Source organism: Rhineura floridana, chromosome 1 (assembly GCF_030035675.1).
Source record: "Rhineura floridana isolate rRhiFlo1 chromosome 1, rRhiFlo1.hap2, whole genome shotgun sequence".
NCBI lineage: Eukaryota > Metazoa > Chordata > Lepidosauria > Squamata > Rhineuridae > Rhineura > Rhineura floridana.
Window position 1 is genome coordinate 86,259,264 of NC_084480.1, and position 288,358 is coordinate 86,547,621.

Sequence of the window (288,358 nt, forward strand, 5' to 3'; positions counted from 1 at the left end):
GCTAGGGGGGATGGGATGGGAAATATGGCCCTTATAGTCCAGCATCCTATTCTCACAGTGGCCAACCAGATGCCTATGGGAAGCCCACAAATAGAACCTGAGAGCAAGAGCACTCTCTCCTGCTGCGGTTTCCAGCAACTGGTATTCAGAAACATATTGCCTTTGCCCATGGAGGCAGAGCATAACCATCATGGCTACTAGCCACTGATAGCCTTATCCTCCATGAATTTCCCTAATCCTCTTTTAAAACCATCCAAGCTGATGGCCATCACTGCCACCTGTGGGAGTGAATTCCATAGTTTAACTATGCACTGTGTGAAAAAGTACTTTCTTCTGACTGTCCTGAATCTTCCAACATTTAACTTCATTTGGATGGCCACGGGTTCTAATGAGAGATGGATAACTTTTCTCTATTCATTCTCTATGCCATGCATAATTTTATACACTTCCATCATATCACCTCTTACTCACCTTATCTCTAAACTAAAAAGCCTCAAATACTGCAACCTTTCCTCGTAGGGGGCTTACTGTATTCCTTTGATGATTTTGGTTGCCCTTTTCTGAACATTTTCTAACTATACAATACCCTTTTTCAGGTGACGCAACCAGAACGGTACATAGTATTCCAAATGTGGTCACAGCATAGATTTGTATAACAGCATTATGATAGTGGCAGTTTTATTTACAGTTCCTTTCCTAATGATTCCTTTCATGGAGTTTGCCTTTTTCACAGCTGCCACACACTGGGTCAACATCTTCAGTGAGCAATCCACTATGACTCCAAAGTCTCATTCCTGGTCAGGCACTGCCAGTTCAGATCTCATGAGCATATAGGTGAAATTAAGATTTCCCCCCCAACTAGGGGCTCCACCCTTGCCCACTTTGCACACCAACCTCATACCCTAACCCCAGGAACTGGAACCCCATGCACCTACCATGCCAAAGTGCTCAGTGGCTGAAGCTATTTCTGCATGGGTGCCACCACCTCACTGTTTTCATGCTGGCCCCCTTCCCCAGGTTGCCAAGGCACCTCCCCCAGGTCACCAAGTTAGTCATGTCTATTAACTTAAGTGGGTCTACTTTGAGTAGGAGTAGCACTGAATATTACCCCTAATTTTTATTCCACACACTTACCTGTATCGAAGTCTGAAGGTGGTTTCTTTAGTTTCTTTTCTCACAGGACAGAACAGAACAGGATAATGTATAACACCCAATGAATAATGTTATACTTTTAAAAATAAATAAATAGATAGATACAGTGTGTTGCAAGAGTAATCAGACCCCTGACCAATGCTCTCATATTACTGAATTTCAAATGGTACATTGTAATTTCGTTCTGTATGATATTTTATGTTGAAATACTATTGTAAGGTGACATTGGTTTTTTGTTGGGAAATGTTTGGCAACCAACATGTTTCAGTTTTTTATGTTTCTTACAAACATTTCCCAACATAAACCAATGTCACTTTACAATAATTGATTTTGAGTTTCAGTGTTTCAAAATAAAATAACATACAGAATGAAATTAGCATGTACCATTTGTAATTCAGTAATATGAATTATATGAATGGTTGGGATAAATAAATAAATAAATAAATAAAAGACTATCTCTTTAGTGACCTTTTAGATGAACATATAATATCATTTGTTATATGTAAGAGATCTTCCACCCTGTTTGTAATCTAGTATATAGCAATGTGTGTGCCATATTCAATGGCCATTTGTAACACTCTCCACTTCCGCGTACCTCACTTTCTGTTTCTGTACAGGCTGTAGAGCAGGGATGGGAACCTGTGACCCTCCAGATGGTCCTAGACTACAGCTCCCATTATCCTTGACCACTGGCCATGCTGGCTGGAGCTGATGGGAGTTGGGAGTCCAGTAATGGGTGGGGGGGAGGCAAAGATCTCACCCCTGCTGTAGAGCTTTAAAATGACTGCTTCACTACTTCTATGGTATAGCAACCTATATGTAAGCATTAGTATTTCCTTATCTTGCCATTTAGGCTGCAATCTTAATCGCAGTTGCCTGGGAGGAAACCCCACTGAACACAGTGAGACTTACTTCTGAGCCAATGTGTGTAGAACTGACCACTGTGTATATTATTGTTACGCTGCTGCTCTTATAGTAACAGAGTTTTCCCTATTTTAAACTCTCTTCTTGTTTGCAAGAACTTCCTTGCAGTTGCTGTTTTTTAAAAGGCAATGATATTAAATACCACCAGGGGAAATACATTAAGGTATTTTTTCCCATTAACAAATATTGTTTAGATTTACTGTACTTGATATAACACACCCTTGTTGTATATTTTAACTGGTTCTTGAATATGGAGATCAGAAACCAAGCCTCAAGCAATATTTTACTTCTTGGTGTCTAAACATGTTTTTTTTATTAGTAGCAAGGTTGGGTGGCTGGGGTTTTATTTAAATACCTTCTATACCTTTTCAGACATATTTTTGTAACCATAAATTATTGGGAAAATATCTTCTTTTTCCTCCTTAAAACTAGCCATCTATGTCTACAAGTGTAATAATTGCCTTTAATATATACATCATTTAATCAGAAAAAGGTTCTATGCACTTTTTAAAAAAACTGATCTAGGTGGAAATATTTGTCTCTCTGATGAATTAATACTTACTAGTCACTTAATCATTTCAAGGAGAGTGAAGCATGTAATGTTTCCATGCAGAGTGTGAAGTAGTGACAAAGAAGGAGTCTAGAAGGAAAATACACCCTAAAGAAGACATTTTCTAACTGCCTCATTTGTGTATGTGTTGCAATAAAAAAAATAGTGTAGGAGAATGTTGAGTGCATCTTTTTAGTACACGGTAGTCTTTCAGTTCTGTAGTATTTTAACTTGTTTATAAACAATCTAGAGTTAGGACTGAGCAGTGTGGGGGCCAGCTTTGCTGCTGATAATAAATTGTTCAGGGTCATTAAAACAAAAAGGGTTTGCAAAGAGCTCCAAAAGGACCTCTGCAGACTGAATGAATGGGTGGTAAAATGGCAAATGAAATTCAGTGTGAACAACTGTAAAGTGATGCATGTCTATCTAATCTAACATCACACTGTAATTCACTTGGCCACAGAAGCTGGCACAGCGAACTATAGCATGATGATTACAAAGAGCTCCCACAAGGCCGCCCTTTCCTCTAGGCCATGTGGTAGTGAGGGTGAGAGGGTGGGTGAGACTGGGCAGACAGCAGGAGAGTGAGCGAGTAGTGGCAATGGGTGGTGGCCTGGGTGAGCTGTGGAACTGGTTCTTGGGAGGCCTCAGTGTTGCTACTGCAATGCCTCCCTTTCCTCCAGGCCATGTGGTGGGAGGGGGGTGATATCGGGCAGAAGAGTGAGTGGGCAGGCGGCAGCCTGTGTGACCCATGGAGCCAGTTCATGGGATGTTTTGGCATTGCTGCCTTGAGGCCTACCTTTCCTCCAGGCCATGTAGTGGTGGTGAGACCAGGCAGGGCAGCAGAAGAGTGAGCAGGTGAGTGGGTGATGGTGGCCAGTGGTGGCCTGCATAAGCCTCAGAGCAGGTTCATGGGAGGTCTCAGCACTGGTACAGTGAGGCCTCCTTTTCCTTCAGGTCATGGGTGGAGGGAAGTAGGACAGGCAAAATTGTGTGAAGAGTGAACAAGTGGCCAGCAGCAGCAGGGGGCAGCCTCCATGAGCCATTAAGTGACAGCCTGGGGCAGCTCCTTGGCAACTGCCCTGCTTTGCTGTCACCAGGACCACCACCAGCTATTTCACCAATGAAGGGTGAGGAGGAGGGAAATGGCAGGAGAGAGCAGGATAGTTTCTGTGGAGCTGCCCAGGCCTGTGGCACCCACCGCATCCCTTCTCTGTGGGAGAAGGTCTGGGAGGTAGGTCCCTTGGCAACCTGGTGGAGGGGGCCAGCATGAAGAGAGTGAGGTGGTGGCACCCATGCAGAAAGGCCCGGAGCCACTGAGCACTTTGGCATGGTAGGTGCATGGGGTTCCAGTTCCTGGAGTTAGGATGTGGGGTTGGTGTGCAAAGAGTTCAGGGGCAGAGGCCCTAGTCGGGGCAAAAAATTCTTAATTTCACATATACGCTCATGAGATCTGAACTGGCAGGAATGAGACTTTGGAGTCATAGTGAACAGTTGAATGAAGATGTCACCCCTGTGTGTGGCAGCTGTGAAAAAGGCAAACTCCATGCAAGGGATCATTAGGAAAGGAACTGTAAATAAAACTGCCACTATCATAATGCTGTTATACAAATCTATGCTGTGAACACATTTGGAATACTATGTACCATTTGCGTCATCTCAAAAAGGATATTGTATAGCTGGAAAACGTTCGGAAAAGGGCAACCAATGAGCAGGATGCTGTGCTAGATGGGCCACTGGCCTGATCCAGTGTGCTCTTTTATGTTCTTATGTCTTTCCATATTGTGCCCTGGAGTTAAACATGTATCAAGAGTAAAGACTCTTGGGACTTTTTGACCTTTGCACTGGTTATATAGCCTGTGCAGCATGATTCTATGCATGATTACTTGGATGAAAGTCCCACTGTATTCAGTGGGACACACTTCCCATGTAAATATAAATGTGTACATAATTAGTGTGAAACAAGGTTCAGACATATACATTTGTATGCACACAGGCTTGTGATCTTAGAATCCACTGCAAAAAAAAGGGGTGAACAGATCACTCAAGGAGGTCTAGTCATGCACAAATATATGCACATAGGCTTAAATCAAACATGGACACAGTATGGTATGTGACTAAGGCTTTCTCCTGCATTGTGTGTCCTGTGTTTGTATAATGTGTGCATACAGAATAACATATGTGACACTGCATGTTTTGTTGAATATGTGTAGGAATCTAACTCCATGTTATCATTATGGGATGTATATTCAAAATTGTGTAGTGTCTGTAAAATTGGTGTTTTGAAGCATAAAGTGTGTGCCTAAAGATATATGAGGTTTTATGGATGTCTTATTTTATGAACAAAAGTATTATGAGACTAGTTTTCAAGATCTATGCTCCTTTTATCATTTTAAGAAAATAAGAAGAGTCCTGCTGGTTCAGACCAAAGGCCTATCTAGTCCAGCAGTACCTGTTCTCATTGTGGCCAACCAGATGCCTATGAGGAGCCTGCAAGCAGGACATCCCCACTTGTGAGTCCTGGACATACTGTCTCTGATTCTGGAGGTTTCTGGATGAGATGGATTATCTAGATCCATTTCAATCTGGCTTTAGGCTGGGTTATGGGACAGAGACAGCTTTGGTCACTTTGGTGGATGACCTATGCCAGGAACTGGACAGGGGGAGTGTGTCCCTATTGTTTTTGCTGGACCTCTCAGCGGCTCTTGATAACATCAACCATGGTATTCTTCTGGGCCTCCTCAATGGAATGGGACTTGAGGGCACTGTTTTACAGTGGCTCCATTTCTGGACGGGAGAGCCCAGAAGGTGGTGCTGGGGGATTCCTGTTCGACTCCTTGGCTGTTGGCCTGTGGAGTCCCTCGGGGTTCTGTTCTGTCCCCCATGCTATTTAACATGTACAGTACATGAAACCTCTGGGAGAGGTAGTCTGGGGCAATAGGGTCCGGTGCCACCATTATGCTGATGACACCCAACTTTATTTCTCCTTTCCACCTAAATCCAAGGAAACTGTTTCAGTTCTAAACCAGAGTCTGTCGTCAGTAATAGATTGGATGAGGGCAGACAAATTGAAGCTTAATCCAGACAAGACAGAGGTGCTCTTGGTGAGTTGGAAGGCAGATCAGGGAATAGGGATTCAACCTGTTTGGGGTGCGGTTATATTTCCCTAAAGACACAGGTTCTCATTTTGGGTGTACTCCTGGACTTAGCCCTGAACCTGGATGCTGAGGTTTCAGCAGTGGCCAGGGGTGCTTTTGCACAATTAAGACTAGTGTGTCAACAGCGCCCATTTCTGGAGATGTATGACCTGGCCACAGTGACACATGCCTTAGTGACATCCTGTTTGGATTACTGTAACGCACTCTACATGGGACTGACTGCCTTTGAAGAATGTTTGGAAACTTCAGCTGGTCCAAAGAGCTGCAGCCAGATTGCTAACTGGGGTTGGTTACAGGGAGCACACGTCTCTCTTGTTACAATACCTCCACTGGCTACTAGTCTGTTTCTGAGCACAATTCAAAGTGCTGGTTATGACCTATAAAGCCCTATACAGCTCAGATCCAGGCTACCTGAAGGACTGTATCTTCCCATATGAGCCTGTTTGAGCCCTGAGACCATTGCGGGAGGTCCTTCTCTCAGTCCCGCCACCCTCACAGGCATGACTGGTGGGAACATGGGAAAGAGCATCCTTGGTGGCTGCCCCAGGCTTTGGAACTCCATTTCTAGGCTCCTTCCCTGCTCTCCTTACATCGGCAGTGAAGACTTTCCTGTTCCAACAGGCTTTGGGCTATTAAATAGGCTGCTGTTTTCACTGATTTGTAGTGTGTGTGTGTGTGTGTGTGTGTGTGTGTTTAATTGCCATGTTTTAAATGGTTTTAATTTTATAGTTAATTTAATTACATTTTAATTATAAATTCTGTATGTTTAATTTTAAATGTTTTTAACTGTTCGTGTTTTAATTTTTTTAAGCCTTGAGTCCCAGTTCTGGGGAAAAGGCAGGATATAAATAAAAATAGTAATAATACAACAACAATAATACAGCCGTCATGGCTAGTAGCCATTGATAGCCTTATCCTCCATGAACTTGTCTAATCCCCCTATATTAGCTTAGAATGCCAAGGTGCAGTTACTGTGCTGCCAATACGGATGGGTGAGAATTTCAATTCAGTTCACATTTCGGGCAGAATTTATCAAATCTGCAATTTCTGGAACAATATGAGAACCGAAACACAGCCATCCTTCGAAATTCACATTTATTAGAATTTTGAGATGCAGTTCGCTAACTAAACAACATTTACAAAAATGCATATATTAGGGTAAAGTGTCCATAAAAATGAATACACGAGTGAAAATAACATGCCAAAAGGCATGAAATGATGAGAAATGGCTTGCAAAAATGTGTACCTTTGTCAAAACTGCCTACAAAATGTGTTTATTTGGAGAAATTCACACTAAAATGGTAGAGAATTTTCATGAGGATTTTTTAAAAAACAAATTCACAGATCACTGTAGAAATGTAAAGAACTGAGTTTAACATTGGAAAAATGAGAAACCTAGAAAACCGAAACAGACAAATCTTTCCATCCCTAGCTGGCAGTTGATTACACTGGATTGTTCAGCTTTGCATTTTGAGGTTTTATTTAATGGATTTATTCTAACTTTATATAAGATATATAAACTAATATAACTTAGTTATATAATCATTTTTTGCTGTCTTTTTGCTGTTGACAATTTTTGATGGATACATGCATATATAATAATCTGGTATCTGTATTCAAGAGCAAATTCAAATGCTCCTGTCTGTATTTTGGCAATGCATGGAGTGCATATTTCAGAACTTTGTGCCTATGCTATGTGTGTATTGAAGGACATGCCTTAGGAGGTTGTGATGTGCATGTGAATGTTTTACCTAAACATGGCATGTACTGTGGGACTTTTAAAAAAATCCTGTGTCCACATGCACAATGTGTGTTTTCAAGGGCTAGTTATACATAATCTAAGGTGAGAGGTTGGACAGGTATTGGTAATGTTTGTTCTACATGTGAATTGCAGCATTCCCCCCCCCCCCCTGAGATAATATTTCATGCATGCAAGCATTGTTGGTAAGGCATGGGATGTGTGCCTCCAACAGGGCTTTTTTGTTGTTGTTGTTAAACAATCCTGTTTTGTGTGTGTGCGTGCCTGGGGGGCAAAGGTTGAGGTTCTCCAGGTGGTAGAAGAGCCAAACCTACTGCGGCTAATCCCATTAATCTTCCCACTTGGTTTCTTCCAAGGAGAAAGCAAATCATCAAAGGACTTTGGCACCGCGCTTCGATTTCTGCCGCAGTACACTACTCTCAACCCCCTGGCCTCTCCCAAAGTCTACCAGCGGGGTTCAACGAAGACCTACCTGCACGTCGGGCTGTGAATGCAAGTGTGTAAAAGGGGTGGGCTGGGGAGGGGAAAAAGAAGAACTATGCAAATAGAAGCCTCGCGGGTAACCAATCAGGAGCAAGCGGCGGGAGTTTGGGGAGCCCGCTTCTGCTCTTTTAGTCCTCCGCCCACTTCCCACCCAGGGAGAGCTCTCAGCAGCTCGCGGAGCGCCGGGTCCTGGCGGGGTGCGCGCGTGGTGGCACCACCTCTCCTCGAGGACCAGCTGCTGCTTCTGCTCTGGCTCCCCCCGCTTCTGCTTTGCTGCCTTCGCCTGCCCCAAGGCAGGTCCCGCTCCCTCCAGACATAGAGGGTGAATCTGGGGCTTCCCTCAGGAGCCTGCCTGCCTGTCCTCTTCCATTGATCCCTCTTGGCTTGGCTGCCGCCTGACCCGACCCTCTGAAGGGGCTTCCCTCCGCAGGTCTTCGGCTGTCCTGTTCACCCAGCGCCTCCTGAGGCTCCTCACCTTCAGCCACCGAGGAACTGCTGCTAAGTGCTTTGAAGCCCGCTGCACTCTGCCTTTTCTCTCCCACAAAACTGGGGTGGGGTAGGGTAGGGTGGGGTAGGGTGGGGGGAGAGGCGGCTTTGCAAGCTCCACGTCGGTGCGCGCAGTTTTTCGGCGCTTCGCGAGGATCCGCAGCAAAGCGCTCTGAAAAAAAAGCCGGCCGGAGAGGAGGAGGGTGATTCGGGCGCTTCTCCCTCCCCGGAGCGGATGGAAAAGAAAAACGGGATGCTCCTGAGCCATATTTGTTGCCTCTTTTATCAGCTGTGTTTCCTGTCAAATGGGATCACTTCAGGTAATTTCAGCCTTCTGTCTCCCCCGCCCCGCGCACAACCAGCCCGCCCTCTTACTTTTTGAATCTCGTCTGCTTAATAAACGGACACTTATTATTCCTTGTAGTTCGTTGAGATTTCCAAATGCTAGCGGCGGCGGTGGGGGGCTTGTGCAACGTGGGGGATCGACAGCTTGAGATGAAGGGAATGTGTAGGCGTGCCATTTCTGCTGGTGATAGGATTCGTGATGAGGGTCCTCAACAAGCACAAACTTCTCTACAAGACACTAGCATGGACCTGTATCTCTGCGAGGTGCCGGGGCTCCAGTTGGCCTGGAATCCCTTGGCCCATCACCTCAAAAATGCACAGGGCTAGGGGTCGATGCGATGAAAAAAGCACTCTGCATATGCTCAGAGTCAGATACTTCAGTCAGTTTTAAGATGATCGTGTAAATGCTTTCTAAGGTTGACATTCTAATACTGAAAATTAAGCCCTCGCTCACATCCAGCGCTTCTTTCAGCTAACAGTATGAAACATGAGGGGACTCATTCTCTGTCTTCCTTATAGTAAAAGCTCCTCCCATCCTGGTAATTGTTTTGATACTCTCTGATCAAACACCATAGGACAATATCTTGGTTTAGCATAATTTACAAGAATATGTCCTCTGATATCGGTTTCTCCAGAGTGTGGCCTTATGTAACGTTCAGACTATGTGTTTTTACTACTTTGGGGTGATCTATTTGTTCTCCATCTGCATACATGATCTATAAGGGGAGCTGAAGTTGAGGATGTAAAAGTGCACAATAAAATTACAAAGTACACCTATGTCTATGGTTGGAACTATACATTGTTATTTTCACATATTGCATTCAACAATAACTTTTTAAGTATATAATTTCCAAAAGTAATTGGGCAAGTTGATTCCTTCCTCTTCCCTTATCATCAACACACACTCTCCTGGTACAGGAGCTCTCTTAATGTTTTCTCTCACACATGGATCAAGGCCAAATGTTCAGTATTTAATAAATTGTATTCTTTAGTGTTTTCTTCCATGGACAAGACTAGATAGTGAATTTTAAGGAAACCCCTTTCACTGTTTCACTGTCTTCTGTATACCCTGCAAGCTTCACTTAGCAACTGAGTTCTTTGCAGCGCTTTCCTGTGCAGTGAGGAGATTGTGTTGTACGATGAGGCATTTGTGATGAATAGAAGAATACACAGGATAGCATTGGGTGTAAAAATCCATATTGTAGAGAAGTTGGGGTGGGGGATACTGAACACTGAATCAGGATTGTTACTGTAAGGTAAGATCACTATACTCCAGTATTCTGGAATATGGCATATATCCTCTGAGATATTCTGTATCCCTTTGTATGGTGTGAGTTTGCAATCTGTTTTGATAAGATATGAAAGCACAGTCTATGTAATTATAACACTTGACACATCATAGTGTCAAAAATGATGGGAAGGGCTGTAGAGCACAAGCACTACATATGATAGAGCACATGCTTTATATGCAAAAGTTCCCTGGTGTAATCTCTGGTATCTCCAGGTAGGACTGGGAAAGACTCTTGAAGCCCTGGAGAGCAACTGCCACTCAGTGTAAACGGTACGAAGGTAGAGGAGTTGAACTCACATATGTTCTTGTGATTCATATTATCATTTTTATGATTGAGAATGTAAAACAGATTAGTGGGACCTGCAACAAAATGTGGTGGTATATCTCTACCTCTCCAGGATCCATCCCTGGGAGAGGAGTTATTCCCTCCTGCCTTCAACCATAATCTCTTCCCCACCTCTAGTTTCCTTTTTTTCTTTCAACTGACTCCTCAACATTAAAAAAAAAAACCTTCATAAGCTGTTCTTTATAAAAAAAAAACTTTAAAAAACCCACAACTTTTTCTTTTAAGTTACAAATGTATATACTTCTCACATCTAAGGACTCCCCTGACGATGTAGAAACTAGCACTTTATTTTTGGGTGGCCCCATTCCAAAACAAACTGATAGCACTCACCCACCCAGGTTCACAATTAGAGGGAATTATTATCATCATGTTGTAGATGTGCCTGAGACAAAGGCCACCTAGTGAGTTCATAGCAGAGGTGCAATTAGCCACTACACACTATCTCAAAACATTAAACAGAACTGTTAAAATGGATAATATGTTGTCCCTATTTAATGCCTTTTGATTTAAATATAGGTCTTAAATATGATAGAGTTTATTTTTTAAAAATATCTGCAGTAGTCTTCAATGCTGGTATAAATTTCAGTGTTTTCGCCCTTTAACATTGGTCATATGTTATCTAGATTGACCGTATAGCCTAAAATGTAGAAATAAAAATTACTGCATGCAAGTCCAACTGTATTTTTGTCATTGTGTAGTCCAGGGATAGGAAACCTGTAGTCCTCCAGATGTTGTTAGGCTCCAGCTCCCATTATCTGGAACCATTAGCCGTGTTGGTTGGGGCTGATGAGTGTTGCAGTCCAACAGCATCTGGAGGTCCACAGGTTCCCCAACTCTGTCGCAAGCAGACTGATTGCAGCTGGGCAGCAGTGGTACAAAGATGGCATTTTCTTTTGACAATTTTAAATTTTATTTTAACGATCTGTAGGCCGCTTAATTACAGTTGTGAAATAAGACTGACATATCTTAAGTTTGGCTCCCATGTTGATCTATCATTTATGGCAACTGTTAAAGTCAGAGAATGGTTCTGGCATTAAACTTCAGTCTGTGCTTTTTCTTGCAGGCTTGCATCCTTTGGGAGACTCTGAGGAGTGGGAGATTGTCTACCCAGCACTGTGGAGCAGGGGCCAGCAGGAACCCAATGGAGGCAGCGGTGCAGGAGGCAGCTGCAGCACTGATGGAAACTTTGGGAATAGCAGAAGCAATATTAGTGCTACTTCTGCATCCACTCAGGTGGTGGGCAGCTCTCGTGAGGTCCGCTCAGTCTCTTCCTCATCTGACAGACAGCTGCAGCCAGTTGTGGGGTCCTTGGAGGACGAGGGCTCAGAGGATGAATATGAATCTCAGGAGTTCTATCACTGGTCTCCTCTTCCTCAGGGATCTAATACTACTTTTCAGCTGTCACCTCCCTCACCTCTGTCATCTTCTCCAGAGGATGGGGATGAGGTGCTGCTCAGAATACCAGCTTTTGCTCAGGAGCTCTATCTGCTGCTCAAGAGGGACAGCCGCTTCCTGGCACCAGGCTTTGCAGTGGAAGAACGACTAATGAGTGAGAGGGGGAGTCTCCCAAATGCTGCTCAGTCCCAGACAGAGAGATCATGTTACTACAGCGGGTCTGTGCTACATTACCCTGGCTCCATTGCTTCCTTCAGCACTTGTGGTGGTTTGGTAAGGCTTGCAGTACTAGTAATCTCCTAGTCTTGCAATTTTTTCTCCTTCTGTATTTTATCCTTCTTTTGCAAAAAGATTTTCCTTCCTCACTTTCTTTGTGCTGTAGTGGTTATTCAAAAGTATGTGTCTTTCCTTTTTTGTGTACTGTTAGGGAGTACATTCCTCATGAAGACGACTTCAACACTGATAGCAGGAGAATGTCCTCCACCATATCTGAGGGCAACAGATTTCCTTAGGGGCAGGCAGGACAGGCTAGGTTAGGGGGCTCAAGGGGAACAGTGGGGGACTACTGTTGCTACTCCCCCCTAAGCATCAGTCATCTGATTAAATGGTAGGGTTGGCCCTGCAAAAGGCTCTAAGTGTGGCTGAGTGGACTTTCAACCTGAACCCATGGTCTGCTACAAAGCCGGCTATGTGTCTTTCAAATTTCACAAGCAGGGTGTGACGTTGGTGGCTACTCCTTAATGTTTGTCTGTAGCCTCTGATGTTCAGTTGTAAGCTGTCTCTGAACATGGAGGTTCTTGTTTTAGCAGTCATGGCTCATGTATATTAATAGACATCTTCTGTAAATTTTTCTAATCCTTTTTTAAAGTAATCTAAGCTGGTAGCCTCCACCACATCTTGTGGTAGTGAATTCTACAAGTTAATTATATGTAATGTATAGAACATAACATTCTTATTTTAATTGCATTTGGGGTACTCATTTCTAAAGTAAGTGTACATATCATTGCAGCTGTCTTCTGATAAAGAACAATCAGTACTTCTGTAATCTCCATTTTTAGCTCTTCTCCCAGGCCTGTTCCACACAGGCAAGTGTTGCATGGATGGTCACTTGAAATAAACACAATAATATGGAGGATGCTTCATAGGTCTTAAGGTTTGTGGTTATTATCATGAGTTTCCAGTGACTTCCACAATGCCCTCAGAGCTATTCTTTATTTTAGTTTGTGATAGCACGGTTACAGTTGTTGAAGCACCTGCTTACATAGTTCTGAACAGAAGTGGCTCACACAGTGGGGCAGAGCCGTAGCAATAGCCACCCAGCAGCGACGAGGCAGTGGTGAGGTCGGGGCTGTGTGCCTGAACCAGCAGAGTCAATCTGGAGCTTCCACTGGTGCACCCATGCAGCCCTGACATTGCTGCCCCCTCCCCCCTCCCCATTCCAGTAAGCGGTAGTGACATCCCTGCTGGGAGGCAATTGCTGCAACTCTGGCTCAGTGGGTGAGCCACTTCTGCTCAAAACTGTGTAAGGAGGTATTTGCAGAAGTGGTTGCATTTTCAAGAGACAGGATTGAGTGCTGTTTGTGTGAACTATACTGAAGTTGCTGTTCGTGTGGCCTCAGAAGAAAAGGGCCCTGAGAAATCACCTACACTGGGGTGACCAATTTGTGGCCTTGGGCCTAATTCCATGTGGGAGGCAAGGAGGGGGAGGGAAAGTGGCAGAGAGAGGAAGAAAGCAAAGGGGTGGGAAAAGGAGAAAGGAGTGACAGAAAGAGAAAAGGGGGAGGAAGACAAAGAGAGAGAAAAGAGGTGTCCCTATTCACCTTTGGCTCCAGCTCCACTCACCACTTGCATGCGGCCCCCAACAGATTACCCCCAAGGGAATATCATCCTCAGAAAAACACCACCACCTGATTTACATGATAAAGTATATTAAAGATCCTCTGTGACATTATTTGTTCAAGTTTGTTAATGAAAGTAATCAGTCTTTTTTTAAAAAGGCAGGACAATAAAGCTGCACACCTTTTATTATTAAGAAGACAAGAAAAGCCCCACTGGATCAGGCCAATAGACCGTCTAGTCCAACATCCTATTCTCATAGTGGCCAGCCAGATGCTTATGGGAAGCCTGAAAGCAGGACCTGAATGCAACAATGCTCTTCTTACTTGCAGTTCCCAGCAACTGGTACTCAGAGGTATACTGCCTCCCTGGAGGTAGTACATAGCCATCATGGATAGTAGTCTTATTGATAGCCTTATTCTCTTTTAAAGCCATCCAAGTAGGTGGCCATCTCTACTGCTTGTGGTAGTGAATTTCATAGTTTACCTATGTGCTCTGTGAAAAAGTATTTTGTTTGTCCTGACTCTTCCAACATTCAACTTCATTAGAGAAAAAGCCTTTCTATCCACTTTCTCCGCACCATGCATAATTGTATATGCCTCTAAATGCAATGATACAGTGACTAGTATGTAGGGACAAAGAGAACTATTACAATAGTTATTGTATAGAAATAAAAGAGAAATTTTAGAACGTGAGGCGAAAGCTGCTCTTAAAATACTTGGAATAAACAAATCACCAGGAACAGATGGCATACTAACAGAGTTGCTACAAGCTACTGAGACTGAATCTGTCCAAATTTTGACTAAAATTGTCAAGATTTATGGAAAACTAAACAATGGCCCACAGACTGGAAGCGTTCAATATACATCCCAATTCCAAAGAAAGGGGATCCCAGGGAATGTAGTAATTATCGAACTATTGCCTTAATATCCCATGCAAGTAAAGTAATACTCAAGATTCTATAACAAAGGCTCTTACCATATCTGGAGCGAGAAATGCCAAACATCCAAGCTGGATTTAGAAAGGGAAGAGGCACCAGAGATCATATTGCAAACATATGTTCGATAATGGAACACACTAAGGAATTTCAGAAGAAAATCACCCTGTGCTTTATAGATCACAGCAAAGCCTTTGACTGTGTAGATCATGAAAAACTATGGAATGCTTTAAAGGAAATGGGGGTGCCACAGCATCTGATTGTCCTGATGCTCAACCTATATTCTGGACAAGAGGCTACTGTAAGAACAGAATATGGAGAAACTGATTGGTTCCCAATCGGAAAGGGTGTGAGATGAGTATATTTTATCACCCTCTTTGTATAATCTATATGCAGAATATATCATATGGAAAGCGGGATTGGACCAAGATGAAGGAGGTGTGAAAATTGGAGGGAGAAATATCAATAATTTAAGATATGCAGATGATACCATACTACTAGCAGAAATGATTTGAAACGAATGCTGATGAAAGTTAAAGAGGAAAGCACAAAAGCAGGACCACAGCTGAACGTCACAACAGAAGATTTATGTAACTTTAAAGTTGACAATGAGGACATTAAATTTGTCAAGGATAATACCTCAGCACAGTCATTAACCAAAATGGAGACAATAGTCAAGAAATCAGAAGAAGGCTAGGACTGGGTAGGGCAGCAATGAGAGAACTAGAAAAGGTCCTCAAATGTAAAGATGTATCACTGAAAACTAAAGTCAGGATCATTCAGACCATGTTATTCCCAATCTCTATGGATGGATGTGAAAGTTGGACAGTAAAAAAAGTGGATAAGAGAAAAATCAACTCATTTGAAATGTGGTGTGGGAGAAGACCTTTGCGTATACCATGGACTGCGAAAAAGACAAATAATTAGGTGTTAGAACAAATTTAACCAGAACTATCACTAGAAACTAAAATGATGAAACTGAGGTTATCATACTTTGGAGACATAGTGAGAAGACATGATTCACTAGAAAAGACAATAATGCTGGGGAAAACAGAAGGGAGTAGAAAAAGAAGAAGACCAAACAATAGATGGGTTGATTCCATAAAGGAAGCCACATACCTGAACTTACAAGATCTGAACAGGGTGGTTTATAACAGATGCTCTTGGAGGTTGCTGATTCACAGGGTTGCCATAAGACTTAATCAACTTGAAGGCACATAACAACTATAATGTTCTCTCTTACTTGCCTTTTTTCTAAATTAAGAAGTTCAAATTTTGTAACTTTTCCACATAGGGGAGTTGCTCCATTCCCTTGATCATTTTGTTTGCCCTTTTCTGAATCTTTCTAGCTGTGTAATATCCTTTTTGAGGCAAGGTGACGAGAACTGTACACAGTATTCCAAGTGTGGTTCCACCATAGATTTGTATAATGGAATTAGGATATTGACAGATTTATTTTCAGGCCCTTTCCTAATGATCCCTAGCATGGATTCATCCTTTTCACAGCTGCCATACACTGGGTCAGCATTTTCCTCCAGCTATCTCTTACCACCCCATGGTCTCATTCCTGGTCAGTCACTGCCAACTAGGGAAGCAAGAAGGCATAGTTTTTTGTTCTACTCTGTACAGGCATACCCCGATTTAACATGCAATGGGACTGGAGCATGTATGTAAAGTGAAAATGTACTTAAAGTGAAGCAATTATCTATGCATGTACTGCACTGAAATCGCCACTAGATGGCAGTGGCATCATGCCATTAAGTGTCCGTAATTGCGAAGCACGCGTACGTTAAGCGGGGTATGGTGGCGTATGGAGCATGTACGTTATAGCGAGGCGACGTTAAGTGAAGTGACATTAAGTGGGGTATGCCTGTATTGGCCGCATGCAGCACTTTTTCCGTTCTGTTGCTATTTGTCTTCCACCAAAAACTATGTTATTCGTCTTACTGTCCATTGTGGCAAAAATATATAACTTACATAATGTATGTAATTATTTATATATTTTACCTTGTCATTACAACATTCCATCCCATTCATTTCAGTGCAATGGAAGCACAATGCAAATCAGTTATGTATCATTGGTGGACTGAACACAGCTACAACAGTAAATACTGATTGTATTTGCTGGATTGATTTCCATTCTGGACATGGGATGAATAAGCAAAATATTAGCAATTTCTGCTCCTATTTCTGTTTTTGTCAGAATTCTTCAACATCCCTACGGCCAGCTGTGACTCCGCTAGTGTATATGTGACATTAGGATTTTTTTGCTCCAGTATAACTACACTAACTTACATCAAACTATATTTGCCAATTTACTGCCCAATCACCAAATTTGGAGTGACCCTGTTGAAGCCCTTTGCAATCCCTTTTTGGTTTTGTTATTTTCTGTTTCTTTCTGTCAACTTTTTAATTCTGCCTACTTCTCTCTCCTGGAATGAGTGGCAATGCATTTTCCACACACAGGGCTCTGTTTCTCTAATACAGCTAACTTTGACTTCAGATTGGCCTTTGAGTGCATTTCAGAAACTGACGTGATTTAAAAGGTTTTTTGGGATAAGCAAACTTTGCATTTATATTCCTTCTGTCCGCTGGAACATTAAATGTGATGTGTAATATGTGTTACGTTCTGCTAACAACAATGTCTCCTCATTCTCTTCCTTCATGAATTGCACCCTTAGGGAGGCTGTATTGAGAATGAGAGTGGTGAAGTGGGATACTTTACCCTTCCCTGACTGTTTCCCTCACCAAAATCACCTCCTTCATGCTGTGGGGGGTATTTTTAAATGATTGGCTGAAGGACCACAGCAGCCATGAAAGCCAGTTTGTACAGAGTTATCAGGCAGCAGGGGTGGATCTGACGCAGCAGCATGCCAGGTTCAACGCACTGAAGTAAAGAGAGACAATTGCAGGACAGTTAGACAGAAGTTTATAATTGGGATTATCTGGGTTTATGCTCAGTTAAATCAAGCAACAATCAGCTTGTGGGGACAAAGTGAACTCTGATAAGACAGAAGTCCTGTGGGTAAGTGGTTCTACTGCCTGGGATATAGGTCAGTTACTTGTTCTGGATGTGGTTGTACTTCCTCTGAAGAAAGTGGTATATAGTCTGGGAGTACTCCTTAATCCATCATTGTCACTGGAGGCTCAAGTGGCCTTGGTGGTTAGGAGTGCTTTTTGGCTGGTGCACCACCTCTAGCCATTCTAGGAGAGAGATAACTTGGCTGCAGTGGTGCATTCATTGGTTTGGATCATAGCAATGCATTCTAAATGGTCTGTCCTTATGCCTGGTCTGGAAGCTGCAGCTAGGGCAGAATGTGGCAACATTGCTTGTGGCTGGGGTTGTCTTCTGTTAACACATTTTGTGGGATGCTATTTTTTTTCATGCGCTTTCCCAGAAGGATGAGATTACTTGCGGGCAGAATCTGATTTCTTTTTTGAGAACTGTTTATCTGTTTTTATACACTGCATTTTTTATTGTTTCACTGTTGTATACTTCTGTAGTATCCTGTAATGTTTAGTAGTTTATAAATGTTCCAAATAAATAGCTCAGAAACGGTTGGTCTAGCTAATACAAGTTCTGAGTACGGTAAAGTGACAATGTTCGGATATGCATCTGCATGAGCCTCAGGCTTCTTCGCCTTCTCTTCCAGTGTGGCCTTTGCTTCCATTTTCGACTATGATTTGTGCAGTTGCCACATTTGATAGAAAGGCTGGGGAAGGGCCATGGTTCAGTGGTAGACCATCTGCATTGCATGCAGAATGTCCCAAGTTCAGTCACTGGCATCTCCAGGTATGGCTGGGGGAGACTCTTGCCTGAAACCTTGGATATCCGGTGCCAGTCATTGTAGACGATACTGAGCTAGATGGGCCAACTGTTTGACTCGGTATATGTACCAACACATTTGGGCTATGTGGACTTTAAATTTTCCTGAATCTCGGCTTGTCATGTCATCTGGACAAGGAGTCTTGGTTTATTACAAATTCTGGTTAGTTAAACAAACCATGGCTTGTTAAACATAACCATGGTGAAGTTGGCTTGTTTTGATCAGAGTTTGTGATAAACCACAATCCCTGATCCAAACAACCAGACTGAGATTTAGAAAATAGCCACATGGGAGGAGGAGAGGGGTGAAGAGAGTATGTAAGCTTTGTTTCAGTTCAGTTCAGTTCAGCTCATGCTTATAGTGCTAAACCATGGTTTGATGTGTGCAAATGAGGCCATTTATGACCAGCTTTCTTTGGTTGGGATTGAAACAACCTTTGAGTCTTTGAATGTATAAACAATTCCTTTGAGATAGCAGTTAAACACTGGTATGACTTCAGCAGATTTTATCCTGGATTATATCAACTGGAAGTCAGATTTAGACCCAGCAACAACAGCAATGGTTTCTGCAATGAACAAAAGTCCGAGGATATTTAAGGGTGGGTGGAGCAGAGCTTGGAAAAGTTACTTTTTTGAACTACAACTCCCATCAGCCCAATCCAGTGCCCATGCTGGCTTGGGTTGATGGGAGTTGTAGTTTAAAAAAGTAACTTTGCCAAGATCTGGGGTGGAGTACTGGCAGCTGGGATGATGTAAAATCCTGAATTGATTTAAAACAAAGCAATTATTCTTTTTGTTTAGCCTTTTATTAATGTATCCACCTGCAGAAGCATATAGAATAAGAACAGGGATGTTGCTGACAGTGGTTATGAGGCTGAAGAGAGCCAGTGGCAACTCAAATGAGCATATCCTACTCTTTGTGGTTGGCTGGCTTTAATCTATGGAACAGTGCTACAGCTATTAAGACATCATTGGCTTTCATTCAAAAACCAGGTTTCAGCTGAAGAATATTAAAAACAGCTTGCCAACATTTTGTGAGTACTAGAACTAGTTTGGTTTATTCCTGTTAAAACTTGTGGAATTGCCAGATTTGATAGGATTTATACAGGGAAATTGGGTGAAAATGTTGACTTTTAAGTTATAGTTCAGTTTGCTTGTTTCAGTTCAAACTGTTGGAGTTGGGGTAAGATATATTTAACTGACACCAAGGGAAAATAGTTGTTTAAACTTAAGCACAACTGCCAGGTTTTATACATGGGTGTTTAGTGCTGCAGATTTTCCAGCATATGTGTATGACGCTGACTATGGGAGAACAATAGTTAAAACTAAGGGTGGAATTCAGTGCTAGTCGTACTCAGAGTAGACCCATTGAAATTAATAGACATGACTAACTTAGATTTATTAATTTTAATAGGACTCTGAGTAGGACTTAGTTGAATATAGCCCTAAGTACTATGTAAACATCATGGGAGGCATGTGACTAATACTGTTGTTTGCATATTTGTCAACATAATTGCTGATGTTTACACAGAATGAATCTAGGGAGTTTTTGCCACCTGTATTCTTTCTTTTCTCTCCCCATCTCCCCAAGTCCCCAACAAGAATTGTGTTTGTTTTTATTAGAGCTAGGTAAAATTGGCCCAGCCAAAGGCAGATTGTTCTATTTGTTTATGGCTGGGTAGGTACTATGGTCAGCATATGGATGCGTTATCACTTGTTAGCAATAACCTACAGGTGGTTTAGGCATCCACTGTTTCTTCTAAACAGAATGGCCCAAAGGAGCCTCTAGTTGTCACTTAAAATTGCTCTACTTGGAGTATATTAGGCAACTTCTTCCATGCCATCATATATCTTTTTAGTTGCTTATGATATTTTGCTGCCTATGATGTTCTCTTTTAATGTGCTGCCAAACCTTTCTGTGGCTGTGTGGGGGTGCTATTTCTATTGATTTGTTGTTATTTATTATTACGTTTTATCGTGTTTTTATTTGTTCTCGTTTTAACATTGTGTGAGTCACTTGGGGACCTTTGGGTATCAAGTAACTAATAAATTGAATAAATAATAACAATAAGTAATAATGATTATAGAGAAGATTGTCCTGATCCACAGGATGAGTTGCTGTGGCCACAGCTTGCCATATGGCACAGCTCCTATTTGATTTAAAGTCTTGATCTCACTTTTCTCACTTCTACCTTGTGTCTAGGGTTGCCAGGTTCAGGGCCTGAGACTGATCCTGTATCATTAGGAGAAGAGAAAGTCAGCCAAGTGCAGGTGTTCTTGCAACGCTGTAATGGGAAAAACCACAAGGTAGAGTTCTCCCTTCACCCTGCACAACTTTTAAAGATACAGAAGACCTCTTGGAGGCTGGGCATGGCAACCAAGAAGTCTCCTGTATCTTTAAAAGTTGTGCAGGGGGAAGGGAGAATTCCACCTTGTGGTTTTTCCTATTACAGTGTTGCAAGAACACCTGCATTTGGCTGACTTCTCCTAAAGATACAGGATCAGTTTCAGGCCCTGAGCCTGGCAACCCTACTTGTGTCTTTCCTCCTACAAACCAGTTGAGTAAACTAAAAATGCTGTCAAATCTAAACATTTTCTTGGGGACGGGAGGGGGGAGCATATGCAGATCAAGGAAAAGTAAGTTGCAATTATTTATATAGACTGTCAGAAAGTACCAATTTGGATACACATTTTCTCTTGATATTGAGCATAAAATAGCGTGCAGAAACTGATAGGATTGAAAACAGGGTTAAAGAAGAAGCTCAAATTATATGTTCTTCTTTTTCCACTAAAATGGTCAGCACTGACCATGACTATTGTGAGTCAGACATGTAGCTATAAGTTATACACCTTTTTATCCACACACTTTCTTTCTTATTCCCTCTCCTATCCCTGACTGAAATTGTTCCCCATCCAACATTAGTTATTCTTTATTGGGAATTATTTCTCATTAGAAATTATGGTGTGGCATTTCCATATAGCTTTCTATAGGGTTTTAAAAAATTATAAGGGGAAGGTTCCCCCAGGCACCTGGTTGGCCACTGTGAGAACAGGATGCTGGACTAGATGGGCCACTGGCCTGATCCAGCAGGCTCTTCTTATGTTCTTATGTTCTTATGTTTGTTCATAAGGGCATGGAGCTGAGTGGGAATAATTGTTCTTTTGGAAAGGTCAGAGTTCAAAAGGCTTTTCTTTGTTTACTTTATCACTTGTTTGAGTTGTAGATAGATATGTTTAAGCAGGCACTATCAGATTTACCATCGGAAGAAATTGGCTAGGTGGGAGAACATCAGTGAAAATGTCAGACAGAAACAGAAAACAGATTTGTTTTATCACAGAACTCGAGGGACAGCTCTGAAGGTAAAGTGTGATGGAGACCTGAACTATAGTTTTTACCTGCTATAAATCTAAGAGCTGAATTTATTTAACATAGGTATTCACAGCACTAAGATCCTCCGTGGTGCAGAGTGGTAAGCGGCAGTAACACAGCGGAAGCTCTGCTCACAGCCGGAGTTCGATTCCAACTAAAGGAGGAAGTCGAATCTCCAGTAAAAGGGGTCGAGGTCCACTCAGCCTTCCATCCATCCGTGGTTGGTAAAATGAGTACCTGGCATATGCTGGGGGGTAAAGAAAGGCCAGGGACGGAACTGGCAATCCCACCCCATATATATGGTCTGCCTAGTAAATGTCGCAAGACGTCACCCTAAGAGTCGGAAACGACTCGCACTACAAGTGCGGGGACACTTTTACCTTTTTATTCACAGCACTACAGCCAAACATACAAATGCCACTGCATTAAGACAATCAACAGCACCAATGTTTATTGTTTTGTTATAATAATATAGCAACAGACATTTAAGTGCTGTGGTACAACTGGTGAAAATGTACAGATCATGTACATCATTTACAACATGTGTGTCCAACCTTTTTGGATCGGCAAGCATATTTCAAATTTTGAGACTGTGCTGAGGGTGCTACTAACAAAATGGCTGCCATGGGAGCATGGCATCATACAAAATTAGAGAGAGTACTGCTTCTGTCCCCCTCCACCCCTACAGGACAACTTTAAGTTTACCATGGTAAGTCAGCTATGCCTGCTAGTCAGGATTGTGGAAATACAACAGTTAAAGGTACAACAACCCTGTTTTCCTCAATGCCAACCCTAAACCAAAGCCTAGGCTGCCATCCTGTACCCACTTACCTGGGAGTAAGCCCCATTAGATACAAAGAGACTTACTTCTGAAGTAGACTTGTATACCATTTGCACTGTAAGTTAACTATACAGTGAATTCTTAATTAGTGCCTGGAGTCCAGCTCCAGCACAGGAGAAGACATGCCTGAGTCTTTTTGGAAAGTTTTCACATTTTGCATTTGCCATTTGGGGAGGGAGTTCTTTAACACCCACCTACATTTATTTTGTAGTAGTATTTGCAGAAAAGACTTTCTAGGAAGTACCTGATCTCAGATGAATCCATTGCAGGAAAGATGCATCTTGTTGGCTAGGTAAAAGGATGGGCAGACAATTAGAAAATAAGACAGAAGCAGGAAAAGTGCACTAAAGGGAAGGGGGAAACCAAGCTCTTTACTCATGGTATTCCTATTTCTGGCATCCAAACAACTCACTTATTAATCACAGCTCTGATTTCACTCTGGCTAAAAACACTGATGGATGGGAGCAGTCAGGTTGACTCATTTCACAGGAATTATTTAGAAGGGTACCTGCATGTTTTGCTTTGTACCATTCTTTCTAAGAGAGCTAGAAACTTCTTTTGTAAAATATGAAACCTCAGAGCCTGGGGCTCCTTACTGGGAGTACCAGTGAAGGCTTTCGTGGGCACCATGGCACTCATGGGTACCAGGTTGGCATCCTTACTTCTTTCAATTTTTTTCAACTACATGGAGAAATGATCTGTAGAAGTGCTATGCAAAATAGAATTCCATTCAGTAGGATGAATCTAAAGCTCCATGGAAGAGCAGTGATAAAATTCTCAGTTCAATTTTTGGCACCTTTACCTAAAAAGATCTGAGGTAACAGGGCTGGGAAAGATCTCTGCTTGTGACTTTGGAGAATTGCTTCCAGTTAGATGGACTAGTGATATTACTTGATATAAAGCAACTTCCTGTGTTTTTATATGCTCATGTCTACAAGAGCACGGTGGAGATAGAGATGGTTTAGTAGAAAGATGAAACCAATTAAACGAGAGATCGAGTAAGAGTTTGGAAATATCTAAGAGAAGGACAAGAACTGGAACAAGAAGGTATAAACACTTATAAACAAGAAGTTTATTAATTATCAAATTTATATCCTGCTGCCTCCCAGAGTGGCAAACAAGCGATAAAACACTAAAAATATCTATAAAACATCTTAAAAGCAAAGAATCTTTAAAAAATGTTAAAAGTATAAGTGCACAGTCTAAGTGCACATAAAAAGCAGGAGGCTGTAATTTACATCTGAAATTTAATTGTGTTAACTTTGTAATCAACAACATTTAAATTGAGAACAGGGCAGAAATAACAGGGCCAGAGTGAAATGACTGGCTCAAGTGGCACCATGAGAGGGGGAGCAAGAGGTGAAGGGAGAAGGAAAGTTGAAGAACAGAAAACACAGTTGCAGCAGAGGCATGATGGGTTCACATCAGAACATTCCTCTTTATCAGGGAAGAGAAAGCAGAACTAGTGTTCTACCCCGAAAGGTGCCACAGAGGATCCAGGGAACTGGAAAAGCTCTGCCACCTTCAACCATAAAAGCCACAGCTCTGAAGGGATTATTCAAATATTGAATTCAGGGTTTCTTTGGAGTGCCGCACTTTTCTCAGATGAACTTACTGCGGCATTACCTGTTGAATAGAAGGGAAAACCCATCTCAACATTCTGGCCTGCCTTATCTGTCTTTACTAACTTGGTAGACAAGTTTAATAAAATACCTCCTGCTTTTTAGTAAGCAGAGTGATTTTCTCATTATGCATTCCAGTTATCAAACTGGCCTTTAGCTAACATTGGGTCTGGGGTTCCATGCCTCTGAAAACTCCATAAATCATACAAGCCCTTGTGCTGATTAGTTGGTGTTATTTTCCACCCAATTGTTTTAAAGTAACTACTTACTGCCAGCTCTAGTTATTCCATTAAATGTAGAATTAGAGACTAAGGGGCTTGTTTCAAGGGGTGCTCACTGTTGTTTTTTTGACACCCACAGCGATAATTTGCCATTGTAAAAAGATTACAAAATGGAGTGGTTATCCAACATTCAGAGTTATGCAGAAAAAATCATCAGAGAGAAAGAGAGCACGATGAATGGGGGAAAATAATGGGGAAATTTTATGAGGGTGGAATCTAGAAGCACTAGATGCAACACAAATTAAAACTAATCCTTAAATTTCTAACATAACCATTTACTTGTTTTTTGTTGATGATGATATTCCTTTCCCTATTATACTACCTCCCAAAGACAAAGAGGCACAAGTGGCATATGTTTCCAATGGTAGAGTAATACAAGGGGGATATTTATGTCAGCTCTTGGGCTGGTCTAAATCTCTCCCCAGTTGTTGGGTGGCTGAGCCAGTTTTAGGTCCTTGGGAGCCAAGCTATTTCATGGTCCACCTCCCAATATGCTGCCAAACCACCACCTACACTCCCCCTTTTTGTCTGTTTAAGAGTCAGAACTCAATCTCAGGTGGATGTGACATTGGATCTCCCCTTATGACATCAGAGGTCTCTGATGCATCCCATTGTCCCGGGGCTTCCCTTCGCAAGAACCGTTGAATTGCAGCCTAAGTAGAAAATATGGTTAAAGCAAGAAATTTTACATTAACTTGTTCATGTATATGGATATTGTTTATGTATTTTGCTTTGTAAATTAATTAGATATTTTTATTGTACCTTGTGTGTTCTATTGTAAACCGCTTTGATATCTTTTAGATAGTAAGTGGTCTATAAATGGAAATAATAATAATAATAATAATAATAAAATAACATATTTTAAAAGTCTTTAAAACTATTTTAAAAAACATATTTAAAAACAATTCCAACACAGATGCAGACTGGCATAAGGTCTCTACTTTTAAAAGACTTGTTGAAATAAGAAGTTCTTCAATAGAAAGAGAACTGAACAGAAAGGAAACTAGTGAGTTAAAGCTACAAGAGCAGAATGCAAAATAGAAATGGGAAGTTAGAGGTGGGAAAGTGAAAAACAGAGAGACGTACATCACAGTAATAAAGATTAAAACCAATTAAAACCTATTTCAAAGGTTGCTGAAGTAGAAGAGAAAGGAACTATAAAAGAACTCAAGATTACAAACTGAATAAAATCCCTAGCTAATCTTAAAACAATGTGCAAAGAAGGGAAGGGAGACTCAGTATATATCAGTAAATTACTCTTTCTTTTGGGTAGACAGATTGCCCTTCCTTGAGTTAATTTCTCCTAGCTTCAGGAACATCTGCTATTTTCTCCCTTACTCTCCCCTTTTTTACATTCTTGATGAGCCTATGTTCTTATTCTATTGCAAGTGATCTGAATTATTGCAGTATGTCTTTTGAGGGTGAAGATGCATTTTGCCTGAAGTATAATGCTCCTTTGAAATGGGCAATATTTGCTCTTCACTGAAAGCTAGGCTTGGAAAAGGTTATCATTCTGATTGTGACTGAGGGTTGAAGTAAATACACAGACACAGAACAGCTGGGTTGCACTAAGGGCCACTTTATTAAAAACTTTAAACTAAACCCTTTAAACTAACCTGCAGAGGGAAAACATAGAGGACCTCCAAGGTGGCTTTCTCTGAAATGCTACCGGTTCCACGCGCAGGACCAGCCAGACAGGCCCAGCTTCGCAGTCTCAATGCGTGGATGAGACGATGGTGTCGGGTGGAAGGGTTTAGATTTGTTAGGCACTGGGGAACATTTTGGGACAAGCCGGGCCTGTACAAAAGGGACGGGCTCCACTTGAACCAGAATGGAACCAGGCTGCTGGCACTTAAAATTAAAAAGGTGGCAGAGCAGCTTTTAAACTGACTGAGGGGGGAAACCCGACAGGAACTGAGAAAGGTCCGGTTCGGAATAAACCTCCCCCCTGGGATAAAAACCAAAGAAATGATGAAATTTTAAAAGGGGTAGGCCTAGAAGTAGGCATTGTGAGAGCAGGGGCACAGGATATAAATTCAGAAGAGCAAAATTACCACAGGCCTAACCACAAGTGCCAAAGACACTTGAAGAGAGACACTGCTTACAAGTGCCTGTACGCTAATGCTAGGAGCCTGCGAACCAAGATGGGAGAACTGGAGTGCTTGGTCTTAGAGGAGAGCATTGATATAGTGAGCGTAACCGAGACCTGGTGGAATGGAGAAAACCAGTGGGATATGGTTATCCCTGGATATAAACTATATCAGAAGGACAGGGAAGGACGTATTGGTGGCGGAGTCGCTCTATACGTGAAAGAAGGCATTGAATCCAGCAAGCTCGAAACCCCAAAAGAGGCAGACTCCTCCACAGAATCATTGTGGGTGGTGATACCATGCCCCAGGAGGGACTTAATACTGGGAACGATCTATCGTCCCCCTGATGAAAATGCTCAGGGAGACCTTGAGATGAGATATGAAATTGAGGAAGCATCCAAACTAGGAAATGTGGTAGTAATGGGTGACTTCAACTACCCGGACATAGACTGGCTGCATATGTGTTCCAGTCATGACAAAGAAGCAAAGTTTCTAGATATTCTAAATGACTATTCCCTAGACCAGTTGGTCATGGAACCGACCAGAGGGACGGCAACCCTGGACTTAATCCTCAGTGGGGACCGGGACCTGGTGCGAGATGTAAGTGTTGTTGAACCGATTGGGAGCAGTGACCACAGTGCTATTAAATTAAACATACATGTAACTGGCCAATTGCCAAGAAAATCCAACACGGTCACATTTGACTTCAAAAGAGGAAACTTCACAAAAATGAGGGAATTGGTAAAAAGAAAGCTGAAAAACAAAGTCCAGAGGGTCACATCACTCGAAAATGCTTGGAAGTTGTTTAAAAACACTATATTAGAAGCTCAATACCGCAGATCAGAAAAGGTACCGCCAGGGCCAAGAAGATGCCAGCATGGTTAATGAGCAAAGTCAAGGAAGCTCTTAGAGGCAAAAAGTCTTCCTTCAAAAAATGGAAGTCTTGTCCGAATGAAGAAAATAAAAAAGAACACAAACTCTGGCAAAAGAAATGCAAGAAGACAATAGGGATGCTAAAAAAGAATTTGAGGAGCACATTGCTAAGAACATAAAAACCAACAAAAAAAATTCTATAAATACATTCAAAGCAGGAGACCATCTAGGGAGGCGATTGGACCCTTGGATGATAAGGGAGTCAAAGGTGTACTAAAGAACGATAGGGAGATTGCAGAGAAGCTAAATGAATTCTTTGCATCTGTCTTCACAGTGGAAGATATAGGGCAGATCCCTGAACCTGAACTAACATTTGCAGGAAGGGATTCTGAGGAACTGAGACAAATAGTGGTAACGAGAGAGGAAGTTCTAGGCTTAATGGACAATATAAAAACTGACAAATCACCGGGCCCGGATGGCATCCACCCGAGAGTTCTCAAATAACTCAAATGTGAAATTGCTGATCTGCTAACTAAAATATGTAACTTGTCCCTTGGGTCCTCCTCCGTGCCTGAAGACTGGAAAGTGGCAAATGTAACGCCAATCTTCAAAAAGGGATCCAGAGGGGATCCCGGAAATTACAGGCCAGTTAGCTTAACTTCTGTCCCTGGAAAACTGGTAGAAAGTATTATTAAAGCTAGATTAACTAAGCACATAGAAGAACAAGCCTTGCTGAAGCAGAGCCAGCATGGCTTCTGCAAGGGAAAGTCCTGTCTCAGTAACCTATTAGAATTCTTTGAGAGTGTCAACAAGCATATAGAGGTGATCCAGTGGACATAGTGTACTTAGACTTTCAAAAAGCGTTTGACAAGGTAGCTCACCAAAGGCTTCTGAGGAAGCTTAGCAGTCATGGAATAAGAGGAGAGGTCCTCTTGTGGATAAGGAATTGGTTAAGAAGCAGAAAGCAGAGAGTAGGAATAAACGGACAGTTCTCCCAATGGAGGGCTGTAGAAAGTGGAGTCCCTCAAGGATCGGTATTGGGACCTGTACTTTTCAACTTGTTCATTAATGACCTAGAATTAGGAGTGAGCAGTGAAGTAGCCAAGTTTGCTGACGACACTAAATTGTTCAGGGTTGTTAAAACAAAAAGGGATTGCGAAGAGCTCCAAAAAGACCTCTCCAAACTGAGTGAATGGGCGGAAAAATGGCAAATGCAATTCAATATAAACAAGTGTAAAATTATGCATATTGGAGCAAAAAATCTGAATTTCACATATACGCTCATGGGGTCTGAACTGGCGGTGACCGACCAGGAGAGAGACCTCGGGGTTGTAGTGGACAGCACAATGAAAATGTCGACCCAGTGTGCGGCAGCTGTGAAAAAGGCAAATTCCATGCTAGCGATAATTAGGAAAGGTATTGAAAATAAAACAGCCGATATCATAATGCCGTTGTATAAATCTATGGTGCGGCCACATTTGGAATACTGTGTACAGTTCTGGTCGCCTCATCTCAAAAAGGATATTATAGAGTTGGAAAAGGTTCAGAAGAGGGCAACCAGAATGATCAAGGGGATGGAGCGCCTCCCTTACGAGGAAAGGTTGCAGCATTTGGGGCTTTTTAGTTTAGAGAAAAGGTGGGTCAGAGGAGACATGATAGAAGAGTATAAAATTATGCATGGCATTGAGAAAGTGGATAGAGAAAAGTTCTTCTCCCTCTCTCATAATACTAGAACTCGTGGACATTCAAAGAAGCTGAATGTTGGGACTTCCCGGAAGTGAGTGCTCAGCTGGTGATTGTCTCTGAGAGATCTCTGCCTCACAGGAAGCTTTTTTCAGTTAAAAGCCAGCCAAGAGGAAACTTTGACTGGCTTAAATGTTCTCCAAGGTATTGGAGAACCGATCAGATTTTCCACAGGACTTCGTTGAGCTGTCGGCGGCTGGAATTGATCAGGAAATCCCTGAGATAAGAAGGCATGCCGATCGGCTGAAGACGGAGTCAGGACTTCCATGCAAGCTCTACTGGAAAAAAGCGAAGCTTTTTTTTTCTTCTTAAAAACGTTCTTAACCAGCGAGCCTACTTCTGTCTAAATCTTGTCATTTGGCTTAAATTACTACAGTAAAAGGGATTTGTTTACGAATCAGCAATTGAGAAATCTGGGTGAGTCATACTTTTTCTCTTTTAAATATAATTAAGGAAGAAAGAAAATGTAAACAATTTATATTTTTTTTAATGACAAAAAGCTGGCCTGAATTTGGAGTTTTAAAGTTTAAAAACGGATGAGAGGTATTTATTATTTGATGGAAATATATTTTGGACTATTTTTCTCCTTGGACTATTTCTTTTTGGACGAATCTGCTGTTCGTATATGTTACTAATCGCTTGGTGTTGTGAACCAGAATTGTTTTGCATTCCTGGACGTAGATAAGAACTGTGCTGGCCGGACCATAATAACAGGCCTGGAATATTAACTCTTCTGTTGGTGGAGGAAAAAAAGAAAGAAATAGACTGCATCTAGGTTTTGGAACAGTGGTTAATATCAGAAATTAAAGGCTTCTTATGAGAATGATAACTAGAAAAACAGCTAAGGCTCAGGAGCGAAGAGGTTCAATTGATCCACAGGAAGGGGCTATACCCCCAGATATGTTTCAAAAAATAATGGAAGGGATTAGTGATCTAAAATAGGAAGTTAAAACTGAATTGATAAATATAAAAGACTATATTAAAACACAAGTGGATGAGATTAAAGGGACAATTGGGCAAATAAAGGAGGATGCAAAAAATACTAAAGAAAAGGTACAAATCTTGAAGAATAGAACAGATATATTAAATCTGGAATTAGAAAAAAATTTGGACTACATGGCTGTGATTGAATTAAGAAATAAAGAACATTGTTTGAGATTCCGTGCAATCCCTGAGGAAACAGGTGAAGACATCAGAGACAAAATTGTTAATGCTTTAGTAAAATTTCTGGATTTGAATGAAGATCAGATGAAATTTGAAATAGATAAAGTTTATAGAATTAATTCCAGATATGCAACAATGAAAAAAATTCCAAGAGATGTGCTTGTTCACTTTATAAAGAAGACGACCAGAGATATGGTATTACAACAACATTTTAACAATACCTTTAAAATTGATGGTAAGGAAATACTGGTGATGAAAGAAATTCCTATTAGACTTTTACGAAAGAGAAAAGAATATGCTTTCCTTACAGAAAAACTTAAGCAATGCAAAATTCAATTTAGATGGGATGTTCCAGAAGGAGTGATTTTTACATTCAGACAACAGAAATATCGATTGAATACTGTTCAAAAAGCAAGGGACTTCTTGAGAAAAGCTTTAAAAGACATGGAAGAAGATAAACTCAAAGATATGGATATAATTCCTGGGAAACAAAGTCAACAAGAACATGCAGAGGAGGGGAAGGAAGATGATGGATTAAAGGGAGCATCAGGCGCATTTTAAAATACACGCTTAAAGATGGATTACAAATATCTAACTTGGAATATAAATGGAGCCAACACGGCGCAGAAGAGAAAGAAAGTGTTTCATTATTTGAAAAAATTAAAATTGGATATAATTTGTTTACAAGAAACTCATATTAAGAAGAAAGATTCCAAATATTTGATTTGTAAAAATTTGGGTGAAGAATTTATTTTGGCTGGACCAAAAAAAAAATGGAGTTGTTCTTTACATTAACCCACAATTGCTTCCTAAATTGGTATTACTGGATGATAGTGGTAGATTTGTGGGAGTTGAAATTACTTTACAGGGCACAAACATTTTGATAGTGGGTATTTATGCCCCCAATGAAGATAAAACAAGGTTTTACACAGGACTTATGGAAAAATTGTCAGAGTTTTCATATGATCATTGGTGCGTCATGGGTGATTGGAATGGGGTAATCTCACCAAAAATTGATAGACTTTCTGAAAAAAATATTAAAGAGACACAGGGTAAATTACCGAAGATTTGCTTTGAACTGATGGAAAATTTAGAATTGGTGGATACCTGGAGATATATAAATGATAACGCAAAGGAATTTACTTATTTTTCAGAAAGACATAAAACATTCTCGAGGATTGATATGATTTGGATGTCTAAAATTCTAGCGAAGGATATTTTTAAAATGGATATATTACCAAAAACTTTTTCGGACCACAATCCTGTGATATTAACTTTAAAAAAAAAATATTGGATTTAGATGGAGACTAAATGAATCTTTATTACAGAATGACAAAGTAGTACAAGAATGTAAGAAGAAATTAAAAGAGTTTTTTGAACATAATTTACATAAAGGAACAAATGAAAATATTGTTTGGGATACAAGTAAGGCATTTATGAGGGGATATTTTAATAAATGTAACTCTGAATTAAAAAAAAGAAACAACAGAAAATGCAATTAATTTTGGAAGAAATAAAACAAAAAGAGGAAGAATTGAAAAAGAATCCAACTAAAGTTTCTATTGTAAATCAAATTAAAATGTTACAGAATCAAGTATCAATGCTGACAGTTAGAGAAATTGAAAGGAAACTAAATTTTGCTAAACAAAGGACTTTTGAATTTGCAAATAAACCAGGGAAATGGTTAGCATATAAATTAAGAAAAGGTCAAAAAAAATCTTATATTAAAGATACAAGAAGGAGATGAGATGCTGACAGATAATGTAAAAATCAAAAAGATTTTTCATCAATATTATTCAACATTGTACAAGTGTCAGGAAATCCCATCTGAAAAAATAGAAGAGTATATATCTAAACAGAATTTGCCTAAAATTGCAGACTTTCAGAGACAAGCTATTAATGGCCCTATCACGTCAAGAGAGATATCTGAAGCTATAAACAAAATTAAATTATGAAAGGCGCCAGGACCAGATGGGTTATCTGCAATGTACTATAAATGTTTGGAGGAAGAACTCTTGCTACCTTTACAGTATACAATGAATTCTATTTTGCAAGAGGGAAAGATACCGGATAGTTGGAAAAATGCTAACATAACATTAATACCTAAAGAGGAGCAAGATTTAACTAAAACAAAAAATTATCGGCCAATATCTCTATTGAATAATGACTGTAAAATTTTTACAATGATCTTGGCAGAAAGAATGAAAATAATATTGCAACAATTTATCCAGGAAGATCAATCAGGGTTTTTACCTAAAAGACAATTACGTGACAACGTCAGGAATGTCTTGAATGTGTTGGAATATTTAGAACAACGAAATGATAAACAAGCAGCTTTGATTTTTTTAGATGCTGAAAAAGCATTTGATAATTTGAATTGGAAATTTATGTTTCAGGTTTTGGAGCAAATGGATTTTGGAGACAATTTTATAAAATGGATTAGATCGATTTATACATCTCAGAAGGCTCAGATAATTGTTAACGGAGATTTAACGGATTCATGTGAAATACAAAAGGGTACAAGACAGGGATGTCCATTATCTCCCCTTTTATTTATTCTGGTCTTAGAAGCGCTGCTTAGAGATATAAGGCAAGATAAAAGGATTTCGGGATTAAAGATAAAAAAAGAAGAATATAAATTGAGAGCATTTGCTGATGATTTGATAATTGTATTAGAAAACCCTTTGGAAGGAATTAATGTATTGATGGACAAATTAAAAGAATTTGGACCGTTAGCAGGATTTAAGATCAACAATCAAAAAACAAAGATGTTGGTGAAAAATTTAACTTTAAGGGAACAGAAAGAGTTAATGGACAAGACAGATTTTACAATAGAGAAAAAGTTGAAATATTTAGGTATCATTATGACAAATAAAAATTCAAAGTTGTTTCATAATAATTATGAAAAACTATGGACAGAGATTAAGAAAGATTTGCTAAGATGGGATAAACTACAATTGTCATTAATGGGTAGAATATCTGTGATAAAAATGAATGTATTACCGAGAATGATGTTTTTGTTTCAAACAATACCTGTAATATCCTCTGATTTACCTTTTAAACAATGGCAAAAAGATATCTCTAAATTTGTATGGCAAGGAAAAAAACCAAGAATTAAATTTAAACTACTACAAGACGCCAAAGAAAGAGGAGGACTGGAATTACCAAATCTGAGACTTTATTTTGCTGCCTGCTGTCTAGTCTGGATAAAGGAATGGATTTTATTGAGGAATAAAAGACTACTGGATTTGGAGGGCCATAATCTGAAGGGATGGCATGGATATCTATGGTATGACAAAGTAAAAGTAAATGTAGACTTTAATAATCATTTTATAAGACGTCCTCTGTTGAAAATATGGAATAGATATAAACCAAGGTTTTATTCGAAAATACCATTATGTGTCTCAAGTCAAGAAGCGTTCTACAGAAGAGAAATGGCTGGAAAAGAGAAATGGTTAACTTATCAAGAACTATTAGAAAATGTACATGGAGAATATATAATGAAAGAGAGAGAACAACTGACAAAGGAAGGATATAGTTCTCAATGGTTTGCCTATTTACAATTGTTAGAAAGATATAAAATGGACAAGAAAATGTATGGGTTTGAAATAAGTAAATCTGATTTTGAAATAGGTTTGTGTACAAATGATGAAAATATAATTGCGAAAATGTATAAACTCTTACTGAAAATGGATATGGAGGAAGAACAAGTAAAAGAGTGTATGGTAAAGTGGGCAAAAAAATTTGGTTATAACATACAAATGGATCAATGGGAAAATATGTGGAAAAAAGGCTTGAGATTTACACTATGCTATAATCTTAAAGAAAATTTCTATAAAATGATGTACCGTTGGTACATGACTCCAGAAAAGTTGTCAAAAATGTATAGTAATGTTTCTAATGTTTGTTGGAAATGTAAACAACAAGAAGGATCATTTTATCATATGTGGTGGCTGTGTAAAAAGGCAAAATCATTTTGGGCACAGATAGGTAGGATGATGCAAAAAATTTTAAAGATAAATATCCAGTCAAAACCAGAATTTTTTTATTGGGTTTTATGGATAAACAAATAGAAAAGAAATATGGAAGAATAATATTATATATGATTACGGCAGCAAGATTATTATATGCACAAAAGTGGAAAATGGAATCAACACCAACAACGGAAGAATGGCTATTGAAATTAATGGACTTAGTAGAGATGGATAAATTAACATGTTTACTTAGAGAAAAATCGACAGATACATTTCTTAAGGAATGGAAGCCTCTCTTAGACTTTTTGTTGAAAGATCAAAATAAAATGATGATATTGGGATTTGACGATTAACTAAGACAGCCTATGGAGAAAAGTGATTCTGTATGTATACATTAAGGGACAGGTTTGATGTATATTATATACTTATAGCTGATCTGCGACAAATTGGAAGTCAACTATTTTATTTTTATTTTTTTTGTTGTATTGTTATGTTTTTTTACTTTGTTTTGTTTGTCTTTTGAAAAAATTTGAATAAAAAATTATTAAAAAAAAAGAAGCTGAATGTTGGAAGATTCAGGACAGACAAAAGGAAGTACTTCTTTACTCAGCGCATAGTTAAACTATGGAATTTGCTCCCACAAGATGCTGTAATGGCCACCAGCTTGGATGGCTTTAAAAGAAGATTAGATAAATTCATGGAGGACAGGGCTATCAATGGCTACTAGCCATGATGGCTGTGCTCTGCCACCGTAGTCAGAGGCAGCATGCTTCTGAAAACCAGTTGCCGGAAGCCTCAGGAGGGGAGAGTGTTCTTGCACTCGGGTCCTGCTTGCGGGCTTCCCCCAGGCACCTGGTTGGCCACTGTGAGAACAGGATGCTGGACTAGATGGGCCACTGGCCTGATCCAGCAGGCTCTTCTTATGTTCTTATGTTCTTAGGTGTGGGAGCTGGCTATGAGCAAACTGCCAAACTACAGCTATAGGGCAAGGGGTGCTTATGTTGCGTGTGCGTGTATAGATCATACAAGGATGGAATCCAAGAGTCGCATAGAACAGGAATAAGCCAGGCCAGGCAAGTTTCTTGTAAGAGTCTTTACTAGGCAAAGACATTAGACACAGTTCTCTTCACAGACGATTTTCCCCCCACACTGAGTTTTTCCAAGCCTCCCACCTTATCAGGCTTCCCAGCCAGCTGCTGACCTTGGCAAACTGGCGCTCTGTTCTTACAGCTTAACCCTTCTGCTTCAGGTTTCACTCTCTCTGCTAAAAACCCTGTCTGTGAGTCTCACAGCATGCTTCACTGACCAACAGCCCCCACCTGAGACTCACAGATTACAAAACTTCATTGTTCATTATTACATTTCTACAATATTAATTTTTTTCATTACAATACATATCAGTTTGTTTCCTTACAGTTTCTATTTACATTTTTTCAGTTCAGTTCTTGTTTCTTTATTTCTTTATTCATACAGGTTTCACAGAGTCATTTTGTTCACTTTTCTTGGATAATACATTTATATTTCATTCCTCAACACAAAACTTCCACATGAGATCCATTGTTTCTTTGTCTATTGGTCCTTCTTTTTCCCATTCTACTGGATATTCATCTGTCTCATTATTCTGTTGTGTAACATTAAATGTGAATCTCTGAGGTGGTTGACCTTTCGTTTTTCTTTCTGATCTCCTAACATTATCTATTTCCATTTCTTCCTCACTCTCAATTTTACTTGGACCTGCACCTGTTCCTGCACTGGTACTTGGCATTTCTGTATCTTGCATTGCCATGTCTTCACCCCTCAGTCTTTTCACAGTACGTTTGCCACCGTGTATTAGATCAGTCAATGCAGTTCTTAATGGAATTTGCTGCCGAAAAGGAACATCTGCTGCTTCCTGCTTGCTTGCACTATCTAGGATAACTGTTTGACTGTCTCTCCAAGGTTTATCTATCACCTTTATGCTTCTGCTTAGCACTACTTGTTGTTTCTCAGGCAACCAAATTCTATAATATGAATTCTGAAATCCCAAAACGCGTCCTGCCTGAGCTCTTGAGCCTAATTTACCATGCCTTTTCTGTTTTGCAACATGTACCCAGCATTTTGTCCCAAAACGCTCTATGTGTTTCACCCTGGGCTTTCTTCCAGTCAACTTCTCATAGGGAGACATGCCTATTGTTCTGTGCATAAGACGGTTCTGAATATAAACAGTGTACAGAATACAGTCACCCCAATAAGTGTTATTCATATCAGCATCTGCTAGCATGGCTCTCATTGAATCCTGCAATGACCGGTTCCTCCTCTCTGCATTTCCGTTGGAGGATGGGCTGAAGGGAGCAGTGAGACTCTGTATTATTCCCTTCTTTTCCAAATATGTTTTAAATGAATTACTGGTAAATTCCCCACCTTGATCTGATTTGATATTTTTGATAACAACCCCATATTGTGTCTCTGTCCTCTGTATAAATGCCTTTAATTTCTCTTCTGCTTCACTTTTCTTTTTCAATAAGAACACATGTGTAAATCTGGAGAAATCATCCACAATCACTAAATAAAACCTTGCTCCACCTTTTGAGCACTGGAAAGGTCCAGCCAAATCCACATGTATGAGCTGATAGGGTTCAGTGGTCGTGCTTTCACAGCTCTTATTGACAGGAGTCACAGTCATTTTTGTTTTATAGCATACCTCACACTCATCCACATGCTCACAATGTGTTAATTTCAAATCTTGACTATGTTTTGGGGTGTTTTTTACCTTTTCAAAATGTGCGTGTGCCAATTTTCTGTGCCATTCATGTAAACAATTATCATGTTTATCTTTATTAACTCCTATCCAGGCACACGTGGGTTTATCAAGATTGCACTCAACCATAAACATTTGGTTCTGTAATTTCCCTTGCATGCATATTTCACCATCCTTTCTCACAAAGCATCTATCCCCTTCAAATGTAACTTTACAACCTATTTGAGCCAATTTTCTTACTGATAGAATGTTATATTTTAAACCAGAAACCAATAACACATCTGTTAATATAGTTCCCAAATTACCCAACCTGAGCGTGCCTTTTGCAATCGCGTCCTGAGTCGATCCGTCAGCCAGATAAATCTTCTCCTGCGCCGGCTTTGAAGTGTAAAATAAACTAGAGTCTGTGATTAGGCAATTAGACGCTCCGCTGTCAAGAAGCCACTTAGAGTTAATTAGTTTATTGTCCTCCTTAGTAACAAAGTCCACGCTTGTTCTCTGACTTCCAAAGTCCCTGTTATTCCTCTTCTTTAAACAATGTCTCTGTATATGTCCACGGGACCCACAAAAGTAACATATTTTATTCTCTTGCCTGCTTCTTTGATTTTGTTGTTGTTGTACAGCCACAGTCTCTTTTAACTCTGTTTTCTTATTCTCTTGTCTTCTATTCCACTCTTGTTGAAGTTTCTGTTCTACAAAGTCCAAATTCAGATGTCCGTCGGGTAAAGTTTCCAGACTAGAGACCATGACCTCCCATTTTTGATCAAATGAAGATAACAGTATATAGACCATCTGAATGTCACTATGATGCACTCCTCTATCTTGCAGCTCAGCATTTAATCTACGAAATTCAGCCAGATGCTCTGTCATAGTCACTTCATCTGTAAAACGCATCTGATAAAGTTTCCGTGCTAAACACAGCCTGCTCCCAGCAGTTTGCTGCACATGAGCGGCTCTTAGCTTCTCCCACATCTGATTAGCTGTCGGCTCATTACTCACCAGCAACAGTTGAGGATCAGACAGCCCCAGAGTAATAAAAGCCTTCGCTTTCTCGTCTTTCTTCAACCACGCTGCTGAAGGAGCTGCCGGAGGGGGGTTTTCTATGACATCATTCAAATCTTCTTTAATCAGAACTGCTCTCATTCTCCATTTCCAGCTGGAGTAGTTTACAGCATTCAGTCTCTCCATCGGCATCCCGGATAACAGGTTTACAGCCATGTTGCCCACTCTTACTTGCCTCTTACTTGCACTTTGTTTCTCTCTGCAACAACGTCACGTCAACGACTCTCGAACCCGTTACCTTGTATGATAAGCTGGGCCCATAACCCCTGTTGCGTGTGCGTGTATAGATCATACAAGGATGGAATCCAAGAGTCGCATAGAACAGGAATAAGCCAGGCCAGGCAAGTTTCTTGTAAGAGTCTTTACTAGGCAAAGACATTAGACACAGTTCTCTTCACAGACGATTTTTCCCCCACACTGAGTTTTTCCAAGCCTCCCACCTTATCAGGCTTCCCAGCCAGCTGCTGACCTTGGCAAACTGGCGCTCTGTTCTTACAGCTTAACCCTTCTGCTTCAGGTTTCACTCTCTCTGCTAAAAACCCTGTCTGTGAGTCTCACAGCATGCTTCACTGACCAACAGCTTACCCCTTATCCCCACCACACCCTGAAGGTGAGTAGGGGGGCCTTCCCTTATCACCACCACCGGGGATCATACAACTCTGGGCCAATGAGGTAGGTTGGCCCCAAAGGCAGTCCATATCTTGACCCTGGGCCCTACAGGTCTGAACAGCAGGCCTCCGGAGCTGCCAATCAACCCCAAAGGTCCCTAAGGAGGCCACCTAGCTGTTCTTACCTGCTTCTCTTCCCGCAAATCTCTATTTAATTGTCCTTTTCCCCAGTGCCAAGACAGTCTTGCAGGCACCTCTGCAGGCCTGCAGAAAAATTTTGTTACCTGCATCTGTCAGGTGAATGGCATCTGGCCTATAGAGTTCAATCCTAGCATGCCTTATTTTCAGGATGGTGTGGAACTAACCCCCAGAATCTAGAGCCAGCCTAAGCTCCTGGTTGACCTTCTTGTGGGTCCTATTTATGCCCCTGGGTCCCCCAAACAGTGCCACACCCTATGAAGCAGGATGTCAGTCCAAGTCAAACAAACATGGGGCCAGCACTGCCTTATGACCTGAAAATCGTGGCATGCTGTAAACGAAAAGCCATGCCCTTCAACAAATCTAAGTCAATCTCCCAAGTGAATGACCAGAATGTGCGGAACCACCCCCAGCAAACTTTACTGGAATAACAGGGGTAAGAGCCCATCCCAGTGTACTCCCCAGCGGCCAATCCATTGAACCCCAACTGTGACCCAAAACCTGACCATTGCCCTACAGCTGGCCCAGAAGATCATGCTATGGCGGCAGAGTGAGATGCACACTCTCTCCAATCCTGTCCAACAACCTGGCAACAGAAAAGAGAAAATTAGAACAGATCAAGCATCCGGGTCCTGAAGCTCGTCAAAAGGCTGGACATACAACTTGTAAGCCTTAGACTTCCATTGCCCAAAGCCGATCCTGAGAAAAACCAAGTCAGGACATGATGGAGGCAACACCAATCTGGAAAGAGTGGGTCCCAAAATATGTGGGGTCCACCCCCAAGCCCCAAAGAGCAGCCTTACTGAGGGTCCAGAACTGAAACTTCATGGAAAGGAAGCCTCCCTCATGAGTGAAAAAATACCAGGTCCTGAACCCATGTTCCAATGCTCTAACAGGGCAAATGCCCACCTGGGGGGAAGGTGACAAAACTACTGTATGGCCCATGCATTGTTGATCAGTCTTGGAACAATGCAACCTATATTAGTTTGCCCATCAACAAAACTAAGATAAGAAAACCATAAAGGTGCAAAATGAAGTATCCACCTTGGATCCGGCAACCACCTCCATAACCTGGAAAGCCCCCCAAAGCATTGTAAGGGTGGCAGCATGAAAGAAACACATCTCAAAAGGGGAGGAGCATAAGGCCTCCCATTGACCCAATAAACTGAGGAGCAATATAGGAGAAAAAGGAAGGTGTGAATCAGGCTCAAAGGGGTGTTCTTTGGCCCAGCCTTCCAACATACGCCAGACCCTGAAGTCCTCTGTTGAGTCATGAGAACCCTGTGCCTTGGCCAAAGAAGAAAGACCTACCAGCGTACCTTGGAGCTTTCTGACTGACAGAACCCTCCTCCTGCCCTCAACAAAAACTCCAGCAAGTGATCAACTGGGATAGGCCACAACTAAGAATAATCCCTGCTGGCCCTGAAATCCAGAAGCTCCCTACTTGCTCTGTGATAACTGGCAAGCATGCTTAGCTCTCCAGTCTCCCACAGCATGGGTGGTACAACATCTGTCTGAGCCCTGGCCAATGGCACCAGCTGGTGAAACCTCTATGTGGTTCTATGACAGAGCATCAGCAATACTATTAATGCCAGGGACATGCTGTGCCTGGAAAAGAATATTAAAATGGAGACAATGAAGAACAAAATCCTGGACCAGGCATATAACATTGGGATCCTTGGATGTAATGGAATTGATAACCTGGATGGTGGATATGTTGTCAAACCAAAATGGACAGTAGAATTTTGCATCCTGTCCTCCCATAAATACATAGTCACCACAATAGGAAAAAAATTCAGGGAAGGTTAAGTCCCTGGTTAACCCCTCCTGAACCCAGACCTGTGGCCAGCTACCATTACATCAAGAAGTGTAATGAAAACTACCCCAAAACTGAAAGACCCCAATGCATCCAAATGGATCAGCAACTCAGCCTCTAGGAGCTGGTCCTCCTTGCAGAAGGGAACTTTGTTGAAGCCCTGGAGGAAGGAGGACCACACAGCCAGATCAGCACACAGGGCAGCAGTGACCCTAAACCTATGGTGAGGCCACGAAAGTCCAGCCATGACATCATAGACATACCGCAGAAAGGTCTGGCCTGGTGCAATAACCCTGCATGCACAATTCAAATGCCCAGCCAACTCCTGGAAACCTTCCTGGTCTGAACCACAGCCCGGATCTTCTTCTGCAGTGCCTCAAGCTTAACTCTAGGAAGCCAGCAACACTGAGCCCCAGAGTCAGTTTCAATATCTAAGAAAGTAAGCACAGGGGTGGGCCCCTCTGTCTTCTTGGTGGCCAGAGGGACACCCAGCTCCCCAGACAGGCTATAAAATTGGAATATTAAAAACTGACACTCACCAGATCCTGCTGTGCCTGAAAATAAAAAAATCATCTAGATAGTGCATTACTGTATCTAAACTAGTTTGCCTACTGACTGCCCACTTCAAAAAGGAACTGAAACGCTCAAACATTGAGCAAGAAATTGAGCAGCCCACTGGCAAAGTACTGTTCACATAAAATTGTTCCAAGAAGGCAAAGCCCAACAGCCCAAAAGCCATGGGCTGGACCAGCAGGAGGCAAAAAGCAGACTTAATGTCGCTTTTACCCATCAGGGCACCACTACTGCAGGAGCCACCATGTTGAACAGAGCACAAACTATCTGGAAGAAATTTATTAACCTACGGCCCGGGAATATGAGAGGTGGTGAATAAGGTGAAATTTGCTAGCTGCCTTCTTGGGGACTATGCCCAAGGGAGAAACCCATATAGAGGGGGGAAGGGGCCACGGGAAGGGGCCATGGGAAGGGGCCAAGAACCCTGCCTGCTTGTATGTCCTTATCAATCTTTTCCCAAATCAAAGCCTGAAGGCCTGAAATCGATTTGAGATTTTGCGACATAAAGGCAAGCCACGGGCCTGAACAGAAATTGTGCCTTCTCCATTGAAATATAACCCTCAGGTAAGGCCTTCAGCACATCCAGCCTAATTGGGGAGGGCCCAATTTCCCCTGAGCTGCTCCAACTAGGGGCTATTTCTTCCCTTCATGGAGGTCCCTAACCCCACCCTTAAAGAGCCTGCCATGGGGGCAGCTATACAGGAGTGAAAGCCACTGCAGATTCAGCACTCATGCTGAAAGTGGGATGGATTCCAAGCACAGAAGCCCCAGGAGCTAAACTCTGAGCAAATCAGGAGGTGTTGAACCCTCTGCTTCTCAGCTGAGTGGGAAAGATTTGATGTGGACTGCCTAATCAACAGATGGCTACTGTCACCCCTAACACCTGTGATGGGCTGAGACGCAACCATAAACTGAAACCATAAGTCAGCCTCCTTCTTGTCCCAAGGCAGAGCTGAATCAAAAGCTGCCCTCATATGGAATACCTCGTCCTATGACAGACAGGTGGAGCCAGTAAACTCTGTAGATGATGTCCAAGTATTTCAGAAGTGATGGACCCCTCTGCGGCTGCTTCTGTGGTATAACACTCATATAAATCAGGTAGGCAGGCAGTCAGTTAACCCAGGTCCTGTCTACTTTAATAATAATAATAATAATTTAATTTATGTGTCGCCTATCTGGCCAATGGCCACTCTAGGCGACGTACAAATCAGTTGCAGTAAATGCAGCACAATAAAATACACATACAATATAACAAGGAAACTATAAATAGGAATGATAACAGTTCAGAGTAATAGGCAGTTAGTCCTGAAAATTAACCCTCCCCGGAAGTCCCAAAGGCCTGTCTGAAAAGCCAGGTCTTCAAGGCTTTGCGGAATACATTCAGGGAAGGGGCATGCCGAAGATCGTACGGGAGGGAGTTCCAGAGAGTGGGGGCCGCCACTGAAAATGCCCTCTCTCTAGTCCCCACCAACCTAGCTGTTTTAGTTGGTGGGACTGAGAGAAGGCCCTGAGTGGCTGATCTTGTCGGGCGGCATAATTGGTGACGCTGGAGGCGCTCCATCAGGTAAACTGGTCCGAAACCATGTAGGGATTTAAAGGTTAGTACCAACACCTTGAATTGAGCCCGGAAAATAACTGGAAGCCAGTGTAGATCGAATAACACTGGAGTGATGTGTTCCTGGCGGCGACAATTTGTAAGTAGTCGAGCCACAGCATTTTGTATAAGTTGTAATTTCTGGACCGTTTTCAAGGGTAACCCCACGTAGAGCGCATTGCAGTAGTCTAAACGAGAGGTGACCAGGGCATGTACTACCAGTGGGAGCTGATGAACAGGGAGGTAGGGTTGCAGCCTACGAATGAGGTGTAATTGATACCAGGCTGCCCGGCTCACTGCCGAAATCTGAGCCTCCATGGACAGCCTGGAATCAAGAACAACCCCAAGGCTGCGGACCTGGTCCTTTAGGGGCAATTTTACCCCATTGAACATCAGGTCAACATCTCCCAACCTTCCCTTGTCTCCCACAAGCAGCACCTCAATCTTATCGGGATTCAACTTCAACCTGTTCCTTCCCATCCATCCACTCACGGATTCCAGGCACTTGGACATGGTCTCCACAGCCAACTCTGGCGAAGATTTAAACGAGAGATAGAGCTGAGTGTCATCCGCATATTGGTGACACTGCAGCCCAAATCTCCTAATGATTGCCCCCAGCAGCTTCATATAGATATTAAATAGCATGGGAGAGAGGATAGAGCCCTGTGGCACACCACAATTGAGAGGCCAAGGGTCTGAAACCTCCTCCCCCAATGCTACCTGTTGATGCCTATCGGAGAGAAAGGAATGGAACCAGCGTAATACAGTGCCTCCTATTCCCAATCCCTCCAGGCGATGTAAAAGGATACTGTGGTCAACAGTATCAAAAGCTGCTGAAAGATTGAGGAGGACAAGAAAGGTGAATTCTCCCCTATCTAATGCCCTCCTCATATCATCAACCAGAGCGACCAAGGCTGTTTCAGTTCCATGTCCAGTCCTGAAACCCGATTGGTATGGATCCAAATAATCCGTTTCATCCAAGTGTGTCGACAACTGATTAGCCACCATTCGCTCAATGACCTTGCCCAAGAATGGTAAATTCGAAATTGGGCGAAAGTTATTCAAAACCTGGGGATCCAAGGAGGGCTTCTTTAAGATGGGCTTTACAATTGCCTCCTTGAGGGCTAATGGCATTACATCCTCCTTCAAGGATGCATTGACCACCGCCTTGATCCCCTCGCCCAGTTTCTCTTTGCAGCTCACCAGGAGCCACGATGGACAAGGATCATTTAGACAGGTGGTAGGCTTCACAGTCGGGAGCACCTTGTCCACATCCTCAGAAGGGAGAGGCCGAAACCGATCCCACTTGACTGGCTTGCAACTGGCCAACTCTGATTCACTCACTGCATCCACGGCGTACGGGATCAAGCTCCGTAAATGTTCGATTTTGTCAGCAAAGTGCTTTGCTAACTTGCCACAGGAGGTCTTGGACTGCTCCAAGGGTTCCTGAGCAACTGGACCGACCAGGCTTCGGACCACCTGGAATAACCTCCTGGGACAGCACTCTGCTGACGCAATAGAGGCAGCAAAGAACTTCTTCTTTTCTGCCTTTATTGCCACTTGGTAGGCAGTTACTGCTGCTCTAACCTGTGTCCGGACATCCTTGGAACGGGATTTCCGCCACCGGCGCTCTAGTCGTCTCACCTCCTGTCTCAGATTACGCAACCGTGGTGTGTACCATGGTGCTAACTGAGTTCTGTTCAGGGGGAGAGGACGTTTCGGTGCCACCCGGTCCAGAGCCCTGGTGATCCCTTCATTCCACTCTAACACCAGGGAGTCAACCGAGCGGCCTTCAGCAGGTTCCAATTCCCCAAGCGCAGTCAAGAATCCTTCTGGATCCATCAGGCGTCTGGGGCGGACCATTCTAATAGGTCCTTTTCCCCTGCAGAGGGTGTGAGACATCGAGAAGTCTATATTTACCAGGTAGTGATCTGACCATGACACAGGGGTGGAAGAAGCAACCCCCAACTTCAGAGCACTTCCCTCCCCTCTCAGGACAAACATAAGGTCGAGAGCATGACCGGCTACATGGGTGGGCCCAGTATTACTAAGGTGCAGTTCCCAGGAAGCCATGGTTTCCAGGAAATCCCGAGGGGCCCCAGTGAGAGTGGTCTCGGCATGCACGTTGAAGTCACCCAGCACCAATAATTCTGGGGACAATGCCCGTACAGCCGAGACCACCTCCAGCACCTCGGCCAGGGAGTCTGCTGTGCAGCGGGGTGGGCGGTACACCAGCAGGATCCCCAAACTGCCCTTCGGGCCCAACCTCCAGTACATGCAATCAACAAACTTAGTCCTATGTAGAGGAGGTCTGGTAAAAAGTAAAGACTCCCGGTAGATGACTGCCACACCCCGTCCCCGCCTTCCCACCCTCGGCTGCTGTGCATAACGGAAACCCGGTAGACACATGGCCTCAAGAATGGGAGCTGCGGCCTCATCCAACCAGGTCTCCGTAATACATGCCAGGTCTGCCTGTCCATCCAAGATTGTATCATGGATGTGTGATGTTTTTTGTACTACAGACCTGGCATTACACAACAACAGTCGAAGGTTTGTAGGAAACCTGCATCCCCCAGTTATCGTCTGGTTTTGGCAGACCCGGAACATGGGATGGGTACTAAGCATCTATCCCGCATTCCCCTAATCTGGCATGGTCTGCCCTCAGTACCACTCCGGCGCCTGCCGCCCACTCTTTCTATAATTTGGCCCCTCACCCTCCCTGTCACATCCCTTTTGCTTGGGCCTATCATCCCTTTCTCTTCCCTGTTCCTTGTCCTTCTTAGGCAGCTCTTGATAGAGAAGGGAGCATAACTCCATGTTCTCAGCCTGCCAAATCTTTTGCTTTGTTGTGGGGAAAAGATGGAAGTCTAGCGGGACTGAAGTCTCTCCCAAAGGAATGGTGTCCTCAGTAACCACACTCAATGGGTCCTTGGTGGCAGCAGAAGCAGCTGCAGCAGAGGACCGGCCGAGAACAGCGGGAGGAGCAGCTGTCCCACTATTGGGTTGACCTGTTGCCTGGGGCTGCCAAACCTGATAACCTGCAGCCATGAGGGGGGACTGCTGGCTATGAAGTGTGCCATCAACTCCTTGTACTACCCTCTGAAGAGAGCCTATGTCAGGAGCTGAAGGAGAGGATAAAGGCCAACCCTGCCCCGTGCCCCAGTAGGGAAATCCCTGGGAGAAATACCCCATCCTGGCCATCTCAACTGCTGAGTGGACAAAGGAGACTCATGTGGCAAAACTGCAGCAGAAGACTCCATTTAAGGCTGTTGATCAGGAGCTGGCGATGTGCTCACTTCTCCCACAAGTGGAGTCAGAGGAACCCCGCTGGGTCCTGCTTCGAGAGGGTCTGACTGACCTAGGATCAAGTCAACAGTACCCTGAGTAGATTCCTTACCAACTTCCCCTTTAGTTGCCTTAGCCCACTTAGTTGGAGGCTTGGCAAGAGGCCTTGGTGGTGGCTTAGGTGGAGCCTTAGCCTGGGTATTGCACTGTTCAAGTGCCTCCAGGCAGGCTAGAATCACCACCCAAGGGGACTCATCAGATGACATAGGCACTGGGGGATGGTGCTTATGGGGAGGGGGGAGGGGGGCCTTACTTTCTTGGGTGGCATAGCCAGTCAAAACCCTAGAAACCCCAAAAGTAAACTGGGCCCACAACTGTATATGTGAGTCAAGAACCTAAATGCCCCAGGCCTGGTAAGCTACATGCCTGATGGCCAAACAAGTGGCCAAAGCAGAAAAAAAAGGAAAAGGAAAAGCCTGCTACATTGAGAGGCCTGGAAGCCTGGTTGCTTGTCCAACAGTGATAGTATTACTGGCCTACTTGGGAGACTGGCCTATAAGGTCTTGGGAGCAGGACCAGCTCCAAAGGGTGGCTAGGTGGGACCCTGGCCCTGAGGGGCCCTTCCACTCCCCTTCTGCGATTCATGGCAGGACTGCTGCCACGTATCGCAGGGTGGGAGCTTCAGAGCCCCCGCCATTCCCTCGCTCAACCTACCTTTCTCGGCTGTGTTGTGTGGTTGCGCGCACAGCACTGACCTTAACCAAGATGGCAGCCAAGGTTTCCCTAAGGGGCTGAAGCCTCTGTCACCATTTTGGCTGATGGCACGCATGTGTGCTATGTGCGCACATCCCTGCCATCAGCCAAGATGGTGGAGAGGCTTCAGCCCCTTAGGGAAACCTTGGCTGCCATCTTGGTTAAGGGTAGCCCTGCGTGTGCTGGTGCGCGCAGCTACACAACACACCAAGAAAGGTAGGTCGAGTGAGGGAATGATGGGGGCTCCAAAGCTCCCGCCCTGCAATACGCAGCAGCGATCCTGCTGTGAATCACGGAAGGGGAGTGCCGGGGCCCAAGGCAGGCTTGTGCTTCCACAGCACAGGGGTTAAATACTTATGCAAGCAACATGTTTCAGTTTTTTATGTTTCTTACAAACATTTCCCAACATAAAACCAATGTCACCTTACAATAATTGATTTTGAGTTTCAGTGTTTCAAATTAAAATATCATACAGGCTGAAATTACAATGTACCATTTTTAGTTCAGTAATATGAGCACTGCTCAGGGGTCTGATTATTTTTTCAAGGCACTGTGTGTGTGTGTGTGTATGTATATATATATATGCTGTATATATCAGATGGTGTCTGCACTAGAAAAATCAAAGCAAAGCCCATAAGGGAACACATCTAAGGGAGAAAAACTTAAATGTCAGTCTTGCAAAATAGAAGTGCAATACTGTTTAATACAGGAGCTGCACGATTTTGGAATAAATTATATATTTTTGGTTTGAAGTAAGAGTTCATGGATTTCTGCATCGTAAATTTAGGAACAAGGACATGATATACTTACTGTATCATGCTAGTGTGAATATATATTGGCTACAGTAGATTTTGGCTTTTGACTGTTACAACAGCAGTTTACTAAATTACATCTTTAAAACTAATTTCCATTATCATAATCTCATATCTATCCTGATATGAAGCAAAAACAAATGCTATTCATAATATTTAATGCAGTTTTGCAAGCACTGATGCATAAAATAAATAGCTAATTGCAACTGGCATAAAATTCAGTGTTCCTTCAAGTAGTGACAGAGTGTTCAAAAGGTATTGTTAAAAATATGTAATCAGTCCTTTTATATGAGTGTTAAATTTTATTTATTTATTTATTGCATTTATATACCGCCCCATAGCCAAAGCTCTCTGGGCGGTTTACAACAATTAAAACATTAAAAACAAATATACAAATTTAAAAAACACATTTTTTAAAAGCAATTTAAAAACACATGCTAAAATGCCTAAAATTACTATTCAAGAGATGTTGCAGGCTTACTTCTAGGCACATGTACTTGAAATGATTTGCATGTGCTGGTAGGGATGTGTGACAGTTGGGAATTACAATTTCCTACAGAAGTGGCTTCTAAGTAGGAATCTGGCAATATGTGACATGAGGTACTTTGGTGGTATGAACATTTTTAAAACTGAGGCTAAGTGCTGTTTCATCATCATTACATTGTCCCACTTGCATCCAAGATCTTGGTAGAGAAGGAGACAGTATATGGCATGTAAGATGGGTGGTAGCATAGTGACTGATCATTGAAATGCGGTTTTATTTCCTCCTTTTCCCTACTCATTTCTGCACTTTTTAATTTGAAATCTGGCAGCTGAATGTATGAACAGAGCTCCATTGAGGAGCATTGTGCTAGATTTGACATCAAAGTTCTGTGGTGTTATATGTAAAGTTTCATTCATAATTATGCCTTGTCATTACTGCAGTCAACAAGTAATGAACATGCCTATTTTTAATTGGTCCAATTAAATTTTAATTGTTTAATTAATGTTTAATTGTGAAGAAGTGATTCAAAAGTTCAAACTGCAGTCTCTTTTAAGTAGTTTGTGTTTGTGTTGTGTGATGTGCAAATCTGAGGGCACTGGCAACTTGTAGATAATAAGGAAAAGGTAAACAACATATGGTCAGTGAGCTATGAAAAGATGAACCCTGAAGCTGTGCACAGTCTTTACATGCCATCTTGAAGTATTATAGAATGCATTAGGGACTCGCAGAGAAGCAGATAGTTTAGCATTCCTAATAGTTCAGTCAGTATCTGAGCAATGAGTTGCTCAAACTGAGAAACTATACAAGTTTTATAGGGACAGGTGGAACCTTATTGGCTTCTTGCGCCATGTAATCCCTGCTGGGCTGGTAAGTGGATGGTTCAGCAATGTCGTAAGTCCCTCATCCCGGCTCACTTGGAGATCCTCTGGAGAAGCCCAGCTCAGCATAAAGGGAGCTGGCAGAAGCCGACAGCAGGCCTGCAAAAGGGAAGTTCTAGGGGGGTGTTGAGGGGAGTAGCGGGGGGGGGACTTATGCCACATCCTGGTCCCTTTTGAATCTCTCCTGCAGCCCTTCATCCTGGCAGCCGATACACTGAGAAAAGGGGTGGTGGAAAGAAACATGTATTTTGTTTCTTTCTGCCACGTCCAGTGTCTTCCCCTCCCAGAGGCTCCTGAAGGCATTCTGGATATGGTGCCCTTCCATCAGTTCAACCTCTATCAGGTCCACTCCTGCCAGACTCTGATGAGATTGTTTGCTCTGTAGGTCCCATTGAACATAAATTGATTTACTTCTGTGTAGACATGTACATGATTGCACCTTTAACTACTTTCTCTGTGTTGTTATTGATTATTTGTATATGGCTTAGTTGCCAAAATGGCTTCCAAGTGGTTTACAAGCATAAAAATAGTTCACTTCAAGTACACTCAAGTAAACCATCCAAACAATATATAAGCACTTTATCCCATTTAACTACTATGCAGATTAATAGCTTCAGCACATTGAGATACATTAATAATTGTTTTCTCCACTCTGTATGAAGAAATTAAATTGTCACAGAGCAAGTTAAAAATAAGCCAGAGTCCTTGCTTATTTGGGATGTTACCAGCAAGACTACCCCTTTGCCAGCGAATGCATAGGGTCAAGGGTTCTTGCTTTCTTTCAAACCCTGTATTTACATGGAGTCCTTGTATATCGAATGTTAGGTTACCTAAACTCACAGGTTATCAACAGCAGTCATCTAGTGTAGGCGGAGAATAGAATAGAGGAGACTCAACTCAAGAATTCTTGAGTCTAGGGAGGTACCAGAAATTTTCTATTTGGGAGTCAGATTTCAGACTGCAGAACAGTCTTTATAAAGTATGCTATTTTGCACACTACAACTAATAAAATGCATTCTAGGTAGCATTAGCCATCAATGCAGAAACAGAAAACAGTATATATATATAAACAAATTGCTGGATATCCATTTAACATCAAAGTATAAGACTCTGAAGGCATATCTTAATTAAAACAAGTTACAATAGTTGAAGGACTGAGTTAAACTCTAAGCCATATTCACTAATAGGCAAAGAAACCTTGCGGTTTAAGAACATACCTATAGTCAACAGATATTTCTGTCAAACTTTAAAAAGCAGGGAAATTGGACAGCCATAGTGAATGTACCAGGGGAGCAGAAGACCTGACCTCTCTGAGATATTGTACTGCCCTATACATTTATCAAAATGCAAACACAATTTGGGTTGGTCTTTCACAGTCCAATCCACTTCCTGTGTAGCTTGGAAGAATTTGGTAACATGTGCCTCTGAGCATATGGTGAGTGGTGGCAATACCTGCCATCTCCAAAAATGGAGAATTACATTTTTGTATGTTTGTTGGTGTTCTTACTTTGCTTCTTTTCTTTGTTGCTACTGTTTCTACAAAGAATCTAACCTAGAAAATTGTATTTCTCTCATTCATCCTAGAAATCTGTGTCAAATTTATTAATTTCAAAGCCTTTCATATGGTGAAGACAGCCCTTTGTGTTTCAAACGGGACTTTATGCTCTATTCCTATTTTGGGCACATTAACAGTTGAATCTGAAACTGCAGTTTGATGTGAAATCAGACTGGTTACAATATGTTGCTTCTTAAGCAAGGACTCTAGCTGTTGGAAAAAACAAACTTGGCCTGCCCAAGATGGATGTTTTCAGCCTGCTATGCTTAAACTACTCCACTTAAGGAAAGGTGGGCATAGTCAATTAAAAACATAGAGCACACCTAGAATTTTGCTAGAACGTATTTCACCTCACATTGTTTTATCTTGTGCAAACTGAGACACTCCTCATTTCGATTGGAAACTATTCTGCAGAACAGTCAGGGCCATTATTCCACAATTGTTTTTGGAGCTTCTTTTAAGTGTTGCTATACTTCACATATTCACAGAAACAGAAGCAAAAGAGAATGATTTACTATAGGAAACTTCACTAAAATTGCAAAGTAAATCAAACATATTTAAGGTGAGTATCTGAACTATATCAACTGTTTTAATATTCTTTCTTCCTCCCTGCTAAAACAAGATTAGCACAGCACATGCCTTGTTTCTGTTATTTGGGCTGATTGCAGGTGTTGCCACCACTCACCATATGCTCAGAGGCACACGTTACCAAATTCTTCCAAGCTACACAAGAAGTGGATTGGACTGTGAAAGACCAACCCAAATTGTGTTTGCATTTTGACAAATTTGTAGGCCAATCCAATATCTCAGAGAGGAGGTTAGGTCTCCTGCTCCCCTGGTGCATTCACTATAGCTGCCCAATTTCCCTGCTTTTTAAAGTTTAATAGAAATATTTGTTGGCTATTGGTACACTCTTAAACTGCAAGGTTTTTTGCCTATTAGTGAATTTCTCTGCTTTTTAATCCGGGAGGTAAGAAATGGCATCCTGTGCAAGTTTGCTGATCATTTGCATGCTTATTGAGTTCAGTGGGATTTACTCCCCTGCAATCATGCTTAGGATAGGTGAAACTGACCACAGGGGATGGGGAGGGGAGGAGGGGGAGGGGAGCAGGCAGGAGAGGGAGGGCAGGTTTGATCATTTGCATGTTTGAGTTTAATTGGATTTACTCCCATGCAATCATGCTTAGGAAAGGTAAAACTGACCGTGGGGAGGGAAGCCTGAAGTGGGCAGGGGAGGAGGAAGAAGGAAGAGGGAAGGAAAGGAAGAAGGATAGGTAAAACTGACCATGGGGAGGGAAGCCTGGAGGGGAAGGAGGCGGATGTGGAAGGAGGGGATTGGAAGGGGATGGGTGAGGGGAAGGGAGGGGTGAAGGAAGGGGGAGGGAAAGAGCAAGAGAGAGGGGATAGGAGGCAGGAGGAGGGGAAGGCAGGTTCAATCATTTCTATGCTTTTTGAGTTCAGTGGGATTTACTCCTGTGCAATCATGCTTAGGATAGTTGAAACTGAGCTGGGGGAGGGGCAGGAAGGGGAGGAGGAGGGCAGGAACGGGAGGGGAGAGGGAGGGAAGACGGAGGGGAGGAGATGGGTGAGTGGGCACTGGGCAGAGGGAAAGCCCATTTCCAAATGGAAAACATTGTGAACAGTATTATTATTATTATTATTATTGTCTTTATTTATACCCCGCCATTTTTCCAAAACTGGAACTCATGGCGGCTTCCAGATAAAAAATACATATAATTAAAAACATACAAAATCTACATTAAAATAAGATTAAACTATTTCCAATATTAAAACCGTACACACATACAGCTAAAAGAGTTCAAACTAGTTTAAAAATGATATAATAGACATTAGCAATGCAGCACCCTTCACGCCCTATCCTTAGCCTTCAATTCCAAAGGCTTGTTGGAATAGGAAGGTCTTTGCTTGTCGGCGGAAGGACTGCAAGGAGGGGGGCATTCTTACCTCCCTAGGAAGGGAATTCCAAAGCCTAGGGGCAGCCACCGAGAAGGCAACCCTGATTGCTTTTCAGGGTTTCCCCCACCTTTTTATTCTACAGCAGGCACCTGTAGTCTCCCACCCAAATTTAAACCAAAGCTGTACTGGCCTCATTCACACTAGACCTTTATTTCTACCTGTGTGAGTTTCTGCAAGACCTGCTCCCTGCATTTCTGGCTAATTTCCATCTGGCCTGGAAGGGCGGGGCCCTGTCTCTCTCCAGCTACAAAAGCAGCAACTGCTGAAGGGGCCAGAGACCGTGTGTGTGTATGTGTGCGTGAACCTGCTGCTCGGGATGTCTATAGACTACTGGGGTTAGTTGTTTTTTAGTTGTTTTGGGGGTCAAGATTTAATTTTGGAGATTCATTTTTGCTGTTATTTGGACTATAGCATATTTTTGTTAAACACTGTTGTGAAGTGTGTGGGGATTGTTTAATTGTATATTTATTGAGATGTTCTCATTAGTTTGTTGTTTATTATTATTGTTTGGCTACTTATATACTGTGTATATTTATATGTTAACAATAAAAATGCTACTTATTTGCTGGGAAATTGAAGATTTTTATCTAGGCCTTTTTATAAAGTGTTTGGTTCTCTTATTGTGACACATTTAAATGTTTTTTCTTTTCTTTTAATAATGTTATTTGTTATTTAATTTTGAGAATTGCATTATTGTATTTATGCTTTATGATGTGTTATATTCGTGTTTTTGTAAGCCGCCTTGAGGGCCTTTTGGCCATAAGGCGGGATATAAATTTAATAAATAAAAAATAAAATAAAAAAATAAAATATTTCACTTTAGACCAGCCTTTCCCAACCAGTGTGACTGCAGATGTTGTTGGACCACAACTCCCATATTTCCTGACCATTGGCAATGCTGGCTGAGGCTGATGGGAGTTGTCGTCCAACAACATCTGGAGGCACACTGTTTGGGAAAGGCTGCTTTAGACAATCATGGCTTCTTCCAAAGAATCATGGGAAGTGTAGTTAGTGAAGGGTGCTGAGAGTTTTTAGGAGACGCCCTGTTCCCCTCACAGAGCTTCAGTCAGAGCAGCTGACTATTAAACCACTCTGGTCTCTGGAGCTCTGTCAGTGGAATAGGAGTCTCCTCTCAACACCCTTCACAAACTACACTTCCCAGGATTCTTTGGGGGAAGTCATGACTGTCTCAAGTGAAAGGAAAGTCTGGTGTGGGTGTGGCCCCATGATTAGGCAAGCCCAGCGCTGTGAATCATGGCTTTTAGAACACTGACATTTGGTTCTTATTGAGCATGCCTGACATTATCATTGAGTTCAATGCAACAGTGTCAGAGTATGGGACAAGGTCAGTAATAGGATTAGAGGAACTCTGTGAACGTGGCTGGTTTTTAATTAATTTCAACACATTATGAGAAAACTGACAGAAAAAAGTCCAAAAGGGTCTGGATTTTTTTCTCGTTTTACACTTTGAACTCTCAATTCTCTCTGAGTGTTTTGTGTATAGTGTTGTTTAGCAAGTGTTTCTGAGTTCAGGACTATAAGTTTTGTAATGTTGTGTTTTGGAATGAGCTTATGGAAAGCATGGGCGGTATTTTCAATTTAACCTTGCAGAATGTGAAAAATCCATGCTGACTATAGTATACAGCCACTCTCATGGCTGTATAATCAGAGCCAAAGTACAAAGGACATAGGAATACATGTCATGATACATGTACATCTGATACCCATCATATGGTATTGATGGAATAGATGGATGGTTCTCCTGCTTTCTTTGAACCCCCACTCTAGCAGAGCTGAGGCGCCCTGAGTGCTATATGACTTGGCTGTTTATACCCTTTCTTTTCTATGGGAAGGTGTGTTCCCGTGGTCTTATCTGCTTTTTGCCACTTCTAATCAGGCTCTCATCAGAAGCTCCAAAAGAGTCTTTCTTTCTCAACTAGTCAGCTTAACTTCACCATATAAGGATTTCCTCTTTCTTCACTTCGACTGTTTATCTAACACATGGACTGTCTGCCCAGAACTGTTATCTTGTACTGTACTCACCTTCATGAGAAAATCATGCTTCGTCTAGTCCAGTTGTTTCTCAGGAAAATTACCACTTTAGGCAGGAGGCGGAGGGGAAAGGGGGGGCAGTTTCAAACTACTCCTGTTTTACTGCTTGGCTCATGCATACAGTAGACTTTATAGACTATTTCATTAATTCTTAAGCATCTTCTAAGCAAATTTAAGCATATGTAAATGATGTGCATATTTGAAACTATTACATGGACTTTCCCAATTATATGGACTTCCCTTTTCTTAATTCGTCTTTCACAGGAATATAATGTGATAGCAGGAAGGCTCACAATCACACCTTGCGCTTGTCTTCCCATCTGAAGATCACTTTGATAATCCATCTTCCATGTCTGTAGCATAATTGCCTGTTTCATTCATGTACAGTTGATGTTGAAGGAGGATCATCTAGCAGAACTTTCTCTAATTCATCACAAACTGACAAGATTTCTTCTTCCAGAGAGGTATCCATATTGGACTTTTATAGTAAAAACAACAGGGAGTCTTGTGGCACCATTAACAGATTTACTGTGGTATAAGCTTTGCAGTCAAGAACCCAGTTCTGTGCATCTAGTTAAGGAGAATCTAGTCTATCAAAGCATATGCCTACAATAAATCTCTGTCTTTATAAAAACGCCACAAGGTTCTTTCAGGTTGCTTGTCTTCCTTGGGGACCAAGTGCTCTGCTGTGGAGAAACTTGGACTATGCAATGCATGTATTTTTACACACAAAGAATGCCCATCCAGATCAACAGTATCACTTTCTAAAATGTTGAAAATGACATGCATGGTAATTATATCTTTCAAATCCTCCCTAAGTGGATCCTGTAATGTCATTACATTGTATTAAGTTACCTCAGACTGGAACACACTCAGATGCACATCTCAGGAGTAAAAACAGGAAAAAAGGGGGGGGGGAGAAAAAGAAGAAAAGCAGTATATAAATCTGTCATGCTTTCTACAGGCTGGATTGCTATATGTGGGGTTATAATTGTTTCTGAATGTTATTTTGCAAAGCAAATCCAAGTTATTAACTATGAAGTTTGGCTTGCATCATATTTAATTATTTCCGTGTAGCCTCTAGTATTTTGGAATTCTACATAGGATGCAGTAGTAATTATTATCTCAGTGTGATATATAGTTCAAATGTGTTATACTTTTTTGGAGCAGAATTTATCAGGGGCTTGTATAGATTCGAGATGAACTTTGGGATTTGATATTCTGAGTTTCTTCCAGTCTCTCATCATGATTTTGTTATAGCAAAATTTAAATGGCACCCCTGAGTAATTACTGGCAAGAAAGTATACAGTTGAGCCTACTTGGAAGTAAACTGTTTAAGAAATACTCCTGTAAAAAGAATAACATTTTCTGTAAACCAGCTTTAACATATGTTAAATTAAAGTTAAGCTTTCTTAAAAGAATGAACTATTTAAAAGGAGTATCTGTAAAAAGAATAAACAGAATAAAAGTACAGGAAAGCAAGGGGGTTGGTCAAAACATTTCAGATGTATTTTTTTAAAAAAGAAGTCAAAAGAAATTCACAGCATTCATAGTGTAAGTAGGGCTTGAAAACTATGCGGGCATCTAAATGCAGTTAAAGTCATAGTTCTCTAGTATGCTTTCAGGACTCAAGGTTCTTCAGCAGTGCAACTGTGTTGAAGGTGTCAGTGGTATTCTTTGAATTCTAGGTTAATAATCCTAATGTCATTCAAGCTTCAAGCTTATTCTACAAACCATTAACTCTAGCATAGTCTTGTATTCACTTACTTCAATACAATATTGATGCCGATATTTTAAACAAAATTATTTCAGATAGATCATATCTTCCATGAATTTTGGTTCACTTATGTTCTTGATGCCTAACCCCATGTCAAACTATGGGCATGATCGAAGTAAAAATAAAGCACTGTTTATGTTCTAATGTTTTCATTGACAGATATTTAAACATATGTTTAACTCCCTTCTATTAAAAGCAGTTGGATCTTAAAATCCTTAACTTTGCTGGATTGTTTAGGTTTTGATTAGGTTTACCAAATTTGTATATTACTTCCCAATAAAAAATGATTTACGAGCAAATGATAATGCAATGCTAATATTACAAAAATATTAAAATAGATTTATCAGTATAATATGAAATCATCGGTACTGCCCAAATGCCTGAGAAAAGAAAAAATATCTTTCCCTGGTGCTGAAATGATGGCAAAGTTGACACCACGTGGGCCTACCTATGGAGAACATTCCATAAATGGGACCCGTACAGAGAAGGCCCTTCCTCCCATTGCCACTTTTCAGCCTCAGATGACAAGCTCAGGGGCTGGACAGGTTTATTTGTGGAAGTGTGGTACTTTAGAAATAGTAATCTGAAATCACATAAGGCTTTAAAGGTCAGAATAAGTTAAATTGGGCCTAGAAACAAATTAGCAGCCAGTGATGTTGGGCCAGAACTGATGTTATATGTTCATACCTTCTCGTTCTAGTTAACAACCTGACTACTCTGGAAACTACAGCTAATTCAGAACAAGCTGTCTTCTAAGGCACATTGCAGTAGTCTAACCTAGAGGGCACCAGAGCATAGAAAACTTATGTTTCCCTCTTGTGTCTTTTACCAACATGTGATTATATTGACTAAAATACAAAATGCCATGTGGTGTCTTCTGCATGCAGGAGCTTTTCAGACAGTTTTTCTTACTGCAGTACTTAAGTGGGTAAGAGGCAATTATTCTGTGATTTCAAACAATGAGTTCCTCATGGTTAGGGCTGTCTGGTCAGAAGCATCCCAAACCTTGAGGTTTCAGGGGCGGGCCCTAGCGATGTCATAGGGGGCAGGCCGTAGCGATGTCATAGGGGGCAGGCCCTAGTGATGTCATTAAGCATGATAAATTAAACATCAACCACAGTTGCTTGGAGCATACCACTCAAACAAAAAAAATTCTCTGATTGAAAATTAAGATAGAAATCTTAGCTAAATGAAGGTGTTTCCAGTCTAGCTGAAGTGATGGGATCATTCCTACTCACCTGCTTAGATAGCCTGGATAAGGAACCTTCTGGCAACAAGGGTTTAAGTGCTCTCAGGCGAGGCCAGTCACCAGAAGGTCGTTGTAGGGAGAAGGGAGCCTAGTGTTGTGGAGATATTAGATGGGAGCACTCAGGAGTAAGGATGGATGCCCCTGAAGGCTGCAATTTTAAACACACTTACTAACTGACTAAGCCCCATAGAACTAAACAGGACTTACTTCTGAGTAGATATGGTTAGGATTGTGCTGTTGTTAGGCTTCACTAGGGATCCTCTGCAACAATACCCATATCAAAGCAGGGTTGGCAACCCCCTGCCTGTAATGCCCTGCTTGCCTTTTAATGTGGGTGCTCCAAATGTCTTTACAGACATGTCTTTACAGACATGTCTTTACAACACATTCCTTTTCTGTGTTCACTCAAAAGTCCCATTGATTTTCAGCACAATCCTAACCATGTCCACTCAAAAGTAAGTCCTACTGAATTCAATGGGGTTAACTCCCAGGTATGTGGAATTAGCATTGCAGCATTACTCCCAGAAAAGCTTTATATTGGGAACGTTTTTAAAACAGGTTATGAATAAGACAAACTGCCCTCTTCAACAGTCCAATAAAACTTAATTAGAAAAGTATAACACTGCAGCATGTACACTTTTTAAAACTTCTGTTCAAAAATTATTTGAAAGATAAAAAGTATAATATGCCAAGTAATTAAAAAAACTCTGCATGTACACTTTTATGCCTACCATGATCCTCCTGTTATCTTCTGTTGTAGTGCAAACCTATGCATATTTATTCAAAAGCAAGACCCAATCCTGTACAGAGAAAGTACTCTTTATGCTGCTGAAAGCTATACATTTACTGAATTCCTGATGTGAGACAAGCAGGAAAAGGTAACTGTTCTCAGCACTTGAAATGGGGTTTAGCTATTGCCTGGGGGTCAACAAATCTCGTCAATCATGATCCTGACTTCACTTATTGGCTAAAACCCTGAAAGGGCAGGGATTAGAGCAGCTGGTACTAACAGAAGTTTCTGGGAGGGCTGACATTTTGGTTTATATCTTTTAAACCAGACTACATAGAAACATTTTTTTTAAAATGAATGCTAAGAGTCTGGAGATTCAGCTGAGCTACTAATACTTGTCCATTGTTCTTCCTCAATAGCTCAGAGAGTGCCTTTTGACCTGGGGTTCTCATCTTCCAGCACTATCTTGTGTTTCATTTTGGATAGTCTATTCATAGGGTTTTCATGGTAAAAGGTATTCTGAGGTGGTTTACTATTGCCTTCCTCTGAGTCTGGATGCATCCTAGTCTGGTGTTTTAGCTTTTAAATATTAATATTATTTTAATATATTTTTACAAAATGTTTTAAATATTTTTTTAAAGGTGTTTTGCTTTTAAGATGTTTTAAAAGATGTTTTAGTGTTGTGTTGTTTGTTGTTTGCCATCCTGGGTTCCTTCTGGAAGGAAGGGCAGGATATAAATGAAATAATAAAATAAATAATAAAAAACAATGTCACATGGTGGCTGCTTCAGACAGGGCCTATAATGTGCTGAATGGATTGCTCCCATCTGGGGGGAAATTTCCATGCCCCCCTATAAATCTCTGCCCCCACAGAAAATTTCTGTGCCCCCACCAGCTGCTGCCAATAATATTTCCTGGCATGGAGAATCTCCATGTGATGAATCAGTCCACATCTACACAGATGTGGTCTCCACAGTCAGCCATCGCTTGGAACAACTATATGTGGAAGCTCTTTCAAGTAACTGCATGTGTTCTTTGTATCACACAGTAAGCTTGTTTAGCACGGACTTCGGATGAATCTGCTTCTCTGGAAACTGTGTGGTACAACTAGCTGAAAATGTTTAAGGAGGGAGTTAACATGGATAAAAGACAGGGCATTTTCTCTTTCCAACAAATTTAGAAAAGTCATCAGCAGGTGGATAGAGAACTTTTTAAAAAGATGTTGTGGAGATCCTGCACAGCGAGTACATCAGGAAGTACAGTTAATCAAAGACAGATATTACTGGCTACCACTTGTGTATCATTTCTTTGTACTTCCAAAAATGAAGATAGCTGATGACATAGGGGTATACTCAGAACAGCATAATTGATGCTTTTATTTAACTAAATGTTAATAGGCTGAATCGTGACTATTTCATTGGCATGTTTGGTTTTTATTTATGTTATTTCTTTTTGGATGTTCTGTTTGGTAATGATCTAATGATACATAAAGGGCTGTTTTGATAATTGGTATCAACTTTGTGGGTGGAGATAGATGTTCAGCCACAAAACTTTACTAATTTTGTTTAAAGGAAAGAGCATGTGGGAAATATAGCCTCTGCAGGCAATAGTATAATGGCAAATACAGAAGTGCAGGGCCCCTTCATGTTAGTCATAACCATGCCCCCTCCCCCTTTTTTGCTGCTGGGTTAAGAATGAGATCCTTGTTAATGCCTTCTCCCACAACAACTGATGTCCCTAGGACCCAAGCAGCATGAAAGGGGAGAGTATTAGCTACTGAAAAGAGTCTTCTCAGTGGCTGACTCACTTCCTTTCACTCTGATTGGTTCCAAGCAGCAGGAAAGGTCAAGGACGCATGTTAAAAGATTCTTTTCAGCTAACACACTCCTTTTTCATGATGATGGGCTCATAGGATGCTGGAGACATAGGGACCTTGCTGGGACACTGCTCCCAAAAGAGTAAGGGGTTTAAGACACCACACCCCCAAGACCCTGGATGACTACACCCCTACCTGCAGTGCTTTAAGGCTGGGATGTGTTATCTCAGTCACAATTTAAAGTGGTGTAATTTATAATGCCCCGGAATTCACCAATTGTGATTGGATTGGAAGCCATTTAAAACACTACCACTGAATAATTACCCCAACTAGCTGCCATATACCTGGGCTTGGGTGTTTGACAGGCCAGGATTTTGACTTTGAGGCAGGATTGAGCCTAGCACCTGCCATTCAAAGGTTTGGAAGTCTATATGCCTTTGGTGTAAGATGATTTAAGTCACATCATGAGGTGGGTAACATAATAACATAAGAAGAGCCTGCTGGATCAGGCCAGTGGCCCATCTAGTCCAGCATCCTGTTCTCACAGTGGCCAACCAGGTGCCTGGGGGAAGCCCGCAAGCAGGACCCGAGTGCAAGAACACTCCCCTCCTGAGGCTTCCGGCAACTGTTTTTCAGAAGCATGCTGCCTCTGACTAGGGTGGCAGAGCACAGCCATCATGGCTAGTAGCCATTGATAGCCCTGTCCTCCATGAATGTGTCTAATCTTTTAAAGCCATCCAAGCTGGTGGCCATTACTGCATCTTGTGGGAGCAAATTCCATTGTTTAACTATGCGCTGAGTAAAGAAGTACTTCCTTTTGTCTATCCTGAATCTTCCAACATTCAGCTTCTTTGAATGTCCATGAGTTCTAGTATTATGAGAGAGGGAGAAGAACTTTTCTCTATCCACTTTCTCAATGCCATGCATAATTTTATACACTTCTATCATGTCTCCTCTGATCTGCCTTTTCTCTAAACTAAAAAGCCCCAAAGGCTGCAACCTTTCCACGTAAGGGAGTCGCTCCATCCCCTTGATCATTCTGGTTGCCCTCTTCTACCTTTTCCAACTCTATAATATCCTTTTTGAGATGAGGTGATCAGAACTGTACACAGTATTCCAAATGCGGCGGCACCATAGATTTAAACAACGTCATTATGATATCGGCTGTTTTATTTTCAATACCTTTCCTAATTATCCCTAGCGTGGAATTTGCCTTTTTCACAGCTGCCGCACACTGGGTCGACATTTTCATTGTGCTGTCCACTACAACCCCGAGGTCTCTCTCCTGGTCGGTCACCGCCAGTTCAGACCCCATGAGCGTATATGTGAAATTCAGATTTTTTGCTCCAATATGCATAATTTTACACTTGTTTATATTGAATTGCTTTTGCCATTTTTCCGCCCATTCACTCAGTTTGGAGAGGTCTTTTTGGAGCTCTTCGCAATCCCTTTTTGTTTTAACAACCCTGAACAATTTAGTATCATCAGCAAACTTGGCCACTTCACTGCTCACTCCTAATTCTAGGTCATTAATGAAGAAGTTGAAAAGTATAGGTCCCAATACTGATCCTTGAGGGACTCCACTTTCTACAGCCCTCCATTGGGAGAACTGACCATTTATTCCTACTCTCTGCTTTCTGCTTCTTAACCAATTCCTTATCCACAAGAGGACCTTTCCTCTTATTCCGTGACTCCTAAGCTTCCTCAGAAGTCTTTGGTGAGGTACCTTGTCAAACGCTTTTTGAAAGTCTAAGTACACTATGTCCACTGGATCACCTCTATCTATATGCTTGTTGACACTTTCAAAGAATTCTAATAGGTTACTGAGACAGGACTTTCCCTTGCAGAAGCCATGCTGGCTGTGCTTCAGCAAGGCTTGTTCTTCTATGTGCTTAGTTAATCTAGCTTTAATAATACTTTCTACCAGTTTTCCAGGGACAGAAGTTAAGCTAACTGGCCTGTAATTTCCGGGATCCCCCCTGGATCCCTTTTTGAAGATTGGCGTTACATTTGCCACTTTCCAGTCCTCAGGCACGGAGGAGGACCCAAGGAACAAGTTACATATTTCAGTTAGCAGATCAGCAATTTCACATTTGAGTTCTTTGAGAACTCTCGGGTGGATGCCATCTGGGCCCGGTGATTTGTCAGTTTTTATATTGTCCATTAAGCCTAGAACTTCCTCTCTCGTTACCACTATTTGTCTCAGTTCCTCAGAATCCCTTCCTGCAAATGTTAGTTCAGGTTCAGGGATCTGCCCTATATCTTCCACTGTGAAGACAGATGCAAAGAATTCATTTAGCTTCTCTGCAATCTCCTTATCGTTCTTTAGTACACCTTTGACTCCCTTATCATCCAAGGGTCCAATCGCCACCCTAGATGGTCTCCTGCTTTGAATGTATCTATAGAATTTTTTATTGTTGGTTTTTATGTTCTTAGCAATGTGCTCCTCAAATTCTTTTTTAGCATCCCTTATTGTCTTCTTGCATTTCTTTTGCCAGAGTTTGTGTTCCTTTTTATTTTCCTCATTCGGACAAGACTTCCATTTTTTGAAGGAAGACTTTTTGCCTCTAAGAGCTTCCTTGACATTGCTCGTTAACCATGCTGGCATCTTCTTGGCCCTGGCGGTACCTTTTCTGACCTGCGGTATGCACTGCAGTTGAGCTTCTAATATAGTGTTTTTAAACAACTTCCAAGCATTTTCGAGTGATGTGACCCTCTGGACTTTGTTTTTCAGCTTTCTTTTTACCAATCCCCTCATTTTTGTGAAGTTTCCTCTTTTGAAGTCAGATGTGACCGTGTTGGATTTTCTTGGCAATTGGCCATTTACATGTATGTTTAATTTAATAGCACTATGGTCACTGCTCCCAATCGGTTCAACAACACTTACATCTCGCACCAGGTCCCGGTCCCCACTGAAGATTAAGTCCAGGGTTGCCGTCCCTCTGGTCGGTTCCATGACCAACTAGTCTAGGGCATAGTCATTTAGAATATCTAGAAATTTTGCTTCTTTGTCATGACTGGAACAGATTATTACCACATTTCCTAGTTTGGATGCTTCCTCAATTTCATATCTCATCTCAAGGTCTCCCTGAGCATTTTGATCAGGGGGACGATAGATCGTTCCCAGTATTAAATCCTTCTTGGGCCATGGTATCACCACCCACAACGATTCTGTGGAGGAGTCTGCCTCTTTTGGGGTTTCGAGCTTGCTGGATTCAATGCCTTCTTTCATGTATAGAGTGACACCGCCACCAATACGTCCTTCCCTGTCCTTCCGATATAGTTTATATCCAGGGACAACCATATCCCACTGGTTTTCTCCATTCCATCAGGTCTCCGTTATGCTCACTATATCAATGCTCTTCTCTAAGACCAAGCACTGCAGTTCTCCCATCTTGGTTTGGAGGCTCCTAGCATTAGCGTACAGGCACTTGTAAGCAGTGTCTCTCTTCAAGTGTCTTTGGTACTTTTGGTTTGGCCTGTGGTAATTTTGCCCTTCTGAGTTGATATCCTGTGACCCTGCTCTCACAATGCCTACTTCTAGGCCTACCCCTTTTAAAATTTCATCATTTCTTTGGTCTTTATCCCAGGGGGGAGGTTTATTCTGAACCGGACATTCCTCAGTTCCTGTCGGGTTTCCCCCCTCAGTCAGTTTAAAAGCTGCTCTGCCACCTTTTTAATTTTAAGTGCCAGCAGTCTGGTTCCATTCTGGTTGAAGTGGAGCCCATCCCTTTTGTACAGGCCCGGCTTGTCCCAAAATGTTCCCCAGTGCCTAACAAATTCAAACCCTTCCTCCCAACACCATCATCTCATCCACACATTGAGACTGCAAAGCTGTGCCTGTCTGGCTAGTCCTGCACATGGAACCGGTAGCATTTCAGAGAAAGCCACCTTGGAGGTACTGGGTTTCAGCATCCTACCTAGCAACCTAAATTTTGCTTCCAGGACCTCACGGCTGCATTTCCCCATGTCGTTGGTGCCAATGTGCACCACGACCACTGACTCCTCCCCAGCACTGTCTACCAAACTATCTAAACGACGGGCGATATCCGCAACCTTCGCACCAGGCAGGCAAAACACCTTGCGGTCTGCACGCCCTTCACACACCCCACTGTCTATATTCCTAATGATCAAATCACCCACTACAAGGATCCCTCCACCCCCCAGAGATATATCTTTGGCATGAGTGGATAGCTGCTCATCCCCCAAGGAATGGGTCCCTTCTAAGGGATCATTTCCCTCTTCCTCAGCTGGATGCTCTCCTTCCCTTATACCATCGTTCTCCATGATAGCAGGAGAGCTATCATCGTTGGAGTGGGACACAGCTATAACGTCCCTGAAGGTGTCCTCCACACACCTCTCTGCCTCTCTCAGCTTTTCCAGGTCAGCCACCTTGGCCTCAAGGAAATGAAGTTGTTCCCGGAGAGCCAGGAGCTCATTGCACCGAGAGCACACCCACGACTTCTGTCCAACAGGCAGATAGTCGTACATGCTGCAGGCTGTGCAAAACACTGGAAAGCCCCCACACCCCTGCTGGCTTGTTACCTGCATAGTTTTGTTTAAGGTTTATTACGTTAATGGGTTGGAAACTGCGGTTTAGTTGAGGTCAGGGAACAGACGGGCAGAGTGGGGGGCCCTGACCTCCTCGCTCTGCTGCTTAACTCGCCTTGATGCTTTGTCAGCTGGGGCATTGACACTTTGTCAGCTGGGAGCTCCCTCGCTAGGATGCTCTGAATTTATATGTGTGGCTGGTCCCTCCTAGCTACTGCTGCCAGCCAATGATGTGTTAATTGAGGCTGATGGCTCAACTATCAGCTGGGGCTTAACTCCTTAGTGGGCAGCCTTTTATATATGTGTAATGGCAACTCATTAGATGGTGTAACTCATGAGGATTTATTGTAAAACAAACCTTCTTATCTTCCTTGATATGTTGCCAGATGCAGTGTTTCATTAAGGCAAAAAGAAAAGGTATTTCTCTTTATCCATTAATGAGATTCATGTAAAAAGACGTGTTTCTTATATAAAATGAGTAACTCCCTTTTAAGTTGCTTGTTGTCTTTTTCAAAGTCTTCAGTACATTTACCTCATTGATCTCCTCAATGATTCCATGAGGTAGCTTAGGCTGACATACAATGATTTGTCCAAGGCCATCCAATGAGCTTAATGGCTGAGCAGGGATTTGGATCTGACAATACAATCCTACCTGTCTGTTCAGATGTAAGTTTGTTTTAGTTCAGTGGTTTTTACTGCAAGGTAAGTGTGTATAGGATTGCAGCCTGAATGTCCCACATGCAAACTCAGCATTATTTAGTGCTCTACTAGGTGGAGCAATGGCAGAGATGGAAAAGGTGCAGAAAAAAGGGAATAAAAAAACATCAGTGGGATGGAGAATCTTCCTTTTGAGGGAAGCTGAAAGCATTTAGGGCTTTTTTTCTTTTTCTTTTTTTGGTCTAGAAAAAAAGATGGTGGGGGAACATCATTGAGGGTTATGAAATTATGTGTGATGTGAAGAAAATGGATTGAAAAGAATGTTGTATCCCTTTTAAATTACACCAGTACTTGCGGTCACCCAGAGTAGATTCAGGACAGATAAAAGAAAGTACTTCTTCACACATGTAATAAATTTATGGAATTTGCTGCTACAAAATATGGTGATGGCTACTGGCTTAGATGGCTTTAAAGGGGGTTGGATAAATTCTTTTTTATTTTTACTTAGAAATATTTATAAACCTCTTAAAGAGGTCTGTAAGTGGTACACATATAGTGTGATTATATGCTTTTATAATTGCATGATGTTTATCATAAAATTATATATCATGGTATGGTTTTAGAAATGCTCTCATAAATAAATATAAACTCTGTCTGCTCCCAACTCCTCAGCATCTGCCACCTGAGGTGGCTGTCTCATTGTGTCTAATGGTAGGGTGGCCCTGATTTGGCTTCCCAACTTATGCCCTTGCAACAGAAAAAAACACTTGTACTGTATTTTCTCCAGAGAGATATGATTTTCATATAGAAAGAAAAGTAACATTTAAACAGCAGCTCTTTTCTTATTGGAACTATTTTATTAATAACTGGCATTTTTTTTTCAAAAACCCATGATAATGTGGTATGCATAGATCTAATGTATAGATCCTGTTGAGCATATTTTAATGACCTCAATCTCCCAAAGCAAGGTTTGCCACTACACAAAGAAGACTCACAAGACAAAAGCTTGATATTTATTAAATATAACAGTTTTGGAGAACCTGGAAACCAAATGAATCCAATTAACCAAATTAACCAAACTAAACCTGTACTGGCAGGTGAGACTAGGCACTAAAACTGAGTAAAACCTAATTTTCCCTGGGCATGTACATCAGCCAAAGGCTGTGGTCCCCAGCCAGGGATGGGAAGGAAACCCCTCCTTCCTTGCCAGAAAAGTCTTGAATGTTGCCCCAACCTGTGCAACTGAGCCCTGCTGTACTGGCACTCACTCAGTTGTGCAACCAGCTTATCTGCAGCACTGGGAGTTCCCTAGAGGGTGCCCTTCTCCACAGTATGCCTCAGTATACACTTATTTTTCTACCCTTTTCCTTTCCTGCCCATACTTCATGCCATCCAGGCGAGCCAGCCACACCACTCCAAAGCCAATCAAATTAGCCCCAATAGTATGGAGTAGGCAAAATGGGACAAAAAGGCTGCCGCCTCCCCCCAAAAAATCCTACTCAGCCCCAGGCAACTAGCAAAGCCCATACTGCATATGGGGGGGTGCAGCAAAAACGCAAGAGGAAGAATTCAGGGGCGGACCTGGCTTTTAAGCCCCCAAGCTCTGTCCCTGTCATTGGCCAAAAAGCCCCCCCATGATATCTCCTCTCCCTGTCTCCAGGAGGTGCTCTCTCTAACCTACCTTGAAGATAGGGTGGGGTGGAGGCAAACACAATCCTGCTTTGGGGGCAACGTCATTCTAAATATTTCACTGTGTATCTGCTGCTGGCATGTGGCCACCCACACATGCACATGAAGTTAAATGAAATGACATTTATTTTAGTATTTTGAAAGAAAGGGGCTAATGAAACAGGACAAGGCACCTCAGTAGTCTATATCTACACTACTGGATCTGTCTCCAAAATACCGTGGTCTGGAATTGTTGCACTGATGTAGTTTATGGCTCATCAACACAAGCATTTACTGGTTGTTGCAGCAAGTCTTAGAACATTAAATCTGTTTTAATTTATACTCTGTACGTGGCATAATGGAGCCTCAGTAAATAACATACCATATCTGTTCCTTTTGTTTTCCTGCAGATGGGGTTTTTGAAGATGAATGATGACTTCATATTTATTGAACCACTAAATCATACTTTGGCTGTGACAGGTCATGCACATCGAGTATACAGACGTAAAAGGTCCACACATGAGAGACCCACTGAAAGGCCTATTTCTCATAGTCAGTACTGTGGTGTTCTTACTGGTAATGTAATCCCCATTATAATATTTAACACAATAGGGACTTTTTGTAAGAACAAAGATCTTTTTCTTATCTCTGATCACTGTTGTGGTTACTTGAGCGCTATTACTTTAAATAGCAAATACCTGTATTTTGTAGATACTAAGTTGTAGTAAGCTTCATTGATGTCAGTGGGCTGTAGTTAGGATTGTTATATTAAGAACACTTACTTGGAAATGAGTTTCACTGAAATTAGTGAGATTTGCTTCCAAGTACATGAAGCCTCAGTCTCTGTTTAAAGTCAGTAGACAGGAACTCCTTTACTTGGAAATAAGTGTAACTGAAGATAGTTTCCAAGTAAATGTGTTTAGAATTGATATGCCAAGATTCTAACAGGAGAAGTTATAAATGAACCTGCCAACTCCCTTTTTGGATTCTCTCTTCTGCTTTGAAAGCTGATTCCCTTTTTGTCTTTGTTCTGGTTTGTCTCTTCTTAATTGTAGTTCTTAAATGTTGTGTTTGCTAGTTAAGATAAATTGCTCAAGAGCTGAGCTTGCTATGTCAAAATGTGGTACTTTCAAAGACAACTCCAGTGCTTTCAGTCTTTGCAGTTTGTTTCTAGGTTAATTAACCTTACTTTGTTAATTAGCTTAGATTCATCACATGTAGCCTTTGTAAGCAAAACTGAATAAATATAGCTAGATTAGAATTTTAAACAGAATATCATAATGGTTCAATCTGTTTTTAGCTTCAAAACATCATTTGAATCAATTTAAATGGTCTTGCTTTTTTGCATATGTTAGAAATATGATCTGAATGAATGATGATATCAAAGTATGTGCTTTATCTTCCATGCCATTTTTATTATTTTATGGATAAAATAGTGGGGGATAAGAGAAGGGTCTAAATTTATTTCTTCCTCTCCTGTATGTGGCAGGTATGGCCATAAACCACTTACATTTGCATGTCTGTGAAACCTTACCTTAGGCAGTTTAAAAACATTTACCCTTTCATTCTTTTACTAAAAGCCAATAGCAGTTTCTCTTTTTCCATGTGTTTAGCTCATAATAATGTGGAATGCTGCAATAAGGTATCTTTAGGAGCTATTATTGTTTTTGGTTATTTTTTTTTTAAAGCCTCCCACATGGAGACCCTTTCTTGGTTCTTTCTCATCTGTGTGGTCTGTGTTACTTACTTCGTATGCACTGGTTGCACTTAAAGAGGCTCTTCAGTTTTCAAGGATTCCTACTGAGAGACCAAAGGGAAGTAGAGCAATTTTAAACAGAAAATGTTGCTGGAACCAGTAATCTCTTGAAATGGAAGAAGGCTATTAAATGTGACAGTTGTATACATAATAGCCTTTTTGTTACAAATTAATTAAAAAAAACACCCAGTGCAAAGTACTCCAGAAACAACAGCATTAACAGACTTGCAGAATGGATGGAGTAAAAGTGTTTTCACTAAGATTTTCACATGAGGATATTTTCATTACTTTATGAGCCTTTCTTTCTTAGCAAACTTAACTGTTGAACTGTAATTCTTTCACATCTGCAAGGACAAGTGAAGGGGAAAAATGGAAGGACTGCACTGTTTTATTACCATTCTTACTCCCTCTTCTGACCAGTTTTAATTTATCATATAAAAATATTGCTTGCCAGTTTTTTTATTTATTTATTGCAATTTCATGACTAAAATAAAAATAAACATGAGATTGAAATTCTTATTCTTGTTGTCCCTCATTTGGAATTACAGTTATAATTTAGTGTGTACTTGTAACATGAGAAGCAGCCATCCATGTTTTTCATTTTAACTTCATAAATGCTATGGAAATACATTTTAGGGAGCTGTGATTGCTTCAGGGACTTGAGGTTACACTCCTATGGTGAATTGGTGATTAAAATATATGTGTAGCTTTCTGATTTGTAGCTTGTAGAAGCACACACATTCTAAATCTATGATATGTATCTGGTTCTATAGTAAAAATGCAAAGTGAACTATGTGTACACTATTAGTCTTGGTTAATGGGGATCTACTATAGTGCAGAGTTACCAGTGCTACAAACCAGGGAAATTGAAACAGGATGGACACATCATATGCTTAACGTCTTGTATTAAGCAATGAATTGCTTGCTACATGTTATTGAGGCTAGTAAGTTGTCTGTTGGACACAGCTAAACACAGCTTTTCTTTGAAGGAAATGTTGAGTAGAAAGAGAGGAGATGCCAATTATCCTGAACGATTACAGCAGGAAGTATAACATTAGATTCATTAGTATAGTGTAATCTTTGGTTTGGAAATATTTCAATCACATGTTGATAATCAGTAGAGGTTTGAACGAAAGCCTTAAAAAGTATTTTGGTGAAAGGTTTTGGCTGAAAATGTCTAGAATATACGCTGTCTTTATGTCAATGGTAGAGGATATACTATGTATGCATACGGTCCCCAGTTCAGTCCCAGCATCTCCAGGTAGAGCTGCAGTATAATGTGATGGTCCAATGGTTTAACTTGGTATAAGGCATCTTTATATGTTAATTTGTATGCCACTTGTTTCTTTTGCAGAGAAAAGAAGAAGATCCAAGGGTCAAAAAGGAACAGAAAGTGGACGAGGAAAAAGATATTCCTATAAATTACCTCAAGAATATAATGTGGAAACTGTAGTTGTTGCAGATCCAGCTATGATTTCATACCATGGAGCAGATGCAGCTAGAAGATTTATTCTAACAATTCTAAATATGGTAAGGAACATTGATATTTTCTAGAAAAAATGCATTGGTTGATATCCAGCTAAGTCATACCCATTAAAAACAATGAACCTGTGAATCACATTCATTGACTTCAGTGGGCCTGCTATGAGTATAACTTACTTTACATATCACCCATTAAAATTAGTTTCATTTATTTCTTCATTGAAATATTCATTATCCATATTTTCATAAACTATATCAAGGCAGTATGCAACCATATGTAAAAGTATCCATAATTACAAACATAATTAAAAATATCAATATAACATAAGTCAGCCTTTCCCAACTAGTGGGCCACCAGATGTTGTTGGACCACAATTCCCATCTTTCCTGACCATTGGCAATGCTGGCTGAGGCTGATGGGAGTTGTGGTCCAACAACATCTGGTGGCCCACTAGTTGGGAAAGCTGACATAAGTAGATACTGGTTGTAAGCACATAATATAGCTTAATTGTATCAACCATTAGGATTGGAAGGTAGGGTCTTAATGTGTAATACAGTCCTGATTAGTACTCTTGTGATAGCACTGGGATCTGACCAAAGTTTCATCTCCAGTGCAGAACCATCCTTTTTGACCTGTAGGAGGCCCTATTAGTCTGGCATAGATGGTTTATAAGATACACAGCTTCTTTTTTTCACCACTTAACTTCATTACATTAGTCCACTATTCCCACCTTGCTGGTAGGCCCTCATGGCTCTGTCAGCAGGGGATTGACTCTTGCAGCCATGTCGGAGAAAATCCAGGCACAGCTTCAAAGCCCCTGCTGGGGCAGAGCAGGGTGAGGCTATTTAAGCCCTGCTTGCCCCCCTCCTTGGGCTCTTTCTGGCCTTGCACAGTGCCCCCCCACTTCAGGCATTACACGTTTTTACTGGTTGCCATGTAGAGTTGGGTAGGAATTTTTAGCTCATTAATGTTTGTTTGCTGACAAGTTTTTTACCTACCCTCTGCTGTTTTTCTAATTTGGCTGATTGGCTTGTTATTCAGCTACTTTGTTTAATTTGGATTTGGCTGATTGGTTGTCCTTGCCAAGTAGTTTAATACTGTAAATAGGTTAATTTGGTCACATTGTGCAGATATGTGCAGGGATTTCACAAGATAGGGCTTTGTGAGCACTCTTAGGCACCCTTTAAGGTGAAAGGTAGAGTCTGAGACTTGCCTTCTGGATTGGTGAGGCCTGTTGGCAAGAGTTGTGAGGCCCAGGAAGGGGGTGATGCAAAAAGGTCTCCCTAACCACACTGTGGGGTTGGGGCTGGGGGAAGGGGAATGGGCTTAGAACACCCACTTTCCCATGGCAGAGTGTCATCTCCCAATAGGTTAAGAGTGATGTCCTGCACTTTCGCTCTGCAGATCATTTTGCATAATCAGTCACTTAACTGGCTTTATTTAAATAAATGTGGCCTTTGTTTTACCCACATTTCACCTTGTCACACCTCTTCATTTCCCGACTGTGGCTACAATGATATTCCTTGAATGTTCAAACAAATAGATTTTAGAGTCAACAGCATGTTCCATTCTCACTGATATACAGTTCTCTGTGTTCTGTGATGTGAACATGAGCTTCTAATTTCATCAAAGAAAGTGGATCTGAGTGTGCAAATGAAGATGGGCTCTCTCCCTGGAAAAACAGATGATGAAACTTCCAAACATATAGAGACTGTGTACGTGTGTGTTGGAATTCCTGTGTCCAGACCAGATTGCTGTATTGGGGACACCATATAAAAATTTCAGAACATCTCATCAGACCACAAAATTATAAGAAGCTGTTCTCATAATTTTGTGATTATATTTTACTATTTTTCAGTAATATATTTAACTCCTTTGTTCCTTCCTTCTTGTTTTTAGGTGTTTAATCTTTTTCAACACAAGAGCCTTGGAATTCAAGTGAACCTTCGAGTGACGAAGCTTGTTTTGCTTCATGAGACTCCAGTAAGAAAGTACTGCATTTACCTTTTCCATGTTCTTTTAAGAATGTCATCAGTATAGAAATAGGACATGATATATATGTAGGGAGCCGATAAGGGAGGGCAGATTTTGCTGAAGCTTTCTCAAGCAGTAAAAAGCAATGCTCTACTTTCAGTGGAGGGGCTCAAAATGTGGGAATGTTCACAGCATGGTTGCATTTCCTCCATGCCACAACACTTACCTCTGCCCAGTACCTGGCATGGCCGCAGCAATGCTTCAGAGTGAGACTCTTCACAGCACTGATTGACTGTAATTCACAGCCATTTCTTTCAAACTGGGCAACCATTATTCTGAAGTAGCTTTGTTTGTTCTCTGTGATTCCTTCATGTTTCCAAATCCAATTGACTGTAGGAGGAGTCATTTGTTCCTTGGAAGGAGACAATGAGTTTAAAATAAAGAAATTGTATGAAATCCACCAGCCAATGAGGGGTGTGAAGAGGCTGCAAGGCATTGCAGTCAGCATTACTGCTGATTGGCTCACAGGGAATGGCTCCAGAGTAGACTAAGGTGCTGCTGCCAAGGACGGAAAGGGCTATCTCCAGCAGTTCTGTGAAGTGACACACAAAAGGTCCCCCTCCTTTATGGTGGGAAGCTATGTCTTGTTTCCAGTTATATTGTGTTTGGACACCACAATTTCTTTATGGAGTTGTGTGTGCCCTCCACTGTGAGCACAAAGCTTTCATCTGAGTAAGTTTCCTCAACTATTTGAATGTCATGAGCAGCTTGATATGCATAATGGGGATTACAATCTGGATTCAGACCTGGTTTTGGAACAGAATCAGCCTTACCGTGAGGCGAGAGCAATGGTGGCGGCGAAAGAGCATTATGGAGGGCTGCCGGAGATTGGACTGCCTTCCTGCCTTTGACATAGAGGGCCGCGGAGAGCATCGCCTGGAGAGAGTGGCCGGAGATTGGACGCAGCTTGCCTTCCTTGCCTTTGGCGTGGAGGGAGAACATCGGCCTGGCGGTGGTGAGAGCACCGAGGAGGGTGGCCAAGCTTTGGGCGCAGCCCGGCGGCGGCGGCGGGAGAACGCCACAGTGAGCGGCCGGGCGCGGAGGGGCCACGGAGAGCCTTGGCCCGGCAGTGGTGAGAGCACCGCGGAGGGTGGCCAGGCTCTGGGTGTGGCCTTGCGGCGGCAGCAGGAGCACACAGCGGAAGGTGGCAGTAGGAGAACGCGAGAGACGGCGGCCGGGCGTGGAGGGGCCGTGAAGAGTGTTGGCCTGGCGAAAGAGCGCTGCGAAGAGCAGCCGGAGTGTGGGCGTAGCCCGGGACGGCGAGAGACCTGCCTCTCCTGCCTTGCCTTGATACGGAGGGCCGTGGAGAACATCAGCCCGACGGTGGTGAGAGCACCGAGGAGGGCGGCCAAGCTTTTGGGCGCAGCCCGGCGGCAGCGGGAGAGTAGCGAATGTTCCATTCCTGGGCAAGATCTTGGAACGAGTGGTTGCTGGCCAGCTCCAGGCGCTATTGGATGAAACCGATTACCTAGATCCATTTCAATCGGGTTTTAGGCCCGGTTTCGGCACCGAGACAGCCTTGGTCGCCCTGTACGATGACCTATGTCGGGAGAGAGATGGAGGGAGTGTAACTCTGTTGATTCTCCTTGATCTCTCAGCGGCTTTTGATACCATCGACCATGGTATCCTTCTGGAGAGGCTCGCGGAGTTGGGAGTTGGAGGTACTGCTTGGCAGTGGTTCCGCTCCTACTTGGCGGGTCGTCTCCAGAAGGTAGTGCTTGGGGAACATTGCTCAACACCGTGGGTTCTTCAATATGGAGTCCCGCAGGGGTCAGTTCTGTCTCCCATGCTTTTCAACATCTACATGAAGCCGTTGTGTGCAGTCATCAGGAGTTTTGGAGTGCGTTGCCATCAGTACGCTGATGACACGCAACTCTACTTCTCCTTTTCATTTTCTTCAGGTGAAGCTGTCAATGTGCTGAACCGTTGCCTGGCCGCGATAATGGACTGGATGAGAGCTAACAAACTGAGGCTCAATCCAGACAAGACTGAGATGCTGTTGGTGGGTGATTTCTCTGATCAGATGGTGGATATACACCCTGTCCTGGACGGGGTTACACTCCCCCTAAAGGAGCGGGTTCGTAGTCTGGGGGTCTTTTTAGATCCTTCCCTGTCATTTGAGGCTCAAGTAGCCTCGGTGGCACAGAATGCGTTCTACCAACTTCGGTTGGTGGCCCAGCTACGTCCCTATCTGAGCAGGGAGGACCTTACATCAGTTGTACATGCTCTGGTAACCTCGCGATTGGATTACTGCAATGCGCTCTACGTAGGGCTGCCTTTGAAGACAGTTCGGAGGCTACAGCTTGTGCAAAACGCGGCGGCCAGATTAATAATGAGGACCAAGCGGTCTGAACACATAACACCTGTTCTGGCTCGCTTGTATTGGCTACCAATACGCTTCCGGGCCAGATTCAAAGTGTTGTTCTTAACCTATAAAGCCTTATACGGCGCGGGACCACAATATCTGTTGGAACGCCTCTCCTGATATGAACCTGCCCATACACTGCATTCTACATCGAAGGCCCTCCTCTGAGTTCCGACTCATAGCGAGGCTCGGAGGGTGTCAACAAGAACTAGGGCCTTCTCGGTGGTGGCCCCCAAACTGTGGAATAGTCTCCCTGATGAGGTGCGCTTGGCGCCGACATTGCTATATTTTCGGCGCCAAGTTAAAACCTTCCCCTTTTCCAAGGCATTTTAATCTAATTTTAATTTAGTTCTTAAGTTTGCTGTAATTGATTCTGATTTATTATTTTTATTTATGTTTTTGTTGTATTATATTATGGAATTTTATTGTTATATATTTGTATTCTTGTTGTACACCGCCCAGAGAGCTATGCTAGTGGGGCGGTATAAAAAATTTAACAAATAAATAAAAAATAAATAAATAGTCGCCCTGATGGATGACCTTTATCATGAGAGAGACAGCAGGAGTGCGCCTCTTCTGCTGAATCTCAGTGGCATTTGATACCACTGACCATGGTATCCTCCTGGACCAATTCAGTGAGATGAGTATCGGAGGTACTGTGTTACAGTGGTTCTGGTCTTACCTTCAGGAGCATGTCCAGAGATTTAGCACTGGGTGAGTGTTCCTCGCCAACGACACTTGTGCTATGGGGTTCTGCAGGGTGCTGTTATCTTCCCACTGCTATTTCACATCTATATGAAGCCTTTGGGAGCAGCTATTAGGAGCTTTGGAGCTAGGTGTCAGCAGTATGTTGATAACACACCATTCTATTTCTCCATAACATCTAAATCAGGAGAGATTGTGAACACTTTGGATCGGTGTCTGAATGCAGTAGTGGACTGGATGAGGGCCAGTAAACTGTGCTTGAATTCTGACTAGACAGAGGTTCTTTGGGTAGCTGGTTCCCATGTATGGAAGATAGGTAAGTTACCTGTTCTGAATGGGGTTGCACTCCCTCTGAAGGAGCAGGTCCTTAGCTTAGGGGTACTCTTGGATTCATCTTTGTCACAAGAGGAACAAATATCCTCTGTGGCTAGGAATGCCTTTTAGCAGCTTTGTTTGGTTCATCAGCTATGGCTATTCCTGGACAGGGATAGCCTGACTACTATAGTCCATGTGTTGGTAACCTCGAGGCTAGATTACTGCTGCCCTTGGCCCAGCTTTGGAAGCTTCAGCTGGTGCAAAATGTGGCGGCCAGACTGCTGATGGGGGCACATGGTTGACAACACATGATACCACTCTTAAAACATCTGCACTGGCTGCCCATCCACTTGTGAGCCAGGTTCAAGGTCTTTGTATTAATTTACAAAGCACTGAACAACTTAGGTCCAGGGTATTTTAGGGACCTCCTGAACTCTCATATCCCAGCTCGATCACAGAGCTCAATCACTGCAGGAGTGGATTTGGTCATCCCCCAAGTTGGGGAAGCTCATTTAACATCAATACGAAATCGAGCCATCAGTGTCATACTGTGTCAACAGAGATTTAGCAGGTGCCTTCTGTTTTAATCTTTAAATGCCTGTGGAAAACCTTTCTGTTCTGCCAGGTTTATGCAAGCAGTTAAGAATAAGTTTTTTACAATAGTTGACCTTTGTTCTTACTGCATTTTCAGTGATTTTTTTTACTTTAATTCCCTTTACGTCTTGTAAACTGCTTTGATGTTTTTACATGAAAAATTGGTACACAAATACATTTATAAATAAATAAATAATAAATAAATGATAATAAGGTAATGAGGTCTGATTTTGCTGAAGCAAACACAATTACAACATGGATGTACAAAACATCCAAAACTAGGACAGTATTTTTAAGTTAATGATAACTGAACATGCACTTAAATCTCTGAAGCTGTTTGAAGTTGAGAAGAGCATTCTGTGTATGTGTCTTGTAAACCACAAATATGTAATTCAGGTCAAACAGTTTTATAAACAGCATGATTCTGTTTATACAAATCCCCTGAGAGAAACAAAAATATATAGACAATGAAAAGTTTAGATGAATAAGTAGAACTTTTAGTTACACATGTCTGTACTAAGCTGGGAGGGGGAACATTATGTTGGTTGCAATGAAATAAGTGTTTTAATATTGTTTGGGCATAGCAACCAATATTTGAACATATAGAGAGAGACAAAATTCTCTGTTAATATAAGAAGTATAATTCTTTGGAACTTTTTGTTATAAAAAGCTGTATAGATGCATGCATTACAGTAAATGAAACATTACAACTTTCAGGCAGACATGTATATTGGACATCATGGTGAAAAAATGTTGGAGAGCTTCTGCAAATGGCAACATGAAGAATTTGGTAAGAAAAATGACATCCATTTAGAGATGTCGACAAGCTGGGGTGAAGATGTGTCACCAGTAGATGCAGCCATATTAATCACTAGGTAAGTTGCAAGTTTTTTCTCTTTTGTTAATGGCAGTGAACCTCATGCAGAGTGCTACAGGCAGTCTGATGAGTCAATCTGTGATGCAAATCCCCAAAATGGAACAAACAGGCAACACAAAAGAAAACAAAATGGAAAGCATCAGATGCAAGAATGAAAAGGAGGAGACCTCAAAAAATGTGCAGAAGACCACTTGGTGCCCACCATGGTTTATGCTACAGGAGTACTCTTCAGTTCTTTCAAAAAGAAACAAAAATGTCTCCCACAATAACTCATTTTTTTTAAAAAAAGAACTGAGATATCTTATTTTTTCAGTATTTGAAGAGATATTTATGGTAGTTTAATGGAGAAGATTAACTGCAGAAAAACCTTGAAGATGTGAAGTCATGAAGGACAATCTGAAGAGATGAAACTGAAGCATTTCAGTATTTGTAGCATATGAGGTTGATGCATTGCAACCTTTCAGAAACTATAGCCATTCTATTGCAGCCAAGGGTTGAAATAATACAGAGACACAATCAACTGGGTTGAACAAAGGGCCACTTTATTGAACTATAAAACCAGAACTTTAATTGACCTGCACTAGGTGCAGAACTATCTATAAGCAAGACTTTGTTTATAGCTCTTGGGTGACCAGTCCCTGCTGGGACAAGTGTAAGCCCTTTTATCTTGCCCCTTACCCCAGCCACACCTTTAGCTGAGCAGGGGGTCTACCCACATCACCACTCCCGGGGCCGTACAACCATCGGGTGGATGAGATAAGAAGGCCCCAGAAGCAGTCCATATCCTGCCTTCGGGCTGTAAAGCCCTTCTTGGCAGGCCTCCGGAACCACCAATCACCTCCAAAGGTGCCTAAGGGGCCACCAAGCTGTCCTTACCTACTTCCCTTCCCGCACCTATCCGCCACAAAAGGGGGACAAATCTTTATTTAGTCCCCCTTTACCCCACTGCCGAGAAGAATATCTTGCAGACACCTCTGCAGGTTGTTCAAAAAGATGTTGATCCCTGTGTCTGTCAGGTGAACCCCATCTGCCCTATAAAGTTCAGCCCGTGTGTGTCTTATTTCGGGGTGATGTAAAACCAAACCCCCATGAGCAAGAAGAGCCAACCGAAGTTGTCGGTTGACCTTCTTCCAAGCCCTGTCCATCGCCTTGGGGTCCCACACACCACACCAATCCCTGTATGGGATGATGTCTGACCACAGCAGACAAACCAAAGGCCAACACTGCCTGATAAACTGCAAGTCCTCTCCTGATTGCAGACTAAGGGCCTTGCCCTTCAGTAAGCCCAGGTTATTACCTCCCAGGTGAATGACCAACACATGCAGAACCATCCACACCAAACCATGCTGGAATAACATGGGGAGGAGTCCATCCCAGCGCATCCCTCATCGGCCCAGCCATTGCAGCATGGCCCACCGACCAAGGCCCAGCTGTGCACCGGAATGTGACTTTGCAGCCCTACGGCCCACCCAGAAAACCATGCTATGGCTGCAGATTATGATGCGCCTCTGCTCCGTCTCCCACCAGCAACCTGCCAAAACAAACAAGTTCAAGTGGTTAGGGCTTATGCCCTCCCGGCTCCTCCAAGGGTTGAATATAGCCTTGATATGCTCTTGATCTCCATCTCCCGATGACCTGTACCCACTTAGCTGAGAATCCAATACTGGCCGTGGTAGATGCTGCTCCAATCCTAAATGAATGGGTCCCAAAACTGGCAGGGTCTATCCCCAACCCTTTTAACACTAGCTTGGTAAGTGCCCAGAACTGAAATTTAGTGAGAGGGGAACCCCCAGCTTGAATAAACAAATAACCCAGCTCCATCCCCCTCACAGCCAAAAAACAGTGCAATCCCCTTACTGGGCAAATGTCTAAGACAGGAGAGGCAGCCAGCTCAACCCTGCATCCCTTATGTCCTTGATCAGTCTTAGACCAGCACAAATTAACTGCAGCGAGAAGTCTGCCTTGGACCCAGCCACCACCTCGCTAACCCGAAAAGCCCCCCAAAATAAGGTGAGGGCAGCTGCATGAAGCAGCTGCACCTCGTAACAGGAAGAGCATATGCCCTCCCAACGCCCTAAAAGCCCTACTAACAAATTGAGTGATATTGGGCAAAGAGCAGCAGGGGCAGCAGGGCTCTTGCGAGCCCAGCCTGCCAATATCTGAGGGACCCGAAAGTCATCAGTATAATCACTAAGACCATCTGCTTTTGCTAAAAATGAAAGCCCTGCCAGCTTACCTCTCAGCATCCTAACAGCAAGGCCCTTCCACCGGCCTTCCACCAGAAATTCCAGTAGGTGCTCCACGGGGATAGGCCATATTCGGGTGTAGCCCCTGCTGTCCCTAAACTCCTGAAGCTCCCTACGTGCTCTCTGATAGCTGGCCAGTGTGCTGGGTGCAACGGACAGGTTTATGGCCCTCTCCGACTCTGTTCTCCAATCTCCCAAATCTAGCGTGGCACAGCCTGCGGCTGAGCCCTGGCCCACAGCGCCAGGTGTCGAAATCTCTCCATCTGGCTCCGCAACAGAGCATCAGCAACACCATTATCAATACCCGGCACATGCATCACCTGAAATAAGACATTATAACGTAGACACTGGAGAACAAAAGCTCGGACTAGACCCATAACTTTTGGATTCTTAGATGTGAGAGAGTTGATAACATGGACCGTGGCCATGTTATCACACAAAATGGACAACAGAGTTCTGTAGCCTCTCTGCCCAGAGAAAGGCCATGCCTACGATGGGAAAGAATTCAAGAAAAGTCAAATCCTTGGTTAGCCCATCCTTAATCCAAGCCTCTGGCCGATCCCCCTGGCACCATGAATTCCCCAAAACTACCCCAAAACCAAACGTCCCTGAGGCATCTGACTGCACTTGTAATTCAGCTTCCAGTAGCAGGTCCGTCCTCCAAAAGGAAACTCCATTAAAAACGTGTAAAAAGGACAACCATACCTCTAAATCAGCGTGCAGGGTGGCCGTGATGCAATATTTGTGGTAGGGTTGTGACAGCCCAACCATAGCGTCATATACCCACCGTAGAAATGTCCGGCCTGGTGATACCACCCTGCATGCAAAATTTAGACGCCCAGCCAGCTCTTGCAAGACTGCCAAAGAAACTTTCTTGGCCCTAGCAACGTGCTGGAGCTTGACTTGCAATAGGTCAAGCTTGTCCTTGGGCAGCCTACAGCACTGTTCCTCAGTATCAATTTTGATACCAAGAAAGGTCAAAACGGGGGATGGGTCTTCAGTCTTTTCTGTGGCCAAGGGGACCTCAAGTTCCCTTGCTAAATAAGAAAAGTGAGACATCAGTTGTTGGCATGTTGCTGAACCCTCAGCACCTGCAAACAAAAAATCATCCAGATAGTGTGCAACTGAATCAGAGTCTGCACTCCTCTTGACCGCCCACTCCAAAAATGAGCTAAATCACTCAAAAACAGCACAGGAAATAGAGCAGCCCATAGGCAACGCCCTATCCACATAGAATTGGCCAGAGAAGGCAAATCCTAGGAGCTCAAAATCCCCCGGGTGGATGGGCAAGAGACAAAAAGCAGACTTGATATCGCATTTGCCCATAAGGGCACCTGTACCGCATGTGCTCACCATGCGCACTGCGGAATCAAACGAGGTATATTGCACTGTGCACAGACTATCTGGTATGAAATCATTAACAGAGAGCCCCCTGAGATAGGACAGGTGATGAATCAACTTAAATTCCCCAGGAGCTTTTTTGGGCACTATTCCCAGGGGGGACACTATCAGTGTTGGTGTAGGGGGAGCCGGAAAAGGTCCCAGAACCTTACCCGCCTGTACCTCCTTGTCAATCTTACCTTGTACAATTGCTTCCAACCAACCAACTTATTGGTAAATTGGTACCAATTTATTGGTAAATAAAAAAAAAATTGCTTCCATGCCACGGACAGACTTAAGGTTCCAGGGCATGAAAGCAATCCTTTGGCCGGTATATAGTATCCTAAAACCTAATGAAAAACCTTGTAACAAAAACTCTGCCATGCTACTGCCGCTAATGAGGGCAAGCAGCCTTCAGCCGGCTTCCCCAAAGTCGGGGAAGGCCGAAGTTCCTGCTCGCCCCCACCGTCAAACCAAGCTTGCAGATGCAGGCTGCTGGTAATTGCAGCTGCAAGCCGCCTGTCACCATAGGCTGCAGCTTTAAGATGGCGCCGGCCACGTGCAGCCAACAAAATGGCTGCCGCGATCATGTCCCTCGCCGTGCCGATCCTCCGATCCTCCTTGATCTTCATCGTGCACCGAGAAGAAGGTAAGGAGGGCGCCATGGGCTTAAATAGCCTAAGGGCTGCCCCTCCCCTTGATGCAGTGCGATGTGCGATGCACGATGTGCGATGCACAACCGCTGCCCATTCCTCGAATGGCGGCCGGGCTTCAACCCCAGGCCGCAGATATGTACCGCCTGTCAAGTCGTTTCTCTCAGATGGGCGGAGAGGGACTTGCACATGAGTTCTCAATTCAGTCACAATTTCCCTTTTCCTTGCCTGAGGGGAATCACTTTTCCTCATTAATCTTTCTTCACTGCCCAGCCAATTAAATGGTTCCAGATGAGATTTTAGTTTACTCATCTTGGGCAATTTGATTTACATATATTATACATCAGGAGTAGGGAACCTATGGCCCTCCTGAAGTTGTTGGATCCCAGTTCCCATCAGCCCCAGCCAGCATGGTCAGTGGTCAAGGATTATGGGGGTTGTAGCCCAGCAACATCTGGTGGGCCTCAGGTTCCCCATCTCTGTTATTTATTTTATTTATTTATTTAAAATTTTTATCTCCCGTCCTTCTACCCCACTATGGGGCACTCAGGGCAGCTTGCAATAAAATCACACACATACATAATAAAATTATACAGAATAAAAACACAAGAAAAAACAATAAGTTAAAATACATAAAATACAATTATTTAAAATGCATAAAATACAATCAGCATATATATACAAACAAACTGAGAAATCTATATGTATATATATATATGAGTACATATGCCAACCTGTTGCATTCCCATGGTAGGGGATGGAGACGAGTGTATGGTGGGGAAAGTAGTGATATGCACAGTTGCCTGATTCATGTTATCCTGTGGTCAGGTCTTACTTGATAACTGTGGGCATGAAATATATAGTCTTATGGAAAAATAATAAGAGAATTTCAGAATTGATATAGAGATTAATCGTAGAAGTTGTTTATTATTATTAGTTATTTCCAAAATTTATATACCACTTGAATGTAAAGAAGTCTAAACAGTTTACAAAAAAAACCCTCTGTTTGTAAGTTCCATCCTAGTTTTTTTTATCAGTCCTCATTATTTGATATATGGCTTGCTGTATTTTTAAAGATTGCATTAAGGTCAATAATAAGGTCAATAATAAGGTCTGTCAAATATATCCTTACCTTTAACTTTTAAAAGGTTTACCATAAAGAATCCAGCATAGGCAAGCAATTCTTCCAATACTCTAATCCAGCAGAAATACACAATATATGGTTTTGCTAGCACTGTGAGGAAATTTGCCATCAGTCATATAAACTGTAACTGAAGCTAATAGGTCCATGCTATTTGGAAAGCATATTATTTTGGCAGTTTCAAAAATTCTAATGCCTGGCTTAATCTCCAAGAATCCCACACATAAGCGAAGCAGTAGCGGCAGTGGTTTTGTTGATGTAAATCTGTAAATTCTAGAGGTGATGGCGATGTGACAAAAAAATAACAAGAAGCTCCAAAGAAGATGCATTATTTGGCCAAAGTTAAACTCTTAAAGACATCATTTATTTCACAGGGAGATATTTAAATATAAGTGATAATTTCCTTTAGCTATTTTGAGTATGGACCTGACACAGTCTGCAGCAGGCACAGTGCTTTTGTACAGAGGGATTCTCATCATAAGGCATAACAGACCATAGTCTCTCCCCAGCCCAGGACTCTCCGTATGCCAGACCATTAGGTGGAATGAAAAATCTATGTGCACTAACCTTGTTCAGCCTTATCCTTACACTTGGTCAAGATATTCAAGTTGCATCCTATGGCTCGGCAAGATAAATAGGAACATAACAAATGCATACGGGTAACTTATTACCTGTTAGCCAGCTATGTTGAATGTCCATATAAAGCCCTATATGTATTCACTAACAGGCAAAAGACCTCATGGTTTAAGAACGTACGTATAGCCCACAGATATTTCTATCAAACTTAAAAAAGCAGGGAAATTGGGCAGCTATAGTGAATACACCAGGGGAGCCGGAGATCTGACCTCCTCTCTGAGATATTGGACTGCCCTACAAATTTGTAAAAATGCAAGCACAATTTGGGTTGGTCTTTCACAGTCCAATCCACTTCCTGTGTAGCTTGGAAGAATTTGGTAATGTGCCGATGGTTCCTAGGAGACACCCTGTTCCCCTCATAGACCTTCAATCAGAGTGGCTGACTGTTAAACCAGTCTGGTCTCTGGAGCTCTGTCAGTGGAATAGGAATCTCCTCTCAGCACCCTTCACAAACTACACTTCCCAGGATTCTTTGGGGGAAGTCATGACTGTCTCAAGTGAAAGGAAAGTCTGGTGTGGGTGTGACGCCCTGATTAAGCAAGCCCAACAGCTGTGAGTCTGGCTTTTAGAACACTGACAGTTAGTTCTTACTGAGCATGCCCCACGTTATCGTAGGGTTCCAGCCAAAATTTCTTAAATTAATTAAAAATCAGCCAGGCATTTTTTTTAACTTTTAAACTGCAGAAGATGAAGGTCAGAGTATGGGGCAAGGTCAGTAATATGATTACAGGTACTCTGTGAACATGGCTGATTTTTAATGAATTTCAACAGATTATGAGAACTCTTACAGAATAATAATAATAATAATAATAAAATTTTATTTAATTAGTCGCCCATCTGTCCACCTAAGCGGACACTCTGGGTGACGTACACAATATAAATACAATGTAAAAACATATACATACAGCAAGTTACAATATCAACAGCAATTCATCTAACCATCCTTCAGTAATACAATATTAAGACCTAACCCACCCCCGAAATCCCATAGGCCTGCCTGAACAGCCAGGTCTTTAAAGCGTGGCGAAAAGCCATCAGGGAGGAGGCGTGACGAAGGTCAAAAGGAAGCAAGTTCCAGAGGGTGGGGGCCACGATCGAAAAGGCCCTCTCTCTGGTCAGCACCAGTCTAGCTGTTTTCACCGGTGGGACCGAGAGAAGGTCTTGTGAGGCTGATCTTGTTTGGCGGCATATTTGGTGATACTGGAGGCATTCCTTCAGATAGACTGGGCCGCAACCGTATAGGGTTTTAAAGGTTAGTACCAACACCTTGAATTGGGCCCGGTATACAACTGGAAACCAGTGTAACTCCATCAATACTGGGGTAACATGATCTCGGCGACGGCTCTGCTTTATTAAGCGTGCCGCCGCATTCTGTACCAGTTGTAATTTCCGGACCGTCTTCAGGGGTAACCCCATGTAGAGCGCATTACAATAGTCTAATCGAGAGGAGACCAGGGCATGTATCACTCGTGGGAGCAGGTGTAAAGGAAGGTAGGGACGCAGCCTTTGTACCAGATGAAGTTGGTACCAAGCTGCCCGGCTCACTGCAGAAACCTGAGCCTCCATAGACAGCTGGGAGTCCAAAATGACCCCTAGGCTGCGGACCTGGTCTTTCAGGGGTAATTTCACCCCATTAAGTACCAGGTCAAAATTTCCCAGCCTTCTCTTATCCCCCACTAGTAACACCTCGGTCTTGTCAGGGTTTAGCTTCAGCCTGTTCTCTCCCATCCATCCACTTACGGACTCCAGGCAATTGGACAAGGTATCCACAGCCAACTCTGGTGAGGATTTAAATGAGAGATAGAGCTGCGTGTCATCCGCATATTGGTGACACTGCAGCCCAAAACTCCTGATGATGGCACCCAGCGGTTTCATATAAATGTTGAATAGCATGGGGAAGAGGATAGAGCCCTGTGGCACGCCACAGTTGAGGGGCCAAGGGTCTGAAACCACATCCCCTAACGCTACTCATTGGTATCTGCTGGAGAGATAGGAACGGAACCACCGTAAAACAGTGCCTCCTATTCCCAGCCCCTCCAGCCGACTTAACAGGATACCGTGGTCAACCAAAGTCCAAAATGGCTCTGGGTTTTTTTTCTTCTCTTTTTAGACTTTGAACTGTCTATTCTCTCTGACTGTTTTGTGTATCGCCATGAAAATGTAAAAGGTAAAGGTGAAGGTGTCTCCGCACTTATAGTGCGAGTCGTTTCTGACTCTTAAGGTGACGTCTTGAGACATTTACTAGGCAGACCGGATATATGGGGTGGGATTGCCAGTTTCTTCCCCGGCCTTTCTTTACCCCCCAGTATATGCCGGGTACTCATTTTACCGACCACAGATGGATGAAAATGTAGAGGGTTGTTAAACAAGCATTTTTGAGTTCAGGTCTATAGGTTTTGTAAGGTTTTATTGTGAAATGAACTTATGGGAAGCATCAGAATGTCATGGAGGGTGTTTTCAATTTAACATTGCGGAATGTGAAAAATCCATGCTGGCTATAGACAGCCACTCTTGTGGCTTTATAATACTCAAAGGAAGAAGGGGAAAGGGTGGCATGTTATTCTGTATAGGAAACCCTCAAGTCATGGACCAAGCCAAAAAGAATTTCAGCCAGTTCCATCTCCTAATAATTTTGAAATTTTTAGCTAATTTTTTCCAGCCTCTCAAGAAGAAATAGTCATATCACAATCCTAAAGTATATTCCCATTATTTTAGTCGAATTTACTCCCATGTATGCTGGCTTAGATTTGTAATTAGAGAGCTGTTACTGGTTACAAGATTCTCCCTTTCTTCATTCAAGGGTAGTCCTACTTATCAGGGCACATGAGAGACTGGGCTGGAACATTTTATTTTTCTCTTTAGAAAGATACACTGATGCTAACTCCGCAATATTAAAAATTATGTCAGAACATGGGTCTACTGGAGATGACGAAGGGATGCAAAAGTTTCAGCAAAGTATGTGAAATCTTTTTTAAAAAAATCAATAATCATTAGGTCCCGAATACTCTAAAAATTATACTGCTCACTTCTGGATATGATAATAGTATAATCACCAGATGTAGAGACTGCTTGTCATTCTTTCTCATAGCAGCAAAACAGAGCTCACAAATGATAGTAATAATAAAAATAACGAAAAATAAAGGAAGTCTAATAAAACTTGTTAGGGGGTAAGTCCAACTGAACATAGCTATGAGTAAACATGCATAAGCTGTGCTGTGAATCAATGGCTTTATGAAGTATGGAAACTTCTCATCCTTCAGAAGCTCTCACATGAAATGAAATAAAAATGGGCTTTGCTAAACCTGAAGATCTTCTAACATGGAATCTTTCCCCAGCTTTCATAGAAATGAAGTATATGCTCATAAAGTCCTCCAACTTTTATTTTGTATTTAGGTACTGAGCCTTCATTTTTAATCTAGAATAAAGTCCCATCATATCTGAGTTGAGCTAAAATGAGTAGCATAAAGATATGGTTCTGGAAGGCTTAATATTTATATTTGAGATTAATTTAAAATACCATAATGGGTTACTTTAATTTTTGTTCTAATGTTTGTTACTATTTTTAAGTTATATTTGTAAATTGTTTTATGAATGGTTACTAACAGTAAAGGTATAAAAATGCAGTTTAATCCAAATATCATGTTTAAATTCTTTAAAGATTTCCCCACTGAAATTAGCTTGGGAAGTTTTCTCCTTCTCTGCTCTGTTTCCTTGTCCTTGTCCTTGTCCTTGGTACATAGTATTCCCCCTTTTCATACCTGCCAGTTTTATTTGTTTCTTTGAAGACATTCCTGTATAATAGTAGGCTTCATTTTGAGTAGCTGAATATTTAGGTTTTGCAGTGCCCCGAGGACATCTTCTACTGCTGTATTTAGTAGGTCCAGAAGTTTATGAGTTATGGAAATGACATAGTAGAAGTTGCCCATTCTTGTCTCAGATTCTTTTCTGCCATTAGTCTCTTAAATGTTAAACTATATTTCCACTTGATTAAAGGTCTGTTATCCCCTTTATATGTTTGGTAAATCACTTGTAAAAGAAGTAGGCTCGCCCTGATCACAGAAGAGACCTGAGCACCGTTGGGTCTCTTCTACGTGTTACACATGTCATACTGTTCTAGACAAATACCTGGTAGGCTATTAAATCAGATGGGAGTTAGAGAATAATATGTCATTTGAACTATATTATCTTTACATCTGTATTAGCCTTCCCTAACATGGTGCCCTCAAGATGTTTTGGACTACAGCTTCCATTATCCTTGACCATTGGCTATGCTCCTTGGAGCCGATAGAAGTTGTAATCCACAATATCCAGTGAGTGCCAGGCTGAGGAAGGCAGGTCTATTATTGTGATGCTGAACTACCAGCCATATGTGTTAACAATAAGATATGCTGGGTGACGACAATTGTTTCAGAGCTTGATACATTCTTCAAGCCTTGTAACCTTGCCAAAAAGAAAAAAGGTGTTTGGAGCAGAAAGAGGGTGAGAAAAAAAAATCTGAAAGGTCCAGATTTTACTTCAGTCCAACGCTGAGCTTTCCTTCCCTTCCATCTTCTTTAAATTCTAGGAACAGGAAACAGCTGACAGCTGTTCTGTCTTTGAAGAAAAGGAAAATAGTCCACTTTGCCCAATTGGAGAAGCTATTTCATAGCAGGCTGGGTGCCTTCTTTACTGGGAATTTATGGGATTTTGTGGGGAAATCAACCACCATACAATAAAAAGCAACTCTGTGTGTGTTCCTTAAGAGTTGGGGAACTCAGAAACGAAGGGGCTGGCAATGAGGAGGAGGAGGAGAATTTTGGGAAGTGTCTTGGAGTTGACAGCCTGTGAAAAATAGAGGAGGGAGAGTGTGGAGGAAGAACTAGGGATAATCAAGTTCAGGGGGAGCTAGAAAAGAAGGCAAATTAGGGTAACCTGAGTGTGTGCAATAGTTTCATCTGGTAGGTACACATTTATGAATGGTTCCATTTGATGTCGAAGTTAAATGGACAATTAATTGTGCTTCTAGGCTTTTCAGTATATTTTGTACCATTCATCTACTATGATTTTAGGAGAGCTGCAAGTACTGGTTAGGGCAGCAATTAATTTAAAATAATAATAATAATAAATCCACTTAAAATATTCGAAAAACAGTTGCTCCAGTAATGGTGCAATACATGCTCAAGATTCAGATGCTATATGATGATCCTCCTACAATTGCTCTGTGTAGAAAAGAGGACAAAAACAGATAATGAATAGGTTATAGGTATATCTAAAGTATCATAAACTGTTACTGGGCAGTCTATTCTCAAAGGAATTCAGTCCTTATTCTTGGAAACTGGGGAATGTTTTACATTTGTTTCATTGCAAACAGGATGCAATTACACTTCACTGTTGCCAAGACTTAAGAGTTCTATTTCAACAAACTCTCCTAATTAAACTTTTGGAAATATATTTCAACCAGGATAGAAATCAGCTCAAATTAAAGCATCTCAGCCTGCATACTGTATACTCTAATGAGACTGTGCAAATACAAATCTCTTTTTTTTTTACAAAGTACAACTTCTGTGCTATGTGTTTTTATATTTAACATTTGTTAATTTTTTTCTCATTCTTGAAACATATATTAATCTTAATGGCAGTTATGCAAGTGTATTTGTAAGCATTGAACCCTAAACCTAATTGCTAATATCTTTGCATCAACCTTAACACACAATTGATCTCTTGAACAACATACAAGGCTGGCTCCAAAGGGGGACCAGGTGGGGCCCTGGCTGAGGGCACCTGCCTGCTGGCCCTCTGCCCCCACCCGCTCCCTCAGTCGCCCTCTCCCCGCCTGCTCACCCTCCTCCCTCCTGCTCACTCACTCGTCCTCTCCCCTGCTTGCTCACCCTCCCTCTGCTCGCCCACTCCTGCCCCTGCCCACTCCCTTGTTCGCCCTCCCCACTCCTGCTCGCTCGCTCAGCCTGTCCCCTGCTTGCTCGCCCTCCCCCTGCTCCCCGCTTGCTCACTCGCTCACTCGCCTACTGTCCCACCCTTCTCACCCACTCGTTCTCCTGCTGCTCCATCCTCCTGGTAGGTAGGTGGGGCATGCGTGCGTGCAGGTGCCAGGGCCCAGGGCAGGCTGGTGCTCAAGGGCCCAAGCATGCCTGGGGCCAGCCCTGACTACAAATACTGTCATGTTGTAATGTAGTATATTGAGATCTACCAGAAGTGTTAAAGAATAGAGAACGATTCCATATTTAATTGTACATTTTCCTTCATAATCTCTTTTTTATTATTGTATAGTCATTTTGTTTAGAACATCAGTGCAAGAAGATGATTCTGCTAGGGAGTCTGAAATATTCTGTGACTATATATATTTAAAACAAATGATAATCTAAGGAAGTGAACTGAAAATAGCAGTTTTACTGGGGATGGGGGCAGCCAGTTACCAGGGCACCTCTGGACCCCAAGCTGTGTTCATTGTGTCATCTCTAATTCCCCTGAGTTCTTAACACATTGAGTGGCCTTTGGCCAGCCACCAACTCTCAGCCTAACTTACCTCACAGGGCTGTTGTGAGGATAAAATGGAAAGGAAGAGAACCAAGTACTCTACCTTGAGTTTCTTGGAGGAGAAGTGGGATATAAACAGAGCTTGGAAAAGTTACTTTTTTAAACTACAACTCCCATCAGCCCCAGCCAGCATGGCCACTGGATTGGGCTGATGGGAGTTCATCAAAAAAGTAACTTTTCCAAGCACTGGATATAAATGCAATAAATTAATAAATAATAGCAGGGCGAGGAGGCCAGGGCCCCCCCACTCTGCCCTTCAGTTCCCTGAACTCAACTAAACCACAGTCTCCAACCTATTGACGTAATAAACCTCAAACAAAACTATGCAGGTAAGAAGCCAGCAGGGGTGTGGGGGCTTTCCAGTGTTTCGCACAGCCTGCAGCATGTATGACTATCTGCCTGTTGGACAGCAGTTGTGGGTGTGCTCTCGGTGCAATGAGCTCCTGGCTCTCCGGGAACGACTTCATTTCCTTGAGGCCAAGGTGGCAGACCTGCAAAAGCTGAGAGAGGCAGAGAGGTGTGTGGAGGAGGCCTTCAGGGACGTTATAGCTGTGTCCCACTCCAGCGATGATAGCTCTCCTGCTATCATGGAGAACGATGGTCTCGGGGAAGGAGAGCATCCAGCTGAGGAAGAGGGAAACGATCCCTTAGAAGGGACCCATTCCTTGGGGGATGAGCAGCTATCCTCTCGTGCTGAGGATATATCTCCAGGGGGTGGAGGGATCCTTGTAGTGGGTGATTCGATCATTAGGAACATAGACAGTGGGGTGTGTGATGGGCGTGTAGACCGCAAGGTGTTTTGCCTGCCTGGTGCGAAGGTTGCGGATATTGCCCGTCGTTTAGATAGTTTGGTAGACAGTGCTGGGGAAGAGTCAGTGGTCATGGTGCACATTGGCACAAACGACATGGGGAAATGCAGCCGTGAGGTCCTGGAAGCAAAATTTAGGTTGCTAGGTAGGATGCTGAAAGCCAGGACATCCAAGGTGGCTTTCTCTGAAATGCTACCGGTTCCACGCGCAGGAACAGCCAGACAGGCCCAGCTTTGCAGTCTCAATGCGTGGATGAGACGATGGTGTCGGGAGGAAGGGTTTGGATTTGTTAGGCACTGGGGAACATTTTGGGACAAGCCGGGCCTGTACAAAAGGGACGGGCTCCACTTGAACCAGAATGGAACCAGACTGCTGGCACTTAAAATTAAAAAGGTAGCAGAGCAGCTTTTAAACTGACTGAGGGGGGAAACCCGACAGGAACTGAGGAATGTCCGGTTCGGAATAAACCTCCCCCCTGGGATAAAAACCAAAGAAATGATGAAATTTTAAAAGGGGTAGGCCTAGAAGTAGGCATTGTGAGAGCAGGGGCACAGGATATAAATTCAGAAGAGCAAAATTACCACAGGCCAAACCACAAGTGCCAAAGACACTTGAAGAGAGACACTGCTTACAAGTGCCTGTACGCTAATGCTAGGAGCCTCCGAACCAAGATGGGAGAACTGGAGTGCTTGGTCTTAGAGGAGAGCATTGATATAGTGAGCATAACGGAGATCTGATGGAATGGAGAAAACCAGTGGGATATGGTTGTCCCTGGATATAAACTATATCAGAAGGACAGGGAAGGAAGTATTGGTGGCGGAGTCGCTCTATACGTGAAAGAAGGCATTGAATCCAGCAAGCTCGAAACCCCCAAAGAGGCAGACTCCTCCACAGAATCGTTGTGGGTGGTGATACCGTGCCCCAGGAGGGACTTAATACTGGGAACGATCTATCATCCCCCTGATCAAAATGCTCAGGGAGACCTTGAGATGAGATATGAAATTGAGGAAGCATCCAAACTAGGAAATGTGGTAGTAATGGGTGACTTCAACTACCCGGACATAGACTGGCCGCATATGTGTTCCAGTCACGACAAAGAAGCAAAGTTTCTAGATATTCTAAATGACTATTCCCTAGACCAGTTGGTCATGGAACCGACCAGAGGGACGGCAACCCTGGACTTAATCCTCAGTGGGGACCGGGACCTGGTGCGAGATGTAAGTGTTGTTGAACCGATTGGGAGCAGTGACCACAGTGCTATTAAATTAAACATACATGTAACTGGCCAATTGCCTAGAAAATCCAACACGGTCAAATTTGACTTCAAAAGAGGAAACTTCACAAAAATGAGGGGATTGGTAAAAAGAAAGCTGAAAAACAAAGTCCAGAGGGTCACATCACTCGAAAATGCTTGGAAGTTGTTTAAAAACACTATATTAGAAGCTCAACTGGAGTGCATACCGCAGATCAGAAAAGGTACCGCCAGGGCCAAGAAGATGCCAGCATGGTTAACGAGCAAAGTCAAGGAAGCTCTTAGAGGCAAAAAGTCTTCCTTCAGAAAATGGAAGTCTTGTTGGAATGAAGAAAATAAAAAAGAACACAAACTCTGGCAAAAGAAATGCAAGAAGACAATAAGGGATGCTAAAAAAGAATTTGAGGAGCACATTGCTAAGAACATAAAAACCAACAACAAAAAATTCTATAAATACATTCAAAGCAGGAGACCATCTAGGGAGGCGATTGGACCCTTGGATGATAAGGGAGTCAAAGGTGTACTAAAGAACGATAAGGAGATTGCAGAGAAGCTAAATGAATTCTTTGCATCTGTCTTCACAGTGGAAGATATAGGGCAGATCCCTGAACCTGAACTAACATTTGCAGGAAGGGATTCTGAGGAACTGAGACAAATAGTGGTAACGAGAGAGGAAGTTCTAGGCTTAATGGACAATATAAAAACTGACAAATCACCGGGCCTGGATGGCATCCACCCGAGAGTTCTCAAAGAACTCAAATGTGAAATTGCTGATCTGCTAACTAAAATATGTAACTTGTCCCTCGGGTCCTCCTCCGTGCCTGAGGACTGGAAAGTGGCAAATGTAACGCCAGTCTTCAAAAAGGGATCCAGGGGGATCCCGGAAATTACAGGCCAGTTAGCTTAACTTCTGTCCCTGGAAAACTGGTAGAAAGTATTATTAAAGCTAGATTAACTAAGCACATAGAAGAACAAGCCTTGCTGAAGCAGAGCCAGCATGGCTTCTGCAAGGGAAAGTCCTGTCTCAGTAACCTATTAGAATTCTTTGAGAGTGTCAACAAGCATATAGATAGAGGTGATCCAGTGGACATAGTGTACTTAGACTTTCAAAAAGCGTTTGACAAGGTACCTCACCAAAGACTTCTGAGGAAGCTTAGCAGTCATGGGATAAGAGGAGAGGTCCTCTTGTGGATAAGGAATTGGTTAAGAAGCAGAAAGCAGAGAGTAGGAATAAATGGTCAGTTCTCCCAATGGAGGGCTGTAGAAAGTGGACACCCTCAAGGATCGGTATTGGGACCTGTACTTTTCAACTTGTTCATTAATGACCTAGAATTAGGAGTAAGCAGTGAAGTGGCCAAGTTTGCTGACGACACTAAATTGTTCAGGGTTGTTAAAACAAAAAGGGATTGTGAAGAGCTCCAAAAGGATCTCTCCAAACTGAGTGAATGGGCGGAAAAATGGCAAAAGCAATTCAATATAAACAAGTGTAAAATTATGCATATTGGAGCAAAAAATCTGAATTTCACATATACGCTCATGGGGTCTGAACTGGCGGTGACCGACCAGGAGAGAGACCTCGGGGTTGTAGTGGACAGCACGATGAAAATGTCGACCCAGTGTGCGGCAGCTGTGAAAAAGGCAAATTCCATGCTAGCGATAATTAGGAAAGGTATTGAAAATAAAACAGCCGATATCATAATGCCGTTGTATAAATCTATGGTGCGGCCGCATTTGGAATACTGTGTACAGTTCTGGTCGCCTCATCTCAAAAAGGATATTATAGAGTTGGAAAAGGTTCAGAAGAGGGCAACCAGAATGATCAAGGGGATGGAGCGACTCCCTTACGAGGAAAGGTTGCAGCATTTGGGGCTTTTTAGTTTAGAGAAAAGGCGGGTCAGAGGAGACATGATAGAAGTGTATAAAATTATGCATGGCATTGAGAAAGTGGATAGAGAAAAGTTCTTCTCCCTCTCTCATAATACTAGAACTCATGGACATTCAAAGAAGCTGAATGTTGGAAGATTCAGGACAGACAAAAGGAAGTACTTCTTTACTCAGCGTATAGTTAAACTATGGAATTTGCTCCCACAAGATGCAGTAATGGCCACCAGCTTGGATGGCTTTAAAAGAAGATTAAACAAATTCATGGAGGACAGGGCTATCAATGGCTGCTAGCCGTGATGGCTGTGCTGTGCCACCCTAGTCAGAGGCAGCATGCTTCTGAAAACCAGTTGCTGGAAGCCTCAGGAGGGGAGAGTGTTCTTGCACTCGGGTCCTGCTTGCGGGCTTCCCAGGCACCTGGTTGGCCACTGTGAGAACAGGATGCTGGACTAGATGGGCCACTGGCCTGATCCAGCAGGCTCTTCTTATGTTCTTATTAACTTGCATATCACCTTCATCCAAATATCGTGCTTTTTTCTGAGATATTGAAGGTGGGAGATAATTTCTAATTCAATTATCAAGAGATACCATTCATTGTTAAAAGGACAGGCTATTTTTATTCTTCATTTCCTACTGCACAGATGCATCATAACCAAACAACTTTTAAAAAAGAATAATAATAACCACCACCACAAATTGTCCTTAATTCTTAGCTAGCTGATAAAAAAAATCTTCACCATTGACTAAGCAACGGACACTCTATTTGGTTACTTTCCTGATTAAGCTACAGTCTAACTCTGGCCCACCTGGGGGGTTTTGCAGAGTGGCAGAGCCGCTGCTGAATCGAACACCCAGCTGCTCATGGCAGCCATGGTGGAAGGTGGAGGGGCAGGATTATTGGGCCCTGTCTCTGCACTAGTTCCAGGCACAGTAATAAGGCCTGTAGCAGTACTGTAACGGCAATGCGACTGGCTCAGTTCCGCCTCATCCCTATCCTCAGAATCCCCTGTTTGGGGCCTTTCTGTTGGCCTCCACTGATGGGGATACCACTGGCTCAGCCAGAAGAGCTGAGTGAAGGGACTCCTCTGCTCAGTCCAAGCCTCTCGCCCAGCTGGCACATAAAGGGGATTTGGATTGCTCTGAAAATGGATAAAACCTTGCAATCACAATTGCCATTGCTAATGTTTCTTCTTATCTCATTATGCTACTCTGTGATAAAGCACATGCAGATTCAATCCTCAGCAACTACAGGTAGGGTTGGTAGAGACGCCTGTTTGAAACCCTCGAAAGCTGCTGCCTGTCAGCACAGACATTACTGAGCTAGAAGGACCAAAAGTCTGACTCAGCAGAAAGCAGCTTCCTGTGTTCCTAATTAACAAGTAAAGGGATTTAAAATCTGAAATATTATGGCGATTCTTTTATGATGCTATGGTTTTAATGTTTATTTTGTTTTATTGATAGGATTGTTTTTTAATTGTCTTGGATCTATATTTTTTATTAGTAAGCCACCCTGCCTTTGATTTTTATTGCAGAAAGTCATGCACACAGGGATGCACACAGACAAACTTGACCCAGGGAAAATGACAGAGGGAGGGAAGGAAGATGGAAGTGAGGATAAAAAGGGGAAGAATATGTGTTCAGTTTCATGTTCTTAGGGTGCTTCCAGAGGGGGTCAGGCACACAGAGGTAATTGAGACATCATGATCTGATAATTGGCAACAATTGTTTTAAAAAAACTTACTGGATTTTCAACAGAAAGAGCAAATCCAGATTAAATGGGGGGGGCACACAGGCTGCAACTTTGATGCCGATGACATCTTACTAGCCTTGTGAAAAACCTGCATGCTTGAGCAACATTGATCTCACAATAAACACCCGTCTGGAAGCACCTTTAGGCTTAATCCCAGTAGGAGATGATGAATCTTACAAAACAATGAATTTCAGGTGATTAGGGAAAGTAGCTAATCAACCTGATACTACATACACTTCAAATGGAAAGTACATTGTTTGTTACATGATTAACACAAGTAGGTTTAAGTCTGAAGTGTTATTTAACAATTTCAGGATTTCCTCCATATGCTCCTTTTTGAAACAGAAGAGCCTTCTTACTTATTAAGCTATTAAAATGTTTATAAATGGGTCACTCAGTCATTAGGATCTGACAGCACAGTTTTCTTAAGGGTTTGTCTTTTTTTCCCTCCCAATTTTAGGAAGGATTTCTGTGTACATAAAGATGAACCATGTGATACTGTTGGTAAGTGAAAAACACTAATCAAAACATTTATTGTAAAGCCTTTAAAATACAGCACTACAGAGAGACGTGTGAGGTTGATCATAATAAGTGGACATGAATATTTATAACCAGTTGAAATGCAAAAGCTGTGATTAGTTACTTTAGTTCTTGCCCATAATATGATGATAACATGTTTGGCACTCTAGCAAGTTGGCAAAGGCTAAGTGTTTTGACTAGGGTTGCCAGGTTCAGGGCCTGAGACTGATCCTGTGTCTTTAGGAGAAGAGAAAGTCAGCCAAGTGCAGGTGTTCTTGCAACACTGTAATGGGAAAAACCACAAGGTAGAATTCTTCCTTCCCCCTGCACAACTTTTAAAGATACAGAAGACCTCTTAGAGGCCGGGCCTGGCAACCAAGAGGTCTTCTGTATCTTTAAAAGTTGTGCAGGGGGAAGGGAGAATTCCACCTTGTGGTTTTTCCCATTACAGTGTTGCAAGAACACCTGCACTTGGCTGACTTTCTCTTCTCCTAAAGACACAGGATCAGTCTCAGGCCCTGAGCCTGGCAACCCTAGTTTGACATTGACACAATTTAAATATAACTAAATCCTACTCCATTTCTTCAATCATTAGTTGGGGCTAAACTAGGTAACATAAGAGACACAGAGTTGCCGCTGCTTCACACTGTCTCCATTTCTTCTCTTTTCCATTGACTGGATTATCTCCTCATTCCATCAGTCAATGATGTGAGGTACAGAAGAGGATATTGACAGCGCAATGAGGTTCTGTCGCTCATTTTTTATCTTCCATGTTATGAGGAAAAAGAGTGAAGTTGGGTGGATTGATTTAAATTAAGAAAAAATGTACATGTTAAATAACTGATTTAAATCAAGTTCCCCATTTTGAAAAATATATTTTCATGAATATGCATGCATATCTTCCAGCAGTATAGGTGAAATTGCATTAGGTTAGACCTGTTATGTTTATATTATTTCTCATTTCAGTCAGAAAGGGTCCTGAATTCAGTATCCAAAGAATAATTACAGTTATTAAGCATTATGTGTAATGTATTTTTTTTTTTAAAATCAAAGTGAGTCTATAAGATTCTTGCTGTTTTGTGATAAAAATATGGTGCCCTTTAGTGCACTATTGAGTTAAGTTATTGTTCATGTCCCATAAATCTGGAAAAAGACTTTAAATTTAGGTAGCATTAGAGGTGACAAACAGAAAAATCAGGAAAGGCACCTGTTTGGGGTGAACTGAAATTAGATATGTCTTCATACAAGAAACATCCTATGGAATCTAGAACTGTAAGTTTCAGGAGCATTGCCTAAGTTCAAAAGAAGGGTACAATTGGCTCTGTGCACCCAAATGCACTTTTGATTGAATTCTTCAAATGAAAGCTTCTTATGCCACAGGGCAAATGTCCAGAAACTAAGGGGAGTATCAAAAGCAGTTTGTTCTATGGCAAGTGAATCTACTGTTGCAAGTGAGAAAGGGAATTTATTATTTCACTGGGCACGTCCAAATAGCCCCCTACATCCCAGCCATTTAGTTCAACCATGTACAATGAGGAAGCATTCCTGCAAGATTTAGGAAGGGCAGAACTGAAGACATTGAAAAGTTTCGTTGGAAATTTCTGAAACTAAGGAGTTTGCAGTTTCTTTTGACTTCTTGACTTCGTACAGATGGTACCCCTTAAAAAATGAACATCATATCAATAGGTGTATCACAATGATTTACCCTGTTATTAAACATTATTTTCTATGTGTAAATGATGAGTATGTCAATGATGATATTAATAATACAATTTTTTCAAAAAAGAATTGCAAGAAGAAGATGCTTTTTTAAATTGTATATATTATCCTGAGTTATCTTAGGGCACAATCTAATCTCATGATTAGGGATGGAGTCCATAGTGCCGGTTCAGATCTCATTTCATGGAACTGGCAGACAGTTATGGTTCATGTTAGTTTGTTTTCCAACATGTATTGCTTTTACTGATTTGAACTGTAACTGCTATCATCTCTGCTTTTCAATCTGTGTGTGCACTCCACTTTGCAAAACAAATGGTAGCACTTTGCAACATTACCCCCCCACAACATTTCCCACATTCTTCCCCCAACACAATTGTTTGTTTCTGTCTCCCTTCCCCCCCATTTTGGAGAAAGCAAGGGTGATGGTATGTGCACACGCGCATGCGTGCGCGCGCGCGCACACACACACACACACACGAAAGTATACAAAGCCATTCAGTCTATGTGCTTTAGGCAGGGCAGGTCGACCTTGCTCAGGGGGAAGTCAAGCAAAATGCTCCTGCCTGATTAGCTACCTGCACATGCTGACATTTCTCTCCTCCCACATACCGTTCTCTCAGTTACCAAGCTGGGCTTCCCTAACTCACGATGGAGGAGTAAAGCAGACTCTGTCACTGGATTTCTTTCCCCTTTAACGTGCTGCCTCCGCCTCTTGTACTTCTCTTAGCTCTCCACACCAGCCTTGTCACTCCATTCCTGGCCCAGGCATTCCTTCCACGTGGTTCCCATTAAGGCTTCTGCTCCCCCCTCCATGACTCCAGCCACCTTTTTTTTCCCTTGGTGGCTGCTGCCGCTGGCTCTTGTGATCACCAACTTTGGACCAGACTTTCCAGTATAATCCAGCCTCTCTCAAGTCTCTGCTGTAGATTCCACCCTCCCTCAGTTTTTTCTTTACCCCCGTCCCAGCTAGGTTCTCCCCCTCATCTTAAGTGGCTACGCAGCCTCCTCCCTTATCTCCACAGCACCTGCAATTTTACATCAGACTATTAACACCTGTACTTTTCTCTTCTTGTCTCTCCATTCATCCTCCTAGCCAGACAGCTACACACCCTTCCTACCCCGTTCTTTCCCAACTCTCAAAGAACCTTCACTTTATCGCCCCCCTCCAAATCTTTCCTGGTCAATTTCACCCCATGCACACAAGCACACCCCAGCTTTCCAACACTTCCCTTCACCCAACACACACACTCTTTTCTTTCTAATCCAGCTCCTTGAGAGTTGCAACTTAGATGTGATAATTTCCATTTGTGATAAGTACTACAGATTTCCCTGCTTGCAACAAGACATTGCCTTGGCATTTACACCCCTCCCCAGTACCCCTTGCCTCCTATTTGAATGGTACTTTGATCCCTCCCCCCAGCCCCAGCCGTGGTAGAAATCCAGAAATTGCCTGCCTGCCTGGTCAGTTTCACACTAGCAGAGACCAGGCACTTCTTGTCTGCTGCTGCATAAAGTGGCTCTGATGCTGTCAGTCTCTGCCTCCCCCCTCCTGCTAGCTAGTATTTGATCACCCTCTCGCAAAAAAACAAAGAGCATGCTAGTCAGCTTCACCATCACATTAGTAAAGCAAACAGCAAAGCATTGTCATCCGTTTAATGTTATATTCACTGTGGGTTTTTTTTAAAAAAAAACAAATCCCGGTGTCAAGGAACAGCTGTGGAAACTTGCAGCATAAGGATTGGTTTGCAATAGATGGCAAATGTGTGAACTCCCAAGGAATCTGGTACTAAATTCGAAGTAAGAGAAATTCTCCCCTAACTCTGCTCATGACAGTTGCAGCACTATAGGTTTAAGATTACAGTTACTCTAAATCAGCATCTGTGATTTTCCTTTTTGAGGATATTGCAGATTAATAATTAGAGTGAAACACTGAATTTGGAATTTGAATAGATCACTAGTACAGCAAGTAGAAGTAACAAATCTTCACCCAGAGTATTTATAGGGCAAATGAGATAGGACATTCCAGGAATTTTTAACATGTTGTCAATTGTGGTGCTAGCCAAAGAAAAAGAAAAATGTTGAAGCTGTTTGGAGCTTGCAAAAATTGAAGCACAGTATACATTCTTATCCATGCTAAAGGAAGAAGTGAGAATGAATATTAACATGAATGTCCTCATATGTTTTTACTAAGAGGTTGTCTAAATATCCTATTATTTGATGCCATATGTGTGCTCCTGAAATTAACTCCTACATGTAAAATGTAACGTAGGGAAAGTTTATACGTATTTGTTTCCAATAAAATACCATTAAGAGTGAAGCATGTGATTAACTTCCCACTGAAACCAATAATCTTTAAAAGTGCTTCAGTTTGGTTAGATTGTGTCTAAATTGTATTAATTTACTAAGCTTGGAGACCATTAAGTCTGTAATATATCAATTTCACTTTCCTTCATATAGCCCATTAAATATGTTCCTAAACAGACAATGTAATCGTTTTCCATGTGACTCAACAATTGAAATGTACCTAAAAGTATGGCCACAATGGCACATCATGGTAAGCCATAAATCATGGCTTACTGTGCACTGTGTATCTGCTTTGCTTCTTCCTGCTTGTGATGAAAGGAAATAAACCATGATCCATTGCTTAGCATTATGTGTGAATGAGGGTTCATTATTTGTTTGCTTCTAACAAACCATGATCTATAGCCAAGTTTTATTCATGGCTTACTGATTGTGGTTTGCTGGAGCAAAACAAACCACAGTTCTTGATTTGGATGTAGCCAGCAGTTGTGGTTTGTACACCAGGGATTGAGACAGCCCAAAAAGATGGGTTCATGGTGAACCATTAACTATGGTTTACTGTGATATGTGAACTGGGCCTATTTTAAATAAATTATTCAAATAATTATTAATGCAATCATTAAATAAATAAATACATATATAAATAAATAAAATTATTACACATTTTCTGTATTATAATCTCCTGTTTCCTAGAAAGAAGTATAATATTGAGCTACTGTTTTATAGGTGTTAATTGAAGTTCATTTTTAATATAAAGATGTACATTATTTGACATGTCAACATAAGAGACCTACCAATAAGAGAATTAGGAGCAGAACTTTGGTCTCCTCGGTGCCAGCTCTGCTTTCTGTCAGAATGTGAGATAGAGTAAATTGGCCTGTAGTTGGTAGTATGTTTTACTTGCATTCTACATGATCACATTCTGCTGGTTCCAAGAGAGAGATAATACATATATTAGTATTATGATTAACTGAGAGTGCAGTCTCATACCTATATACCTTTGAAGTTCAACTGGATTTAATCCCAAGTAAGTGTGTATAGGAGTGCAGTCTCAATATTGCTTTAACAACAAGTATGGCCTACCAACATATAGTCTCCACCTTTTTTTGCCAGAACCATTATTTCCATTTAAAATAAATTGTCAGTTGTAATATCTGGAGGAAATATTTTTCTAAAATGATGTATTGTTTCAAAGTTCAAACTCCATCTAAATGCATCTGACTGCCATGCAGCTACTGAATTTCTTGTCTCTTCTCACCCCATGTCAATTATTCACAAACGTACAGCACATCAGCTGTGCATTTGAAATCTTGTGCTTGTGGTTACTGTTAATGAAAGAATGACGGAACTTAATAAAGTAGTTTGATAGAACTGGCAGCTCATAGAAAGATGCTACAGGATTTTTAGGCCACCAGACCCATTTTAAATCCAATTATTAGAAAGTACAGTCAAGTTTGCACTGTATGTGTGGTTGTGTATCTGTGGTTTAGTGTTTGGATTTGGGAGCAAACTAGTGCTTGCATTTTGGATTGGAACGTATGGGTGTTGTTTTCATTGGTGTTCTACTGGTTGGTTCCAGTTGCATTGGAAAGATTCACACAATTGGCGCTGGTCATATGGTTGTGTTATTCACATGCATGCTCCTGCAGAATGGGATCACACCATGAGGAAATGGCTCCCATGCTGCACATGTGTATGGGGGCCAATGTGTAATGCTTATATCAGCTAATATTATACAATGCTAGTAATGACATCAGAAACAGAGCCTAATGACAGAAGGATTAGCCCTCAAGAGAAAGTAGTTCCCATTAACCTCTCATTATCTTTGTCAGGATAAGGTATACCATATGTTCTGTAGCTGAATTAACATACTATGCAAAAACAAACTTAAACTAGAGTAGATCGATCATGTGAAATGGCCTGCCCACACTAAATATTGCTCCAAACTGTTGTTGGAAAAATTAATTTCATTTGCCAATAAAACTATTTTGATGAGTTAATAACAAATTTGTTAACAACAAGTAAATAAATAATAATAAATAAATAGTTGCAGCTGCATTCCTGTACACTTACCTGGAATTAAGCCTCATCAAACAATGAGACTTACTTCCAAGCAGACTGACTGCACTGTCAATGAATTTATTGGATTTACCACTCATATGGTACTACATAGAAAAGCTTAGTTATGTGTCCTGGTTCTCAGAATTACAAAATAAGATGTCTTATGCTGAACAAATTAAATATACTGGTGATTAAGATTTATTTTAGTGTTTTAATAGCCCCAAGTATATTCTGATATGTGTAGTGAGATGGCTAAATAAGGCATTGTTTCTCACTCAGTGTTTTAAATTCAAGGAGGCTTCATATAACATTGAAAAATAGAGGTATATTCTTCAGACTCATGTATGAATTAAGAAGCAGCATAATATAAATTGTGAATTGTACTATTTGTAACTGTCTCATAGAGATGTACAGGGCATGATTCTAGATACTGGAGTTCATGCCCCAATAAATGCTCACTCTCCCCATTTGTTTATTTCTATGATTTGACATCTCATTAACTAACCACAGGTTTTCACAGTGGATGAAAACAAACATTACTGCATTCTAAATATGTTTAATTTCTTTATATAGTGGCTACTCTTTGAATGATGTTAAATACTATTATAAAACAGGGTGCAATGGCTGCTGAAAATGAGGTCCTGAAATTTTCCCAATGGATGAGAGGGTGATGAGCAAACAGTACTCAAGAGGCTAACATCTGTTAGAAAATAGTTATTTTAAAGACATTAGGAAAAGACCAGTGAATGCATTTTAGCATTACAATTGTAGGCATTCTGTGTTGCAAAATCTCGCCATGCTGAGAAGAATGCAACATTTTCAGAATTAGTGCTAATGAAACAAATACATTTTGCATTCAGAATATTTTGTCTTTCCTCAGTAAAGGAGTTTCTGGCTTCTGTTACAGCTGTATCAGAACAATCAAACCAATGAAGAGAAATGCCATATGCTTGGATATCATCATGACTTGAAATGGATAATGTACACATAGTGTATTCTTTGACTCAGCCCCCCCCCCCGAAAAACAATAGTTAAAGGAACTATATTTTTTAGTAGTGGGAAAGCTGAAAAGAACAAACTGAGGGAACACAGAGCAACACCAGAACATAAGCCAGTTGTAAGGCATTCTCTTGCAAGAGCAAATCTCAGTGTTAATAGTTGGGAGCTTTCCCAAACAGTTTCCAGCTGGAACTTTTAAGCGCTACAGATGACCATCATTTGTATTCTCTCCTTTGTAAGTGATAAAGGCCATTTTACTGTTTATTTTACTATTACTGCAAAAATCTAACCAAGTGTGTAAGAAAGTATGAGTGCATGTCTCTGGATCTTATTAAAATTATAAGTAATAGAAATGGGTACAGAGTGTCACTCTCAAAAATGAAAAATCATATTTTATCTAGTTGTCAAGTGTCTTAGATAAATGTCAAAGGATGTTTTCCTTTTTCTGCTTCCCCTCTTCAAGTTCAGAACTGATCCATTTCTCTTCATCCTTGTTGTTCAATTCTGTTACACCCCCACCCCCAACACTTAAGCTTTAGACCAGGGGTGGTGAACTTTTTTGACAGTGTGTGCCTAAATTGGCGATAATATTCTAAAAAATTATCTCGTGTGACCATGGTAATTTTGAGCAGCAGATTATCATTTTTTATTATTACATTTGTATTTTACAAAAAAAATATTGAGAAAGAGAACAAAATGCTTGAAAGAATTCTTAAAGAAATCTGTTTAGGCAACCAATAAATCTTCTGAATTGTTTAAAATGGGACAGCTTTAGGAATTACATGTTAATAATAGTAATTCACAAAAAGTAAAATTAATGAATTAGTAACAATAATAATGGACCTTCTCCTTAATCCCCTTAATCCCACCTCCTGCACTCTATGGAGGGCGTATGAAAGCACAGTGAGAGCCCCAGCAGAGACACACAAGGCCTCTGTGGGAGGAAGAGGGAAGAAGACGTCCCACAAGGTTCTCAGACCGTGGTCTCTCTTGGGGGAGGTGGAGAGCCAGGTGTGCCAACAAACATTTTTTGCATGCCATCTTGGGCACATGTGTCATAGGTTCGCCACCCCTGCTCTAGAAGATAAGGCACTTCTTCCTCAATTTAGTGGATTACATATAATTTGAAAAATATTGTGACGTTTTAACTATGCCAGAAACACACTAAGGGTCTTTTATTATATGTGGGGCCAGGAAAACTGTGTGAAAGAATGAATTCCTCTACTGTGTGTATATTATTAAGGTGTTCAGGATTGTGCTGCAGTTTCAGCCACTTACTGAGAAGACTAGAGATGAAGGCTTGTTTATGCCAGGGTGCCCATGCTAATTCTTGGCTATTCTGTAAAGACCATAAATGTGCTCTTAAGGGCTGGTCCTCTATCAACAGAAGAATCCTGAGAATACAGGTTATATATGGAGGTGCTGCATGCATGACAAGACAATATCTAAGCTTCCAGTAAGCTGAAATTGTGTATATTTTTATGAAAACACACTTTAAATGGAATTGTAGCCCATATGTTTTGGATCTGGGGAATGTATCTGGGGAAGTTGCATCTTGGCAAAAGAAATGTCAGGATTGGGGGTTGACACAGACTTGTCATTTTGTATTGGGTCTTGACACTGACATCATTTTTTACAGCAACAGTGAGGCAACAATGCACGAACTAGCATTGAATTATAGTGGATTGTATGGGTTTTTGTGCTGAGACAGTGTTTTGTAATCTTTCCATCTTCCATAGCCCTCTTCCCTCTCCTCCTATCTCTAGTGTTTTCTCAAATCCTCTCTTTTTCTATCTGCCCTGTATGTACTCGGTCCCTTTCCATGTTACTTTTTTTGTCAAACACTGCATTGACATAAGAGGCATGCCCAGTATGTTCTTGGTGTTAAATAGTAGTAGTATCAGAATGGATGGTTTTCAGTGAAATTAGCCAGATATTGTTTGTTTTACTGGGAAGGTTTTTAATTTGGGCCAGCTTTTCACTGGAACAGGATGAAGTTTAATGACAGTGGAAGATGCCTTAAAATAAGTCTTTTGAAACAATCATTTCTAACATTTATCAGGGCCGACCAATATCCCTTGGCCAGTGACCAAACTTTATCCATCTTTCCATTCGTTACTTATTGAAAGGGTGGCATTTTTAAATTGTAGGCCAACAAATGTCAAAAGCAAAAAACACCCTGTAGCTAATCTAGGCTTTGCATGCAGAAGGTCCCAGGTTCAATCCCTGACATCTCCAGGTAGAGCTGGGTATGTCCCCTGTCTCAAACCCTGGAGAGCAGCTACCAGTCAGCACAGACAATATTGAGCTAGATGGACCAATTTTCTGATTCAGTATAAAGTAGCTCTATGTTCCCGTGTTCCTAAGTTGGTTGCTACAAAGGAAACCCAATCAGTCCCACTGTTTTAAGAGCAGCAGCAGCAGTGCTACTTTAAGGCTGAGGGGAGATGGACCTGGAGAGCTTGGAGAACTGGACCCTTTCTGCTTTTGTGTTGTGCCTCTTTTTCATTATACAGCCACAAGAGTGGCTGTATATTATAGCCAGCATGGATTTTTCACATTACACCATGCTAAATTGAAAATACGCTCCATGCCATTCTGCTGCTTCCCATAAGCTCGTTGCAGAACACAACCTTTCAAAATTTTTGGTCCTGAACTCAGAAATGCTTGCTTAAGAACCCTCTAACTTTTCATGGTAATACACAAAACACTCAAGAGAGAACTGTCAGTTTAAAGTCCAAACCAAGAGTCAAAACACCAGACCGCTGTTGGACTTTTTTCTGTCAGCAGTCATAATTTGTTGAAATTAAGTAAAAATTAGCCATGTTCACAGAGTACCTTTAATCCTATTATCAACTTTGCCCCATACTCTGATCTTCATCTTCCACAGTTTAAAAGTTAAAAAAAATGCATGGCTGATTTTTAATTAAAGAAAATTAACATTGGAGTCAATGATAAGCTCAGGCCTGCTCAGTAAGAACCTAAAAACCTAACAGCTTTTTAGCTTGGCTAATCAGGAAACTCCCATTGCCCTGACAGAGCTCCAATGGCCAGAGTGGTTTAACAGTCAGCCCCTCTTCCCAGAGAATTCTGGGAATCAGAGCTCTGTGAGAGGAATAATGGTTTCCTAAACAACTCTCAGCACCCTTCACAAGTTACACTTCCCAGGATTTTTTGAGAGAAGCCATGACTGTCTGAAGTGGAATTAATATCTGGTGTGGATGTAGCTTGGGACAGCTTTGATTTAAATTGGGGGGGAGAGACTACATATGCCTGCTGTAGAATAAAAAGGTGAGAGAAACCCAGAAAAATAATGATACTGTTAACAATGTTTTCCTTTTGGAAAGGCTTTCCCTCTGCCCAGTGCCTGCCCACCCAGTCCCATCCTCTCTCCCTCCCCCAGTCCTCCCCCTCTGCTCAGTGCCCACCCACTCAATCTCCTTCCCTCCCTTCCCTTGCCCAGTGCCCACCCATCAGAATCACCCAATTCTTCCAAGCTACACAGGAAGAGGATTGGACTGTGAAAGACCAACCCAAATTGTGTTTTCATTTTTACAAATTTGTAGGACAGTACAATATTGCAGAGAGGTCAGGTTTTCTGCTGTCTTGGTACATTCGCTATAGCTACCCAATTTCCCTGCTTTTAAAAATTTGATACAAATATCTGTTGGCTATAGGAATGTTCTTAAACCTCAAAGAGTTTTTTTGCCTACTGGTATATAGTATAGATATGGCAGAGCTTGGAAAAGTTACCTTTTTGAACTACAACTCCCATCAGCCCAATCCAGTGGCCATGCTGGCTGGGGCTGATGGGAGTTGTAGTTTTAAAAAGTAACTTTTCCAAGCTCTGAGATATGGACATGGACAATAAATAAATAAAATAATTAGAGCATGTACATAAGCTAGTTATGGCCAGATAAAAACCTTTGGTAATACAAGTAATGTGCAAATCTAAGGCAGGGACTGTGTTTTTCAGTTTGTTCTTGTATTTAGATACAACTTTAAATTATTATGCTTATTGGTGAAATTTTCTTCTTACATTAAATCTTCAATCTTATGCATGCTTCCCTGTGTTTATTTCCTACTGAACTTATTGGGAACTATGGCTGAGTAAATTTGAATAGGATCTGGCTTATATTCTTTAGTGCCATTCTGATACATAGAAACCATGAGTTCTTACATATCCTGTTTTGTAAAAATTATCTGTGAAATGCTTTCAATGATTCTAAGCAGAGCTGTTTAAGGGAGAAAGTGTTAATCTTTGGTTTTGTAGAAAACCCATAGGATTGACTGGAGAAGGCTTAATCATTACAGATCATTTGTTTGCTGCCCCACCCCCATCATGGATTTAACCTTGGGATCATTCCAGCTGTGCGAATAAGCCACAGGAAGAAACAGAGAGTGCATATATATATATATAAATCTTTCTCTTACAAATGGCTAAGCAAGAGCAGCTGCTCATCTGAAGCCAGTTTCTGTTTCTTAACACATGAAATAATGACAAAGGACAAGACTTAAATCTAGTTCACAACTGGTAGTTGGCTGATTTATATTCAGTAGCTAGTATTTAATGTGGCTTTCAACCACAAGATCAACTTTGTTCAATAAGAAATAAAATAATAAATAAACAGTGACTTTATATGATATTTTGCTTGCATCTTTATTCCAGAAAGGTAGTTTCTTCCAAAACAGTGAATGAAGAAATTTTAAATATGAGAAGCATTCCACACATTTTTTACCTGAAGTGTTTGGTGTCCAGAAATAAGCAGCAATCCATGCAGTGGCAGAATGAAGAACTATTGATCTATAACAAACAAGCAAAAATTATATTATCTAGTTGACTACACTTTGCCAAAAGTGAAAAACGTCAGACACAAAACATTTTAAAACTAAAAAATGAAAATTGTGGCTCAAGACAAATATTGGGACTTAAACAGAGAGCCCTCTCAGTTTCCAAAGTGAATGCAACTTCATGTTTACAGTTAATGGACTGATTACAAAAGTTCCCCTTGTCAGGTGCTTGGGGCCAATGGGCAGTGGCGTCACTAGGGGGGTGTGGGGGGTGCTGACCACACCGGGTGACACCATCCAAGGGGGTGACACCCAGAGCCGCCCCACCCCTGGGCACCGGGAAGCGGGGCAGTTGCAGGGACCCAGGGAAGCAGCAGCAGCAACGACAAAGGGCGTGCCAGAGAGGGGGAGAGAGAGAGAGAGATAAGCGACACCCCCGCCCCAGCCAATAAGCCACGAGGGCCCACCTCCAGAGGAGAGGCAGTCTGCAGGGCCAATCGACTGCGCTCTCCCATTTTACCTTCGGCCTCCCTTCCCTCTCCCTGCGAGGCCGGCATCCATGCCCCCTCCCAGTTGCCTGGTGAAGCCTGAGGTCTGGCTGGGGCCTGCTCGCCACTTGCCGCCTGCTGAGATGCCACACGGCTTCAAGGCCGGAGACCTCGTCTTCACCAAGATGAAGGGATACCCGCACTGGCCCACCCAGGTAGGTCTGTGTGAGAGAGATTAAAAGAGTGGGGGGGCAGGGAGGGAGGGAGGAAGAGCGCTCCTTGTCACCTGGCAACCACACCCCTCCCTCCCTCCCGCACTGGGTGACACCAACCCTAGTGACACCACTGCCAATGGGAAATTCAGTGTGCCAGCTCCATTTTGAGGGTGTGCTGGGAACGGGTCCAAAGTTTTCCCCAATATGCCTCTGATATATCCATGGAATGGCTTCTTTTTGCTCTCTCCACTATCAGATCACCCTCCCAGGGGCCATAGGAGTACACCTTTAATTCCTAGATGAAGCTATTGGGGTGGTTATTTAGTGGTCTTGAGGACATAGTCATTGTTGGGATGTGGATGATATTTACTTCTATTACTTGTTCTCCCTTAAGTGAGGGCCCTGGAGGCTATTATGGGCTGAACATGATAAAAGAAAGAAAGAGGGAAAGAAGTGACTGGATTTGGATGAATAAGAAATCTGAATGGGTGGGGAGATGGGGTGTTTGCACACCGTAGGCAGGGTTAAATTTCATCTTGAGGGACCAAGCTCTTAGGCCTGGCCTTGCTGCTGGTGACTCTGCCATGAATGGGATTGGAGTATTCTCCAAGCCCTGCTTTAAATACAGATTTTATTTATGAAATGGTTTGATTTAGCTGGTGTTATATATGTTAGTATATATCAATTTGTAAAAGCTGTTTTTGGTGTTTTCTTAATTGATATTTTGAATTTGTTAAAGCATGTTTTGAATGTGTTGTTAGCCACCTTTAGCTTTTTGTAAGAAAAGGTGGGGTATAAATGTTTTATATCAGTGTTGCAGAACCCATGGCCCTCCAGATGCATTACACTCCAATTCCCATGAGCCCCAGCCAGTATGCCCAATGGCCAGGCATGATTGGACCGTAGAATAGTAACATGTGGAGGGCTACAGGCCCCATCACTGTTTTGAATCAATAAGTAAAGTGACATGCATCTCTGTCTGACTTTGAAATAAATATAATTAGTGTAATCTAAATCCAAAGGGAAATGTCTAAAGTAAAATGGTTTTATATTATGTATCATATATAAATTGCCTTCGCTGAGAATATTTCTTAGTAAATTGCCTACTAGACTGCTTCCACCCTCACCAGTAGGTCTCTCTACAAGAAGGCAGGATCATTGTTACCTGCTCCAAAATTAAAAGCACAAGTGTAAATGTGCTTTTTTTGGCCAGTATACCATCTTATCCATTGCTTGAGACAAACAATGAAGGCATTGTAGAAGGGGCTCCTATGGGTGCTGACAGACATACTAAAGCATTTGGACCATGTTAAGAATTAATTTTCTTGTTCATTTTAGATGAGGTGTTAACTTGGAAGGATAATATAGGACGTTTGTCTCACTTTTCCTAACTACTTTCTCAATGTAGTTGTGATCCACATCATGTAAACAAGGCAAAGGAGTCCTTCTTTTCTCCATACTTTTCATACCTCGAATATTTTGCTGTAAGCCGAATGTGCCTGGCTTGTGTAGCTGATTGCTTTTTTCTTTTCGTTTTCTCTTCAGGCTCAGTTGAGCTGGATCTGTTTAGAAATTGAGGAATTTGTTCCTTACCTTGTGGAGGCATCAGACATGTTTGTGTGCCCTGTAGCTTCTATTTTGCATTCCTTCCCCCACTTTTTGCTCAGTATAGGTTTCCAGTGGATGAGAGAGTTATATTGAGGAGATCTCAGTTCATTCAGTTGTGAAGCTGAGTCATCTTTGTCTGGTCACTAAGGCCGCAATCCAATATACACTTACCTGGGAGTAAGACCCATAATTGAACCCAATGGAATTTACGTATTGGATTGCAGCCTAAATCTCAGTATAGCTTATCATGTAGAGCTGTTGTAAAGATAGATTGGATGGTGATAGTTGGAAGTATTTATGCTTTCTTGACCTCCTTGAAGGAATGCCTTCTCAGAGGTGGCCTCCTGGTCATCGAATGTTCTCCCTGGAGAGGCTTGCCTAATACCTACGTTAATGTCATCCTGGTGCCATTTTTAATTCTCCCTGGACTTTTAACATTGCTTTATAACCATTTTTATAATATTGACATTATAATTAGAGATTAAACGTATGAATGTGATTTAGCCCTATGAGGTGCTTCTCGACACTATTAAATTAGTTAATTTTGACTGGCATCATGTGCATTCCCTGCTTAGTTACTGGTGTATTTCACAGAACTTTAATGTTGTATTTGATTGTATTATTTGGGATTATGCTTTTCAATTGTTGCTGCCAGAGAACTGAGATTATGAGGCGACAAGTAAATAAATATGGTAATAAATAGGGATGGATGGATCAGTCTGTTTCTGGTATGTGTCATTTTCCCATGTGCTTACTCATAAAACAGCTGCCTTTTGCTTTCGTATTAATTTTCTCTTATTTATGAATATTTATAATCTCCAAATACACATTTTAAAATTCATTTTGATATGTTTTAGAGGACAAGAACAAGATTACAACATTTGGAGATGTGTTTAAGCCAATGGATATCTATGTTCTGATCTGCACATTAGTCCAGAAGGTGCAGATCAGGTTAGTTAATATCATAATTTGCAAAGAAAGAATTCCTCAAGCATCCATAATAATAAATAAATGTCATACAATTAGATATCATCTTCAGAGTCCCATCTCTATGGCTGGATGCAACAGGATATTGATAAACTCGTGCAGATTCATCTTGCATGATTCCCTGTCAGTTTCTATGGTGATTCCTTTTTAACTTCTGTTGTGTCTCTGCATGTAATAACTGCTGCTATGTTGTAACTGAGTGAACGTATCAGAGCCTTAATTCATCAGATCCTAGTTTGATGGATTTCTTATATTAAAACTGAGCCATAAAATGTGTGAAGTAATAGTAAGAAGAGGGTTAGTAAAAAGAACACTAAGAAGATGACTGAGCTGGCTGGGGCTGATGCAAGTTGTATTTCAGAACATCTGAAGGGCACTAGGTTGGCAAAGGCTGTCATAAATTATTCATCTTCTCATCTTTCCAGACTGTACATATTCACAGACTGCATGTGCATTTGGAACAACATCACAGCATTGCATTTTCCAAGCACAGAAATCATCTTAATTTTTAATTTGGAAAATTCTGATTTTGGGCATTCATGGCCAAACCTCATATCGGATATTCTCTATAATTAGTACTGAGTGATGCAACTCATATCCCATCTTTTGTTAACTTGTTTCTTTAATTTATATTTATTTCTTCAGGGCAGAGTGCTTGTTCATCACATGCTTAACTCTCCCTTTTTGATAACTGAGTTTTAAAAGTGCTTCACTGGATGGATTATGCCCCAAACACTTTTCAGTGGGGAAAGATCAGATTCATCTCCAAGATATCAAGTCATTAGACACATGTGGGAATCATCCCTCCTTTGTTGCACATTGCCTTTTACAAAAGTCATAGCAACATGTTTGCAGATTTTCTACTTTCTGGAAGACAATCCTATGTTTATAGAGCATTTGTGCACCAAAACAATCTAAGTAAAAATAATGCAAAGTATAGTGATTAATGGTGATGCTTGGATTTTCTAGGTATAGCATATTTGAATGGGATGTGCAGTGAAAAACGTAAATGTATTATTGCGGAGGACAACGGCCTGAATCTTGCATTTACTATTGCCCATGAGATGGGTCACAAGTAAGTAAATGAAACAAATAATATTTAACCTTATGTTGGCATACAATAATCCTGAGTTAAACCCTGATAGTCTAAGATGGAGATTTGGTATTCATGTGTAAATTTAAATAAATAAATCATTTCTCCCCATACCATGCCTGATTTTCCTGTGATAATAATAGTGAGTGCTTTTCTTTAACATGATTATTGTGTGAAAGTAATTGGCCAGTGATAGATATATTCAATAATTAACTTAATTAATTATACAGCCATAAGAGTGGCTGTATACTACAGCCAGCATGGATTTTTCACATTCTGCCATGTTAAAGTGAAAATACCCCCATGCCATTCTGCTGCTTCTCATAAGGTCATTTCAAAACAAAATTTTACAGAAGTTATAGTCCTGAACTCAGAAATGCTTGCTTAACAACCCTCTACGTTTTCATAGCAATAGGCAAAACACTCAGAGAGAATCAAAAGTGCAAAGTGTAAAACAAGAGAAGAAAAAATCCAGACCCCTGTTGGACCTTTTTCTGTCAGTGGTCTCATAATTTGTTGAAATTAATTAAAAATCAGCCATGTTCACAGAATACTTGTAATCCTATTACTGAACTTGCCCCATACTCTGACCTTCCTCTTCTGCAGTTTAAACGTTTTTAAAAATGCATGACTGATTTTTAATTAATTTAAGGAAATGACTCACCCACAGTGTCTCTCTCTTGCCAGGATTCAAGCTCAGCTTAATTTCCATCATCCATCCCACCACTGTGTCCATGAAACCAACCCCCACCATATGCTCAGAGGCACATGTTATCAAATTCTTCCAAGCTACACAGGAAGTGGATTGGACTGTAAAAGACCAACCCAAATTTTGTTTGCATTTTGACAAATTTGTAGGGCAGTCCAATATCTCAGAGAGGAGGTCAGGTCTCCTGCTCCCCTGGTGCATTCACTGTATCTGCCCAGTTTTCCTGCTTGTTAATGTTTGATAGAATATCTGTGGGCTATAGGTATGTTCTTAAATGGCAAGGGATTTTTTTTTGCCTATTAGTGAATTTCTCTGCTTTTTAATCCTGGAGGTAAGAAATGGGATCCTGTGCAAGTTTTCTGAGAATGGATTGATCATTTGCATGCTTATTGAGTTTAATGGAATTTACACCCCTGCAATCATGCTTAGGATAGGTGAAACTGACCATGGGGGAGGAGAAGAAGGGAAGGAGGGGGAGAGGATTGGAAGGGGAGGGGGTGGGAGGTGTGAAGGAAGCGAAGGGGAAGGGGCAAGAGTGAGGGGATAGGAGGGAGGAGGAGGGGAGGGCATTACTGATAATATTGAGGCTCTGGTAGTAGATGGTTCCCTAGACTGGATGGATGGGGCATGGCCTGTTCTAGATTGGGTTAACTTCTTTTCAAGGAGCACGTGCATAGCTTGGGGGTACTTCTGGATCCATTACTGTCGACTGAGGTTCAGGTGGCTTTGGTGGCACGAAGTGTCTTCCATCAGCTTTGGCTGGTGGACCAGCTACATCCCTGTCTGGACAGGGATAGCCTAATTTCTGTTGTCTTTGGTCTGGTAACCTCTAGGTTAGATTACTGCAATGCATAATACGTGGAGCTGCCTTTGAAGATGCTTCAGAAGCTGCAGCTGGTGCAGAATTCAACAGTGAGGTTGTTGGCCAGGGAAAATGATCTGAATGCAGAACACCAATCAGGCACAACTGCAGTGGCTACCAGTTAGACTGTAGATGTATTGGGCCTCCACTGGAACATAGCTGCTACTTCCAGAATCTACTACAAAATAATTAGGCTGAAGTCTAAACCCTACTGAAATCAGTTGCAAAACTTTAATTCATGCAGGTCCACATAGTTAAGATGGCATTTATTATACATTATAGCAAAGAGAGGAATAACTTTGGAATCATTCTTAGATTCCAACTGGTGGTTTTTCAGATCAACCTCCCCCCCAAATAAAATAAGAACAATTAAGAACAGTAAAAGAAGCCATAATTGGAAATCTGTCTTAATAACTTTGCCAATCATTCATTGTAAAATCTTGATGGACAGGAATGTCTTTTTAAAAAACTGTACTAATTTCTTAATGTTCCTAAGAAGCATAGGCATGCCTAGGCAGCACATCCCATACAGAAGGTCCTGTATCAGATACCTGCCAAGTTGTAGCACAGTCCTGTGCATGTCTACACAGAAACTAATTCCACTGCATGCACATGATATTCAGACTGCCCCACTGAATGTGGACTCGTTTCAACGAACAAATCTTAAGGAACCCCCCCCCCAAATGTTAACAATCAGAGAAGTTCATGTGGGATCAAAGATCCTTAAGGTATACTGGGACTAGATTTTCAGGGCTTTCAGGGTCATAACCAGCACCTTAAAGTAAGCTCAGAAGTATCCTGAAAACTAGAGCTACTTGGCCAGGACTGGAATAATATGAGCCTTAAAACTTGTACTGTTAAAAAGGTGCCAACTGTTTGGGGTTGAATGAAATTTCCAAACTCTTTTTAGTCATTCCCATGGAGAGTGCATGGAAATACATGAGATTACTGAGACTTCCGGGAAGGGTGACTTAGCCTGTGCCTGCTTTTGAGACGGGCTCCTGCCTCAAAAGAAGCTTATTCAGATATATCAGTCAGATTTTTTTTTTTTTGACTGATTAAACTTCTCCCGGGTAGGGAGAAACGAAGAGATTAACCTCAAAGCCTATTTTTGTTGGGACGACCAGATCTCATTAATTTATGGGACGAGGTCCAGCCGACGAAGGTGGGACGGATTTTCAACAACAAGCTCTATCTGATAAAGCGAACGTTCATCTTATCTTCTAAGAGAGAACGCACTAACAGGCAAGCACCCTTCTTTCTATATTTTTCTTTTACTTGACTTAAATTGTTGCTGTTTAAAAGAGATTTGCCAGATTGATCGGTTTTTGACATCTCACTGGGGAGCCATAACTTCTCTCTGCTACTCACTAATTAATAGCTTATCTCTGTTTTTGTTGCAAAAAGCTGTCCTGGATTTGCATTCTAAAGATATACACAGAAGAGGGATTTCTATTCCAGATTTTTATTTTGAAGAATATTATATTGTCTGAGACTACTCTCTTTTTGGTCTATTTTATTTTGACGAATCTGTTTCCTGACGACCGCCATTAATTGTTTCGATCCTGGGAACTGCATTTTGTTTACTTAAGCATGGAGAGATAAGGCTGTCTGCTTTGTTTATACTGTGATGTCACCAAGTTTGGAGTATTAACCCAATTGTTGCTGAAATAAGAAGTGGTTTTCCTATATTTTTCTTTTAAAATGGCAATTAAGAAAGTGGCTGAGAATCTGGAAATAACTATGTTTCAGAAAATAATGGATGAGATTGAGATAACGAAACAAAACCTGCGACAGGGTTGTAAGGAGCTGAAAATTGAATTGAGTAAAATGAAGCAGGAGATTAAAGATATAGGGGTCCCTGTGAGAGAGGTGACCCTGGAGATTGGAACAAACGTGGAACAGGAAAAAGATTTGGAGTCTATGGACTTTAGAAACAAAATCTATTGTTTGGAGACACAGGAGATTAAAGACATAGGGGTCCTTGTGAGAGAGGAGACCCTGGAGACTGGAACAGGGGTCCCTGTGAGAGAGGAGACCCTGGAGACTGGAACAGGGGTCCCTGTGAGAGAGGAGATCCCGGAGATTGGAACAATCGTGGAACAGGAACAAGATTTGGAGTCTATGGACTTTAGAAATAAAATCTATTGTTTGGAACTCAATGTTATCTCTGAAGAAATTAATGAAGATTCTAGAGATAAAGTTATCAATGGCATGGATAATCTTCTGGACTGGAATGATGTGATGGAGCCCAATATAGAGAAAATCTATGGAATTAACTGCAGCCATGTGACAATGGAAAAACTTTCAAGAGATGACCCAGTGTATTTTGAAAAAAAGAACAGAGATATGATTTTACAGCAGTATTTCAGCAACCTATTCAGAATGGATGGCAAGAAAATATTTGGGATAGAGGTAATTCCCATCAGACTCTTACTATATGACTATGGCTTTGACAGCAAGATTATTATGGAATACTGATAATGGAAGATTGGATACTGAAATTACTGGACTTAACAAGACTACTGAAGATGGAAGATGGAAAATGGAACTAATAGGGATAATAGAACAATGGCTACTGAAATTACTGAACCTAACAGATTCTGATGTGATGGATTAATTGAAATGTTTATTTTGACTATGGTTATGACAATAAGATTATCATAATTAGTAATGAGATGGATTAATCGATATGCTTATCTGGAAAAAAAAATTGATAGATATATTTCTTAAAGAATTGAAACCTCTCTTTGACTTTTTGTGGAAAGAATAAAGTAATGTTTATGAGATTTGATGATTAAGTAAGATAACTACTGGAGGAAAATGATTTTATAATATGACTTAAGAGACAGGATTGTTATATATTATAGACTTATAACTGATTTGATCTTTGACAAATGGGAAGTCAATATTTTACTCTTTATTTTTTATTTTTGTTTTTTTTTTCTTTTTTTCTTTTTGTTTAACTATTTTTGATTTTGTTTTTTGTCTTTGAATGTTTTATGATTTCGTCTTGTATGTTTTATGAAAATCTGAATAAAAATTATTGAAAAAAAAAAAAGGAAATACATGAGATTACTGAGGCATAAATGTTGGCCCCTTTATTTCAGGAAGAGGCACAGCTGAGCAGCAAGATGTAAAGGGGAATGGGGGGATGTGCCCCTAACTGCTGGCCACAACCTGACCATTCAGGAGCAGTGCATGATCCAACAGCACACCCACATGGTACATCTTGTTTTTTAGGGGGCATGACCCTATCTAGAACCAATAAAGTGTTCTGGAATGAAAAACAGAATGAAAGTACACTGTGAAATAGACAATTATCTTTTGGAATTATAAAAATGGGGGTTGTGGGCTCATCACTTGTACAGTTTCTCCATAAATCTTTAGTTAGTCACATAGCCCTCTCCAGTCAGCCACAAATATTCACACATTTGGTTCTGACAAATGACACAATGAAATACAGGACAACTGGGATTCACTAGTATTTTCCACTTTCATTGACCTTATGAACAGATGTTTTTAACTCGGGCTAATTCAGTCTTCTCCATTTAACAGCTAAATTGCTGTTTAAAATGTGATTTCTGCTCTTCAGGTTCTGTTTTCCTTTTAGTTAAATGTAACTGCTATTTTGTACAAATAATATTATTTGGCAAAAAATAGATCTTCTATAGTTGCAGGACAGGGGTTCAAAAGCTTTCTATGTCTCGTTACCTACATGAAAGTGCAGACCAATCTTACAGATGACTAGCCAAAAGCAATCCCCATTAAGTTCAATAGACCTTACTCCCAGGTATGTATGTGTGTATAAAATTACAGCCTCAATTTTTGTTAGGGTGGTGTTTATCTTTAGTGAGTGCAAAAACCTAGCTTTTAATTTTCCTTACTTATTCCAAGCTGTAAAACCTCATTTATGTTATTCAGCTTTTCTTTGTTATGTCTCTAATCATTTTAAGTGCTGTAGTTCTAATGGGAAGATTGATGAGAGTAGAGGTGTTGGGCTTTTCCAGTCAGAAGGCAAGCAGCAATCCAACAATGTCACAATATTTAATTGCCATCAGTATCATTCCATTGTTTCCCTCTCACTCATATACTACTACTACTACTACACTAGTGGAAACAACTCTTTTGTGAGTTTGTCAGGAAGAATGGAAGTACTTACAAATGAGGAATAAAAGTCCTCTTGTCTGCACCACCATGCAGTACAGGTGTCAGGGTTCTTGTGCCAAACAACCCTCCCTAGGGAGGCCACAAACCCCAGAAGGGCTTCTTACCCCAGGTACTTCAGAAAAGGATCTTTTTCATTGCAGGGTCCCTTTACACAATCCTTGTAAATTCTCTGCTATCTCTGGCTTACCACTGAGGCTGTAACCTCAGTAGCACATATCCACCATAGAGTCATGTTGAACATACCTATGATACTACATGCTGAGAGGGATGATTTGCATTAAACATCAAGCTGGGCCTTAATGTCCAATTTATTTAAAACATTTATATACTGCTTAACCATTAGCCTTTTTAAGCAGTGTACATAAAAATAAACCACACAGAAAATAATGGTATGGGCAGTAAGTCTGAGGGCCTAAGTTACTGAAGAGCCTAATATATCTTGAACTTAAAGATTGCTGTTCTATATAGGGATAAATATATTGTAGCTGTAGAACAGACATCAGATAAAGGATAGTTTGTTAACATCAACCTGGATATACATTGTTTAAATGTTAGATTTTAAAATAATTTGTAATAGTGAATAATTTGTCAGAATGTCATGTAATATTATACTATAGTTTTGTAGTAGTAGTACTGATTAGGGTTCCAGGTCAGAAGCATCCCAAACTCTGAGATTTCAGAGGCAGATCCTAGTGATGCCATAGGTGGCATACACTGATGATGTCATGGGGTGCCCTAGTGATGTCACAGGGGCAGGCCTTAGTGATGTCATAAGGCGTGGGCCCTAGTGATGTCATTAAGCATCAACCACATTTGATTGAAGCATACCACTCAACAAAAAACAATTCTTTGATTGGAAATTAAGATAGAAATCTTCACTAAATGAGGGTGTTTCCAGGTCCAGCTGCAGTGATGGGATCATTCCTTCTTACCTGCTTAAAAATCCTGGGTAAGGAACATTTAATCTAGCCTACTTGCTTCTGGCAAGAAGGGTTTAAGTGCCCTTAGGCCAGGCTAGTCACCAGAAGGCCGTTGTGGGAAGAAAGCAGAAGGCTGCAATTCTAAACTCACTTATTACTAAGGGACTAAGTAATATCTACTTCTGTGTAGATATTGTTAGGATAGTGCTGTGGTAAGGCTTGATTAGAAATCTTCTGCAATGTCCATATCAAAGCTGGGTTGGCAACCCCCTGCCTGGAGTGTCCTGCCTGCCTTTTAATGCAGCTGCTCCAAACTTCTTTACAGACTTGACCCTTCACTGCAGAGAAAGGTTTGAGAAATGAGTAAGAGTTAAAAAGATTCTCTACTCTTTCCTACGTACTGTGTGGACTACTATAAACTCACTTTGACAGCCAACCCAATTCCTGTGAGTAATAATTGACAGAGAGAAAACACACATGGATTGGTCTACCTTCACAGGTAGTAGATTGGGAAGAAGAGCAATTGAAGCACACTTCCCAGTATGTGAATTTTCTTGTACCACTATTGGGCAAGAAGCAAAGCATCATGCAAAACAAGATGCATCATCAGTGGGTTTAAGGGGGCTGAGCTGACCACATGGAACCACTGTTGATGCTTCTGTGGATGTAAGGGAGTAAGGTCAGAGGTAAATGAAATGGCTGCAGTTAGTGCAGAATGTTGCGGCACGATTGCTGACATGAATGAGACCCAATCAGCACATAATATCTCTGCTCTGAAATCTGCACTGGTTGCTGATTTGCTACCAGGCCAAGTTCAAGGGGTGCTTTCCATGTTACAGGCTCTACATAGTACTTGTTCTGCTCTTATAAGAAATCAATCCTTTAGCGTGGCAGAACCTATGCTTTGGAACTCCCTGCCTATTTACTTTAGGCAGGCGCCTTATTGCACTCATTTTAGCACCTGCTAAAAACATTTTTTGTTTAGGCAAGCCTACCCATTATTTTTTTCCTGTTTTAACTCATTGGTTTTATTATTTTGAATGTTTTTAAATACCTGTCTTGAACTATTTTTGCCAATGATTTTATTGTTTTAATTCCTTCTATAAACCACTTTGATATTTTTTTTACAATAGAGCAGTATATAAATGTTGTAAATAATATATATAAATACATTTCTGAGTCACTGTGGCCCTTGGGTGTCTTTCCTCTTTTATACTGAGTCAGGCCATTTGGTACCATCTAGCTCAGTACTGCTGACATTGGCTCTTCAGGATTCCAGGAAATAGTCTCTTCCAGAGATTGAATTTTGGACATTTGCATATGCCCTACCACTGAGCTACAGCCCTGTTTAAAAAAGTATATTTTAAAACTGTTCTTTTCATTTCACTAATGAATGCACAGCATAGTAGGGCAGATCCACATAATAAATTTAAAGAACATCCAAGCCACATTTAAAGCACATGAATCCCACCACAGAATCCTGGGACCTGTAGTTCAAGGTTGGTGGGAACTATAACTGTAAGGGGGAAACTACACTTCCCAGGATTCTTTGGGGGAAGTCATGCACTTTATATGTGGCTTGGATGTTCTTAAAATGGATTATGTGGATCTGCATAAACGTTGCCTGCAAAAGATCATTTTAATATAATTAAAATTTAATTAATTTTTAAAATGGAAATAAGATAAGGTTTCTCAGTGTAATCTGCCACTCAGGATGAAAACAAGAGGGGGAGATAGGGTTGCCAGATGTCCAGTTTTTGGCTGGGGACTCCGGTTTTTAGGGGTTCTCTCTGGGTGACTCACCTTAATGTCTGGACTTTCAGCTTTTATTTTTTTTTAAAAAAATAAGTTTCTATGTGGTCTGGTTCCTGAGATATACACCAAAACATCAGCAGCCCCTCCTCCGTGCCTACGTTAGTTGCTTTAAGTTCTGCCGTAATCCCTGCCCTTTGAGGTTTTCAGCCAATAAGAAGTCAGGGTTGTGATTGACAAGAGCAAGAGCTAACCCTCATTTCAGGTTCTGAGGACAGTTTCCTCTTCCTGTCTCCCATCAGGAATTTAGTAAATATATACCTTTTAGCAGCCAAAGAGTACTTTCTTTGTACTCTTTGCATAGGATTGCAGTACAACAGAAGATCACAGCAGGATCTTGGTAGGCATAAAGTTGTACATGTAAGGTTTTTTTTAATTACAAAAATTGTATACTTTTTATTTTTCAAATAATTTTTGAACAGAAGTTTTAAAAAGTGTACATGCTTCAGTGTTATACTTTTCTAATTAAGGAGTCAAACAAAGTTTAAATTTTACAGGACTATGGAAGAGGGCGGCTTATTTGTCTTTTTCATAACCGGTTTTGGAAATATGATTTTTTTCTCAGAGTAAAACGTCAATGCTAATTCCACATACCTCGGAGCTTACCCCATTGAATTCAGTAGGACTTGCTTTTGAGTAGACATGGTTAGTTAGGGTTGTGCTGAAAATCAATGGAACTTTGAGTGAACATAGAAAAGGATTGTGTTGTAAATCTTTCTCTCCCCCTCTGATCCTTTTTTTAAAAAAGCAGTAAGAAAGGGCTTATTTAGGTGTCACTGCTTTTATTTGATAGGAAACTAATAGGGTTTTTTAAAAAAAAAAAAAAGCTCTGCAATGGCCAACTGGTTTTGACAATAAACTATTATATGGGGTGTACGTATTTTTACATCTCCAGTGTGTGCGTATATGGAATATTTCCAACAACACTGTGAGGTAGAGCTGGAAACCAAGGCAGCTCACAACAAAGAATAAAACCATTTAAAATCCAATAACTGTCAAACAAATATAAAACAGTTGCAAAAACAGCTTAAAGTGTCATGATTCTGAATTTTGGATTGAAGCTAAGCAGGGTCAGGTCTGGTCAGTGCCTGGATGGGAGACAGCCTGGGAACCATATGTAAGCCGCCTTGGGTTGGGACTTGCTTCTGAGTAAACATGCATAGGATTGCACTGTAATTATCTTTACAGGTTGTGTAAATAATAAACATCTTTGACAGTCATGCTTATATAAATATTTCTTCATAATATGTCTTGATATGTGTCTGATTTCACACTATGGTTGTAAATGATTATTTACAAATGATTATTTGCTCTACATTTTAAGTGTGCCTTTCTTCCTTGGGGCGAGCATGGTCCCTGTGTTCTTTTCACCTTGAGGAGCAGGTTAGGCTGCAAGATGTTGCATAGCCCATGGTCACCAAGTAAACTTTATAGCTCATTTCCATTTTAAAATTTAATTAAAATGATTTATATGTAGACAAAGTTTATGGAGATCCACATAATACATTTAAAGCACATCCAACTCACATTTAAAACACATGACTTCCCTTAAAGAATCCTGGGAAGTGAAATTTCTGCCTCACGGTTATAGTTCCCACCACCCTTAACAAACTACAGTTCCCAGGATTCTGTAGTGGGATTCATGTGCTTCAAATGTATGTTGAATGTGCTTTAAATGCATTGTGTGGTTCTGCCCTAGTATGCTGTGCATTCATTAGTGAATTGAAAAGAACAATTTTAAAAGATACATTTTAAACAGGGCTGTAGCTCAGTGGTAGGACACATGCTTTCCATGCAAAGATCTAAAATTCAATCTCTGGAAGAGACTATCGCCTGGAATCCTGGAGAGCCAATGCTAGTCCATGTCATCAGTACTGAGCTAGATGGTACCAAATGGCCTGACTTGGTACAAAAAAGGAAAGAGACCCATGGGCCATAGTGACTCCAAAATGTATATATTTATTTTATTTACACCATTTATATACTGCTTTATTGTAAAAAAAAAAAACCCTCAAAGCGGTTGATATCAGAAATAAAAACAATAAGATTATTGGCAAAAACAGACAGGTATTTAAAATATTCAAAATAATAAAATGAACAATGAGTTAAAAATAGATAAAAATAATAGCTTCTACATGCCTGGTTAGGCTTGAATAAACAAAAGCATTTTTAGAAAGTGCCAAAAATGTCAATAAGCATAGGTGCTGCCACACTAAAGGATTGATTTCTTACAAGGTAAACGAAATGCAAATGGAAAAATAAAAACAAAAGACAGTGATGATTTCTTAATTGAAGTACCATACCAACTACAAGATTCCTACGAGTAAGGCAAAAAACTAAGTGTCCCACAACCAGTCAGGATTCCTAACCAAAACTAAAAAAATCCTGGCTGCCAGTCAGCCAAGGTCACAAAAATCCGCATGCAACACAACCTGACCCAGGGGCTGCAGTTAGTGCAGAATGCTGTGGCACAATTGCTGACATGAGGGAGACCCTATCAGCATGTAATACCTCTGCTCCGAATAGGGTTGCCAGGTCAGAAGCATCCCAAAACCCGAGTAGGCCCGAGTGATGTCATGGGGTGGACCCGAGTGATGTCATTAAGCATGATTAAGCATCAATCACAGTTGCTTGGAGTGTACAATTAAAAAAAATCTTTTTTTAACATTAATTTTTATTCAAGATTTCAAAAAACAAAACAAAACAAAAAAAGAAAAAACAAATAAACAAATTAATAACTAATACAATAAAAAAATATGTTGACTTCCGATTTGTCGTAGATCAGCTATAAGTCTATAGTATATAACAAACCTGTCCCTAAATATATTACAAAGTCATTTTCCTCCTCCAATGGTTATCTTAATTAATCATCAAATCTCATTAACATCATATCATTTTGTTCTTTCCACAAAAAGTCAAAGAGAGGTTTCCAGTCCTTGAGAAATATATCCATTGATTTTTCTCCAAATAAACATGTCAATTGATCCATCTCCTCAAGTCTACTAAGTCCAGTAATTTCAATAGCTATTTTTCCATTATCAGTATTAATTCCATCTTCCATCTTCCATCCTTGCACACGTAATAATCTTGCTGTCATAGTCATATAGTAAGAGTCTGATAGGAATTTCCTTCATCACAAATATTTCCTTGCCATCAATTCTAGATGTATTACTGAAATGTTGTTGTAATGTCGCATCTCTGATCCTCTTTTTTTCGGAATGCACAAGCACATCTCGTAAGAGTTTTTCCATTGTCACATATCTGGAATTAATTCTGTAAACTTTCTCTATTTCAAGATCCATCAAATCATTCCAGTCCATGAATTTTTTTGAAACATTGATAATTTTATCTCTGATGTCTTCATCAAATCCTTCAGAGGTAGCGCTGAGTTCCAAACAGTAATCTTTATCACTAGGATCCATCACAGCCATAAAATCCAAGTCTTTTTCCAATTCCACATTTGATATATCTATTCCAATCTCCAGAACTTGCACCTTCCCTTTAATTTTTATTTCATTTTCTATTGCTTGTCCAGTTATATCTTTGGTCCCATCTACCTCCTTTCTCATAGAATCCTTTATTTTTTTCAGCTCCTGTTTCATTTTGCCAAATTCAATTTTCATCTCTGGTCTGCCTTGCCTCAGTTCTTGTTTCGTTATCTTAATCTCATTCATTATTTTCTGGAACATATCTAGAGAGAGAACCCCTTCCTGTACATCCAGAGTCTCAGCCACTTTCTTGATTGTCATTCTTAGGACCAGAAAAAAAGCCTCTTCAATTTCCAATATAGCCACTATTCTCAAGCAAAGAGCAATATATTTCTTATTCCAGCAACAAAGGAGTTAATATTCCAAGCCTGTTGACATCATCATCTAGACAGCACAAACTGCCTTATCTCTTATGTGACCAGGAATGCAAAACAAGTTTAGTTCACAGCATCAGAATAATTAGTGGCATAAAGAATAAGCAGATTCGTCAAAATGAAGTAGACCAAAAAAAATAGTCCCAGACATATAGTACTCAAATGTTCATATTAATCCGATTTTCCTCCTCAGATTAGATGCCCCTCATCCGTTTATATCTTTATAATGCTCAATTCCATGCCAGCTTTTTGCAATATAAACAAAGATAAGCTATTTTGATTTTCTTCCTCATTAATTCCGTGTATAAAAGAGAGAGGTATAACTCACCCAGGGATTCTTTGTTGCTGATTCTTTAACAAATCTCTTTTACTGTAACAATTTAATCTGAATGATAAGAGTAGACAGGAGCATGCTTGCCTGTTAAAATCCATTTTTCTTTGAAGAAAAAAAACACGTCTCGCTTAGTCAGTTTGAGCTTGCTTGAATTCCCTGGCTCCGTCCGACGCTGCTGGCTACACCTTCGTTCATAGGCGATCCTAATGAATTCCAGTCCCCAACAAACACAACGAAGCTTCTGTGGATGATCTCTTCGTTTCTCCCTTACCTGGGAGAAAGTTTTTACCAGTCAAAAAACTCTTCTGACTGGTTTTAAAACTGAAAAAGCTTCCTCTGAGACGGGAGCTCGTCTCAGAGGCAGTCACAGGCGGAGCAATCTCCTGGGAAGTCCTACAATTAAAAAAATATCTGACTGGAAATTAAGCTAGACATTTTAGCTAAAAAATGGAGCCTAGGTAGGGAACATTTAATCTAGCCTACTTGCTTTCGGCAAGAAGGGTTTAAGTGCCTTCAGGCTAGGCCGGTCACCAGAAGGCCACTGTAGGAAGAAAGGAGCCTAGTGTTGTGGAGATGTTAAATGGGAGCATTCGGGAGTAAAGATGGATGCCCCTGAAGTCTGCAATTCTAAACGCACGTACTAAGGGACTAAGCCCCATAGAACTCAACAGGACTAACTTCTGAGTAGGTATAGTTTGGATTGTGCTGTTGGTAAAGCTTGACTAGGGATCCTCTGCAAAGACATCCATATCCAAGCAGGGTTGGCAACCCCCTGCCTGGAATGCCCTGCCCTTATCTTTTAATGTGGCTGCTCCAAACTCCTTTACAGGTTTGACCCTTCACTTCAGAAAGAGGTGTGAGAAATGAGTAAGCGTAAGAAGATTCTCTACCCTTTCCTTCTGCATAGATCCCCTCATCCTTCCCCTGTGCCCAGCAGAAGCTCTGGGCCAGGTGGGACGCAGTAGCATCTCATAGAGGATACCCTCTCCTTTCATGGGGTGTTTGATTTATCCTGGCCCAGAGCAGATTTTGGGGTGGGCACCCCAAGTTACTTATTTTTTCCTGTATGTCTTTTTCTGCTTTGATTTTGCATAGATGCCTTCCTCTGTGCCCTGTGTCCAGCAGAAGCTCTGGGCCAGGTGGGACACAGTGGCATCTCATAGAGGATACTCTCTCCTTTCCTGGGGTATATGATTTGTCCTGGCCCAGAGCAGAGTTTGGGGTGGGTACCCTCAGTTACTTTTTTTTTCTACATGTTTTTGTCCATTTTGATTTTGCATTGATGCACCCATGTGTGCCCGGTGGCGAGGAGAAGCTCTGGGTCGGACGGGATGCACTGGTATCTCGTAGAGACCACCCTCCCCTTTCCTGGGGTATATGATTTGTCCTGGCCCAGAGCAGATTTTGGGGTGCACCCCCCCAGTACTTATTTTTTCCTGTTTGTTTTGTTCTGCTTTGATTTTGCATAGATGCCCTCATCCTTTCCCTGCACCCAGCAGAAGCTCTGGGCCAGGTGAGATGCAGTGGCATCTCATAGAGCACACCCTCCCCTTTCCTGGGCTATATGATTTGTCCTGTCCCAGAGCAGAGGTTGGTGTGGGCACCCCCAGTTACTTATTTTTTTCCTCTTTTTTCCCCTCTGCTTTGGTTTTGCATAATGCCCTCATCCATGCCCTGCGCCCAACAGAAGCTCTGGGCCAAGTGGGATGCAGTGGCATCTCGTAGAGGACATCCTCCCCTTTCATGGGGTATATGATTTGTCCTGCCGCAGAGCAGATTTGGGGGTGGGCACCCTCAGTTACTTATTTTTTCCTGTATGTTTTTGTCTGCTTTGATTTTGCATAGATGCCTTCCTCCGTGCCCTGCGCCCAGCAGAAGCTCTGGGCCAGGTGGGATGCAGTGGCATCTCATAGAGGACACCCTCCCCTTTCCTGCGGTATATGATTTGTCCTGGCCTAGAGCAGATTTTGGGGTGGGCACCCCGAGTTACTTATTTTTTATGATAGTATGACATCATTATGTATTTATGATAATATCAGAAGCCTGATGATTTTGATTGCATAAATGTATTGTTATTCTTGACAGGGAGAGTCCCCCGATCACAGTGATATATCATACAGGGTACCCCAACATATATTGTGGGGTTCAGAGACACGTTAAGTTTGGTTTGAAGTTGCTGTAGTTGTCAACTCTTCTTTTTTAGTGTTTTGAACTTTCAAGCAAATAAGGAACTGGGAACTGGGACTAGGAACCAACTTCAGCGTCGTATCAGTTAAATAGATTAAACAGTCGTGGGGGCAGCTGACATTTTGGTGTATATCTTGGGAACCAGACCACCTAGAAACTTTTTTTTAAAATTGAAGCTGAGAGTCCGGAGATTAAGGTGGTTTAGCCAGAGAGCCAGAGCCCCCCCCCCCGAAACCTGACAATCCGGCCGAAAACCGGAGACCTGGTAACCCTAGCTCCAAAATATTACTGGTTGCAGCAACAATGGTTCCATGAGCTCCGTTCAACCTTCTTAAACCTTGTTGTTTGTTTCTTGCCCAATAGTGGTAAAAGAGAATTCACATACTGGGCAGCGTAGCTGCAATTGTTGTTCCCAAGCTGCTGCCTATGAAAGTAGACCAAATCATGTGTGCTTACTCTCAGTCAATTATATTAACTTGAATTGGGTTGTCTGACGAAGTGAGTTTATAGCAGCCCACAGGGGAGACAGAAAAGGGTAGATAATCTTCTTACTCATTTCTCAGACCTCTTTCTGAAGTGAAGGGTCAAATCTGTAAAGAAATGTTGATGTTAAAAAGTAGGGGCAGGGCAGTCCAGCAGAGGCTTGCCAACCCTACTTCGATATGGGTATCTTTGCAGAGGATCCCTAGTCAAGCTTTACCAACAACACAATCCAAACCATATCTACTCAGAAGTAAGTCCTATTGAGTTCTACGGGGCTTAGTCCCTTAGTAAGAATTTAGTGTTTAGAATTGCATCCTTTAGGGGCATCCATCTTTACTCCTGAGTGCTCACATCTAACATCTTCACAACACTAGACTCCTTTCTTCCTACAATGGCATTCTGGTGACTGGCCTGGCCTAAGGGCACTTAAACCCTTTTTGCCAGAAGTGAGTTGGCTACATTAAATGTTCCCTACCCAGCCTCCATTTTTTCGCTAAGATTTCTATCTTAATTTCCAATCAGTGAAATGCTTTTGTGTGGATTGTATGCACCAAGCAACTGTGGTTGATGCTTAATGTATCATGTTTAATGACATCACTTGGACCTGCCCCATGATATCACTTGGATCCACCCCTTGACATAATTCAGGCCTGTCCCCAAAATCTCAGGGTTCAGGATGCCTCTGACCTGGCAACCCTAGAGGGGGACCATGACCACCCCACAGTGCAATCCTATGCATGTTTACTCAGAAGCAAGTCCAAATTCAATTCAACAGGGAAGCATGCACAGGACTGCAGTTCTGTGATAAGGAACTTCACTCACCCAGTCCAAAATTCATGGCATGTTAAGCTGTTTTGCAACTGTTTTATACTTGTTTTATGGTTATTGGATTGGATACACTTTTATGCCTACCAAGATCCTGCTGTGATCTTCTGATGTAGTGCAATCCTGTGCATGTTTAGTCAGAGGCAAGTCCCAATCCTGTACAGAGAAAGTACTCTTTATGTTGCTGTAAGCTATATATTTACTGAATTCCTGATGTGAGACAAACAGGAAAAGGAAACTGTGAGTTTAGCTATTGCCTGGGGTCAACAAATCTTGTCAATCACAACCCTGACTTCACTTCTTGGCAAAAAATCTGAAAGGTCAGGGATTAGAGCAGCCGGTAGTAACAGAAGTTGCAGGGGGGGAGGGGTCAGCTGACATTTTGGTTAATATATTTTGAACCAGACCACATAGAAACTTAATTTTTTAAAAAATGAAAGCTAAGAGTCCAGAGATTAAGCTGACTCACCTGGAGTCTCTGGGCAAAAACCAAATACCTGGCAACCCTAGTACTGATTATCTAAACACTCCAATCTATTTTTTCTATTTTTAATTATACAATATTTGCCATTTGAAAACAGCTATGTGATTATGTTCAGCATTAGTCAGCTGATGCAAGCTAGTGTTAGCATTTTGTTTACTTTCCTTCCCATATATTATATACCTAGTTTAAAAATCCAGAAAAGGCCCATGGAAGTTCTGCTCACGGCCGGAGTTCGATTCCAACAGAAGGAGGAAGTCAGATCTCCAGTAAAAGGGGTTGAGGTCCACTCAGCCTTCCATCCATCCGTGGTCGGTAAAATGAGTACCCGGCATATGCTGGGGGGTAAAGAAAGGCAGGGGACGGAACTGGCAATCCCACCCCATATATACGGTCTGCCTAGTAAACGTCGCAAGACGTCACCCTAAGAGTCGGAAATGACTCGCGCTACAAGTGCGGCGACACCTTTACCTTTTTATAACCTAATTATACCAAAGCTTTAGACTTTTTATATTGTTTATATATCAAGGAGTTTAGGGCCAAACATATACCATCCAAAGGAGTTACACATTATAGGAATTAAAATATGAAATGCTCTGCTAGATTTGTTCTCTTAAAAAAAAAGTTGAAGTGAGAATGTGAGCAAACTTTGCACCTCCCCCCCAAAGAAACACAGATCAGTGACATTTATCATCCCTTTGCTTTTTTTCCTAAAAGTTCTTCCATTCTTCTTGCATATTATTTGTTTTGATATTGTAGGTCCAAGTGACACAGGAATTTAAGGGAAAATCCATCCAAGCAGTTCAATGTAATAAATGTTTCAATACTCTGTGACTAAAAGAAAAATAATAAAGACAGAGCAATGTAATATGAATAAAATAATAATAATAAAAATTTTCTCAGGTGCGTGTGCACACACATGCATGCACGTGCGCACACACACACATTACCCAGACCCACCTAATACATCCCCTAGCCCATCTAATTTAAACTTTATACCAAGTTTCTTAGCTAATAGCGTTTTAGCATTAAATTTGAAAGAAATGCATAGATACCAATCCAGTGTAGTGGTCAACAAGTTCAAGGATCCCTCCATCTATAACAGTGCCCAACAAATGGATGAGAGGAAGGAAAAGAGTGAAATATAGGGAGTGGATCCCTCTTTATAATGATCAGAGATGGAAACAGACCTCTGTTTCATTTTGGAACTGATCCCAGAGGTCGATGCTGGAACTTTCTACCCTTCCACATGCTGAAAACCTTCCTAGGAGGAAGTGTAACTGGCGTCCTCCAGTTTGCCATCATCTCTCATTGAGATGTAAGTCATATAGACAGATTTCATATCAGCAACGTACCAAACCAAATATGTTATGGTTTCATCATCTGCTATGCCACCTGGTTATGGTCTTCTTGGCCCCCTTTATCATGAATGATGTTCTCATCCTTATCAGTCTAGGAGCCGAGGTCTCACAAAGGCTGCTTCAGCAAAAGTTACAAGCAGCTTACACAGAGCAGGACTATCCCTTTGCTGTCATCCATTTTAGTTCATCATTGCTGCTCTGATAGTCAGTGGTTCCTTGGGCCTAACAGGACCATATTAACATTGGCAACCTGGGGAGAGGATTAAGGAAGTAGGTCTGCTGACAGGAGGCATGGAAAAACCTGCTATTTGAGACAGTGACCAAGCATGTTGCACTGTGCTTGATGCTGTTCACATTGTCTAGCTAAAGCCTGGTGAGGAAGGACTGGGACTCCATTATCTCTTGTGGGACATTTTCCTGCCTGTATAGAGAGGGAAATGTCATGTTTCCCATCTTTACCTATTATTAATAATTTTATAAGATTGTAATAATATAAATGGTATACATGAACGCTACCAGCTTAAAAGGAAACCTCATTAGTAATTTATTTTCTGTTGCTGTACTCTGGTTGTAAAAATATAAAGAAAATCAGTGATCTATTTATTATTTTCTGTTTGTTTGATAACATATGTATAGCCCAGGTTTCATATAAGGCAGTTCACAGATTTCATATAGAGCTGATGCTAAAAATCAGTGCTTGGAAATGCCCTTCCAAATAGGTGTGTTTTAACCAACTGGCATAATATCATTACTGTAGGTGCCTGCCATATATCTAGGGAAAGGTCCTTCCACAGTGGGGGGGGGGGATGTTCCTGCTGAGTTAGCATCAGACAAATCTTTGCCAGGCATGGCGTGATTAGAAGCACTCCTTAGATATTTCCAGAGAAAGGTCAGATAAAATTTGTATTTGAGGTTGATAGTTGTATGTGACCACTGCCAAAATAGTTGCTGCAGAACCAACTACTATGTAGCAGTTTCTCGTGTGGGTTAAATATCTGATCAAAATATCATGGAGTTGTCCATGATTATCTATTAAATGAAAATGTGATTGTCTATTAATTATTGCAAGGCTCCAATCTGTTTTCCAGCAATTGCTTTCTCCCTGAACCTTTAGGCATTCCATGAAGAATAAGCATGCTCTATATGTTTGGTGGTGATGGTTAAACATGTTAAATATATATATATATAAATTTATATATATATAAAATCACTTCACCTGATATGGGTAATGTTAACGGGAAGGTTTGTTGAGCATAGCATTTTCACAAAACATATTTAAATCAGAGCTTGGAAAAGTTACTTTTTTAAACTACAACTCCCATCAGCCCCAGCCAGCATGGCCACTGGATTGAGCTGATGGGAGTTGTAGTTCAAAAAAGTAACTTTTCCAAGCTCTGATTTAAATAGTATTAAAGTGTATCATCTGAGCTGAAAACTAGTGAAGGGTTGTAACTTAGTGGTAGACCACATCCAAAATGTTTTAGCTTTAGTTCAGGGAATCATCAGACAGAGCTAGGCCAGATCCCTGTTTGGAACCCTGAAGACCTGTTTCCAGCTAGCCTAATACTAAGGTAGATAGATCAGTTGTCTCAACTAGTAGTCTGGTTCACACATCACATTACATCAAACCATGGCTTAGAGTAAGTGTGAAGTCCCTAGGGGAGGAGATTGCTTCTTCATGGTCTTTTTTCTGCTGCATCACACTGACCTAAGCCATAGTTTGGCTTAGTGTGTCATTCGAACTCATGGTTTAGCTCTCCTGGACAAACTATGATCCAAAAACCATAGGATAGACTGTGATGGTAATGAACCCAGTTCAGGCCTCTTCACTGCACCTATTTGGGACCTGGTCCTCCATCTTCTACCCTGGCCTGGGTGAGCAGTGGCCTACCACTCCCAGCCAAGGGGCCCTGCCACTCCCAGCCAAGGTTTGGATTGTACTCTTAGTTGGGTTTGTAGAATTAATTATGTTCATTGGTTCAAGCTTCCAAGTGTCTTCTATAACATTGGTTGACTTCAATGTACCATTGTACGCAAGAACTTCTGCATGTGCAACAGAACCTCCCCTGGCACAATGGGAGGAAAGGGATAGGAAATTCCATTTTGTAAGTTGAAGTCCTTGCAGGAAAATGACAACTTTGTGGGAGACAGCCCCATGACTGTAATACAATATGCCAAGTAATGAACTAGTTATCAGGTCTTCTAGTAATTATTGAGATAAACATATCTTCCATTTGGGATTTTCAAAAAGTGCTATAGAAATGCTGCTGCTGCTCAAATTACTAAGCCAAAAAATCCAAGAAGTATATTTACTTTTTAAAGATACCTTTTTGTTATGGTCAAATTAGAAATGGTCCCCAATCCCCATCTGGGACATAGCAGTATGGCTTGAGGGAAGTTGGTAGGGACAAAACACTATTGTATCTGCTGGCAGTAATAAAACAGAATTTGTAAAATAAACATGCCTGAGGCTATGGTCTTGATGAAACTAAGTCAATGGCAACCAGTAATTGCTGTATGTGTATCACTATGACAATACTAAATATGTTAGGCAAGATTTAGCTTAGTTTTCATTTCAGCCAGATTCTTGGCTGACAGGAGTGAGTGAGTTGGGCCATCAGTTGAGGATGTTTTAAAGTGAAGATGCCTGGCAATAAAAGCTCTTTGACAGATGGAAGGGAAGCTGCTTAGCTCTGCAGGAGGGAAAGTACTGAATTCACATACTTTAGATTTAGGCCAGAGAGCTGCAGTTGTAAGGGAGAGAGAAAGAGTTGTCTCTTAGTAGTGACATTGCTTCCACAAAATTAGATTATCTGTTTTATGTAACTTGAGAAACCCACTACATACAATAATTTTACACAACCTTGGCTGTGCTGTTAATCTTGTTAGTTTTTCAACCCAACATTTCTCCAGCCTTCCTTCTTTCTCCCCTCCACCAAACAGTAATGTGATATCAGCCTTTGGAAACAGTGAATGTTGAATATTGTGATGGGTGGGCAACAATTTATTTAATAAGATAGGCAAAAAATTATCATTTTTTCTATGTTCCCCAATGGAAAAACGTGCTGACAGAGTCGTGGGCTAGCAAGTTATAAAGAAGCAGGAAAGGTCTAGGGAATAATATCATTAGGTTCAGTCCAGACTGGGTCCCTATTTCAATCTGCTTTCATTGTATTTCATTATATTTCTTTTTTAGTTATGTTATCCAAATTATTTACAATGTAGGTGTTCTATAACAAAGTTCAGCTAAAATTGAAGCTGAATCCTGAAAAGACAGAGGTATTATGTGTCCTGAGCTTTCAAGCTTTCAAGTCTGGGAGTTGAGGAGATGGCCTCTTCTGCATGGGGTTGCACGCCGTTGTAACAAGCTGGTCCATAGCTTGGGGATGCTCCTGGACTCAGCACTGTCATTGGAGGCTCAGGTGGCCTTAGTGGCTAGGAGTGCCATTTTCCAGCTCCATCTGGTTCACCAGCTATGGCCTTTTTTGGACAGAAATGATTTGGCCACTGTACTCCAAGTTGGGTAACTTCAAGGCTGGACTATTCCAGTGCAATCTACATGAAACTGCCCTTGAAGACGACTCAGAAATTTCAATTGGTCTAAAATGCAGCTGCCATATTACTGCCTGGGGTTCCATTTATATCTCATACAGCTCATATCAGAACAGTTGCATTGATTGCCAGTTGGTTCCAGGCCCTATTCAAGGTGCTCAAGGTGTTTAAAGCTGTAAATGACTCAAGCACCAAATAGCTAAAACACTGCCTCCTTTCCTATGGACCCTTTCAGCTCTTAAGATCAGCAGAGGGGGCCCTCTTGGTAGTACCACCACTCTCAGAAACTGGGGGGGGGGCGGCCCGGGAGAGGGCATTTTCTGTGGCAGCCTCTAAGTTGTAGAACTCCCTTCCCACAGAGGTAGATACCTTCACTTCACAGTTTTTGGTGAATGCTGAAGATGCAACTCTTTATCCTGGCCTTTGATGCCTGATGTTTATATTTTTAGGACCCAGCCTACTTTTGTTTTAAACTGTTTTAATGTTGCTTTTTAAACTGTTGGAACCCTGGAACCTTAGGATGAAGGGCAGGTAATAAATTAAAGTAGTAGTAGTAGTAGGAGCAGCAGCATCTCCATTTCCATTTTGGTCAAGAAAAGGAACTAAGCCTCAAAGGAAATGTGAAAACAGGTTAAAATGAAGGACAGTTAAAACTAAGAAGGCACCTGGATTTCCATGCTGCCTGCTGCCATTAGTCCTGGGCCCTGTGACATACACAATATTTGCCATTCTATACCAAAGAACTCCGTATGAGTATGGGAAAGTGTTTCCAAGAAAAAAAATGCGGTGCAGACATTGTGATTTTTTAAAAATCAGGAATATATTGTAAACAATAAAATATTTAATATAGTAATTGCTTTTTCTGGATGGAAATAATATCTGTGGTAATTGAGACCAACAAACAATGGCCACAATCCTCAACCCGGTTAATATATTCAGATCTTGAAGACTACTTTAACATTTATGTAAACTAACTTCTGAGCAGAACTGCAACCAATAAACTTGTTGAATGAAGGTTGCCATCTTACCTACATCACTTAGGCTGCAATCCTAACCATGTCCTATTGAAATCAGTGGGCTTATTCCCAGGTAAATGGGGTTAGGATTGCAGTCTTAATTGGGAGCAAGTTTCATTAGACTCAGCGGGACTAACTGTTAAATAATTATACAGCCACAAGAGCGGCTGTATATTATAGCCAGCATGGGTTTTTCACATTCCACAATGTTAAATTAAAAATACCCCCCATGCAATTCTGCTGCTTACCATAAGCTCATTTCAAAACAAAATCTTACAAAACTTATAGTCCTGAACTCAGAAATGCTTGCTTAACAACCTTCTAAGATTTCATGGCGAATACAAAACAGTCAGACAGAATCAAGAGTTTATTTATTTATTTATTTATTCATTTATTTACTACATTTGTATACCGCCCTATAGCTGAAGTTCTCTGGGCAGTTTACAACATAAAAAATCAATATAAATTCTACATAATAAAAAACAATAGTTCACATTTTAAGTCAACATAACTAAACAATAGATCTCTAAACAATATACATAACATGAGAACAAAATGAATCATATACAAAACAAAAAGAGAATATAACAATTATAAAAATATATCTAAAAATGTCCATGTATGTTATACTAAAAGCATATATGTAATATCTTATTCTTGGCATCACCTCTTTTGTCTTCATCATAAGGAAGAAAGGAGAGTTCAAAGTGTAAACGAGAAAAAAATCCAGACCTCGGTTGGACTTTTTTCTGTCAATGGTCTCATAATTTGTTGAAATTAATTAAAAATCAGCCATGTTCACAGAGTACCTGTAATCCTATTACTGACCTTGCTCCATACTCTGACCTTCCTCTTCTGCAGTTTAAAAGTTAACAAAATGCCTGGCTGATTTTTAATTAATTTAAGAAATTTAACATTGAAGTCTATTATAGCGTCATGCATGCTCTGTAAGAACTGTCAGTGTTCTAAAAGCCAGACTCACCGCTGTTTGGCTTGGCTTATCATGGGGCCACACCCATGCCAGACCTTTATTTCACTTTAGACAATCATGGCTTCCCCCAAAGAACCCTGGGAAGTGTAGATTGTGAAGGGTGCTGAGAGTTGTCAGGAGACTCCTATTCCCCTGATAGAGATCCAGTTGCTAGAGTGGTTTAACAGTCAGCCCCCCCCCCACTGGGGATTGCACATGTTACCAATTCTTTCCAAGCTACATAGGAAGTGGATTGGACTGTGAAAGAACAACCCAAATTGTGTTTGCATTTTGACAAATTTGTAGGGCAGTGCAATATCTCAGAGATTCACTATAGCTGCCCAATTTCCCTGCTTTTTAAAGTTTAATAGAAATATCTGTTGGCAATAGGTACGTTCTTAAACTGCAAGTTTTTTTTAGCCTATTAGCGAATATGTAGTAAACCGCTAAATATCTGTGAACAGCTAAGACTTGTTGACTTGTATATGTGTCATTTATGTGTCAGACTCCCAAGTAATTAAATATGATCAGTCAAAATTGTTTTTAAAAAGAATTATAATGTACATATTAATATATATGAGTGAGGAGGAAAATACTTCCTTTCTATGAGCAGTTTAAAAACTATTCTTACATATTTCTTTTTTTAAAAATATGTTTTTAACCCTTTTTTAAAGATGTTTTTGAAGCTTTTTAAAAATGTTTTTGAAGATGTTTTGTTTTAATATATTTTAAAATCTGTTTTTATGATGTTTTAAGGTGTTTTTAGTTCTTTTGTTTGCCACCCTGGGCTCCTACTGGGAGGAAGGGCAGGATATAAATGAATAAATAAATATTTCACTTTTCAAATAAGCTCTATTTTCAATAATTTCACATTTTTAGCATGGGAATAAATCATGACAATGACCAACCATCTTGTGCAGATGGTCTCCATATCATGTCTGGAGAATGGATCAAAGGGCAGAATCTTGGCGATGTTTCATGGTCCCGGTGCAGCAGAGAAGATCTAGAAAGATTTCTCAGGTAATTCATTCAAGAAGTGAAATTGCTTAATGTCAGCCTTTCCATCTATTCATTTATTTTCTTTGATGGTTATAAATTTCAGATATGCCAAGTTCTCAGCACCTTGAAGAAGCTTCTGTATCAGATTTAAAAAGAACTGTTCTTGAAAATTATCTACTACTCTCCAGAAACCATATTATAAATCAGTGCTGATCAGGGCAGAAGCAACCATTTTTTAAAAAGTATCTTCTCAGCTTTCAGTATTATTGGAATTGTCCTGCAAAATGTAGTGAGAGTTAATTTAAATAAACTAACTTTAATCCAGCAATGTGTTGAAAAACATATGCTTGACCATGTCTAAGTCATGTGACTAAACATGGTGAACATCTCAAGCAGCAATTCTATTCCAACTACTAGCATGCCTCCTAAAAGATTTGGATTTCACGTGCTTTCACCAATTCTGCAATATCCCCTGTGACAAAGAGAAAGCAACAGAGATCCTCAGTGACTGAAGTATGAAAGTAGGGGAGAAGAGAAAGTAAAAAAGAAAATGAGCAGGATCTAGAATAGTGCTTATGATGGGGAATTTTGTAGTTCATTGGCCTGGGGTCCTTGAGTAAAATCGAAGAACACAGGCTTGCAGCAAAAAGGTAAGCCTTTATTGGATGACAAGCATATGCCTGGTCAGTCTCCCTCTGAGTGAATGGAGAACTAACACATGGCATTGGTTGCCTGGGGTTTTTATACATTTTAGGACAAATACTTTAGCATCTATGAATCAGGAGGTTACACATCAGTATGACATAGGCATTACAGTATTACATAGACATTGCATAGTTATTGCATAGGCTACATTATGCTCTAGTCAATTTGGCAATGTTCAGAACTTCCCATCCCAGAACATTTTTGCTGTGAGCTGAGTACTAAAGCTAATGAGCTAAGCAATTTAGGTAAGCATTTTAGCCACTGCAATTTTTCCTACATTTTGGAGAGTACGAGAGGCAGTGTGGTGTAGTGGTTAAGGTGTTGGACTATGACCTGGGAGACCAGGGTTCAAATCCCCACACAGCCATGAAGCTCACTGGGTGACCTTGGGCCAGTCACTGCCTCTCAGCCTCAGAGGAAGGCAATGGTAAACCCCCTCTGAATACCACTTACCATGAAAACCCTGTTCATAGGGTCACCATAAGTTGGGATCGACTTGAATAATAATAATAATAATAAAATTTAATTTATGTGTCGCCTATCTGGCCGATGGCCACTCTAGGCGACGTACATGTAGTAAAATGCAGCAAAATATAGTACAATAAAATACAATATAACAATATAAATTATGATAACAAACAATACAGGGTAGGAGGCATTTCAATCATAAGAACATTAAGCCTCCCCAGAAGTCCCAAAAGCCTGTTGAAAAAGCCAGGTCTTTAAGGCCTTGCAGAACATATTCAGGGAAGAGGCGTGCCGAAGATCTTGTGGAAGGGAGTTCCAGAGGGTGGGGGCCGCCACTGAAAAGGCCCTCTCTCTAGTTCCCGCCAATCTAGCTGATTTGGTTGGCGGGACTGAGAGAAGGCCTTGTGTGGCCGATCTTGTCGGGCAGCATAATTGGTGGCGTTGTAGGCGCTCCTTTAGATAAACTGGGCCGAGACCGTATAGGGATTTAAAGGTTAATACCAACACCATTTCATTTTTTTTTTATTTTGGAGAGTACAGAGATGTTTAGTGTCTGTTCAGTGTTATCTTAATTGTCTAGAGTTCTGGCTGTTCCATACAAACCAAAATGGCCAGGGAAGACCGCTCCAAGAAGAAAAGGGTTCTGGCTTGCTGCTAAACTTATTAAATGTTAAACCAAACTATTAACATGTTATAAACCTTTATAGCTTTATAAAAGAATATATGTTGCTTATTGTTTGTATATAAAGAATTTCCCCAACACTTAATGGTGTTCCACTCACACTGGAGAGTAAGGGGGTGTAATAAGAAGGTGATCTTTGGGGATTCCTCCTTCTCCCTGTAGCCCCATAAAGAAAAAGTGTTTGTGAAAAACTGCTCCAGGGAGTTGGAGGACCCTCTGAAGCTGTATGAAAGAAAGTAAAGTGGGCTGCAGGGCAAAGAAGAATCAGTAAAGATTGCCTCCTCACCCCATCTTCCAACAGAGAGCCTCTGCTGGATCTTTCATTCATGGAATAGTCAACCTAGACCCAATCTAGAAAGAGTGCACAGTGTTCCCAGCTGTTCCCATTGGTAAATCTTCCTCTTAAGGGAAAAGGATCTACACCGTCTGTTTTCTATGCAGAAGGGCACAGGTTCAGTCTTTCGCATCTCCAGGCAGGACTGGGCGAGATCCCTGTCTGAAACACTGGAAAGCCACTGTCAGTGTAGCCATACATGGAAGTCCAAGATTAATTCTGTTCCCAGTTATTTCTGCACATGCTATAAATCAAAGCAAGACCTTTCTCTCCTATGCAACAACTTCAACTGGCAAGAATTCCTTTTGTTTCTATTAAATTGGTTTTAGGTATTTTTAGGTGATGTTTAATTATTTTAACGCTGTAATGAGTTTAATTCTATTTTAAATGTAGATTTTTATATGTCCAAATTATATGTACCCATTTTTAGTTGTAAGCTGCCCTGAGTTCCAGTTGTGGAAAAAGGGCGGGGTATAAATAATAATAATCATCATCATCATCATCATCTTTCTAATAAAGGGCTTTACAGGGTATGTGATTTTACTGTTTACAATTTTATTATGTACATGTTTGATTTTATTTTTGTAAGCCGCCCTGAGTGCCCTATTATAGGGTAGAAGGGCGGCATAGAAATATTTTAAATAAATATTCTTCAGTGCTTTAGAGGAGGCAAGAGTATACATACACTTTGAAGAAAAGGGTAATATTATCTCTCCAAAGTACTAATTGAGGGAAAGCATCCTTTCCTGTCCCTTCAACTCTTAAAGATGCCCACATATGAGTAGCAGGGAAATGGAACACCATATCCCTGTGTGGAAAAATATAAATTTGTCATCTAGAATTATATTAAACATAGGAAGCTCCCTTATGCTGAGTCAGTCCTTGGTCCATCTAGCTCAGTGTTGGCTACACTGACTGTCAGTGACTCTCCAGGATTTCAGACAGGATTCTCTCCTAGCTCTACCTGGAGATGCTGGGGATTGGGACCTTCTGCATTCAAGGCAAATGCTCTACCAGCGAGCAGCAGCCCTTCCCTGATGTGTTAGTTCATGGCGTTGGTATTTTTATTTTTTGTGGAGGGGGGAGTTGCATTAAAGAATAAAAACAGACTTTGTTAAAAAAAACTGAGAAGAAAAATATATGTTTTAAGAGCTCTCATCATATACACCTTCCCTACAGCATATTACAAACTATAGACTGAGATAGAAAGTGGTTTGTAAAAAGACTTGTTTTTAGAGAAGATGTATATGAGCTTAAAATTAGGCTGATATTGAACTGTTGGAATCCTTAATGATTGTTTGACAAAATGAAGCTATGGGAGACCATTTTTTAAAATGGCATCAATAGGTCTCCCCAATATTTAAGGGAATTTTTTCACATGAGGTGTAGATGTAGGAAGACTAAAGCATACTGAAAAATGGTAATAACAATGATTAAGAAAATGTTCTAGATTCAGATAAATGCAGAGCCAGTATTGTCTTCTAAAAAATTATACACAAGGTAATGCAAATATCTCAACATATCAAACAGACATACTGTATATATTAACTATAGCACGGATATTATTAGCTAAATCATGGAAGCAGAGCTGTGTTCTGAGAACGTAAGAATTAATTGGAAAGATATGGGAACAGCTGGAAATGATAAAGTTAACTGGGATGATACACCCAGATAAAATGATAAGGGAGGCAATGAATAAATGGAGTCCAACTATCTAGTTACCTAGTTGAAATCCAACTAGGTAACAATTTAAGGGCAAATTGCTTGCTGCTATAAAGGAAATGAATTTGTATGTATTTAGGCATTTTTGTAAGCAAACATTTAAACATTTGATATTGAAATTTTAGAGATAGTTTGTATATTTATCCAAGAAAAATATATTGATATTTAACACACACACAGACACAGACATTTAAAGATATGATAAAATGCAACTGTGATGGTAAATGCTTTAAGATATCATAGGAATATTGAAAGGTTTATATAACAGAATGTGTTCCATTATATCTTATTCTTACTAATGTTTGTATTATCATTTAGAGTTTGTATGGCACATGTAATGTCTATATTCATTAATATAAATATATATGTTAAAGGGAATGTAAGTTGAGCAGTTAATGTGCATAATAGCTGACCACTGTGCACATTCATCAGACTTCATGGCGAATATACACATAAATCTTCCATGAAAAGGGAATTGTGCCCATTTCCTAGTCAGGCCTTAGGAAATTTGCATATATCACCTGAATTTTGTACATTCTCTGGTCATCCATAATCAGGAACAGCTCTAAAGGGCAGCCAGGTGGGGCTCTGTCTGAGGGCCCCGTGGCCCACAGGCCCCCCTGAAGGACCCCTTGTTATGGTGGGGGAGTAGTGCTCCCCTTCTGCGGCAGCCTGCTGCAGATTGCAGGGAGGGAGTGGCCCACCCACTTGCCAGCCCACCCACTCTACCCCCACCCCCTTGCCCTCCCCTGCTCGCTTGCTCACCCTCCAGCTGTCCTGAGGGCCCCTCATTATTGTGGGGGAGTAGAACTCCCCTTCCACAGCAGGCTGCAGTGGATGCAGGGAGGGAGATGCCCACCCACACCTGCTCCCTCCCTTGCCCTCCGCCCATACCGTCTCACTCACTTACCCTCCCCCCTGTTCACTCACCCTCCCCCCCATTCCCTCTCGCCCTCCCCCTGCTTGCTCACTTGACCTTCCACTCCTCTGTCTGTCTGGTAGGTAGGTAGGTAGGTGGGGCATGTGTGCATGTGTCAGGGTGCAGGGCAGGCTGGTGCCCAAGGGCCCTGGCATGTCTAGGGCCGGCCCTGTCTATAATCCCCAACAGGCCTTGGGGAATGTACATATCTCAACTGCATTTTATACGTTCTCTGGGCAACAGAAGGGGTGGTATTCAATGCTAGTCCTATTCAGAGTAGCCCCATTGAAGTTAATAGACATTACTAGTTCATTAATTTCAGTGGGTCTGCTCTGAGTAGGGCTTTGCTGAATACAACCCAGGGTCCACAAGATATGGCATTCATGAACCCTCTGGCAGGATTCTGGATCTAACAGGCAGGTCTACCCATTTATTTTCCAGTGTTGGATTGGATTAAGTACTGTGTGTAATAAATAGGAATAATTCTATGTATCTTTGAAATATACATAATTTTGTTTGTTTCAAATTGTCTCACCCACCCCATTTTTTCTGGGTCCCCCCCCCGTTTATCTTGGTTGATTTGAGACAATCTGTGAATTATGGAAGTTCACAGTCATAATCTGTTAGTTCAACCTTTACACTAATTTAAAACCTTATTCTTCATTTCACTAAATGAAAGCAAAATGGTGCTTTAAGCATTCGTCTTAAGACGTATAATTCCGTCTTTGTAGTATATGAGTGTTTTATGTCAGTACAATAACCAGCCTCTATTACTATTCACCATCTTCTAAACTCTTTATATTGTCAGGTCAAAGGCCAGTAACTGTTTGCTACAGACAAATCCCCAGAGCCTTAACTCTGTGATTATTCCTTCAAAACTGCCAGGGATGACATACACAGCAGATGAACAGTGTCAGATTCTCTTCGGACCAACAGCATCTTTCTGCCAAGAAATGCAGGTAACAATGATGGAGTATTTTGATTTATCCCATAATAAATCCAATGTTGGACTTTTTGCATTCTATAAGAATGAGGATTTAAAGAATAAGGAAATACGGAGTGGTTCTAAAGTGTTTGCTGTTATTACCTATCCAAAGCTATCTCAAATTGTTCCCATCCTGTCTTGCATTTTTCAGTATGTAAAGGTCAGATGTTTTGTGGCAAGAAGATTGTTTCATATTCCCTGGGTGGAGCATATCTGACATTTCTCTTCACCCCCTTCCCAATTCTGCTGTTTTTAGAAAAAACAAGGCTGCTGTACTGAGCTAGAATTTCTGTCACTGATGAAATATTCCTTTTTTTTTTGGTGGTGGTGGGGGATAAGGCCCAGAGTGAGATTGTAATGAAATATATTGAGAGCTTTATCCAGTAGCACAGCTGATCTTGCAGGTAACTTCAAGTCAGGAAAATAAGGTTAGAAAGATCAAAATACATTGAAGGAGCAATGTTAAGTACCCAAACACCTCCTCTAGCACTTACCTCTGAATATGAACCTGGCTCCATATAGTGTTTAAGATGCCCAAATGGAAACAATAAGCATAGATATATTTTTGGCTCATTGGGTACCTCTCAATAAATCATTAGTGTTCTACAAGAAAACGTTGTGATTTCTCAGCTAGAGTCCCATAAATTTGCTTTGTATGAAATGTGACAAATTAAGTATACCTTTGTTTTCCATTGTGGATTTGCTATTGTGGATTTGCTCATTGGAATATAATCCTCCAGATACTCTGGATGACATGGCCACCATCTCTTTCCCCACAGCACTTTCAGGACACCCTTTCTCTTCAGACTGCCAGAACCACTTAGGGCCCCCAAGTGCTAGCTGATAACCTTAATCATGCCTGAATCCTTGGGATGAGTAGATTAGGATGGAGAAAGAATGATAGACAAGCCAATTCTGTTTTCAGATTTATGTGAGTAGTAGGGAATTCCTTCCTCATTTTGAATTGTGATCTACAGCAGCTGTTACTAAGTTTACTGGAAAGAGACTTTACACTGTAACAAAATTTTTCACAATCTGTTTATTGTCTTTTAAAACCAGCAGCTTCCTAGTAAAATAGATAATGAACTTTTATATACTAGTTTTTTGTTTAGCGGTGTTTCTTTTCCCCCCCCAGCATGTTATTTGCACTGGGTTATGGTGTAAGGTGGAAGGAGAGAAGGAATGTAAAACTAAGCTGGACCCACCAATGGATGGAACTGATTGTGACACTAGGAAGGTATACTACCACTTATTCTAAAGAAGTGAAATTTGTATGTCAGGTGCTTTTGAGGGGGTTTTTGCAATTTTTGTTATGACCTCGATCCTGGCCTTCAGTTTGGATCTTAGTTTTGGTTTGTTCGTTTGTTTTATATCACGGCCTTCCTGCCAGTGGGAGCCCAGTTTAAAATGTAATGATCCTAATATACATTTATTTGATGGGTAATACCTTTGTTGTATTTTTGAAATATCTAGCCACTATATTTCCCCCCAAAATATTATCATACATTCTTTTTAAAACATACTAATCAGCCTTGGGTCATTCAATATTGTGCATTTTGTATATCATTTTCACAAATAAATTCATTTTTATGCATACTATATAAACATTGTTTGGTTGAACAACTGCATTGTAAACTTCAGAGAAATGCAGATTTTGAAGGATCACTGTGTTTTGGTTCTCATATTGTTTTGGGAAATTCAAATTTGATAAATTTAGCTCTAAATGTGAACTGAATCAAATTTGTCCCCCATACCTATTGACACATTTGTTCCCAATGCCAGGGGGCCAGATCGTTATTTCCTCCACCCCACATAGGCCAAGTTTTACGGGTTCGTGGGATCACCCACCTGCTCATCACCTGCCAACAAATGAGGAGGGCTGGTGGGCCAAATGGGGATGTGAGGTGGGCCTAATTAGGGTCACGGGCCAAAGGTTCCTCATCCCTGTTCAAAACCATTAAAAATGAGAGGAACCAAGTTACCTCCAGTACACTTAATGAAAAGGAGTGGGGTTTTGAGTGTCTTTTTTCCCTTATCTTTTTAATTAATAGGGATGTCACCGAGAGCCAGTGTAGTGCAGTGGTTAAGGAGACCAGGGTTTGAATCCCCACACAGCCATGAAGCTCACTTTGGGCCAGTCACTGCCTCTCAGCCTCAGAGGGAGGCAATGGTAAACCCCCTCTGAATACCGCCTACCATGAAACCCTATTCATAGGGTCCCCATAAGTCGGAAACAACTTGAAGGCAGTCCCATTTCATTTTTTCAGGGATGTCACCCAATTTTTAAAAAATCTTGAGTCATTATATAGGTTTTACGAAATCAAATAATCTAATTTGCTTGAATTTGTGTACATGTTAAAATAGAGAGTGGAATCTAGTTGGTGCTCTTGCATTCATAGAGGGGCTTTTGCTGCAGTGAATGCTTCTTAGGGTTGGAGTCTGTTTGATGCTCTGATTTTGATTTTCGAGTTGTTTTAATTTCTGCTTTTCTTCCCTTCTTTTTCCTCCCAAGAAATATCAATGCTCGTATCATATTTTAATTGAGTATGTCTGTTTCCCCTCTCCTTCTCTTCCCTCTTTCTTCTCTACTCACCCCCTTTGTTAAGCTTGCAAATGTGCAGATTGTAACAAAATTCAGTACCAAGTTTGAAATTTAAGAAATTGTCAGCCATCTCTAATACTTCTGTTAATGGAAGAGAAGGGGAGATAATTTTTGTTAATTCCCATTTCCCCTTTGGCCCCCAGAAAACTGGTTCCAGAGAGTTGGGGGACCCTCAAACAGGATGAAAGGTGGTGGTGGGAGCCGCAGTGAGAAGGGCGATATAGACCACCAATTGGATTCCACCCAATAATTATGAAGCAAAAAGCATGCTTTCTTTGTTTTTAGATTATGTATGTGCATATGTCATAGTGCACATCATCTGGATTTTGTATTGTCATTGTTTTTATTTTTTCTGGTTTTAAATTGTTTTTTATGTATTGTATTTTATTTTTTCAAGTCACTTTGAGACCTTTTATTGTGTAAAGTGACATAAATGAAATCACCATAATCATCCTTGAAGAGGAATTCATTCCAATTTAAGGGGAAAGGGATAGTGTGTGTCATCTGCAATTTTGATAAGTATTTGTATTAATACTTTTTTTAAAAATCCACAGCCCAGTTAATTGAGGGCCTTTTTTAGTTGATTAGAACATTTAAAAATTCATTTTTTCTAACAAATTAATTGATTTAAATACTGTAGCCATCGTTAATAATTGACTCTAGGACTCTAGTATCCAGCAGTTATTTGGAGATATATGGCCCTGTGGTGAAATAGAGAACTTCATGATCACACATTTTATTAAACTACAAGAAATCAGTTGTCCTCTTTCTGTGCATGCTATCGATTCCCCTTGTTTATTCATGACCCAGTTTCAAGTGCTTCTACATGTGTATTATGCATGGCAATTTCATACAACTATATTTTATAATAGAATAAAAACATTGCTTTATAGTCATGCTGCAGAATAGAAACTGGCACCTAATATTCTAATTCCATTGTGACGCACATCCAGCAGTTAAAACTGAGATCCTTTTTGAGAAAGAAAAAACAACTGAATGAAATAAATAGCATCTGTATGACATCCAATCAATGGGAATTTTGTTGTTGGTCCTTTGTATCTAACAAAAAGCAACAACCAAAAACTTATTTCTGGATTACTGTAATCAGTTGTTTATAGTCCCAAAGCATCACCCAGAATATTATAAACCCTCATAACATGTCTGTCTGATGGATTTTGCACTTGCATGTCTTTTAAAACAAAGATGTTTAAAAACGTATGTTACCAAATGATTCTCAAGTGCCTATTAAGAATAGTAGAAATACCATATTATTCCCCCTGAATTATTGTCCTGTTTTTTTTAAAAAAACTCAGTTTAAAAGAGTAGCATAAAAACAACCCTTTTAATGAGAAATATTCATGATTTTTGCACAGGCTGTCCATGCTTTGGACTATGTGCAGTCATAAAGTAGTACAGATGAAGATCCAGTGGAGAAAATCCACATATATTTTCAGTGATAATGAAAGGACAGGCAGGTATATAGCTCCAAGTGGACCTAATTGCAAGTAGGGTGTCTGTTTTGTCTTTGTGCCTATTGATATTTATTGGGGCTTTACCAGGCAATTACTGTTCATGCTATAAATACACAGCACTCTCCCTTTGTACCAGTCTTGTACAGAAATGCTCGTGCACCACAGAAGATTATCCACTTGCTCCTGTAGCAACATTATATGTTTTTATTGACATTCTGTGTTTTTTGAATTAATTTCATTTTTTTAAGGATACATGTTACTAACTTCTGCTGAAAACAGAAGACCATAGAATCATAGAATAGTAGAGTTGGAAGGGGCCTATAAGACCATTGAGTCCAATCCCCTGCTCAGTGCAGGAATCCAGCTTAAAGCATACTCAACATGTGGCCTTCCAGCTGCCTCTTGAATGCCTCCAGTGTTGGAGAGGCCACCATCTCCCTAGGTAATTGATTCCATTGTCACACTGCTATAACAGTCAGGAGGTTTTTCCTGATGTTCCGTTGAAATTTGGCTTCTTGTAACGTGAACCCATTATTCAGTGACTTGCATTCTGGGATGATCAAGAAGAGATCCTGGCCCTTCTGTGTGTGACAACCTTTCAAATACTTTGAGTGCTATCATATCTCCCCTCAGTCTTCTTAAAGCTAAACATGCCCAGTTCTTTCAGTGTCTCCTCATTTGTTTCCAGTCCCCTGATCATCCTTGTTACCCTCCTCTGAACCTGTTCTAGTTTATCTGCATCCTTCTTAAAGTGCGGTGTCCAGAAATGGATGCAGTACTCAAGATGAGGCCTAACCAGTGCCAAATGCAGGGGAACTAACACTCCACATGATTTGGAAACTATACTTCTGTTACTGCAGCCTAAAACAGCATTTGGCTTTGAGCAGCTTCATTACACTGTTGGCTCATATTTAGCTTGTGAATTCCAAGATCCTTCTTGCATGTAGTATTGCTAAGTATCCCCCATCTTATAACTGTGCATTTGGTTTCTTTTTCCTAGGGGTAGAACTCTGCATTTCTCCCTGTTAAATTTCATTCTGTTGTTTTCAGCCCAATGCTCCAGCCTATCAAGATCACTTTGAAATTTGTTTCTGTCCTGCAGGGTATTAGCTGCCCTTCCCAATTTTGTATCATCTGCAAGCTTGATAAGCATTACCTGGACCTCCTCATCCAAGTAATTAATAAAAATGTTAAAGAGCACTAGGCCCAGGACCGAGCCCTGCAGTACCCATCTCATTGCCTTCCTCCAGTTTGAGAATGAACCATTGATAAGCACTCTTTGAGTACAAGTATTATGCTCCTCCCTCAAAAAAACAAAAACAAAACAGGGTACTCTGGTAAGGAATGGAAAAATATATGTTTCAGGTTCTCATTTGTATCTTGTTAAGCTCAGTTGGCCCCAATTTTCCACAGGGTAGTACTGCCATCTAGCATCCGAAGGCAAGAATGCACTGAAGTCAAGACCTAGGGCATCAGGCCCCTCCCACTTCCAGTTCATTCTTGCCTTCATCCGAGGCGTTTGGATATCTGCAATCTTAGCTAAATTCTGTATTTTTCTGGTTATAGAGTGTGTGGGTTGCTTTTTATTTTTTCCTTCTTGCTCCCCCCTCTCCTTCCCTGAGATTTTAGAGTGTGTGCAATTTATTTTTGTTTTCATTTACTGCGGTTTTGGGGCATTTTTGTTTTTCTCCCCCTTACCTTCCCTTGTTGGAAGCAGCGGTGGCTGTTTTTTCTCTCGCTTGGGAGCCCACGGCTGCGGCTCCCCCCATCAGGCGCAGCGCCAGGCAGCCTGCATCTGCGGCTTTCGCCTTTTCTTTTAATCGGGAAGCCTCCCGCCTGTCCTCTCCGATTGTTTCAGCAGCGATTCGCTTGCGGCCAGAAGCCTGCGGCTGCGGCTCCCTCCTTCCTGCAGCTTTGTGTCGGTGGCATCCTGAGTCCTGCGATCGGTGGCAGCAGTGGTCGGTTCCCCCGCCCGATCTGGCTCAGCCCTGCGGCTTCTTTCCTGTCCTCAGCTGCCTTTTCCTAGCCCCTTTTTTGTGGCTGTTGCCTTTAACTGGCAGCGTTGTCTTCTAGCTGGCCTCTTCAGGCCACAGGTGACCTTACTCGGCTGCCACTGCTCCTCCCTCTTCTTCCAACCGCCATTTTGTTTCTGAGTTTTCCCCCCCTCTTTTAGCAAATGCCTTTTTTGCCTTTGTCCCCTCCCCTGAGGGCAGAACTTTAGTGAGTTTATTATTTTGTTATTCATTTAACACCCTTTTTCATAGCAGCTGTTCTCTGTCTTCTATGCTGATCATAGTAGCTGCTTAGCCTGCACTTGCTGTCTTTAGGCATTACCGCACCTTTCCCACTGTGTGTGTATATATGGCTGCGTTGCTGACATCTTGAAGCCAATCTACCTGTTTTGGTGCCTAGCCTGGACACTGCACAGTAGCGATACCGCACCTTCCCCATTGTGTGCATGTATCTACTTTTGGGCCACACTGTTTTCAAAACCTTCCTTGGCACCCTGATTTGAACAGTGCACAGTAGCGATACTGCACCTTCCCCATTGTGTGCGTGTATTTAGCTTTGGGCCACACTACAGCACAAATTTTTCCTTGGCACCTTGATTTGGATGGCATATAATAGCGGTCTTGCACCTTCCCCATTGTGTGCATGTACTTAGCTTGTGGCCCAGAATACATCAAAATTTATTTTTGGTGTCCTGCTTTGAACAGTGCAGCAGCAGTACTCCTCCCATTTTTGGTGCCATAGTGAATCTAGCCTATTTTTTCTCTTGGCACTTCAGCCTGCACTACACATCCCGTCTTTTCATTGCCTCACTGCACGGGAGTGATACCACACCATCCACACTGTGTGCGTGTATCTGGATCGCAACATGGCGGATCAGCAACCAGAGGCAGTGCAGACCTCAGGCTAGTCAACAGCGCAACACCCCCACGCCACTCAAAGCATCTAAGCACAAGCATGCCAAAGCTATTGCCAAGACGAAGCATCTGTATACCCACAGTGCTCCCAAGCGGGCCCGCTATGTCTCCATCCCAGCCTTGGAGGAGCCTGCTCAAGAGGCATTACCTGCTCTGTTCCAATCTCCTACTGGGTCATCAGAGGACGAATTCGAAGGTTTCCCCAGCCAAACATCCCATCTCTCTGATATTCCTCCGGCTTCTCTGCCTCCACTGGTGCAGCCACACCCGCCTCCACAGGAGCACTCTGTACCTTCTGACCCCTCTACAGGCTTGCAGCTGACCCCAGAGTTCCTGGCCCAGCTAAGAGACATACTCGGGTTCCTCTCCCAAGCTCACCCTCAGCCTCAGGCACACCTCTCACCTCAGCCGGCTGCTACTCAGCAGTCCAGCTCTTCACGGCTACCCGGCTGTCACGATGAGGCCCATCCTTCTTCGCCTAACCCTTTTGACATCTCTAGAGGCAGGCTTGGCAGCGAACCTTCAGGCATGGATGACTATTCCTTCTTTATACAGGCAGACCCTGACGAATGGAGTGGAGACTCTGATCTGGAGGAAGACTTCTCCTATTGGCTCTTCGACTCGGCGGATTACCTTCCTCTCTGCCGTCATGTGATGGATACTCTCTGCATTCAACCTGCGCAACCACAGCCTACCACTCCGCCTGTGAAAGGTGCCAGAGTTCTCAAGTCTCCCAGGTCAGCAGAACAATCTATTCCTGTGCTGGATCCCATCAACAAGCTGGCCAAGGAGGAATGGGTCCATCCACTGCACCCACGTCGCTTCTCGCCATTAGCCAACAGACTCTACACTCTGGCCCCAGAATTCATGGCTTTTCTGAACATCCCTGGAGTGGACCAACCAATTTCAAACTTGGTCTCTAAGTCCCTCCTTCCGAAAGAAGGAGATTCACAGTTCAAGGACCTCTCGGAAAGATGGGTGGACTTCGCGCTCCGTAAGACTCATGAGGCCGCCACCTTCTCAATCTGGGCCTCCGCTGCTGCCTCAATTCTCTCAAGGGCCTCTATGATGTGGCTCAATGACCTTTTGGATGATCCCAATCCGGATCCAGCCACACTGCAAAAAGGCCTAGTCAAGTTACATAAGGCGGCAGCATTTGTGGCGGACGCCACCTTGGATGCCACCCACCAAGGAGCACAGGCCCTGGCCACAGAAGTAGTAGCTTGAAGAACTCTTTGGCTCCAGCACTGGGATGCTGACACCACTGCCAGATCCAACTTGTCTATGGCTTCATACTCGGGGTCCCTGCTATTCGGGGAGGACACCCTTAAAGTGGTCTTGATCGACCCCAAGGACAATCAGAAACCTACCTTAGCCACAGCCAGGAGAGATGATCGCAGACCGTTTCGTCGGTTTGCCCCATATTGTTCCTTCCAGCCCTTTCGGGGGGCATGGCCTGGGGGGCAAGTCCGAGATGCCAGAACTTATGATTTCTGCTCCTCCAGGGCACCCTGGCCCAGACAGCGCTTCCAGGGCAGAGTCCAGTACCAAGGCCGACAAGCCCATCTTCCGCATACAGCAGAGGAGCTCGTCAGCACAGGCAGTTATGACGCCATCCCTATTGGGGGCAGACTACTCCTCTTCGCAAGTTCCTGGCTTGCCCTAACACAGGTCTCCTGGATGAGAAGCATCTTCCTCCATGGATACAACATAGAGTTCTGGTTGACACCTCCAGACAGATATTGCCCCTTGCCCGTCTCCAAATCTCACGGGAGGGTCATGCAGGATGCCTTACATCATCTACTCAATATAGCCGCAGTAGAACCAGTACAACTAGTGGAAAGGTCGCAAGGCATTTACTCCGTTTTGTTTGCAGTCCCCAAGCGAGACTGTTCGTGGAGGGCGGTCTTAGACCTCAAATTCCTCAACCGCTTCATCAAGTATCGCCAGTTCAAGATGGAGTCACTGGCATCTATTCTGGAAGCGCTGCAACAAGGGGATTTTCTGGCATCCATCAATCTGAACGATGCTTACCTCCACATCCCGATCTGTCCTGCCCACAGACGATTCCTGAGATTCTCATTGGGCCAGCACCACTTCCAATACCAGGCCTTGCCGTTCGGCCTTGTGTCGGGCCCATGAGTGTTTACCAAGGTGATGGTCACCTTGGTGGCCTTCCTCCACCTACAAGGGGTCCATATTCACCCCTACTTGGACAACCTTCTTCTTCGGGCATGCTCCAAGACCAGGCCAACAAACAGCTCCATTACACCCTGGAGGTTCTCAGATCTCATGGCTGGCTAATCAACATCGAGAAGAGTCATCTAGAGCCAACCCAGCAGCTCCAGCATCTGGGGCAATACTGAACACAACTCGAGCCATGGTTTTTCTGTCTCCAGAGCATATTTCCACCATTCTAGGCATGGCAACATTACTGACGCAATGCTCAAAGGCAGACGTCATGTTTCTGGCAAAAGTTCTTGGGATGTTAGTCTCCACCATTCACATCATTCCGTGGGCCCGACATCACACTCGACGTCTTCAATGGGCCCTCCTACCTTTTCAAGAGGACATTGCCACTTCCAACCATTGCATGATCTAGCTGGAGCCATCTCTGTGAGCATCACTTCCCTGGTGGACAATGAAAATACACCTCAGCAGAGGTACTCCATTCTGGGAGCCAGACAGAGCCATAATAACCACAGATGCCAGTCTGACTGGCTGGGGAGCCCACTGCAATTCTGACTTCGTCCACAGCGTGTGGTCCAGAGTTGAGCAACATCAGAATGTAAATTGGCTGGAATTCAGAGCCGTCCACCTGGCCCTTTGACACTTCCAGCTGCTATTGTCACTGCAGCATGTGCTAATCCAAACAGACAATACATGCGTAAAATCACATTTGAACAGGAAGGGGGGAACAAGGTCCCGAGCCCTCCAGGCAGAGGCGACCCGAATCTTCGACTGGGCCTAGACCCATCTACTGTCAATAAGAGCGGAACATCTCAGCGGGGCGCTGAATGTGACCGCCGATTGGCTCAGCAGGCAGCATGTGAGTCCAGGAGAATGGAAACTCCATCTGGTGGTGTTCGACCTTCTCCAGCAACGGTTCGGCACTTTCTTGGTGTATCTCTTCACCTTGAGCCACAATTGCCATCTTCCTCGCTACTTCTCGAGGTACCTGGAACTGACTGCAGAAGCAGTGGACGTGCTGACAGCACCCTGGCCAGATGGTCTCCTCTACGCTTTTCCTCCAATATCCCTCCTGGGCCAGACGTTGAGGAAACTGTGGCACGAGGGAGCTCAGCTTCTTCTCATAGCCCCGTACTGGCCCCGCCGCCCGTGGTTTTCGGACCTTCTCTCACTGTCAGTCACAGACCCCTGGACATTGCCGACCAGGCTGGATCTTCTCTCCCAGGAACCGATCTGGCACCCAGACCCAGCCTGGCTGAGTCTGACGGCCTGGCTTTTGAACGGAGGCAGCTGAGTGCAGCAGGGTTGCCTCAAGGGGTGATTGACACAATCCTAGCTTCTAGAAGACCATCGACAACTCGCATATACCAGAGTACTTGGCTTGCCTTTTCCACCTGGTGCATCTCCAAGGGCTTCCATCCTTCTCAAGCCACCGTACAACAGGTTCTATGGTTTCTATATAGAGGGCTCAGAATGGGACTAAAACCGAACTCCTTGCACCGTCATGTCTCCACTATCTCCTCAGTCATGTCCGTCTCCTCATCGGCCGTGCCTGTGGGCTCTCACCCGCTCATCAAATGTTTTTTAAGAGGGGCTGCCCGCCTTTCTTCAGCTGTGCGTCACCATTTTCCTTCCTGGAGCCTCTCGAAGGTTCTACAAGCCCTACAGTGCCCTCCATTTGAACCCCTGGCTTCAGTTCCCCTCTGACTGTTGTCCTTCAAGGTCCTGTTCCTGGTGGCTATAACATCAGTGAGGAGAGTCTCAGAGCTGGAAGCCTTGCCATCGGCCCACCATCTCTGCATCTTTCATAAGGACTCAGTAGTATTGCAGCCAGACCCATCCTTCTGTCCCAAAGTCAACTCAGTGTTCCACTGTAACCAGGACATTGTTCTTCCATCATTCTGCCCCAAGCCAGTCCATCCGTTAGAGAAGGCCTGGCACTCGCTAGATATTCGAAGAGCTCTCAAACTATACCTCTCTCGCACCCAGGACATCAGGCTGACTGAGTCGCTTTTCACATCCTTTCACCCTAGGACCTTGGGGAAAAAGGTCTCCAAATCCACTTTGTCATGTTGGTTGCAAGCTTGTATTGCCTTGGCTTATGAGTCCCTTACCCTTCCTGTACCACCTAACATCATGGCCCATTCCACCAGATCAGCAGCCACCTCGGCTGCTTTCACAACCAACGCACCGCTTGCAGACATTTGTAGGGCTGAGATTTGGTCTACTCCAAATTCTTTCGTAAAACATTATGATAGACTGTTACACTTCTACTGACGCTTCCTTTGGGAGGCGTGTCCTCCAGCAAATCCTTTCCAACTAATAATCAGTGGTGGTCCCTCCCAATTGAGGGCTGCTTTGGTACATCCCACATGATGGCAGTCTACCTATGGAAAATGGTCCATTGGCCTCACCTGAAGGGTGATTTTCACAGGTAGACTGCCATCATGGCCCTCCCTGTCGGAGGATATCGGGGTATTTTGCACCACTATAATATTACTAATGTTCAGGGTTGTTTCTATTTGGCACTGTCTAGTTCAATCAAGATCTTTATACTCCTGTTATGCTGCATGTTGTTCTCTGTTATTGTACGGAGCTGTGTTTTGTTTTCCTTGCCAGTAGGCCAGTTGGCCGTTTGTACTTTTCAGATATGCCACTCTGGACTCATCACGAATGAACTGGAAGTGGGAGGGGCCTGATGCCCCAGGTCTTGGCTTCAGTGCATTCTTGCCTTCAGACGCTAGATGGCAGTACTACCCACATGATGGCAGTCTACCTGTGAAAATCACCCTTCAAGTGAGGCCAATGAACCATTGCACATGAGTTTGCAACTTTTTAAAAAAGGTCCCCATGAAAATGTGCACCTATTTTATGTGCATTTGTATTAATATATACATTTTATACATTATACACATTTTTGCAAGCAATTTCTTCTGATATTTCGGCCCTTTATTTTCACCAATATACACATTTCCCCTCATATGCACATTTTATACTCAATTTTTTGTTTTCAAGAATTGTATCACAAAATATGGAAGTGTGTCTTTTGAAGGATGGCTGTGTTTCGGTTTGTAAAATGAAAATTGCATAGGTTCACCTTAAAATGTGAACTGTACAAATTTCTCCTCCATCTCTAATTTGTCTTACTATTACTTGTTTCGTGGTAAACACAGTCTTTCCACAGTACAAACAGAAAAATGCAGGGCTTTAAAAGAGAAAATTGGGAAGTTCCTTAGGTATCCACTACCTTTAGGAATAGGACAGCTCTGTGAACATGCATGAATTATTACAGGCTTATCCAAATAGTAGGTTTGAAGAAGGAGGTGCATGAGATGTATGTGCTTCCCATCTTTGGAAGCCATACTTGCACTATCAAGCCATGCTTATCCCTCATCTGTCCCTTAAAACAGGCACTGAGGCAATTGTGAGGGTTTCTTTTTTGCTTCTGGTTTCACTTCTAAGTGGTAAGCCTAGAGGCCAGAAAGCTGTGGTGTGTATATACTGATAAATGCTGGATCAGAATAAAATTGTTATCCATTTGATGTAGCACATTCTGAGGACACTTGTTTTAATTTATAGAACAATGAATTATTTTTTAATGTGCCTCAAATATATTAACCTAAGAATTTTTCAATAGTGGTGCAAGGCTGGAGAATGTACCAGTAAGACATCTTTCGCTGGGCGCATGGAGGGAGAATGGAGTACATGGAGCACTTGTAGCAGAACTTGTAACACTGGAATCAGCAGCCGACAGCGTAGATGCTCTGGGTAAACATTTTTTTTGTACTTGTAGTATATTATTTATTAATATACCTATTTCAACCTGGTTGTTCAGAGATGTACTACATAGCAGCAAGTCATCTTTATTTATTTAAAAATATTTTTAGCCTTCCCTTCATCACAACTTAGTATGAGACATAACAGTCTAATGACATAACAGTAGTTATCTAAGTATGAGACATAACCCTCATCAGTATGTCCCCGCTTGGACTTCCATGTCTTGGTCACAACATAGCGACTTGTAAGAGGCCTATAATCATGTAGCTTGTGCACATGTTGGCTCTAATCCAATAATGAGCAGTCACTGTTGAAATATGTTTCGCTGTGGTAACATGGTCTATGCAGACCATCACCCCACTGGGTGTGCAGAGAGTTGAGATACAACATTCTCCTATCTGATAATATGTTTGGTAGTGGAGGGGTGAATATTCAATTATCATAAACACTTTCTCTCATCAGTGGTTTGGTGTGATAATGTTTATATAGGATTACTTTGGGACAATTGCCATTGATTCCTGCTTTTACCTTAGTTACCTGCTACTAGATTCTTCTTTTACCTTTAACCCTTTAACTACTGCTTAAAGACAGGCATTTAGCTACTTAGAGGTAATTACTACTGTTATCTCTCGCTATAAAAACCAATGGGATAGCATAGTATGTGCATGCATTGTAAAGTCAATAAACTATCCCCCGCAAATAAGTTTACTATTTTGGTTTATTTGCCTTCCCTAGACTAGTTCATGAAGGAGGGGCCTGCCACGGTTCCAGAATACAGTATAAAATATGTGAGAATCCCTCTTGTCCTTCTGGAGTACCAGCATTCAGGGACTGGCAATGTCAGGTCTTCAGTGTGAGGCCATCCTATCAGAAACATGTACACCAGTGGCAGGCTGTTATAGATGAAGGTAAGCATAACCCACATTTCTACTGCTAGCATTGTGCTTGTATGTGTTGTACCATTGTTGATGATTCACAAATCAAAGAAGAAAAAACCCCTTAAGGCTCATATTGTTAAAAAAAGTATTTATTATTATGTATTTATTATTATTATTTATTAAATTTATATCCCGCCCAGACGGAGCCCAGGATGGCAAACAAAACACTCTAAAACATATTTAAAACAGACTTTAAAATATATTAAAACAAAATATCTTTAAAAACATATTAAAACAAAACATCTTATAAAACATCTTGAAAAAAAGCTTTAAAAACTTCTTAAAAAGCAATTCCAAAACAGATGGAAACTGGGATAAGGTCTCTACTTAAAAGGCTTGTTGAGAGAGGAAGTTCTTCAGTAGGCACCAAAAAGGTAACAGAGATGGTACCTGTCAAATATTTAAGTGGAGGGAATTCCAAAGGGTATGTGTCCTTTGGGTTTACATTTTGGTTTATATAATAGGACTGGAGGACTAGAGTCTAGCTCCATGTAATCCATCTCCATACCAGGCAGGATATACAAAAGAAACACAGAGAAAGAAACAGTTGTAAAACTGTGCAACATATTGGTTAAGAAAGTGTACACATTTTCAAAGGAGAAAAAGGAACATGGTTTTTAGCATTTAAATATTTTACATACCATGTGTGGTCTTTTGTCAACCACATTTTATATATATCTTGGTTGGCAATGGAGTATTTCCTTTAAAATCCAACATAAGTTTGCCAAGCCTAAGTCTTGGTATATTGCAACCTTTTCCAACCTTGTGCCCTCTAGATGTTTTGGACTACAGATCCGAACAGGCTCAGCCAACATTGCCAGTGGTCAGGGATGAGGGGAGTTGTAGTCCTAAATATCTTGAAGGCATCAGGTTTGGTAAGGTTTGAACTTAAGCCGGATTGCATAGGAAAGATGTTCCTTTGCACCCCCAAGCTCATTTCAAGCCAGGCCACGAAAGAAGAAAGGAAGAGTCAGGAGCATACTTAGAGTGTGCTCCTGATTCTTCCCTTTGAAGCTGAGTCACCAGGTATCATTGTGGCATCAGGTGATTGACAGGTGAGCAGTCCTGCCCATCTGTCACAGTGGTCTGTGGGGGATGAGGGAGATCAAGATCCAGTCCAACAGCCAGATCCTATTCCTCACTTGACGTAGACATTACTGAAATAGACGAACCAATAATCTGACTAGGTATAAGGCAGCTTCTTGTGTTGACAGTCTAAAACAGAAATATCTTATCTACTATCCTGTTTGGAATGTGAACAATATCTGCTTTACAAATACATTTGCTTCAAATTATCATATGCTTTTCTTCTACAAGGAAAACAGCTGTTTTTGTTCTGTTAATGTAGACTGAAGATGAATAACACTAGTAATATTAAGCTATGCCAGTATTCTAGGATACTTCACCATCTTCAAATGAACCAGCCTTTAATTAAATGAAATGTATATTTCATCTACTTCACTGCTTTCAAGATTTATGTTAAAAATATGGGTCCATTTGATGAGGCTCCTGCTTAATATTTATTCTTATTCTTATTCAATGTATTTATATACTGCATTTTCCACAAATACACATGTGCTCGAAGTGGTTCACACAAACAGTCCAAATGCTGTAGCACAGCACATAATAAAAAGTATAATCACTACATTAAGAAAAAAATATACGTCAAAGTATAAATGAGCATAAAGCTAAACAACAAAGCCAAAGCAAAAATATTTAAAAACTAACTCCCAAGCTGATACAAAAACCTCTTCCATCCCCCCAATCCCCATAGCTCAGCCCAAAGGGCCAGAAAGTCTTCTGAAAGAAGCTGCATTTGAAGGCTTCCAGGGCTGGAGGGTGGAGCAAGGCAGGTGGAAATTGCAGTGCATAGCCGGGAAATGAAGAGGAAAGACAAGATGAAGTGTGGGTAAATCAAGGGCCACGTTTGTTTAAATAAAGCCAATTAAATGCTTGATTGCATAATAAATGATCTGCAGAGACAAGTGTGGGACCTAACTCTTACCCAATCGGGTGAGGGCACCTTGCCATGGGAAAAGGGGTGGTCCAAGCCCAAGCCCCTCTTCTGGACCCCATCCCTGCAGGGTGGTTAGGGAGGCCTTCCTGCTCCACCCCCCCCAGGGCCGCACAACCTCTGAGTGGGTGTTACAGGTTAACCCCAAAGGTGAGCCTTATCCTGCCAACCAGCAGCACAACCTGGAAGGCAGGCCTCAGAACCCACTGATCACCTTAAAGGGTGCCTAAGGGTGGTCACTAAACCCTATCCTGTGAAATTCCTGCACCTATCCGCCAAACGTGACCAGATGAACCTATTTACAACATTAAACTACCAGGCCAGGGAACAAATTAGCCAAATTACATTAAGCCGCAATAGCCAAATAAGCAAGAGCCAATCAGCCAAATAAGAAGAACAGTACAGGGTAGGCAAAAAACTTGTCAGCAAACAAAGGCTGATGAGAGGCCGAGGGGAGGTGGAGCAGGGCTTAAATAGCCACCCTGCTCCACCCCCTATGTGACAGGCATGCGTGGCCAAGCCACACCCAAAAGGGGAAGGGCGTTGAAGCCATGCCAGGTCTTCCCCAGCATGACTGCAAAGGCCCGCCATTGCCAGAGCTCTTGGGTCTGACAATGATGGGAAAGGCCCTCCTCTGATGACAAACAGAGTCTCTCTCCCTTCATAGTCCTCCTCCTGAAGGCAGCTCCCTTTTGAAGGCTTCCAGGGCTGGAGGGTAGGGCAAGGCAGGTGGAAATAGCCCTCCCCGATGACAAAGTCCATCATATTTAGACAAGTGTACTGAAAGAAGCAATAAGAGGCCGACAAGATAACCATTTGAAACAGAAATTCACAGTTCATGTGAAAGCATCATATGGCTATGCCAACAAAAATATTGCTCACTTAGAAAGTGCAAGATTTAAAACCAAAGGTCTCAGATAGTCAGAAAAGGAACATAATTTCTATTACCTTATTACGTTCACTCATCATCAGATTATGCTATGCACATTTCATTAATTATAATGAGATTCGACAGAAAACTGTTTCCTACTGAAGTTTGATTGCGAATAAATATAATTAGCTTTCCATGGGATTAATTATGAAAAAAAATCTGAAATATTTGTTATACCTCCTCCATTTTCAAAAGACAGTTTAGTCTGTTCTCACTAATTTCTTCTGGGAGTGGGAATTCTACATGAATGCTCCATGTGTGCAGAGTTCCCACAATTAACAATTCATTGGATTGCAGTAATAACCACTTTTACCCCTTTAACGACATACAGATGAAGCTGATCCTTCTGTCGTCTCTCCCTTTCATGTCAAATTGCTCAGGAGCACTCTGTGTACACACAGGGATACATGGAGCACAGGCTCCTTTTTCTATTAAATATTGATGCTCCATCATTTTTTTCTGCTCATTTGACAAGAAGTGATCCTGTCATAAAGTACAATGAAGCTAAGGTAGAAATATTCATGGTATCACAATACAAATGAGCTCTCAAGTATTTCATTTGAAATTCTGGTCATTGCAGTGTGTGTCCTATTTATTGTTGCTTTTGTATTTTCCTGGTTATCTCTTAGTTAAAAAATTAATAATACTTTAGCTTCTTTTATGAATTGAAAAAAATACCAGAAGATGTATTCCTGCCATAATAATAACTACAGCATGTGTATTCTTTTATTTGATACAAATATTGTTCAGATGGAGTATCAAATATGGTTGTTTATGAGAGCTGTAGTTCTAAGGTCAAGAAAATAACCTTTTATCCTGTTGTATAAAGATAAATTGAATAAGCTTGAAATACATTTTTCAAATATACCAGCTTGCCAGCAGCATGTCCCTGATGAGCCGGCCATCCGGCAGCTGTCAAACCACTTCTGCGGAACTCTCATTTGTTCTGCGGTTTGCAGAAGATAAAAAAAATTGCAGGAATCTCTTCTGAGCAGCAGGGAGAGTCTTATCTTCTTTCTTATCTTCAGCAAACTGAAGCACAAAGAAGACTTTCTTCCAAGCCCTCTGCGTATGCCAGAGCACTGAGGGACAGGCAGGATTTTCCTAATTTATGCTGTGCTTTGGAGAAGATAAGAAACAGCAGCTGTTCAAAAGAAACTTTCTTACTTTCTGCAAGCCACCATTTAAGAGCGGGCTTGTTTTACCCAAGCTCACTTGCACATGCCAAAGAACTCTGTTCAGGTAGCAGCAGCCACCATAAATAATGGCTTGCTAGTAAGCCAAGCCAACATTTGGGTATCTCTGGTGGAGGATATCCTTGATTTGTTTCTATTGAGGAAGAGACCGTCCCTTTCTGCTACCGAAAAGTACTGCCTTTTTGTATATCTCAATCCATATATTCTCTTAGCAGGAGAACAAGGAAATTTTTAGCATATGAGCTTCATTAGAAGGTCTGCTTGCAAGGGGAGCTTTTCTTGGGCATAAGCTATTAAAATGACAGAGACTTTGTAATGTTGTGTCTTATCTTAATAGGGCATGTTTAGAACCCTCTTCAGTTACATAAACACACAGTGGAGATGAGTGTGCCATCTCTGCCCCTCCCATCACCATTACGGTCGCTTTCCATGAGTTGGAGATCAAACTACTGGTTTTTCAGGATTTTAAAAAGCAGAGCAGAGAACTTCTATGGGTACAGGAGGCTCTTTGCTTCAGACGTTTTCCTTCAAACTTGTGAAGGTTTGCACACTTGTGTCCCCTGTCCCCCTCCTTGCATTTTTTTAAACTTCAATGTAGAATGCCTGAAGAGATGTCCATAATTCCTGTCTGGAATACAGCAGGAATATAGCCTGGTTTTACAACCAGTATAGACAGAATTTTGCTTCTATGAAAATAGCTTTATCAAGTTTATATGGTTTTCCACTTATACATATAGAAAAACCTTGTGCATTATTTTGCTCTCCAAATGGAAAAGATCAGCCTATACTAGTAATGGAGAAAGTGATGGATGGAACTTCATGTGGCCATCAGGAACTGGATATATGTGCAAATGGCAGATGTCAGGTAAATCAACCTTTTGAAGCCAAGTTTTAATATCTATTTATTGTGCAGTATTTCTTAAACTTTTTGGTCCCTAGGTCCTGCTTTTGAACTTATTTTACATTTGTGAAGCGGGATAACAAACTGTGTTCTTTCTAGTCTCTGTGCAAGCACAATTATAGGTTCTGCACTGTTGCAAAGAAGCATTCAAAACTTCTTAAAGCTTGCTTTAATGCTTATGGCCCCTCCTCGTGAGAGATGTGTTCCTGATCTGCGTGCCTTGAAAAGGGAAGTACCCCATCCTGTCCCATTTTTTTGGACCACCAAGCGATAGAATCATAGAGTTGGAAGGGGCCTATAAGGCCATTGTGTCCAACCCCCTGCTCAATGCAGGAATCCGACTAAAGCATACCCAACAGGTGGCTGTCCAGCTGTCTCTTGAATGCCTCCAGTGCTGGAGAGCCCATCACCTCCCTAAGTAAGCATGATAAAAGACTTTCTTTGTGGAGTTTATACTCTTCAGTGTATTTTATAGGCTTTTTCGGTTGCAATTCTGTACTGACTTACCTGGGAGTAAGAAACATATAGGATTTCAGTGTTATCTCCTTCTGTTAGGGCTTCATTCCTTTTAACTCCTTTTCAGTTGTTTTAATCAATTCATATATATATATATATATATATATTAATCTCTCTTTCTTCATTCGCTTAAGGAGTGTTAGGGATGCAGCCAAGTACTGATATACATGATTCTTGCCTTCATTGCTTAAAAGACTAATCGGGTAAGGATGGGATCTGCATTTTGGTGCCGATTTTTGGCAAGTCAAACTTCCTTCCAGTACCACTTCGTAAGGGATTAATGTTTGCTATTTGCGATAAATACCAATTCAGGTTTTTTATGCAAAAATATTGTTTTTTCATACATTGTTTTAAAAATATTGATATTTTGAAGGAATTATCAATATTAATATAGATATTTTGAGGGAAATATCGATATTAACATTAATATTTGTGAGGCAACATTTTTAAAGAAAATCTGCTTCAGCTGCAGAAAACCACTAGGAAAAAACCCAATCCATGAGGATTAAAAAAGCAAAAAAATAGGAAATCTGGTGTCAAATTCAAATTTTGCAAAATTTGAGCACATCCCTACAATTGATTGCATGATGGGAGAAGGAAGCTGCAAACGTAAGGTTCCCAGTCCTCCATATGGAAAATCAGGAATGTTATCCTTGAACTAATCCATTGTTCGCTAGCTTGCTTTCCTCAGTGTGGAAGTGATTAGTTATGACCCAAACTCACAAATAAAATTGGGTTATGCCTACAACACCCCCCTCTGTTGCAGTCCTTTATTATTTTATGTTTGTTTGCTTGTTTTTTACCTCATAATACTTCTTCATCAGAGCTCTTTTCCCCATTAATCTGTATTTCCCTTGAATAAACTTACTCAAGACAAGACACAGAAGCATGCCACACAAAGGATTTGAATGTTACATTTCCCTGCCTCATCTCACATAATTTTCATGTGAGGAAGAACAGCAATGCATTGCTTGAATCCTGAAGGTACAGGAATGAAGTATGGACTGTACCATCTGTTTTTAGTATGTTCATTGACACATCAGGTTCAAAACGGCTGGTGCAGACGTTCTGTTAAATAAAAGTATTCCTTCCTTGAAAAAACATGCAGAAGTACTTATGATCATGATATCTAAATAGTTCCTTGGAAGCTAGTAGGATGGAGGCTATCTTGAAAGTGAGATTGGTTGGTAATTTTGGGGTGTAGAAGAGAATTACAGCACTGAAGAAGGACATGGTGAAGTTCACTTTCTAGAAAAAAAAACTGGTAACATTTTGGTATGAAAGAATATATATTATATTCCATTTATTTTCCAGATATACAACATTTTAGTTAAAGACAAACGATCGCATTTGAAGTTTAATCATAAGTAAAGGAAATGATGTGCCAACTATATGCCAACTTGGTGTGTTGTTGAAATGTTATCCTGTAACTATTTATTTGTTTAACAAAATTTATATATCTCTTGAATGTAAGGACCTCTAAGTAAAACAATTTATTCACAGTAAAACAATTAAAAATAAGTAATTAAAACATATTTAAAACTATTAGATACTAACAAGATTTAAACAGATCAACAAATATGATCAACTAGATCAACAGATCAATTAGACTTAGGTTAGACTTTGTCCATAAAAGTTTTGCTGTTGGGGTGTGCCATACCCCTGCTTCCCAATGACTATAGGAAGGAAGAAAATTAAAGTGGCTTCCCAGCTCCTTATACTAAAATCAGCAGAGGTGACTACCAACAAAAGCTTAGGTAACTATCTTTACAGAACATTCAGTTTTCCTGACACCAGTCCCCCAATTCACTTTTCCTAAAATGGGGCAAAGTAATGTAATATTAAGCCTTTTATAAAAATGTTACGGTGATTCCTTTTTATCTCCAGAAGTTTGGATGTGATGGCATATTGGGATCTTTGGCATGGGAAGATCACTGTGGTGTCTGCAATGGAGATGGGAAATCATGTAGAGTTGTTAAAGGAGATTTTAATCATACTTGGGGAGCAGGTAAATTACCTTTTAAATTGAATTAATGCTTCTACAACATTTGTAAATATTATGCAATGGAGACATTGTTTAATACTTACCAATTTTTATGTTGATTTTTAATGTTTTATGTTAAATTATAGCATACTATTCATGATAAGCAGATATATTTGGGAAAGCACTTTACTTCTACCCACCTTCAGACTTATTACTGCTGAGGTGGGGGTGATTAGGAACAGATGTTAATAAGTATTTAGCAAACTCCACTGCATACACTTTGATACATAATATCTGAATTTATTTACTGTACTTGAACATAAACATTTATCTGGATTAGCATCTCACCCACACTAGAACCTTAAATGAAGACAAGAAAAAATAGCAAATATCCAAAGATAAATTATTTAACAAATTATTTAACATGATTCAATATTTATACTTACCATGAATTCGATTTTTTCAATGAAATGGATGAGAAGCTAACCTGTTGCCAAATTCTGACGTATGTTAGTTTGCAGAAGATCTAACATTTTTAACCAGAATGTTTAAATTTTACATTAAGGATGCAATGCTATACCTATCGTAAAGCCATCTGAGGGGCCTTAGGATGGGGCACAAGTGCCATTCTGCTCGTAGAAATGGAGGTTTGCTGGTAGGATGACAGTTACACCATTGGAAATCCCCTATCAGGCTGTTTGGGGCATGAAAAAACAGGATGTGCCAAATATCCTATCAATTTTTCTGTAATAATTATTTTTAAAATTACAAAATTGGTCTGCTTCTTCCAGAAGTCAAGAACTTTTACTCTTTTCTGCACAAAATGTGATATGTAAGTTTAACTGATTTCAGCATTTCCCGTATCTTAACCAAGCCAAACATCAACTGTCAACATTTATATTTGAAAAAAGAAGGAAACCATTTGTAGATCTATAATTTAAGTTTCTTAGTAATGGTTAAGTTTCAGCATTCAAAGTAAGTAATCAAGTACAAATAACTGGATTAGAAGCAGAGTAGCTTTAAAAAGCAATAAATATCACCAAACAGTGGTTCAGAAAAGAAAATTTGGGGCATGATTTGAATCTTTGAATGTGGCTATACTTTAGGATGGACGTAATCTAGGACAAAGGAAGCAAACACACAAATTAGCTTGAAGGTCTCTAAAACAGAAGATAGAAAGTATTTATATTATATTTATAGAAAGTTTTAATTGGCCAACAAAAGACTGTGGCAAAAATGAAATGTCTATAAACAAACATTTTTAAATCTCCACAGTTACATAGCTGAGTGCTTGTAGAAACAAAATTATATAGGGAAATGTTTTTGTGTTTTAACAGCTAATGTAAACTACAGAAATACTTTCTGAAGTTGACACCAAATTTAAGCATGTTAGCCATAAGCTAACTTTACATACACAAAAGGGTTTGTGTATGACCACTTGGTCTTTTCCCTCTGTTTTAGCACAGTGGCCACACTGCTTATGAAGCTTTTCCCCTCCCCTGAGTTTCCAAAACAGCTTGCTGGGTAGACCTGTGAACATTATTACTCAATGGAACTAACTTAAAAGGCTATAAAAACACTGACTACAATCCGATGCCTAGTTATACAAATACAAATCCTATTCATTTCGTCAAGAATTATGCATGCATTACTCTATGGATGTTTGCAACCACAGTGCTTATCTGTGGTCTTAATGATAAAGCACTATTTATTTTTATTGAATCAGTGTCACTGCGGTGGTTTCTGCCTAAAGAAATGTTTGAAGGAATGTCTTACTCTGTTATGTTCATTTAACTGTAGATCACTGTATATACATATAACACACATGCCTTATATTTGGCTATTACGAATTTGCCAAGTCCTTTCTGATTAGTCTGGAAGGAACCCTCGGAGTACCATTTCCTTGCCCTCCACAGTAGAGAAAAGTAAACGTTTGAAATTTATCTCTGAAATACATTGTTGATGTCGGAATGTTAATCTGGTCCAGCAGGGCTCTTCTTATGTTCTTAATATTAAAGGCGCATGGATATTATGTAATCTCATTGACACATTGGATGTGTGTGGCCTGCTCTTTAACGGAATTAAAATAAATAAATAAACCCCATTAAAGGTGGTGAAATTTGGGGTGAGATCATTGAAAACATTAGCGAGCCTCTTGGATGCTACCTATTTACAGTTGCATGATACTCTATTCTACTCTAAAATAGAATGTTGGGATAAGAAAGAAACCCCTTACTTGTTTCTGAAGCAAATATATGCAGTTTAAGCAATACTCTGGCAAAACATATATTTAGTGGGAATGTAATTTAGTATAGGGAAATTTAATTATAGTTTTCTCTGAAAATACAACCATTTGGAGAGTTAAACTAAGACACTTCAGGTGTAAAACAGACAATTAAAGTACTACTGTTCCATGCAGTCACTATCTGCTCCCTGCTGCAGGCATGAGCTAAGAGATAGGGCAGGAAGAGAAAGGTCTAAAACATACACAAAGCTGGGTTGAACTTGGCCACAATGAATTTATTTACAGTATTCCTGAACTTTGCAGTATGCAAGAAGGTGTCCTCCAGCATTACTGACAACCTGCCTGTTAACAGTGGAACTGCCCAGCCTGCCTGCTGGCACAAGAAACAATGGCTTAAGTCACCAAATAACACAAACTGTTCAAGCTTCCCACTGCCACCAACTTGAAAGAATGGGTGGCTACCAGTACACATTGTGACTAGCATATGAGCTGAACTCCTTGAAGGCTCTATGATAGGGGTGGGGAACCTCTGACCTCCGAGCCGACCATGGTTCCCAATGGGTTCAATTGGCCCATGAGGCCATTTCCCCCCAAACCATGCCCACTCTTTTACTAGTGACATCAATGGATGGGTGGGAGGTCAGGGTTTAATCCTGCCTTGGCTGTGCAATTCCGTTCCCATCAGGGAACAAGATTGTGGAGCTAAGGCAGCAGGATTTAATCCCTGCTCACCATCTGAGCTGGAATTAAAGCCTAGTGCAAAGCACCCTTTGAAGCAGGTGTGCATGAGCAAAGAGATCTGCCTTCTTTGTTAGATGGGGCTGCCACATTTCTAAGTTGGGCATTTTTAAGGGGGAGGCACATAGTGCTAGCCAATTCCCCCCCTCTCTAATGAGAGGATGTGAGGACCATGCCAGAGGAAAGGAAAGGCAGTAGCCTTCCCCCTGACTCCTCCTCCATGCAAAGAGTGTGTTAATTTACATTAGTGGGCTGTGTAAAGGTCAAGTTAACAGAAAACGTAGCATGAACATTAGGAATTAAATTACTGCCTTTTTTCATAAGAAAAAAGGATGTTAAGGATACAATAAACAAGGGGATACCAAAACTTGTAAAACAGATTAGTTTATGCTATAACTAAGACGTTAAAAACTAGTGTGGAACTTAGAATACTCTAACCATTCATATTTCTGGAACTGTTCTTGTCAGAATTATGGCCCTCACTGTTTAATCAGTTGAATTCTTTCACCCTTTTTTGAGAGATTCCCAGGAATATCAGACTCAAAAGTTTGACTTTGCCTATATCTACAGTCTTGTTTCACCTGTGGTCTGTCCCTGTGGTCTGATTCTTCATGAACTGAACTCCTTTAGTAATGACAGTGAGTTCCTGAGCTTGGCTTTGATGCTGGATTAGGTATCTCAGTTTTAAATTCTACCCAAAAAACAAACTATAAACATACTATAAAAATAATATAAGTTTAGGAAAGGGCACAGAGAAAATAAATACCTTAGGGTGTGTTTGTTAACTCCTCCTTGAGGATCCCTGCTTCTAGTCTTGTTCCTGACCTTCAGAATTTCCTTCTTGTTGGACAATCAAGAGAAAACTTTTTAACTAGTTGCTATAAAGGACTAATTAAGTAATTGGAAACTAAATGTATAAAGCAATTGGATTTTTGTTAACTGGTTGCTGGGTTGATTTTTCTGCCCAAAACAGCCTCACACTGAGCTGCATGCACTGAGAAATTCAGAAATTAGCCTAGGTGGACAGCTAGCCAGCTAACTGAAGTGTGCACCATAGTGTTTCTATTCCTCTAGGGCTGTTTTGATCCTTTGCCATCAAGTAGTCAAGAACAAGCAGAAAAAATAACCACTACGATTGTGAGTATAGTGAGTGCATTAGAAGAGTAAAGGGTAGCTTACTGTAGTTATTTTTTCAGATTTCTTTGTTGTCTATTTCACCCTTTAGTAATAAACACCCAATCCTGCTCATCATAATAACTGCAGAATAAACAAACTCTTCTTACTTGCACAATAACAAACATGCTCCTTTATTGCTGGCTGGGTAGAGAACACAGCTGAAACTGAAAAGCAGAGCAAAGGAAAGTCCAAGGGGTGGAGTCTAACTCACAATGCACAGTTTTAATATTTAACTCTTCATGGGTCAAGTTACGGTACAGGCTGGGTGGGTTTTTTTAGGATCACTTAAGTAATTATAGGGTGATTGAGAGCATGAAAAATCCACACAGTCAAAGAAAATCTTGAATGAGCAGACTTTTGGAGACTCTTCTATATGAGGCTTTTGTTGTGCACTTGCACTGCCTTATTCACTGAATTTTTCAGAGGATTCTACTCTTAAATTGCTCCTGTTCTTAAAATAAGCTGTTGTTCTTTAAATGGAGGTTATCATTGTCTGTCATGTCACAATTTAAAAAGACAATTTCCCCAAAAAATTCTGGGGGGGGCAGGCAAAGCACAGCCTGGGGGGGTGTGTGGAAAGAAAGGTTACCAATTGTCTGAGCCAATATGATAGGTGAACATTTTTCTTTTATGTTTTTTCAGTGCTCTGCTGCAAAGTAAAATGTCAAAGAGTGATAAGAGTAGAAGGGGTTACACAAGGGAATTCTGTTTAAGTGGAGGCTGTCATGACAGATTAAGTGGAGGCTGTCATGACAGATGAAGCACAGCTCTAGGAGGGGGTGGTGCACCCATTTGCCCCACCCTGGCTATAAGGTTGTGCTCCCATTTGCTCAAATATGACTGTGGTGGCTGTCTTAAAGTCTTTTCCAAGTCTACCCACAGTACCCTTAAGTCTCTGCAGTCAGGGAGTTAAACAGAAAGGGGTGAGACTTGCAAAAGTGTTCTGTGTTTCACTTTTAATTTTCTGTGACTAGAGACTTAAAGGGAGGTTGGAAGAGGTTTTTCCATGGTCCCCCCTTTAAGTCCCCAATTACAGAGAATTAAGAGAAGTGCAAGGGATTTTGACAGGTGAGTGCCCCTGCCTGCCAGCCAATTGTGATGTCATAATGATACCATGTGATTGACAGGTGGGTGATCTCACTCACCTGACAAATTTGACCCATTAGACAGATCCTGATAAAGATTTGGCCTGTGGAACCAAAAAGCTTCCCCACTCCTCCCCTATTGTTTCTGTTCATATTAGCCGAAAGCAACTATCAGAATGAGAGACAAATATGATTTCAAGACTTCATAAACAAGAAAAGTCAAATCAGACATGAACAGTATTGTAATTTTTAAAACAAGAAATGCTTAGTTTTTTTTCATTATGAACATTACACTGAGATATTTCATCTTGTAATTAGGTTATGTGGAGGCTTTGGTGATACCTGCAGGAGCAAGAAGAATCAAAGTTGTGGAAGAAAAACCAGCTCACAGCTACTTAGGTAAGTTGTGTTTTGACCATAATTGTAATATATTGTTGACAAAAAACATATCTTAATTTTGCTCATTTAAAATTTTTATTCTTAATAGATTCAAAGCAGAGACTCTGGAATACACCCCAGTTCAAATATCACACTGAGGTCACTCGATAGCTTTAGACAAGTAATTACCTCCGCGATGAGGAACCTGTTGCTTTCTAGATGTTGTTGGATTCCCAACTTCCATCCTCCTCAGCCCCATCCCTGGCCAATGGTCAGGGATGATGGGAGTTGTAGTACAATGGCATCTTGAGGTTCCCCATGTCTGTACTAGTTGTTCAGCATCAGTCAGATTGAGGTAGGGGGATTGCATTTATATTGTATATTGCATTTATATTTATATAGCATAATACCGACCTAGTTTACAGGACTGTAATGAGAAGATAATGTATGGGAAGTACTTTGAACACTTGAAAATGCTATGTTATTTATCTGTGTGGTATATATTTTAAAATGCTGATTCAGTATGTATTTCATATGACAGCATAGACATAAGATTCATAAAGGACATATTTACACCATAATTTTATTTCACTATTATTCTACTTTAAAGAGACATGGTTTCCCCAAAGAATCTTAGGAGACGCAGTTTGTTAAGGGTGCTAAGAGTTGTTAGAAAACCTCTATTCCCCTCATAGAACTACAATGCCCAGAGTTCCCTGGGAAGAGGGACTGACTGTTAAACCACTTTGAATTGTAACTCTATGAGGAAAATAGGAATCTCCTAACAACTCTCAGCACCTTTCAGAAACAACATTTCCCAGCCCAGGATTCTTTGAGGGAAGTGGTATCATACTGTAGTAATAGTGGGGGGAATGTATGGTGTGAATGAGACCAAAGGGAAAAAATGTGTTGTTCATATACAGGCAAAAGAACCCCCACACCTTTGCATGATATCTGATGTTGATCATATATACCCAGAGTAGACCTGTTGTAAACCTTCCATAGCATGTTAATTGCTTTATGGGTCCATTGCCAATATGACTTAGTTGGATATCACCCCTTTAGACTTTTCATCTGATTCTATGATATTGTATTACTTTTCCTTTTTTATTTAATACAATTTATTTTAAATTTAAATATTTTATTATTACTATTTTAATATTTTATTTCATATTTTATTTAAATATTTTATATAGTTAAATGTTTTATTTAACACAATGTATTAGTAACATGCCAGATTTTTCTAGAGTTGCTATATTTGCTATATGTTAGCATAGCTTTGTTCGTAGCTCAGTATAGACCCATTGAAATTATTTGGCATGTCTTACATAGTCCCATTAATTTCATTGTTATCTACTCAAAGTATAAAGTAGATTTAAATGTCTAGTTTTACTGAAGGCTGCATCAGTATGGTAGAATGTATAGTCAACAGGATATATATTCCATTGAAACTCATAGTTGTGGCAATATTATACAAGATCTTGACATAATCCACCATCATCATGACTGAATAAGAATGGATAAAAGAGTATAAATGCATGATTGTCTTGTGGTTTTAAAAGTTATCTTTACTCTGAATAGCAAGTTCAGCAAAGGTTAAAGGATGGAGGAAAAATCTTTATATGCTTTTACAACATTTAAATTGATTGCTTTTACTTCCCACAGGGGTGTAGTGAGACAATTTTCATGGGGGGAGGCAGACACAAAAATTAGGAGGGCAGAAGGGTTAAGGCATTGGTCACTACAAAAGAGGTTTCTAGGGGAAAAGGTTTTCATAGGTAATGACAACCTCCAATATATGCTTTTTAATTAGGAACTGTGACTTGTGAAGTTTACAAAAAAACAAATCAATTTAAATACAATATTTTCCACATGCAAAATATTTGTGTAAACTGCACTCTGATTTCTCTGCAAACTTTGAGGAACTGTTCACTTGAAATTCCTTCAAATATGTTACTTTCAACAGCCAAGATTACTTAAGTTTGTTTTTCTGTGATGAAACATTGAACACCTGTATGGTGTCAACACATGCGTCAAAGTTGAGAATGAAGTGAGTCCTGCAGCATACAAATTGTACATGTGTGGAGAGGCTTCCTTGTACAGGTACAATGTTTTAGAAAGCTTGTGAACTGTGAGTTCAGTTCTCCTGAGGCAGCTACTTCCCGGAACTAACTACTCTGGTTTCCTTTGCCATGCCAGGAAAGCAATTAAGAGAAGTTAATACCTATAAGCATCACTTTTCATAAGGAAATGCTTGACAGCATGAACTATACACGTCTCTGAACTACAGGTGCTAGTACAAGTACAATCTCTGTTCTACAGAAAGGCCCTGGGCCAGCCAGCTAACACTGCTTATGATGGCTCTATCAGCAAATCTCACACACCCTATTTTGGTAGTACATGATTTCACATGAGAAAAGTTAAATAAGGTGAATTATTTATAATGATTTGCATAGTTGGATGGAGGTTTATAGCTGTTGCAACTAAGGCTCTAGCCACATTATACCCTTCAAAACCGTTTTGAAATGGAACCAGATTGAAAGGTTATCTTTTTCAACTTTTTTAACAACTAGGGAAGAAATGCCCCCCAGACATGCATACACACATGAAATATTCCAGCTCCCTATAGTGTCTCATTAGGCTTCCTGGGCCTTGGAGAGCCAGCTCACTCACCTCTCTGCTTCTTCTCAGGTCCTGCCCTGGACTAGGCTAGCTGCTGCACTGTCTAGGCCCAAAAGCCTAGGCATACCCACCAGATGCACTAATAGCACCCACCACGTACAGAGGTTGGTTGAGCACTACAGGGGAGGGAGATATATCAGTGTTGCCAACAAGAAAAAAAAATTCCCACCAGACCCACGCCCCAAATCCATCAAAATCTGACCTTCACCCACTAGACACCATGTTTGATAAGATTTTTGCATTATTGTGAAACATTGTTATGTGGAATTGATTAACAAGGTAGGTAATAGAATTTAAACGTACCAGCAGCCATTGGTGTATTGTATTTAAGTTTGGAACTGCAGATATAAATGTGGGTGTCTTTTAGATCTGTGAGAAGTATGGAGGTCTTACATTCCTGGTTTTTTTTAGGTTTAAAAAATACTCGCTCTCTCTCGCTCTGTGTGTGTGTGTTTGGCTGGCTGGCTGGCTGGCAGCTCTGAGAACAGGATGATGGACTAGATGGGGTCTTTGCCTGATCCAGGAGGCTCTTCCTGTGATGATTATAAGATGTGGAATCACCTTATTAAATACAAACAGAGACTGCTTTCACACCGCACTTTATTCCATTATTCTGACAATTTCTTACCTGGTAATTTGAACATTATATTTGATCTTTCACACGACGCACAAGCTAGCTCCAGAATTCTAATGGAATGTAGTGAAAGTTTAGCACAAATTTCTATGATAAATGATACCAGTGTGGAAGGAAAAACTTCCCAGTCAGTTTTATTGTGCTCCACAGGACAGTTTATTGAGACATACATATACCAATAGCGCTGTTGGGAGAGAAGTTCCGTAGAACTAACTCTGAAGAGAAACAGGCAATGCATAGCTTTATAAAGTGATTACATGTCATGCATATATTAATAATCACCACACTCCTTTACCAATCCATATAACCATGCCCTCCCACCTTGGGTGGTCACTTAGCATGTTTTGGGCCTTGCCCATCCATGTGTTAAAAGAAAAGTACCTAGATGTGTCATAAAATTTATTCTAAAATCTAACAGTTCCAAATCATCTCTGTCAATGTACTCTTCCTCTGTACCCTTCTACTGTTGTTCAAGCTAACCACAAACTTTCCCAATGGTTGCTTCATATGTACTTTCGATTTTAGGCAGAGCATAGTTTCTCAAAAATATTTCTTCAAAATAACATAGAACAAGAGCAGGAGATTTAGTATCTGAGGTCTACAGTGGCCTGTCTGGCTAAAGCAAAGAACACAGACCCTCCAGTAAGAGTCTTCAGGGGTCAAAGGTCAGAAATCCTTCCTCACCAGAAATAATCCGTTAGCAAGGCTAACCCAGAAGATTGCAGGAGTTTTTCACTCCTGCAGCCACTCACATGACAGGCATCCCAGCATGCACTGTGTTCTCACCCTTTAGTCGTGCACGGGGGGGTTGCCTGATGAATGTTGTACCGGTATTCCCGCATTGGCGCAGATGGCAGCAGCATTTCCTGCACACCCCGTGTTGATACAATTAAAATAATTTAAAAAGTCAGATCCTAAAGGCAGAGGGCTTGCATGGTGACTGGATGAGATCTTAGACGTCCTACACAGTGGGGAACAGTGCGCATGTGTATAATGGGTGAGGGATGAAAACAACGTTCACTGCAGCCGTGTGAAAGACCTTTGTGTGAAATGCCGGTATATCGGCTGAAAAAACTGCTCTCCCTTAACGCAAAAGGTACTGCAGTGTGAAAGGGATTTTAGAAATTGGGACAGAAGTGCTATCTTTTTAATCCGTTACTAACGCAATCAGCCCCATGTGTGAAAGCAGCCAGAGGTTCCTTATTGGTGAGGCAGGTGCACTCTGTGCATGCTCAGGCCATTTATTTCTGAGGCTTGTAGTTCCCAATCATCATATCTCCTTTGGTGGTGCTTAGGCTGCATCACACTTTGACTGGGTAGAATATTGTTTGCACATTTTCCTCCTCAGTCAGCCAATTGGCAAGAACCTCCTTGTCTTTATACCTTTAAAATACAAGCACACCACAGGATATGGAGTCTTGACTTAAAAATCATTCTCTCTGTCACTGGCTTATTGTATTTTGTTGGATAAATTACTCTGGTATCCTTTAAATCGAAGGGGTAACCAACTAGCCATGGCTTACAGCAGAAATGAAATAATCAAGTAGCACTTTAGAGACTGTACACAGGAACAGAAAGCAAACAATGAAAAATACAAGAAAATATCCAAAAGTAATTTTTTTTTAAAAAAGGCTAGATTTTGGCAAGACGGTTTCATGAAATACATAATAGTAGAGGGAGGGGAGAATGAAATTGAAGTATTTGTAAAAAATGCCAGATTCTGACCATGAAATGTTTGACATCCACTAGATTTCCCACTAGACAGGAAAATTCGCCACCACAAACGTGCCTAAAAACCACTAGATTTTAGTGAGAAAATCATTAAATTGGCAGCAATGGGGGAGATGCTCTGCAGTGCATGACAATATGGCCCTTCCCGCCTTGCCTTCATCCAATTGCAAACCCTTAGGTTTACCAACTCCCTCCCCCATCCGTCAAGATTTGTGTTCACTACATTCACACTTTCAGCTCTTATGTTTGCTGTGTTGATATCCCCCTTTATCCATGAGACAATGATACTGTGGATACTTAAGGAGAACTTTATTGATCACATCCAGTTACATACTTGGCCTAATCCCTCCTGCCACTTTTCCATCTCCTCCCCTCAACTCCTGGGCCCTGCTCAAGATAAACTTCTTAAACTCAAACATTAACAGAATACAATAGCGTTTTTGCATTCCCTTGGTAACTTTGCTCTGCTGCTCTCTTTGGATGCCTAAACTGTATTTCTAAAAGCCCAACTGAAGTTTTAATTTACTGCAATGCTTGAAATTTGGGGACTGAAAGGAAATTTCATTTGGGGGGGGCAGAGTTATCATTGGGGGGCAATGCCCTCATTTGTCCCCCCATCACTACACCCCTGACTCCCCACCCCATGCCTACAATCAATCTCCTTTCAGAAACGTAATCCTTTTCAAGATCAGAGGATTCAACACTTAACAGATTTATAACTACCTGTTCCTTTTTAGGCCCCCAATATGTAACTATGATTTAAAAAATCTCTTCTCAAATAAGTCACTGAAGGAGACAAGTGAAATCTGTCTAGTCAGCTTTTCATTTTCCCAGAAGTAGGAAACCTTTTTCGGACGGAGGGCCACATTTCATTCTGGGAAACTTTCCAGGGGCCACAGGCAAAAGTGGGTGGATCAATTAATGTAAATTTTACCTTTGTATAGTAGGCTAATTTTGCACATCCTCCTACATCCTTCTTACCCTTCATCCAGGTAAGGAAGAGAGATTATCAGAGTTCAAGTACATATTCTACCCAAGCAAAAAACTCAGAGGGTGCAAAGTAGGGCTGGTGTGGGGTGTGGCTGAGGAGAAGGTGCAGCCTGAAGAGAGTCCTGACGGCCAGATAGTGTGACCTATAGGGCCACATTTGGACCCTACGCCTCAAGTTCCCTTCCCCTGACTTAGCCTATCATTTCAACAACATTTTTAACAGATGTTGTGACCTGCCCTGGGACCTTCTGGTGAAGGGCAGGTTATAAATTTAATAATACTAATACTAATGTCTAACAGCAAACAAGATAAACTAGTGGCCATGAATTTGTTAAAAATTAACATTTACCTTGTGTTTTAAAATTAGGATAATATGGACATTAGGAGCTATTACAGGATGGACCCAGGATATGGGAGGAGCAGCATTTTTCCTTATGTTCTTTTCCATTGTTTAAGATCTGGAGATGAAAACCTATTGATGGCAGTCCCGCCATCTAATAGGCTAGGGGCCACTCTTTTTTGTGGTGCATTTATTTAATCTGAAATATCTCCATTTGGATTTCATTTGGATTGTAGAGACACAAAATAAAATAAATCTGAATTAACTAATTCTAAATTAAATTTTATTTTGTTCACGTTTCTCTGCCACATGATTTTTAAATTTGGAATTATTTTGTTTGAATGTGGGAGAAAGGCTTTAGCCCTGAAAATAGCTTTTGGAGTTGGGGGGAAGGCCACTCCCCAAGCAGCGACCCATTTGGCCCCAGGAGTAGGCTTCCTCCACCAGGTGTTTTCTATTTTACCACCCCAGATAGTCAGTTGAGACTCCATCTCATTGACTAGCATGGGGGTATGGAGAGGCTGCCGCCCCAAAACTGCCAGTTCGGGTGGAAGCCCACCCCAGCCAAGTACCCTTGGGGCAATACAGTCATTGCCTGGGGAGGTAGACTTCCCTCTTCCCACGGCCATTTTCCTTACTGAAAAAAACCCCAAATAATTAAATGCACACGAACAAAGTACAAATGAATTTTTTTTGAAAGAAAGGAATTTCAAAAATAATTTTCAATTCAAAGAACAAAAGGAAAAACATTTTTTTTCCTAGTGGTGGTTCTCAAGCTCTAGTAATGGGACCAAACCACATGTGAAATTATATTTTTTAAATTGCTGGATGCCCTGATTGGATGACAGCAAGTGCATGGAAGGGGGTTTCCCTCACTGTCGCCCTTTCCCTCCCTGTCATGATTCTGACAGATTGTAGTTACACAGCTGCTGTTGCATTGAACAGGAAAGGTATGGGCGTCATTGGAACTTCCTTTCCAGGGCAGATATCAGTTGTATCGCTGTGATTTCTGTCAGGACTGCCGTAGGTAGAAAAAAAGGTAGACGTTCCTGCTGTGATTCCAGTCATGGTCAGCATTCTTTCCCCCCATCAGCTGCTATTTTTTATTTTAGAAAGATGCATGTCAAATCACATGACTAATATCACATGTAGTTCAGCTCTCAGTTACCAAATTCAGAGGCATAGATTTAGGCCCTTTACAAGTAGCTGTCACTGTCTTTCTCTTCAGCTAACCATTTGCCACTGAGATGTTGTTTTATCTCAAGATCTCTGTTTTAATCTGTTCATGGTGTAATATTTTCTTGTTGCTATGGTATCATTTGTACTTTATTTTTCTTTCAATTATAACCCATTTTGAGAACAGTTGTTGAGAAGCAGAGTATAAATTTGTAAGCAAATAAATAATTTTTGTCCAGTTTTAATATTGGCATTTTTTGTTTCCATGAATCTACTATATATTTTGGAAAGTTGTTTGTTTGCTATGCATTTGGACACCTGTCAATATATTGTAACCAAATTTTGCATGGTGGTTCCTGAGATCAAGGAGCAAGTTTTGTTGAGATACAATTGGACATCATTTTGAATCAAGATGATGGACTTAGCCCCTCAAAACTGCACTGATGTTAACCAAATGCTGCATGATAGTTCCTGAGGTCAAGGACTGAATCTTTCAAAACTGCACTGATTTTAATAACTGATTTCAAAACTCTACTGATTATTTGGTTTCTTAAAATTCCTGTGCAATGCCAGATATGAGACTGATAAAGGTAAAGGTGTCCCCGCACTTATAGTGCAAGTCGTTTCCAACTCTTAGGGTGACGTCTTGTGACGTTTACTAGGCAGATCGTATATATGGGGTGGGATTGCCAGTTCCTTCCCCGGCCTTTCTTTACCCCCCAGCATATGCCAGGTACTCATTTTACCAACCACGGATGGATGGAAGGCTGAGTGGACCTTCGGCTGCGTTACCACTGCTTACCACTCCACGCCACGGAGGGTCAAGACTGATAGTTTGCCAATATTTGTTCTTTGCAAACTGTTATCAGTTTGTTTGACAATTTTACAATGATTGATTCAAAAGATGCAACATTCAGAAAAATATGTGCAACCTATAGTTTAAAAACTATTTTAATTGTTCCAAGTATTAAAACAGTGTATGATCTACAGGATCTTTTCATACATAAAGGGATTCAAATTGTTTTTGTAAAATATGGAAACAAAGAAGTCTCCATGGGGCTTGCTGTCTCTTATAATCTATCATAAGATCAATTAAGTTTCAGAAGAGAAAAACTGGCAAAGCCTAAGCTTCCAGTTTAGCTGTTAAGTACTCACAATATAGGTACAACTGACAGCAACTGAAAACACATTTTGGAAAATATCCAGAATTATGAGTATTAAGGCTTTGTCATGCTCAATTGGTATTTGCTTATGCCTTGTGGAACTTAGAGGAATCTAACTTTGCCAAGGCAGTAGACTGAAAACTGAAAGGTGATACAAGACAATTATTCCTTTTTAGTCACAAAGGCTGCAAACCTATGGATGGTTACTTGGGCATGAATCCACTTGAAATCGGCAGGGTTTTCTTCTAAGTAAATATGCATAGGATCAATCTGCATGTAAAAACTTTGTTAAATACCCAGGCTTATTATTAAAGGAGGGCACACATGTGATCTTCTTTAACAAAGACAAATAACCAGATGTCTTATCAGGTAAGCCTGTCCTTAGCTCACTTTCTGTCTCACACACACACACACACACACATGCTCTCTCTCTCTCTCTCTCTCTCTCTCTCTCTCTCTCCCTCACACACACACACACACACACACACACACACACAGAGAGAGAGAGAGAGTGTGGGAGCTGATGCTAATTCTAAAGTTTTAGAAATCCAGTTTGGGTGTGATCCTGGATCTGTTCTTGAGTTTGGATGCCCAGGTAAGGATGGTGGCCAAGAGAACTTTCACATAGCTGAGGTTGCTGCATGAACAATTTATCGTTTTTCACTTTTGTAAACTATCTAAGAATCCTTGGATATTTGGTGGCATATAAATATTTTAAATAAAATAAACTGCATCCGCACCTTAGAATGTCAGATCTAGTTATTTGCATATCTTAGTTAACATCTTGAATGGATTACTGTTCTGTGCTGTCCATGGGACTGCCTTGAAAGCTATTTAGAAACTTGAGCTGGTCCACAGTGCTGCAGCTAGATGGTTGACCAGGGCTAATTATCATGAGCATGTGACTCCTCTGTTACAAAAGTTTCACTGACTGCTCATACATTTCTGGGCACAGCTGAGAATATTAGTTACTACCTTTTAAAGGAGTAAATTGGTTGGGATCAGATTGTCTGAAGGACTACCATCTCTGATATAAACCTGCTCAGGTTTTAAGATCTTCAAAAGAAGCCCTTCTGTACAGGCCAGCCAACAGGATTTTCTGGACCTGGTGCACTTTATAAGGATGGGGCTCCTTACCCCAACCACGTGTTTTACATAAATAAATAAATCTATTGGCAAGAACCCATTGCATAGAAGGCAAAACCTGCCCAAGAACCTGAGTGCAAGGCAGAAGTATGCTCCCCCATATGCAAAACCACTGCTTTGATCCCCCAGTTTTCTACTACAAACCAGTTCTGATCACTCATTTAACAGAATACAAGCCAATTAATTTCTCCAAATTACATCTACATCAATCCTCCTAAAATTACCCCCCCCCCCAATTAATAGGAAGATTATCCACAAATCAAGAGCACTCATTATACTTGTTGACTTTTGTGGCTGTAATTTTTGTATGTAATTTTTTCCCTAAAGAGCCCTCACTTTGGCTACTACCTTTCTACTTCTCCCAGCAGTGCTTATATCTGATTGGGAGCATTCTGTAGCTTCAACTGTTCCCATCAGAGATTGGATCTCTTCCACAGCAAAGCTACAAGAAAAGGTGTAGACGATGGCTGTCAAGTGCAGTAGTGCACTGCAGAAATGCTTGCAATGAGGAAGGGGCAGTGGAACAACTTCAAGGTTACTTTTCAGTGTTTTTGGAACACAATAACATTTGGGACAGTTATTTTGCAGTGGTTTATCCAGCAACAGTGGTACAATGTACCATAGGTCAGTTAATTTTTTTTAAAAAAAATTCTGCTGCCACTATCAACATCTTTTGTGGGGAGGGACTTCAGTGGCTTGTGTACTCTTAGCCACCCCTGAGTCAATAAAAGAATGACATCAACAAAACCTTTTGATAACACTGTTTATGGGCAAGAGTTGTAGCTCTGTGATGGAGCCTCTCCTTTGTATGCCAAAGGTCTTAGGGTCAGTCCCTAGCATCTCCAGGTAAGGCCAGGAGAGACCTCTGTCTGAAATCCTGGAGAGCTGCTGCCAGTCAGTGTTGGCAAAACTGAGCTAGATGGACTTATAGTCAGTATGGTCCTAATTCTGATCATATATATTTTAAAATAAAAATAGAATATACAATGACGCCATCTGTAACCACCAGTTTCCATTCATTTAGTTACCTCCATTCATAAGTCATCACATAATTCATTACTCCCCTTAATTAAATTAAATTAATATGGTATATCCACAGTTTCCTTCATCGCTGGCAGGTAGTCTGTTCTTCCTTAACTAAAAATTGATCAAGAGTTCAAGGTAGAGTGGAAAGCCACTGGCAAGCCAGCAGTTGAGTCTAGCTGAGCTGAATCGCTTCTGCTGCTGGCTGCTCCTTGTATCATATGAATGCAAAGCTCAAAAGCCCCATGAAGGAAAGAACAAAGTCGTTTCTGTTTCCTGTGCACATGGTTAGGGTGCTTGCACATCGCAGCTTAAGAAAGGTTAGTTCCAGATATGGGCTTAATATTGCAAACAGGTCCTTCGGATGCTGCAGATGGATTGTTGGCAACAGGGTTTTTTGTGTAGAAAGGGTAAATCCTGATATAAATTGGGGATGGGAAGAATACACAATGGCATTTTGATGCAAACAACATCATATTGTCACTGCAAAAAATGTGCATGTATGAGGATCCAGTCCCACAATAAACATGTATCTTGACACAGCCTTAGTCAGCAACTCAGCTCTGTACATATTTTCTACAATTCATCACAAGTGCTTGGACTCCAGTTGCTCTTTTGACGACAGTGCACAGGAAGGTGAGACTTATTTCTCCCATCAGAATCAGGGCAAATACCACTCTTTTCACACAACTTCAAGAATTAGGGGGAAAGTTGGTTTCAGTGCCAATAGGTACTTCTGTCCTAAGGTTTTAGCCTTATGGAAGGGGTGGCTTTTGTCCTAATAGCTGTGGGTGAAAGAGAAGAATAAACCTTCCCTCCTTTCACACTTGATCAGAAAAGCAACCAGGGCACTACCCCTTCAAACATCTCAAGGCACCAGATTGGGGGAGCCTGCTTTGAACCAACTCAATTTCACAATGATGGCTTCAAGGGTCAAGGTCAGTTGAGCAAGTACAAAGAGCTGCTGCTAAATTGGGCAACAGTGTCCCAGTATGGCAAGCAAAGATAGCTATAATTTTACTTTCCACAGAGCTTTTAAGTAGACTACCTGTTGATTGCCTTGGTTTGATGGCATCCAATAATTTTTCTTGAGTTGAAGAAAACAATTTGCTTTAAATATTTTTAAACTGAAATGTCCTCATTATAGCTTTATGGATGATACATGAGATTTTTCTGTTTCAAAGCAATATATTTTTAACATGTTTCCTTATGTGTTTTTCAAACTGAAGGGCACAGGAAAGTTTCAAGATGTATTGCACATTTTCCTAAAATAAAGCTGTTTGCATATATGACCCAATTCTACAGATTGCACAAATTTTCTGTACACTGCTTAAAGATATTTTACACCACTGCTGTATACCACTTAACGATATTTTATATATATTTAAGTAGTATGAAAATAGCAATAATAATAACTTCTATTGATCTGGTACTCATTCAAAGTGATGTTCAATACTATTGACCATACACAGTATCTTTCTGGATCACCTGCATGGGATTTTGATTCATGGCTATCCTTTTGGCACGGTTCTCCTCCCATCTCATCTTGTAGTCTCCGCTGATTCCTGCACCACTTCTTAGGGTGTAGTGCAGTTTAATCTTATTTTTGTTTCATAGATATATGAAGTTACTGTGAGAGCTCATCTAGAAATTAAGAATACAGTATTTTGAGCATGCAGGTGTGTCTTTTTATTTTACTTAAGTACACGAGCAGTGAACTAGATAGGGTCAGAGAAACAGACATCAAAGCCAGGAAAGACAGCTGTTGATGAGTAGGGTTCATGTGATCTGGGAGCAAGGGCTTAATGTGTTGCCCCATGAAATAGCCATGGTCTCTATTGGATCTAGGTTTACATGTGGTTGTGCAGGTTGCAGTGGCAAAGAGTTAACTTTGCTAATAGTATCTGATGTGCTAACTATGGGTGGTATTCAATGCTAGTCTTACTCTGAGGAGACCCATTGACGTTAATAGACAACTACTAACTTGGATTCATTACTTTCAGTGGATCTGCTCTGAGTAGGACTTAGTTGAATGTAACCCTTTGCCTCCTAAAATATCAGGATCTTGACTTATGTGCTCTGTCTGGAGCTTCCTTGGTAACTCTTCAGAAACTGAAGGTGGCTGTAAAACAACCATGCTGCTGTTATACATGTACTCCAGTAATGTTTATTCATTGGGTGGAGGACAATCTGCTTTTATTCAGTTGTTAAATAGAAAACTTTGAAATGTTGAGATATTACAACAGAGAAAAAACCTCTTAGAACTGCAACATTATTGGATACACCAAGGATGTCATAGGCTTTTTGTGCTATTTTCATTCATTGTACTGTGCCTTAGTGGCATGCATGATTGTTGGATAATGTAGTTGTATTGTTGCCAGTTGATGGTGCTATTGCCATTGTTTCCCATAGAAACATAACAAAAACAGTACAACTATGGATAGGACTGGAGTTGATTGCCAGGAATGACTCACATTAACATACAACTTTATGAAGAGATTTGGGCAAGGACTGTGCAATTGAGGCACTTTCACATCACTGATGCCAATCATGGAATTTCAGTGAGAAAGAATGTTTAGGGCAGCCTTGTCCAGAAGATGACATCAAGCCTATTTGACTTCGCATATCTAAGGGGCCTAAGGCATTCAAAATTCTCATTACAGAGCGAAAAAATGAAGAATTATTTATCAGTAATAACAAAATCGTGTATCCTCAGTTCCTTAAAGTATATCTAACTTGACCTCCTTAAATGCTTTTGGGGATTGATTGGTCCTGGGAGAAGAGAGAGTCAGCCAAAAAAAGTTATTCCTGGCAGGAAAAATTAAATTAATGTCTGTTTGCAATAGCCACAGTTAAAAATGTCTAGAAATAGAGTGCTAGCATTTAGCAAGACTAGATCAGGTATTTGCATGTGTACTAATCACACCAACTTAGATGCAAATGAGCATCATGGTCAAAAAAGGTCTTTATTCTGTGAGCATCAAAATCACACTGGTTATTTATCACACAGAGGTGTGAAAAATAGACTTCGTTAGGTGTTCATGTTGATGATTGGAATGTACTGTGTTGAAAACCAAAATGGTGGAGAACGGACCATGTTAATTAAATCACAGTTTGCTATTTATCCCAGATAAATGGTTTGAAATTGCTGTGAAACAAGGTTAACAGTTCTCAGTTTTTAGTCCTTATATTCTAAGAACTTGCCTAATGGGACAGAATAACTTCCATCAAGTATAAAATTTTGTTTCCAACAGTAGCTAGCCAGGTGTCTCTGAGAAGCTCGCAACCACAGCATGACTACTCTCAGTCCCATGGTAATCATCTTCTGTTGCATTTCGCTTGCATTTATATTGCTTCTGGATACACAACTGTAACAGAGGAACATGGCCTCTGTGATGCAGAGCACCTTCTACCAACCTTGGCTGATGGCCCAGCTGTGTCCCTATCTCACTGTGAATAATTGGACTTCAGATGTCTATGTTCTGGTAACCTTGAGATTAAATTACAGTAATGCATTACATTAGGTTGCTCTTGAAGGCTGTCTAGAAATTGTAGCTAGTGCAGAATTCAGCAATCAGACTCCCAACAAGGACCAGGTGATCCAAACATCTAACACTGATTTTGGCAGGGTTGTACTGGCTTTTGATATATTTCCGACCCTCATTCAAAAGCCTGGTTTTGACCTATAAATCCTTACATGACTTCAGACCCCAGTGCCTTATGGAGTAGCTCTTCCCACTTAAATCTCCCCAGACTCTTAGGTTATCATCGGAGGGCCTCCTCTGGCAGATCTGTGGAGGGTGGCTACAAATTCTCTCTCCAGGGAGGTTTGACTGGGGTCACTGTTGCTATCTTTTCAGCACCAAGTCTTTCCTCTATTTGCAGGCATTTGATTGTTAACTTTCTCCCCTGCTGCTTGATTATTTTTGTTAATGGTGATCATACTGATGTACTCGAGGAAGGGAGCGGATTTTATTGGTGGGAAGTAGTGTATGATTTCTTTTTATTACTTTATATTACACACACACACACTAGGGGCTGTGCCCCTGCTTGCTCCACTTGCCAACTTCCTGCCACTCCCCCGCATTAATCCCCTAGAGCTTTCTCTCTATGCAACTGCTAAGCTCCTTTTCACCTTCCCAACCCCATGTCTGAAGCCACTTCTATTCTTCAGTCCCACTTTGCACCCCTGTTTTCACCTTCACCCCATGTCCATGGGTCCTCCTCCCGCCTTTTGTGCAACTTCCCCTTGCACGTAGACTACTCTCATGGTAACCTCCTGCATCTTCCTCCTTCCACACATTGTTACTAAGCACCTTTTTCACCTTGCACTCAATTATGATATGATAGTTGTTCCATTCAGCCCACATTTAACTAGCTTGATTACAAGCTGAATATGAGCCAACAGTGTGATGTGACTGCAAAAAAGGTAAATGCTATTTTAGGCTGCATTAACAGAAGTATAGTTTCCAAATCATGTGAAGTATTAGTTTCCCTCCATTCGGAACTGGTTAGGCCTCATCTTGAGTACTGCGTCCATTTCTGGACACCACACTTTAAGAAGGATGCAGACAAACTGGAACAGGTTCAGAGGAGGGCAACAAGGATGATTAGGAGACAGGAAACAAAGCCCTATGAGGAGAGACTGAAAGAACTGGACATGTTTAGCTTTAAGAAAAGAAGTCTGATGGGAGATAGATATGACAAGAGAGAGGAAGGCCAGGATCTCTTCTTGGTCATCCCAGAGTGTAGGACACGGAATATGGGCTCATGTTGCAGGAAGCCAGATTTTGACTGAACATCAGGAAAAGCTTCATAACTGTTAGAGCAGTACAACAATGGAACCAATTACCTAGGGAGGTGGTGGGCTCTCCAACATGGGAGGCATTCAAGAGGCAGCTGGACAGCCACCTGGTTATGCTTTAACTTGGATTCCTGCATTGAGCAGGGGGTTGGACTCGATCGTCTTATAGGCCCTTTCCAACTCTATTCTATTATTCTATGAAGCCACCATCCCCTCCCATTCCACAACCTCGTTCATACTCCGACTTTCATCTTCAACCCTATTCCCATGCCTCCCATTCCCTCATTTTTGCAAACCCCCATGTTCACCTTCATCTCCTCCTTTCTTTTCTCAACTACTCCTGGCACACAGACCAGCTCCATTTCCATCCGTTATCCTCTCTCCTCTTATGCAGACCCCTTTGCACACACCCCATGATGCTGTATGTTTCTGTATCTTTAAGATGAATAGAGTCTTAAGAATAAGCCTGTTCAGTTAGAGAAGATTAGATTCAGTTGCTGGATGTTGAATATGTATGAGTATTTGCTTGTTAATAAAATACCTGTTCTAAATTACTGCACTGAATGTGGAAGTTTACGTTGAATGCAACACATGGTACCAGGAGTGAAGGTACAATGAAATATTTGAGGACTCTGCCTCCTTGATCTCTCTCACATGAGGCAGCTGAGGAATGGAAGAGGGAGACGTTTGAGAACGCAAGAATGGAGGGATACTGAAAGGAAAAAAGTGGTTCTTTTAAACAATGCCAGAGGTTCAAATGAAACAGGAATTGAGGGACACTTAGAGAAAAATGAAAATTATTGTGTCTACTCCAGTCCTCAGTGTCAAGCAGACATAAAACACTAGTGTCTTCGGGGACCCAAGAGTCCATTAATGCTACATGAAATTTAGTTATCTCATTTTCTCTATGTATTGCTCTGTACTTTCTCCCACTCCCAGTCCTTTCAGGCCTAATCAAGATGACAGAAACAGATTCACCAACTATGCCAACAAAATGAAGCTCATGGGCAAAGATGGCACTGAACCTTTCTTCTCTTGTGTCAGTGCCTCCAGGAGGCAGAAATGCATATTGATACTGAATTTGAGAGTTGTACTCTCAGTGTACCACTCAGGACTTGTTTGTCCTCACTGTATAGGAACTGTAAAGTTGCGGCCCCAGGGGTGAAATAAGACACAGACACAATATATATTTGGGTTAAATAACGGGCCACTTTATTAACCAAATTCACATTGTATAATGAACCTGCAGAGGGGGACACAAGTGCGGGATTCTCTGGTGAGTCAGGCAAAGCCTGCTTGCAGCTATTGGGGCGATTCAACCCCTGCCAGGCAAGGGGCTGCCAATCTGCCAACCCCTTGCCCTGACCACACCCACCATAGGGTGTGTAGGAAGGCCAAGCTGCGTCATCGCCTGCCCTCGGTGCCCTGAAACTCCGAGTGGATGAGACACGTTGGCCCCAAAGACGATCCGTATCCTGCCCTCAGGCCGTGAAACCCGGAGCTGCAGGCCTCCGGGACCGCCAATCACCTCCAAAGGTGCCTAAAGGTGTCACCTAGCTGCCCTTCACCTTTAACCTTTCCCGCACTTCCCTGCCATAAAGCGACCTTTTAAGATATTAAGATCAAACAGCCAAATCAACCTAATAACCATAATGCACCCGTACTAACCCTGAGCACCCTCACCCCTAACCACAGTATGGAGTAGGCAAAAGAAACCTGCCGACTAAAGGCGCAGGCAAGCCAAAAATTCCTAGTCGGCCCCGAAGCGACCAAATTAATCACACTGCAGCAGAGGGAGGGTAGGGCGGGTGCCAAAGAGAGAGGAGGTGGCTGAGGGGCCGGCGCGGGCTTAAATAAGCTCGGCCGCCCGTCATCCGCAGCGAGCCCTGATGACGTCATGTCATCCTCGGCGCGCCTGCCCTTCCTCACCATGGCGGCTAGGGCTTCACTCACGGGCCGCAAATCTCACACCACTACGGTAAGTACCTTGCGGAGCGGGAGTTGCGGCCCCAGGGGTGAAATAAGACACAGACACAATATATATTTGGGTTAAATAACGGGCCACTTTATTAACCAAATTCACATTGTATAATGAACCTGCAGAGGGGGACACAAGTGCGGGATTCTCTGGTGAGTCAGGCAAAGCCTGCTTGCAGCTATTGGGGCGATTCAACCCCTGCCAGGCAAGGGGCTGCCAATCTGCCAACCCCTTGCCCTGACCACACCCACCATAGGGTGTGTAGGAAGGCTAAGCTGCGTCATCGCCTGCCCTCGGTGCCCTGAAACTCCAAGTGGATGAGACACGTTGGCCCCAAAGACGACCCGTATCCTGCCGTCAGGCCGTGAAACCCGGAGCTGCAGGCCTCCGGGACCGCCAATCACCTCCAAAGGTGCCTAAAGGTGTCACCTAGCTGCCCTTCACCTTTAACCTTTCCCGCACTTCCCTGCCACCAAAGAGGGGACAAACCTCGGTTTAGTCTCCACTTACCCACAGCCAAGCAACTCACGTAAACCCCCCTGCAGGTCCCTCAAAAGGATGTCATTACCCATATCTGTCATATGGACTCCATCTGACCTATAAAGTTCCAACCTAGTGTGTCTTATCTCTGGATGGTGTATGACTGACCCACCAGAGCCCAGAAGAGCCAGCCTGATCTGCCTATTGGCTTTCTTGCGGGTCCTATTTATGCCCCTAGGGTCACCTATGCAATTCCACTGCCTACGGGGTAAAATATCAGACCACACCACACGCACTCCCGGCCAGCGGCCTTCGATGGCCCGGAAGTCAGTGCACGCCTGCTCAATAAGAGCCCTGCCTCTCAGCATCCCCAGGTCATTGCCGCCCAGGTGAACAACCAAAAAGTGTGGTACCTCACGAACCACTGCAGAACGGAAAAGCGTAGGGAGGAGCCCGTCCCATCGCATCCCTCGGCGGCCCAGCCACTGCACTGTGGCCCACTGGCTCAGCCCCAGCTGTGTGCCAACACGTGAGTTCGCTGCATGACGGCCTGCCCAAAAGACCATGCTATGGCCACAAAGAAGGATGCGTGCTCCTCCGTCTCCCCTCCAGTGGCCTGCCAAAAACAAACAGCAAAACATGTAAACAACAACAAATTTTTCAAGGTTGGGTGTGTCGAATCACTTGGAATGGCCTAACGTAAGATCTATAAGAATTAGAACGCCACCTCCCCAGTGCCTGCAGTTGCTCTTGTGAAAAGCCCAGGCATGCGGCTGTGGAAGCCGCACCAATACGGAAGGAGTGAGTCCCAAATAACCTAGGGTCAAGCCCCAAGATAGCAAGGGCCCTCCTGGTTAGTGTCCAGAATTGGAATTTAGAGAGAGGTGTCCCATCCTGATGAACGAACAGATATCCATGGTGTTGGCCCCTCATGGCCACAAAATTCCGTAAGGCAGCCACTGGACAAATACCATGATCCTGTGTTGGAGAAAGTAAAACCACCCTTCCCTTTTTACGCTGGTCGGTTTTTGACCATCGTAGCCGTATCAGGGCTTGCTCATTACTCCAGCTGAGGTCAGATATCAACAGAGCCCTGAAGGACGAATCAGCCTTGGACCCGGCCACTACCTCACTGATCCGGAATGCTCCAAAGAAAAGGGTAAGTGTGGCAGCGTGAAATAACCGTGCTTCATAAGTGGAAGCGCATAATACCTCCCACTGTAGCCGAAGTCCTTGAAGGACTTCTGGGTGAATGGGTGAACGGGCATCTGGAGCCACTGTATGCCCCCGTGCCCAACCTTCCAACATCCTACGTATGCGGAAGTCGTTCGAGAATCCTGAAACCCCTGAGACTTGGCTAAAAAGGAAAGGCCGGAAAGCTTACCTCTAATAGTCTTGACTGCAAGGCCCTTCCTCTTGCCTTCCACACAGACCTCAATGAGGTGTTCCACGGGGATAGGCCATTGCTGTATATATCCCCTTTCAGCCCAGAAAGCCAATAACTCCCTACCTGATCTTTGGTAGCTGGTCATAGTCCCGGGCACAATGGATAGGCTTATTGCCTGTTCAGATTTGAGACGCCAATCTCCCATAGTTCCGGCAGTACCACGTCTGGCTGAGCCCTGGCCCACGGTGCCAGCTGTCGAAATCTCTCCATCTGGTTCCGTGACAGAGCATCAGAAATACTATTATCAATACCGGGGACATGGCGTGCCAGGAACAATATATTAAATCGGAGACAGTGTAAAACAAAAGCGCGTACTAGGTGCATGACCCTCGGATTCCTTGATGACAGTGAATTGATAACGTGTACCATGGCCAAGTTATCACACCAAAAGTGGACTGTGGTATTCTGGAACCTATCTGGTCAAAGATACACTGCCGCCACTATTGGAAAGAATTCCAGGAGGGTCAGATCCCTAACCAAACCCTCTTGTGCCCAGGTCTGTGGCCAGCTACCATGGCACCATAATTCATTGAAAATAACCCCAAATCCAAAAGACCCAGAGGCATCTGAGTGTACCTGCAGTTCGGCCTCCAAGAGGCGGTCCTGTTTCCAAAAAGAAACCCCGTTAAACTCGCGTAAAAACGTAGACCAGATTGTAAGGTCTGCTTTTAGGGCTGCTGAGACCCTAACGTGGTGATGTGGGTGAGAAAGCCCTGACATGGCCTCATATACCCTTCGAAGGAAGGCGCGACCAGGCGCAACTACTCTGCAAGCGAAATTCAATGAACCTGCAAGCTCCTGCAGAGAAAGTAGAGTTGCCTTTTTGCATGTAATAATCTGTGCCACCTTTCTTTTTAGTAAGTCTAACTTCTCCAGTGGGAGCCTGCAGCATTGAGCTAAGGTATCTATTTTGATACCTAAAAAAGTAATAATAGGGGATGGGCCCTCGGTTTTCTCTTCCGCCAATGGGACTCCTAAGTCATCGGATAACCCAGCGAACTGATCCATAAGATCCTTACAATCGCCGGTGTATGCACGGCTAGCAAACAGAAAATCATCTAAATAATGAATCACTGATTCTGAACCAGACCGCCTCTTGACCGCCCATTCCAGGAAAGAACTGAAACGCTCAAATACTGAGCAAGAAATCGAACAGCCCATGGGCAATGCTCGGTCTACATAAAATTTGTTTGCAAAAGCAAAACCTAACAATTCGAAGTCCTCGGGATAGACAGGGAGGAGGCGGAAAGCTGATTTTATATCACACTTTCCCATCAAGGCCCCGATGCCACAGCCCCTGACCATGGTAACTGCACAGTCAAATGGGGTGTATCGCACCGAACAGAGGTGGTGCGGGATAAAATCATTTACAGACTGGCCGTGGGGATAAGAAAGATGATGGATTAGACGGAACTCACCAGGTGTTTTCTTTGGAACGATGCCCAGAGGAGAGACACGCAGGGAGGCGGTGGGTGGTAAAAGGAAGGGGCCTAAAACCCTGCCCACCTTTCTCCCTTTATCTATCTTTTCTTGGACTACTTGTTCCATGCCTAAGACAGACTTAAGATTCCTGGACCGGAATGCGCGCCTAGGTCCAGTGTAAGGGATCCAAAACCCTGAAGTAAAACCCTCTAAAAGAAACCGAACATCTTCAACTAAGGGGTAAAACGTTAACAAGCGTCGTAACTCCGCTAACTTAATTGGGCTGGGGCCCTTTTCCTTGAGTTGCCCCTTGATGCCCTTGTCTCCTGGGGCCGGGGGAATCTCTATTCCCACCCCTAAAGAAACGTCTCCTGGGGCAGGCCGTGCAAGCATGTTGTCCGCCACACATAGAACATTCGTGTCTAAAACGGCATGAGCTGCGACTGCAGGAACCACGGGAGCTGAACTCCCAGCAGAGTAGGTGGGATTGAACCCCTGGCCCACGGTCCCGCGGGCAGGGGGGAAAGATGATTGTCTGGTCAGAAGGTGGCCGCTATCTGATCTGTCACCGGGTGATGGCCTCGCATGAGACATGAACTGCAGCCACAAGTCAGCCTCCTTCTTGTCCCAGGGGAGGGAAGTGTCATATGCGGCCCTCATACGAAAAGTTTCATCATACGAAAGCCAGGCCGTACCCTGGAACTCTGTGTATGCTCTATAAATGATGTCAAGATATTTAATCATGACAGAGCACTTCTGGGGCTGTTTTTGTAAGACTACTCCCAGATAAGTTAAGAAAGCAGGCAGCCAGTTAGCCCAGTTACGTTCTACTCTGCGCCTTTTTGGCCTGTCCCCCTCTTCTTCCCCTTTCTCCTTTTCCTTCTTCATAGGCTCCCTGTACAGCAGGGAAAACAAATCGATGTAGTCTCCTGCCCATATCTTTTCCCTGGTTGCTGGCAGTAAGTGAAATCCTAAGGGGGCAGAGGTCTCTCCAAAAGGAAGGGCTCCTTCACTAATCCGCCCCAGGGGGTCGGTTGAAGCCGCCGTAGGGCTGACACTAGGCGGAGGTGTGGGACGCGAAGGATTTAATTCCTCTGTCGCCATTTCAACAGGTGAGGATCCCCAGACCTGTTCACAAGCCTGCATAGGGGTGGGTTGTTGGCTCTCATCTGCACCCAGAACTGGTGCTGGAAAGGGCCAAGCTTGCCCTGGCCCCCAATATGGGTAGCCCCATGTAGGCCAACCCCACACGGAACTTGGTCCTTGTGAGCTAGCCGTGGCACACTCACCCGAACTGTCCCCAGATCCAGCTTCCTGTGATGACTGTTGAGCTGCAGCCCCAGCTTGGGTAGTATGAGCCGCCACCCCAGCCAGCCGGCTGGGTCCCACCTCTAGGGCATCCAAACGAGCTAGAATCAAATTCAAAGCCTGGTTAGTGGCATCCTCAGCAGAAGCTGACTGGTCAGTGACTCCCAAGCTCGGCTGCTGTTGACCCTTCTCCTTAACCCGCTTGGTGATGGGGGCAGCCTGACTAGCAGCAGCTGCGGGGGTCACGTTCTGCTGCCGTCTGTTGGTAAACTGTTTGGCATATGGGTTGTGAGCCCCGGCAGTAGCCACCCTAATGGGAGTGGTTTGATGAGAGGAAGAAGCCGGGGGGGCATGGGCGTTAAAATCCACGGTGTACCTCTGTGGCCCTCCCCCCCTAGCCCGCTGTGGACCCTTCCCCCTGGCTCGCTTTGCAGGGGGAACATGAGTTGTGGCAAGACTCCATGAGGGACCCCCTTCCAATGCTTCCAGGCGTGCCAGGATGGCAGCCCAAGGTGGCTCTCCCTCCCCCGCACTGTCAGCCCCGGGGGGGCAACATCCCTTCTAGGGGCCCTGCCCTTTCCTTTTGGCCCCCCTTGTCCCTTTTTGGGTGGCATTGCTGTAAAATGCCCTGTTAAGCCAAAGCAGTCACGCAATGAGAAATGACTGGGAGGCCGGGCCACGTAAGGTGCTCTGGTCCCTGTAAAGTGTTCCCTGATGAACAGAGAAATGAGGCACAGGCCTACTCGGGCCGGGCCCTGAGGAAGGCCAAGGCAGCCGCCTTTGCCCGGCTGACGGCCGGACCTCGTAAGTGAAACCCGGTAGCCGCCTCAGCCTATGCACAAAAACCAAACCAAAATGGCACCTGCCACGCCGCGATCGTGCCGTCTCAAAATGGCGTCCGCGATCTGCAGCCTGATGCTCCCTCCTACGATGTTCAGGCTGCCAAAGAGAGAAGAGGTGGCTGAGGGGCCGGCGCGGGCTTAAATAAGCTCGGCCGCCCGTCATCCGCGGCGAGCCCTGATGACGTCATGTCATCCGCGGCGCGCCTGCCCTTCCTCACCATGGCGGCTAGGGCTTCACTCCCGGGCCGCAAATCTCACACCGCGACGGTAAGTACCTTGCGGAGCGGGAGATCTGATACTATACATAGTCTTACTTAAAAATGTTCCCATTACTTGGTTTTTGAAATCGTTTTGTGGGAGTAAATATACAAACACCTTGCATTAAAATTCATAATTAGAAAGGAAAACATTTCATAATCCAAAATGTTTCATTTTTTCCAATTTTTCAGGGAAAAAACCCTAAAGGTTTCGGGGGAAGGATGGGAAATGCCACAGATTTTTCCAGTTTTTTTCCGGGCCTTCACATCTCTAGAAGGAAATGGACAGGCTTGGAAGGCTTGAAACTGTGAGCCAGGAAACATAATGTTGCTATGTACAGACAGCCTAATAAGGCTGTTCCATAAGTTACAACAGCCTTACTAATCTGTCTGCATTGAAGGCAAATTATATTACTCATAGAGGACAAAACAAATGTCTCAATGGGAGAGCAAGGACTACCCCCATTATACTAAGGGAAAGCAGGAGTTAAACATCCTCAGTGGAGCCATGTGCCATCTGTGCACTGCCAATGTGATCTGCTCAGCCATCAGCGGTGGCATGCACCTAATCATACCCCTGCTTTGAAAAGGAGTGACTCCCCCATTTTCTGGCAGCCCAGCCTGATGGCCCAGTTGATTACCACAGCTGCAGGTATAACTGTGAGCTCCTCTGTGGGGCACACTAAGGGGCATGCCATTATGGGAAGGTTTTAGAGCTCTGAAGCTCTGATCACAAGTTTTTGAATGGGTTAGCCTAATTAAGCTCTCCAAGATTAATCATTCCCTTTATTGAAAGATGCATTAATGCAGCTTCCGCTTTTATTTGTGTTTTGTAACCTGATAATTATAAGAAGTCAATGAGGGCCAAGATGATGAAAGTGTAGAAAGAGGTGAGTATGGGAGACTGTGTTCAACTATAGATTGGAACTAATAAACTGTAGATTGGAACTAATGAACCACCATTGTGGGTTTAGGCTTCTAATATTTTTGATTTTTTTAAAACGCCTTCTAAGCTTTTTGTCACCATCCAATCTTGTTTTAATTAGTAATTTCAGAACTCTAGTACTTCCATCACTAGCTTGTGTTCAAAGTGGATTTTCATGATGCACATTGGCACAAAAGGTTTATAGGCATTTGTGAAAGTCTGTCATTAGATTTTATTGTGTCATCTTAGATGCTGTCAGAGAGAGAGAGGGGGGGAGAGAGAGTGGTGTAGTGGTGAAGGTGTTGGACTACGACCTGGGAGACCAGAGTTCGAATCCCCACACAGACGCGAAGCGCACTCGGTGACCTTGGGCCAGTCAGTGCCTCTCATTGTTGTTAAGTGCCTCCAAGTCGACTATGACTTATGGCGACCCTATGAATCAGCGACCTCCAAGAGCATCTGTCATGAACCACCCTGTTCAGATCTTGTAAGTTCAGGTCTGTGGCTTGCTTTATGGAATCAATCCATCTCTTGTTTGGCCTTCCTCTTTTTCCACTCCCTTCTGTTTTCCCAGCATTATTATCTTTTCTAATGAATCATGCCTTCTCTTGATGTGTTCAAAGTATGATAACCTTGGTTTCATCATTTTAGCTTCTAGTGACAGTTCTGGTTTAATTTGTTCTAATACCCAATTATTTGTCTTTTTTGCAGTTCATGGTATGATTTTTCTCTTAGCCACTTTTTTCACTGTCCAACTTGCACATCCATACATAGAGATCAGGAATACCATGGTCTGAATGATCTTGACTTTAGTGTTCAGTGATATATCTTTGCCTTTGAGGACCTTTTCTAGTTCTCTCACAGCTGCACTCCCCAGTCCTAGCCTTCTTCTGATTTCTTGACTATTGTCACCATTTTGGTTAATGACTGTGCCAAGGTATTGATTATCCTTAACAAGTTCAATGTCCTCATTGTCAACTGTAAAGTTGCATAAATCTTCTGTTGTCATTACTTTAGTCTTTTTGATGTTCAGCTGTAGTCCTGCTTTTGTGCTTTCTTCTTTAACTTTCATCAGCATTCGTTTCAAATCATTACTGGTTTCTGCTAGTAGTATGGTATCGTCTGCATACCTTAAATATTTATATTGCTCCCTCCAATTTTCACACCTTCTTCATCTTGGTCCAATCCTGCTTTCTGTATGATATCTTCTGCGTATAGATTAAATAAATAGGTTGATAAAATACACCCCTGTCTCACATCCTTTCCAATGGGGAACTAATCAGCTTCTCCATATTCTGTTCTTACAGTAGCCTCTTGTCCAGAGTATAGGTTGCGCATCAGGACAATCAGATGCTGTGCCACCCCCATTTTGTTTAAAGCATTCCATAGTTTTTCATGATCTACACAGTCAAAGGCTTTGCTGTAATCTATAAAGCACAGGGTGATTTTCTTCTGAAATCCCTTGGTCTGTTCCATTATCCAATGTATGTTTGCGATATGATCTCTGGTGCCTCTTCCCTTTCTAAATCCAGCTTGGATGTCTGGCATTTCTCGCTCCATATATGGTAAGAGCCTTTGTTGTAGGATCTTGAACATTAGTTGCATGGGATATTAAGACAGTAGTTCGATAATTACTGCATTCCCTGGGATCCCCTTTCTTTGGAATTGGATGTATATGGAACCCTTCCAGTCTGTGGGCCATTGTTTAGTTTTCCATATTTCTTCACAAATTTTTGTCGACATTTGAACAAATTCAGTCTCAGTAGCTTGTAGCAACTCCATTGGTATGCCATCTATTCCTGGTGATTTGTTTCTTCCACGTATTTTAAGAGCAGCTTTCACCTCGCATTCTAAAATTTCTGGTTCTTCATCATACGGTTCCTCCATGAATGAATCGGTCACCCTGGCATCTCTTTTATAGAGTTCTTCAGTGTATTGCTTCCATCTTCCTTTTATTTCATCTCGGTTAGTCAGTGTGTTCCCCTGTTGATTATTCAACATCCCTACTCTTAGTTTAAATTTCCCTTTCATTTCTCTAATGTTTTGGAACAGGGCTCTTGTTCTACCCTTTTTGTTGTCCTCTTCTATTTCTATACAGTAACTATTGTAATTGTTCTCTTTGTCCCTACGTACTAGTCACTGTATTGTTGCATTTAGGGTTCTGACTGTGTTTCTATCTCCTTTTTGCTTTTGCTTTCCTTCTCTCTTTAACAATTTGAAGAGTTTCTTCAGTCATCCATTGAGGTCTTTCTCTCTTTTTAACTAGAGATATTGTCTTTTTGCATTCTTCCCTGATAACGTCTCTGACTTCACTGCATAGTTCTTCTGGTTCTCTGACAACTAAGTTTAAAGCCTCAAACCTGTTCCTTATTTGCTCTTTATATGCTTCTGGGATGTTATTTAAATTGTATTTTGGCAATATGATTGCTTTGTTGGTCTTCTTTAGCTTTACTCTGATTTTCAATATGACCTGTTCATGATCTGTACCGTAGTCTGCTCCTGGTCTTGTTTTTGCAGAAAGTATGGAACTTCTCCATCTTCTACTACCAATTATAATCAATTTGATTCCTATATTGACCATTTGGTGATGTCCACGTGTACAGTCTTCTTTTTGGTTGCTCAAAAAATGTGTTTGCAAGAAACAAATTATTGGCTTCACAGAATTCAATAAGCCTTTCTCCTGCTTCATTTCTGTCTCCTAGGCCCCATTTCCCCCAATTCCTAATTCTTTTCCGTTCCCTACTTTTGCATTCCAATCCCCCATGATTATCAGCACATCTTGTTTTGGTGTGTGATCAATTTCTTCCTCTGCTTCTGCATAAAATCTGTGCAATTCCTCTTCTTCTGCATTTGCCATCAGAGCATAGACTTGGATGATGGTTATGTTGATAGGTTTCCTGTTTAATCCAGAGCTTGGAAAAGTTACTTTTTTGAACTACAACTCCCATCAGCCCAATCCAGTGGCCATGCTGACTGGGGCTGATGGGAGTTGTAGTTCAAAAAAGTAACTTTTCCAAGCTCTGGTTTAATCTCATTGATATTACTCGCTTAGACCTTGCATTGTAGCTCCTAACTGCTCTTGCTACATCACTTCTCACTATTAAAGCAAGCACATTTCTTCTTAATTTCTCATTTCCTGCATAAAATATTTTGTAGTTGCCTGATTGAAAATGTCCCATTCCCGTCCATTTTAGTTCGCTCACGCCCAGTATTGTAATGTTGATGCATTCCATTTCTTGCTTGACAATTTCTAACATCCCCAGGTTCCTGCTTCTCACGTTCCATGTTCCTATTGTGTGCATCGTACAACTCCGGACTCTCCTTTCGCATGTGTGTGCATCAGCCTCTGGGCTTCCTTTTGGCTTTGACCCAGCTGTGTCATTAGTCACAGCACTACTCGTGCTTGTCCATTGTTCTTCCCCAGTAGCTTGTTGAGTGCCTTCTGACCTGCGGGTCTCATCTTCCAGCACTATCTCGTGTTGCATTTTGGATACTCTGTTCATTGGGTTTTCATGGTAAGTGATATTCAGAGGTTGTTTACCATTGCCTTCCTCTGAGTTTGGATGCATCTTAGTCTGGTGTTTCAGCTTTGACCATTCCGTCTTGGGTGCCCCTGCTAGGAGTCTAGCCTCTTGGTCTAGACTCCTGATGGCATTGCTCTCAGCTTCCTCAACACTCTCAAACTCTCACCACATTAAGGTGTGCATCCTAGAGGGGGCACTGTCTCTCAGCCTCATGAAACCCTATTAATAGGGTCACCATAAGTCAGAATCAACTTGAAGGCAGTACATTTACATCATATTTATATATATGTGTGTCTGTATGTATACATGTGTGTGTGTGTGTGTATGTAACAAAAGGAATGAATGCATAATGTTTATTTTGTACTATACATTTTGTATAATTATGAACTAATTCCTGCAGCCTTTTACCTAAGCCACTCACTAATTTATTGAACCCTGTCCTGAATCTGGAGAGAATTTAGATCATGATTATGACTTTTATCATTTATTCTAACTGGAAAACAGACAAAACCGCCCAGAGCTTCGGATGTGGGGCGGTATATAAATGTAATAAATAAATAAAAAAAATATTTTATTACTGAGATTTGTTTATTATGCCATTGAATCATAGTTTTATAACTGAACCAGCAGGGAAAAAAGTATTCTGATAAAACAACAGGAAAATGAACAATTTTTTCCTGTTCTGTTTCCCAATGTATCTGCAGCTCTCCGAGATGCCAGCAAACAGTCTATTAATAGTGATTGGAAGATAGAACATTCTGGAACATTCAACATTGCTGGCACCACTGTCCATTATGTTAGGAGAGGTCTATGGGAGAAAATATCTGCCAAAGGTCCAACCACATCACCTTTACATTTATTGGTATGGTAGTACGGATAACCATTTAAAAACTATTTTACATTATAAAGTATAATAAATCTAAATGATGCCTATATATATGTATATGCATACACTAGGGATGGATGGATTATTCTATTTCTGGTCCGTACTGATTTAACAGGTGTTCATTGGTTAGTCTGTTCCGTCCCATTTCTGCCTTAATCTGTAGGTTGTATGAAAATTTGTATTTAAGTATTTTATCCCAGTGTATGCATTTTTAAAGGCATTTTGTAAACATTTTGGTCATTTTTGAGAAGAGAATAGTTTTGCACAATTCTTTGAAATCTGAAATCCAAAGGATAGTTTTGTTCCAATCCATGTATTAGTCTGGGAGGTGCAAATTAAGTTAGTTTACTGAAAAATGCAGACCAAACAAAATGCCCCTTTGTCCCTAGTGTGCAATAAAAGATTTCAAACGCTCCGAATAGATGGTATTTCAGAGACACACATATTTCTGCAAATATCTATAGTCAGAGAGTAGAGATTTCTATGTAACCTGAACAATTTGCTGAACAATAAACAAACTGATATTAATTCAAAATAGCTAACACAATGAAACTGGATAGTTATGGATTCTAAAATGTTTCCTTCACAACTCTGCATATGCTCAAACCCTAGCAGTGGATAAAAGCTGTTTCTATATTGTTGCACTCAGATCACATGTGAAAGTGCAAAATATAGTTCCACAAAACTCTTCCACCTTGAATACTTCTTTTATTTTGATGGAGGGAGCCAATCTATGTAAATAAGCTCCCTCCTTTTCAGTGAATAAGAACTCTCTCACACACACTCAAGAGACATGTTGGTGGAATACTTTGTGGATATATGGAATACTTTTGGAGTAGGATGAAGTACAAAGAGAGCTGAGACAATGAAAAATGAAGTTTGGTTATGGTGATAGCTAAACTAGAAGTGGCTTCCCTTTTAACTACACAGTGCTGACCATTATTGTGATTAGAAAAAAGGTGAGGGAGTTTGTAGTCAAGAAGTGAAATTACAATTCAAATTTATTACTAAAAATGTGATTCTAAAAATATAGGCTTACTTGAAGTTTTAAGCCCTTGCGCCAGGAGTAACCACAACTTCTGCTGTATTCTTGCAGTTTTATAATGACTATAGCAGACAGAATCACTGTGACTAAAGTTCCCCTGACATTTAAATGCTGGGTGATATCCAATGTTAGTCACACTCAGAGTCAGTTCTGTGTCTACACAGAAATCAATGGTCATATGTCTTGATTTCAGTGAGCCTACTCTGAGTATGACTTAGCTGGGCATCACCCACTTTGTGTAATACATTCCTTACTAACAGAGTTTTGTCAGGTTGCTTTCTGAGTGGCTGCTTTTGTCAGTGGCTGGTGAGTATATACAAATAATCATCTGTATTCTTCCAGAAAATTCTGCTGATGATCATGGACATTATTATAGGGAAATATCCCTGGATCTTTATCACTTTCTACTATTACAGTGAACAGGCTGATAATTATGACTTATTTGGAATGATCTGTAAGAATAGCCCTTTTTAGTGGTTGCCTCCATGCATGGGCAGAATGTATCAGCCCTCTGATTTTCCCAATGAAATTTTGAACACATTGCCTTAAATTGCTTTTATGAATGTCAGAATGTCAGACAGTGAATGGTGCAAGCCACTTCTCTCTTTTGGTCATATTAACAGATGAAGCTACTTATTCTGATTTAGACAATGGATCTGTCTAGCCCAGTATTATTGCTGCTAGTAGGTGCTCTCAAGAGCATCACAAGAAGGATCTCCTGGCTCAGTTACCATAAAATCTTTTAAAATGGACATGTTGGCAATTGAACCTGGAACCTTATGCATGCAAATGATGTGCTCTACCGCAGAGGTGTATCTCCCCTCACATGACTACTACTTTCTTCTTCTTCTAGGCTTCCACATTTTAATTATATGTATGTTACAGGTCCTCCTTTTTCAAGATCAGAATTATGGGCTACACTATGAATACACCATTCCCTTGGATCCCCTCCCTGAGAATCAGAGCTCCAAAGTGTCTGAGCCACTTTTTATGTGGACACACTCAGGTTGGGAGGACTGTGATGCTGTATGTGGAGGAGGTAATGGTTCTCTAAAATCTGTGTTATAAGCAAACTTTTGATGACTTAATGTTTGAAGTATGTTGTTGCTGCCTATGAAATAGTGCTGTCATTATTGGCAGTTGGACAATATTGTCATGGAAAGCTCAAAATACTTTGTTCAGCTTATTGATTTTTCTTTCTTCTTTTTTTTACTACCAGATGATACAGGTAAATTTGTCTACTTAGAAAAAAAGTTGTTTTAAAGTTTCTCAGAATTGCCAGAGATCTCTTGACATAAAATTCTAGCCAAAGTCCATCATCTCTAAAGCATGCATGGTACTTCATGGATATATATCTTCCATACTGTTCCATGATAGAGAATGCTTTTTTGTGGAAATGAATGTACAGATTTGTTCCCCTTCTCAGAACACTATGGCCATACTTGCATGACATATTGTCAAACCATGGGTTAGCACAAATGCACTTGGTCCTGTGGAGGAGATTGCAGCCACTTTACTCCGCTTTTTATATCAGTGTGTGACAGCAGATAAACCAAAGTTTGGCATAGCGTGTTATCCAAAGCTGTAATTGTGGTTAAGATCTCTTCTCTTTATCCACGATCTGTGGCCAAGATATGGCCTATGGTTACAGGTCATGGTTAAGGACAAAAGACTAGTGTGTGTGGCTAAAATTCAGTCTGTGCGGCTAATTTTGTATTACATTTCTAGTGTCCCATTTACCATGGTATACCAGAATTGTGCCATGTGTTTCTGTCAACAACTTGGTGGAAAAGCAATTTCATGCATAACATATTTATTGTAGAATAACTGATTTTACATGATTGCATAGATAAATATTTAACAAAGATTTTCATTGTCATGACATCTTTGTCTATGCTAATGTGTATGTGTTTGCTGTTGTTTCAGTGGGTTTTGAAAACCTATTATTTCTTCAAATATTTAACATAACTAGTCTAAACTTCATATTAGAGGTTTTTTTAAAAAAAAAAACAAACCACTTTTGATTCATTTTAGTAGCTACGGGAAGGAATTCAATGGGCAACTTTGTAGAATTTAGTATACATCATTAAGTGGAGAGAAGAGAGTGAGTGGCACACATATTCAGGTTTTTTTCTCTCTGAAATTGAAATCTTGTATTTACCATTTTGTTTGTATGGAAATAGCATGGTCCACTGTTCTAAGCCAGTTGTAGGTTTGTTTTTGTATTTGTTTTGTTAAAAAATTCTTTTCTAGTATGTTGTAAATTTACATAAGTTTACTGGCGTTTTAGTTAGTTCTGTCTTTTTATGCTTTGTTTTTCTTCTTTCAAAATACATAGAAAACAGTATTTGGATTCAAGAATTACACAACGTTCCCTGTGTCCAAAAGATCTTCTGCTTTTTTCCCTCAAAGGGCAGCCTCCCATGTTGCATAGAACCTTAAGGGATGTTCAAAAGCAGTTTCTGATATGACAACAGATTCCACTGTTCAAAGGAAGAAGAGCCTGACAATGCATGAAGTAATTCTTTGGCTCCTGTGCAGCATTTTAATGAAACTAGTTGCCTGAGAGATCATTTTTTAATCACAGGGTTTGCCCTACCTCAGATCCCGAGGGCCCTCAGAACTCCAAGTGGTCTCTTCTACTCATGATGGGGCCCTTACTCACACAATTTGGATACTCTTTTTCATCACAGCACCCAACTCTTTCACAATATATAGCTTCCCTTTGTCCTATCAACACCCCCCCCGATCTCTTCCTGCGGTTAGCAGCCCAAGACTCTTAGTTCCTGATCCTCATTCTTTCCATCCTTCTCTTTTCCTTAGCCCATGTTGTGGCACCCTCTGTAATTCCTCCCTTTTGTCTGTGCCACCTCCATCTCCTCCTCAGTACCTTTCTCCACACTGTCCTTCCTTCCTTTTCTCCTCTGTATTCCTCTTTCACTCTCTACTTCCTCCTTCCAGCTGGGACCTGCTTCTAACACACCACCCTTTATTCAACTATGCGACATGCTCTGAGGCTTCCCACAGAGTGTCATTACTGCACAACTCTACTTCTGGTCCAGATGTCTCAACATTATGTCAGACTGGCCAGGAAGTTGCATGGAGCCCAACCACTTACATCACATTCTCCTCACACAAAGCTTTCCTTTAGTTCCAGAAACTTCTGTTTTTGTCTTATCAGGAGAAAGAAAGACAATGGTATCCTGTACAAAGATTATGAATAAGAATATCAGTTTTGTGGACAACAAAAAATGCAAATACTTAACAAAACCTGAGCCACAAGTCCGAAAGTGCAATGAGCAGCCATGCCAGACAAGGTGATAGTGAGTCAAATAATGAATATTTTAGTTCATGCTTAGCCTCAGAAAGAGCATGGTACAAAGTCCCCGTTTCTCACCTAGTGGGCATCCCAGGTGAAAAGTCAAAATGTTCTCAGACATGTGCAATAACACAAAGATATCTGAGGCATCCTGTCCTTTGGCTTTGAGAAGGGATGCTAGGCACCTCACCTGCATATTTGGTCTCCCATGCAGTTTCTTGTGGGTCCTGAAGCCGTCCAACAATTTGGCTTTTAATTTTTTAAAAAATCTACCAGCAGGTGGTGTTGGTGTTGAGCCCCATCTTCCCTGTTGAGAGTGGAAACAGCTCCACCAGTCTCATAAAAAGGGGGTTTGTGATGTCACCTCTTTTTACCATTGCAAAAGAGCCCCTTCACCCTGCTGTATGGTGCCATTCTTAGAAGGTCTAAGAGAGGCTTAGGAAACAAGAAAAAGCTCATCTTCCTGTTTCCTTTCGAAGACATTCTGACAATGGCACTACATCAAAGGAGAAGGTGTTTTTTTTTTGCAAAGGTAAAAGGAGACTTTGTTTTTGCTCCCCAGGGCAGTTCTGGGGTAGAAGGAGATCGTCCTACACCAACGCTGCAAAAATGCTGCTCTGTGTATGTGTGTAGATGTGTGCAGGCAGCTAAACTCCCTTTCCTCTCTGCTGCGTGTATGTATATGTAAGCTGTTTGTCTCCCCCTCTGTGCTGTGTGTGCTCCATGGGTGTGTGTGTGAGGGTCTGTATGTGCTAGCATATTACTCTAAACGGGGAAGTGAACCCTCAATGTATCCCTTGAGCTGAAAAAGGTTATCCTCTCCTGCTCTAAACCCAGTGCCTACAGAAGAGCATTCTTCAGCTCACAAAAGAGAACAGGCAGCCTCAACACATGCTTAAGCTTTGTAGACACTGGCAATCTCCTTGTCCCATATTGTAGAGCTGAACTTCATTTAACACTGGGTTTAAAGGGAGCAGGAGTAAGGAAGCTTCAACCTGTGGGCCAAATTTGGCTCACTAGGCTTTCTCATTTGACCTACCAGGCTGTTTTGGGCAAGTCATGTCCACCCACCTTACACCTGATGTCACACCTGATGTCAGGTGTGGGGCAGGTAAGGGAGGGCCTTGGCTGAAAGATTGGCAGCACTTGAAAAGCTCTCACACACAGCTCCCAAAGCACCTGACAACCATCTGCTTGTTGGAAGCTTCTGAAGCTTTGTCCAAAGCAAGATTGCATTCCCATGCATCACCTGATATGTGGAGAGGTCAATCCTGCTTGGTCTGGGTACGCAAGAACTCTTTCACACATCAATTGATGTGTGGGGAGGTGAAACCTGCTTGATTTGAGTGGGCAAGAGAGCTCCCTGCAGGGAATTCTGTTGTGCACCCAAACCCAGCACTTAACAGGACTGACTTCCCTGCACATTGGCGGATGCAAGGGGAGGTCAGTGTAGCTTGATTCAGTGAGAGTTGTGCAGCCAAACGTGATGTTAGGCTGCACTTTTGAAGTCTCAAAGTTGGGACCTCAGAGCACCTCACAGGCAGCAAGGGACTGCTAAAAGGAAGGGTTTTTCTCCCTTTGTTTTAGCAGCTGGCTTGAAGCAATCACCTTCAAAGTGGTTTGCTTTGAACTAGCTGCTAAAACAAAGGAAAAAGCCTTGCTTTTAGCAGCGTCTTGCTGCTTGCAAGGTGCTTTGACATCATTTGTGATGTCAGGTGATTGATAGGTAGGTGGCCTCATCCACCTGTCAAATTTGGCCTGCAAGGCAGATTCTGATAAGGATCTGGCCCATGGAGGCATCTGGCCCCACCCCTGACCTAAACTATATAAACATATATAGTGCATAAAGCTAGATAGATAAGAGGGATTATCAGTCATTTATATAGGAACTTTTAATATGGAAAGAGCCTTAAAATTCCTATTGCATTCATCTTCATAATAATTCTGAGACATCACAATTATTCCCATTTTACAGATGGAGAACTGTGGCTGAGAGTATGTGACTTGCCTAAGGCTACCCAGTGAATTCAAAGAGGAGCTGGGATTTCAACCTCGGTCTCTTGCTTTTAAGTCCAAAACACTTGCCAATTGACCCTGCACTTTTCAAACTACACTGCTTCCTGCTCAGTTTGCTAGCTTACAATGAAAAAAGGGGGTGAAGAAGTACAATTTAAAAATAGGCTGGTGAAGATGTTACATTTTTTGAGAGGGGGAATGCATACACACATACTTCATCCAGTCTTCCCATGGGTGGAGTTCAGCAAGTGGGATGCTCCAAAGGAGGAATGGATACCATTTTCACTAATTCCCTCTGCAGCTCCCAGTGCCACCTCCCATGCTATTGCAAAGGGTTCCCAAATCTTCCAGAGCAGCTGTTCATGAGATACAAGTAGTTACTCTCCCCTTTCATCCAATGGGAGCCTCCACTTGATCTGTATCCTGGTCCACTTACAGAAGGAATACTTCTGTTTGCATAAGGAGATGTCTGGATCAATCCTTTGGTTCTTAGTTAGCAAAAAATAGTTTTGTATAAAAACATAATACCAGGGAATTGTAGAAAGCAGACTGTAGCCTAAAAACCATTATGTCATTGCCTCAAAAGTAAGGGCTGCTGCACTGATGATCTTCAAAAAGTATTTGTGTTGGTTGCATCACTGCGATCAATTTAAAATGTATTTCAAAAGAATACTGTACTAGAAAATACTTTGAGGAATAATCCTGCTTTCACAGGAAAAAAATAACAAGTCACTAATTCTTATTTTCCTGGGTTTTGCCTAGATGGATGATGACAGAATGGACTCCTTGTTCAAGAACATGCGGGAAGGGGACACAGAACAGACAAGTCGCCTGTACCCAGCAACTCAGAAATGGGACCTTGATCAGAGCCCGCGAGAGAGACTGTCTTGGCCCCAAACCCACTTCAGCACAGCGCTGTGAAGGCCAAGACTGCATGACAGTGTGGGAGGCTGGAGTGTGGTCTGAGGTGGAGTATAAGCATTGTCTATTTATTTGTATTATCTACATTCAGAGATGATGTTGGCAGCTTGCCAAGGGAGAACATAAAGGTTTGATTTGTGGTTTATCTGTGAATGTTACAGGTAAAATACAGAATTTTGCATATGCAGTATGAGAATGAAATAAATCTTTTGGTAGAAAAATTGGCATATAAAATGTGCTACTTATAAATGTATATTTCTCTCCCATATGTATGAGCTGTGCCAGTTATAGTAAAGAACAGATATATCACATCTAGCGAGATCAGCAGTGTCAGCTTTCAAGCAAACTACCCTCTGAATAAGTAAGGCTAGCTGGCCCCAGACCCCACTCCAAACCATTGCAAGCTTGCTGGATCAAGACATTGTAAATGTTGGCCAGAGAGCAAATAAGAGCATTACAAACCAATTGTATTTATTGTTTGCATTCTGCTGCCCTTTGCCCACTTGATGTGTTTGATTTCTTTTTAAGATTGTTCTAATTATACAAAAAAGAGAGGTGTAGATTCCTGTGTGGAACACCAGTCTGTGTAGTATGTGTGTGTTCCTTGTATCATTTTAAATGTCTTCCTACAGTGCTCTGTAAAGTGTGGCAAGGGAGTACGACATCGGACTGTAAGGTGCACCAATCCACGGAAGAAATGTGTTTTGTCTACAAGACCTAGAGAAGCAGAAGATTGTGAAGACTATTCCAAATGCTACATCTGGAGAATGGGAGACTGGTCTAAGGTGCAACATGCTTTATGCTAGTGCTATAAGATTTTCTATACTAGCAGTATTTCTCTAGCAAAGGGCAAGGCCATGCAGGACTAACATGTGGCCTTCCAGATGCTGTTGAACTCCATTTTCCATCAGCCCAGTCAACATGGCCAGTGGTTAGGGATAGTGGGAGTTGTAGTCTGGAGCTCTACAGGTTAGCCACTACATAATAAAACTTCTTCTAGAAGATATCAAGTTCTAAAAATAATTTTCAATGCTCAAAGAATGTGCAAAGTGCCTAACAACCATAAAATGCATACATAATTTAAAACATATTAAAATATAGTAACTGAAATTATTTTAGGAGCTCACCTCCACCTTCTGAGATCTACACAAGAAACCCTAACTTGTATTATCATACCACACCATGGTGAGGAATCAAAGGGCATGGCTTTTTGTGTTATGGCCCTTGTTCTATAAAGCTCCTTCTGCAGGGAAACTTGTAAGTGCTTGACACTCTTTAGGAGACAGATAAAAAGGCCCCTTTCCCTTTTTTTGTTAAATAAAAAAAGCCTTTCATATGATTGATTTTTAATTAATATTGTTGCACGCCTCCCCAATCTCCAAGCGGTGAGATTTCAGGGGTCCCTGCGCTCCTCCAGGGTTTGGTTTCCTTTGGGGAAGAAGGTCAGCGGAGACTGCGGTGTCTTTATGAAATATGGTTTATTTATTTACACACATTCCAACCTGAGCTTAAGATAGAGGGGTTCAGTGCATCAGCAGTCCAATATCCAGCTTTTCCATCTGGGTTACAGGAGGCACCCCAAATGCCATGGTGCAGAGAGCCAGTCTCTCTGCCTGCCTTCAGTCTCCAAGCATTCTCTAGACACACTCAAACTATAAGCCTCTGCTGGGCTCCAGGAAGGGGGGACCCTCTCCTGAAGAGTTTCAATGACAAAAAGGTCTTCCTGGCCCATTCACCATTGCTAGGCAACTGATAGACCCATTATCCTACCTGGCCAATCTATTTGGTTAACAAGGGGAATTCATCTGGCCAGCAGAGCCAGCCCCAAGGCATGGGATTCCGAATCAGAGGCTGGAAGGGGGACCCACAGGAATCATCCATCCCAACCCCCATGCTCATAACAATATGATTGCACTTTAACAATCACAATTAATTTTTTTCTTGTGGGGTTATATTCAACTAAGTTCTACTTAGAGTAGACCCATGAAATTAATAAACCTTGGTTAATCATGTCTATTAATTTCAGTGGGTCTACTCTAAATAGGATTATACAGCCACAAGAGTGGCTGTATACTATAACCAGAGTGGATTTTTCACATTCCGCAATGTTAAATTGAAAATACCCCCTTCCCATTCTGATGCTTCCCATAAGCTCATTTGAAAACAAAACCTTATAAAACTTATACTCCTGAACTCAGAAACACTTGCTTAACAACCCTGTAAATTTTAATTGTGATAAACAAAACAGTCAGAAAGAATCGAGAGTTCAAAGTCTAAAGAGAGAGAGAAAAAATCAAACATGTTCACAGAGTACCTATAATCCTGTTACTGACCTTGCCCCATAAGGTGACCTTTATCTTTTGCAGTTTAAAAGTTAAAAAAAATGCCTGGCTGATTTGTAATTAATTTAATAAATTTTACATTGAACTGAATGATAATGTCGGGCATGCTCAGTAAGAACCAACTGTCAGAGTTCTAAAAGCCAGACTCACAGCTGCTTGGCTTGGCTAATTAGGGGGCAACACTCACACCAGACTTTGATTTCACTTAAGACAGTCATATCCTGGGAAGTGTAGTTTGTGAAGGGTGCTGAGAGGAGACTCCTGTTCCGCTGAGAGAGCTCCAGTGGCCAGACTGGTTTAACAGTCAGCCACTCTGACTGAAGGTCTGTGAGGGGAACACGGTATCTCCTAACTACTCTTAGCACCCTTCACTAACTGCACTTCCCAGGATTCTTTGAGAGAAGCTGTGACTGTCCAAAGTGAAATAAAGGCCTGGTGTGGATGTGGCCAGGGACAGCTTTGGTTTAAATTTGGATGGGAGGCTATGGTGCCTGCTGTAGAATAATAAGGTGTGGGAAACCCTGAAAAGAATGATACTGTTCACAATGTTTTCCTTTTGGAAAGGAAAGGGGCTTCCCCTCTGCCCAGTGCCCACCCACCCAATATCCTCCACTCCCCCTCCTCCTACCCTCCTGCCACTCCCCCAGGTCAGTGTTGGACTCTGACCTGGGAGACAAGGGTTTGAATCCCCACACAGCCATGAAGCTCACTGGGTGACCATGGGCTAGTCACTGCCTCTCAGTCTCAGAGGAAGGCAATGGTAAAACCACCTGGGAATACCGTTTACCATGAAATCCCTATTCATAGGGTCGCCATAACTTGGGATCGACTTGAAAGCAGTCCATTTCCATTTTCAAACATGATTGCACAGAAATAAATCCCATTGAACTCAAAAGTATGCAAATGATCAAACCCACCCTCCTTTCTCCTCCTTCCTAATCCCTCCCTCTTGCACCTTCCCTCCCCTCCAATCCCCTCCTTCCCCCTCTTCTCCTCCTCCTCTTCCCCCCATGGTCAGTTTTACCTATCTTCAGCATGATTGCATGGGAGTAAATACCATGGAACTCAATAAGCATGCAAATTATCAAACCTGCCCTCCCCTGCCCCTTCCTTTGCCCCTCCCCCTCCAATCCCCCTTCCCCTCCTTCTGTTCCCCTCCCCCTCCCTTTCTCCTCTCCTCTGCCCCCCCTGCTCCTCCCCCATAGTGAGTTTTACCTATCCTAACCATGATTACATAGGAGCAAATCCCATTGAATCAATAAGCATACAAATGATCAAACCTGGCTTTCCCCTCCTTCCCCTCTCCCTTCCTCCTACCCTCCCCTCTTCTTCCTCCTTCCCTGCCCACTCCAGCCGTCCCTCCCTCCCCCCTGGTCAGTTTTACCTATCCTAAGCATGACTGCACAGGAGTAAATCCCAATGAACTCAATAAACATGCAAATGATCAAACCTGTCCTTCTCCCCTCCCCCTCCTTCCTTCTCCCATCCCCCTCCTCCCCTCTGCTGTTCCTCCCCTCCCTCCTCCTCCTTCCCTCCCCATCCCCTGTGATCAGTTTCACCTATCCTAAGCATGATTTCAGGGGAGTAAATCCCACTGAACTCAATAAGCATGCAAATGATCAATCCATTATCGGCAAGCTTGCACAGGATTCCATTTCTTACCTTCTGGATTAAAAAGCAGAGAAATTTACTAATTGGCAAAAAACCTTGTGGTTTAAGAATGTACCTATAGCCCACAGATAATTCTATCAAACTTTAAAAAGCAGAGAAATTGGGCAGCTATAGTGAATGCACCAGGGGAGCAGGAGATCTGACCTCCTCTCTGAGATATTGGACTGCCCTACAAATTTGTCAAAATGCAAACACAATTTGGGTTGGTCTTTCACAGTCCAATCCACTTGCTGTGTAGCTTGGAAGAATTTGGTAACATGGAAAGAAAGGGAACACCCCAAATCATTAAAACAAAAGAACTAGTAAGGCTAGGTTAGGTAGCCAAGCTGCAAATCTTGGCAGTTTGCTTGTAATTAACTCTGTTTTGTAGAGCTATGTTTGAAGAAAATGTTCTGTTGAGAAAATGTTACAAAGCATACACTTGCAAACAATACACAAATTCACTAACGAACATGGTTTAAAAATTGTCTGCTTAAGGAAAAAAGCCACTGCCAATAGACTCATGATTTTGTTATTATAGTGTTGAGGAGGATGGCCATGTGCATCTTTTCTTTATGTCCTTAAGAAAAGGACTTCCAAGATAGCTTTATTCAGGGCTGGGGGTGCCCTATGAAGGACTAGAGTCCTCTTTTTATGTTAGAGTGTTGACCCAGGCCCTACAGCCCCTAACTAATAATGTTGGAGTATCCTGGCACTGTACAATTAGGAGCTGTGCTTGTCCAAATAGCTCCCAGAATGTAACTGAGGAAATTTCCCTTACATGTTGTTATTTGTGTGTCCAGATTCCAGAGAGTAGCTTCTGCTACATCATTTGCTATGTAGGACTGGAGGACATTCCTGATTAGGGATGGCTCCTCCTACTGGTCAAGACAGGCAGGGTCTAGAAACTTCTTAGTCTCCTCTCCAAGGGGAGGAGTCATCCCGCTCTCCAGACTGGCCCTGCCTGCGGCCTCTGAAGGTTCTGTTTTTTCTTCTCTCTGCTCAGAACTTCCTTTTACCTCTGGTTTTTTTGCTGTTCTTTCTGCTTTCCATCGTTCTCCTCTCTTTGATGTTAGCTATTTCTCTCTTCTGTCTCCATCCTTTACTGTTTTCTCCCCCTCCTGCCTTTACATCGTGGGTCTGGGGGCTTGGGAGGATCGTTCAGTCCAACTGAGTAGTTTGGCGCTGTGGGAGGCATTTGCGAGAGCAACAGAGCATGGCTAGCTGCAGTGCTTCAGCAACAGCGGTAGTCTCCTCTGAATGGAGTCTGACTTCTTGTTCCATGGAGCTGCGTTTTCGCCACACTTGTGCTGAGCAGGATTGTGGGATCCAACTCCACCCTCCCCTTTCCTAGGAGAAGAACCAGCGAGGTGTGCTGCCTGGGGGTATCTACCGCAAAATCGGATTGTGCACGGCAGCAGGGGGTTGAGCGATGCCCGCTACGGTGGTTCACCATTGCAGTAGTTTCCTGCACTTTTTTCCTAAGTGTAGAACAGCTGCGGCTGCCACTTAATGGCTTTGCCTGCCTGTTCTTTGTTCTCCCGCCAAGACTTCTGCCACACAGGAGATGTGATGGATTCTGGTGAGCTGCCAGCACAAGGCTCAACAAGCTATTAGCCTGCACTCTCCCCAACCCCAAGCAGGAGCAGTGTGGGGGGGGTATTTCTCCTGAAGTTATGGAAGTTCCACCACCCCCCATTCTCAGTTTCTTAAGTTCTTGTCTGGGGTCAAGGAGTTTATCTTCTTTGAAATCAGGGGCCCCATTTACCATGCCCTTAAAAGTAAGCGGGGCCGGCTCTCAAGTAGGCAATCCCATAAAGGAAAGCTGAGGCACAGCAACTCACGCAGGGAGATGAGATATAGCAGTTTGCCATAGCGATACAGCTATACCAGATCTTCCTCTCATTCTACTCTAGCCATCAGCTGGGGTTGTACACACCCCGACATCAACCTGGGTGTCCTACTCCTATTCCCTGCCATATTGTGCAGGGCGGGAGTTCAGACAGCGCCCATGGTGGGAGACAAGGATCTCACTGGTAAAGGGCGCTGTGAGTCAACAGGACTGATCAGACGCCCAGACGCATGCATTCCCCCACACCCACTATGGTCCAGGGGTTGCAGATATAAGGACAGTTGCCCAAGCTGGTCTATGGCCAACAGGGGGCATTGCCTGATTTGGTTGATTTCCCTGAACCTGACAGGGAAGAGGAGGAGTCATCAGGAAGGGATCTAGAGGTGACCCACTCGCAACCTAGGCTCTTTGCCCTAGAGGTTTTTCAACCCCTTCTTCTGAAGGCGCACAGAGTGCTGCAGTTCTCAGAAAGTGAGGGGAGAGGCGATGCCCATGACCAGTCGAATTCAGCGGGAGCTAAAAAGGCTTTCCATGGACTGGTGCAAAGCTGGTTATTGTCCTCAGGCCTTTGATGATGTGTGGGACGCAGAATGGGCGTTCCCATGTAAATCAAAGCTGACTACTAAATAGGCAAAGAAGCTTTTCGTGTTTGCAGCAAGGATCCTAGTCTCTATCCTGGTTAGAAGTTATATATATTCCCAGGATATTAAGGGGCCTCCCCCTTGGGGGAGATATCCTACATGAAGGAGTCATACAAGCCAGGGCTACTTGGAGCGACTAGTTATATTTGCAGGAAATCCCGCAGATCTTCCTTTGGCAGCCATTTTGTGGGACCTCACCCTTTGAGCTCCTCCAGCAGTTTGCACCCAGTTCTAGTGGAACCAGAAATCTGAGGCTGCTTCAGTTCTAAGTTTTCAGGGGATGAATTGGAATCCGCACCTGATATTTTACCCTTGGTTCTGGCCAGGCAGTTTTCCCGGTAAATTAAGGAACAGCCTGTGACACCCGAGCCCTCGTCCCAGTTCCTGGCCACAGGGCATAAAATAAAATAAGGATGTTCCCTTCTGCTCCTTCCAAACAGCCCACAGTGGTGGTTTAATTCCCCACGCCCCTTCAGTACTGTCTGGAGGGCTGAGTGGGTTTTCTTCATGATGTTTTTGAATTGGCCTAGCTTTCCCTGGTTTCTGCCTTGATGGTTGATGTGAGGTCCCTTTACCCAGAGGTTGTCAGCTGGAACAAAGGGTGCTTATCAAGATTTGGGGGGGGGATTGGGGATGCCTAAGCTTAGGTGACAAGGTATTCCCTCTTCCTTGTGTTCTAGCCCTGACGCCAGGTGCTTAGGTCAAGGCATGGGGCAGTGGATATGTGTAGTGTACTCCCTGGAGAAAGGTTACAGATCATGTCAGATGGTGGTCATCCGAAGACCTAGTGTGTTCCCTTTATGTGGAAGGGTTACACAAAGTGACTCCCTTAAACCTAGTCAACCTTCAGGATGATTATATCTGTTCCCTCCTCCCTCAGAAACGTAAGGGGTGAAATAACTGCGAAGAAATCTTATGTATTTCAGGTTTGTTCCTGTGGAAACGTTAGATTTTTCTCCTCAGAACAGACAGGGACATGAGTAATCTGGGCTGAGACATTTAGAGAGCTGATCCTCTCTCTTAAAGGCCTGAAAAGGTAGGCCCAGGGAACGTTGCCGGGACAACAAAGGAGCCCATTGGCTTCTCTAGGGGGCCACAGTCAGAAAGCACATATATGGAAAGCCTCAAAGCCTTTTTTGAAGATTCAAAAGGTTATTACACCCCCTCCCCCCAAGAGAAGGCCCACAACCCTTACATGTAGTAGTATTTGCAAGAACAGTTGGTTTATCTCAATAAAACAACAGGGGTGGATGGTATCCAAAAGCAGCAGTAGGAAGAAGGAGGGGGAACCCCAAGATGCCGAAAAAAGGAAGGGATTCTTGAGGAGGAAATCCGAAACCAATTTATTAAAAAAGAAGAAGCCCAACACGTTTCGGCCACTCGAGACTTGGCCTTCGTCAGGGGCTATATTTATTTATTTAGTTAGTTAGTTTAATTTATATACTGCCCTAAGCCCGAAGGCTCTCTGGGCGATGTACAAAAAGATAAAAACAAGCACAATATATAAATACAATAAATACAATAAATACTAATAATAATAAAAAAACAATCACGAACCAAACAACATCCAAAATACGGAAATGCTGTTTAAAATACACTTTAAAATGCCTGGGAGTATAAAAAGGTTTTCACCTGGCGCCGAAAAGATAGTAGCGTCGGCACCAGGCACACCTCATCAGGGAGACTGTTCCACAGTTCGGGGGCCACTACTGAAAAGGCCCTGGTTCTAGTCATCACCCTCCAAGCCTCTCGATGGGATGGTACTCGGAGGAGGGCCTTAGATGTTGAGCGTAGTGTACGGATAGGTTCATATTGGGAGAGGCGTTCCACCAGGTAGATAAAATCATACAAAAATCCATTTAGTGGCATAACCATATCATAACATACAGCATGTGACCATACAATGTAATGGGGAAAAATAGATAAATACTTACATAACGAATCTAAAATGTCTCTCTTGGACTATTTTATATGCAGAATGTGCATGTAATCTCTACACCGATTCTGTGTGATAGGAAATTAACTATGTAACAGCAAAAGCTGAGAGTGTGAGATTTTATACACTCACTCGGATGTCTGTTAGCTGTGAGACAGAGGATTTAACCACAGCTGTGTCTAAGGGATCGTCTCTGTAGTGTGAGATTCATAAAAGGGGAAGGAACTCCAACTCATCATTTAGTCCACTAGGAACAAGCGTTTTTAGTTCTAAAATAGTTCTCTCTTAAGTAGAATTTGAGTGTCGTGCACATTTACTTTTTCTAACTCCCGAAAGTTAAAATCTGTTAAGGAATGTCCACATCTAGCAAAATGATCAACCAGGGGAGCTCAGTTTCTATACCATAGGTGTAACTTGGCCTGCACATAACGGGCCCTTCAACCTCAGAGACTATTCTGGTTTTTCTGTCTGAGCCTTGGCAGTTCAATATTAATTAAAATGTATGTTTTCAATGATAGCCAGTGTGGTACAGTGGCTGGAGTGTTCGGCTGTGACATGGGAGCCTATGGTTCACATCCCCACACGACTGTGGGGATTGTGGGGTGACCTTGCCTCTCAGCTTCAGAGGAAGACAATGGTAAGCCACCTCTGGGTAGAGCTTAACACAACCAAAGGTTTCATGGGGTCACTATAAGTCAGAATCAGCTTGAAGGCAGTCCACTAACTTTTATGTGTTAAATGTAACATATGTTGGAGATTCTTCTCCTTGGGATCTTTTGCTGAGGGTCCTTGAATAAAATTGGAAGACACAGCCTTGGAACAAAAGGTAAGCCTTTATTTTCTACAAGCAGGGTCAGTCCCCCAGAAACTTCCAGGAGAGACTGCACTCAGACACTGTGTGCAAGCTTTATTATAGAGTACAGTTACCGCATGTGACAGTGATTCACCAATCTCAGGAGTTCCTGCCCACCCAACATCACAGTTCCTCCTCTCTACAATTGTTCCAAACCAATCAGAAAGTATTAGCTATCTCCAGTGGTGATTCCAAGATTCTGTCAATCTCATTAGTGTCTCTATTGTCCTACTGTGTTTTCAAGACTAATTAATTTTGGGACTAGTTGGAACAATTACTATTGTGAATATGCTTTCAAGCATACTTGGTACATCCATTGTTGCATTGTTTCTGATGGGTCAGGCTGACTCAGGTACACCTGCTTGGGTTTTACCTCAACTCAGGGTAACTGAAATCTCATGAGCATCACAGGTTTTTAATAGCTATAGGGGTTTTATATGTTCTTATACTTTTCCCAGAAATCCCATTTCCTTACTTATAAAATACACAACTCACGAAAGAGGATTTTGTTTAAACCCCTGAGCTACATTGTGAAAGCACACAAACAAAGGAAAAGACTGGGTGACTCTGGCTAACTAGTATCTTTCAGCCTCAGAAATATAGAGGAGGCAGGCCACCCCTTTTTTCTTAATGAAAACACCACCTTTTTTTCTAAATGAAAACACACTTATAAAGTTGTAAATATAATATAACACACTGGGTTGTTTTACAATCATTATCAAATCTCACTATTTCTCTTCATTAAACATTTAATAATTATTACAGATTTTTCCCCTAGGTGGCATTATAGCTTTACCCAAGAATCAAATATTGGCGATTCCTATTTGTTACATCAATCACAGCTTTTCTCACAGTTTAAACGCTCCTTGATTCCAAACAATAGAGTAATCAATATTCTGTCAGCCATGCATTGGCCGGATCTTGGCAAAGAAACAGAAGGTCCCTCTGATCACTGCCGTTTGCAACAGGTTTTTGCTTACAGGTCTGAATTAAATGTTAAGATTTGGGGTTCTCTATGAGCCTGAATCTCAGGTCTTAATAGGCCTACAAGCCTATGCTTAACTCCTTATGATTATAGAACACATACGTTTTTTATATCTATGATTATATATGTGTGGATATATAGAATTCCCCATTACATAAATTTCTTTATTCCTCTCTTTCATAGATAATCCCTGTCCGAGGATTAGTTTAATAGAATCAGGGAGCAGAAAGTGCTTGTTTCTATATTGTCTAATCAAGAGGAAAAGCAGCCCCTATCCCTCTACTCTTTTATGTCCCTTTAATCAAAGTTTGATTATGGGTATGGTTGACGCTGCACAGGTCTACGTGACATTGTCAGTATCTGCCACCACAAACAAGTGTGAGAAGCTGCATCTAGCTGCAGAAGCTTTTGCCTCAGAGTTTGGTATAAGGTCAAACCATTCTGACATATAAATAACAACCTTTATAAGTGTTCATTGGGCATGCTCTTTCTGACTTAATCACAGGAGGGTGTTGGGCTATAATCTGATGGTTGATGCTCATCCTCCTTTCAGTAGCTTCGGCTTCCATTCCAAGATCCCATTCCAACAAAGGGGAGAATTAGGGTGTCCATTCCAGACATGCCTTAGAGCAGTGTTTCCCAACTAGTGGGCCGCCAGATGTTGTTGGACCACAATTCCCATCTTTCCTGACCATTGGCAGTGCTGGCTGAGGCTGATGGGAGTTGTGGTCCAACAACATCTGGTGGCCCACTAGTTGGGAAAGGCTGCCTTAGAGGGAGCTACAGTGGTAGTTGTTTCTCTCCAATTAATGGAGTGTATGATGGACAGCTTGGTGGCTGAGTGGATCGGGTTGAGGGACAAGGTTTTTTCAGGGAAAGTTCTGGATATATTATTGGCCTCATGTAAACAGTCAACCAATAGGGGTTTCTTTCCCACCTGGAGGGTATTTTTGAGCTGGTGCTCAAAAATCTTGGTGGATCCTTTGTCCTGAAGCGTTCAACTTCCTGGGTTTTTTACACTCAAGTTTGGACAAAAGGTTTAGTGCAGCCATCCTCAGGTGCCAGGCAGCTTCCCTCAGTAGTATGTCCTCTAGTCTGGGGGTTCCCTGTTGCCTTCATACCGCATGCTCTAAGCGTTTCCTTAAAGGGGTGGTTCTTGTTTCTCTGCAGATGGTTCACAGGTTTTCAACTTGGAACCCAAACTGGATGTTGTTGGCACTAGCAGGCTCACTCTTAGAACCTATGGCCACCTGCCTTCTGAAAACCTTGTCTTATACGACAGTATTTTGGTAGCCACCACGTCAGTTTTTTATAGGTCTCAGGAGATGGACTTACCATCTTTTCTGACCATCTCCTTCCTGCACTCAGGTGTGTAGGTGGCACCTGTTGGACATTATTTCTTTATTTATTGCATTTGTATACCTCCCTGTAGCCTAAGCTCTCTGGACATTAGGGGTGCTGCACACTGGAATTTAGACATCCCGAATCATCATTTGTGTATTTCCTGGGGAACTCTAAGGGAAAGATAGTGTTTACCTCTTCCATTTCTCGCTGGTTCATGGCAGCCATAGCTCAGGCCTAAGAGGCATTAGGTAAGGACACTGCAGCACATTCTGTTAGAGGGCACATTCCATTAGAGGGGTGGCTGCCTCTGCACCATGCAAGGGCAGTTTTACAATCATAGACATCTGTTGGGGGACAAGTGGGCCTCTCCACACACCCTCATCAGACATGATAAAATAGATTTCTGTTCCCTAGCAGATGCCTTGTTTGGTAGCAAGGCATTCCAGAAGGTGCTAAATCACTAGTTTCATACAGAGGAAGCCCACCCTGGGGATGTGAATATTGCTGTGTTATATCTCTAATCAGGCATGTCCTCCAGCCCTATCTAGCAAAACTGGAAATTTTACTTACCGTGAATTTCTGTTTGTGGATAGGGCTGGAGGACATTCCACCCACCTCTCCTTCCTCTGCTATGGCCTTCTGGAGCGAGGGGTTGGTGGCTTGAAGCATTCTGCTAGCATCTTACATTTTCACACGATGTCTAGTACTGCGTGTATCTCATTTTATGGGAAGTTTTTCTCCAGTTGTCTGTTTTGTCTCTGGTTATTACCTTTTCCTAGTTACTACTTTGTACAGGTCTGTTTAATAAACGTCTGCATGGTTGGCGTTGATGGGGTCGAGGGGTTCTTGCTTGGTCAGCTCATTCTGGAGAGCGGGATGACTCCTCCCCCCGGAGAGGAGATTAAAAGTTTCTAGACCCTGCCTGTCATGACCAGTAGGAGGAGCCATCCCTAATCAGGAATGTCCTCCAGCCCTATCCACAAATAGAAATTCACAGTAAGTAACATTTCCACTTTTCCTTGACTACTCCAGAATCCTAACCTCTTCTACTTGCTTAGTATTGGCCATGTCTCTTGGGACTGCTGTATTCTTGAGGATTTGTGTACTTTGGCTTGTGCAGGGAGAAGGCATGGCTCTCTTTGCAGCAGTATTGAAGGTATTAACATTAGGAGGGGAAAGCTCTAGATCCTGTTTGCTCAGATGTATCACAGTGGATGGGTTGAAGCATTTTGGCAATTGTCTTGGTGATTAGATGACCAGGATGTCCCCTAGTTGGGGACAGTATTCTGGATCATTTTTTCCTACAAGCTATCATTGTGTACACTCAAAAATAACATAAAATATTCTTATCATTAGGAAGATAAGCCAAATCTGTATAAATTTGCTTATTTTGCACAATTTATTCTTCTGTTAGGAAGTGCAAGAAGTGAAATCCTGCTGCGCTTTTCCTCCTACCCACTCCAGGAATGAGCAGATTTGTCCCAATTCTGTTTCTATTTCTTTATTGTTCTGTAGGCTGGCTCTGATCTGGCTTTAACTACTCCTGAATTCTGATTTAACTGAAATATTTTTAAAAAATAATTCTGGAATTGGCGAATATGGAGTTTGCTGTAGCTTTTCTTTTAGCTCATTTGAATCTTTTGCATCCTCTACTTTACTTATACATGATGATAAAAAACTGCAAACAGTCTTTATGTGACTGTGCACATAATTGCATCAAGATTTTCTTTGTGCAGTATTCTACTTTTGTACACTCTTTACATTGATAATAAGGTAGGGGGAGGAAGAAATGTATCCCAAAATACTTTGGAGTGCACTTAACATTTGCTAAGTTTTAAAAGCTCACTCCTCAGGGTGGCCACTGGCCAGCTGCCAGTCACTGTTATTGTAGCACCAATGAATTCTAGAAGGACATCTTGCATCAATACATAATACCCATCACCTTCTAAGAAGACAATAATTACTGCCTCAAGGAGCTGTTTCTCTCCACAAGAGAGAAAGAATGCATACATTTAAAACTTGGCAAATGAAAGTGGAGCCCCCAAAATGTTTGTGGGTATTCCCCCCAAAAAACCTCCCCTTCTGGCACTGTTCTAGCTGCCAAAAATGTGCCATTATGACCTACACTCAGCTTCTGTGATTTCACTAAGTATTGCTGACACACTTTCTGCACCACCCTAAGAACTAAAAACCTGCTGATATTCAAAGGATGTTAAAGTTTGCATCTCATGTCAAATTATTTTATATGTAGAAAATTTACCCTTCTAAAAGTGAGTGAAACCTCCTTGCATAGAACACCACAAATTAAAAGAATATACATTTTACAGTATTTATAGCATTTTCCAATATTGTACACCACCTTCACAGTTACAATGCTGTCATGTTTGAACTGGATACAAACAAGTATCTCACATTGCTGTAAGGGAAATGAGCAAACCTGTGTGAATATTTAACTTATTTGTGCCTTGTGCAGTTGAGATTTTCCAAGTTTTTTATCAGAGCAATTTGTATTTTAATTTCTTTGCAGACAAATGAGTTCAATTTTGACTGTACTTGGATTTCCTATCTTTTTCTTTCCATGGCTACACTATTCTATCCTCAGACTAGTACATAGCAACATGATGCCACTGCTTACATAGTAATATATCTGCAATTAGGCAGAGGAATTGAAGGCCCAGATCATTGGAAACTGTTGATTGTATGTAATACGGAATAGTTAGAGCAGCCTTCCATTAAGAGCAGCCTTCCATTACCCAGGTGTCTGCTGTTTTTGCCTTTAAGATTTTTTCTGGATTTTGATAGGAGGCTGTTCCTTTGAGAAAAGCCAAGATCTTTTCAAACAGGTGCCAAAATGTGGCATGAGAAATGTAAATGTCACTTCTCACACATATGATAAAATATTTCTTGGCTTTCTGTATATTGTATGTTTCTAAAACATCATTTTAACTCTGAACTAGAGGATTAGTAAAACATAAGACAATATAAAAATAGAATATAAGTTAATATATCACAGTAGAGATAAAAAAATTATTTTAAAAATGCTTCAGAAAAATAGAACCTGTTTCTATTGTTCAGCATTTCAGCAGAACAGAAACAGGATAAAAGCGATGCTAAATGAAATCACTAGTTCCTCAAGCTCAATGAATCTGTCAGTTTCACTAACAGTTGGCATTATATTTGCAGGTCTTTTATAGATGTAACAAACAAAGTGGTTCTAAACAGTAAATGCTGGGAATTAACGCAAGTCTGTATTGTGTGTCTGTCATAATGATTGCAGTGTGGCATCTAGGGGGAAGCAAGGCAGTTTTTAAAAATTGTTTTGGTATAGCATTCATTATATCAAATGGACCACTGTGGAGTACAATTTACATACAATTCCATATATCAATCAGATTTTCTTAGGCAAAAGGAATTTAGTAGTAAAAGTAACTGGAAGGAATTCAGAGTTGGAATGAATGCTTTTCATATTCTTGAGAACATGTATTGGAGTGTTTTATTGTGAGCTGAGTGGAAGGGACAGGCACCATCATGGAGCTTATTAATATTCAGTTAAGAGAATCTGTGCAGAGCAGCTAGAAGTGAAGAGGCTGGAGGCATTGTGGCCCTCTCTACTTAATGCTGTACCTCCTCTTGTCATTTGGGATAGGGAAGAAATTCCATTCGGTTCAGATTTTAATGTGAACCTGCCTAATTTGCACTTTCCAAAACAGCATGTGAACTGAAACACAGCTATCCATTGAAATTCACACTTTTCCAAATTTTGTAATGGAGTTTTCCCACCAAATAATGTGAACAAAAATGTAAAAAATAGGGGAAAGTGTAATAAAAATGCATATGTTGGGGAAGAACAAAGGACAAGTAGCGCTGTGACTAATGACGCAGCTGGGTCAAAGCTGAAAGGAAGCCCAGAGGCTGATGAGCACAGATGTGAAAGGAGAGTCTGGAGTTGTACGACGCACACAATAGCAACATGGAATGTGAGAAGCATGAACCAGGGAAAGTTAGAAATTGCCAAGCAAGAAATGGAGCATATCAACATTACAATACTTGGTGTGAGCGAACTAAAACGGACGGGAATGGGACACTTTCAATCAGGCAACTACAAAATATTTTATGCAGGAAATAAGAAATTAAGTAGAAATGTGCTTGCTTTAATAGTGAGAAGTAGCAAGAGCAATTGGGAGCTACAATGCAAGGTCTGAGCGAGTAATATCAATGAGATTAAACAGGAAACCTATCAACATAACTATCATCCAAGTCTATGCTCCAAGGGCAAACGCAGAAGAAGAGGAATTGGAGAGATTTTATGCAGAAGTAGAGGAAGAAATTGATCACACACCAAAACAAGATGTGCTGATAATCATGGGAGACTGGAATGCAAAAGTAGGGAACAGAGAATAATTAGGAATTGTGGATATATGGGGCCTAGGAGACAGAAATGAAGCAGGAGAAAGGCTTATTGAATTCTGTGAAGCCAATAATTTGTTTCTTGCGAACACATTTTTTGAACAACCGAAAAGATGACTATACACGTGGACATTACCAAATGGTCAATATAGAAATCAAATTGATTATATAATTGGTAGTAGAAGATGGAGAAGTTCCATACTTTCTGTGAAAACAAGACCAGGAGCAGACTAGAGGACTTCCCAGGAGGATCGCTCCGCCTGTGCTTGCCTCTAGACGAGCTCTCGTCTCAGAGGAAGCTTCTTCAGTTTTAAAACCAGTCAGAAGAGTTTTTTTGACTGGGAAATTTTTCTCCCAGGCAAGGGAGAAACTTAGAGATTACCCACAGAAGTTCCGTGGTGTTTGTTGGACTGGAATTCATTGGAATCGCCTATGAAGGAAGGTAGCCAAAAACGTCAGACGGAGCCAGGGATTACAAACAGGCTCTAACTGATTAAGCGAGACATTTTTTTTTCTTCAAAGAAAAACGGAAATTAACAGGCAAGCATCCTCCTGTCTATTATCATCATTTTGTTATCGTTACTGCAAAAGAGATTTGTCAAAGAGTCAGCAACAAAGAAGCCCTGGGTGAGTTATAACTTTGTCTTTTACATACGGAATTAAGGAGGAAGAAAATCGAAATAGCCTATCTTTGTTTTTTATTGCAACAAGCTGGCATGGAATTGAACATTTTAAAGATATAAATGGATGAGAGGCATCTGATTTGAAGAGAAAATTTGATTTATCTGATATTTGAGTATTATATGTCTGGGACTATTTTTTCTGGTCTACTTTTTTTGGGGGGGGCGAATCTGCTTATTCCTTATGCCACTAATCATTTGGACGCTGTGAACTAAATTTGTTTTGGACATATAAGAGATAAGGCAGTTCGTGCTGTCTAGAGGGTGATGTCATCTGGATTGGAAGATTAACTCATTTGTGACTGGAAAAAGAAATAAACTGTTATTTGCTTGAGAATAGTGACTATATTGGAATTGAAGGGGTTTTGTTCTTTTGGTTTTAAGAATGACAATCAAGAAGGTGGCTGAGACCCTGGATGTTCAGGAAGGGGTTCTCTCTCTAAATATATTTCAGAAAATAATGAATGAGATTAAGCTAATGAAACAAGAGCTGGGACAGAACAGACAAGAGATGAAAATTGGATTTGGCAAAATGAGACAGGAGCTGAAAGAAATTCAGGATTCTATAACTGGACAAGAAAAAGAAGATGAAAGAAAGATCAAAGGGAAGGTTCAAGCCCTGGAGATTGGAACAGATTTATCAAATATGGACCTGGAAAAAGATTTGGATTTTATGGTTGTGATGGATCCTAAAGACAAATATTATTGTTTGGAATTCAGCGCTGCCCCTGAAGGAATTGGTGAAGAGATTAGAGATAAAGATATCAACGACTCGAAAAAATTCCTGGATTGGAAGGATTTGATGGAACTTGAAATAGAGAAAGTTTATAGAATAAATTCCAGATATGTGACAGTGGAAAAACCCTCAAGAGATGTGTTAGTGCATTCTGTAAAAAAGAGGAACAGAGATTTATTTATTTATTTATTTATTTATTTATTTATTTTATTTATATACCGCCCTAAGCCCAGAGGCTCTCTGGGTGGTGTACAAAAAGATAAAAACCAGCACAATATATAAATACAATAAATACAATAAATAAAGAAACAAAACAACTTTACAACAACATTTCAGTAATACATTCAGAATTGATGGCAAGAAAATATCTGTGATGAAAGAAATCCCTATCAGACTCTTATTATATGACTATGGCAGCAAAACCTAGATTATTGGGTGTGCAAAGATGGAAGATGGAAGATGGAATCAATACTGATAATGGGAGAATGGGAGAAGAGCTATTGAAATTACTGGACTTAGTAGACCTGAAGATATGGATTAATTGACATGTCTATTTGGAGAAAAATTGATGGATATATATCTCAAGGATTGGAAACTTCTCTTTGACTTTTTGTGGAAAGAATAAAATGATGTTAATGAGATTTGATACCAATTAAGATAACCACTGGAGGAAGGTGATTGTATAATTTTATTAAGAGACAGGTTTGTTATATATTATAGACTTATAGCTAATCTACGACAAATCGGAAGTCAATAGTTTTTATTGTAATAGTTATTAATTTGTTTTGTTTTTGAAAATTTGAATAAAAATTAATGATAAAAAAAAAGACCAGGAGCAGACTGCGGTACAGATCATGAACTGGTCGTATCGAAAATCAGAGTAAAGCTAAAGAAGAGCAACAAAGCAATCATAATGCCAAAATGCAATTTAAATAACATCCCAGAAGCATATAAGGATCAAATAAGGAACAGGTATGAGGCTTTAAACTTAGTTGACAGAGAACCAGAAGAACTATGGAATGAAGTTAGAGACATTATCAGGGAAGAATGCAAAAAGACAATACCTCTAGTTAAAAAGAGAGAAAGACCTCAATAGATGACTGAAGAAACTCTTCAAATGGTCAAAGAGAGAAGGAAAGCAAAACCAAAAGGAGATAGAAACACAGTCAGAACCCTAAATGCAACAATACAGCGACTAGTACGTAGGGACAAAGAGAACTACAGTAGGGCCCCGCTCATACGGCGGGTTCCGTTCCGGACCCCCACCGTAAAGCAGAAATCACGGTAAAGCGAAATCCATTGACGGCAATGGGACATGTCGCACGAAAATGATGTCAAGATGGTGTGCGACCAAAAAAAAACGCTGTAAGAACGGAACAAGCGCCTTAATGCGGGGACTTTCTCTAATTGAAAGCCGCCGCATTAGCGAATCGCTGTAAAGCGAAGCGCCGTAAAGCGGGGCCCTACTGTATTACAATAGTTACTGTATAGAAATAGAACAGGACAACAAGAAGGGTAGAACACGAGCCCTGTTCCAAAAGATTAGAGAAATGAAAGGGAAATTTAAACCAAGAGTAGGGATGTTGAATCATCAACAAGGGAACACACTGACTGACCGAGATGAAATAAAAGGAAGATGGAAGCAATACACTGAAGAACTCTATAAAAGAGATGCCAGGATGACAAGATTCATTCACAGAGGAACCATATGATGAAGAACCAGAAATGTTAGAATGCGAAAGCTGCTCTTAAAATACTTGGAAGAAACAAATCACCAGGAACAGATGGCATACCAATAGAGTTGCTACAAGCTACTGAAACTGAATCTGTCTAAATGTTGACAAAAATTTGTCAAGAAATATGGAAAACTAAACAATGGCCCACAGACTGGAAGGGTTCCATATACATCCCAATTCCAAAGAAAGGGGATCCCAGCGAATGCAGTAATTATCAAACTATTGCCTTAATATCCCATGCAAGTGAAGTAATGTTCAAGATCCTACAACAAAGGCTCTTACTATATATGGAGTGAGAAATGCCAGACGTCCAAGCTGGATTTAGAAAGGGAAGAGGCACCAGAGATCATATTGTAAACATATGTTCAGGTTCAATAATGGAACGGACCAAGGGATTTCAGAAGAAAATCACCCTGTGCTTTATAGATTACAGCAAAGCCTTTGACTGTGTAGATCATGAAAAACTATGGAATGCTTTAAACAAAATGGGGGTGGCACAGCATCTGATTGTCCTGATGCGCAACCTATACTCTGGACAAGAGGCTACTGTAAGGACAGAATATGGAGAAACCGATTGGTTCCCCATCGGAAAGGGTGTGAGACAGGGATGTATTTTATCAACCTATTTATTTAATCTATACGCAGAAGTTATCATATGGAAAGCAGGATTGGAGCAAGATGAAGGAGGTGTGAAAATTGGAGGGAGAAATATCAATAATTTAAGATATGCAGACGATACCATACTATTAGCAGAAACCAGTAATGATTTGAAACAAATGCTGATGAAAGTTAAAGAGGAAAGCAGGACTACAGCTGAACGCCAAAAAGCCTAAAGTAATGACAACAGAAGATTTATGCAACTTTACAGTTGACAATGAGGACATTGAACTTGTCAAGGATTATCAATACCTTGGCACAGTCATTAACCAAAATGGAGACAATAGTCAAGAAATCAGAAGAAGGCTAGGACTGGGGAGTGCATCTGTGAGAGAACTAGAAAAGGTCCTCAAATGCAAAGATGTATCACTGAACACCAAAGTCAAGATCATGTTTCCAGAAAAGATGAATGAGTAAAGTATGTGAGAGCTGTCAGTATAATCAGATGAATGTAAATTGTTTCATTCATGTTATAAAATTAGTATAATTTGCTTCAAAGTTTTCCTAGTGATTGGTTCAAAATACACTTGTCAGCTTTCTGTCAAAAATAAGTGTCATAGTGGGTTAAAAAGTAGTAGTTAGAGTGTTGGATTGGGACCTGGAGACCAGGGTTCCAATCCCCACTCAGCCATGAAACTTGCTGGGTGACCTTGGGCCAGTCACAGTCTTTCAGCCTCACTTACCTCACAGAGTTGTTGTGAAAATAAAACAGAGGGGGGGAACCATTTTTTGAACTCCTTGGAGGAAAGGTGGGATATAAACCTAAATAAATAAATATTAATAGAAAATAAAAGAAAATGGATCATATAGGCTGACTGAAGAGGACTGAAGGGGGGAGTTTTGCATCAAACAGGACAAGGGAACCGTAGGTTATGAGAATAGTCCAGTACGCTAGCCAGAAGGAATTACAGTTCTAGAAATCATGTAAATGAAGGCTTTCAAGAGTGAAAAGTCAAAATCTGAAAGCAATCCTGGCATTTGTTCTCCATAATATATTATATGGAAGCCTGGCAAATGTTAATTAGTGCTTCTCTCCTCCACTCTTGCAGAGTCTTCTGGCAATTAGTGTTGGAAATCTCTCCCAAACTGAGGAACAGCTGTGCTGCTGTATTCCAGCTAATGTTTGGATAGAGCATTTTCAGGCCATTTACAATGAGCCTCTGAACTTCCCCAGTATCTCTACACCCTCACTAAAAGCAGAGGTCCCTTATTGGTCTCCAGTAACTCAGCCAGAAATTAAAGACCTTACATTGCAATTGCACTCTCGAAAGGCACCTAGGTCCGATGGAATCCCACCTGATGTCCTGAAGTCAAACCCAGATTGGTGGGCTCCCCTCTTAGCTAACTTTTTCTCATTGATTAACAGCTCTGGGAATATTCCCTCTATATGGAGCAGGGCTATTATTATTCCCATCTATAAAAAGGGCACAAGATCTGACCCTAATAATTATCACCCCATAAGTGTCCTCTCTATTATTGGGAAAATATATGCTTCTCTTCTTGCAAACATGTTGAAAAATTGAGTCAAATCTTCTAATATCATTGTTATCGAACAGAATGACTTCAAGGAAGGTTCAGCCACACTTGATCATTGTTTGGCCCTCTCCCATAATGCCAAAAAATATACCAACTTGCTGGCAGGAAAATTATTTGTGGTTTTTATTGATCTCAAGTCAACATTTGACTCTATTTCCCAGGAAATTCTATCGAGGAAATTTAAGTTCTATCTATTGAGCCGTTATTGCTGTATTTAACAAGATCATTATATGAAACACCACAGCTCAAGTGAGACGTGGCTCTGATGACCACCTCACTAATGCTATTCATTCTTTCAGGGGGGTTAGACAAGGTTGGGTGTTAGCTCCCTTGTTATTTAATATTTATCTTGTTGACTTACCACAGGCATTGCGCCTAACAGACTCCCCCTACTCCCCCAAGCTGGCCTCAATAAAGATTCCTAGTCTCCTGTATGCAGGTGATACAGTATTATTGTCCCAGATCAGACTGGGCCTAAAGAGAGCATTAGCTGGCTTTGGAGACTACTGTAGAGTTAACCAACTATTAATTATGCTAAGACTAAAATCTTGGCATTTCCTGAGTAACTAACCAGATTTAACTGGAAAATGGACAGGCATGTGATCAAACAGGTTGATTGTTACAAGTACCTGGGTATCCATTTTCATAGATCCGGTAAAGGGGTAGCACACAGAAAGATTGCAATTGCAAGAGCCAAATATTGCTGAAACCTAGTTTTATGCTTCTTTTTCACTAATAGTAGTAGATTGTTCCTGCCGCACTGGAGTTTTTAAAGGCTGAACTAATTTCCCAACTCTATGGAGTTGTGGTGTGGGTCACAGACTTGCATCCCTCTATCGAAAGGGTCCAGTCTTCATTTCTATGATCCATTCTAAGTGCCCCAAAAGGGGTAGCTGGCTCAGTTCTCAATCTGGAGGTGGGCCTATGCACACCAATGAGCCTGGCTTAGAGCTATGCTCTATGCTATTGGATCTGATTGCTGTACAGGGAAGCTGCGGATTCATATGTTCATCTGACACTGAGGGACTCATACATCTCTCTGTGGAGAAAAGCTGTCACAAAATATCTCCTCATTTAGCCTTTCTGTTATTGAGCTGTGTAGGTTTAACAGCTTGCACATTAAATTTTTGGTTAAGCAGAGAATTCTGGACATTGACAGAGTATGATAGCCCTGTCAAACCACTCCTGCTGTCCTATAGCCCTAGGTCTAAATGTTCCCCCTAGCAAAGAGTGTGCCCTTTATTTCAGCAAACTATCTGTGTCAATGTATAGGACAGCATTTTTTCTGGCTAGGGTTAATGTCATACCTTCAATGAGGATGGAAGGATTGTTTCAAGGCACACCTCATGATCAGAGACTGTGTCAATGTGATTCTGGTGCTGTGGAGTCTATAATACATACATTTTTGTACTGTAAATGTTATGAGGGTGCGAGAGACAGGCTGTTGCATTTCATTTTGGAAAGGCTTCCTGGTCGAGATGATGGAGTTCTTTTGAAAGTATATTTAAACTGCATAGCCCCTATGTAATTTTAAATGTTGCCAAATTTTTAAGGATTGTTATTGACACTAGGGCTAAAATGCTTGCTGATTATCAGTTTATAGAGCAACTGGTTTTAATGTTTGTTCAATTGCTTGTAATGATCGCTGGATCAATAAACATATTAAGCAAGACTGTACAGATAATGAGGTGATAGTCACAGTACTCATCTCTTTAAATGGGACACAATGTTGCAAGTTCAGTTTACTCTTTGAAAGATAAGGCAGAACTATACATTCACTGAAGATCCACGTCTGGTCAGGTAACCCGGGTCTTCTCTACTCAGCAGCTGCAAAGTGGGACCAGCCATCTCTCCACTAATCACATCCTTCTTTCACCACTTTGTAGCTGTCTTGAGACCAGAATAACTGACTACTGTATTCATATTGAAAGATGAGAATGGTTGTGCTACAAAACTGGATAAAAAAAAGTGTGCAGCTATTCCCATATTATAACACACATAGTCCTTGTACCAATGACTGGATGTTTGTACACAAGAGTGCAGGGTGGAAACCTACCATGTAATGGCGATCTATAGCTGATGTTGGTATCTAGGGAGGGTAAGACACAGGTTGCCCAAACAGGTCATTTAAACAATCATCATGTGGCAGGGACTGAACTGAGGTCCAAGAATAGGGGTGAATTCAGTGTTGGGTGGGATTGTGTACAATTATGCATATCTTTTGGAGGCTTTTTGTTTTTTTAAAACTTTCTATCTCGCCATTGCCCATGGTGGTGGTGCCAGGGGCAGGAACACAGTTTCACTCTAGGTGAGCTCACCCTTCTTTACCCCTCAAGTGACCTGAATACACTGTCATTTCAGAGCATTTGAGGTGAGGTGAGGGACTCTTAAAGCAATGAGATAACATTTTTTAAAAGTTCTTCAAAATAGAAGCTGTGCTTGCCACTGCTGCAAAAAGTAAGGGACAAATTTTGGCATGCTATTCCCCCCTCCAAAAATTGGAGAAATTCTCCCTCATTTGCAGTCCAGAAATGGCCACTGAATATTCAGTTCTCATTTTAGTACAGCTCTAGTATCTTTTTTAAAAAATCTAGTTCTATAGTACTTAAGTTTCAAATCCTGGCTTCTTCTTCCAGGCTAGAGACTAGCCAATATAGAATGTTTTTCATTTTCCAAACAAGTCTGTCATTCCTTAAAATTGACATTGACACCAGTGATTGAAATCTAGAGTCCTGAGCTAACTGGAAATGATTGTGTAGTCAGTATAGACTTGTTTCCAGTCAAGCAGAAAGCTCTTTTATTAGTGAGTGCTATTCATGTCAATTAGAAGACATGTATGATGATACAATTCAAACAAGTTTGTCCTAAATTGGATATTTTGCATGGAAAAATCAGATGTTCTTTATTTGTAATTTTCCCTCCTTTGAGACATAATTATCTACCTTTTTATGTATATAGATAAGTTTTTAGATATTTATTTATTGAACTCTTATACCTTTTAAACAGTCATCCAAACAAAAAAGAATTGTAGTGGTGCACTTGAGTTGGAGATGTAAATATTCACCTATGAGAACACCATCTGATTTATTCTCCAAAAACCTGCCAAGATAAAAATGGGGGGGGGAACCTGCTGTTTTTTTTTATCTTAGTAATAACTTAATTGGCTGATATTGGAAGGGGGGTGGCAATATTTTACTGCTACAAATGTAAAGCTAGGAAGGTTGCATTGTGGGGCACCATTTGATACAATTTCAAAGAGAGTTCTGCAGTCCATTAGGGAAGTAAGTTGGATAAGTAAATCACATCAGCCCTCTGCTAGAGAATAGAATAGAGAAAGTAGAAGCTGGTGATAAGTTGTGGCATGTCATATAACTCATGCTGGTAAAGAGAGAACGTATGTACAACTTGCTCCTTTACTCAAAACATACTCTCTTAACTCATTGACCTTCTCCCACATATGTGTACTTTTGCTTTGCATTACACACATGTAAGGTATTACACTGCCTGCTTGTTTTTTAAATGTTTGCCAAGCTTTTCTGTGAACCCAACTGCTTGATATGGATAATATAGCCCCAGAATTGTTTCTGGGTAAAGACATTGATTTGCATATTTCTGCACATTTTTAAGAACAGTTGGCTAGCTATTCTCCTCTTAAGAGCTTGAGCACTAATGGGACCTGGTTGTTGAAAGGAGAAAATTTTATGCATGAACTGAATGGAAACATCAGTGATTGCTTGGAACATAACATGCTGTGTGGCCTGGATACCACTGCACCGTAACATCTCTTCTGCTTGCTCATCCAATTCCTGCTGCCCTCCCCCTATCTATCTATCAGCTGGGGTGGTGGCAAGAATCTTGAGGGGCTAGCAGGTATTTCAAGCTGAGCATAGTTTCCAGAGACTCTCTTGTGAGCTGGATTGGCTAAGGGTGGTAAACCCAACCAAACCTCTTACATATGAAAGGACACCTAGGTAACCATTGGAAAGGGTTAGAGGGTGCAGTTTGACTCTCCAAAACTAATCTCTGCAAAAAGAGGGTATCTTTCTTCCTTCTACCTTCCACAGCCTTCTGAGATCTGCCCTTGATTCTCCACATGTGGTGTAGATTATAAGGGTTGAGCCAAGGTATCACTAAGCCAGAGCAAATTTTATTTCTTTGGTTAGTGTATTTTTAGGGTGTAGCCTCATAAAACAGAATACACAACCAAAATAGGATATATTAAGATACATCAATCACCAAATCATAATATAAAAATATAAGACAACAGCTTAGAGATGAAGGTTTCAGCCATACAATGAAAATTCTCATAAGGCCATTAAGATAGCCCAGAGCCTCAAAGAGCCAGCAGCACAAAAACATTGATTAGGAAAAGGCAGCACAGAACATGCCATTTGAAGGCCTGCACTGTACAGAGCCTGTGGCCACCACTGAGAATGTTCTGTCGCTCATGCCACCAACCTAACTGATCTTGCTGGCAATGAAATAAGCAGGGGCCCAAAGGTCATTGTCTAGGCAAGGTGGGGATGCTTCCATATATTCTGGCACAGTGTGGTGGCTCATAGCACTATGGAAGAACCTGAGAGTTGCCTGATTATTGAGGCTATTAAGCAGCTCTTCCTAATTTCATGTACTGTGCTGTGATTCACTGCACTACATCACAGGAAGATCAGGACACACCTGCCTGCCCAGGTAATAAAGAGGCACTCCCTATGTTCTGACACTCTGTTGTGAGACTGGCAGTGCAGCATAGGAAGAGAGTGAAGTGTCCCAATGTTGCCTACTAGGCTATGCAAGGGTGTCCTCCCTTCTCCTGGTACAATGGGCAAGCTTTGTCCATAAAAAGAACATAAGAAAAGCCCTGCTCGACCAGGCCAAAGACCCACCTAGTCCAGCATTATGTCCACTCAGTGGACAACAGATGCCTAGAAAGCCTGCAAGCAAACCCTGAGTGCAGCAGTGCTCTCCCCACTTGGCATTCCCAGCAACTCATACCCCAATTTCATAGGGAGCCCCCAAAACATTGATGAAAAGGTAATGGGTGCAGCTTCACAGCTTTCCCAGAGGACGGGTGGGATATAAATTTAAAATAATAATAATAGTAGTAAAAATAAAAAAGGCCAAAAAGTGCGGTCTCATGTGCTGGCTCAGGTTTAATTCTAATGACCTGATCCCTGTGTGATATTACGCAGCAGCAAAGTAGTACAGGGGTACTGGCACAAAGGGTTAGTTCATCCTCTTGCCTCTTAACTATGGTCTACCATCATAACCAGCAGCACTGTCAGTGCTCTGCTTCTTGGGATGTAGCCCATGGAAGGGCCTGGTGGAAACTGACTTTCCCATTCCCTCCAACCCTCTGGCAGCTCCTGAAAAGTCAAGGGGTCAAGGAATCTGCTGGATGTAGTTGGCTGTGGTATGGGGGAAATAGGGGGACCTCCAAAAATCAGGTAGAGGTACCTTCCCTGAAACATTAAAGTCTACAATATTTAGTAATGTAACAAGGCTTTGCCATAGCTGATGGCAGTAAGGAAGTTTTTAAGGAGGCCTATCAGAAGAAGATATAGTGTCCCTTCTTGAAGTAATAAAACAGCTGGTAGAATACATTCAGAGAGGCATCCAGCTGCTTAATGACGATATATCCAGAAATAAACACACTGCTAAAACTTAATTTTAGTGATGAAATATAAACAAGCATAATGTATTTGCAAGAAGGGCATACTCATTTGGTATGCCTGTGACATCAGATTTCTGAGAAATTTAATTTCTGAAAGGACTTGGAGAGAATTAGAAACAGCTTGAAAAAGAAAATTAGGTTCCAAGCATAAGCATAGTAACTTGGAAGTATGTCTAGTGGAGTCTAATGTGATTTCTGTGTAAAAATATTTTAAGAAAATGGTGTAAGACAATCACAGTGAGTACAAAGGTTGCTATAGGAGACCTCGAAGCTTTTGAATTCATATACAAGTGTGAAAAGTGGTTTAACTGGAGGGCATGAAGCAACATTGCAAGTTACTATATAATTTATGAAGGCTAAGAGGAAATTGGAATGATATGGGCAAACATCTTAAAATGATGTTAATATTCTATAGTCAAAAAAATATTTAAGAGAAGAAAAAGGCTAAAAATTCACTCATGTTCCAAACAAAAAAAAAATAGAAATTGTAAGCCAAGGCTTTGATTTGTGTGATGTGTAAGCAAGAATGATATTGTAGTCTTGGATCGCTGTGCTCATTTTATGCTTCCATTCAAGGAGTTCAGAGGAACAGACCTGGATTTCTCCTAGTTGATTCTAGTATGAGGTACAGCAGGCAGAAAATGACTGGTTCAAAGTTACTCTGTTGTTATCTACACACAGGGCCGGTTCTAAAGGGCGGCCAGGTTGGGCACTGGCCCGAGGGCCCCAGAGCTACAGGAGCCTCAGAGGGGCCCCTGAGGGGCCTTCCGTGATCCGCTCCCCCCACACACCCCACTTACCTGTCAGCCGGCTTTTTAGCATTGCCCTTAATGAAGATGGCGGCCGCAGCTTCCCTAAGGTACTGAAGCCACTGCTGCCATCTTAGTTGATGGCAGAGATGTGCACATGCAGCACGCATGTGTGCCATCAACAAAGATGGCGACGGAGGCTTCATTCCCCTTAGGGAAACCGTGGCTGCCATCTTCATTAAGGGCAATGGTAAAGACTAGACAGGTGGGGGGGTTGCGCATGCATGCGTATGCATGTGAGCACACCCACCCACCCACCGGGGGGCCAGGGCAAGCTGATGCCCAAGTGTCCCCACATGCCTGGAGCCGGCCCTGTCTACACATAACATGAAACAATATTCATCTTGTCATATCTTAGTTGATATACCCAGAAAAATAGAGTGGGAGAGATTCTTGTGCTTCCAGTTTTTAAACTGCTAGAACTGTTGTGTCTAATTTCTCTGAAATTTGGACAACCTGTATGCATATGAATAAGGAACAGATTTATTTCATGGATTTAACAGAAAATGCAACAATTACTTATTGGCTGCATAGGAGAAGTTTACAAAAGCCTTCCCTTTTTTAAATTGAGAAATATTGAATGAAGCGCTCACCTTTTCAGATGCATAAAAAAGCTTTCTAATTATGGAAAGGTAGCATATCAGAGAAAAATGCATTAGCCCAGCCTTCTCACTGACATCCTAGTTCTCTATTTGAAGGGAGGTGGTTTTTGTCTTTCAATGTGAGGGAACATTATGTGATTGGTACTTTAAGGGAACTCATTTTTTAAAAAATAAAAAATTGTGCACATTTGGACACTGAGATAAAAACTTACAAAGAGACGGTTTCAGAAATAACATTAACTCCAGCAATACGGTATGTGGGAAGCACTCTGCAAAGCACAGGATTTTTTCCTCCCCCTTTATTGTCACAATCTGCTCTGCAGTGGATTATAATCTTATAGCAACAGGGCTTCATCCAGCCTTTGAACGTAGTGTACAGGAGCTTGAACAAACTCAAAATATATTTTTAAAATACCCTGTTTTCTATGCTTATGACTGATTCTGGCTTGGGCCAACAAGCATGCCACCATGTCAGGCTTCTTTTATATTTTAAAGTCATCCTCTTTTAAGCAAACCAAGAACCTTGCAATTTTTTAAGGTGCAGTTTTAGTTTGTGTTCAGGAGGCCTTTGGTGAGATGCAGTAAGGCTATTCTTATGTCCTCTGAGTAATAACTCTGGAACAAGTGATTTGTGGATTGCGACCAGAGTGATCATTTGTTCTTGGAAGAAGTTGTCCAAGTCTATGTTGTTAACACTGTTACAGATTGGCACTTCCAACTGCAGATTTTTATCGAGCTCGGCAGTGATTGCCTTTTATCTTGGCTGAGGTATACAGTTTAAATGCTGCTGTCTGCCAGTGACAATTTTCCCCTTAATTTACTCCTTACTGAGGCCAGCTGGAAGTGGCTATAGCATTACGGCACCTTCCTCAGCTGTTGGTCTAGAGATTCTGTATTTGCTTCAAAATATAAGTCTCTAGCAGGCAGAGCAAACAGAACATTTTGGGTAAAAGTTGTGGGTGCCAAGTTGAAAGATTGTTTGATAACAATGTCTACGGTTCAGTCACTTGAACTATATAGAAGAAAGAGTCAAAATACAAAAAGAAAGACTCACCACTGCTTTTGCAGAAAAATACCACCAATCTTTCTTTTTTTATGCTTTTCAACTATTTTTATCCAGAATTCATTTTTGTAAGAGTCTTTGACAAGAATGTTCTGCTTGGCTTGGTGCTTGAACAGTTTTACAGTACCTTTAGTACTATATTCAAAATTGAGAGACTAACAGCATTTTAATAAAAAATAACATAAAATAAAATCTGTCTGTATATCAGAACATTTTGTCTGTGCTTAAAACAGTTTTTATCCAGGAATTCTTACTGATCCGCTACAATCAGAAGCAACCCACACAATGTGTATAGACTGATTTTTTTGCCAGCAGTTAAACCTGAATATGAAATGATTTACTGAATCCAGTTCATGTTCCACCAACTGATTATAAAGTTGTAGTTTGGAGCACAGTATTTACTTTTAAGGATGTTCTAGATTACCTGAATTATTGATGTTGTGGGCAAATTACGTAACACATCCCAATTCAATTGCACATAAAACGAGCCACTATAACTGGATGATTTCCAAGAACACTCTAGAGGTTTGTTCATTGTAAACCTGTTTTGGACCTTGCCCAATCAATTCAAGCTTGTTTGCGGCCTATTGCCAAAATAAACACAGACACCATTCATTGGGTTAAATCATGGGCCACTTTATTAAGCAGAATCAATCAGAATAATGAACCTGGAGAAGGGGAAATAAAGTGTGGGAGCCTTCTGATGATCCAGGCAAAGCCTGCTTGCAGCTATAGGGCGACCAAACCCTGCCTGAGCCCGGGGCTGCCCTGTGCCAGACCCCGGCTCTGGCCACACCCTGAAGATGTGTTGGGGGTCCAACCTGCATCACTGCCCCCCAGAGCCCTGAAACTCCGAGCAGCTGAGGCACATTGGCCCCAAAGGCGGCCCGTATTCTGCCCCCAGGCCATGTAGCCCTGAGCTGCAGGCCTCCGTACCACCTGTCACTCCTAAAGGTGCCTAAAGGTGTCACCTAGCTGCCCTTTCCCTTTAACCTTTCCCCACACTTCTTTCAAGTGACCATTGACATATTAAAGCTAAAACAGACCAAAACAGACCAATCAGCCTATTAAACCCAAAGGCACCTGTGCTAACCCTTGACCCTTCCCCTAACCACAGTGTGGAGTAGGCAAAAGAAATCTGCCTCAGACACAAACATGCCTTCTTCCCCTTCTCTTACTTCAGTGGAGCCACAGGGAGAGCTTGGCAGCATCCACTTCATGGGTTTAACTAACTATAATTTCTCATTTCATCTGAACTGTTGAAAGAAGCCAGGATCATAAACCATGACTTGATCCTGACTTTTTTCAATAAATAATACAGTAGGGCCCCACTCATATGGCGGGTTATGCTCCAGACTCCCACCTAAAAGCGAAACCCACCAAAAAGCGGAACTCCGTCAATAAAATGGTGCCCGACGCCCGAAAAATACCGTGAAAGCAGAACAAGAGCGTATGAGTGGGGCCTTACTCTAATTGAAAGCCGCCGTATTAGCGGAACACTGAAAAGCGGGGCCCTACTGTATTATACTGTAATATACTGTAATATAACCAAAGTTTGTCCTTTTTAGAGGTAACCGGCTACAATTAGTTAAAAACAAGAAGCAGAGACTCTCAATATTCTTCTTGCATCCGTGAACATTTCATTCAAGCCGGGCAATATGTCAGGGCAACACTTTCCAGATTAGAGTCTTTACCAACTGTTCCTTACTGGTGGGTTCCAGCTACCCAGGGAGTTTTTCTCTCTCAGCATTATCAGAGATATATAAGACGTTAAGCGAGGTTTTTTTTAAAGATATATATCTCGGGGGGGGGAAATAAATACTGAACAAACATTGTCTTGTAACTAAATAAACTGTACCAAGTGCTAAAAACAAAATAGAATACTTAGACCAGTAAACAGTTTAATATTCTTTTACTGTCTCATACTCCCCTCACTCTACCTTAGAACTTTTGTTCCTACCTCCCATTGTCTCAGAATCTCTGCCTTCCCCTGCTTTGCTGAGGCCCGTTTCAACTCCCTGTTCAAAACTTTCCTGCAATAGGTTATAGGGTTCATTATTTAAAAGGGTTTCAGGTATATGCTTTCAGGCATTTTTTTTTTTTTTTGAACACCAGATACTCATCATTCCATGCCTGCTGAGCATACTCAGTCATTACTGGGCTTTTTCATGTTTTGTCCCATTACTGTGCAGCCCAAATCCTGGATCCACTAGGCTGGAGTGGATTTGGATATAGCAGAATAATCCCACAGACCCACAGTGGAGAGGAGCCTACACCAGCGAAAACCCTACACCCTGGTGGAAAAACCCATCTGCCAACCTACGGACATGCTGGTGGGTGGAAATAACATCTGCTGCCAATGTGCATGGTGGAACACCCCCAAAAGGCAGCATGGAGAGTTGCAGTTGCCAAGCGTTTGGGGTGCCACCGTGGCCAATTATGTTTATTTATGATGTCACCCTGGGATGAGCAAGTTGAGTGTATTGCTTATTGGCAGTTTGTGTGTTAGACAGGGTGGTCATGCCTGCTGGATTGGAATCTGGTGTGTTTAGATTGGTTGGCGGCAGTAGGGTTGCTATGGATAATTTGAGTCTGGCTTTGTGGTTTTGTGGTTTGAGCTTTTCCCCAGCTGTGGCCCCTCCAGCCACCGCCAAATGTGGTTTGGATGCAGTAGATTTTGTGCTGGTGGATCACCAGCAAGTGCACCACCTGGCAGATTCCCATAACTTGGATTAAAAGCTAATGAATGCTCTAAAAGTTTTTAAAAATCACATTCCTTTTTGAAAGACACAGTTATACTTCCCATTTGAAGGTTTATGTGAAAATGCCACTTGAATTACTTTATGCGTGTCTGTTTCCTGGAATGGCTTCCAGTGTATTGCTTACCGGTATTTCGTCACTCAGATATGCACCACCCCCTCTTACAGTGAATTCAGCTGGTGAATACCAACAAGATTAAAGTCAAAACAAGTCCACTGTCAGGCCAGAGGGAGTTACCAGCACACTGGGGGAACCTTAAGGTCTGCAGAAACACAAAAAAAGTAGACAAAAAAGACATAGTAATCCATGTTTTTATTCAAGCTGGGTATTAAAGAATCATATTGATTCTTATTGTCACAGCCATACCTGGAATGGTAACCGGCATGAGCCTAGTTTTATGTTGGCACCCTATATATTAGCCCCCATGTTATTTTCTAAGTGTTTTAAAATTGATCATTGAGTGTTCAATTAAAATTTCATAATACCAAGCTTGAATGAATTTTGGGTTTGTGGACAAAAAGGGTTTTTTCCCCTTACATGTTTCTTTTATGTTCATTGCAGTGTTCCATTACCTGTGGCAAAGGAATGCAGTCACGAGTCATCCAGTGCATGCACAAGATCACAGGAAGACATGGCAATGAGTGTTTTTCCTCTGAAAAGCCTGCAGCATATAGACCCTGCCACCTGCAACCCTGCAATGAAAAAATTAATGTGAACACAATTACTTCTCCGAGGTTAGGTAAGTGATTGCATTGTTGTAGTGGGGATGACCATTCTGATCTTGTCTTGTCAAATTCATATGCATAAGGTACGTTTATCCAACTCTCCCAAGATCAAAATCATGGAGCCACCATATTCTCTTCACCTCAGCTCATTCTGTAAGTGGGTTACATTAGTCCTGTGTTCCAGATGTTCATGTCCACAGGTCCTGTGTAGCTCTATCTGTATGTGTTTGAGCTATTTTGTGGTTACATGAGACTCAGACAAGGACTGCACTTCATGGGATGTCACTGGGAGATGATTGCATGTTATATATAATGTCCATATATTAATATATAAGGATTCTTTCAAAATACATCTTGTCCACATTTTCCAGAGATTGTTGCCTGTGAAATCTTGATGCCCCAATAGATCAGTTAACAGCAAAATTCGACACATGTTTATTCAGAAGTAAATCCCTTTCTGTTGAGATCTGGTTAGCTATGGTGAGAACAGGATACTGGATGAGATGGGCCTTTAGTTTATCCAGAAGGGCTCTTCTTAGGTGTTAAATGCTGCTTGCTCTCTTGTAAATTGTTTAGGATTGCAACCTTTGTCTCTAATGCCAAAGCACTTTTTGTTATTTTGCTACTACAGGCTAGGGTACATTGTTAGGTGCATTTCATACCTAAGTTGTATTTTTTTCTGCATATATAAAAGAGACTTCTTGTACCATCCATCAGTGTATGCATCCATCAAATGGATAAGTATAAGTTTTAATGTCTTGGAAATACAGTTCAGGATCTTTGAAATATATATGTGCATTGATGCCCCTTTTGGTTTTGTATCATTTTACAGCTGCCTTAACATTCAAGTGTCTGGGAGACCAGTGGCCTGTATACTGCAGAGTGATACGAGAGAAGAACCTTTGTCAGGACATGAGGTGGTATCAGCGTTGCTGTGAGACATGCAGGGACTTTTATGCACAGAAAATGCAGCAAAAGAGTTGACCTCTGGCAGGCAGAATGGCTAGCTCTCAGCTCCTCACAGTCATGTTATTTATAAACACACACAAGCACGCTTCTTCAGACCAAATATTATCAGATTACATATTATTTAATCAAATTAATTTATTTTTGCCTGCCAAGACATGTTTTTATTTTGGTTAAATAGCTTTTTTGTTTTTTGCTCAGTTTCCATAATTAATTTTTATATGAAATATTTTGGATACATTTATCAGATTTTTTTAAAAAAATACTATTTTAAATGTTTATATTCAATAGGATAATCTGTCTGTCTCCCACCCAACCCCCCTAAAGAGAAATAGTTACCACAGTACTGTGCATTGTTTAGTGTGTTAGTCCTGATCACTTGACGTTAATGGGACTTAAACACACTTAACTGTGCAATGCATTGTGCAAAATAATAAGTCATCATGTTACCCTGAATTTGTTTTTTTGAAAAAAATTAGGTTAGTAGTTTTGTTATATATGGAAATGGTCCACTTTATTTTATGGTATTTTTCTTTTGTGGTGCTTAGAGTCACATTGACTTCAGATATTTTTGCAACAGGTTTTGGGGTGAGTTGAGCTAATGACATTGAACAGGTTATATTACAGAATGTATTGGAAAACCAGTTCTTTTTTTTATTAAGGGCTGAATCAGACTTTCAAAACTGTCCCAAGATGTATTTGCATGGCAAACATAACATTGGACCCAGAACATTTATAGGCATAGCTACAACTTCCCATTATCAATTTTCATAATCACAGCAGCACATTTTCAAGCAACTCAATCATGATAATCTATTCTGCCAAGCTGTGGCCAGATTCCATTAATCAGGGATGAGGAACCTGTAGCCCTCCAGATGTAGCTGAACTGAAATACCCATCATCCCTAACTTTTGATGATGCTGACTGGGTCTGATGGGATTTGAAGTCTAACAACAATCTGGAGGGTTGCAGGTTCCTAATCCCTAATTGTCTGCATCATACCATTTGTTCTCCGTATGAGTACATCCTGAGGTCCAATGAGACGCTTCATGTTCCATGCCCTTAGAAACATACTGTAAGAAATTGTCTACTGTAACTTATAAACTTTTATGAACAAAAATAGATAAAATGGCATAGTAGGGATTTTAATCGTGTGCATGAACATATACTTGAACACAAGTATTGAATCAATTAAACACTGTAAAGATTTACACTGAATCTCTGTTGCACTGTATGATGTAGTGTAGAGAACCATTGTTTGTAACATCCTATGAAAGAAATCTGTACTGTTTTAAATATTCCATTTGTTCTTAAGTATTTTAAACAAGAGATCCATGCCTCTGCACTCATGTGTATCATGGAGTTTTGCAAATGAAGAGAAACCTAAAGCTTAACATGAATTGGGCTAAATTTTCAGGTTTAAAAAAAGTTTTAGAAGATAATTTTGAGATAAATTTCTTCATTGTTTTTAAATATCTTTATAAAGATACAGTTTTACAATTTTGTGAAACGTGAAGAAGGCAACTAACATTTTCCTTATGAGAAAATTTTGTACGTGAGTCATGTGATTTTTACATTTTCAATAAATATATATGTAGACAAACTACTCCATTTATGTGTCTTTTTTCCTGTTTTCTCAAGTTGGTGGAATACCATTTACAGTAAAAATGCAATGAAGAAAATCAGACACAAACATGTGAAGATGACCTCTGGCCCATGTAGCACCATATTGTTTGTGGCAGGCATAGCCATCGTTGTGCTCTCCACATGTCATTGGACTTCCATTTCCCATCAGCCCTAGCCAACATGGCCAATGGAGAGGGATGATGGGAACTGTAATCCAACAAGGTCTCAAGGACACCACTTTGGTCATCCCTGATTTATTCTGAATGGCAGTGCCTTGCAGCGATGGAGGGAAACCTGTGACCCTCCAAATCTCATTGGACTTCAACTCCCATCAGCCCCAGCTAGCATGACCAATGGTGAGAAATGATGGGAGTTGTAGTCCAGCAATATCTAGAGAGCCACAGGCTCCCCCATGTCTGCTTGCTTGCTTGCTTGCTTGATTGATTGATTGATTGATTGATTGAGAAAGTGGATAGAGAAAAGTTCTTCTCCCTCTCTCATAATACTAGAACTCATGGACATTCAAAGAAGCTGAATGTTGGAAGATTCAGGACAGACAAAAGGAAGTACTTCTTTACTCAGCGCATAGTTAAACTATGGAATTTGCTCCCACAAGATGCAGTAATGGCCACCAGCTTGAACGGCTTTAAAAGAAGATTAGACAAATTCATGGAGGACAGGGCTATCAATGGCTACTAGCCATGACGGCTGTGCTCTGCCACCCTAGTCAGAGGCAGCATGCTTCTGAAAACCAGTTGCCGGAAGCCTCAGGAGGGGAGAGTGTTCTTGCACTCGGGTCCTGCTTGCGGGCTTCCCCCAGGCACCTGGTTGGCCACTGTGAGAACAGGATGCTGGACTAGATGGGCCACTGGCCTGATCGAGCAGGCTCTTCTTATGTTCTTATGTTCTTATGATTGATTGATTGATTGATTGCACTTGTATACCCCCCATAGCTGAAGCTCTCTGGGCAGTTTACAGCAATCAAAAACATTAAAGCAAATATACAATTTAAAATATATATTTTAAAAACAATTTAAAACACAATTTTAAAATTCAAAACAATTTAAAAACACATGCTAAAATGCCTTGGAGAAGAGGAAAGTCTTGACCTGGTGCCGAAAAGATAATAGTGTTGGCGCCAGGTGCACCTCGTCAAGCTGTTCATTCCATAATTTGGGGGCCACCACTGAGAAGGCCCTCTCCCTTGTTGCCACCCTCCAAGCTTCCCTTGGAGTAGGCACCCGGAGGAGGCCCTTTGATCTTGAACGTAGTGTACGGGTGGGTTCGTATCGGGAGAGGCGTTCCATCAGGTATTGTGGTCCCAAGCCGTGTAAGGCTTTATAGGTCAAAACCAGCACCTTGAATCGAGCTTGGAAACATACAGGCAGCCAATGCAAGCGGGCCAGTATTGGTTTTATATGTTCAGACCATCTGGTCCCTATTACCAATCTGGCTGCTGCAGTTTGCACAAGCTGCAGTTTCCGAACCGTCCTCAAAGGCAGCCCCACATAGAGTGCATTGCAGTAATCTAATTTGGAGGTTACCAGAGCATGGACAACTGAAACCAGGTTATCCCTGTCCAGATATATGAGATCGTAAGCAATGATATTCTCTTGACTCCTATACAACCATAAATACCAAAATGCTGGAAGTGTTATGAGGAGAATTTCTAAATTGCCCTTTATTAGTAATTTCCAATTACTTGTAAAGGGGGCAACTTCAATTATTGACTTCCCTTGGAGATCTGAGCGACTGCTCATTCTTTTCTCTTTTTTTGTACACAGTTTTGCAATTAATGGGTGATTTTCCTGGCTACAAAGCAAGGAACAGGAGCTGGCACTTCAGAAGTCCTGAAGCCACATCAAGGGACCAGGCAGTAACTAACTAGCCACTTTAAAAGGAATGGGCAAGAAGGAAGCTACTGATTAAAGGGATAGTTGAGAGATGTGGGCCTTTGTTGAATGTGACATAATTCTGAGTGAACTCGTAGTAAGATTTTGCCCACGGGAGCAGACATTGCCAGATTTTTCTCAGAAAAATAGGTGGTCGGAAAATGACAATATAATATTGGCAGTTTTATTTTCAATCCCTTCCCTAACAATCTCTAGCGTGGAATGCACCATTTTCACAGCTGCAGCTCACTGGGTCAATATTTTTATCAAACTAGCTGCTATGACCCAAAGATCTCTTTCCTGATCATCATCTCCTCAGACTCCATAACTATTCACTAATAGGCAAAAAAACCCCTTGCGGTTTAAGAAAGTACCTATAGCCCACAGATGTTTCTATCAAACTTTAAAAAACAGGGAAATTAGGCAACTATAATGAATGCACTAGGGGAGCAGGAGAAAACACAAAATTTGGGTTGGTCTTTCACAGTCCAATCCACTTCCTGTGTAGCTTGGAAGAATTTGGTGACATGTGCCTCTGAGCATATGGTGAGTGGTGGCAAAACCTGCAATCAGGACTGCATCTCCAAAGATGAAGTATTAAATTTTCTGTGTTTGTTGGTATTCTTACTTTGCTTCTTTCCTGTGTTACTGCTGTTTCTACAGAGAATCTAACTTAGAAAATTATTTCTCTCATTATTCATCCTAGAAATCTGTATCAAATTTATTTTTATTAATTTCAAAGCCTTTTAATTGGTCAATGTCATGTGAAGGTGAAGACAGCCTTTTGTGTACAAACAGGAGGTTATGTTCTATTTCTAGTTTGGGTGCATTAACAGTTTAATCTGAAACTTCAGTTTGATGTAAAATCAGACTGATTACAGTATGTTGCTACTTAAGCAATGAATCTAGCTGTCTGGGGGGGGGAACCTGCCCAAGATGCATGTGTTCAGTCTGCTGTGCTTAGACCACCCCACTTAAGGAAAGGTGGGCATGGTCAATTAAAACATAGAACACACCTAGAAATTTGCTAGAATATATTTCACTTCTCATTGTTTTATCTTGTGCAAACTGAGACATTCTTCATGTCCATTGGAGACTATGCGGCAGAATAGTTAGTGCCATTATTTCGCAATTGTTTTTGGAGTTTATTAATGTAAATTATGCAAAGCGTTGCTGTACTTCACATATTCACAGAAACAGAAGCAAAAGAAATGATTTACTATAGGAAACTTCACTAAAATTACAAAGTGAATGAAACATATTTAAAGTGACTATCTGAACAGTATCAACTGCCTTAATATTGTTGCTTTCTTCTTGCTAAAACAAGATCACCACACTACATGTCTTGTTTCTGCTATTGTAGCCCATAATGCAACTTTTGGGTACTCTAGCTGTGCATCCAGATGTCTTGGACATCCAGTTACTGATCGTTACATTTAATGGACGCATTTATAACTTTTCTTTCACTTCAAACTTGCTTTTGAAAACATAAACTAATCCTTTAAAGGGAGCAGCAGTTAATCCTTTTCATGTACAGACAATAGGAAATGAGCTTGCCAGACATCAAACAGAGCCAGCTACAGTTTCAGGTAGTAGAAAGGCAATATCCTTGTTCAGTTCATTAATTATAAAAGAAGATGGTAGCAGCTCTAGGGAACAGCAACTTGCTTTCACTAATATTGAAACATGGATCTCTCTGTACTGCCAAACAATAACCATCCTGATAAATTCCTTCAACTAGATGTGAAATCCTTAGCAAAAAACTCAGCCTTTTTACAAACCTGGCTAGCAAATTTTCCAGAAACACGCTTTCCTGGGCAACAGCAGTGGCACAACAGAGTCTATTCACAGGTAAGTAGCTTGAGTATCAGATTTGCCTCTGTACTAATTCAATAGTTTGTTGTACCTATTACAGAAAATTTCCCAAATTGTGAAGCTCTGTGTGCTGTCTTGGCAACATCCAAGAGGGGATACTTTGCTCAGTATTGCTCCTGTGCTTTAGACTAACTGGTTCAATATTTTTAATGCATTGATGTTGGCATAATAGTTAAATATTTTTGGTACATATTGTCATATGGCATCATAACTGGAGTCTTTCATGGACAAACTTACAAATAATTAACTTTAAAAGAAGTAAATTTAAGGGGTCAAGGAGAAATTGCTGCTTAAAAATGAAAGTTGGCCACTGTTTATCAAATGCTGCTACTACAAAATAATCATCCGTTCTCTTTGGTCGCTTCCTGATAGCCTATTTATTGAGCATTCATCCTGATTTGTTTGCACAAATTTTCAGGAAGATTATATGACACCTTCTGATTGTTGAGCACTCATTCTGATTTGTTTGCAGGGACGTTATATGACATTGCAGTCAAGCAATTGTTATCCTACACAATTTCCCTGACACTTTTCATAAAGAAAAAAGTTTTTAAAAAATAGAAGCAGATTTATTTCACAACCTGAATTTGCTGGTATGAAATTCAATTTCACCTGTAAAATAACAACAGTCTGGAGGGGACCTTAAATTATGAATCCTCTTATTGAAAGGGTTACTCTGTGTAATAGCAAATATATTATTTGAACACTATCTTCACTCATCTCACCTGAGTTTTAAGAACACTTCAGGCACGGGGGGTTGGGGATCCTCAATTGTGAGCATAAGATTTGAGGCTTAATCTCACATAATTCATTATGGCTGCAGAAAATGCTTGTGTGTTCTGGTCCTCAGCCCACAGAAAGCCAGAGGTGCACATTCACCACCAATCAGCTTTCAGTATTCATTGGTAAGTGTTATTTTTCAAGTGCTTGCCAATGTACTGAATCCTGCACATGGTGAGCGGTGAACAAGCCTGACTTCCTATATGCTGGGACTTTAACACACACTTTAAGTGCTTTCTTCACAGCAACTGCACACCCTCAGTATGCACATAAATATTATCCTTTATTAAAGTTTAACTTTCAATACAAGCTACTCTAAGATATTCATGTATCTCCCCACCACCCCCCTTCCCAATGGGTATGTGTTTTGTAGGTCATCAGGCAGACCAATAAACTCTCTTGATCTGTCTGTCAAACTTGGGAGGACGTTCCTATTTCAAGGAAGGAAAAATATTGTTCAATCCAGCAACAACAAAAATTGTGAAGCTGTGAGGGCCATTAAAAAAAATAATCCTATACTTTAAACCTTCAATTTCAAAAAGCATTCTGGAGGAATGTCTTACTGGAATGTAAAATTAAACAGAAATACATTCCTGGCTAGATAAAGCCGTGATACTTACAGCCTGATCCTAGCCATACTGACTAAGGAACAAGCCTGACTGATTTCAGTGAGATTTACTTTGAAATAAATATGCTTAGGATTGCAGCCTTATTTTTTAATTTCCCCCCTCCTGTTTTAACTATATATATATAAAATTAAAAATAAGGAGAAACTGAGTATATTTTACATGTTCCAGATAACAAAATAAACATGATGTACACACAGTGTAGAATGGATGCTTGATGAATAGCATGTTTTGTTTTAGGACGAAAGGAGTAATAACATTAAGGGTTACTTAATGCCAGAATAGGAGGGGTGTGTGTTCCTTTTCAGAAGAGACATGAGTGACCTCCAGGTTCCTGAAGTCATTAAACTTTGAAAGCAACCTTAATTCCCAGCCCTGGAATTCATTTTATTTTAACAAACAGTTTCTTCTTAGGACTGCTGCCTTGATGCTGTGTTTGTGAGATTGTCATGACCTTTACTGATAGACCATTCAGATTAATGTACCAGTCTGTGCCTTTGGTTTTCATTTATTTCCACTATATTCCGAGGCAAATATGACAAGTAACTTGAATTTTAGACCAATAGTCTTTCTTTTCACTTTTTAATTCTGCTTTGTCTATTTCCTCTTCCCACCCTCTCACACATCTCATTCCAGATACTGGAAGGTAAAACAGCCCATAAAACTGCCCAGGCTCTGTTAGCCTATATATTGTAAACGTTTGCCCACTCCAGAGAGTTTTCTTCCATTTCTTTGCTAAACCACACATTTAGACTTCTTGGCCTAATCCAACTCTGTGCACGTGCGAGAGCAGCTGGGCTTGTGCACAAGGAGCCCTGTTAGAAATTCAATAAGCCTGACAATTAGCTGTTGGGTGGGGAGCCTGCTTCCAAACACATGGCCAGTAGCTGGAATGATTTCAGTTAACCTTCTATCTTCCCTAAAAAACTTGTTCAACCTTTGTTCATCCACACGAAGCCTCTGAGAGGTAAACTGTTCTGATCCTGATGTTCCAGGTGGCAAACTGAAGCTGGAAGTGATTTTACCTAAGACTATCCAATGAATATATAGCTCATACTGGATTTACACCCGGGTCTCTCAGGTCCACATCACAATAACATACTGTCATATTGCCTGAGGCTCTTAGAATAAGACTCTGGTTGTAGAATAAATTTAACAGATGTAACGTTCAGGTTCTTTCCAGGCATGAGGCCACAAAAAGATCCTTAGAATCTGACTTTTGTCCTTCTAGTCTAGGGTAAGTCCAGAGATGGACAAGCCTGTGAGCAACCCAAGGCATTTGGAAACACTGGCTTGGATCAAGGAATGGATCTGTCACAAAGCAAAAGCCACATTTGCAGCCCAAGAGGAATTTCCCCAGATTGGAGATGTCATTTACAGAATGACTATACCAAACAACAAAAAAGAAGGTTTCCAAGTCAACACGCGCAATAGACAAGAGAAAAGACAAGACAAGATGTAGGACCATCGCCAAGTACTAAGGATATCGAATGCCATCACATATTAGTTGTTGGTGTTGCTTCTATACTCATTACAATGGATTTTCCTACAAGTCACCCCTACACTAAGCAGAGCAAGCCCCACCATGTGGACTGGCAGGAATGGACTAGGGCAGCTGAAGTGCCAGGCACATAGGGAACATAGGAAGCAAAAGGACTGAACAGCAGTCAGGATGACCCAAACATGGTTGCCCTCCTAAACGCTAGACAATCAGTCTGATTAAACACAGGAACCTCCAGGAAAATATATAAGATCAGGATACAAGAGTAGTCTGGATGAACCTACAGGTGCACTACACAAAGCAGACCCAGACATGCATTGGCTGTAGGTTGTCTGATCCTCAGCTTCAAACAAATAGTTGCTTGTAGGCTTTCCTTTTAATGGCAAGCAGTCAGAAGTCCAGGTGGAGGCTTTTGCAGTAGAAATAAACTCTTAAACTTCCCCTCTCCCTTTGTCTCTTCCTAGATATAACCTCTGGGTTCCATTACAAATATTTACTTGCCTTGCCTATGTCGTAATCACAATGATGGCTAGTTGTAATGGGGATCCTCTTGCAATGCTTCCATTTATGTTTTCACGTTATCAGCCAGTTTTGCAGCTTCAGCCCAAACCTGTAGAATTGGTGGACCAATTCACATGACCATGGGTGGAGGCAGGGCCGGTTCTAAAGGGTGGCCAGGTTGGGCACTGTCCTGAGGGCCCCAGAGCTACAGGAGCCCCTGAGGGGCCCTCCGCTCCCCTTCTGCGATCAGCGGCCCCCCACGCCCCCACGTCCCCCACTTACCTGTCAGCTGGCTTTTTAGCATTGTCCTTAATGAAGATGGTGGCTGCAGCTTCCCTAAGGTACTGAAGCCGCTGCTGCCATCTTAGTTGATGGCAGAGATGGCGGCGGAGGCTTCATTCCCCTTAGGGAAACCACGGCTGCCATCTTCATTAAGGGCAATGATAAAGACTAGACAGGTGGGGGCCATGCGCGGGGGGCCCATGCACACGTGCGTACACACATGCTCACACACACACACACACACACACACACCGGGTGGCCAGGGCAAGCTGATGCCCAAGGGCCCCCGCATGCCTGGACCCAGCCCTGGGTGGAGGCATTATGCTACTTCTGAACTGACTTTGTTTTTGGTTCACATGGTGTGACACTGCAGTTGCCTGAGGCACTCTTGGAAAGCAGTGCATATCTTACCTATCAGTTTTCAGCTTCGTTTGTTCATTACTGTCTCGTTCAAACCGGACTTACTTATCAGTTTACCAGTTTATCAGCTTTTGGCCTCCTTGCTTCTCTGCTTATACATTCTTCGTCAGGCTGACTGCAATATATTTTTCATTTTTTGTTTTTATATTTTTGGAACTGTAACATCTTTGGCCAGAAGCTGTTTTTTTAAGTGTGGCGGGGGTTATGTAAATATAGCTACTTTGTATTCAATTAACTTCATTGTGAGTTTTTACTTAAAGAACCCACCACTCTGCTCACTGGTTTTCAGCTCAGTGTTCGCTATATTTTTACCTGGTTACCCTCTGGTTATTTAATCACTTGTACCAGTGTTGTAGCTGTCTCATTGGGTTGGCATAAGTATGTGCCTGCTAAAAAATAGAAAGGGGGAAGATGAGATCTGCTTTATCCCCACCCAGATTACAACAAACAGGAGGAAATCTAACTTTTACTCATGCCATCAGACAGCCAGAAGAGGGCGTTGTTTAAGATCTGTTCCATTGAAAACTCCAGCTCAAGCCCAGATGGAAGTTAAATTAAGGAAGTTTACAAGCCTGCGAGGTTTACTTATCAATGCTAGGTCAGTGTTACGTAAGACCCACCTGATTTATGATTTGATCTTATCTGAACAAGCGGATACTATTGGCATAACGGAGACCTGGTTAGATGCTGCTGCTGCACCCACTTTAACAGCTATGTGCCCTTCTGATTTTTCTTTTAGTTTTCAATCAAGAACTGGAGGGAGAGGTGGAGGAGTGGCACTTATCTTCCGGCGGTCTCTATGTCTAACCAGATACCCTCTACAAAAGACTAAGATCATTGACTGCTTGTTTTGTAAAAGTAATCGGGACAATAAATTGGGTTTTCTTCTGGTTTATCGTCCTCCTAGATGTACCTTGGAGTCTTTATCGGAGGTGTTGGATGTAGTCTTGGAAGCCCGCTCTCATTCCCCGGACTTAATAGTTCTTGGGGATTTCAATGTGCACGCCGAAGCCCCCTCTTCTGGAGTGGAAAAGGATTTTTTTTACTACAATGGTGGACTGGGAGCTTTTCCCATTACAGACGGGGTCTACGTATGTGGCGGGTCATGTCTTGGATCTGATTTTTGTTTCTGCAGCAGACGGCTCCAACCTATCTTTGGAAAATGTACAATTGACACCGATCTCTTGGACGGATCATTACCTCATAAAAGTGGATATTGGGGTTCTCTTGCCTCCTTTTGAAACCAATGGTCTGTTACGGCTTTCCTGCCCCAGACGACTGATGACTTCGGAGGGGCTTGTTCGTGAACTTGGGAACTCATTATCTGATAGGACTGAATCCTCTGTGGGGTCATTAGTGGAGGGTTGGAATACCGAGATTGTGAAAGCTTTGGATCGTTTAGCTCCAAGAAGCCCACTTCCTTTACCTCAAACCAGATCTTCTCCTTGGTTCAACGCACATCTGAGGGGACTTCGCCAATTGGTAAGACAACTGGAGCGATCCTGGTGAAAATTGCACGCTCCCCTATTGCGCTTAAAATTGAAGGTGGCATTGGGGACTTATCGCAAGGAGTTAATTAAAGCAAAAAGGACCTTTTTTACGACCTCAATTTTGGCGGCCAAAGACTGCTCTCGCAGATTGTTGCAAGCGGTTCAAAATCTTGCGGGTGCTGAAGTCACCCGCCCAGTGACATCAATAAAGGCAAACTGTAATGAACTGGCGAACTTCTTTGCGGATAAGATCAGCAAGATAAAGGACTCTATCCCCACCTTTTCATCATCCGCTGCCGACTCAGAGTTCCATCAGTATGCGGCCGTTACTTGGGATCACTTTCAACCTCTAACCCTTGTTGAAATGCATAATATTCTTGGTTCTCTCAACCCTTCCTCTTGTTTATTAGACCCTTGTCCATCTTGGTTGGTGAGGGATGCTAAAAATGATCTGAGTGATAACATTAAGGATATAGTTAATGCCTCTTTGGAAGAGGGCTTGCTGCCCATGGCACTTAAAGAAGCTGTGGTGTCTCCAATTCTAAAAAAACCGGCCCTGGACCCTCTGGTTCTGAATAATTATCAACCAATCTCTAACCTACCCTTTCTGGGGAAGGTGATTGAGCACGCAGTGGCAATTCAACTGCAAACCTATTTGGATGAAGGTAGACATCTAGATATTTTTCAGTCAGGCTTCAGGCCAAATCATGGGGTTGAAGTTGCCCTGGTCGCATTGGTCGATGACTTGAGAAGAGCTTTAGATAGAGGAGAATATACCTTCCTCACTCTTCTCGATTTGTCTGCAGCCTTTGATACGGTCGATCATGACATCCTTTTGGATCGTTTAATGACCTTAGGCATTCAAGGAAATGTCCTAAGCTGGTTTCGCTCCTACCTCAGCGGGAGAACTCAGAGAGTAGCACTAGGGGATGAGGTTTCAGAGCCTTGGCCGCTGGACTGTGGCGTGCCACAGGGCTTGATTCTTGCCCCAATGCTTTTTAATGTCTATTTGAGACCGCTGGGTGATTTCATTCGGAGTACTGGCCTAAAATTCCATCAATATGCAGATGATGTTGGCAAAGAAAGAGTGCCTGAATGTATTTTTCCACAGCAGAGTTACAAGGCCAAGAAGCACAGAGTCCGTGCAGATCTCAAGGACAAGTATCCAAGGCAACCAGCTGGCCTTATCTATAAGACTTAGCAGATCTGGCCAGTCGGTGTGGGGGTCGAGCAGTTTGTACAGAGAGAGCTGTGATGTATTGTCAGTAAAGTAACTCTTAAAACTTATTGCTTGACCGGCTCATTCCTTCAACTGGCATCTAGCCTGTCACTATACTGTTCTGCATCCTGGGCATCTGCTTGCGCCAGATCCAACATCCAACAAGTGGTAGCAGAGGATGGTTACCTGGTGCTGATGGTTACCTGGTGCTGAGGATTGCAGAAAAGCGGCAGAGAAAAGCCAGAACTGCAGACCAGCGAGTAAAACAGCAGAGAGACGGAGAAACCGAAAGCTGAGCTGAAAGCTGTGAGAGAGCTGTGGGAAAAAAAAAACCTAACTGAAGGACAGAGGTGAGAAGCTCTAATTACAAAGGCGGTGAACTGTGAAAAGTGAAAGTATGTCTGTTACATTATCGGCCGGGATTCCCTTGGAAAGGCTGACAGGGAAAAATTATGGCACTTGGAAACAGAGAATGCAGGCTTTTCTAGTGAAAGAAGACCTGTGGAAAGCTATCGCAGAAGACCCACCCGCCGGGGTGCCTATTCCAGCAGATTGGAGAAGGCTGGATGAGAGGGCAAAGGCGTTAATTGTTCTTGCTATTGATGATTCTCAATTATTGCACGTGCGTGATGCAACAATGGCAAAGGAAACCTGGGAAACTTTAAGAAATATTCATGTGAAAAAGACTGCCAGTTCTAAAATATATCTTGCCAGAAGATTGTATCAGATGCGCTTATCTGGAGATACAACCATGTCACAGCATTTGTTGGAAATAAACAGACTGTTTACTGAGTTGTCAGAACGTGAAATTGAACATTCTCAAACACAAAAAGTGTATATCACATTATCTTCACTAGATTCAAGTTATGATAGTCTGGTGAGCTCTTTGGAAGCAATGGACGATGCAAATCTCAATATGGATTATATAGAAGGCAAACTTTTACAAGAATTTCAAAGAAGGCAAGAAATGGCAAAGCAAGAAAGGACTGAGTCTAAACACAACTTAGGAAAGCTGAACAACAAAGCAGCACAAGAGAGACTGTATGGACAAAAAGCATGTTACTTTTGTGGTTCCAAGCAACATCTTCAAAGGAATTGTGAAGCAAGAAGAAGAGGAAGAGGAAGAAAACCATGTGTACAGGTGATCTATGCTAGTAAGAATAAGCAATGTATTAACAATGAGCAGGGAAATAACTGTAAAGATTTATGGGCAATTGACAGTGGGGCAACAAATAGTATAATCAAAGATAAATCTATGTTTCATACATTTTGTGACATAGAGGATCATGTAATAATGGGTGATGGATCTAAGAAACAGATCAAAAGTAGGGGTACAGTGAAATTAGCAGGTTTTAATACGATTATGACAGATGTGCTGTTTATTCCAGATGTTGAAAGTAACATAATGTCAGTTTCTAAACTTAATGGAATGGGGTTCAATGTGTTGTTTCAAAGGGGCTCATGTCAAGTCATGAAAGGGAACAAAATATTCATGAAAGGGATAGTAAAGAACTCATTGTTCTACCTACACTTGAAACAAACAAATCATGTGCTTATGTGTGCCAATGAGAAACCCCACAATAATTGTGTACATTTATGGCACAGAAAATTGGGACATATAGGATATCAAAATGTGGTGAAAGCAACTGAAAATAGTAAAGATGTGACATTAAGAAATTGTGGTAAATATGTAGCCTGTAACGTGTGTCAGCAAACCAAAGCAATTGTGTCAGCAAGAAACACTGAAGCCAAGTCTAGTACAAATGCACCCACAGTACATGACAGAGAAACAGGGGTAAAAGAATACCTTGGTAAAAGTGACAAGCAAATGTTGAGATGTTCTGGAAGGGCAAATGTGAGTGTGCTGCCTGACAGATTTAGGATTGCCACAGTAAAGGGGATTGAAGCACAAACACACAGGGTAATGGATGCTGACACATTATACTTGGAGTGTGTAAAACCCAAAGAGATAAACTGATGATGTTTGTAAAACCTCTGAAAAATAAAGGAACAAAGAAATGTAGAAGTACACTGAACTGAACATGTAAACTGAAAAAAAAAAGATGATGTATCATGTGGAAGAAAATGATATAAGTAAATGCAGAAATGAATGTAATAAAAATAATGAAACAGAACTGATGTTAATGTAAACAGGATAATATATCATGCAAGAAATGTAAATGTAATGATAAATGGAAGCAAAAATGTGAACAAATGTAAAAGGTGCTGCTTATGGAAAAATAGGTGGGGGGTGTTGGCAAAGAAAGAGTGCCTGAATGTATTTTTCCACAGCAGAGTTACAAGGCCAAGAAGCACAGAGTCCGTGCAGATCTCAAGGACAAGTATCCAAGGCAACCAGCTGGCCTTATCTATAAGACTTAGCAGATCTGGCCAGTCGGTGTGGGGGTCGAGGAGTTTGTACAGAGAGAGCTGTGATGTATTGTCAGTAAAGTAACTCTTAAAACTTATTGCTTGTCCGGCTCATTCCTTCAACTGGCATCTAGCCTGTCACTATACTGTTCTGCATCCTGGGCATCTGCTTGAGCCAGATCCAACATCCAACAGATGACACCAGGATCTACTTGTCTTTTAAATCCTCTCCACAGGCTGCTGTAACTCAATTGTCCAAAGGGCTGGAGTTAGTAGGGGAATGGATGTCTAGGAATAAATTGAGATTAAATCCTGAAAAAACTGAAATCCTCCTGGTAGGCGATCAGACGAATTTAGGGATAACTCATGTGACTTTTAATCAAGTCTCTATACCCTTGAGTAACCAAGTCCGTAGTCTAGGTGTTATTTTGGACTCTCAGTTGACGATGGAGGCTCAGATAGCGGCCGTAAGTCAGACCGCTCTTTATCATCTGTCCCTTATTCGTAAAATCTGTCCATTCCTCCCTAGGCATCTTCTACCGACGGTTGTTAGTGCCTTGGTTCTTTCACGCCTGAACTATTGCAATGCTTTGAGATCTGTGCGTAAACTTCAACTTGTCCAGAATGCGGCAGCACGACTCATTAAGGGTTGCCATTGGAGAGAACATATCACTCCAATCCTTCGGGAACTACATTGGCTCCCGATAGTGTCAAGGGTGAAGTTCAAAATACTGGTTATAACCTTTAAGTCTTTTTCTGATGCTGGTCCGATTTACTTGAAGAATAAACTTTCTCTTCTCGGAGAAGGTGGTCGTACCAGATCTTCAGCAGCTAGATCTCTCTTGGTTCCCTCAATTAGAGTGGCTAAACTAGCCGGCACTAGGTCTAAAGCTTTTTCTATTGCGGCCCCTACTTTGGAATACCCTGCCAGTGGCCATTCGCCTAGCTCCATCACTTTTGTGTTTTCGGAAGCAGCTGAAAACCTGGCTTTTTGATTAAGTTGGTGGGGATATTCTGTTATAGCCATTCAGTGTAGGCTGTGGACTGGCTGTCATAATTTCATTCTGATTTTTATGTTGTTTTTGTTTTACTTATATGCTGTAATTTGTTTTAGTATGCTGTAATTTGTATTTTGATATGTATTTTATTGTACGTCGCCTAGAGTGACAGGTCTTACCTGCCAGATAGGCGTCTAATAAATTTTAGATAATAATAATAATAATAACAACAATAATAAAAATATAATAATATGCTACAAAAATGCTGTTTGTGGTGTTGAGATAAAAAAGGGATCTGGACATACTTCAGTGTTCGACAACAACATTACCATGCAACTGATCAGTAAGGGATGATGGGGGGAGAAAATCCAGCCATTACTGAATATAACCCCACCCTCAAGTGGTTGAACTGATGCTAATCTAACTCCATAAATACAAGAACTGCCTTGCTGGATCACATATAGCTCCATCTAGTCTAGCATTTTGTTTCTAACTGCAGCCACCCAGATGCATCTGGAAGGTCGCAGAAGGCCATCACCTGCCATGACCAGTCATTCCTGCAATGCCAGATGCTATCTATGGACTACAAGAAAGTGTAACCCTGATGTTTCATTACGTACATTAGAAAAACATCTAGCATAAGCCTGCTGGATCACACCAATGGTCCATCTAGTCCAGCATCCTGTTCTCACAGAACCAACTAGATGCCTATAGGAAGCTCACAAGCAGGACCTAAGTGCAAGAGAGCTCTCCCCTCCTGTGGTTTTCAGCACAGCAACTGGTGTTTGGAAGCATACGGCCTCTGCCTGTGGAGGCTGAACATAGTCATCATAGCTAGTAACCATTAATAGCCTTATCTTCCACAAATTTGTCTAAAATCTTTTAAAGCCATCCAAGTTGGTGCCCATCACTGTTTCCTGTGGGAGCAAATGCCACAGTTTAGCTATGTGCTATGTGAAGTAATTTCTTTTGTCTGCCCTAAACCTTCCACATTCAGCTTCATTGGATGTCCATGAGTTGTAGTGTTATGAGACAGGGAGAAAAAACTTTTCTTTATTCACTTTCTCCATGCCATGCATAATTTTATACACTTCTATCATGTTTTTCTAACAATCCCTACAAGAAAGGAAAAGGACACACTAATTCATTCAGCCAATGTAATGCTCAGCCCTTCAACTCCCATTAGTCACGGGTGGCATGGCCAATGGTCAACACTGATATAGTTGCATTCTAGCAAAAGCTGGAGGGTGCCACTTTGGCTACCCCTCTTTTATAGAAATATAGGAAGGTGCCTTATAGAGCTCAGACTCTTTGCCTGTCTAACTCAGTGTTGCCTACTCTGACTGCCAGCAGGGTCCCAAGAGGCAGGGGTCTTTCCCATTCCCTGTTTACTGGATTATTAGAGATGATGAGGATTGAACCTGGGACCTTCTGCATGCAGAATATGTGCTCTGCCACTGAGCTATGATCCATCCCCATCTTGAGTATGAACTGGCAGCACACCAGCTACCCAAAAATGTACACCACCACCACACATTGTCTTTCAGAGAAAATTCTCACTTACATTTCTGATATCTTATTTTGTTATTTTCTCAACATGTTTTTTTAAATAATGATCACACTCAGATCACATTATTTTTATGCCTTTTCTGCTTACATCCCCCAAAATAATACCTGCAGTAAAATATTTTTCTCTTTCACGTCCAGCTGACAAGCCTGAAACATTATTAGCATCACTGATTAACTTTAAATGCATAATAGAATGAAATGAAGGCACCAAGAAAAGACCATTTCACATGCTGATGCCATTTCAGTCAAGCTTATAAAAGCCAGAGGGGGACAAATACTATCCATAAATATGACATGCAAGATAATATAATCAGCAGACATGTCAGGGCTCAGAAGTGACATATGGAAACTGACAGGAGCTAAAACTGGAGCTGGTGGGCATTACAGATCGATTCACTCTTGAGCAGCAGCTCAGGATAATTGAAATGGACTGCCTTCAAGTCGACCCCAACTTATGGTGACCCTATGAATAGGGTTTTCATGGTAAGTGGTATTCAGAGGTGGTTTACCATTGCCTTCCTCTGAGGCTGAGAGGCAATGACTAGCCCAAGGTCACCCAGTGAGCTTCATGACTGTGTGGGGATTTGAACCCTGGCCTCCCAGGTCATAGTCCAACACCTTAACCACTACACCAGAGCTCTAAAACAGGCTTGGCCACATGCGTGTGAGAGAGTGGTGAGAATGCTAGAAACCTTCTGCAAAAGATTTCTTATGGGGACTTCCTTGTCATCTCTTTGGTTATAATCCTGAAACAAGCCATGTTGCAAATTTGCCCCAGAGAACAACTGTACTGTATTTGATCAAATCTTTTTCTTTCTTTTGTAGATATGTGGTGTGTATGTGTGTGCACATGCACCTTTTCAGGCAGTCTGGTTCATTCCTTCTCCCTTACGTCTTCATCTGACTGGCCCTGAGAAGTGCTGTTTATTGGCAGAAGCATCTTTTTCCTGCTCTTGGTGCACTGCCTCTGCTGCTTTTTAGACCATGACTTACACATGGGAAATCTTGTGGAGCACATTCCTCCAGGGAGTTTGCTTTCTGCTTTGGAATTGAGGGAACTGGGATGAGGGATTTACTGCCATGCAGGATTGACACAGGACTGCAGAGCTGTCCATGGTCACAGCTTTTCATTTGAACTGTGAGCCTTGTTGAGAAACTACCACTCTGAATTCAGGTTCAGAAAAGAGGAATAGATTATTTTCTGCTCCAGGTGCTTCAACTGGAGATCTATCGGAACTGTAAATTCTTCCAGGAAGTTTTACCATGTGAAGCTGCATCCAAATCAGGGATGGAAAGATATGTTAATTTCAGTTATCTCAGTTTCAGGGATGAAAAGATATGTCAATTTCAGTTGTCTCCGTTTCTCATTTTTCCAATCTTAAATTCAGTTCTCCATATTTCTGCAACATTTTCTTTTAAAATGAAAATTCATCATCATTTTAGCATAAATTCCTCCTAATAAACACAGTTTTGTAGGCAGTTTTGACTAATGTACACATTTTTGCAAGCAATTTCTCCATTTTAATGCATTTTTATATGTTATTTTGATGGATATAGCAGAAGCTCATTGTAATGTGGTTCACTGTGCCGTAGATTTGGCTATTCCACCGGGATGGCAGTGTTCCCTGAGAAAAGAACTGTTTTGTTATAATGTGGAATCCCTATAATGCAGGCACATCCTTTGTCCCCCAACCTTATGCTATAAAGAGCTGCTACTGTATATCCAGTTTCATGCACACTTTCCCCAAATATATGCATTTTTGTAAACATTGTTTGGTTGGAGAATTGGATCGCAAACTTCAGATAAGTGCAAATTTCAAAGGATGGCTGTGTTTTGGTTCTCATTTATTATTCATTTATTAGATTTTTACCCTGCCCTTCCTCCCAGAAAGAGCCCAGGGCAGCAAACAACAAGTGATAAAACACTAAAAACATATTTAAAAAATCATAAAAAACCCATCTTTAAAAGAAACATTTTTTAAAAAAAAACCTTTAAACAATTCCAATACAGATGCAGACTATAAGGTCTCTATGTAAAAGGCTTGTTGAAAGAGGAAGGTCCTCAGTAGATGCTGAAAAGTCAACAGAGATGGCACTTATTTGGAAAGTGCAAATTTGATAGATTTGGCTTTAAAGGTGAACTGAATCAAATCCCCCCCATCCCTAACATTAGAAGGAACTTCTTGACAGTAAGAGCAGTTCGGCAATGGAACCGACTGCCTAGGGAGGTGGTGGGATCCCCTTCGCTGGATGTCTTCAAGCAGAGGCTGGACAGCTATCTGTGGGAGATGCTCTAGCTGTGGATTTCCTGCTGTGAGCAGGGGGTTGGACTCGATGGCCTACAAGGCCCCTTCCAACTCTATGATTCTATGATTCTAATCAGGATGCAACTCTTCAGCCAGTGTCGCTTGCAGCAACACTTGTTTAATATAAGCTTCCATCTGGGGGACTGGATAATGTGAAGTAAGTTCTTCTGAAAGCAATTGTTCCTCATACACAAGAAAACATGGCAAGAGGGGCTGCTTTTTCCGTGGAAATGAAAAAGAGGAAGGACTGGAAACACTGGCTTCCTTTTTAATCCCATACACCTTCTATTCCTTATGTATGCATGATACAGTTAATTCAAGCAGCTTATGTCAGCATCACCTATCACCTTTGAGAAAGTCTTAATTCTTATATTACTTCAGTGGACCAACAGTGACTGACCAAAGGGAATTGGGAGGGGTAATCTGGTGGCAATTCTGTGTGATCATTTGAACCTAGTCACTAGGATGGTAGTAAGGCAGGCCACCTAACCCAAGAGTGAGTTCAGCTGTAGTAACAAGCAGGCTATTCCAGAAGGAAACCCCATTGCTCCAGGTCAGACAAGTATGTTAGCTGACGCACTTACATGTGATGTATTGAGGGAAGAGCAGTGTGCCATGCTTTGTGACCTTGTATGGGTGGCAGTAGGAAGTGACTCTGGAACTGACAGCAATGGCAATATCACATTTCTCTTGAAGATTGTGGCATCAGCCAGCATTTGCATCTCCATGATTTTTCAGCTCCCTCATCCCACAAGTAAGAGGACAAGGGGGACAGCTTACCACATGGCGAGTTGGCTCTCCCCCACTCTCCCCCACAATGCTTCATTTGAGCTCATGCTACTTGTTCCTTCCCTCCTACACCTCTACAAAAATCCAAAATCATCTTCTTAACATGAGCTCCTCTAGATGACCTGTTTATTAAGCATTTATCTTGATTTGTTTGCACAAGGCTTATGCAGTTAGAATATGTCCAGGCTTTATTGAGGATTCATTTTGATTTGTTTGAGGGGAAGTTATGCAGCAATGAGCGTTCATCCTGATTTCATTTTGATTTGCTTGTGTTATATATGTTTCTGTCAATAATTTGTTCATTCCACACATTTCAGTGCATTTCATCATCCCCTTCCTAACCACAAAAAGTTTTTTTTTTTTAATGGATTTGTTGTGCTAGGGCGACAGAGCATTTTAGTCCACTTGAATTGCGCAAACCTAAATTTTTGGTAGTTATATACATAGTTATGGTGATGATGAATAAAGACATATTGCTGTGAGGTCTGAGCTTTGGGGCTACATATGTAGGTAAATTACTGCTTTCAAATAATATGTTTTGGCATCAAGTTACTTTGTCTTCATCTGAATCTGAATTCTATGCATAATCATTGCATCTTAGTCAAGCATTTCCTGAGACAAGGAATAGACAACTATTCAGATTTTTACAGTAATTTGATCATATTACATGAAGAAACAGGACTGTTTCTCTCAATAGAAGCTTTTCAAAGCTATGAGGATTAGCTGATAATTACTGTGAAGAGCTTTATTATGCCCAAGACGAAGACTGTGGAAACGTAAATGTGTTCTGAGGTGAATGTTAATGACAATCTTCTTTTTTTGTGTGTGTATGTATCTTCTAGAGAGAAAAGAAAAATGTATGCAAGCAGCCTACTGTGGAAGTGAGTGAGCTCCATCCAGCCGTGATTGACAAGACCCTTGGAAAACACATTACACCAGTCACCTTGAAATCGACCATCAAAAGTAATCCTCTGTACAATGATGTCTTCACTGATGATAGCTGGGAGGAAAGGAAAAACAACCCATCCTGGACTGTTCAGGACTATGACAGTCATTCCTTAAACTCAAGCCTGGCTGACTATCTAAAGGTACAATTCCACAAAACCAAACCTGCCTGAAGGAAACTACCAAGGTCAATGATGTGGTGCCCATAGACACACATGTACCCATAGAGGCCTTTCCTGGCATCCACAAGTCCCTTCCCTCTGCCTCTTCCTTTGCTGAAATTAGGCTTGAAAGAAGCATCCTATTGTAGCCAATAGAATAGGTGGCAGTGTGTGTGGTGCCCACAACAGATTCTCTGGTTTGCAAAAGTGCCCACAGGCCCAAAAAAGGCTAGCAATCCCTGTACTAAGGCAATTTAGTACTTGGGGAAATCAGAGAGCCCATGGAGCAAAGGAAACACTGAGATTTGGGACAGCTTGCAGTGGCTTGGATCCTGACTTTTTGCTGTGTATGGAAAGTGTTTCTGTTCATTGGAGGAGATTTCTGCTTATGGAAGGAGTCCTTCTGTGAGTGGAAGGCGATTCTGTTCACAGAGCTGGGAAAGATGCAAGCCAGTGTGTCTTTTAAATTATTGTTAGCTGCTCAGGGAGCTTCGGGGCTAAAGACTGGATTATAAAGTTTCACAAATAGGTAAGTAAGTAAATAACACCTCTCTAGTTATGGATCTGCCCTACTCTCTAGATAGGGATGGAGCAGAAATTCAATTCAGCTTGCATTTCAAGCCAAATCCATGAAATTTGCGCGTTCTGAAACAATATATGAACACAGTTATCTGAATTTTGCAATGCAGTTCTCATTTTTTACAAATATGAATATATTAGGGGGAAATATTCTTGAAAATGGATATATCAGTAAAAATAGCATACAAAAATGCATTTTGTTCCAATAAATTGGTTGCAAAAATGGTTACGTTAGTCAAAACTGCATGCAAAATGGTATTTATTAGGAGAAATTCACACTAAAATGAAGAATTTTCATGAGAGTTTTTTTTTAAAAAAAAACTGCAAGATGCTGCAGAAATGTGGAGAACCAAATTTAACTTGGAAGAATGAGAAACTGGGAAAACTGAAATGGACAGATCCTTCCATCCCTACCTCTAAACCTTATGATACTAAGTGGAAGCAGGAGTCAGTGGAGAGATTCTGATTTGTGGCAGGTAGAAACCCCTTGGACACATTCAGGGGGCTGTAGCTCATCTTTCAGAAATCTGCGGTAGCCAAAATACAATCAATGGCATGGTGGTTTTTAAATTTTCTACGCACAAGACAGAACCAAGTTATTTTTCTTGTAGGAAAATCCAAATGATTTGCAGTACTGGATGGAAGATGTTTACACACCAGGATATGATACCTTGTTGAAAAAGAAAGAGAGAGAAAGGAAACAGTTTCGATGTTGCCTCGTTGTGCTACTCCTGGTACTGCTGGCTTGCATCATCATTGCTATGGTGACCGTTTGCATTCTGTTTAATTGATACAGCCAAATTCAGCCAATAAATGTTTTGGGACAATGTTTTCTTTTCTTTTTTATGTTATTCAAAATTGAGATCTGAAGATGACCGCAGTTTGCTTTTCATCAAGGGGCTAGAAACAGCCCACAAATTTGGTTGTTCTCTGAAAGTTATAACGATCCCAGCATTGCAATCCATCTCTGATATCAACAGCATGGTACCTATTGAATGTGATGGCTTTAAGATTATACTCTGAAGGAAAACCTTCTGTCAAATGCAAGTTACTCATCAATTGATTCAGTCTCCTCAGTGGTAGCTTGGAACAGAGCTTGCAGATGGCAAATGCTAATCAGTCATTTCCCTCTACTCTGGGTAGCCTACATGATGCTCTTCAGATATTGTTGGACCCCAACTCTCAACAGCCCTGACCAGTGTGGTCAATAGAGGTGATATCCAACAATATCTGGAGGAAAACACATTAGTTGCCTGTGCTCTTAAAAAAAATTCTAAACTACCTGCTTACATACATTCTCAAAGCTTGAGTGGACTAGAATTATACATTACTGCATTGGATTTCATCAGAAGGAGATCCCATCAGGCTGCTTAAGACTACCTGAATGACTTGAATCTGTAGCTTGTGAACAGCACTATTTATACAGAGATGCTGTTTATAGGAATGGTGTCTGCACACAGAAGAGATCTATACTAGGAGTGGACAGAACTAAGATCTCCTGGAAAATGGCTAGTTTATTTGCCAGTGATCTGCAAGGATTTCTGACTGCCAATTGTTTAATGACAGTCATAGGGAAATGACTTTTTTCACCTAAATTAGGCTGCTGAAATGAAGAAAACTATCTAGGAGTGGACTTTTGTATGAAAGGAATTTGGGCTCAGTTATGTTATGATACTGTAAACAAACTCCTTCTTTCAGAATGTGCCCATGAACACCCTGTTCTTTAAATGGGGATGTGGGCATACTAGTCTCTTCAAAAGCAGCAAGAATGCCCTTGGCTGATCACACCTCCCTTCCCCACTGCTGACTTCAGACCTTCAGGACAGCCCACAGCAAAGTGTTGGGCAGTCACTGTCTCTGCCTGAACCTACAGCAAAATGTTTGCATTGGCCACACCTGAAAGACAAATGGGTTGATCTACCAATCGGCTGCAAAATCTGCCTGAAGCTGATTTTTTTTAAAATGCACTTCAGTTGATCCAGGGGTTTTGAGTAAAAAGTAGCAGAGTTTGACTGGTGTCGAATACCCTTGTTTTCAGAAAAGAGAGGTGGAAACACACTGGCTTGGCACAGCTTATAGTCTTTTGCATCTGGCTCTGGTTGGTAGAGCCTGGGGTTCTCTGACAAGCTTGAAATTTGCAAACCCCTAGTTTATACACATGACTGTTGTGCTTTGTTCAACTGGTGTGGATATGGCAAAAGTTTAATGATAGACTAAGTCTGACAATCAGTTCCTTTACTTTGGATTAATCCAGAGCTGGGCAGATTACTTTTAAAAAGTAAGAAGTTACAGTTACAGTTACATGGCCCAAAAAAGTAGTAATTACTGTTACAATTACAGTTGCTCTGAAAGTAATTGATTACTTTTTCTCAAAAGTAATCACTACAGTTACATTTCAGTTACTTTTTAAAAAAAAAAAACCTACAAGGTGCTGGCCTTGGCTGCTGCACTTCTAAGTAGCCTAAAACAACATTAAAAACAAACATACACATACAGAGGTAGTATAATAATTCCTTTTATTCATGATAGCAATGGTGGTCTCTCTGCTGGTAAGGGAGGTGGGGAGGGTGGCAGGGGCCACTACTCAGATCTTTGCATGTCAAACCAAGTGCAACCCCCTCCAGCCAGCAAGCATAATCTCTCTCACTTAACCACCTCCCAGACCCTGCCCTGCCACCAACTAAGGGACACTCACCCAAGCAAACATTTTTCCCTGAGATGCAAAAAAGTTAAAATACTGCAAATGCAGCGCGTAGCCAGAGAGGGTGATGGAGGCCACTTTGTGTGCCAAGTGCAAGCACACATGTTGTCATCTTTCACCTCCACAGTTCTTTATCTCCATTCTGCTTCTGCCTCCTTCTCCTCCTTTATCCATGTTCTTGCCATCCGGCTCGTTCTTCCCTCCACTCCATTTTTTAAAACAATTGTTTTCTCCACTCCACCCTGTCTCACTCTCCACCTCCTCCCTTGTTGCCTCCTACCCACCCACAGACCATGATGATAATGAACGTTAAAGAGGAAAGCACAAAAGCAGGACTACAGCTGAATGTCAAGAAGACTAAAATAATGAAAACAGAAGATTTATGTAACTTTAAAGTTGACAATGAGGACACTGAACTCGTCAAGGATTATCAATACCTCAGCACAGTCATGGAGACGATAGTCAAGAAATCAGAAGAAGGCTAGGAGTGGGGAGGGTAGCTATGAGAGAACTAGAAAAGGTCCTCAAAGGCAAAGATGTATCACTGAACACTAACGTCAGGATAATTCAGACCATGGTATTCCCGATCTCTATGTATGGATGTGAAAGTTGCACAGTGAAAAAAGCGGATAAGAGAAAAATCAACTCATTTGAAATGTGATGTTGGAGGAGAGCTTTGCGCATACCACGGACTGCGAAAAAGACAAATAATTGGGTGTTAGAACAAATTAAACCAGAACTGTCACTAGAAGCTAAAATGATGAAACTGAGGTTATCATACTTTGGACACATCATGAGAAGACCTGTTTCACTAGAAAAGACAATAATGCTGGGAAAAACAGAAGGTAGTAGAAAAAGAGGAAGGCCAAACAAGAGATGGATTGATTCCATAAAGGAAGCCACAGACCTGAACTTACAAGATCGGAACAGGGTGATTTATAATAGATGCTATTGGAGGTCACTGATCCATAGGGTAGCCATAAGTCGTAATTGACTTGAAGGTATATAACAACAACAACTGAAATCAGAATAGAAAGCTTCTGATCACCTCATGGCTGCCTCAAAGGAGGAGAGGGGGAGAATCTAACCTCATTCCTGACATGATAAACCATAGTTCTTTGTGCCATCTAAACACAGCCACTCACTTCACCATCATACTTCCCACAGTATGAATTCCCAGCAAGCCTTAAACTTTCACTCCCCTCCCTTTATAACAACCTCCATCCCATTCTTTCTGCCATGCCTGAAGTAGGGGGTAGGAGCAGAGAAGAATCTGTTTTTTAAGTCTGTTGTTTTTTAGGAGGGAAATATTAGTTTTTCTAATGCTAATTTTCTTTAGTTATTTTGGGTTCCCGTTTTATTCCTCTTATGTAACCTATGCATTCTTGCTGTGTGTTGTGACAGGGGATTCAGCTGAGCATCAGCCAATGGGGCACCACCTGCTCGTTCAGCTATTGAATGTTAGGGGACCAGCTGCTGCCATCAAGAATAAAGCAGGAACAGTTTCCCCAGTTGCTTTTAGTCTATTTTGGCAGGAACCACACAGACAAAGTGTATGTCGCCTTGAATTGATCAGCATTATTTATAAGGAAATTAATTCCCAGGGTTAGGATCGTTTGGATGGAAATTGTGTGTAAAACAGTATAGTTCTATGAACTGTGCCAATATGGACAGGACAAAGAGGGAAGCAAATAAGGATGTATGGAGCGAGGGAGGGAGGGAGAGAGAGAGATTTTAGGCTGGAAATGTGTTAAACCAGTAGATTTAAGAGTGGTAAAAAGGTAAAGGTGTCCCCACAGTTATAGTGCGAGTCGTTTCTGACTCTTAGGGTGAAGTCTTGCGACGTTTACTAGGCAGACCATATATATGGGGTGGGATTGCCAGTTCCTTCCCCAGCCTTTCTTTACCCCCCAACATATGCCAGGTATTCATTTTACTGACCACGGATGGATGGAAGGCTGAGTGGACCTTGACCCCTTTTACCAGAGATTTGACTTCCTCCTTCTGTTGGAATCGAACTCCAGCCGTGAGCAGAGCTTCGGCTGCGTTACCGCCGCTTACCACTCTACGCACTCATCTATTGGAGGAGATGCATGCAGGTGCCCCTTTGCAGACATTTCAGAGAGCATGCAGATATCACAGGCAGGGCTGGTGTTAAGAACATAAGAACAGCCCTGCTAGACCAAGCCAAAGACCCATCTAGTTCAGCTTCCTGTTCTCACAGTGGCCAACAAGTTGCCTATGGGAAGCCAGCAAGCAGAACATGAACACAACAGCATTCTCTCCTCCAACAATTCCCAACAACTGGTATTCAAAGGTATACTGCCTCCGACAGTAGAGGTAGAACATTAGCCATCATGGCAACTAGCCACTGATAGTGTTGATGGTGTTGTGTGTAACACTGGGGATGGAATACGCAGCATTTGTTGTACATGTGAATGATGCCTGAAAAGAGCAGTTGGGTCAGGAGGAAGACAACCAAGCTCAAGGCAGGCTCTTTCCTATAGCAGAAAGATCACTGTAGATGTGGGAAATCACCAGCAGTATGTGAAAGTGTCCAAGAAGGCCATAAGATGGGAAACAGCAGGACATTCCCACTCTTGGAAATGCTGTCTATAACAGGAGTTGCCAAACTACCCCCAGTCATGCGCAACACACATGCACACACTGCAGCCACACACATGTGCCACACAGGCATTCACACTGCCAGCAATTAGGTTTGAAAAAAAGAGGGAAGGCCTTGGTAGGTGACAATGGAGTGCCCATAGGTGCCACATTGACACCCCCTATTTTATGGAAATAAAGAGATAGCAGAATGAATAGGTTGCCATGGAAGTTTGGTTTGCACCTACCTTTCCCAGCAGAGGGTGCAATGCAATTTCTTTGATGCAGCTCCTCAATGGAGAAAGTTGTGTTAGGGAGTCATCTTGGCTGGCTTTGCTTGCTACAACAGAAAGAAGCCCTGTTCGGGTATTCCTTGTTATCATGTTGAACACGGGAACAAGGTGTGGGGCCATGGTGAATAGTCCATCCCCAGTGTTCTGCACTTTCCCCCTCAACATTCACATGTATATCATGAATGTCTGTAATAATCCACAACCCAAATCATTCATGATTCCAGGGAACCCTTTGTGTGTACAACTGTAGATGTGAAGGCCCGCTTGCTACCAATGGTTGTGCTGAATGTGCAGATGTCAGGGGAGAAATGTAATATTGGGGGCACAGCTGCTCAGTGTGGTCATGCTCCTTGCTCCCATGCAGTTCAACACAGGAATGAAGAACACCTAAACACCACACCATGTTCTAACTAGAAATGAGTTAAGTATATAAAATTGGGAGCTCACTAATATGAACCCCATATCCTCCCTTGCTTGAATAAAAGAGCCCAATTCACAATTCCCCTTCAAGTTGGCTCTCACCCCAACTCCACTGTTCCTGTTATCTCCCCCCACATCCTCCCGTGTACCTACCCGTTCACTACGCTCGACGTCGAAGGCCCTTCTCCGGGTCCCAACCCATAAAGAGGCCCGGAGATCAACAACTAGATCTAGGGCCTTCTCGGTGGTGGCCCCCGAACTATGGAATGCCCTCCCAGACGAGATACGCCTGGCGCCTTCTCTGTTATCTTTTCGGCGCCAGGTAAAAACTTACCTTTTCGCCCAGGCTTTTTAAATTTTGTAAATTTTTAAATATTTTAAATTTAACATTTTAAACTTAATATGATCTTAATTTATAAATCTCAATGGCAATTTTATTAATGTTTTATAATTGTACTATATATATATTTTTTTTCCACACTTGCTCATATTTTAATTGTGATTTTATTTGTTGTACACCGCCCTGAGAGCTTTCTGCTATAGGGCGGTCTAGAAATGTAATTAAATAAATAAAATAAAATAAATAAATATGTGTGTTTGAGGGAGGGAGAAGCGAGATTCAATTCAGTTAGAATTCAAAGGCAAATTTACTTAATTTGAACTTTTCCCACAGGCACCAGTTGGCCACTGTTGCAGCAGGATGCTGGATGAGATGGACCTTTGGCCTGATCCAGCATGACTTCTGAAGTTCTTACAGGAACCATCCCCCCCACCTGTTGTTCCCTTCCCAGGGCAAGGCTTTTTGTGATTTCTTTTCTTTTGTTTTTAGTTTTGGAAGGTGTAGCAGTGAAAGAAAAATAATGGATAATTTGGCATTTTGAGTGTCCATGTTAAACACTTGAAAAGTTCCTTGAGTGATTGATATGAATCGTTCAAGAAACATTGGAACACCTGGAAATCCAATCTATTTTCAGGTTGAGAAGGAGGGACTGGCAACATCCCAAATTATGATAGCCTCTTAATAGTTGGCATGATATTGTCCTGTTCCGTTAATACGTAACTGTTTAAGTCCATCTGCCTCTTTATTTCCCTCCCACTGCAACAATATGTTTTGGCTATTACAGCAACCAGTTATTATGCACTCTTGTTCAAGAATACATGGATTTTAAAAAATGGGAAACCAGATTTAAATCTGTATTTAACTTTTAACTGAGTTTTTTTTCTTGTTTGTTTCTTTAAAGAATGCTTTTAAATCAATGATTTAAATCACCTTGGTTGAAAGCAGGCAGAGTGGTTGCGGGACAAGCATGGGGGGCAGGAAGAGCGGGGGGCAGGATGAGCAGGGGAGGCAACGGGATGAGTGGGGGCAGTGGGATGAGTGGGGGTAGTGGGATGAGTGGGGAGGCAATGAGATGAGCGGAGCAGACAATGGGACAAGCAGGGAGACAATGGGATGAGCAGAGGGGCAGCAGGACGAGTGGAGGGGCAGCGGGATGAGTTGAGGGGCAACAGGATGAGCAGGGGAGGCAACGGGATGAGTGGGGGCAGTGGGATGAGTGGGGGTAGTGGGATGAGTGGGGAGGCAATGGGATGAGCAGAGCAGACAATGGGACAAGCAGGGAGACAATGGGATGAGCAGAGGGGCAGCAGGACGAGTGGAGGGGCAGTGGGATGAGTTGAAGGGCAACAGGATGAGCGGGGGAGGCAACAGGATGAGCGGGGGAGGTGGGACAAGTGGAGGGGGCAGTGGGACGAGTGGAGGGGTAATGGGACAAGCAGGGGAGGCAACGGGACAAGTGGAGGGGGCAGCAGGGTGGCAGGATGAGTGGGGGGCAACAGGATGAGAGGAGGGGGCGGCAGGATGAGTAGGGGATGGCAGGGTAAGAGGGCTGGAAAGGGTAACACACACACATCATCACTCACCTCCATTCTGCTACTGCTGCCTTCTCCTCCTTTACCCTTGCCCTCTGGCGTGGTCTGGCTCTCGACTTCCTCCCTCATGCCTCCTAACACAGAGCACAAGGGAAGGAAGAGTGATGCTGTGCAGAAGCCCCATTTGAGGCACATGTCTTTTGTCTACCAATCAGAGGAGCAGAAGACTTCCCCTGCTCCCCCCAAGTAACATCCAAACATAACGTCAGAAATGTTACTATTGCTGCTAAAAAGTAAGGAAATTACTACTCGTTCTGTTACTAGCAAAATGTAATGAAGTTACCCACTCGTTACTTTAAAAAGTAATGAATACAAGTAACTCGCTATTTCTAATGAGTTACTTCCAAACTCTGGATTAACCTAATATTACCGTTTTCTCCTGTTTCAGTTACTCATATGGATCACAAGACTGAATCCAAAATTTGGGGGAATGGAATTTTTCCAGATATCTTTACTGAAGGTGGGAACCTTCTGCTCACAGACTGGATACAATCCATAGCTAGATTTCATCCAGCCCTACAGGTTACCTCCTACCCATCTGAGGAAGAAGAGAGTTGATGTTGTGCAAAGTGTACAAATGCAGTTCCTTCCTTTAAAAGAAGATCTGCTGCAAAAAGCAAAGGGGAAAATGTCTTAGGAAAGAGATAGACTTTGCTAAAGTCATCCATACATTTTGTAGTTGCACACATGTATTTTGAAGTGTAAGCCTTTTCATAGTTGTGCAGCAGGGCTTGCAGTTCAGCTAAGGATCAACATTATTTACATGCTTGTGCTGTGATTACTGAGGGTGGTTGCCATTTGCATAGTCAGGAGAGAGAAAGGTGTTGGAGAGCCTTTTTAAAAACACTTGGTAAACAAATCTGTGGAGAAAATGGAAAGTGAAGCTTGAGTGGAGTTATTAAGAATGAAAGATATGTCTCTATTTCCATGAGAAATAGATTAGTGTCAGGGCCAGTGCCAAGCACGACTGGGCCCTTGAGCCCCAGCCTGCCCTGGGCCTGCAGTGCCGTAGCCCAGCCCACCCCCAGTACCTGTCCATGTGTCCCACCTGCCTCTTGTGTTATGTGAATGCTGTGCACGCATTTTATTTATTTATTTATTTAAAATATTTCTATCCCGCTTTTCTACCCTGTAATAGGGCACTTAGGGCGGCTTACAAAAATAAAATCAAACACATATATAATAAAATTGTAAACAATAAAATCACAAAACATTAAAATAAATTAAAATATATAAAATACAATTAAAATACATAAAATACTATATATATATATACATACACACAAGGGGGACTACAAGGGTAAAATTTAACATAGAAGGCATAAAATCATAAAATCAGTGTCAGGCTCTACCTTCAGTCCCTCCTAAAGGCTCTCCGGAACAAGATCGTTTTCAGAAGTCTCTGGAAAACTATCAGGGAGGGAGCACAGTGGACTTCTTGGGGTAGGGTGTTCCAAAGCTTGGGGGCCACAGCTGAAAAAGCTATCTCCAGCGTGCCTATCAGTCTAACGTCTTTCACTCCAGGCACACAGAGGAGACCAGAGGCAAATGATCTTAAATCCTGTGCAGGTACATACGGGCATAAGAGGTCCCTCAGGTACATTGGTCCAAGGCCGTTTAGGGCTTTAAAGTTCAGAACCAGCACTTTGAATTGGGCCCGGAAGCAGATTGGGAGCCAGTGGAGTCGATAAAGCACAGGGGTGATATGTTCCCTGCACAGTGCTCCAGTTAACATTAAGGCTGCTGCATTTTGAACCAACTGTAATTTCTGAACTGTTTTCAAAGGCAACCCCACATAGAGTGCGTTACAGTAATCAAGTAATCAAGCCTCAATATCATCAATGCATGTGTCACTGTGGCCAAATCAACTGCCTCCAGGAACGGATGCAGCTGGTAGACCAGTTTGAGTTGGCCAAAAGCATTCCTGACTACCGCAGCCACCTGATATTCAAGCAGCAGGGTAGGATCCAGGAGGGCTCCCAAACTGCAGACCTAGTTCAAGGGGAGTGCAACCCCATCCAGAACAGGTTGCAACCCTGTCCCTGGTGCAGTTTTTCCCTTGACCAGCAGTACTTCCATCTTGTCTGGATTAAGTTTCAGTTTGTTAGCCGACATCCAGACCTTCATAGCCTCGGATGAGCACTCCCTCCCTGCAATGAGATGGTAGGGAGAGACAGAGCTGAGTGTCATAAGCATATTGATGACATTGTACTTCAAATCTCCTGATGACCTCTCCCACCCTAAGGAGGGGGCTCTGCGCTAAACCTGGCTGCCCTTTGGCACAAGGCCTGCTTAGTGTATGCATTGTGTTAAAGGTGTTTGGTTTTGTGTACGTCTGAGTCTGCCTACCTACTGGAATGTGGCCCCCAGCATCATTCCAGTGGGGTAATGTGGCCCTTGGCCCATAGTTAAAAGTTTTCAACTTATCTCTAGCATACATTAATAACCCAGGTTGTACATAAATATGGCACAATAGCAGCTTTGAAACTGAAGATTCCAGGAGAAATTAATTTAATGCTTTTTTTTAGTGAATTTATGAGAAGACTGAAATGGCTCCTGGGTGGGTAGCAACATTTACTCTGCACATTTGTAATGAACGTTACAGCTCACCTGGCTTCCATTCAGTTTTCCCATGTGCAGTGATGTGATCAGGGCAGGACTTTGCGGTAGATGTTTAGGACCCCACTCAGCAGAGTAAAAAAGAGGACCCCCAAATTCAGTGTAGTTCAGAATCTAAAATTCTGCACCATTGTCCCTATGTTTTCTGAATATACACAGAACCACTTTGGCCTTTGGCCTTTTTCTGTGGGACTGACCCCTAACACATTTTTGTGTTGTGTGAAAACACCAATGGTCAGGGTAATTGACTTGGTTTACACAAGGGGCCATTCTTTAGAGAGAATGTTGACAGAGCACATCACACTCCAAATCCATTATCTTTGGTTGTATCATTCAGGCCTCTTGGGGCCCCTCCTAAAGAGGCGTTGTGTTTTGTTTGCCACATCAGTCGGACATATCAAAGCAAGCAAAGCAAAAATGTGGAACAGAAATAGGAATTCAACAGCAGAAACTGGAGCAGATCCACACTGAAGGAGTTCAAGAATAATTTATGGTTAAATAATACACTCAGAGCACTAAGTAACTAATGGAGCCACCATCTCATACAGCAGTGTAGAAATTGGGTTTCAATCCACAACTGTTAAAAAAAATACTGCAAATTGTGTCATGGAATTTAGGAGGCATATGGAGCATTAATCTTCACTTTTAAAAAATCTGCTAAACTGGTCTCTCACCCTGGTGGCTGTCCCCCAGTCCTAGTACATTTGTTTTAAAGTGGACTCCAAGCAGGATTTAAAAAAGGAAATGTATTTGTATACATTAGTGAGGTCGATGGGTGGACACCAAAAAGCAAACGTTCTGTAGTTTCCAGGAAAGCAGCCAATAACGAGCACTTCTTAACAGTGCTTCTTTCTCTGTGTTTGTCAGACGGGATAAAATCATGGCTTCCCCCACCACCTTTAGAGCCATCATTGGCAAATTTGGTTTGCACTGCTGTCATCTAGTGGAAACTGAGGAAAAATTAAACAAGGCTCTCAACTGCCATCCTCTAAATTTAATCTGCATTACACTCCTGCCACCTAGTGACACTATTGAGCCTGCAGCCCTCAAAGCAAAATAGTTTTATTTGGTCAAAGGTTAGTCCAAGAAACATCTAATTGTTTGCTCAATCACTTGCCCCACATTTCTTTTCTTAAATGTACAGACCCACTTGTGAGTTGTTCAGTTTCCCTCCCCTTCCAGGAGACCCTTAAAGCCTGCCACTTACAGACCCTATCTGTGGTACTGACAGTAAGATCAGTAACTGGATGGCTGAAATGGCCACTACAAGTATATAGAGTCAGCTCAGAGCTCCACCTGGTACAGTCACCACTCAGTGGAGCTGCAGCAACTGCAGAGGCAGCTCTGGCAGTCCATGTCGGTGGTGGTGCCTGGCCCAGGACCTTATTTGTTGGTTTGTTTAAATAAATATTTAGTTATTGAAGTTATTTCATCATCACTTTTAAGGTGAACCTCCAAAAGCATCATCATCATCATCCAGAATTTTCTGGAAGAGGGGCTGACGGTTAAACAACTTTGAGAATTGTAAGGGGAATAGCAGCCTCCTAACAATTCTCAGCACCCTTCACAAACTACACTTCCCAGGATTCTTTGGGGGAAGCAATGACTGTTTAAAGTGACATAAATGTATGGTGTGAATGTGGTCACAGTTTATTCAGTCAATTTGTTAAAATCGATTCCAGGTGTCTGTTTGTTGTCTGGCACATTAATTCTACATCTAAAGGTAAAAAAAGCATAAAGGGGCTCATGTCCATATGTAAGATTCTATATGCTCCCTTCCAACAACACTCTGACTGGCTGTAGTTTCCTGATTTATTTATTTTTATTATCTCTTCTGAAACCCAATGGAGATGAACTCTGCAGAACACACAGAAAGAGTTGGCTTGGACACCAAGCTGATTGGATTGTAGCATTAACAGGTGTCTTGGGGCTTAAAGCAGGGGTGGGGAACCTGTGGCCCTCCAGATGTTGCTGGACAACAGCTCCCATCTTCATGCTGGCTGGGGCTTGGGTCTGATGGGGGTTAGAGCCCAGTACCATCTGGAGAGACAGTGGGATTCGCCACTCCTGGTTAGAGTAACAGCTTTCCTTTCCCTCTTACATCTTATTTTAGCTCTTTCCCTTCCCCTTGCACCCTCTGCTTTAGCAGAGTCCTTCACCAAATCAGAGAAGGCTTGCATAGAGATGTAAAGGCCGGGGGGGGGGGTGGAACAGAAACATTCGGGGGGAAATGTTTTTTTTTCTGTCCCCACCCCCATTTCGCCCCAATTTGTTGGCAAAGAAACAAAAAGACTTTGGGGGAAAATGAATTTTTTAAAAACATGGGCTTTTTTATCAGTTTTTTTCTTTTTTTCCTTTATTTCTAGGCCTTCACATCTCTAGGCCTGCATCAAAAAGAAACAGCAGCTGTCATCTTTGATTGACTCCTGGATTTGGAATTGTACATCTCTTTCTGCTTTCTAGAATGATTGAATATGGACTTTGCATATTCTTAGAAGGGGTCAAGAGGAAACATTTGTCTCTAAACAGACAACTTTGTGGCCAAAAGAACATGGTTTTCATATTTATGTTCTATCTCCAGTTTTTAAAATAAGAGAATCCTATAAATCAACCTTTCTGCACTGGAGTCCTTCCTTCCAATCTCAGGAATTCTTTTTACTACATCACGTGTTCCAGAGCTGAGTCCTGGCATTAAAACAGATTTCATAGCTAACTCCCTGGCTGAAATTAAGCCCTGGCTCAGTCACAGACCCAAGACCTGGACAGAATCAAGAACGTATATCTGCTGACGTGCAGTGCTAGGCAAAGGAGTGAGTAAGACTGGAAGGATGAAAACAGGGCGGAGGAAACAGAAACCTCCTGCCTGTAACATTCAATATGTTCCTGGTTTGCAATCTATTGATAAACAGTTTTAAGAACTATCTTTGCTTATGACAATACACCCCCCCCAAACCAATAATCTTACTTCTAGAATCCAACCCCAGATGTGTGGGGAGGGCGTGTTGAAATAACAGTGTATAATAGCAAATGTATTCATTTCAGAAAATACTACTACTGCTACTGCTACTACTCAATTTATATCCTTCCCTTCCTCCCAAAAGGAATCATGTCCCATTCTGTTCCTCCCCAGAGATGTTCCCATTTCTGATGAGCATTTGATTCATTTCAGCATTTAAAATATTCTTGGCATGAAGCTCCAAAGCAAGAGTTCTTTTATTTGGCCAAAGGAAGAAGACTTGCTGGAAGAAATCCCCCCTCTTAAGAGCTTTTTAATGTCCTTACTCAATTTGTGCTGGCTAAATTATGCAAAAAGCCAGCAAACACAACTTAATGCTTTCAACCACTCTAATGGAATTTCCAATAACTAACCTCATGAACTATAGTGATACAGCTGCTTGAGACTGTCTTTCTATTAACGGTTCCCTAACTTTATAAATAAGAACACCTGTGGTGAGAAAGAGAACAAGCTTAATTGCATTCAGAAAATGCCACCTGCAACCACAATATTGCTGCACAAGGTGGTGCAGTTACCCTTCAGGTTCTGGCCATTGTTCTTCTGCTAGGGATGGAGGAGAATTCTGGTCAGTTCACATTTTAAAGCGAACTGGCCTAATTTGCAGTTCCTGGACCTATATATAGATTGGATTGCACACTTCTCTGAATTTTTCAATTCAGATTCTTTAAAAAAAAAAAACATACAAAATTTGCACTTTAGAGGAAAACGTATATAAACATGCACAATTTAGGGAGGATAGCATCAAAATGAGTATTTTAGGGGGAGAATGCATACAAGTGTGTATTTCAAGAGAAATGCATGTAACTGAAATGCAAACTTTTCATGTTTTTTTAATCCACAGAAAATGGGATGGAAGTAATTTATGACTTAATCCATGTGAAACAAACATGAGTAGAAATAGGCTTATCTGTCCATTCCCATCTTCTCCAAACCCATAACACATACAAGAAAACCTCCTGGCATATTTGTTTAAACCCTCTCCAAATATCATAGCCTATTGTGTTATTAATGTTTGCAATCTGCTCCATGGCCTGGAAATGCAACCAGAACAGTTGATTTATTTAGCTGTACTTATTTCAATTGATTTAATACTAATCAAGGTGAATGGTACTTTAGAAAATGAAGCATTTATTGAGGGGTGCAGCCCTGAAACCAGGGCTGACGCCAGGCATGCCAGGGCCCTTGGGCACCAGCCTGCCCCAGGCCCTGGCACCCGCACGCACGCCTCACCTACCTTTCCCTTGAAGTGAATGCTGCCCATGCTGTGCACACATGTCTGCTATCAACCAAGATGGCAGCCGAGGCTTCCCTATGGGGCTGATGCCTCCACTGCTATCTTGGTTGATGGCACGCATGTGTGCTATGCACACGCATACCTGTCATCAACCAAGATGGCAGCAGGGGCATTAGTCCCTTACAGAAACCTCGGCCACCATCTTGGTTGATGGCAGGCATGCACCCACAGTGCGGCCAGCATTTACTTCAAATGAAAGGTAGGTGGGGCATGCAGATGGATGTCGTGGGCCTGCGCAGTAGTAGGGGGTGCCTGGGAGCTCCCTCTCTGTGATCCACTGCAGGGTTAGGAGCCAACACTGCCACGGATTGCAGAAGGGAGCTCTACCCACCCACCCTTAGGAGGGGCCCTTCAGGTGCCCTCAGCCAGGGCCCAACCTGGCCGCCCTCTGGTGCCGGCCTTGCCAGGAGCCAACCAGCTCTTCTGTCTGGCTGATGTGTTTGTGTGAAAGAAAGAGAGAGAGACAGAGACACAGAGAGAAGTGGAGGTGGGAGAACCTGTAACAGCCCTCTCATGTCTCCTTTTCCCATCCATCAGTCTTTCTGACCCATTTGCAGCCCTCCTTCCCATTTATTCTCTTCCTTTCCTTATCACCATCACCATCCGCTGTCCATTTCCTCCCCTCCAGCTTTGCTTGCTACAGCCTCACTCTGGCCTCCCCTACTAACTAATCCTAAACACACTGATCTTACGGGGCTTCCTTCTGAGTAAACATGCTTAAGTTTACAGTGTAAAGTGTGAGGTGTTATGTTCTATCTCATTTGGCTTCCCACTTCTTTGCTGGCATATTCTGAAAAATAGGACAGAGATGTTGGGGGGGTGGCTTTCGGGCTGGTGGCTGATGTTCTACCTGCACTGCACAGTGCATCACACATTCAGCTCTATATAGTCATTTTTATTTTTCTGCCATATTTTCCCCTACCCTTCCCTCTCCCTCATTTTATCCCTTTGATATCCATCTTTTCTATCTACTCTCTCCAGCCCTCCCATTTTCTCAAATTAGAGAAACCAGGCAGATTATCTCCATTTTATTTTTAAGAATATTAATAATCTTTTTTTTTAACAAAAGGCAAGGTCATAGGAACACAGGAAGGTACCTTATACCTAGCTCAATATTGTGAGCACTGACTTGCAGCATCTCTCCAGGTTTCAGACTGGGGCATTCCCAGCCCTCCCTGGAGATGCCTGGGGCTTTCTGCATGCAAAGCAGGGGCTCTACCACTGCACTGTGGCCCTTCCCCAAAATGATTTTGGAACAACTGAGACTTTGCTACAGAGAAGGGGGGTTATCTGCATTTTGCTCCCCAATTTGGATTTCTAAGAGAAGTAAATAATCCCAATAAATGGCATGCCTACTCAGAGCAAAACTCCATTGAGTTTAATGTGACTTATTCCCAGGGAAGGAAGTATAGGATTACTGATTAACCTATAACTACAAATTATATTGTTCACACAAAAAAAGTTTAAAAGGCAACTAGCAGTGTTCAAACACTTGTATTGTTTTACTTTGACAACAGGGGTTTCAATATTCAGGCCCTCCCTTAGCATGTGCGGGGCCCGGGGCAAAAGCATAGTTGGGGGCCCCCCACATTTGCTCCAGGTCACCGTCTTGGTCTTGGCCAAGTCGCCATAGGTGCACAGGCACCAGTCCCGGAACTGCCTGCCCAGCTCGCTGTCCCCGGGGTGGCTACTGCTCGCTGACTGCAGCAGGAGCGGCAGTGGCGGCTTTGGTATAGCGGGCGGGCGGGCAGGCAGGCAGGCGAGCGAGCCCCTGTCCCGGGCAGAAAGCAAGAGAGCGAGAGAGCGAGTGGCGCGCCGTGCCTGGCGTGGCAAAGGTGAGCAGGGAGGGAGGGAGGAGCCAGCTGGTGAGCAGATCGCCAAGCACGGGGGGCCCCCAAAGCAGGGTGCCTTGGGGCGGCTCAGTCAATATTGGTCAATATTTGTTTTATTTAAAAATGCTGGGGCCAAGAGGGAGGATTGGTGTGATTTAAGGAGGAAAGGGCCAAGGGGCCCACTGGTTGCCTATGCCCATGAGCCCTCAGGCACCTGAAACTGGCCCTGGCTCCTGGCACTGCACTCTCTTGAAGGAGCTCCTTTCTGTGCTGTCTGCAGCAGCAGCACCAGCTACTGCTGCCGCTGCTGCCGCCTTCACTGTAAGTTCCTTGTCCCACATTCTTCTCCAGGTCCTGACGCCGCAGCAGCTCCTTCCCTCTCCAAACCATTTTGACCCCACCCCCTTAGCCTCTCATCACTCACTCTGGCTCGTTTGCATGTGAGACAACAGCAGCAGCACTTTCTCCTCCTCCTACACCCATCTTTGGGGCCTGGGTCATGAGTCACCCAGCGACTGGACTCATCAACTGGGCAGCCCAGGGGCAGAAAGCAAGACCTGTGAAGATGAGGGCCCCCTGTGAGCTCCTGGGAATCTTGGCCAGTGCCCCATCTGGCCTTCCTCTAGCACCGAGCCTGATTGGGAGAACTGTCCATTTATTCCTACTCCCTGCTTCCTGTTTCTTAAGCAGTTCTTAATCCATAAGAGAACCTCTCCTCTTATCCCATGATTGCTAAGCTTACTCAGGAGTCTTTGGTGAGGTACTTTGACTGAAGCTTTTTAAAAACCCAATATCAGTTGGGTCACTTCTATCTATATGCTTGTTGATACTCTCAAAGAACTCTAACAGGATAGTGAGACAGGATTTACGCTTGCAGAAACCATGCTGGTTCTGCTTCAGCAAGACTTCTATATGCTTGGTTGTTTTATATTTAATAATATTTTCCACCAGTTCTTCCTGGGACAGATATTAAGCTAACCAGTCTATAATTTCCAGGATCCCCCTGGGATCCCTTTTTAAAAATTGGTGTTACATTGGCCATTTTCCAGTCCTCAGGTGTAGAGGCAGATCTTAGGGACAAGTTACATATTTTTGTCAATTGGTTAGCAATTTCACATTTGGGTTTTTGAGAGCTTTGGGTGGATGCCATCTGGACCTGGTGATTTATCAGTTTTTCTGTTGTCAGTAAGGCTTAAAACTTCATTATGTATTAGCACTGTTTGCCTCGGTTCCTCAGATTCCCTTCCTGCAGTTAGTTCAGGCACAGGAATCTGCTTATATCTTCCGCTGTGAAAACAGATGCAAAGGTTCAGTTTCTCTGCAATCTCCTTGTTTTTTTGTTTAGCACACCTTTGACTCCATTTTCATCCAAGAGTCGACAGCCTCTCTAGATGGTCTCCTACTGCTAATGTATTTAAATGTTTTGTTTGTTCTTGATCTTTATTAGGGCTGTGCATACCCCCCCCATTTTCCCTGTGGACTCCTGGATGGGCCGATCCACCTGCCCAACCAGGGGACTACCCACCCTGGATCCATTCCTAAAACAATTTGGGGGGTGGGACTAAGTGTTTTAGAATCCTATTTTGACTTTTAAAATATGGTTGGGGGCAGGGAAGGGTGGAGATGATGTATCTCCCTTTCTCGCCTCCCAACTGAGAGCAAGTGCTACCAGCACTGCACAGGATAAAATCTTCCCTCTTACCAGCTGTTAAGCAGAAGGATTCCAACCTGTGTAGCATCGGTCAGTGCTTGTTCACAAGTGGCTTTTCTGCATGCAGAGAAGTCTCTGTTGATGGAGCAGCGACTGACACCTCACCTGATGGAATTCTCCCACTTACCAGCTCATAAGCAGGAGGATTCCATCCTGTGCAGTGCTGGTTGTACTTGGGGCTATCTCAGTCCAACTCGACGGGCCCATATCCCTCTGAATAAGCCCAATTCGGCTTGAGAATCATCCCTCAGTCGAATCTGCTGCATAGCCCTAGTCTTTATAGTTTTTGCAATGTGCTCCTCAAATTCTTTTTTAGCCATCCCTTATTGTTCTGCTTGCATTTCTTTTGCAAAGTTTTTGTTTCTTTTTGTTCACCACATTTGGACAATACTTTTGTTTTCTAAAGGAAACCTTGCTTCTAATAGCATCTTTGACACTGCTAGAAAGTCATCTTCTGGCATTCTTGTGTGATAAGATATAGGTCATATTCAGGTATTTGTCCCTCCATGCAATGTTATTCATGTGGAGGAGGAAATGGGAATGAGTGTGGTCACCTTGCCCCTCCATCACATGCCTCGTTATCATCCATGAGTTGGAGGGTGACTGTTTGCAGTGGGGAGCCTGCACAAAAGTCAGCGTTCTAAAAAGTGCAGGGAGCCTACATATTTAGAACAGGTTCCCCACTACAAAGGACTGCCCTACAGCTCGTGGAATAGGATGACTAGGAATTTAATGGAGGGTAAGGTGAGTGTGCTCACCCTCACTTCTTCCTTTTATATTTTTGACACCATGTGGAGGAACACCATGTGTTACCTGATGTGGTAGCTGTACCAATGTACATAATATGTTTTGCTAATATAGGTATATGTGCAAAGGAGCTCCCCCTTGCTATATCACATATCTGTTGTAGTGCCAGTTTAGCAGGTTTTGTTGTTATCATCAGTCATTTTGGCTTGCACCAAAATAGACTGTTTGATTAGGCTGAAATACCTTTAGAATGATGCATCGTTGTCAGTTCCAGAGCATGCAGGCTAGGATTTAGGCAGCCCAAAGCAGATTAAGTTGTTTTAAAGCAAGCTGACAATTAGGTTCTAGGGTGGGTGGAGGGTAGAGACAAGGCACCTGCTTTAGCATCTTAACTCGCAGACATGTTGTTCAAACTAGGGAGCCAAACCTAGAAGAGTTCTTCTGTGAGGCCAACGGAATCCCTCCAGTTTGCTTAAATCCTTCTGGGCTGACTGGCTTCAGTTCCCTTTCCATTACTGTCATTCAGTGGTGCAGTTGGTTAATTATCGACTTTGGATTTAATGGTCTTATGAGTTCTCCTTATTTAGGTAGTAATGTGTGTTTCACTTACATCAGAACGTGGTAAGCAAGCCCTGCCACATTTGGGGGCTGTCCTGCTCATTCTGTGCTTATTATTGCAGCTATTATTGTGTCCACATCCTGACTCCTTCAGTACTGACTGAGCTGCATATAAAACTGGGCCTAACAGCATGATTCTAAGCACATGTATTCTGAAGTAAAGGCCGTGACACTTCCATACATGTCTATTTTAGATGGAGATCTCATCCTCTTGCATTTCAATCACATGTTTTGCTGCCTACTTGGAACTTAGCCATGTTTTCAGAGTAATACAATGCAATGTGAATGCTGAGTGATACAGTGCCAATATATCCAACCATTTATACAACTCTTGTAGAAAAATAATGCACAGCAGGTAATGCATTAAGGTTGTTGTTTTTGGCGTTGCCTTGAGTCTGTTGTTTCATCCTGCTGATAAGTATACTAGGAGGTTGTTTATGCACATCCTAGTACAGTATAGTGTATTCTTGGCTCTCTTATTTTGGAAAGTGTGTGTATGTGCGTGTATGTATGTGTGCATGCAGGTGTCAATTTTATTATACGATTGTCAGTGTGTCCCTCTTTCTTCTCCCCTCACCCACTTTTCAAAAAGGAAGTCTGCAGGCTCAAAATGAAAGGGTTCAGTTTAGCAATCTCTACACTCATTTGGTAACTTTTACTAGGAGAGATAAAGGGAGAAAACTTTTGAGAACAAGGCTATAAATAAATTAAGAGTTAGAGCATTTAATGTTATTTACCCCAGCAGCAATAAAGTAAGCAATGAGCACCTTTGCCAATGGAACCAATTGCCAAGAGGCAGGGCCAGCTCCAGGCATGCTGGGGCCCTTGGGCTCCAGCATGTCCTGGGCCCCTCTGCTCCCCTTCTGCAATCCACGGCAGGAGCCGCGGATCACAGGACAGGAGCTTCCGAGCCGCCCGCCATCCCCCCACTTCACTTACCTTTCTCTTTTGTTTTTTGTGGCTGCGTGCACTGCGCACACAGGGTTGCCATCAATCAAGATGGCAGCTGAGGTTTCCATAAGGGGCTGAAGCCTCTGCTGCCATCTTGGTTGATGGCAAGCATGTGTGCACATTGCTGCCATCAACCAAAATGGCAGCAGAGGCTTCAGCCCCTTATGGAAACCTCAGCCACCATCTTGATTGATGGCAACCCTGTGCGCACTGCAAAAAACAGCCGAGAGGAAAGGTAGGTGAAGCGGGGGGATGGCGGGTGGCTCGGAAGCTTCTCCTGTCCTGCGATCCACAGCTCCTGCCATGGATCGCGGAAGAGGAGTGAGCTCCAGGGGCCCTCAGGCCAGTGCCCCACCTGGCTGCCCTTTAGAACCAGCCCTGACAATAGGGACTGTCTCTTTCTCATGTGGTCCCTAGGAGAGGCTGGACAGTCATCTACAGGGGATGATCTAGCTCTGGATTTCCAGCATTGATCAGGGGCTTGGACTGGGTGATCTACAAGGGCCCCTCTAACTCTATAGATACCCAATTGACCAGAAACATAAATGGCATGAAATACAAATATGCATTACATTTAGAACTCTCTTGCAGATCTTTATTGTATATGCCAGTGATGGGAAACCTTATTTCTATGAAGGGCCATGGGAAACGTCAGTCTGGGGCCACACACAATGGAGGACATGTCCTTCTCTCTCCTGCCGTACAAGGTAAAGCCTTGTGCAAGGAAGCTCACCAAGTAGGAGAAGACCCACCAACACCACTTTGCCAAGGCCTCTCTCAAACCTGGAACCAGATCCACAGCTGATTGAAATAGGAACTTTATTGTTTATTGTTTGTAGCCAATGGCCATTACAATATAAATAACAAAAACAAACAAGATAATTAAAGAATAAGTTAAAACTTACAATTTTCAGAACTGCAAATTATAAAAAAATTATAATTTCCCCAGATCATTTTTCTTAAAAAAAGAAAAAAAAACCCCACAACAACATTGGCTGTCAACTGTTAATCAGGTCATTGCTGGATCCTATACATCTACATATGACAATCAGGATAGAAGTGGATGCATCGAATAGAGCTGCCAAGAGTGAAGCCATGATGAATTAAGTTGGAGGACAATATTGCGCTGCTTGTGTCATTTTCTGGCTGAAGGCTGCTTGCAGTTTTGTGAACATTGCACTTTCTGCTGCCAGAGAAGCTGCCAGAGAACTTCTGATAAGAAGTTAGTACATAGCTGCTATATAGTCAAAAGAATATCTAACAGAAAGAATAATCTATGTTTTTGAAACTCTATCAAAGGTGCCAATCACTGTGCCAAAACACTGATGCAAGGGTCTCAGGTACTCATTTTATTCCCCTCCCAGATAGATTATGGTAATTCATGGTCTATGGATTGTGGGGTGCCACCCACAATTACTGAAAATCATGTTTATATATTGATAATTCCAACCTCCTGATCCAAGTTTGCTGGGTGATATAAAGAGATGTATATACATTTTAGAAAAAAGCTTCTTCTTGGAGAATTGCTTTTGGATTACTTTTATTTATTTTCTTGCTAATATTCTGCTCTGCCCTGCCCTGCCTATCCACTCATAGGTAACTATGCCTTTCTTTAATCTAATCTAATATTTAATCTAATATTCCAGGAAATTTAGAGTAGTAATATACAAGTAGTGGGCTGGAGGGAGTTTAGGAGGAAAATATATGATTTATTGTTACTTCAAATTTTAATTGTCTTAATTAATTAGCTTATATATATCACATCACTTTAAGATATTTTCCAAGTTACTTTAAGTTGTTGTAATGTATTGTCTTTGTTTTCTATCAATCCCATAACGCCATTACGTTTATGCAAATATTACCAGTGTAACTTTCAGTTGTTTTTATTTTATTTTGTTCCATCATTTATGAATCTAATTCTTGGGAACCTCAACCTTTAATAAACTGGTGTCTATATTTCAGTTATAATTTGTGGTTTGCAATCATTTGTATAATTTGCAATAGTTGTGTTCACCTCCCTATTCCACCGGATTACTGCTGAGCAAATAGAACCAGGGTGATGATTCCAATGAAGGTTGATGCATAGGCCAGAGTTTGGCAGTGTATGTATGGCCTTGATTGGAACCACTAATTAACCTTTAGAACCTAATTATCATCAACACTGTTTTGGTTAAAAAAAAAGTAGCCTATAATTTTCTCACTGTGTATAAATCTTCCCTATACACAACAAATCTACATTGGCTAGCAATCATCTAATTTTGAAATTATCTGATTGATCTACTAAAAACATTTGTAAATGAATAGAGCAATTTATTTCTAGGTGAATTGTATGAAGACCGCCATTTGTTGGCCTGTTAAAGGATTTACTGGTCAGTTATTATGTGGGCATAGTTTGAAATGTAAGTTAACTAACTAATGCAAAACAGGGAAAGTTAATTCCTGAAGATAAACTGATAAATCCTATTGTTTAATTTTAATATTACCAAACTGAGGACTTTGAATTCTTCACATATTCAGAGTCCATTTTGGCATCTTTGGCAAAAATTACATCATGGATCTTATGGCTAGAAATGTCCTGACATGGCATTAAGGGGAAATAGAGTAAGTCGACATCAAACTATTACAACATTGTCTCCAGCCCTCTCTGTTCTGCGGGCCTCAAAACCACCCCTACCTTACATGAAGTGAGTCTCCATCCCCTTGAGCCTTTTCTCCTCTAGCTATTGTATTGGGAAGAAATAGTTTTTGCATGTCACTTTTACATTTTTTACAAACAGGGTATTTCTAGAACAAAATGTCTCTTTGTTATATTGGCTTTGGTATTTATTATTTAATTGGAGAAATTCTTTTGTAGAGTACTCTTTCTAGGCTGTGTACACACTTATCCATGTGTAGCTCAAAAAGGTATTTTTTTTCTCAATACAGAATCGTTCTAAACATGCGGCTCAATACAGAATTGTCCTAAACATGCTGCTTTCAATCTAGATTGATGTAGATCCCGTCATCCAGACCAATGGGTGTGATTACTTGATACGTGTTTGAAAACCCTTCCCTTGCGATCTTGGTATATGCCCACCCATAAAGTCATTGCTGGGACCACTGCATCTGTTTTCAAATGGACACACTGCAGGGTGATGCAGACTCAATCTGCAATGAGCGTTTATTTTCAGAATGATGCCAGTTTGTCAAGAAGCACTTTTCAGGGGCAATAAACATGCAGTAGGTCTAGACTGTGTGTGGATAGGTAGGAGAAAACCAAGAACAGCCTCCACTGGTTCTAGAATAAAATGTGTGTATGCAGCCCTAGACAGTAGAAGCAACTTATTGAAAAAGAGTATGCCAGGAGGACAAGAGGGAATGGGGAAGGATTATTTGTGTAGCACCTACCTATTCCATTAGTCTTCCTTGCCCCTCCTCTCTCCCTGTAGATTGTGAATACATTCTGGCATCTATGGCAGCAGTATCACAGGTAGCATCATGGGTGGGGTGTTTCCAGCAACCCCACTACCCCCTGCCTTTGGAAGCCTTGTAAGACGTTTCTGTAGAAATAGGACAGCGAGTAACATCATGGGTGGAGTATTTCTAGGAGCAAAGTTGAAACTGCCCAGTTTTCTTTTATTTTTGCTATATTGCTAAGAAGTGTAATGTTGCCTGCTAACAGATGTAACGTTGTTATATTTATAGCATTGAAAAGCTTTTTGTGTTTACTGTGATATTTGCTGCTGTCATTGTTTTATTACTGCTCTTTTATTATTTTCGTTACAGGCAGGCCCTGCTTATACGGCAGGTTCTGTTCCGGACCCCGCCGTAAAACGGAAATTGCCATAAAGTGGAACCCCATTGAGCATAATGGGGCACGTTGCGCGAAAATGCTGCAAAATGCCACAAAATGCTGCAAAATTGGCTTTAAAATGGGGAATGAAAGCCGCCGCATTAGCGGAACGCCGGTAAGCGAAGCGCCGGTAAGTGGGGCCCTACTGTATTATGAAATTGTTTTTATAACTGCTGTTTACTTTGTTGTAAGCCGCTTTGAGCACAATTTTTTGTGGAAAGGCTGCATACAAATAGAAAAGATGATAATGATGATAATGATGATAATGATGATGATGATGATGATGATGATGATGATTTTGGGAATTGGTGCTAGATCATATTGCTAAAATAATACAAAACATAGTTACAAAAACACCTTTATTATTTCTGCTGATGTTTGATTATGCAAGAATATTGCATAAAGATTTGGTGAGATTCTTCTTGGTAGTGGCCCGGATGGATATTTCTAAAGTCTGGAAAGCATCTTCAGGATTTTCATTACAGGGATGGTATATGAGACTCTGGAAAATCAATCTGACTGAAAATTAATGCACAGTAATAAATTAACTAGGGGGTTAGTACATCATGATAAATTGACTGAAATGTGGTTTCCATTTATAACATTTGTTAATGCACCTATTTCAGGAATAAATTCTCCACTTGAGCAGTTCTCTTTTTGGAAAGATACTCTCGTGTAGGAAATGTGTAACTACTTTGCAGAGGACAGTCCTCAATTTGAAGGGCTGCCAGAGGACAGTCCTCTGTTTGAAAGTGCCCTCTCTTAGAAGGACTTTCTGGTCCAAGTCTGGTCTAAAGATAACTGTAAGGGAAAGCAGAGCCCTTGAAGTTGCCCATCAACAGTTAGCACCTGGACAGCAGACTGAAGAGGAACACAGGTGGTCACCTGGTCACAATTTCCCCTACTATTTATATATATGTTTATTTTTAAACTATAGTAATTATTTCTAAATTTGCATCTCTACATACAAATTAACATGGGCAAATTTTATGCATATATTGGTCCTCTTTTGTGGTGATGTATAATTGGCCATCCAACCCTGGATATTGGTAACAAATTCCTTGTCATTTGGTTAAAGTTGATATATGTTTTGATATAGAACAAGTTCTGTATTATTTCTTGTATTTTTGTTTCTATTTTGTTTGTTTATAAAAAATAATTTTTTAAAGTCAACAATGCTGTTTTTTCTGTTTCTTTGTAAATTAGATAGATATAAAATCAATGCAAACATAAAAGACAGTGACCTCCTAGAAATACATTATTTTCAAGTTTGAGGACATTTGAACTTCTCTGTGATGTTTCTTTGATGGCAAAACAGCAGACAAATTGTTCTTTCAACACCTTAATGGAAATTCTGTACAAAGTCTTGGCTTCGTGATGGTTGCAAAACAGCTGATGATTGATTTAGGGCTGCGAAATGTTTTGGATATTGATACAACCTTCTTTGCTAAGCTAATAAACAGATGTGGCCTCAGCAGATTGCAGGTTTCTAAGATTAGCTTCGCATTACTTCCAGCCTCCAAATCATATTGTCAGAATAGTTTAGTCTGAATAACTTAACTGTAATGCTACATTTATTTGCCAGTGTACATAATAATATATATTTCGACCTAACATTCCTAACCTCTGCAAGTGTGAATAACTTGGATTTAACTGTCAAACAGGGAAGAAACGAAATGTGAACCTAAGTTCTTATTCCATTGCACTTTTGAAAATTTGCACATCACCAGTGAGCATAATAATTATCCCTGCCCTAAAATGTGTTGTGCTTTGGCCTATCACACCTATATAGAATATTTAAATAATAATTACATTAATAATAAAGAATTGTGAGAAAAGAGCATGCATTAGAAAACAAGACTGGGGAGAGTCTCAATACTACATAAAACAGCAATATTGAATTATTATTTATTTGATTAATTAATTATAAAATTTATATCCTGCCCATCCTCCC

At 41.6% G+C, this 288,358-nt stretch overlaps 1 protein-coding gene across 1 annotated transcript; it reads left to right on the plus strand.

The window, feature by feature from the left end:
• Window positions 1–11,879: 11,879 nt before the first annotated feature.
• ADAMTS19 (ADAM metallopeptidase with thrombospondin type 1 motif 19) lies at window positions 11,880–240,000 on the plus strand. Its single transcript, XM_061609144.1, has 23 exons — window positions 11,880–12,157; window positions 45,341–45,348; window positions 67,689–67,854; window positions 70,389–70,564; window positions 72,417–72,500; window positions 77,248–77,405; window positions 96,147–96,190; window positions 112,344–112,449; window positions 136,891–137,031; window positions 142,649–142,799; window positions 143,961–144,062; window positions 155,654–155,784; window positions 156,529–156,701; window positions 161,610–161,737; window positions 164,177–164,297; window positions 169,836–169,916; window positions 198,472–198,629; window positions 200,584–200,737; window positions 202,880–203,015; window positions 205,796–206,000; window positions 206,587–206,739; window positions 238,776–238,953; window positions 239,772–240,000. Exons 1-23 carry the CDS (start codon window positions 12,040–12,042, stop codon window positions 239,921–239,923), a joined length of 3,024 nt encoding a protein of 1,007 aa, XP_061465128.1. The 5' UTR covers window positions 11,880–12,039; the 3' UTR covers window positions 239,924–240,000.
• The last annotated feature ends 48,358 nt before the right edge of the window (window positions 240,001–288,358 follow it).

Excerpts from the sequence above, each read along its gene's own strand:
- ADAMTS19 (XM_061609144.1), top strand. The coding sequence starts at position 12,040 with ATGAGTGAGAGGGGGAGTCTCCCAAATGCTGCTCAGTCCCAGACAGAG. Across the intron at positions 161,738-164,176 it reads GTGCAAATGGCAGATGTCAG|AAGTTTGGATGTGATGGCAT; the intron begins GTAAATCAACCT and ends TTTTATCTCCAG. Across the intron at positions 206,001-206,586 it reads AGGCTGGAGTGTGGTCTGAG|TGCTCTGTAAAGTGTGGCAA; the intron begins GTGGAGTATAAG and ends GTCTTCCTACAG.